Source organism: Parasteatoda tepidariorum, chromosome 11, assembly GCF_982258835.1.
Source record: "Parasteatoda tepidariorum strain Cologne lab strain chromosome 11, Ptep-v5.0, whole genome shotgun sequence".
Lineage (NCBI taxonomy): Eukaryota > Metazoa > Arthropoda > Arachnida > Araneae > Theridiidae > Parasteatoda > Parasteatoda tepidariorum.
Window position 1 is genome coordinate 71,216,632 of NC_141765.1, and position 256,636 is coordinate 71,473,267.

General features: G+C 29.1%; 2 protein-coding genes across 5 annotated transcripts; both read right to left on the reverse strand.

Moving 5' to 3' along the window:
- Window positions 1–29,757: 29,757 nt before the first annotated feature.
- On the reverse strand, window positions 29,758–189,169 carry LOC107443977 (uncharacterized). Of its 2 annotated transcripts, none has more exons than XM_016058006.4 (4): window positions 187,338–189,169; window positions 95,854–96,106; window positions 76,319–76,441; window positions 29,758–33,027 (listed from the first exon to the last, which is right to left on the reverse strand). In XM_016058006.4, exons 1-4 carry the CDS (start codon window positions 187,983–187,985, stop codon window positions 32,654–32,656), a joined length of 1,398 nt encoding a protein of 465 aa, XP_015913492.1. In that variant the 5' UTR covers window positions 187,986–189,169; the 3' UTR covers window positions 29,758–32,653. The 2 variants fall into 2 exon arrangements, with proteins under 2 accessions (XP_015913492.1, XP_015913494.1); XM_016058008.4 differs by having other exon boundaries at window positions 95,854–96,082; window positions 187,338–189,136.
- Window positions 189,170–231,640: 42,471 nt separating this feature from the next.
- LOC107443986 (max-like protein X) lies at window positions 231,641–255,907 on the reverse strand. Of its 3 annotated transcripts, XM_087154338.1 has the most exons (9): window positions 255,770–255,858; window positions 254,161–254,300; window positions 252,896–252,956; window positions 248,440–248,562; window positions 245,364–245,461; window positions 241,120–241,216; window positions 237,740–237,839; window positions 234,291–234,375; window positions 231,641–233,157 (listed from the first exon to the last, which is right to left on the reverse strand). In XM_087154338.1, the coding sequence occupies exons 3-9, from the start codon at window positions 252,933–252,935 to the stop codon at window positions 232,984–232,986; spliced, it is 717 nt and encodes a 238-aa protein (XP_087010464.1). In that variant the 5' UTR covers window positions 252,936–252,956; window positions 254,161–254,300; window positions 255,770–255,858; the 3' UTR covers window positions 231,641–232,983. The 3 variants fall into 3 exon arrangements, with proteins under 3 accessions (XP_087010464.1, XP_015913515.1, XP_015913517.1); XM_016058029.4 differs by lacking the exon at window positions 254,161–254,300 and having other exon boundaries at window positions 255,770–255,907; XM_016058031.4 differs by lacking the exon at window positions 254,161–254,300 and having other exon boundaries at window positions 255,796–255,875.
- Window positions 255,908–256,636: the final 729 nt, after the last annotated feature.

Sequence of the window (256,636 nt, forward strand, 5' to 3'; positions counted from 1 at the left end):
TTCCCTCTCCTCGTCTTTTCAGTTGTATAGGAATGTAGTTGCATAGAATATTATTCTTTTTCTTAATATTTCTCTAACGTAATTGTCAATTTTTTTAAAGAAATTTTCCACAATGCTTTTTTTTTTAGAACTATGTTCAATGTAGTTTTCAGCTCCATATAGTTTCCTAACTTAAATGATTTTAATCTATTTGAAAATCAAAACTGATATTAACGTAATTCCTTCTTCTATGACTCTCCACACGCTAATGGTGAAAGCTTGCGAAGTGTTGCCATAGGTTGAGAGTTCTGATCTACGCCACCTGTAGCCATGGGCGGATCGTGAATTTAAGGGACCCTGGGCTGAAACTATTTAGAGGCCCTAATAGCCATTTTGTCAAAAAAAAAAAACGGCTTTCTATAGTGATATAGATAAGTATACAGAAAAAAATAGGACAATAAAATAATTTTATTTATTTATTTTTATTTGTGTATACAAACAGCAACTGTGCAATATTATTGCAAAATAAATTGACAGGTTATGTGTAGTTATGTTATATAAATTATAAAGCAACCTTTCTGCATTTTTGTGCTGCAAATTCCTTTATTTGCTCATCGTATTGTAAGTTCATCACTCATTCACTAAATGCTCGTCTACGTCATCTGGATAATAATTAACAATATTACGTACACTTTCCTGATCTATGTTTTCCATATTTTTGTCTTGCAAATCCATTAAAAATTTGAATGTCTTGCTATACATCTCATGGACTTGGCTCCTTTTATTTAAAACCATAATCAGCTTATCCAACGCAACGTTTAGCTTGCCACTTTTAATTTTTTCTGCGCCGTATGCTGAGAATTTATCTGTAGACTTATCTGAAAATGCGTCTCTGGAGTAATGCGTCTCTTGTTTATGTCATTGTAGTCTATTCGCGATCGCAACGCTCGAGTACGCCGTCTAGCGGGAGCCTGTAAATATCGGACATTAATTTATCACGTTTTCATTTAGTTCCATCAAAGTCATTGACTGAATCAGACGCCATTTTTTAGCAGCAAATAAGAAACAAAATTTCCCTAAGGAAAAGGCCGAAGAACTTGAAAAAAATCTCCAGAATATTAGTAAATCTTTCAGGAACAGAACACGCCAAACATTTGAAGAAAAATTCCTCAATAATTTTTAATTTCTATTATCAACAAACTTGCAACTGATGACTTCCGATTTCGGATACTGTTACAGATGTGTGTATTAAGGTAAAATGCATTTCTTCTGTCTTCAATTCATTACGAATTAAAGTGAAGTCAACATTGCTTTCGTCATTCCAGTGAATAAATATGAATTCAGAACATACAGAATTGTAATAGTTATAGCATATTCTTCTTCGTTATAGAATAGTATATGTTTCTGTATCCATATAATTCGGAAAACAACAATAAAAAATTATCCAAGTTACTTGAAATAGTGCCATTTGTGCTGATTCTTAATTAATTTAAATCGTTTTCTTGGTAAGTTTTTTTTAATTTTGAAAGAATAAGTTCAACTAGAATTCAGCTATTCTGTTTTTAGCTACATATTTAAATTCATATTAATTATAAAATATTGCTGTGTAGTATGTTATCTAAAAGTAATGAAGGTATAAACTATGTATCTATTATTTGAGAATAAAGTTTTCAAACAAGGAACTTATCATTTTGGAATTCTCCGGGAATCATAAATCAGGTAAGTGCAATGATTTTTACAATAAAAAATTTGCTTGTAAATATTTTTTTTTTTCATTTGATGATGGTTCTCTACAGAATGGTTTTTTACGTCTGATTAAGAACTATAAGATTATTAAAAAAAAACAATATGAAAGTTTTTATTTCAATGTAAAGAATTCTTAAAATCTTTCTTTTATCCAAAGAATTCTTTTTTCCGTTTTTTAGTTTATAATTTTTTGATAAAAATTGTTCTCAAAATACTTTTTTTGAAAAATTAAATGGTATAACATTATGTGTTTATGTATACTTCTTGTATATTCCAATGTTTGAAGTAATATGATTCAGAAAAGTATGGAATAAAAATTCGGTACTTACGTATTAACGCCACCGCCGCTACAGATTTGGCGGTTTTTAAGTGCCGCCAATCTACACTTAAAATTTTTGCGACAATTCATAAAATAAAACACTTTATTTAAAATCAAAATAGTTCATCGGATTTCGGTGGAAAATGAGCCGATATAGAGTTTAGCATAGATTCAAAACAATCATATCGCCATATAAACTCTGATAAATAAGATTCCAAATGAAATAACATTTCCAAAACGTACGTTTACCAAGATAAAGTTTTATGTTGTGGGAATTGGTACATTTCCGTTTTTTCGGTAAAATATTTCCCTCCTGAAAAAATAAAATTGCATCTTGTTTTGTTTTTGGCAAATCCCAAAGACGAATTTTCGTAGCACTAAAAATGGCGACAAAAAAGAATTGTTTTTTTGTTTTTGTTTTTGTTTCGTCAGCATTCTTTATTTTATGTTTCTTAGTTTCTAAATAATGATTTTTATTGAAACTTGAAATTTTTTGATAAAAATTGTTGTCAAAAAACTTTGTTTACAAAATTAAATTTCATAAAATTATGAGGCTTATGTATACTTTTTGTTCATTTTAATTTTTGAAGTAATATGATTCATAAACTATAGAATGTAAAGTTTAAATGGGCCTTTCATGTTATACACTGCTGGACAATTGCTAAGGACGGATCACAAATTGCAATGTAGCATAACATTAGGCGAGACATGAGACCTAGTAGGATAAATTATAGTTGCCACACTGTTCAGACATTAGAATAAAGAACATTCATTGTTCTGGAAAGTACAAAAGCTATGAAACATCTGAAAGAAAAAAAAATGTTCATTTGATGCTGCGTACGGAATAATGGAACAATGCATTTAAATGTAAGCAGGCAACTTGAAGAAAGGTGTCAGTACGGGATATGTCCACCGTGGAGTGTGATGCAACATTCTACAGGTCGTATCATACTTCGCACAACATTATCCAGCAGCTGTTGAGGCAATTAATCCCATTCCTCTGTCAGTGCACGAATGAGGGTGTTCTTGTTTGTCGGAGGATAGTTTCAACCAGCAAATTGCCTCCCCAAAGCATCTCAAACATTTGCAATGTGGTTTAGATCTAGAGAACGTGATGGCCATATGAGGCGTTGAATACCCTCACTGTCTAAACAATTCTGAACAGCGAGTGTTCGATGACATGTTGCGTTGTGGCCCATAAAAACAAATTTATCACCGACAGCACCACGGAAAAGACGAACATGAGGAAGTAGAACTTCATCAAAGTATCGTTGGCCCGTCATAGTCCCATTCGCAACCACATGTAGGCGCGTGCGGCCATTGATCATGATGCTGGCCCACACCATGACACTGCATGTCGGATATCGGTCCTTTTCCTGAATATTATCTGGACGATAACCAGTACCACTCTCGCGCCAGATCAGTTGGCGTCTACAATCCGATGACAGACTGAACCTACTCTCATCTGAGAAGAGTACGCATGCCCAGTCCTGTTCAGTCCAATTGTGATGCTCACGACACCATTGCAAACGTGCAGTACGGTGCTGTCTGGTCAATGGGACGCACACAACAGGTCTGCGGGTGTATAGTCCTCCTCCCCTCAAACGTCTGGCAACAGTTTTTCGGGAGATCTGCTTTCCTGTGGTAGCAAGAAACTGATTTGCCACCTGCTGAGCTGTGGTGCGCCTGTTCCTTTTTACTGATAGGACGATGTATCTGTCTTCAGCAGGCGTCTTACGTCTAACACGACCTCCCCCTTGCCGCTTACTATACATTCCAGTAGTTTTAAAAGATTTCCACAGCCGTTAAACAACGCCGTCAGCGATGTCGAACTCCCTGGCAAAGTCTCTTATTTTTCGCCCTTCTTCGATCTTTCCAATAATTCGGCCACGCTTAAAATCATCTAAGTAATATCGGGAAGACATGCCGAAAATTTCAAGTTCGTCAACTAAATCTTTCCTGTAAAAATTTGACTTGAAACAACAACTCTCCACAACGCGTCAAAACCTTTAAAGCTCTTATCAGCGCTATCACGTGATGAACAAACGTGGACAAAAAAATTTACATACGCATACCCCTTCTTACTATATCCCGCACTTATTCTAATTTTCCACATTTTGCTTCCCTTCATTTTGTGGTTGCTATGGATGATAGTGTTATCCGTCCTTAGCAATTGTCCAGCAGTGTATCATTAAATTTAGTAATACTATTTCTCGGGCATTAGGTTTTAACTCTTATAAGAATATACATATTTTTTTCTGTTAATGTACAAATATTTTTCCGATGTGTTTTGGATATTCCTTCTCTAATAAAAAGAGATACCATTTTGTTTTCGGTTGTACAAGAAAGAAGATCAAGCATTTTACTTTTTTAAATTTAATAAGCCACATTAAAGAAGGAACGTTGCAATGCTACACGCTACATTAACGACGTCTCCAGAGTAACTGAATGACGGTTCATATAGAAATCGCAGGTATGCGTCTCATACAACAACGCCCCCTATAGTTCGTTGCGATCGCGAATTCCCAAATTAGTACTTAATTTTTTAGCCTTCTCTTCGTATTCCTTTAGTTTCTGATCTGATTGGTGCCCTATGTTGTTCACGAAGTCTTTTAATGACACAATTAACTTGTTGCCTTCACAAATATCTAAACCAGGGCTCAGTATTTTTTTATTAACTAAATTAAATCTCCGCAAAATATCTTCCCAAAAAATAATCAAAATCGCAGTATCGAGTTTCGCCATTTTTTTGAATAAATTTCGTGCCTCTTTCCGGAAATCAACCTTCTCATCCTCATTTTCGCTGAAACTTTCGAAAATTTTCTTAATGTTATCATAATTATTTTTCAAAGCTTTGGCAGTATCACAGTGACAAGACGATCTGGTCTGGCTTTAACTTTTTATCGTAAATTTGAGTTTTGTTTCAGGATTTAAAAGTTCCCACCTATGGGTCAAAGTAGAAAAAAAACGTCTTTTTTTTGCACTACTCCAAAAAAGTTCACAATTTCGGTCGCAACCTTAACAGATTCTTCACCAACTAGGTTAAGGGAATACGCAGCACTTGGCATAATGCTATCATAATTATTTTTCAAAGCTTTGGCAGTATCTCAGTGACAAGACCATCTGGTCTGGCTTAAACTTTTTATCGTAAATTTGAGTTTTGTTTCCCGATTTAAAAGTTCCCACCTATGGGTCGAAGTAGAAAAGAAAACGTCTTTTTTTGTTGCAATACTCCAAAAAAGTTCACAATTTCGGTCGCAACCTTAACAGATTCTTCACCAACTAGGTTAAGGGAATGCGCAGCACTTGGCACATTATCCGCGGATTTATTTTTTTGTTTTAGTAGTGCTTGAACACCAGTGTAGTGACCCGCCATATTGGCAGCGTTTCATAAGATTGTCCTCTACAATTATCCAGTAGTAGTCTATTTGTTTCTAAAAAGCCTTGCAGAATATTAAATAAGTGTAAGCCAGTATGACTACCAATTTTAATGAAGGATACACATCATCCATACACTTTTCCCTGAAAACAGTATCGTAATACAATAGCATAAGTTGATCATTGTGAGATGGATCTGGAGTAGAATCCATCACAATTGAATAATACTTTGTGTCGCCGTTATTTATTTGAGTTATAATTTGTTTAATTATCTGTCGGCACATAATCTCAATTATTTCCTCATATACAGTTTTTGATAAGTACGATATTATCGGTTTTGGTCGAAGTTCTCGTTGTTCAATGTGTTCACGAATGAATGGATCGAACTCTGCCAATAGCTCCAGAGGACCCATAAAATTACCATTATGTGGAGAACCAAATACTTCCTCGGAACCTCTAAATGCTAAGCCCCTTATACTTAAAAATTTGACCACTGCAATAACCCGTTTTAGGACATTGTGATAATAGTCTGTTTCTTTTCTTAATTGCTTCTGCAGCTACTTGTCTAAAACAGAACTATTTTCCTTTCGTGTCAACCACACTAACATTGATTTCTTATGTTCATTAGAATTTTTATGATTTTCTAAACAAGTTCCTATGTGTTTTCAATCAGAAAATCCGGTTATGTATTGAGAAGAGATTTTAGAAAAAAGTTTGCAAGTCAAACAAAAAACAGTACCAACCCTGATTGAATAACATAACCAAGATCTTACCAGTGATTGACCATTTTTCATTTTCTTAATAAAATACCTATTTAAAAATGTTCTGTTTTGTTCTTTGTATTTCTTTATTGAAGCTGAATATATATTTTTCGGATCTTTATTTCGAAAGTCTGACATTTGAAAGTCTGAAGTTCATGTGAGAGGATGTCATTAATAAAATAATTATTTAACAATTCTGCCCACAGGCCCACTTTGTCATATTTCTCAAACTCAATCTTAATATTCTCTAAATTTCTTTCCGCCTCGGTATTACCTTCCTCTTGCTGAACACCACTATAGTTTTCAGTGTCAGGACTGGTAGTCAAGACTTTGTACATTTTCATCACTTGTATTTTTTTTCCTGGTGTTGCGATTTTCTGCTCCCTTCAAATAGATTCTCTTCGGATAAGATCCCTTCCTTTTCGCTTGCTAATAAATTTATAGCTATTTTATTCTCAGTTTTATGCTCTAATTTGAAAAAAGTTTTAATTTGTGCACATTTCTTTCCTTCTTTTTCTCGATCTAGCTGTAATTTCCGTTTCTCAGCTTCACTTTCATATTTTCTACCAGACATATTGTAAAATAAGACTGATATTTTTCAGAAAATAAACAATGAACTTGATAATTTTCTGGTAATAAACAGGGAACGAGATAATCGATGTAATATTGCTCTTCACGTCACATTACTTTGTAATGAGGGCAGTAATTCGCAAATTATCATTAAAAATCGAAAAATACATTAAAAACATGATTTATAATTCTTTTTACTTACCAACTAAGAACAGAAAATCTTTTCTTATACTGATTATGTACTTTCAATTATAAGTAAAATAAGAAAGGTCCTGTCTTTATAACTTTTAACTTATCATTCATAAACTAAACAAGTTTGTCACTTTGACGACGAGAACAGAAGTGCTGGAAAAAAAACAAAATTACATCGGGCGCGTTAGCGGCGCGGCAAGAAGTCCCCCGTGATATAGACGAGAAAAAATACACTGACCGAAGACAAGCGACGGGGAATTCCCCGTTCAGTTCGATATACGCATACATGAATATGTTGATTGATCTCAGGGTTGCCAATCTTATAATAGTTTTTTCTTTAATATTAGATATTTTTTTAATTCAAAATATGACCCATTGTTTTCAGTGGGGACTGGGGCCCTTTGTGTCCACAGGGCCCTTTGTATCCACGGGGCCCTGGGCTGCAGCCCATAAAGCCCTTAAGTAGATCCGCCCCTGCCTGTAGCCCACTTCGCCAATATAAATGCTGGCATGAAAGAGAATTTATTCGCATTGACTGATCCGGAGGCGGTCACACAATACATCAGAAACCATTCACACTACTTGCGATTGCTTCGCATTCGAATGAGAACGAAATTCGTGGAAAATATTATAGTCATAAAAGCCGCCAAACAGATTTTCTATCACAGTAACTAAATTGCATCTGAGAAGAGTGGCTCCTTAGGTTTCCCCCCAGGGAAGGAGGCATGGTGCTATCCTGTGACAGTGGTTCTTTCATGAAGTAGATATGGGTTCATTTTTGCCAGACAAGAGGGGGAGTGATTTCTAGCAACACGCAATTTGCAGATTCGACCGAATGTGAAATAAAATTCAACCGTCATGCGATTCATGCACCTCCGATAACAAACGAGGATTGTTGTTCATTTACGTCGCACTAGAGCTGCACAATGGGATATTGGCGACGGTCTGGGAAACATCCCTGACGATGATCTGAAGACATGCCATCACAATTTAGATCCTCTGCAGAGGGGATGGCACCCCCGCTTCGGTAGTCCGACGACCTGCACGCGAAGTCGAGCACTTTACGGTAGAACAGTTTAACGAGGACCAATACTGCGCACCCTCGGTCCCTACGCAGGCTGATCCAAGTGGTCACCCACCCGCACACTGACCGTAGCCAGTGATGCTTGACTTCGGTGATCTGCTGGGAACCGTGTCTTAACAATCAGTTCACTGCGGGACAACAACCGAGGGGGAACAAGGTCTGGATAAGTGAAATATATTCTACCATAAAAAGAACTCACCAATCACGTTCTTCCTTTTACTCCATGGCAATCGAAGGTGCGTGAATCCCATTCAGTGAAAATGGCTCTTTAATGTGACTGGTGTATTAACGAACTTGAAAATGAAAAAATTGGAAAAATATGACAACCAAAGCTGACGTCGTCAGGGGGTACCAGCTTCAGATGTCATAAATGCAAAACTTTTTCCATCGAGAAAGCAAGACAGAAGTCTAAAATCTGCCTTCTCTGTACCCCAAAAGTTTTGCCAAAGTCTAGGAAAAGAATTCATAATATACAATAAAACACAGAAGAATACAGTATAAAATATACTTTAAAATACGGAAACAAACACAGTAGAAACAAGACAAATACAAAATAGAAGTAAGAACTAAAGCTTACTTGAAAAATAAAAAAACCAATAACTAAGTATGCCAAACCGACTGCAAACCACAACTGAAATAAAATAAATATACAAAAAACGCCCCCTATCCTACGCAGTTTAAAGAAAAAAGGACAGAGGTTAAGAAAGTAGTGACGTTATTAAAAGAAAAGCTTGAGCAAGGAGACTTGAACAAGATTTGAATTTTGCTAAACAAAATGAAAAACTAATAGTTTTCAATCATTTTCTTAATTTTAAAATCAATATTACAGAAAATAAAAGGAAAACCATTATCATCTAAATTTTTTAAAACATTACTAGTTGCCTCTTGAAAACTTAAAACATTATTACAGATTTCATTACTTCTAAACAATTGAGAGAAAACTAAATTTTTGAAAATTTTACTGCACAAATTAGTATTAAAATTATAGAAAAAATAACATTAAAATCAAAAGCTTTTCTTTTGTCATGTACACCAGTTTTAATTTGTTTATCTATAATATCAATTTTAAAATCTAAATATTCAACACTTAAGCAATTGTCATAAATTTTCTTCAAAACCAATTCTTTAGGATAAATTTAAAAATAAAATCAAAATTATCACAATTAAATAAAATTAAATCATCAATATATCTAAAAGATTCAAAAAAATGTAAAAAGATATTAGCAAAAGCACCAGAAAAAGAATTACCTTGCGGAATCCCTATAGTTTGTTTATAAAAATTAAGGCCATTACAAAGTATATTTTCAAAAAGATTAAACCTACAAACATCCATCCAATAAGATTTATCAATATTTTTTTATTAAATAAATATTTATCAAGAATAATATTACAAATATCAATTATTTGTGTATGGGGTATACTAGTGTACAAATGATCAAAATCAAAAGTATTAATATTAGAAACCACATTATTATTAATAAAATTCAAAACTATAGAATGTAAAGTTTAAATAGGCCTTTCATGTTATATCATTAAATTTAGTAAAATTACTTCTCAGGCATTAGGGTTTAACTCTAATAAGAAGATACATATTTCTTTTTTCTGTTTATTTACAAATATTTTTCCGATGTGTTTTGGAAGTTCCTTCTCTCCAAAAAAAAAAAAAAAAAAAAAAAAAAAAAAAAAAAGAAAGAAATACCATTTTGTTTTCGTTTGCATAAGAACGAATATCAAAATTTTACTTTTTTAAATTTAATAAGCCACAATAAAGAAGAAATGTTACAATGCTACACGCTACATTAAAGACGGCTCCAGAGTAACTATAAAAGTCTGTTCATATAGAAATCGCAGGTAGGGTCCAACCAGTGAAAGAACACTACCCAGTGAAGGAACATTTCATATATATTGATTAAAAATAAGAATTTTAAAGTTTTTCTTTAGATTGATTGGTAACAATAGCTTACTGCCAAACAATAGGAAGTCATCTAGCAATGTTTTGGATTACCTGGTCAAATAGACTTCTCCGGAAAAATTTTTGAATTTTTTATTATCTCTGCAGCACCTTGTTTCTTTGAAAAAATTATAAGGTGTGTGTTTGTATTTATATGTTTGAAGTGGAATTAATTGCATTTAATAGTTTTATTTTTCTCACTGTGAAAAAGAGAATTTAAAATATAGTTATTGAAGTTACGTTTTATTTTTTTTAAGCATCATATCATAATATACTGAGATAAGGGGGTGTTTATTCACTGGATCAAAAAACGATGAAAAACCAGTGAAGGAACAAGTGTTCCTTTCCTGGGTTTTTTTCTAAGTTAATGAAAATAAAAAATAAACTTTAAATTTTTTGCACCTTTTGTGATGTTCCGCATCAAAAATATGTTAAAAATACGAAAAACAACTTCTAACCAGTAAGGGAACAGGCATGTTCCTTTACTGGGCATAGATTTCCCAGTGAATGAACAGTATGTGTTAATATTGACACTTTAATTTTCAATTCAAGGTTACAAAAAAAAGTTAACATTTTCCAAGTATTTATATATTATAATTTCATGAATAGGCTTGTTTTTAAATATTTGTATGGCTTAAAAATTCATAAAGAGCATTGAAAAATAGCCCAAATTAAGTATTCCTTTACTGGGTGTTCTTTCACTGGTAAGAGCTGTTCCTTCACTTGGTCTTCTTACTGCTTGTTATTTGAACCTCCAAAACTTTAAAACAATATTATGTAAGTTCTCTACAATTTTTTTTACATAATTTGCAATTAGTAACAAATATGTTGACACTGTCATTTAACTAAAATTACGAATTTTGAAATTAATATGATTTTTTAAAAGGCAAGCGAAGCTTGAGTGTTCCCTCACTGGTTAGTTTACCCTATTCGTCTCATATAACAACGCCTCGTATAGTTTGTTGCGATCGCGAATTCAGATGAATTAAGAAGTTATCGATCCCACTGTAGAGTAAAAGGTAGGTAGGTACTTTTTTTTACGTTGCACTGGAGCAGCACATTGGGTTTTGATTTAACTTCTGTTTCAATGAATGGATTGTCATGTACTTAGACTTAATATTAATAGTTCGCTAGGTGACCTCAAATATGTTTATTAGTTACTGCTGACGACATTTTTAAGTTACGAAATCAGACACAAAAGCATACTGTCTCTGACTTAATAGATCCTTTTTTGAACACATTTGAATTTCTGATCCCCCAGAAACAGAATGTAGCCACAATCTGGGAAATATGGTCGCAATAGTTTGGTTAGGAGAGATGCTCAAAGTTTGGACCCCTCAATAATTCCATGCAAAAAAAAAAAAAAATCCATACTTATTTATTATTTCTTTTCTGTTGTTTTTTATTTTATAGTAGTCAAAGTAAGCTTTGATTTGTGAGGCATAAAATGTTTTACATCATTACAAAAAATGTAATTTTCTTTGGCGAAATAAAAATTTGAGCAAAATCAGTTGATTAGTTCCCTTGAAATCGAAATTTAACATCAGCCTAATTTAAATTTCTGAGATAGTTTCTCAGGAATTTTTATTAAAAAAACAACAACAGAAAAGGCCAATTATAGTAATATAACGACTGACACATCGAGACATAGCGCTAAAAAAATCATTCATTTACAATATTTTTTATTATCTTCGATTAAAAAGTAAATTAAAGTAAGACAAAAAATGTTATGATTGTTTCTTAAATTCCAAAGTGATGCTTCATTAAAAAAAAACCCGCCTATTTTTATACGACTCAAATGACTCTACAGACTACATTGAAAATAATGAATCTAGGACTAAATGAAATGAGATCTATGTCCACATGGTCATTCTCTATGTTCACTACTCCCTCTGTTTTTGCATTACCTCGTTGGGAATATTAGCATGAAGCTTAAATTAAACTTTTAGAGAGAAAATTTTTAACTAGAAAAAAAGTTAAAAGTTAATCTGATAATTTATAATTAAAAATAAAAAGCTCATAAAATTATTTTTCAAACAAATAAAAAAGGATTAAATCAATAATATCGAGATCATTAAAGCTGGGTCTCGTTTGGCACTCCTGTAACCTGGCGCTTCGGGCGACGGCCTGTCTAGCCACAGGGTCTTGTCTTGTATTTGCATATTATCAAGCACTCACTTCACCCAGTCACAATTGGTACCAGGGTACCAGACAGGGTAGCTGTTTGACAGCTGACAAAGACCGTCAGTCTCAAACCGCCATCACACGTCTCCGCTGTGGACACCTGAAATCACTGAGGTACTCTGGAGGAGAAAAGTGCTTTGCCCTCTGTACCAAGTGCTCTTCGGCCCAGGCATCCCCTGAACATCTACTGGACTGCCTCCGTCTTTTAAAACAAGACCTTATTGAAAGACTCTTACTTGCTTTAGACTTTTTGAAGGTGAACAATCTCATGGACCTTGTCTAGCTAGGCTAGAAATGGGGATTTGAAAGAAGAAGAGGAAAGCAGAAGAACTTTCATCAGCAACTTCATAAACTGAAAGACTTTTATCTTGTATTGTTTACCAATCATCATAATCAATCTTTAACAATTGCATCTAATGAGTGTAACTTACGTGAATAAATAAGATGAAAAGTTTATAATACTATGGTGGGGCACATGAATCCAAATCCACACTTGTGAACCATCCATAACTATCTACATCTGTTCCAGATGGTTTGTTCACAAGTGTCTCATCATCTTCATCAAATTTAACACGAAAAAAAAATAATTTAGTAAAAAATATTAAAATTTTTACAAAATCGAACGGAATGTTTTTGTAGTATTTTACAGTAATATATTACAGCTTATCAATTAGTTTAAACAATGTTTTCACTTGAAGAAATTGATAATGAAATTTTGTACGACTTCTATAAAAATAAAGAAATTGTAACTTTTGAAAAAACAAAACTGCCGATTGCTCAGAAAGCTTCGCTGGAGATCGACAATCAAAACACACTGAATTTGGATGAAGAACTAGGCCACCATCCATTCCATGGAGAATTTTTGTGGATTTTAATTTCAAAATAACTTAGTAAAGCATACCGTGTTCCCCTATTCATATGTGCCACCCCTACATCAATTAAAAAAATTCATTCCTATTTCCCATATGTAAATGTTAAATGTGAAAAGAATGCAATCAAAGAACATTGAATTTGGAAGTTAAAAGAAAAAAATGAATTATAACTATTAGAAAACTAACAAATAAGATTCCATGTGATGTTTCGTATTCACTTGATCGTATAAATACTTATAGATTTTTTTAAATCATTGACTGAAACGAACACATAAAAAAACTACACATTAGACTCCCAATATATTATTTACAGAAAGAAAACATAGCATTAATATTATACGCAATTTGACGAATTCTTAAAATTCAAAGGTGGCGTCCAAATTCTCAAAAGTCAGTTTATATGTCGGAGGAAGCAGAAATGTGTTCACCAGTCATTGGGAATTGCTATTTATTTTCATTCGGCACTAAAAACTTGGTGATAATTTTAATTCCATCCTTACTGTGAATGATATCAATAATGTTTCGTTAGATATTGTTAAAATTTTCTTTTAATTGATAACTAATTAATGACCCTTATTATGTAGGTTTCCATGATCTCATTTTTAACAAAGGTTCTATTAGAAATATATATTAAAGGCTGCGATTTTGCAGTACTTTCTAAATGTGTTATTCGAGAAGAAACATTTAAAGGATTTTATTACAAATCAAAACAAACTGAAATGCTCCTATTTTGTCTAATGTTATGATGACATATAAAAGCAAAAGTATATAATTAAATAAATAAATAATAAATAAGTAAATAATAAATAAGTAAATAATAAATAAATAATAAATAAATAATAAATAAATAAATAAATAATAAATAAATAATGAATAAATATATAATAAATTATAAATAGTAAATAAATAAATAATAAATAAATAAAAAATAAATAATAAATAAATAATAAATAAATAATAAATAAATAATAAATAAATAATAAATAAATAATAAACAAATAATGAATAAGTAAATAATAAATAACAAATAAATAACAAGTAAATTACAAATACATTAAATAAATAAATAAATAATAAAATAAAATAAAAAGTTGCAACCTTAGAAAAATTCCTGAAAAACCACGCTGCTGACTTTTTTTTATATTTTATTAACATTTCCATATCAAACAACTTTTGAAAACGTTTTTAGAAATTATTGGGAAAAATAAAAGTTTTCTTTTATTAATAAGATAAAAGTTATAATAAGACAAAGTTGAAAAAAAAAATTTTCATCACCAAAAAATAAAATTTTTTCATAAAAAATATTGTTTCTGTGCCAAGTCAAAAGAGTTACCTAGTTCTCGACAGTTTAATTATAATTTCTCTCTGTATTGAAAAATCGAAAGGGCTAACGCAGCTGTTTTGGGTGCTCATTTGACTTTGCTGCACAAAAACTATAAGATTTAGAAACTAGAAATTATGAGGGTATGTAGAAAAGTGTACAAGAAAATCAATGGAATAAAAAAATACGACTGTTTTACTTGTAATTGAAAAAAAAATTGTGTCGAGTAATTGTTCGTTGAAATGCAACTACAGAGTTGAAATTTAATGTGCTGATAGAACCAATTTGTATTATATTTTCTAACAATATTTTTTTTCTTTTGAAATTGCCATTTGTTCGAAAGTTATTGCATATTAAAGTGCTTTATCGTTATTTTTTTTAGCTCTTTTTGCTTTAAATATTGATTACTTACTCATTGTTGTAGAAAATTCCTTTTTCCATCATAGTATCTTTCTTTCGTCTTTTTTAAAATTTTTTTTTCGCTTGAGTACATGTCAATCAAAAGTAGGAAAAAGAGTTACTTGAACATTTATGGTGAAATTTTTACAAAAAAAAAAAAAAAAAAAAAAGAACCTTATGACGAGCGATGAGAACCAATTCTTTTTTGTATTGAGTCACGCATTTTGTGTTCTTTAAGTTAAGTTCAGATGTTTATTTTCAAATCCAGGTAATTGTCCTTTTCGTAATGATCAACATGTTAGCTAAATGTTATGACATAGAGCTAGAATAATTATAGATTTCAAAACCGAAATGTTCCGAGTTTTTGTGGAAAATATTGATGTTTAAGGAGAAATAAACACTGATGAACGAGAATCAATTACGAGAGTTGGCGAGCGGAGCAAGCAGAGGGTAAAGCCTCCTAGTATCGATAAAAAAATCTCATATAAGCTTAAAATCTTCTCCATTTGCAATAGGATTTGCGGCTATTAATGTTCAACTCCATAGCCTTGTAATTTTGAATCCAGCCCAGAAGACAAAGAAACTCTTGTTTTAAACTTTAGGACGAAATTCCTTCGTGAAAATTCTTTGATGGAACTTACCTTCTATTCATGGAGAAGATAACTGCGAAAACCTTCCACAGTTAGCCCGACACCAATGGGATTTTAAACCACTGTCCGTCTACCACTGAAGATAATTTTGTGGCAGCACTGATATCAACGAGGGCCGGGAACAGCCATCGCAGGAATTATAATTTGGATCACTTAATTAGACTTTTGATTCATTTAATAATTAATAATAATAATAAATAAATAAATATGATTTAAAAAAGGTGTTCATCTTTACATCGTCAAAGGCATTTTAACCAATGTAGTGAAAACAAATTTTTTAGATTCATTTATGTAAAACTTTTCCATATGAAATTGATGCGGATTAATAAATTGCACTAAAGTTAATAGCTGCATACACAAAAAATTTTATCAAATTGAAAAAAAAAATATATATATATTTTGAAAAACAAATAAAATTAAAAAAAAAAGCTTTTTAAAATTTTGAAAAACAGCCATAATCGAATTATTTAATACTAGGGGCTTTGCTCCCTTTGTTCACCAGCCCCCTCTATTTGTTACAATCCTTTTCCCTTTTTTTCAACCTTAGACAGATTATTACATAAAAATTTAAAAGTATTCAATTTTAAGATTCCAAATCGTTTCATTGCATTAACACAGATTTGGTTTCACAAATTTAGCTTCCGATTCCATAGAGATACAATTTAAACTTTATAATTTTGCTCTGTTACTATATGAACTTCACCTGTACCTTTTTTTTTTTAAAATTCCCATTTAATTTTGCGTTGCTATAAAGATTCGTTTAATGTTTTTCGTCAAAAAGATATTATAATAATAGTAAAAAAATGATTTCTTAAATAATTTACAATTTTGTAATTATTATTTTTTATTGCAACTGGACGCAATTCTACACAAATTTTATGTCAATAAAAAGTAAAGATTTCTTACTTACAGTTTTGTGAAATGAATAACAAGTGTGGACACTTATTTAAATAAGTTTATCACAAAATTTTGAGTAAATAGGTTGATGTTATGTTAGTTATTTATTTATGAAAAAAAATTCAAATTTTAGTTTTAAACCTTTAATTTAGAATTATAATCAAAATTAAAAACAAAATAATAGCAGCGAAAATTAAAAAAGGATATGAATAAAGTTTACAGGTACTTCTAAGTTAACCTCAAAGTTAGGAATAAAGAATTCTTTTACGGTTAAACAATACCTCTACAACTTTTATTAATTTTATGTTGATGACAACAAAGGAAATTTGATTATAAGTAGATCTTTATCTCACACATAATTAAATTACTTTACTTGCACTTTATTTCTCACATAAAGATCTTCGCCCTCTTTATGTGAGAAAATTGGATAATATGTGATTTTCTGCTTAACAAAAATACGCTGATAATACCACAATTCATCTTCATCCTTTCTTTCACACCATTATTAGTAAAGTTAAATACGCAATGTATACTAAAAATCGAAAGAAAAATATAATTTCACTTATTCTGTTATATTTAAGTTCTATTATATTCTATCTATCCCAAATTCTATTTAAATGAAACAAATTATTAATAACACATCACTTCTGATATTACAGGTGTTTTTTAAATGCGTTGCTTTTAAGAGTTCTAAAATCCCGCATTTCACTTCATATTACACTCTTTTTCTTACTGAATTTGAATGTATCAATTGTTTGATGTTAGAATGATTCATTAAACTGAATGGTTAAAAATTATATACCAAATTATAATATATTATTATTTAATATTGATCAATTTATCTAAATTTTAGCAAGTAACTACACGATTATAGATATCTTATAAACTAAGGGGGTTCCGTGATGGGAGGTCTCGGGAGGTTTCTGTGACCCCTAAAATTTTCACTATTCGGAAAATTTTTCTTGGTTATTCAGGATATTTACAAAAATTCATTTTGTCTAATTTTGTTTTAAAGACGCAAATGAAATGATATACTATGTAATAAACATTTCTTACTGTTTGTAATTTATTAAATAGTAAAGTATAAGTATATAGTATATAGGATATATAAAGTACATAGGTCCCGCAGTGAACTGATCGTTAAGACTTTGTTCCCAGCAGATCACCGAAGTCAAGCATCACTGGCTGCTGTTAGTGTGCTGGTGGGTGACCGCTTGGATCAGTCTGCGAAGGGACCGAGGGTGTGCGGTATTGGTCCTCGTTAAACTGTGCTACCGTAAAGTGCTTGACTTCGCGCGCAGGTCGTTGGGCTACCGAAGCGGGGGTGCCATCCCCTCAGCAGAGGATCAAAATTGTGATGGCATGTCTTCGGATCATCCTCAGGGGTGTTTCCCAGACCGCCGCCAATAGCCCATTGTGCAGCTCTAGTGCGACGTAAATGAACAATAGCAACAACAATAAAGTATATAGGATTGGTGAGAAATAAAAGCATTTGACTGTAGCCTTTAATGCTATTAAAATAAACTATAAAAAATATCAAGATATCAAAATTGGAGTAATAAATGAAACATAACAAAAAAGTGTGAGAACATGTTCGGTAGTAACTGCTGCAGTATTTCGGGGTTAGCGAGCGATAACGAGTAGGGCGCAGTGCAGAAATCCTCTTCACATTATAAAAAAGAATTAAGAACCTTTCACTGATAGAAACTACGTATCCATTAAATTGGTGCAAGGCTCTTTCAAAGCCTTTCGATGCTACGAAGAAAAAGATTAATTCAAACATTGAATTATCAAAAGTCTTAAAATAATCATTTTTATTTCCTCTTCTTATATACTGGTTTTATTTTATTTATTGACTGGAAAAAGGAAATCTAAAGTCACGTTTACTAAATTTGTATCTTTGTTACTTTTTACTTTTTAAATTCGACAAATAAATTGATTTTAAATAGCTTCAGCAAATTTCATATTTATAATTTTTTTTTTAAACCACTGAAATTATATTTTCCTTTTAATGTACGATGGAATGTACTATTCGTATTCAGTATTCGACAAGATTTGACGACTACCAAATTATTCTTTTATTCGATTCGGAAGGCATTACAAAGTTACGTCTTCATCTTTGCTGCAAATTAATTTAACTCTTTTAATTTAATATTCATTTTCGAAATGGTTTATTATCTATTTTATTTGCTGCGTGGAATAAAAGTAAAGCATTCCCGCAACAGCCTATTGTGGACCATGGAATCATGAAGTTTAAGGTTTCACAATTTCATGATCATCAGTTTGAATGGAGCAATGTCGTCAGAATTGTGCATGAGCCGCCTGTAGCTTTTCTCCATATTGGCGTTTTGCGCCATTTTCAAAATTAGCGTAAACAGCGCTGGCTTTAGATAGGCTAAACTTGATCTTACAGTCATGAGTAACAGTTGCAATCTTACAGCAGTATAACAGCAATATATTTTTTCCCCTTCTTGTGGTCTTCAATGATCTTGTTTACTTAAATGGGTAAGTAACTACTTCAATCATTTAAATTGTTAACCTAAATAGTCCTCTCAATAACAATAATTTAATTAACTAGTTTCATTAATAAGTTAATTAGTATTAAACAAGTTTAATACTGTTTACTATTGCTGGCAATTTAATCCTGATCAATTGCAGTCCCTTATTATTACATCATTTTACCTTAATTGCCCCATTAGCTAGATAATCATTTTCAACTCTTAATTGACTAAGATCAGTCACTCATACCAGCTTCTCCATAATAATTAATGTCCCATCAATAATCCTCCAAAGCAATAAATAGCACACAAGTTCATCCAGTCCCAAAATCTGCATTAAGCTACTTGCAAACCCATAAAAACCAAACACTACAAATTCACTCTAGTTTTACATCATGGCAAACAACACACAAAAAATGCACAATAAGTCCATCACATGCATACAAATAAACCTAAACAACTGCAGAGCAGCAACTGCTCTCTCAGCCAGGTTCATACAGGACAACAACATAGAAATAGCTTTTCTACAGGACCCATATAAACAAAACAACCGTCTACATGGCTATCCTAATCAATGGCAAACGTACCACTCTAAAAATAAGGAGGCATGGCTGGTAATCACAAAATGCATACCACTCAATTTTCTTCCGAGCACCCAAACAGCTGTCTTTGCTAATATAACAACACAATCAGGCAATCTTGTCATTGGCTCGCAGTATGTTAGACCCCACGCAGACCTGTCCGCAGCACTGGATGAGTGGAAAGATCAAATAACCGGCTATCCCCTGGTTCTATGTGCAGATCTCAACGCCAGGTCCACACAGTGGGGCTACAAACATACAGACAGTAGAGGCGACATCCTAATCGATCATATGATCCAACACGACCTGATCAGGCTAAACACACACAGTAACCTTTCTACCTTTTATACAAGCAATGCACAAGGCAACTGGAACTAAGCAAAAGCAAAGCAAATTACAAAAAACAAATCAACAAAGCAAAAGAGCACTCATGGAAGACATTCTGCAATACTCAAACAAATAACTACGGGGCTGCGTTTAAAATGGCCCATAATAAACTCTTCAAGCCAACCGACCTTAAATTACATATTCCTAATATTAGTCAACCAACCAAACAAGAGGCAATGACCTTCCTCACAAAACATCACTTCCCTGACAAAGACGCAAACATATCAGACCAGCCTCCTCGAATACAAAACAACACTAACACAGAACCCAGGGTCGAGCAAAACGAGGTAAAGGATGCTTTATTCGCATTCAAAACAACAAAAGCCCCAGGTCCGGACGGGCTGGACTTCATGATCTGGAGAAGGGTCTTTGATGCCGACCCAACAATCTTAACTAACTGGGTCAATAAATGTCTGGTGCTTAACCATTTTCCGAACAACATCAAATCAGCAACAGTAATTTATTTCGCAAAACCAAGCAAAGATCTAACACAACCAGATGCCTACAGGCCCATATGTCTTCTACCAACAATAGGGAAACTCTTGGAAAAAATTATTTATCAGAGACTGATCCATCACCTGGAAAAAAACAACAAACTCAGCGACTGCCAATTTGGCTTCAGAGAAGGCAGATCGACTGAGTCGGCTCTAAAAACTGTAATTAGCGAGGCCAAAACAGCCAAAAAGAATAAAAATTGTAAACGGCAATACTATAAATCTCTAATATCGGTCGACATCAAGGGCGCCTTTGACTCCATACAGTGGACACACATAATACACAGATTAAATTCCATAAACTGTCCGACTCAGCTCACAAACATAATCAACAGCTACCTCTCACACAGGTCAGTTGAGTTCAACGGTGGTACCGATATAACTAAAATCGATATCTACAAGGGTTGTCCACAGGGCTCCTGCCTAGGACCCCTACTATGGCTTATCATTGCGGATATCTTTTTACAACAGTTCAAACACGACCATGTTAAAACACAAGCTTTTGTAGATGACTACAGCTTCATTGTCTCAGGCAAAACAAGGAAACACCTAGAATCAAATGCTAGTAAGGCAATGACACAATTCAGCAACTTTTGTAAGGCACAAAGCCTAAAGCTGTCAATTAACAAGTGCAACTACATCACTTTTAATAATCCTTTCAAGCAGAGACAACCAATAATCAAAATAAACGGTAACGCAATAAAACCGGTAAATCACATCAAATACCTAGGTATAGTATTGGATCATCATCTAAACTACCTAGAACACATTAAATCACTAAGAACAAGAGCCACAACACTACACAACAATCTCATAAAACTAGCCCCAAGGACCTGGGGCATTAATACTAAAATGCTCAAGCATTGGTACAAGACTGTAGCAGAAAAGGCCTTTACGTACGCTGCAGCAGCTTGGGGTACGGAACTAAATAAAACCGCGATCAAAGAACTGCACAAGGTGCAGCGGCCCCTACTAGTCAGAATAACAAGATCATTCAAAACAGCACCCACACCAGGTCTGAATGTTCTGGCAGGTTTACCGCCATTGCACCTGCAAATCCAAAAAGAAGCACTACTAGCTAACACACTAAGATTCAATCAAGAAAACACACAATACAATATAAAAGCGGGTGATTATCAACAAAAGATAAAAACACATATGGTCCACCCGGCCCATAAGACTAGCCATAAATACACTAACCTACCAACAAGTACTAGTACTAGCAAAACAACGACGGTACAAATCTACACCGATGGCTCCAAAACAGACAATGGCGTGGGAGCTGCATTCTGTGTTTACCACAACAACCAACATACAGATACATACAAATTTACGTTAAAACAAGAAAACACAGTGTTTCAAGCAGAGGTTTTAGCCATCAAAGAAGCCATCAATTGGTTAGAGACACACAGCTGCAAAGATGCAACAATTTTCACAGACAGTCTGGCTAGTATACACGCTATTAGAAAAACGAAACAAAAAGACCCACACGTGGCAACAACACAAAGACAACTAGAACACCTAGTCAGAAAATGCAACACACAAATACACTGGGTGGCAGCGCACACAGGTAACATAGGCAATGAAGCAGCGGATTTAGCGGCTAAAGACGCAGCAGCAGGTCACGGGATTCCCAGCGGTGTTCTGCTTCCTCCATCGAGCCTGAGAAATAAACTTAAAAACATCACACAAAAACTTTGGCAAGCATACTGGGACGAAAATGAAAAAGGCTATACAACAAAATCATATTATCCTAAAGTAGACACAGACCGACTCATAGGCCATCCAGCAGCAATACAATTCCTTACAGGACATGGCTTCTTCCCCTCATTCTTACACAGGATGCAGCGAATAAACACAGACACATGCCCATGCGATGACACAGGTACCCCAAGTCACTACCTACATGACTGCCCACTAACTGAATCATACCACCTCAAAAAACCCAATGAACAAGGCAGAACGATATTTGCAGACAGTTTCAAAAACAAGCATATTATGCAAAAACTAATAAATATTCTAGCCATAACCAGAAACATCACAGACAATATGTCATAAACCTTATAATAACTTTGTAAAAATACTGGCAGCAAATACAATGTTGAGGTGTCAGGGCTCCAGGCAAACCATTGCTGCAGCATAAAAACACACTCTGGCCCCACCCCTGACCAGCAAGCATTTGGCAGGCAGTCAGTCAACACAAGCTGTTGTCCGTAAGGCAAATAAAATTAAAAAAAAAAAAAAAAAAAAAAAAACCTTAAGCTCGACCCACACAAACAAGAGATGGCTTAACTGTCTATAAACGCACACACAATAAAAAACAGTAATCTATATCATGATCCGCTAAAACACTGCCTCAACTACTACTCATAAGAAAAATAGGTAAAACACGCAACACAACATAATCAAAACATACATACCACACAAGCCTCACCACTGACCCTGCTCCCAGTCCCTGGGGACAGACAGTGAGTCCGGAGCTTTTCAGCTACCCGTGATGGTCATTTATGTTAAATGGTAAAAAAAAAAAAATAAATAAAAAATAAATAAAAATTAAAAATTAAAAAAAAAAAAAATAATAATACCTGTGACGTGGCTAGCTATTTTATATTGTACTGTTATTGTCGATGTCCATTCTTTGTGGCTGTAATGTAACGCTGCTAGTTATCTATGTAAAATTAAATTGTCTCTACTAGGCCGGGATAGCCTGGTCAGTGGGGTGCCGGGCCCATGTCCAAGAGTTCGTGGGTACGGTCCCTGCTGGTCGAAGACTCCCCGTGTAGTAAATGGTGACTGATGCACGTTAAATCTGTCGAGTCTCAAAGTCCTCCATGTTCCCATAACAAATCAATACCTCTGGGGGTACCGATACAGAAGTTTCCTTGTCTTCTGGATTGGTTCAAAATTACAAGGCTACGGCGTTGAACATTTGTAGTCGTAAACCCAAAAATTGGGTCGACTGTTCAACGGCGGTCATAAAATAAAATAAAATCTTACAGCAGTTATGAAAATATCATGTTATTCGCAGAAAAGCAAAATTTAACATAATGACTTCGAAAAACAATGGAAACGATGACAGTTACAGCTAATCAAATAGGCGTATTTAATAAAAAAGTCTGGCAGCCAAGCAACAGCCATTTACAATACATTTCACCCTCCTACAGTGGACTGATAAAAAGCATCATTAGCAGTGGCTAGTGAGTAGGTGGGTGACTAACCTGATCAGATTGAGATGGGACGGAAAGTGTGTGGTATTGGTTCTCTTTAAACTGCTTTACCATAAAGTGCTAGATTTCGCGCTCTGGTCGTTGAGCTACCTTAGCGGGGACCCTCTATAAGATCAAAATTGTGGTGGCATGTATATTGATCATCTTCAGGGTTGTTTCCCAGACCATCGCTAATAGCCTATTCTCCATCTAGAGTGTGGCTCAAAGAGTATGCAAAAAATTGCATTTGTAAATTCATACAAACGAGAACCGGATTGACATTTTTTTTGCTAGTAAATTTATTTTATCAATCAGGTTCTCGTTATTATCTCTACCAAATTGCAATTGCAGATTTTTCCCTTACAGTGTGAATGGTCAATAAATAAAGCACTACAACTACTACTCAAATATATTTCACTTAAGGAGCCTTATCGTTGCTTGCGATTCGTATATGCGATCGCGCTTCAATTCACATGCATTTTCAATTTGCATCTTTAAACTTACACGTATTTTTCAAATATTCACTCGGGCGTCTAGTGTGAATGGTTCCTTAAAACATATAATATGAATTCCAAAATAAAACAACATATAATATAAATATTAAAAACTTATAATAATAGTGGCATCAAACTAGCGATTAGCTGGTTTAATCTTCACGAAATTACTGTTTCAAAGTTTCATACTGGCATTCGTCTTTACGATCTCATCACATCGTTGTCTCCCAATGAATGATCTACATTTGCGTATTCACCGTTTTGGGGCTCCAGACTGTTCTCGCTGCGTTTGATGGCTTTGTTCTGTATCCAATGCGTTAGTATTTTTAATGAAAATCGAAGGGTATATCATAACTTGGAGACAGGGAAAGAAAGGGAGCTTCTCACAATATATTCGACAAATCAGCAAACTAATTTTTTTTTCCACAAACATTTTCTTTTAAAAAAAATGACAGTCCTTGTTCGTTTATATCTATGGCTATTTTAAGGTAGGTGGGTACTTCATTAACATCGCACTAAAGCTGCTTAATGGGCTAATGGTGACGGTTTGGGAAACATCCCTGAGGATGATCCAAAGACTTGCCATCCCAATTTTGATCCTCTGCCGAAGGGATGTCTCCTCCGGTTCGGTAGCCCAACGACCAGTGCTCGAAGTAGAGCACTTTACGGTGGAACAGTTTAACGAGGACCGATACCGCGAAACCCTCGGTTCCTATGCAGTCTAATCAAAGTGGTCACCCACCTGCTTACTGACAACAACCAGTGGTGCTAGACTTCGGTATTCTACTGAGAACAGTGTCTTTACGATCAGTCCATTGCGGGACAAGTTATTTTAAGAATTTGTATAAGCAGAAAATATTGAAGTAAGTGAAAAATTTCTGAAGTGAGCTAGCTGCCAGGAATATTTTTGATCTTTTTGCAGATTTGCTTTTTTCAGTGTGATGGAAATCGGCTGTTTAAATAATTAGTGTTATCCATATTTTTCTCTCTCTAAAATAATATTTTTAATAGTTATGAAGAAATTGTTAAGATTTTACAATAAACAAGTGCGTGAAACATTTTATTATAGTTTTATAAACAAACAGATCAATTCATCCATAAATATACAACATAGAGGCACATAAATTACACTCCAGCTTTTGTGTTTTTTTTTACATTTAAATCCAAACTGCAGCATGCATTGAAGTAAAATAAATGTTTCACAAATATTAAATACTTTAAAAGATAGTTTGAATTATAGATAATATCTTTATTAGTAACACCATTATTTCACATTTCTTATAAAGCTTATTTCAATATTCAAAAACTGTTTGTAAGTATAGTTATTTTAATGCACACTTTGAAAAATGACATTCTATCCCTTAAATACATATAAAAATGCTTTTTTAGAAAAAAAAATAATGTTTATGGGACTAGTTGATAAGTCCTATTCCTATTTAAATTTAAAATTGGAATAACTGGCCTATTCCAATTTTAAGTATGCGATATTGAAAATTCTTTAGTTAGATGTAAAAAAAGTGTTTTAATTAATTATTTTAAACAGTTAAAACAGTACTTTACGAATATTTAATGTTAAATATTTAAACAGTTACTTTACGCATACTTTACTGGTGAAACATATTGTATCTTTTAAGAATAAAATTATAAATGTTTCAGGTAATTTATTGATTTAGAAAATCTGTAGAAGTTTTTGGAATGCCTTGTACTTTACTTTGTATACTAAGTACTACATGGGAGAAGTTTTATTATTGTTGATTGCGTAAAATTATAAAAAGGTATTTTACTGATGATATTTAATTATAACTTGCATCATTGGATTCATTTCAGTTTTGTGTACTACAAAAATAATTAAAAATAATGAGTTATTTAGATTTTAAGAACGTGAACTTGAAGTTATTCTTTAAGCCAGTTATTACACAAAAGTATGCACAGTCGTATTTTATCTATACTTCCTATTTATTTAAAAAATACCTTTAATGCATTTTTGAACTCATTTTTATCAGTTACAACAGTAAATAAAATCTACATAAATAGCTTTCATATCAAACAATAATATTTACAATATAAATTTTTTTTTCAAAATTTTAAACTAATTTTTTTTCAATACACTTTTTTAGTGATCTTGCACAATTTTAAGCTTCGAATATGTAATTTTAATTATAAATAAACTCGCAAAAGTAAACACAAAATCAGTTAAAAATGTATTTTGAAATTTTGTCTTGAAGGCTTGCTAAATATTTTTTTAAAAAATAATATTGAATGCTTGCTAAATTTTACATTTCGTTGTACGGTTTGCACACGTGTGCAATTCGGTATATTTTTGTGTTGTAGTACATTCCTTAGAAAATAGAATTTGCATTTGATTGGCTAAATCCAATATGATATGTGTTTCAAATAATAACGAGCCTATCGAGTAGAAATAAAATTTTTTATTCAGTGGTGAACCATACTCAGTTTTTAAGTATATACTGTTAGAAATTTTTGAACACGTTGAACATTAATACCGTTTAAATTTTCTACAGTCCGACCAAACTACATTATCAAGCTTATTGAATATTATGAATGGTTATACCATACTATAAGTCAACATATATTGGTTTAATAGAGCACTTCATTAAGGTTAAAGCAACTTTGCACGATATTATGGTTAAAGGTACCAGTTTTATGGTTTAATACTGCTTCCGAGAGTGCATTTCTGATGCAGAGAAAACTTTTTGATTTCCTAATATTATCTTTTTACGTTGCACCTTTCATACCAAAAGTATTATTTTTCGCACCACAAAACATCCTTTACGTAAGAGAGCAAATTTAAATGTGCTATCTTGGTTCATTAAAACATAATTTAAATACTTAGAATCCATCAGCTTGCTTGATATTATTAGACAAATGAGATGTTTCAAAGGTGAATAAGTCAGTCATTTTACAACTGCATAAATGGCTTATGCGAAGCTGATTTGTTGGAGTATGCTGAACTTTATAAAGCCTAAGATAGATTTGAAAGTATTTTAGAGAAAGCATTTCATAATACCAAAAAAAGAAAGGAAAAAATAAGTTATAAAAATATATATATTTTGAAAAGAATATTTTTTAAATATTTCGTGTAACTGAAAATTATAAATTTAATTCGAAATATTTGATGTAATTATAATCGTTCGAAAAGTTTAAGTGCTTTATTTTCAAAAAAAAAAATTGGAATTTTTTAAACTATTCATAAATTATAATTGATGAACTTAGAAGAAGGTGCCATTCTGAAAACGCAAGTGAAATTCTAGGACATTTCGAGTACTTGCGGTGTTGGATATTTACTAGTTTAGTTTCAAAATGTTTTATTTTCATTCTACGAAATAAATAACTTTACTCTGTTTTTATTTGAAATTTAATGATTACTATTTTGCAATATTTCACTGAAACTTTTGTTTGCCTTGCTTTCTAAATTTTCAGAGTAATTTTTCACTTTAAAAGTACTAAAAATTAAACTTCTAACGAAATATTTCTTAAATTAAAAACTGAAAAAGTTTTCACTTATGGTCTATGCAACTAAATGCCTATTCAACCATATTTAACACTTATATTTCCTTTTAAAGGATTAAATGCAGTAAAACCACTCGATTTATAAGTATCATGCTACATGCCCGCTAACTGATATGATTAGCTGATAATTGAATAATTTTATTAAGCATACAACTTTTATTCAGAAAACAAATAAAGAAAATGTTGGCTAATGGTTAATATTACTGACATTTTAATAATTCACTTAATAACTTAGTCACTTATGTCTTCTTAATCTGAAACATTAAAAACTACTACACTCTAAACCAACATTATAGCCACTTTGAAAAAACCACTTTCATAAAAATAAATATTCACACTTCTTTCGATACAATCAATAAGTACAAAACAAAAGTAAAAAATTAGTCTAAAAATTCTAAATTTGGGAAAATACATTAACAATGAATGAATGATTTAATTATGGTAAAGTTCGATTATAAAATTGGAGTTAGATTAACACCAAGATTATAATAAGCATCTTTTATCTAAAGACGCATCATAATAAGCATCTTTTTCTTTTTTAAAACGAAGGCCAAATCTTCTTTTCCGAGTTTTTGATTGTTTCTTATTTACTCAACAGAATTTTTCGAATCATTTTAGACAAACCTACTTCAGCTCAAAATTAACCATATTTAGTAGTTATTCACGTTTTTCAGTCAATGAAAGGCAGCTTGCTTCGTTTCAAAATTCTTTGAATGAAGAGTATTTTTAAAAAAAAAAATAAGTTTAAAAAGTCTTCTTTCTTTAAAAAAAACCTTTCATATTTAGTTGATCTTGTTGTACAGTATCTCAACCTTTCCTTAATTGTTATTTTATTTCAACACAGAGTTACCAAAAGAAATAATTTAATTTCGGGTGGTGACAGGATACAGCCATGCCGTGAATTTTTGTTTCTCAGCAGCTTATTTATTTATTTATTTTTTGCCACCTGGGTCGTCAGTCAAAGCAGCTAAGCAGGCCACACGAATAAAAATAAATTTGAAAAAAATCCTACTTAATGTATACATAAACAAATATTTTTTCCATGTTTCTATACTAATTTAAGAACAAATGAGCATGTCAAAAAACATGAATGAACTTGCACGTTTTTCAGATATACAATCACCTCATTTAAATACTTTTCAACGTGGACAAATTATTTTTCTAAAAAAAAAGATTAATTTAAATTTTTTCCTCTTCTAAGCAAGGAAACAAAATAAACAAAAACCGAATGAATCGACGTTGATTAATGTGGCATAAAAATTATGCCTTATTATTCAAAAACTTTTTGCCCGCTAATAAACTAAATAGTAAAAATTATGAATAATATCAATAGTGAAAATGATAAACAATAAAATTTTCCCCCATTAACTACTTACTTTTGTGTAAACGAGTTTCATAAGTGGATGCCAAGTTTTTTTCAAATTTGTGTGGTTAGTTTTTAAAGCTATGATCAAAAAACGCAACATGTACAGAAAAAGAGTATATATATATATATATATATATATATATATATATATATATATATATATATATATATATATATATATATATATATATATATATATATATATATATATATATATATATATATATATATATATATATATATATATATATATATTCCTTTTTTGTACACGTTATTCGCGTTTTTCATATAATGCTAAAAAATGGGAAAATGCCAATTTTTGAAGTCTTCAAATTTAAAACTCGACAAGCGGAATTTACAAATATAATAATTTAGAATGATTCTTTAGAAAATGCTATAGGAATAAACCAATAGCACCAATGATATGCCTAAGAACACATTTGCATGCTCTAAGCTGATATGATATATTTGCTAAGTATATTAGGCAGATATAAAACACTCTTTTCTTTTATGAAGAGCATCTTTAATATTAACCAAAACACATAATGCTTTGTATAAGAATTATTATTCTGATGAAAAACATTAACACCGAAGAGCAGCATTTAAATTCAAAGCAAAATAATATTCTATGAACAATGACTTTAGATATTTGAACAGTATGAAAGGATTACTTGAAAGTTACTGAAAAAAATTTATTTCCCGTTAACCATTATCATTGTATTGTGCAACTTTGACTCAGTTTTCGAAAGAAAAGAGAATTAAAAATAGTTCTTATTACCAAAGTGAAAAATGCCAAGTTACCTAATTTGTGCAGATATTTTGAAGTTAATTTTTCTGCGTATCATATCATGCGGTAAATCGATAATTTATGAGAGTTTAATTACCTAACTGTGGGATATTTTAGTGGTTTTTATCTCATCTGAAGCAAATGTATCTGCTTCAATTGTATTTAAAGTAAATTTATTTTTACAAGGTTTTATGAAAATGCAATTTTTATGATTCCATAAGTCTTTAGACCTTAAAATTTGGTTTTAAGGTTTTAATACAAGTCTAAGATGTGTTGAATAGTTGTTCAAATAAAAAAAAAGTCCCGATTTCTGCTCAAGATTTGAGTTTTGTTTTCCCTTGTACTATAAAATCTTTGCTAAGAAAGGTGTTGAGCAACTGATATTTCAGGGTTATTAAAACGGGAGTGCTACATGAAAGAGCAATGCATTTTCATTGCTGAGCATTCTTCTGTGCTTTCCTGGTCGAGTAATTTTTAAGTTTTATTGATCAGAATCAATCAGTCTTCCACATCATGCAATTTAACGCTGTTGGATTTTTTTTGAAGTATCCCGAGTTATTGCAACAACCCTAGGGGTAACATAAAAAATGAAAGTTAGTGCCGTATTAACAAAATTCCTCCATATTTGAGCAAGTGTTACCGCAGAACCTTTTCTTTACTTCCTTAACTTTTATTTCAGCTAACTCATAACTGACCCAATCCTTGAAGGTGGAAATTCTGCGCAATATGCACGATATTCAGTCGAATTTTGGGGGAATTGCTATTAAAAATTTTGGCAAAATAGTGCGTAAGTGCTTGCAAAACCGCAATAACATTTGTCTGATATGTTATTGCGTGAATATACTAAATACTAAGCACTTAATTAAATAATAAAACAAAATCATAATTTTTAATTAAAACCTGCGTTTACTATCGAAATTATTTTCCACTTGAAGTGCATCCTGTACAAATGGGTGGTTCAACTCCGTTTCGTAGGAAAAAATATTTACTCTTTTTAGCAAAATACATATATAATTTTACCTTTTATAGGGCCATTTTTAATTACAATCTTGCGTTTACTATCGAAATTACTTTTCGCTTGAACATCAGTGCATCCTGTACAAATGTGTGGTTTAGCTCCGCTTCTCTGAAAAAATATTTACTCTTTTCAGCAAAATACAGATATAATTTAACAGATATAATTTAACCCTTTATAGGGCAATTTTTTTCAATGAAGGCTATGTCAAAATATTTTCGGGATTGATATCGATTCGCAAAAAGAAATTCATTTTGAGCGATGCAAAAATTAATTTTGTTTTTAAGAATATTTTTTCTTTTAGGGGGGGGGGGGAGGTGAAGGTAGATGGGTATTTCAAAATTTAATCTACTGTAAATAATAGGCCAGAATATTTAATCAGCGTTTAAAAATATTCGCATTTATACATTCTGTGTTCATAACTACAAATAAATTCGATGAGAAATGATCTAATTTATTAACGCTTAACACACAATCAAAAATACCTCCCCAATAATGGCACCGCTTCTGGACCTAATTTGGCATTCAAAAATTTATGAATTTGGAGGGAAGTATACTTCCCACCACCTTAAATAAGATTAAGGTATGAGAAAAGTAAAATATTTCAAATTCATCTTAGTGACAGCATTCTTAAGTATAGTGCTAATCTTTCAGCACTCAACCTAGTGGAGCACAATCTCCGAAGTGGATAAAAATCTTGTGGTCCTAAAAAGTTACTGTGGATATTAACTCTTTCGTTATTTTGTTCACATACGATACTGTCTTGAGATGTTTTATTATTTCTAGATTTTGTCTTGCGATCTTATGCTCGTAGCATATCACGGCTCAAATATAATTTGTACCACGAGAGTTTGACTGAATGTTGGTGTGTAGTGTTTCATAATAGAAACTGAATGATTTTTGTGAATATCTTTTTAGTTTTTCTTATAGAAATTTAAACATAATTTCAGTTTTTATTGCAGGCATTCACAATGTTGAAAAAGGTATGCACCCGTGTTTACGTTAGTTAGATCTGTGAAATTTACCATTAAAAAGGGTACATGGGCGTATGAGTTGCATTTTATTACAATAATGGCATTTAAATTGCATAATTTAGTTGCATGTAAGTTGCATATATTTTATGGTATTGTGGCGCCAGGCATGATGCGTAGTTGCCAAAGGAATCTGCTGGATTACACACACAGGATCGGAAATTTTGTACCTTTCTTCAGTATTTAGGAGGCTTCGAGCATTGTTCTGAGCACACTCACACTTAACTTTTACTTTTCTGTCTTTATCTTATTGTTATGTTTCAGTTGGTAATAAATTGTTGTTTGATTTTGTCATAGTTGTCCTCAACTTAATGTGAGAGGGTTCCTCCCCCTCATTTGGTGACCCTTGTGTTTATTGCATATATAATTGCATATATATGTTTATGGTACCTAAGTTGCATAAAAATGAATACGTTGCATTTTATTAAAACATACAGTTATGACATTGTTAAGCTTTTTTATGTACTATAAACATTAGAAATAAAATGTAAAATACTAAAAAAAATTTTTTGATTAGTTTTTGTAGTAAACTGTTAAGTATTAAAATTTTGCTGAAAATATTTACTTTAGCAGAAATATATAAAAATTGTTTTAAAAGTAGGGTTTCACTAATTTATGAAAATACGTATGTTCTAATGATTAAATTATTCTTATTAATACTTTAAAATTGAAGGAAACTGAATTTCGGTACATCAAAAATTGCATTTTTTGATATTTGCATATTTTTCAAAATATATCGAGTTTATAAAAAGGAGGAAATTTTATTTTCTAAGAGGCTAAGAATTATAGCTGCTCTTTGAAATAATATTGCTGCTCTTCTTTTCATTTGTTTCATTTACATTTACAATTGTACATATAACAATACTATGAAAACAATAAAAGCAATGTACAACACTTCACAAATAAGACATTAAATGTATTCTCCTTTACAGTTTCTATTCTCATGGTGATAGCATATAGTCAAAATACATCCACTGGCCGATATAATGCGGTATATCCACAGCATCTGGCTCGAAGATGATCTACAAATACCAAAGCTTCTGTAACATGTTCAACCAGAGCAGAACATTCGCACATGAGCACATATGTTATTCCATTATCAGGGAAGAGCTTTTTATGAAAAGTTAATCTTCGTAATCCTAAATGTTTTGGCAAGCATTTGTAAACTTGGCGAGCACCTGTCCAAGTCAGCCAGTTTCTTTCGAGTTTCTCTCTGTCTTCACCAGGAAAAACTCGAAATGCTGAAATAATGTAGCCAGTTCTGTCATCTATGGGCTGTTTTGCTAAACAGTCTAGAGAAGGTTTTACAATGCTAGCCACTTCTTCATATCCAGCTAGAAAATAAAATAAAAATTAAGCACATACAATAATAATACAGAACATTTATAATCTTTTTATGCGATATATAATCTTTTTGATATATATAGAGGCGTACAAAAGGCCACAATATTGTTATTTTAATATTATTGCAACAGAAAATACGATAAAAAGTATTTGTTTCTCAATAAGAGGCAGTTTTTATTTGCATATTTTAAAATATTTATGCATCTTCTAAAAGTTGAATGTATAAATGGCCGAAAACTGAAAGAAGTTATTAATGTATGCTGGCCGGAGGCTTTAGCATGCCACTGTATATATTCTAAATTTAGACTAAATTTATTTTGAATAATTATTTATATGCAAATTTCGACATTATTCATTGTAGAAATTTTGAATAATTGATCACTAACTCCATTAGTCTTGACTAATTTTTCTGAGTAAATTTTTGAACAACAGGAGTAAATACATAATATATCTTTTTCATTCAAACTGGAACAACGATTACAGTTGCAATTTTATTACAGATAATAATTACATGGTAATCAATTACATAATCAATTAATTTTAATCTATATTATAAGTAATCACGATAATTCTCATTTATTTTCCACGATAACTCAAATTAATCTCCGAATGCATTATGGTTTCTAAAACCTATTCTTTAAAATGTACAATAATTTTGTAGAGTATGATACATAGTAAAAAGTGTAACGTATTTGCAATGTTATCTACTTGCTATTAAAGAAACAATGACGAAGTAGACTTACGGTTAAAATGTTTATGATTGCATATAAAACGCTAAAATTAAAACTCCGTATTAAAATGTACCAAAAGTGTACTGAGATATTGTAAAATAATAATTTTAAAATTTTTTCTTAAGGGCTATCTGCGCTACGAATTTTTTTAAAGTTATTTAGTAGTTCAACATGTAGCATTATTAGATATTTTTTCTGGAACAATATCTAATAACGTTATGGATGCATTAAATCCATTTACTTCCAAAATACTTGCTAGAAATAAAATTTTCCGGCATTTACAGAACGTAATTGCTGTTAAATTAAACAAAATATTTGCAACGGTACTAGAATTCATAATTGTATTTTCTCAACTAAAAACAAGGAGAGAAATTTTATTTGTATTCAACCAGAGTTCATAAGTAAGTTTCCGAATTTTTCTTTTTAAAAAATTACCAATTCCTGTAAAAATTTAATCACTATAATTAATTCGCTTAGCTTAATAAAAAGGTATTTTGTCAGCAAGATAAAGTTGAAGAAACTTTTTTTTATTTTACTCCTTTTTTCTAGAAAAAAAATACAGAAAATTATGACAAAACATTTTTCTTTTGTAATTTGTATATCCTATTATATTTATCCATTTCACATCTGTTCCTGCAATGCAAGAGCATTTGATATTTCTTTAATGGAATCTTTTAAAAATAGTTCATTAATGAGAAGATAAAAAGTAATCCTAAAATTGACTTCAATTAAGTGAAACTAAATACGAAATGATGAAATCTGTTCTTACGACATAACTTGTTAAAAGGACCCAAACGAGGAAATCTTTACATCGGGTGTGGCTGTCAGCAAGGCGGAGTAATGCGAAAGGTTACATAATATGGATTAGTGGAAAGAATTTGGATTTTTTACGCTTATTAAAATAATTAAGCATGTTTTTCAAAAGCTATTGTAAGTTATTATCTGTTATTATATTATCCGAAAAAATGTAGCATATTTTGGGAATTATTTTCTTCCAGAAAATGGGATAAAACAAAATTCTAAAGAGAGCTTTTATTATTTAAAAATGGAACTTTAAAAATAAATTTTTTCAAATTGCAAATGGCGGATATGGTGAAACTTTTTAAAAAAAAAACGCAGAATCAGTATCACTTGCAAAGCTATTCATCTAATTAGAGTTTTGTATAAATATATTTTGGAACTTATATAGATCAATTTCGACTTCAGTTGGTTCCTCAGACCAAAATAGCTTCTATTTGCCATCAAAACCTTGCTCCTAACTTCAGTTTTAATATTTTATTTTATTTCATACTCTTCGTTGAATAACCGACCCAATTTTGGGTTTACGACATCTAATGTTCAACTCCGTAACCTTGTAATTTTGAATTCAATCCTGAAGACAAGGAACTCCTGGATCAAGTATTGGAAGAAATTTTGTCTTCATGGAGGACTTTTTGATGGAACTAACCTGCATTTTGCGTTACACGGTGAGAGAAATTACGAAAACTTTCCACGCTTAGACCGACGGCAAGGGGACTCTAACCAGAGATTCGTCAACCAAAGAGGATATTTCGTGATGAGGATCAAATCCTGAGGTGTTGCACGCCATGTTCTTAGGTGCATAAATTTTCCAAGCTCAAATCCTTGACAGCATTCTCAAGGGCAATAAACGTTTCGACAACAGCCTGTTTTGTTCGTTCTACTATTTTATTATTTGTATAAGATAGTAATTGTTTCTGTAGAATGATGCCTTTCGTGTTAATCTCTTATATCTTTTTCAAGGGCTATGTTAAATAAATTGCACGGTAGTGAATCACCTAGTCTCTTTCTATAGAATATCTATGATAAATCTGATATGCTCCATACTTGACACTTCGTAACATCATTCTGACATAGTTGATAAGTTTGGACGGGATTGTTATCAGTAACGACGCACTTATTCAATCGTTTCCGGACTGTTATCAATACCTGACGCGAAATTGAATTTAAGGTTGCATTGTTCTGAAATGTTCATATAAATTAATACCTTTATTCAATTATGTTGCAACGTTTTGTGTATGTGAAAGGAAAACTGAAATTTCGTTCATTTTCTGACTAGGTCACGAACCTAAATATCAACTGGAACTTTAAGTTAGTGGGCAATAAGAGTTCTAATTGTTTTCTGACTGCTGTAGGCAGAACATGCCACTTTTTCAGTAATGAATAGAATTTATTGGTCAATAATAATTTCGATGACTTTCTGACACATACACACACAAAAGTAAATAAATAAAAATTGATAGGCGTAAAAGGTGAATGAAGAAAACAAAAAAAACCGCTCCTTTAAAAACCATGTTTCTCAAGCGGAATAATAAGAAGAAAAAAAGAAAGAAAATAATTCTAATTTTGACTACCTTGAAAGAAAAACACTTTTTTCTTCTATCACCAGCTTATTATTGAAAAAAATTATACTATTAATTAAATAATCGGAGGTTTGATAATAATACATGTAAAAATTTGTTTAACACAAGCAGGATCTCAACTTCTGTTCATTAGTCATTTGCAAATAAATTCAAAGAGAAATCTCTTGTGACATAATTTTCATCTAAAAAAATAATTTTTCGTTGTTTCAATTCCTTTTTTCATGTTCAATTATTGAGATAGATAGAAGGTCGAATTTTTATTGTATTAAGGTCGATATATTAAAAGTCGTTATGCTTATTGTATATGTTTATTTTAAAAATAAATGAGTTTTCGATATATTTTACAATTTGGCTGTTAAGTAGGTTTTATTCATTGTACCAAATCATTGTACCAAGATATCCTTTTTAATTCTTTATAAGGCCATAGGAAGTATTCTCGCTAACTTAATTTTTTAATTTTGAGGGGAATTTATTTTCCTAGTGATGATTTGTGATGATCTGATAATGCTAGAAAATACAGAAAAATACCAATTGGAGGCTTTGCTTACATAAATGTACGTCACAGTAAAGGTTAGGGTAGAATCAAGAATAGAGGCCAACACGTTATACGTTCATTCATATAATCATTTCTGAACCAGCTTATTTGTAAAACGCATAATTTAAACAGAGAATAACCATAGAATAACCATAGAATAATAATAATAAAAGCACAGAGTTTATAAATTCGGATATTTATAGGCACAGAATTCTTTACAGTAGGAAAAATTCTAAAAATTTCTAGACCAGTTTACTGTTTAAAACTTAATTCAATTAACAACTACCGTTCAAATTTGTAATGTGCTATAATTTACTAATTATTTGATATTTTTTAGACACAAATATTGTACGCAACATTTCTTTAGGCAATCAATTATTCCTGCGCATGTCAAAACTTTTCTCTCAGTGAGTTAAACCACTCTCGAGAAAGTCAGTTTGACCCACTCTTAAAAAATGATTAATATAAATATAGACTTACGTAAAAAACATTATACGCTATTAAAAATGTGACTCGGAGATTTTGTTTTTATAAAAGTAGAAAATTGCTTATGGGAAGAGTGGGAAAAATCTATCCTTAATCAAAAATTTAAAGCGTTATTTTTTAGAGGTTTCAAGTTTAAAAATATCTCGCAGGTGATTGGGTGAGTAATTTTTGTTTACTTATTAATGGTTTACAACGCAAAAACTTTTAAAAGAACTCATGCATTACCAAAGAGGCTGCTCATCTGCAAAACATATGCAAGACTTTGTCATTTTACTCAGATAGTTGACTGATTTGTGGAACATATTTTAGAATATAAAATAAAATTAAAAAAATAGGCATCGATTGAAATTAAAAGCAACATTTTTAAGTTTCAAGTGTACTGCTAACTTTTATCAAAATGTTAAAATTTAAATTCTTTTTTGAAATTCACTAAAATTATATGCCAAACTCAAATTTCAACACGAAAAGTTACGTGTAAGCTAAAGTCAATATATAAGTTTTTTAGAAATGCTTGAATATTTAAAAACAAATTGCCTTATATTGTGAAATTTATGTAATTTATTTTGTAGACAAAGCTGAGTTCATTGAATGCGCAAAAAATAATATTTTTTTTCAAAAAGGATAATTTTAAACGTGTGCGATTCCCCATTTTTGAAAAACTATGTCCCGAATACCAGTAAGAAAAGTTTTACAGAAATGTCATAATACGAATGCTATTGTGTAGATAGCACTCATAAATAAGACAGCAGTATTTCAAATAAAATTTGTATACTTGAATAATTCCACAAAGAATGGAGGAATTTGAAACATCGCGTTTTGAAATGAGTTTATTTCGCTACTATAATTTTTTTTAATTACATAGAATTTTAGTAATTATCATTTACTCTCCAAGAAAGATCAATCTTAAGGAAAAGATATATTGTTACAAAAACAATGCATGATGAATTATGGTTTCTGAAAAGATTAATGGTTGTTGTAAAAATGTTATGAAGCACGTCTCTTAAGACTTTCTAGTTGTACTGGGTAATAAGAACAAAGCTTCTAATTGATGAAAACATAAAATAATATATAATAGTTTAATATACTTCAGTAGTAAAAAAAAATATTTTCTTTTCTTTTTGCATGCATCAAATGAGAAACTCATATGATAATTTTCAAATCATAAAGAAACAGTACGCAAAATAAAAAAAAAATGATATCACTCAGTACAGCTTTTGTTCTAATAATCTGATTGACGTATTTTCGCTGAATGAACATGCTTTTTCTTTCCAACGGATTTGGCTTTTTGACTATAATAATATGGAGGGGAGGGGGTAGTCAGAAACTGGAAGATATATGGTTCCGACAGTTAAGTGAGGAGAGCGGTCGAAAGTATGGGTATTATAATAGTCAAATGCGTTTGATTACCATATTTCCCAAGGGCTGCATGAAATTTCCCCAAATCTTGCTCACGTGATCGGACATATATTTTGCTCTCCTAGCCATAGGTTAAGAGTCGCTGAAGTAGAAAATAATATTAAGGGTGAATTATTAACTTCGCTTTCTGCGTATTTTGAGATATCTCGGGAATATTTCCAGCGAAAACAGTTTTGTGCATACAATTATAAATTTAGTTTATTCAAAGACAATTTCATGTAAAATTAATTTTCAATAATACTTTATTATTTTTTAATATACAAATTTTTGCAAATCATGCAGATTTTCTGCATTTTAAATTTTGTGATTTTAAATGATAAAATATATTATTTGAAAGAAATTAGTCAAATATAAATCTTAAATTTTTTATTTTTTTAAAAAATTTATTACTTAAAAACTATTCAATCGATTTTGCTTAAACTTTGTATTTTGTCATGTCAAATTACGTAGCTTAAAATGGTGGAAAATTTGTTTAGCTTACAATTCAAAATTCTTCAACCCTTATTAAAAAATGAAAAAAAAATATTTTTGCACGGAGGTATCTTTGGTATCTGTGAAGTAAATTTATAATCGTGAGTTAAATATTTTTTTGATTCTTTAAAAATTTCTGGAACTTTCAAAAAGGGAAAGTGAAATCGAAAAAATCATCGTAACGCATTCACGAGAGGAAAAATATTTGGGATGGGAATAATTATTCTCTAGGTGGGCACATAGGAATACTTTTCCCCCCACATTCATCTTCACTGTGCAATAACTCTCGGAGTGAACGAATCTTCTTCTCCACTCTATTGTTTTGTCAAAATCCTCAACATGCAACAGATGGCGATCCAATCATCATTTTTGTGTAAAAATGGACCGTTCTTCCCTTTTGATCTTTAATTAGCATTTTTGAGGTCACCCTTTTGTATATTGGTCCTTAGTTTGCGAAAATCCAAGGATTAGATCAAAAGTTATTTGGGATGATATCTTTATTTTGCGCAACGTAGTACTTCACAGAACAATTTACGTCCAAGTCATCTTGAAATTTTTTTATTTAGTTAATATTTTTCATTTCAATACTTGAGTTAATTGTTTTTTTTTCTAATTAAGTATCTTTTTGTTTTCAAAAAAGTATTCATTTTTTAAAAAAAATGGTAATTTAATTGGGGATATTTCTGACGATACCATAGAAGATCCGTTTATCAAAAAATTGTTGTAGAGCAGTATATATAATTCTGCCTCTTGGTTTATACATTTAGCAATGCTTTCTTATTTTGAAATTTATTGATTAGTAAAACTATAAATCTATTCAAATTTTCAACCAGAAAATAAATACAAATAATAAAATTCGATTTCTGAAAGTTTTTACACAGGATATATACTTTTACACGGTTTACTCAAATAAAAAGTTTAATGATAATCAGATTTTCTGTAATGACCATCTTTAATACGCATTTTTATGATATATGATACATAACTTAATATGATACTTGACTTAACTGAAGACGTTGTTAACACATCACAATTTAAAATATGAACGAAACTCATTTTCAATAGTTAAAATGTACTTTGTTTTAATTAATATTTTCAAAATTAAGTACATTTTACTTTGCACTGAATAATTCTGTAGCCATTAAAATCGCATGGCTGAAATGAAATCATTATAGCAGAAATCGCTGCTGCGTTATAATAGGCTGTTACAATTTTCTAAATGAGGGCTTCTGGATTTAATTCCACTATTTTTCTTTACGCTATCTCTTTCTTTACTACTTTTAATAAATTCTTTCTCATTTTTGAACATAAGATTATGCAAGTAAGGCCAATTTATCCAAAAAAGAACATTTGAGTCAAGTTTTTTTCTTATTTTTTAAATTTTTTTTTGTTTATAAACGACATTTATTTTATTAAAAGAATAAAGCTTTAAGGAATAAATTTTTTTCTTTATGTAAATCATAATAGCAGGGATGCAGTTGAAGGTTGTAGACATTCAAAAATGAAAAATAAAATTCGGTTTAGTTCAAAATAATATTTAAAACAATTTGCATAATCTTACTGAAGTAATTTAAAAATTTGATAAACGGATTGCCATTCATACGCCGAGAATTTTAATAAAATGAAATTATTTTCTAACTTGGAATAAATGGAAAAAAAGTAATCTTTCTGTTTTCAATCTTTTAAAAGTAATCTCTTTAAAAAAGTTATTTATATCCTTGTTCAAAACCGAATACTGATTGGAAAAAAAAATTCAAACTATGTATTTAAATATTTACAAAAAAATTAGTTTAGAAATAAGTATAAGTTAACTCCTCAGGGCATGATATTTCGGAGAATAAAAGTTGATTAACAAAACTTATTAACTTTAAATTACTATGACGTTCTAATGATATTGAAATAATTGTAAAAGGAAATAACATGTTAAAATAACAAAATGCTTATTTTATTTTATTTAAGATCTATATGTATACGAAATATTGAAAATTTGAATCAGGATTATCTTTCTTATTTGTTAAATTGTTTTTGAAATCAGAAGCAAAATTTAGAATTATAGTTTATTATTGGAATTACAGAATAATATTATTATATTATTGGAATTGCAAAAAAAAACCCCATTAATAAAGTAAAATTAAAAAGGGGGGCAATGTTTAATCCCCCTGGTAAGATTTATCATTGCTTGTTGAAGTTTGACAACCTTCCCACTGATAAGTATTTTAAGTAATCAGGGATAGCAATTCCTGCATTTTATTTGTGAAAGGTATAATATTGTGAGCAGAACTCTCAGAAATATAATAAGTAAGTAAATACAGTTTCATAATCATTTTCTATTATCATCCATTAAAAAAATTATGACGAGTTTTTAATAGTCGCACTTGACATTAATATTAAAATAACAAATGATTAAGAGGTTTTGAAAGTCAAGACAAATTGAATGAATAGTAGAGATTGACATGGTATGTTAACTTAAAACAACTGTTATTATGTATACATACACATATACATTCATATATGTATGTTTTGTTTAACTAAAAAGGCATTTTAATTTTTCTGTCCCCCTAATTTCAGTGTTTTTAATTATTAAGTAAGCATAAATATTAAAATTTCAAAAAAAATCTGTAACAACTCTCCAGTTATACGTCAATAAACAAAGTTTGGCATTTTTAATGAATTCAATTGCTTAAATCAATCCATACACACTTAAGTAATCTAAGTATAATACCTTTATAATACACAGGAAAATTTGGAATAAAATAATTATCTTGAAAAGAACAAGATTAGTTTTATTGCATTTCCAAAGCAAAGTCACGTTAATAAATTATGTTTTATTTTCTTCAGTTTGATAAAATAATCAACAGTAGGCAATGTACCGTAAAAGCCTTACGTCAGATTTAACAACTTAAATGAAATTATGCTGTGGAAGATGTATTCAACTTAAATGGCTTACCGCGAAGCATATCGGAAATACGAGATCTTTTGAAGGCTATAAATCTTTGCTGTCAATTACAGACTTTTCCTTGCAATTTCAGATGAAGTATATTTGCTTTAGCTGCATTCATGCTTGAATTTCCTTCTGTCGTTGAAATGTCAAGCCAACTCTTTGTCAGATAAACATTGGCCAAGACTTATAAATGTTGAACTTTTAAAAGATATTTTATATATCGCTAAATAGAAATTTTTTTTAAACAAAAAATTCTACCAAGTTTGCGTAGCTGTCAATTTGAGCTGTGGTAAAAGAGATTATTTTACATTTTTGAGCAAAATTTTATTTTTATAAGTAAAAAACACAAAACTTTTTTGTGTACATCCCACATTACTAAATATAAAAGAAAACATTTTTTAATGATACATGAAATAAAAGTTTTATAAATATATTATTACTATTTCTTATATAAAGATATAATTTACGTAGAATAATTCATGTATCAAATATCATAAATTTTCTTAACATTTTCTGATTTTTTTTTGTTTCGCTTAAAATATTCCTGAAATATGGCGAAATACGCAAAAAGTAAAAATAAGGTTAAAAGGGCCCAAACTTTAAGCTTCTCTACTGACCTGATTAATAAGACAATATTTCTCAGAATGCTGCTATCTCCTACATTTTGAGGGTCAGAATTTCGAACCAGCCTATTGAGAAGGTTTATTCACAGAAAGTGCGTTTTTGTCTATAATTTTTTTAGCTCAAAATAACTGCTGCACTTATTAATTAACATACTAGAGGTCTTTCCTTTGAACCATTAAGATTGAGTCCTAGTACATGAAAATCCAATCATTAGCTCAAAAGTTATTCAGGGTGGTTCATTTTTTGTGCACTGTACATCAATTACAAATGGGATTTTCGGCAATTTACATTTTCGGTAATACAAAATAGTATTGATCCCAATTAGTTAGGATTAGCGATATTCTACTGCACTTTCTAAAACAACATTCCATTACAATAATGATTAATAAAAATATTTTACCTATTTCAAATTGATATTGGAAAGATTTTTCATTAAAAATATTAGAGATTCTTATAGACCTACGTGAACTTGCTTAAAAGCTTTAAATACTCACACTAAATTTGACTGCGTGAAAAATAATTTGCTCTATGGTAGATAAAAATTGTGACATTTATGTAGAGATGATGTTCTTAAAATCTCTTTTAAAAACTTATATTTCCATAAGCAGAATGAATTTGTCAAAATTTCTTTCATTTTCTACTGTATTTTTTAAAACAACATAATGATTCGTAAAAATATATTATCTATTTCTCTTGTGAACAGCTACTGAGATCCAGGGAACTTTTGGATTCATATAGTATCACTAGAGCTTTTTCTCTTGGTCTCTATATTTTTTTTCTCTCTCTGTTTGCTCTTTATATGGTTCTTTGTATTTATTGCTGCAGTTCTGTTATAAGCTTGCCATTAGAAAAAAATTGACCTGATTACGGAAAAATTTCTTATTAAAACTATTGGAGATTCTTATTAAAGGACGTGAACTTGCTTAAGGGCATTGAATGCTCGCACTAATTTTGACTGCATGGAGAAAAAAAATAATTTGCCGTTATGTTAAACGAAATTTTGAAACAGATTAAGAGATGATGTACCTGAAATCTCTTTTAAAAACTTATACTTTTTATAAACAGAATGAATTTGTCGAAATTTCTTTCTTGTATGAAAATTTTATACTAATAAGTAATGATTTATTGCAATGGTAATTCATTGTTAACGGTAATTTTGAGAAATCTTCCCTGTGAAAAATCGATATTGTGTGCAAAAAGAAAGTTTTTGTTATATTATTTGAAATTAATAATTTGTTTTTAAGTGAGTAGTTTTTTTGCGGTTGGAATAATTTAAAGAAAGGGGAGAAAGTTCGATCTGGATATTTTTTTACATTCTTTCCGAAACTAATTCACAGTTAAATTTAGAATCAACGCTTCTTCAGGGGTATTTTGTATAATAGAATTAAACCAAGAAACTGTTTAAATACTGGAGCGAAGTTTTTGTTTTAAATTTCTTTAGCTATAAATTAAAATTATAAATAACTCCTCACAATTAAATTTAATTATTTTCATTGCTAAGTGGTTCTTAATTTTTTTCATAATTTAAATAACCAGTTGTTCTTTTCGTTTCTTTTACTTGCGAACGATTTCTTACAATTAACTTAACGAATTTCCATGAACAATTAATTTTTGCTTAGTAATATTTAAATTTTCTTCTTTTAAAAGGGCAAAGTTTGAACATGGGAGTATAAAAAAATACGAGAAAAAACTACTAATTAATACATTTCAGCTAATACAATTTCAATCATAAGGGACATTATATATATAATGAGAGACAGAGAATATCATTCTTGATTTTGTATTGAGTTTAGAAATGTTTCTTTTAATGAAAGGAATAAACTTAACAAGAATGTTTTTTTTTGTTGCCTTTAAAAATACTAAAAGTTTTATTTTAACACGAAAAAGGAAACTGCATTTTTTATCATTTTACTAAAATAAAATAAAAAATAAAAGTTTGTTTCGAAATCGAATATATAGTTTCAATTGAATTCTACTCATGAATAATACATCAAAAAATAAATCTCTACAATATATCAATCTAATAAGCCAATTCTTCTTTCAATGACAAGATTAAAATTACGTTTCTCAGAATTAAAAAAAAAATTGTTTTTCGTTAAAAATCTAACAAACGTCATGTTAATCACTTTCAAATTTCTTGGAACACATAATTTGTCAATAAATCGAGTATAAATGTCAAGTGTGAACGACACACTGTAGTTTAAGGACATAATTTAGTCATGATCGATTGAGTAATGTAACGGTGACCAAGTGAGTCTGCTTAGCTTATTTATTTCCAAACTGGCTTGATTTAATTGCTTTTCCACTTGTTTAGCAGAGAAGTGGTATTTAATTGAAAATTCTTTTCAAACCACGTCAGGTAATAGGTTTAAAAACTACACATTCCCATTGTCAGTCAAAGATATTACCCTAAATACCAAGATCAAGTATAGTTGATGAAAAGGATTAGATCAGAATTTTCTAAATTACTTTCATATTTTTCTAAAGCATATTCACACTCGATTATCAAATGCTTGATTATATGGCACAGTCAGTTATCCATTACCAAAGTTACAGTTAATGATATTTACTTAAACACATCAAATATAGTTAATGAAAAGTATCGAATCAGAACTTTTCTAAACTGCCTTTTATATTTTTCTGTAATATATTCACTCCTATTTATCCATTACTTGATTATATAGCACAATCAATTACCTTCGTAGATGGATATAAATGTATCGGAAAAAGGCATGTGTGTTACCGGCAAAGTGTGAAACGCCGTCATTCTATACAATGCCTAGGGATTGTATATAATACCGGATGTTTTTAAGCAAGGTATGAAATATGAGTAGTATTACATACTTTCTCTAGGCATTTTATATAATACCTAGGCATTCTATAGAATGACAAGTGCTATTTAGGCTAAGTATGAAAAAAACGTCCTGATGAGGTTATTATGTAAATGATGCGCATTTCTCAAAAAAAAATGTTACTCAGAAAAAATAATGAGAGTGCTATTAAAAAAAAATATTCAAAAGTGTAAAGAAAAATGAAATTTGTACAAAACATAATTTATGCCTTTATTATTAAGGGAAACAAAATTTTCGTAAAAAAAATTCACATTTAAGTCACAATTATTTTCAGTTTAGGAACAATTATTGCACAAAATATCCATTTCATCACCTTTACTAGCATGGCCACAGAAGATTTTATACTTTGCCGGTTTCCTATTTGGCATTCTATAGAATGCCTAGGAAATGTGCGAAATATATATCATTTCATACATTGTCGGCTAGTTTTAGGCATTATATACAATGCCGGATTTCAAACTTTGCCTGTAATATATGCATTACTTCTGGAAGAAATTTTGCCTTACAGATAGTCTCAAAATTTAAACATAATTTATATATGAGAAAGCTAATAATATGATAATAATGAGAAATCAAACACCAAGATCAGATTCATTGGATTATTTTGAAAATACCAACATTAGTGCATTTTGGATATTGTCTGTTTATAAGAGTTGATGTTTTCTTACACACCACTATACTATACCTTTTGAAACTACAGTTCGCCATTAAAATATGCATGTTTTTAGTTGTGGAATAGGGATATTTCAATTTTATCTGTAAACTGTATTAAATAATATTATAATATTTAATTTCCATCGGCTTCGGTTTTATTAAGCCTAGTTCGAATTCATATTAACTTTTTTCTCTGTGCTGTGACTATTTTTTATTAACAAATTTTGATGTCAAGTAGTTGCCACAACTTTTAGTGTTTTAGCCTGGTCGGTAGGAAGCTGGGCCCATGTCCGAGAGTTCGTGGGTTCGAACCCTGCCGGCCGAAGACTCCCAGTGTAGTAAAGTGACTAATGCACGTTAAATCTGTCGAGTCGCAAAAGTCCTCCGTGTTCCCAGAACAAATCAATATCTCTGGGGTACTGGATTGGAGATCAATCGTTCTCTGATTCAGGTCAAAATTACGATCTGTGGATGAATGAATGGATCCGCCCCATAAACGGCTGTGACGTATGGGTAGGTAGAAGTCGAATTCGCCATAGATGGCACCACTAAAAAACAAGAAACGCACACTCTGCCTTAAATTTGCTCGGTTTCACCAAGCAGGCTTGCCCGTGTGGCATGTGACATTAGAAGCAACAACAAGGAACAAGGATAGTTACTGGTATAGTGAGATACTTAAAACGTTCTTTTACAATACTTTGTGTTAATTAGCCGCCACCATGTCTGTTATTCAGTAACTTAAGAATTTATAATTACAGTTAGATATGATACACATAAAAAGCAGTAAAGTTACATTCACAAAACAATATAAAGCAAGAATCATTAATTTAGGATATACACTCTCTGGCCAAAATATTAGACGCACTATAAGATTCCATGAAAATCTTAATTAACAGGTGATACTATACAGCTTTATCGTTTTTACGCAACTGAAACCGGTTTGTACTTGCTTAAGTTCTTGTATGAATTGGTTAAAATGGGCGATATATAATATAAATTTGATGATAGGATAAATTAGAAGATATATTATATAAATATTTATTATACCAGGTATTATATTAGTATATTATAATAATCAGACCAAATTATTACTGTACCACAATTATAAATTATTACTGGACCAAATTATAATTACACACTGCAGTTTTTTTAATAAGTGCTTGTTTTGTACAAGTTTATATGCTATAATTTTATACTTAAACATGCATGTAATGGGTTTTTACTAAGGAGATTTTCTATATACTTCCTATTTGCATTTATTTTTTAACGTATTGCATTGCCATGTTAACTAACTGATACATGAACGTAAACAAGTGAAACTATGAAATTGTATATTATCACCTGATAATTAAGATTTTACGTAGAATCTTATAGTGCGTCTACTAATTTGACCAGGGATTGCAAGTATACAATATTTCTAAGAACAAAATTAGTTTATTTCTCAAATATACGTACAACACACACAAGAAATTATTAAAAAATTCGAACAAAATTTAAATGAATAAAAGTTAAATATTATAAAATTATTTTATGCAATTATCTGATTTATATAAATCTTACGAGAACATAAATATTTTTATTATGCAACTGAAAACACATTTGAATTTTATAACAGTTTATGTGAGTCGTTTGTCAAATTAATCTGACTAAAACATTGACATTACTCGGTAAATAATCTACCATGATCAATGTCCTTAATCAATCAGTAAAGAAGATTGAACTTACTTGGTATTAAATAAGCTATGCTTCGTCAATTCAATTCGACAAAATAAGAGCTCACATTTTACCAGGACGCTTCATGTAAACAAACCAATATCTTGGCCGCCATATTATCACTATCTTGAAATTGAAAATTTTTTCGCCTTTAAACTTCTAATTATAGTCCGAAAACCCTTTGTTATAGCATGTCCTATCATCAAATTATAAATGTAGTTAAATGCAGTTGGACTTCCATGAAACGAACTTCTATTTTGCGAAGTTTTTCTAGGAACCAAGAACATTTTGGAAATTTCTTCGTAAAATAACTTCCAAATAGCGAAGTGAATTTTCTATTTAACGAATTTTTCCTTAAGATTCACTTTCCCTATTTCCCAAAATATTTCAAACTTATTAACGCATTTTATAGAGGAAATGACCTTAAATTGATTTTTGAAGCTCCTTAACTTTCAAAGAAAGCAGTAAAATCCCTTTCCCTTTTTGTTTGCATTTCAAACGAAAAACTCAGACAAAATTAATGGATTTCAGCAGTAGCAATTAAACTTAAGAGTGCGTGTGGTAATGTATGTTTAAAATTACTTTGAAGTTGTAATTTTATACAGCAAATAAATACAGTCATAATTTTTTACTTAAATTTAACTTTCTTTTAGTTGAAAATGTATGTAGCAAGATGATGTAACACTGGATAATGTTTTGCTCTATTCCTGCTTTCCATGCAGATTTCTTTTATGGCTAAGATTTATAAAATAAATAGTAGATACTAGTTTCCAAGATAAAGGTGTATCAGTTTGCCATTTTAATTATGTCCTGTGTTTCTGAATTTAAAACCTGTTTTTTGTTGTTTAAGTATGTCAAAAGATGATTTTCTATTTTACGAATTTTCCATATAACGAACTTACTATCGGGATTTAGCAACTTCGTTAAATAGAAGTCCGACTGCAGTTTAAGTATACAATAATTATTCTCCGAATTTACGGAAACACAATTGTCTCTAACAACCAGCGGTAGAACAGTGTATCAATTATTTAACGATAAAGATTTAACTACACCCTTTGAAATGTGCTTGATTTGGTATTGACTTGATTTAAAGTAATAATTTGCACAATTTTTAGTTTTTCAATACTAAATAGGTATTTAGGTTCGAATAGGTTTTCTGATAAGTATAGGTATAGTACCACAGCTTTTACAGAGTGGTTATGAGGTTGTTAGATCTAGCCTTTGATTTTTACCGAACAGTGTTTGAAAGATAATGTATTAGCTAAATAATCTTAGGTTTCTTTAAGTTTATTATCGTTTTAAAACAATTTGTTAAGTAAAAGAACTTTAAATTGTAATTTTGGAAATAGATTCAACTTATACAGAATTCCCAATGTCTAGAAAAGTTTTTAAAGTGGTAGCAAAAGTGAGATATGAGTATTTCAAGCTATCAATAAATATTTAATTTAAAGGAAATACATATGGGTGCGAAAAATAACTCGGGGAAAATTTCGTAATTCGCAAATTAAAGATAAATTTAAGCATTTTTCAGTAATCTTAAAAAATCTTACCCACCAATAATTTATTTTTTCCAACTTGTGGGAACCCTATTATAAATATTATTTTTTAATAGTTTAGGTAGAATAAACTGATATTAAACGTACGACAATACAATTAAAGTGTTGTAAAAATACAGCACCTTATTTTATTAACTTAATTGTTCAGAAATTTAAAAAAAATATACGATTTTGAATATAAATTTCAAAATGATTTACAACTTTAATTTACCAATTTTTCAATTTTTGCATATTTATGTTTATTAAGTTAAACATGTGCTTTTTTTAGATTAAAAAAGTGGTTTCTGCTGGTTTTCTCACATTATCAAGTGAGAAAAGACATCATAAATACTGTAGAAAAATAATTATTTTCTCAATTAAGTAACAAAGCTTCAAATTTAGGTGACAATTGTCTCCCCTAATACTCTGGAACTTGCCTGTGGTGCAAAAATTTACACTGGCGTGCAGAAATTGAGGATGAAATGGAAAAACTGGCATAACAACAAAACATGCAGTTACAACTGAGGGAAACGTCATTAAGATTACCAATCACTGTAAGGAAAAGTAGAAAATTTGCATATATGCATCATGACATACATATGCGCATCATGCAGCATGGCATATGCATCATGTGTCGTAACGAAATAAACGAGCCAGCGGTGGAAGCCCAGCATTTATGTGAATGGTATTGCACGGCATACATCAGTTTAAACGAAGTGAATCTGCTGTCACGGTGTGATATGGCTAACAGACAACACAGAAGACGACATCTGGGTGAGTTTACGCGAGGGCGAATCATTGGGAAACCGGAAGAAGGTCGAAGTGTGATCAGTGTGGCTGCGGAGTTCGTGATGACCCACTGCATTGTTTCACGAGCTTGGAACACATTTCAAAGGATAGAAACAGCTCCGGAGGCTTAGTAAAGATCGTCCTCGCACAACCACGACAGCGGATGACCGGTATATAGTCCTACAGGCTAGAAGGAACAGACGGCTGACAGTAGCAGAATTCGCTAGGCACACACAGCAAAGTACTGGGAGTCCAATATCGTGTTTCACCGTGACCAGGAGACTGAAAAAGGGTGGTCTATTTGCACGACGGCCAGTACGATGTGTTCCATTAACACTAGTTCACAGGAGACAACGTTTAATGTGGTGCCGGGAACACAACAACTGGACAGATGCGCAATGGGTTCGAGCATTCTTTACGAATAAGAGCAAATTTAGTTGACTAGTGATTCTGGACGAATACACATCTGTAGAAAGCGAGAAACACGCGATAACCCCTCTGATCTCATCGAAAGAGGTCAACGTGGAGGAAGCGAAGTTCTTGTATGGGGCTGTATCATGCTTGGTACCCGTAGTGCTCTGCACATTTTCCAAGGTAGTTCAATCACTGGTGGCTGTTATTGTACCGAGGTTCTATTTCCTCATATGCTTCTTTTTAGAGATCTTGAGGGTTTTGAGTTCATCCTCATGGACAATAATGCTACACCTCATCGTACAGTGACTGTTCCAGAACAGTTAGAGAGTGAAGATATTACACTCATGGAATGGCCGGCGAGGTCCCTGAATTTTAATCTAATTCAACACGTGTGGGACATTCTTGGGAGACGCTTGGCAACACGTCCCCCGGCGCCAGCAGCAATTCTTCAGCTGCGATTAGCACTACAACAGGAATGGGCAGCAATTCCTCAAGAGTTTCTTAAAACCTGGTTCTCAGCATCGGCAGACTATGTCAATCCTGCATAGCAGTCAGAGGTGATCATATTCCATATTAAAGGCTGGAATTCCCTTGCCAATTAATGCCGTTTTAGTCATTCGTGCAACTGGGTTTTAAGCCTATATTTCAAGTTTCTTATTGTTCCTGTGTATTACATTTTTGTGCAGAGTGTATACTTTTCTATATCTCTTCATATGGTAACTGTTTTCGTTCATATGTCAATGGTTTACCAGAAATTCTGGTTTTCAAAACTATGGCGCTTATTACCATACATTTAGTAAACAATACAAAAGTGAAAAGCAGATTTAATCGAATAAATGATTTTTAATGCTAAGTGTCATGATAAAATTACCAAATTTCATCACATATTACCATAAACCATGTTTTATTTTTTTATTGCAAAAATTTTTGCCGAAGCGCTTTTTTGTTTTCCCATAGAGCCAGAAAAAAGGTAAATATTTCTATATTCTGGTAGTTTCAGCCGTACTTTCTAAGTGCATCATGAAAATAGTGTAATTCATCCTAGACGGAAATATGGTTCAATTTAAGATTTAATTAAGCTTGTAGAGCAAATTTGTCTGATGCTGATTGCTTAATGTACCAATGTTAAAGTTTATTATTTTGACCGACAAGTTTGAGAGTGTAATAAAGTTTCTCCGTATTAACAAATGATGTCCGGTCTGAAAAATTTCAAATTTTTGATTTAAAGATTCCTATTTGAATTATCATTAATTTTTTAAACTATTTCTTAAAATTTTAAAACAAATTAAAACTAATGTATTTAAAATTCACACAACATTTATCAGCATTAAAAATTACTTTTTATAACAAGAAGTAAAATTTTCATGCTTTTCTTACAAATGATTGAGTTTGTTTTCAATAAATTCTTTCACTATATAAAACTCAATATTTTTAAAGAAATCGGAAATGTAATATTTTTCTGAAGTAAGATCCGACCAATGATGAAAAATACTTGATGCTTGGCAGCAAATGAAAACGTTTTCAATTTTGCAGTATGTATCCCAGCAGTTTCAAATACGGTTGTTTTGATTTTTCTTTCGAGAGGTGAAAGATATTTTCTAAAGTTTCAGAAATCAGTTATTGAATGAGAAATATATTTTTATCTCAAAAAAACATTTGTATTTTTACTAAGAATTTGTAACAAATCAAGATAAGGAAAAAAACGTATTCAGTGATATTAGGAAAACAAAAATACAACTTCGAATGAAAAATTAAAGAAAAAAGTAAATCATCGAAACTTAGCTAACTAGAATTGATTACTTAAATTTTCAAGAAAGGTATCAGTTCATCACAGATCATATTGATGTTGTTTTAGAAATAATTATCAGTTAAAACGAGTGAAAGAAAAACGCGTTGCATTTTCAGTTTAAATGAAAACAGCTTGTTTTTTGCTTTTTTGATTCAAGATCGAAAACAAATCAAGATGAAATAAATGATATATTAAATGATATAAGTGACAGATAATTGCATTCCCCATTGATAAATTTGAAAGAAAGTTAATCATGAAAACTAAACTAATATTTAATAAACTAATAAGAATTTTATTAGTTTTTTACAGACTCAGTTAGCACATCTTCAATTAAAAATTTGAAAAAACAAATTTTCATTTTTCTCCAAGCGGGGAAAAAAAACTAACTAAAAATAAATAGCATATTCAATGATGAAGTAAAATAAATTGATTTTCCCCACTGAGAAATTTAAAAATATACCAATGAATATTCTATTCGACTTCTAATGAATTTGAAGTAAATTTCCCAATGAGAAGTTTTGCTTCATTTTTCCTAGTATAAAACGGTAATATGGGTGTAATAATAACTTTTTCTTTAACTCAAACAATAAGTCTTCGATATTTTCATATCAGTCAGCGTTGACTGATATTATAAGAGTAATAAAATGAACATGCCCAGCAGTTATTCATGGAATTTTCCTGACCGTGCTATCACGCCGTTCCACCAAACGTTCTGTAGTATAGAAGTAGGGATTCAAAAATCACAATAAAAATCGGATGCATCTTTTTCATGTTCATGCTATCTGTTCTTCAATATGACAAGGACTTATAATAAATCATACTTTGTAATGAGCAAGCAAGCCTGCATATGCATGTATAACAATAAATAAAAAGAAAAAATTTTTGGAATAAGAATGATTTTTTTTACCATGGATGTGTAACAGAAAATAAATTAATTCGGTTTCGATACATATACATGATAATGCGCTTGATGCATAGAATTGATTGTCTCTTGTCAAATTGCATTACAAATAGCATAAAAATGAAGAAAAGAAACAGTACAATCTGAAAAGAGTTCCTAAGTCATCCTTTGTATTTACAAAGAAACCCACATATGTACGTAAATGAATAAATAAATCCCACTACCTAATAAAATGTGAATTAAGTAGTCACCATAGTATGATATATCTGAGTTTAGTACCTTTAAAACAATCTAATTAAACGTTTAAAGCCATCATTCGCGTCCCTTTAACCCTTGTTATTATTGAGAAATTATATTAGGGTAAGGAACAGTTAACAGTCCTCTAATTCCTCTCAACCATTTAAATAAACTGCCATTTTAAATAAACCCTTAGAAGTGCCAACATATTATTACCCTTCCCTTTGGTAAGAGACAAAGAAATCCAAGGATTAAAATTACCAAGTGAATCGCAAAATAATTGATATTTCTGAAGATCATTTTGGTAATTTATCGTGATACTTTAGAACATGGCATTAAAACCCTTTATTTGGTTCCATTTCCTTTTGAAATTCGTATTTGTTATTAAATGTATTGTAATAATAACAAAAATTAACTAAAGCAGAATTTCCAGTAAACAGTAAGAACAAAAGACGCTAAAATTACCATATGAATAGTTTAAATACCATATACTTTAGTTTAATTTTTAGAATTGTGTTTTTTTAAGGACTAGAAGTGTCTTTTCGTATGGTGATTATGCCAGAATTTTCTTCTCCTTGTAAAAACAGGAAAAACGTGGAATTAATTAGGCAGTCTTAAGATTACACATAATACAACCTATTTCATTATCTTTAAAAAAGAGAACAATAATCAAATCAAATATCACAAGAAAAAAAGAACTTTCGGTTTCTACATCTCATAATAACTAGCTTTAGAAGAAAGCCGAAATAACTATCAGCATTAGATAAGGGAAAATTAATGACGTATAATTCGAAATCTGAGTTTCTCTCAATACAAAGAGTAAGGACGCAGTAAAAACAAAGCTAGCATAAAATAATTTTCGAAATTATAGCGACGAGTAATTTTACATTATATCAGAAAATAAATTATGATTACTTTAAATATTACCGTACCTTTAAGCATGAAAATAATAATAAAACCTTTTAAATCAGAAAATACTTTGTCTTTTAACTATTTAATTGCATTTATTTTTGTGACTTAATTTTGTAAATCTTTATATTTGTTAATAAATTTAAAATGTTATAGTTTTGTATTATATGACTATTACCTTACTTAAAAATTGCAATAGTTTTATTTAAGTATAGTTGATAAAAATTAAATAGAATGAGTAACAAAATTTGATCAGACACTCTTATATTGATATTTTTTTTTTCAATGGCAGGCACTGAATTTGAATTTTTTGCCTATACTATGCCAGAATTGTTGCTCATTTCGCGTTACCCAGTGGGCACCTGTGAACCAAAGTCACGGAGGCGAGCAACATTGCCCACGCCATACTGCCACAAACCCGTTTATAGGGTGGGCCACATTCATACATCATTCGCACACACAACAGAGAACAGCACAAAGAGAGAGAGAAACATCCATGCCCAGAGCGGGATTCGAACCCGCAGCCTATGGCTTTGCAGTCAGGCACGCTAACCGCTCGGCCACCTGGCCGGCTTTATATTGATATAAATGCTTTCAAATTGTCCTTTATATTTCGTGTGGAAAACTATATCGTTTACAGTGAGCATGAAAATAAACGATCCATCCTCAATTAATGACTTTTAATCGAATGATCGGATCTTCACGTTCTGGAATTCAATCTTAATGGTTCAAGGGGGTGACCTCATATATGCTGATTAATTAGAGAAGATGAAATTCGACGTACTTTCTCTGAATAAACATACCCTTTTTTACGACGGATTCAGATTTCTGATCAACAAAATATTGGGAGTAGTAATCTGGAAAATATGGTCTCAATAGTTTGGTCAAGAGAATGCTCTAAAATTTGAACCCCTTAATGTTAATTTTACTTTTTACGCTATTTCGCAATTCCTCGAGAACTTTTAAAACGAATTGAAAAATTTTGACTTAGAATGAATTGCGAAATTCATTCACCCAGAGATAATTCTTTCATTCACCAGATAATTCATAATTCATTCATTCATCATAATTCATTCACCTAGAGATAATTCTATGCAAAAAATAACTTTCAGTAAATATTTATTATTTTTCATAATTTTATTTTATAATAGTTGAAAATATTTTGAATAGAATAGAATGCAAATTTTTACATCATTTTAAATAATGTAATTTTACATTGCAAAGTACAAAATTTGGGCCTCAAAATTGGTCTAAAAATTCTTGAGCAATTGAATTTATATACACGTTTTTTTTTGTTTTTTTAAAATTTCATTTCTCAGGAACTATTTTCATAATTTTTTTTCACTCATTACAGTAAAGGAGAAATTATAATTTTATAAAGTCAACCCCATTTCAGTTGAACAGCGCATTCTTCTAGAATAAGGATAATTCATATTGGTTATCTTTTATATTTTTTTCATGCGTTATGGTGAAAAAAAATAATAATCAGATTGAAATTTTTAATGCTCACAGTTTTTTTTCTGTAAAGTAGATAATTTCTAACAATAGGGTCTCAATTTGTACCAATTAATTCGTAATTGTGTTATTGTTGTCTCTAATGCCACTTAACACACAGGCGAGCTTGCTTGGTGAAACAGAGAAAATTTAAAGCAGAGTGTGCGTTTCTTGATTTTCAGTGGCGCCATCTATGGCCAAGAATTCAACTTCTGCTACACCATACGTGATACCCGTTTATAGGTCGGACCCATTCATACATCCATTCATTCATTCACAGATCGTAATTTTGACCTGAATTAGAGAACGATCGATCTCCAATCCAGTAGCCTCAGAGGTATTGATTTGTTATGGGAACATGGAGTACTTTTGCGACTTTACATTCATCACTTTACATTCATCAGGAGTACTTTAACATTCATCAGTCACTTTACTAAACGGGGAGTCTTCGGCCGGTTGGGTTCGAACCCACTGACTCTCGGACATTGCCCCAGCGCCTTACCGACCAGGCTATCCCGGCCCATTCGTAATTGTAATTTATTTTATTAATTTATCATAGTAAGCCTAGTTTAATGGAATTACAGAACAAACTTTGTAATTAGTTTAAAATTTTACCTTTAATTATAAATAATTAAAAGTGCTTTGAGACAAAGTCTGCTTTTATTAAACGAATTGACCTTTTTGAATTATTCGTGTATTATATAGTTTATGAAAAACTTATAACTAAATTGTAAATTGTATGTTTATTTTCTATTTCTTTCTTTTGAACGGCATATTCATCCAGGTAGAGGAATTCTAAAAAACGTGACTTTGCATATCTTACATAAAAGATGCTTTTAGAACTTTTTAAAGTGATGAAGAATCTTCTGGATGCTGCAAGAAAACGAAAATATATATAACCGTAAAACAAATTTTACCGAAGCTTTATGTTGGCTGATCCTTACATTTTACATACTGATACACAAAAATTGTCGAATATGGTTATTTTTCTCTTCACGATGTAAAAAGACTGATACTTTTTGTTTACAGATGTCTGAAGATAAAAGACAGTATGAAATACTTCTTTAAATAAAGGCTATACTCTTCTAACGTTTTAGTTGCTTATACTTTTGGATTTCGATAAAACGCTGCACAATAGAATGGTGATTGAGTATTTGCAATTCAATATTTTCTATTCATGCTACTTAAAATACATTTTAAAGTAAGTTTTTAAAATATATATTTAAACTAGTATAATGCACAGGATAAAGGAGAATGAACGACGATTTTGTAATGCATTAAGATATATTAAGAATAAAAATTTTAAAAAAATACGGATTCAATCAAATTAAATGGGGAATTAACTGTTTCATAAAATTACTGAGCTTATACAGTTTTGACTTTATAATCTCGAAAAATAGGTTAAAATTGCAAGATATCATTTAATGTTTTTGACTACAAAATTTTGAAAATAAATTTTTGACCTATGATGAGTCTCGTAAAGGTAATGCATTTTAAGTAAAAATATTAGTTTTTCTTAATAAAAATATCAATATCTTCCATAAATATTTAAGCTAGATTTGCGAAATGTTATGCAATGGTTGCAAATGACAACCAAAGTGATCGATACAAATTGCAAGCTTATTGCTAAATTTTCTAGCTTAGGGTGTTCAAAAATAATTGTTTTCGTTCTCAATTTATTACCTAGTATTAGTCAGCATGCCAAATCGCATGACCTAAATGCCTCTAAAGATATGAAATTATCTTTTATGTATTTCTTGTGTTTTCAAAATTTTTAACAAAGATGTCGAAAATTGAATGAGTCTCTTCCATTACTGTAGGGTACTGAATATATAGAACTTAAGGGTACTGAATATATAGAACTTAAATGCTTAAATGAACATTTTGAGAAGAAGAAAATAAATCGTTTAGATTGATTAGATTGAGGAATAAATTTCTGTTGCATTCATACAAATACTTGATCTTGCCTTATTCGGGTATGGGGATTCAAAATCTGAAATTAGTTTTTCCTCTAAAGCTACAGATTTTTTTTAAATTATATTTTCAGTCTATTTTTTGTCGAAATGTACGAGTCTTAAAATAAATATTATATATATATGCGCAAATGTTGCGACAAACTTCTAGGAGAGTTACATTCTTCTAGGAGAAGTACATCATTGGGATTAAAATAGCATTAGAACTCATGCCCGAATTTCGTCGTACATGGCTAGGAATACTTCCTATTATGACCTGCTCATAATCACACGAAAAAACAGTTCAAAATAGAGAAATGCCCCTAGTAGAGTATGGCGACATTTCTGGGCATGGGTTTTTATGCAATTTTAATCTCGGAAATGTGCCTTAACTCTCCTAGAAGTTTATCACAACATTTACGTGAACCCCTGTTTGTGATATACAACGTGAAATACAACGTTTTCAAGCTTGTATATTTCGTCAAAAAATTGACTAAAAATGTTATTAAATAAGCTGCAATTTGGAGAGAGAAATCGACTGAGGACGTGAAATTAGCAATACGAAAGTAACTAAGATCAGTTGAAAAATCTTCTGCAACAGAAAGTGAAAAAAATATTCCTCAATGTTATTGAAAAAAAAACCTACTCATTAAAAAGTGCGCTTTTGGCATTTTTTAAATGATTCGAAAATTGGGAAAACGGATTCATAATTTTTCCTTAATAATGCGGAAAGAAATTTTGAAAAATTGTGAAAAAAATTCTCTTAAAAAAACTATCAGATTGTTTTTTTTTTAAACTAAATTGCTGCTTTCGTCATTTGATGCGTGATTGCTCAAGAGTGTGCAAACATTTGGAAATATTCAAAGTTAAATTTTTCGTTTTTAAGATTATTGTCCTCTCCATGTAAAAAAAAAATACAAAAATGACTTGATTTGAAATTAATGAAATATTTTTAAGATATGTATTTAGCAAAATGTTTATTTTCTAAAATATATGCTTAGTAAAATGTATATTTAATAAAATATAAATATTATTAAATATATGTTTAGTAAAATTTACATTTGATAAAATATATGCTTTGTAATATAGTAGTAAAATATATGTTTAATATATAGATGCATATATTTTATATATTATATATATATTTTAAATTTAGTAAAATATATATTTTTTAACATTGCTTGGTAAAATATATATTTTTTTATGATTGAAACGGCCTACAATTTAAGATTAATCATAGGAATACAATGTTTCTTCCAAGTTCAGAGAGTTCTTATTTTAAATAGAGTTAATACAATAATTTAAATATTAAAAAGAACCTCTCTTCGATTTTGCTTCAGAAAAGTTCGAAATAAATGCTGGGTGTAACTTAAAATAACCGAGTTGATGTTAGTCTCAGCTAATTTTCCAAATATCATAATCATTTTATATTAAGTTTATATCAAAATATTTTCTAAGAATTTCGTATAAATTTTTTAAGGAAGGCGGATAGTAAATGATTTTTGAATTACAATAAATAAATCAAATAAACAGTCGACTTGTCCTCTGCTTTCTATCTAAAGTTCAAAAGAGATTCTTGCAACACGTTTTAAGATAAACTTGATGCATCTGGAAAATAAACTCAGACTATATGAATTCGATTCTTATAAATTACACACAATATTTTGCTTCTAACTTTTTTAACTTCTAACTATTTAACTTCTAACCATAGAAAAGTTTTTATTTATTCATTTATCTTTCTATTTATTTATTTTTTTAAAATTATTTTGTTGCATATTTTTTGTTTTATTAACAACAAACAATTACAATTTACTTTTTCCCGATATTTCTCATTCTTGTAAATTTTGTTATATATGTAGACCTAGATTTAGGTCAGATGTATTTGTATTGCGTATAAGTAGTGAAAAAAGCTCATATAAATTTTCTTATCTACTCTATTATTAACAGAGAGTAGATAGAGAGCCGAGAGAAGTTCCGACATAGGAGACTGGTAAAAATACTGAATTACCGTAAAAAATTTTTTTCAAAAAAAAATGCTCACAATTTCTTTTCAGTTTATCTCTTTTTCCGTAAAGATCCGCTTTCTCATTTGTACCAATGTCACGTCAAAATTTTTTCTACGTAGTAACATTATATCATTTATAAACGTGATATGCTTTTACTGTATAGTTACAGAAATATACCTAAGACTAGTGGAAAATTGTTCGACTAACATGATCACTTAGTTTGAATACCATTTTATTTTTATGACATTTAAAAGATTATTATGATAGATATAAATACAAAAACGAAGTATTCAAAGTATGTAATGAAGAATAAATATCTATCAGTTAATGTAAATTTGCTACATTACCATGTGCAATAATAGGAGATTCATTGATTTAATGTCGAATCTTTTTTGCATGATTGTTTATGTTTCAATGAGTTCCGTAAACACATATGATTCTTGAACTATCATTAAACATTGAAAAGTTTATAACTTGAGAATAATTTTTTTCATTACAATTGAAAATAAGGAAAAAGAAAAATCAGTCAACGTGAAACCTTCTACAGATTTAAAATGATACTGACTTTTTTTTGATGTATCATGATTTTAGTTTCAGTGATTCTCGCAAATGTATAAATTTTTTGAACTGTAATTAAGTATTGTTTAGGAATCAAAAGCTTTTGATTTGGAAAGATTTTTTTTTATAAAAACTGAAATAAAGGGAAATAAACTATTAAAAAATGTGAGACCCTTCTAAAACAAATAAGCAATTATTAAACTGGAATAGTGTTGCAAAAATATTCAGGAAGAGCAATGACGTGTTTATGAAGGCATCCAGATTTTCACTCGCTAATTGGGCTGACTGTTTTAAAGATAGTGTTTTTAGGTTCTGTTAGGAATGTTTCAGAAAAATGGTTAAATAATAGTTTATTCAATTGTTATTTTATCATCTTCAAATGAAACAGTCAAGTAACCGTAAGTAAGATGGTATTCAATTTGTTAGATGTGAAAAAAAACCCGCTTATTAATTGCCTTCACATAATACAGTTAAACAACTAGAATTTTATCGCACCAACTAGGCCCACCTGATGAAGTCATTTAATTCCTTTAGATGGATGGATATTATAGCTGGCAGGGCTAATTTGTCAATCTCATGACTGACAGAACGGGGTATCGAGTTGACACTACAATATTTTTTCCATCCCCTTTAACAAATGAAGAGTTTCCAGTGTCCTGCACTTCCTAATTCGTGACTCTGGGCTATTTGAGTACAATACACTGTTAGAAATTTCTCCGAAAAAATGGTTAAATAACAATTTAGTGAATGGTTATTTTACCATATTTAATCAAAACAGTCAAATAACCATAAATAAAATGGTAATCAAACTGTTAATTTTGAGAAAAAACTGTTTATTAACTGCTTTCACCTAATACGGTTAAACAACCAGAATCATATCTCACCAACTAGAACCACCAGATGAAGCTACTTAATTCTCTGCAACTGAGTACATATCATAGCCGAGCGGCCTTATCCGTCAATCTCATGATCGGCAGAACTGGTGTTCGAGTCCTAGTGTTGACACCACAATATTTCCTGCATTCCTTTCAACACATGAAGAATTTCCAGTCTCCGGCACTTTCTAATGCCTATTACCTTACGGCATGAAAAAAAATGGTCTTCACCGTAATTTTTACTGTTAATCGGATGGACAGACAGCTGCCAGTTATTTTACTATAATTTTAAATTGAAAATTTTAACAGTGTACTCTCAATCACTCATAGATGGCAGCACAAAAAAAGACGCTTAACCATCTCCAATGTTCAGTTAAATTTCTTTTTTATGGTTTTCAAACCATACTAAAAACCGTACAGTTTAGTATTCATAGTTTTTGAATCATTCTAGCAGTAAACGGTTTCAAAACCGTATAATGGTAAAAAACTTTTGTTACCGTAAACTTTATGGTTAATTAGATGGACAAGCTGCTGCCAGTAATTTTACCATAATTTTAGAATGAAAATTCTAACAGTGTCATGACTGCTGACGGAGCTGTACTTTAAATTTTAAAATGCAATTTGCAGGGTCGGGAAAGAATCTTATGCAAATTAATTAGTGCAGACATTATTTTGAGATAAGAAATCAAGCACATATCTGAATAAACTTTACTTTTTTTAAACGGAAACCGGTTTTCAAAATACGAAGAAATAAAATAGGTGGGGTGCTTCAATCAGAAAAATACTATTCGAATAGTGTAGTCAAAAGCGCAATCGATTGTTTGTAAGCTTCTTAATATTAATACTACCTTCTTCGTGTAGTTTCATCATAGCTCCGCTGCTGTTGCTGTTTTACGAACTTTTGTCTCCAATTGTAAAACTCATTTATACAAATAATTTTAAGCAAAATAAGTTATTTATTTTGACATTGTTAAAGTTTGCTTACTTTAGCTTAATCAAGATTTTTCATTTCTAATGATATTTTATTTTTATTTAATTTAATAATGGCTGATTTTTTTCATTTGTATATTTAGCTAAATATCTTTCGTACTTTTTAATTAAAATACAATTCATGTTCTCATACAATTTTCCAAAAAACTATATATTTAGTATAACTACGATTCCTCTTACGTTACGCCTACTATCAAAATATAAATAAAAGAAATATTACGAAAATAAAGGGGAAAAATATTGTCATCTCAACATTTTATAATTAAAAATCTTAATTAATGAAATGATTGATTGAGCAGAAAAAACTAATGCAATTACTTTCAACTAACTGGAAAATAAAGCATTGCACGCTTACTTTTCTTTCTTCCATAGTTAATGTGAGAGTTGAATACTTATCAGAAAATAAATGCTTTAAAAATAAATTAGTCAAATGTTAAATTTGTTTTTGTAGTAAACTTTAGGTTAATAAAGAGCGGGCAATTCTTAAGACACTTATACAGAGCTTTTCGAAGTTAAAATTGAGCTTAAAATAGGGACTGCTCATTTTCTGAGGAAAACATTTCCCTAAAATATTTAATAAACAAATAACCGAACTGACAAAATCTCAAAAATGAAGTCGATAAAGCCATTAAGTTAATATGAATATAATATGAATATATTCATATTATATATTCATAAGTTAATATGAATATTAATACAATAATTGAATGAATAATAAGTTAATAAAATACTTAGCAGTTTCACAGAAATAAAGTAAATAAAACTTTATAAATTATTTCTCGTCTCATGGACATTAAGTTCTTTCTGGCTCTGAAATCTCTTGGGTAATTAGTCTAGTGGAATCCAAACCAGAAATTGGAAGTCAAGAAGCTTTTATAACGAGGAATCGGTCATATTTTAATATTATTTAAGATTTGCGAGGACAATACCATGAACTTAGAAATTAATAATAATAAAAAAAAATTAAGAGAAAGAATTAAAAAAAAATACAACTGAAAAAATGTTTCTGAAATACAGAGCAGCATCCCATTAAATTCTTAAATTTATTTACAGTTCTGAATAGTTTAAGTTTCTTGACATAATAATAACTCTCTTTAAACGAAAGCACTTTTCAATAGAAAAAAGTTTGTTAAATTTCCTTTCTCATTAGTTGATGACTTCATTTTCCTGCCGTTTTCATAAGTGAAAACAAATTACTGGCCTTGATTAAGTTGTTGCAAATGCCGCTTTCGGCTATCATTTTGCTTTGAGTAAAGATTTGTTATCGTATTATATTTACCTTTCATGCCATATCCAACCATTCGCTTAAGGCTCCAACTTATTACATCTTGTTCAACTTATTAATCATCCGTTAGAGGAAAAGACTAGAGTTACAAAAAATTAGATAAAAGGTAACCAGGAACTTTACCCGAGATATGCTCAAATCCCTAAATGCCAAGCCAGGAAAAATAGCAGCCGTAGCTGGATTAAAGGATTATAGATATCGCGGAGGAAAAGAATTAAAGAGAGTATTTTTTGTATGGTGTGTGGATAGGGAATTCAAAGTATTTCGCATTGAGCTTTCAAATCTTTTAAAATAAATGAAATCTTATTTCAGAAACCACTAACGAAAAATATTTATTTAAGGTACAGATTAAGTAGCATTAAGGATTTATTTCGGGCATTATATTGATTAAAATATAAGTGCTTGGAGTTGAAGATAAAACTATTTGCACTGTCTTTCTACCAATCAAAGAAGCATATATAAGATTTAAAAAATTCAAAAGCAGAGAGATAATGTTCTTACGAATAAAAGATTTAATATTGATTCTTTGATTGATTTAATTAATGTCTTCGAAGAAATTTATATATCTAGAAATAGAGATTGAAGAAGGAATTCATTAAAGCTATTTGAAAGTGAATCTTTCAGCTGCTTTGGCATAGAATAAATAAATACTCAATTTCAATCATGCGATTCAATCATGCGATCAAGATAGAAATAAGAATTTTTTTTTTTTTTTTAAAAAAGTAGTAATTCATAATTTTAACTATATTACCAAATCTTCGGTAAGAGGTAAAATTTTTTCAAGTTCCAATTTTTAAAAATAATCCATACTGAAATTTTAATTTAATTTTTGAAATTTAAGTTCCAATTAATTTGAATACAAGTAAGAGTTGAGATAGTACATTTTTAGACAATTAGTACAACCTATATACTAGTGCATCAACTAGTACGACAAGATAATACAACTTAGATTTTTTTTTCTCCTTTTTCTTTCATTAGATTTTTCGTCACCTAAAACGATTATTAGAGGAACAAAGTTATTATTAGACTATTAATTGTTTTTCCAATGAAAATGTCAAAACAATTATAATTTAGTCAGTAAGGGAAAACAAATAATCACTTTATGTGAAAATCAATATCCCAACCATGAATTTTACTTTCACAACAGCTTAGTTTTAATCATGTTCGGCAGCGAGATGTAAAAGTAAATAATTTGAAACGTCTGAGCGAGAACTTTTAATTAATTTATCCTCATGAGCAAAACTAATCGATTTTGAAATTTGAATTTCTTCCCAAGAAGTACTCCGAGATCTTGAATTCTACAAAAAATTTTTGTGCAATTCAATTCTTATGAATTCCTTTAAAGCCAGAGATGCTTTTTTTTGTTGTTCACTCATAAAAGTTTTGTGCTATAGTTTACACAAACTAATTATATTCAATTAAAACTAAATAAAGTTTCCCCATATCACTTCCTTAGCAAAATTTTATTGCAATTTTAAGTCTCGTATAATTTTTTGTAGTTTTTGTAATAAAATTGAGGAAATTATACAGTGTGTATAGTATTGGGGAGTATAGCGAACCCGGAACAGGGAACCATTTTGATAAATATTTCACTGAAGAAGAAGAGAAAAGGTACAACTTCAATATTTCTCAAAAAATCCACGATTCAAAAAGTAATTCTCCCCTAAAGGAGAAATGAGGATCAATTTTGAAATTAAAGAAAGAAAAATAAAGATAAATGTTCTTGAGATATATGTTGACATGGAAGCACTTTGATAGCATTTTACTTAAAAGGTGACCAAAAAATTCGTGTTCAATATTTCTCAAAATTCAAAGCAATGGTTTTAAATGCAATTCACATCTAAGAGAGAAATGGTAGTCATATTTGACGGTTCTTGAGATAATTTCTAAGAAAAATTATTTCAAGTAAAAAATCAAAAAGAAAAAAAAAGGAGAACGTTTTTATACTCTTTAAAAAATAAAAATTTTGTGTTCGTAAATTCAGCAATGTTTTAACTGTATGTCGTTAATTTTAACTTGAAATTACATTTTTAAAAATCACGAATTCTCTTATATTTGGCGAAGTTGTTTCCTCTTTCTTAAGTCGCTTCTGTAAGTTCTCGAACAGTTTTTTTTCCCTAATTTCATAACCGTTTTCACTGGATGAAGAGATGGTATAGTGGTTAGTGTTGTTTCTTGCGATGCAGTTTTCCCGAGTCCGATTTTTAACAATGATTGATTACTCATACTCCTTTTTTTGGCCAATTATGTTCATCATTTTGTTGAATTAAGCCTAATGCTTTTCACGAAATTCGTATCCTAACTAGTGAAAATTGAGCTTCCTCAATTTGATAAAATCTTTTCTCTGAACGTTTTTTGGGAAATAGTTTTATCTAAAACGAAGAAAATATCGTGAAGTTTGAGCATTAATTTTTATTATAGACCATTTGATAGTTTTTAAGAAAGTTATGTCTGCTAAAAGTTTTAAATCTAAGAGCTCTCACCCACATTTTAGCGAAATTAAAATTTTTTTGTTTTGTTAGCAGTAAATGAAGTGTAAAAGTTTTTAGATATACAGTATCATTGTCAAAACATGTCATCTAGACCATAGATTTACCGAAATGAACACATTTTGTACACATTTTCTTCTAGTGAACATATTTACTTTCTAGAACATACTTTCTTTCTAAAAGAAATACGAAATACACCTACAAAAGAATTCATAAGATTGTCATTGTTGAAAGACTAATTTTTATTCGACTAATCAGTGGAACGTTTCATAACAATCAATTCTCATTTGATTTAGTTAAGTAGAAGACATTTTATCATCGATTCTTTGGAAATAAAACCGTTTTTTTTAAAATTTTTTTTATTTGTTTTAGACACGAAAAAAACTTGTTTTATCAATAGAGCTTTTTTAGAATATATTACTTATTTCTAGACATTCCCTTTTATTATTAACTTTAATTTAAAACCTTTGATTTTTATTATTATGATAAATATTTTTAGATAAACTTATTCGGGCTTAAAACATTTATTACTTATTGGGTTTCAAGCAGGTTTGTTTAATATTTAAATCAAAGCCTCCAAATTTGGTTTTTTAAATATATTTATCGGATTCTAAAACTTTTTTTAAACTTTTTTTTTCTGTCTTATCTGTATTAGAAAACATACAAAGCGTTAACAAATTAATATGAATAACAATATAGTAATTTAAGGAAACAGTATTTTCTTTCAACGCTCGAAAAGGTTTATCCTTCAAAGCTTTTAACATATTTTGAAATATTCTGATCAAAACTTTGAAATAGGTAACCATACGAAACTTGCACTATCTATAGTAAACGAAGATCTTTTTGAATAACTGCAATTACATTTGCTATTACTCAAAAATCACTTTACTATCAAGATTCCTTTATAAATATACAAAGTTTAAACGATATGCATATGAGGTTAAAAATATACTTATTATCATTGGAAAATAAAAGTTATAAAAATTTTTGTCACTGCTGTTATTGAGAGAAAAATTCAAGTTTGAAGATTCTGATCGAAGCTTTCAACTAGGTAACCATGTAAAAATCGTTAAAAAGATTCAGGAGGTCTTTTTAATACCCGTAATTATATTTGGTTTTACTAAAAAATTAATCGTTTAATCCTGATAAATATAGAAATCAAGTTTTCTTGATAAATATACAAATAAAGACTTAATGATATACGTATTGGTTTAAAAATATACTGAAACGCAGTGGAAAATAAAAGTTTTAGAAATCTCTGTCACTGAAAGAAAAATTCAAGCTTAAAGATTCTGATCAAACTTGTCGAATCATACAAGCTCACAAAATCTATAGTAATCAAAACATCATTTTGAATAACTGAAAAAAATACAAAGGTGAAAATATGGAAAAGGAAATTAATTTTAAGGAGCCAATCTTTCAACCGCTCTTCTACCTCAACTATTCGAACCAAATTTTCCAGATTGCGGCTTCTCTTCTTCACATATTTTGATGGTCAACAACCCAAATCTGTCACCGAAAAAAAAATTTATGTTTATTCAGAAAAAGTACATCTTGTTGCTAAATTTTTTGATTTAAAAAAACTCCCACAGAAATTAATTAGATTGGGTCCTCGAGCCATTAAGATTGAGTTCTTGTTCGTAAAAATCCGATTAATGCGACATTTTTTTTCTTCCTGCTCACACCGTTTACAGAAAATAAAGGTATAAAGTGAAAAATAGTTACTTTTTTTCTCTTTAAATTTATCTTATAATGTGATACTGCCGGAAAATCCAAGAGAACAAGAAAGTATTTTAAATACCTAATCTTAACATCAATATTTACAAGATGTCTTTTTGTACTAAATCAATGTTTCTCAACAATTTTCTAAATTTACACTCCTCCCTTTCTCTCCCCTTTTTTGAGGTATAAGCACTAGTTCCTCTGTTTACCGTCTGGTGGTGCTGTAAATGTAGTTCATCTCGTAGTTCATTGCCGCTTCACTATGTCTTGACACCAATTTAATAGTTACAACTAAAGACATTTAAACCTCTCTCTGCATATCCCGTGGTTTCCACGGGAACGTAGAAGTATCAAAACTTAGATAGCCCATGATTTCCGCAGGAATGATTTTTTTCTCTTCTATTTAAGCTCTTTTTCCGTCTATGATTTCATTTTGGTTTTCCGTGATGTTTAATTGTTTATTCAGATTTAGGTCAACAGATAGTGTTAATTGTGCACATTTCTGTTAGGTATGTAAGCATGTTTTGCAGCATTTTGCTAGTAGGCAGTGTGCTGTTTGTTGCTTTAAAAAAATAAGAAATGAAAACGAAAACGCAAATTAGTTGAAGAGGATGTGGGTTAGAAATTTGCCTAAAGTCTTGTTTTTTGAGTCGTGATGGCTAAGAGGATAGAGCGTTCGTCTTCCAGTGAGGCGAACCGGGTTCGATTCCAAGCGATGGCAGGTTGATACGAATTGCGCATCCGGCTTGCACCGACCACAGTGCTGACGTAAGATATCCTCGGTAGTAGACGGATTGTGGGTCAGAGTCCCCTTGCCATCAGGCTAACGGTGAGAGGTTTTCGTGGTTTTCCTCTCCATGTAACGCAAATGCGGGTTAGTTCCATCAAAAATTCCTCCACGAAGGCAAATTTTTCCCAATACTTGATCCAGGAATTCTTTTGTCTTCCGGATTGGGCTCAAAATTGGAAGTCTATGGAGTTGAACATTAGTGGTCATAAACCCAAAAAATTGTGTAGGCTGCTCAACGACTGTTATAAAATAAAATAATATAAGGCCCTGTTTTAAAGTTTATCATTCAAAATATTATTTCTAATTAACGTTTTGTAAGTGTTTCGCATATTTTCATTAGTGTATACGCTTTACCATCTTGTAAGAATAGGAAATGCAATTTGTTTTTCATTAAATAAATCATAATTTAACCAAGATTAATTTTAAAACTTTTGCTTTTATTTGATTAATCTTCAAGTTCAATTTTTCGAAAACTTTTTTTAAAATCTAAAATATATGTATATTTAAATATGTAGTAAAAGAAACACGCAATTTTTTAAACTATTTTGATAAAAAATAAAGTACGCAGTAGCAATGTTAAAAGGGTGGATATGGAGTTTACTATATATTTTTGCTAACATTTAACAATTGTTGCATTTCCTATTCGTAATTTAAAATTTATTGCTTATATTAAATAAAACTGTTTTGTAAACAAATATAAACGTCACAATCTGCCCATTAGTTCTGAAAGTCAGTGATCTATAAGAATTGCAAACAAATTAGTTATAGAAAGTATATAGAAAAGTATATAGTATCAAGTTAGTATATAGAAAATTAAGCACAAGGACTGTAGGAAGATTAATGGTACAAACTTTAGAAATGTTTGACATTTCACAAGGATTCTTTGAAGTTACTTTAATTGATTGGAGTATTTTGAGGTAATTTCCTATCATCATTGTGTTCTGACAAATTTCTCAGAAACTTGAATATGAGTAGAAACAATGCAAATATAATCAAGTCACCCTTATTGCAAAAGCTTTCAAGGATATTTGGCTTTCGCCAATTATCCAAGACACAATTTTGTTTTTAATTACATTGATAAAAATTGTGTCAAGCATCAATTGCAATCGGAAGTTTTAAATAATCCGAGTTTTTGGTAAGTGAAAATTAGATTAAATTTTATATTATAACAAATCAATTAAAGAAAAAAAATTTAAAAATATATGAAATATTGAAATTGTTGAAAAACATTATAAGATAAGAGCGAGATATCCATATCTCACCTGTACAGTGTGCCATAAAGCTAACCACTCTGAATAACTTCTGATGTAATGATCGTATTCTCGCGTCCTAGGACTCAATCTTAATGGCTGAAGGGGATGACCTCAAATATTCTAATTAATAAGTGCAGACGATATTTTAAGATATAGAATCAGACATTAAAACGTACTTTCTAGAAAAATAAACAAACAATTTTTTCAACGGATTCAAATTTTTGACCCCCAAAATAGGGGGTAGCCGCAATCTGGGAAATATGGTTCCCATAGTTTGTTCAGGAGAGTGATCCAAAGTTTGGACCCCTTAATGTAATTTTATTTTTTGCATGTTCCACCTTATCTCAAGAATTTATTAAGCGAGTTGAACATTTTTTGCACACAATTATAAAATTCATGTATTCATAGATAATTCCATACAAAAAATAATGTTTAGTAAATATTTATAATTTTATTGAATAATAGTCGATAATTTTTAAATTATAAGGTATAAAATTTTTCGCATCAATTTAAAGAATGAACTATTACAAGGCAAAATGCAAAATTTGTGCAAAATCAGTCGAATAGCTCTTGAAAAATCGGATTTTAAATATATGACTTTTTTGAAATTCAATTTCTCGGGAACTATTCGATCGATTTTGCTCAAATTTTGCATTTTGCCATGTAAAATTACATTCTTTAAAATTATGCAAAAATTGTATAGCTTATATTTTGAAACGTCTTCGACCATTATTAAATAAAATAATGGAAAATAATAAAAATTTAATAAAGGTTATTTTTGGCATGGAATTATCGTTTTTTTTATTCCTATTGGCAGATTATAAGCAGTTGCAGCAGAAAACAAGTAAAAAGAAAGAATACAGAGTGCAACAAACAATGCTGAAACAGAGTTCATTAATTTAACATATCTCTAGCCTCCCAATAGCGCTCGGCGAAAAGAGTCTTGGCCAGAGCAGGATAGTGGAGTGGGATTATCTTTAAATAAATGATTTTTATAATTGTGTGCAAAAGTTTTTCAATTCTATTTAAAAGTTCTAGAGATATAACAAATTACGCAAAAAAAGTAAAGTTAACATTAAGGGGTTGAAACTTTGTAGCGCTCTCCTGACCAAGCTATTGGGGACCATATTTTCCAGATTGCAGTTTTTTAGGGGTCAAAAATCTAAATCCGTCGAAAACAAGTTATGTTCATTCAGAGAAGGCACGTTTTTCTGCCTGATTTTGAATTTAAAATATCGTGTGAGTTCTAGAACGTGAAGATCCACTCATTAGATCAAAAGTTATTCAGGGTGGTCCGTTTCTTTTCTGCACAGCACATCAAGGACTTTTCAGAAAGGATATATTAAACACAACTGAACAATGAATGTTTTGATTAAATCTGGCAATTTCTAGGACGTACGGCTTAGCTCCAACAGGCCTTTGAATTTTAGCTATCCGGTATTACCCCATTTTTCCTTATAAAAAAACTATTCAGTAGAGGAAATAAGTTTTTATTCTCGCTTATTTACACCACAAAATTACAGATGCGTCTGTGTCAATGCTTAAGAGCCTCATGATAATGTTTAATGATCCAAGAAACCAAACACTTCAGCTGAAATCAAACTATACTTGGCATTCCCGAAGAAAATATTTTTATCTTTTTGTCTTAGATAAGAATTATTAAAACCGAACCCAAATATTATGCGCATAATCTGAAAATAATTATTATTAAAATAAGTGAAAAAGTCACTAATTCTAATTTTGGGAGAAAAAAATTCATTTTACTTTTGCATTAAAAGTTTTTACTTCAGTAATATATAAATTACAATTTTTTTTTGTATTAAATCAATAAATTATTATTTTAATATTTAGAAATTAATATTCAAAGATAATATTATCTTTATTAATCTTAAGCAAGCTTCATTATTAGGCATTTCTTTAGCAAACAAAAGGAATTTTTTTGACCCAGTTTAGGTTAATAAATTCTACATAATGAAGAATATTTTTTTTATTCAGATCTTCTTGAAATATAAAAAACCGCTATTGAGTAGATGAAAAAGGTGTTTTTATTCTCGCAAAATTAAAGATGCGTCGGTGTCAATGCTAAAGAGCTTCATAATAATATTTTATGTTCAAAGAAGCCAAAACTTTTAGATGAAAGTAAACCGATTGGCATTCCTAAAGATAATGTGTCCCACATTTTTATCTTTTTTCCATAGTAAAGAGGGCTAACATAAATTGCATCGATTTCTTTAAAAACGAGTAGCTACAATTTCTTTTTCCCCACCGTTTTTTGAGTATAAACAAATAACAAAAACCTGATTGGTAAATTCACTTTACATGCCGAAATTCGTTTCGAATTGTTGCTTTTTCATGGATCCGAAATGAGCACTGTAAAATATTTATAGACTGCTGTTATTGTTTTATTTAGAACATATCCCTTCCACGCGGTATTTCTGTGTTTAAATGTAAAAGGAGTAATCAAGTTCAAAAAACAAGAAATTTTAAAAATTAGTTCTTTTTAACTATAAACTAGAGTATTTTTTTAAAAAAAAATTGAGGAAAAGCATCCCTACTCGAATTTTACTTTTAATAGAAAACATACCAAAATCCTATTTCGAATCGTTGCCTAATTTTTGGAAGCTGGTTCTTAAAAAAAAAAAATGAAATGTGGAGTATATTAAAAGGAAAAGGTGATAAAGCTGCAAGAGTAAAATAAGTTTGACAAACAAGATTAAAAAAAACTTGACAGTTTAATAAGTCAAATGATTATTTCTAGTAACCAAAGAAGTTACAATTAAGAAGGACTAAGAACAAATTCCTAATTAATCCAAAAGATCAAAAACACATAAAATAATCTTGAACAATTTTTCTATTCTCTGGGAGGTGGTGATAGAGGTGGCATTAAGCACCACCTCTATTTATAGTCTTAAGATAATTCAAGAGAGAGGTCTTTACAAATTGTTTTAGCAAAAATATGAAGCTCCTTAATGTTCTGCAAAAAAATGGAGTGTTGCATTAAAAACTTTGAAAAGGTCAAAAATCAATAAATGTCTACACATTAGCGTGCTTACTGATTTGTCAATACCAGTTAGACAACTTTAATAAAATTAACAATTGAAATTCATCAATAATGTTTATTTTGTGCTTATTTTTTAGGAATGTTTTTAAAGTATGTAGTTTTAAATAGCAAATTTTTTTTTTGAATGAAGTCGGTCGAATTGTTTTCGAGAAATCAAATTTTTAAATATGCGTCTTGAATACACACTGAGAAAAAAAGTATGGTCAAAACTACCAGAATATGGTAAATTTACAGTGCTTATGACTCTATGGAAACACAAAAAGCACGGTATTTTCACCGAAGTGCTTTAGTAATGATTTTGGTGAAATAAAATATGATTTTATAATCTGTGATAAAGTTGGGTAAATATGGTAATTTTAACATGATACTATAAGGCATGGCGTAAAAATCATTTATTCGATTAAATTTGCTTTTCAGTTTACTATTTTTTACTAAATGTGTGGTAATAATTGCTATAATATTGAAAACCAGAATTTATGGTAAGCCGTTATTATATGAACGGAAAAATTGGCAAATGATTGGTTTAAATACAGTATACTTTTGCTTTTACTAAGCAGAATTATGTTTTTTTAGTAAAAATATCATTACCATACAGTACGGTAATTTTACCAGAATTTCTTTACAAACAACAAAAATACAAACATTATGAATATAATGTTTGCATATATATTGTTTATAACATTATAAACAAACATTAAAAATACTAACAATACAAACATTATGTACATTAAAAAATTCAGAAACTTAAGCTTTTTAAGTCAAAATCAAAAACTCGAATGTAAGCAGTCATTAAACGTATGATAAAACTCAACGCTGTAACTAATAACTTACTTATGAAGAAATAATATTTTATCGGCAGAAATTTTGCCCTATAACTATAAGAAATATAATTGATTTTGTATAAATAGTTTTAATTGAATTCTTAGAAAGTCAACCGATAAAATAATTTTAATTCATAATAACGCGAGAGCTGTGTTAAAAATGAAATTATAATTAAAGTTTATATTTTTGTAAAAATTTAATGTTGTATTGCTTTATCCCTGTCTAATAAGGAAAATTTGTCTGTTTTATGCAAAGTTTCGATTCACTTGAGGCATTTGAAACAGAATGTTTTAACGACGATTCTAAAATTTAATTAACTCGGATGATGAAAACTCATTCAAATTGTATAATAAGGATAAAAATAATACATTGGATAAAATAAAGTTTAATGTTTCATCGCACAAAATCTTTTCCTCTTGATTTTTTTTTTCCACATTAAAAATTATTTAGAGTCGAGTTGGATTCCTTTTTCACCAATCTGAAAACTCATTTATTTCTTACAACTATTATTGCTATACTATTTGCGAAGAAATAATTCAATGCTCATTTTTAAAAGATACGAGGATTGTTGCATATGGAGTGTCTATTTAGAAAAAAAATGCTCTGATAATGAGATTTCTTACATAAAGGCTTTGTATGTTTACATTAAAAAGAAATATTACGTTCTGCTGTTTGTAGATGGAAATATATCGTCCATTTATTATAACTTTTATACACTATTTTATGTTTTTTATATTTTTTTCATCCTTAGACTTCTATCAATGTCATTTTAAAAATATTCACAAATCTTTTAAAGTATACATAGAAAAATTGAGTTTAACTATTCGATGACTGTGAAAAACTATCCGTTTCGCTTTGTTAATCCTAGTTCTAATTTATATAAGTATTCTCTTTGTGTTGTATGTATGTTTGTTAGCAAACAAATGTTATTTTAAGAATTGTTGTATATATACATCCTGAATTAAGGATTCTTACTTTATACTGTATCATAAAAGTAACTTCGCAGACTCTTATATTTATCATATCTTATTGTAATTAAGGATTTTAGTGTTACTGAATAACAAAAATAGTAGCGACTAATACCAAGTAGTGTGAAAGAACATTTTTTGTGTTGCACTATGCCAGAAACTACCCTTGGTGCTTGGTGTTACACTATAAGAAAAACTACCCTTGGTTCCTGGTGTTGTGAATCACTTAAGGTCCAAGAATAATACATGATGTTTCCCTACATCAATTTGGTGTAAAATAGTTGCATCTATTATTTGTGTTGAGATGAAAAAAAAAAAGATTTTTTTCAACGTGTTATATTTTACTGTTTTCATAATCTTTTTTCGAATGGAACACCGAAAATGGGGCAACTATATTCCCCATAAGGAGCATTTCTAGCGTTTCATGATACCATGAACTGTCATTCGCAGTAAAAAAATAGGATATTGCCTCTATTTTTGATGTTGAGGTAGTTTCTTGTTAACAATTGTAGTAACAACAGTTTGTAAACAATAGTCGTTTGTCAACAATCGATTACGATCTGTTGTTGTCTTTTATACATCTTCAGAAACAAAAAATCATTGCTAAGATATTTATGTTTGTTTTTAATTTATGTTTGCGATGTTTATTTACATTTTAATTTTAAAATCTCCGTGAAAACTGTATTAAATATATATATATATATACTCAAAATTAATGGTTCTTACTTTAAACTGTATCGTAAAAATTTGTTGCATCGTGTTATTGAAAGCTATTCATTTTAGATTTCTTAAGAATCAATGTAAGATATCAATTAAGTGTAAAATGAGTGTCATGAGTAATAAATGAGGAGGTTAATTTATTCCTAACATAAAAATGATTTGTCTTACAAATAGGATATTAACTTCATTGATTTTAAAATTTTAAATATATTTTAAAGTTTTTAAGAAAATATCAGTTTGTGGCGAAAAGTATCTAAGAATATTTATGAGTCATATTTGTATCTAAGTTTTTATGAAATTATGACTACATACTAAAATTTTAAAAGAGGGAAATACATTTACTACATAGAAATTAATTTTAATTTTTCCAATAAATTTAGGAAATTAAATATATTTTAACACAGCCGATAAACATATTATACAAGTAAAACATAACTCAAAAGGAACAGAAACTGAGTCAAGAATCAAAACGAACTCGACTTTCAGGAGTACTTTTTGGATGAAAATAGTCTGTATTTGCGTTACTTACCTTATACTTTAAAAAATATATTTTTAAAAAAAAAGTTAATTTCATTGCATTTTACTAAGTTTTTAAACGACTTAAAACTTAATTTATGTTAATAAGGAAATTTAACTTGTTCATGGATGCAAATACAGATTATTTAACCCCTCCCAACAGTTGCAATTTTCAACATTAATGCAACGTTAACATCATAATTATTGTATCCTCAATTTCGTAATTATCAAAGTAAGCAAAATTCTTATCATCAGAATTAAAATATCTTAACCTTTTTAAGCTTGCAGAAATATGAAATTGTTTGCCAAAAATGAAGATTTTTATGCTAGTAAAACGTTAAAGTAAAAGGTATCTAAAATTTCATGCATGTAATAATATTAAACAATATATTTTTGACTCACCAGTGTGCTGCAACTGCTCCGAATTCTGCGGTACTGCTGTTTGACTTCTTAGCTGAACTATTATCCTCCTTGGATCCGAATGGATGGTATTGGTTACTAAATAAGTTACAAAAGGGAATTGGCCTGAAATTAAACAAAAGTTGCTTCAGTATTTAGCAAATAAACAAAGTGAAAGTGTACAAATTTTAATAAAAAAGATGAAGTTGAAAATTAAATTGAAAAACTAAATTTGAATTAACATTATACATAACAACTTTTGCTTCTACACTAAGCAGTATTCCTTAAGTGTATCAACTTGCATTTATTTTATTTCATACAAGTTGCATTGATTTTATTTTATAACTGTCAACAAACAGCCGACACAATCTTTGAGTTTACAACCACTAATGTTCAACTCCGCAGCCTTGTAATTTTGAACCCAATCCAGATGACAAGGGAACTCCTGAATCAAGTATTGCGAGAAATTTGCTTTCGGAGAGGACTTTTTGAGGGAACTAACCTGAATTTGCGTTACATGGAAAGTGTAATCATGGAAACCTCCCACGGTTAGACTGACCGCAGGGGAGCCACTAATCCATGATTCGTCTACCTCTGGGGATATTTTACGTCAGCATTGCGGTCGGTACGAATCGGGGGCGGAATTCACTTCGACCAGTTAACGCTGGCATTCGAAAACTGAAAAACCTCATTGCGAGGAGAGTGCTTTATCCCATGATCTATCACGACTTAAGTTGCATTTATAAATGTTGTAAACGGGGTTTAATAATTTATACAATAAGGCGTCATATCGTATTTTGACTAGGCAGAAGAATAAGATTTCAGGTTAAGCCACGAAATATTTGTAATACTATGCACATTATATCCGGGTTCACAGGGTAGAGAACTAGTGAACCCGGTAAAAATCAGGTTCCGATTATGGTGATAGTTGGCTAATTCTCATACATTAAATTAAAATATTCACAGAGGTAGACAGATTATGCATATCTACGGAGCTAAAAGTGAAAAGTTTTTATGTTTTTCTCACCAGGTAATGAAAGTGATCACCTGGTAATGAGAATTTTTCACGAAAGCAAGTTTATTCCACTATTTCACTCAACATATCTATTATATTTTGAGAATCAGATTCGAAGTTCCTGAGAGAAACCTTATTTAAAGGAAGTTACTTAGAGTTGCATACTGTTCAGTGATGATAATGAAGCAAAATTAAAAATAAATATATAAATAAAAGGAAAGTGTGAACGCATGAAATATTATCCAATGCTTCAGTTTAATTTTAAATATTAAAACCGTATCTTATCATAAACTGAATATTATTGATGACGTTTTTTCGAAAAAGATTTCTGAAGGAAATTCTCGTAAGAATATTATTTTTAAACTTTTTCCAAATTTTTTTTCAACACATAAACTTGTCACTTGTTCTTTCTTTTCAGTACTACTTTCTTAAAGTTTTCCCACCTGCATTTTAGTTTTTGCTGTAATAAGCAACACAATTTGGATATTTACAGAAATAAAGGTAGCCATAGAGTTTCAAAAATGTTTTAGGCCAGCAGAAATAAAGTTTAGTGATTCTTGTAATCTGTTGAGCAAATCTGCATTTAAAATAATATCTTTAAGTTTATTAAGCCTAAACTGACATTTTCTTGGGGAAAAGGAATGTTCAAAACTACCAGGATGTGGTAAAATTTTCTGGCTTTATGAAAGCAGCAAAATGTACTGTAACTTTTACCCTAGAGCTTTGGTAATGATTTTTAGTTAAATATACAGTAAAATATTGCTTTATAATCATACTGTTTTGTAGTAAATGAGGTAATATTTGGTAATTTTAACAGCACTAGTAAAATTTTAAATACCACAAAAATGCTCAGTTTGATAACATTTGCTTTATTTAGTAAACGCTTTTTAACTTTGTTTCCTGTCAATGAGTTGTTTTTCCTTCCATGTATTTATTACCTAACATCTACCAACTATAAAAAATCGATATTTTCAAATATACAAGTGCCTGCAAAAGACTGAACTAAATCATTTTAAATGCGTCCCATCTTCCTAAAATAGAAGCATGGAGGTATGAATGCAACCACAACCTTGGACACAACTAATTATTCATATTTATTTTTTTTGCACATACATATTTCAGGATTGTTACAACGTTCGGCTTATAAGCCCTTCACGAAGATATATACAGGGATACGAAGGGATACAAACCTACAACCTCTACGTTACAATCGATCTTTATAATGCGCTTACTTATGTAACGTGTGCTATTTCTTATATAACCTGACTTATAATAAATAGTATGTTGTCATGAGCATTCTGCCTACATATGTATGGGTAACAATAAATAAACAAATAATAACTTGAAATAGTAAGGATTTTTTTTAATTATTCATTTTAAAGGAGCCATCCGTGACCGACCATGTCTTGCCTTTTTGCCAATCGTTATTTAAAATGAAGGAAGATGGGTTCGGATCCCTTAACTCTGAATGTGTAACAATAACTATATTGGCTATAGTAAAAAACTATTTTGGCCAAGATACACATGCAGGCTCATGTGCTCAAAGTAAATAATGGCTTATTTCTTTTTAGATTGAAGAACAAATTGTGTAAAAATAAGAAAGACATCACTAAGATATTGTCTCTTCAGAGGATTTGGCGGAAGGAACATACGGCAACAGCAAATCTAATAGGGTATGGTTGTTTTACTTACAATAATTTTACAAGGGGCCTTGTTTGACCTGCGGTATCGTTGTTCCTTTGGCCGTTTTGAAGTGTAGATGTAGTGGGATCGCATCCACTATAACGCTAGATGTCTATTCTTTGCTGTTTTTCTCAAATTTGTGCTATCTTTATTCGAGTTGAAAAGACTTTTTTAGCCATACTTTGCATTTTCAACGTGTGTTATCTATAAGTGGAAGCATTAACAAATCCTACTATCCCCATAAAAAAGGAATAAAACAGTCAATATATGTGCGTTTAGTATCTTTGAAACACTTAAATTAAACATTTGAAGCCTTCCATTCGTATCCTTTTCCCCCTTGTTATAATTAAAAAAAATATATTAGAAAAAGAAATAATTTCCTACCAATCATTTAACTAAACCGATATTTTAAACAGATTATTACTGTTTAATACTACAGTCCACAGATGGCGCTATGCGCATCCTAATTAATTATTCATTGAGCTTGAGAAAATAAATAGTGTATGTGTTTCGATTCCTGTGTGTGGAGTGGTTTAATGTTTTCGATGTATATTTCAATATTCTAAGTTCATCTCCGATTTCAGAAAATTGTGGCAAATTCTAACTGAATTATGAGATATCTAAACGTTCCACCTTTAGAAGTTTTAGTTCCAAGCCCATACAACAGCCGAGTCAGGTAAAATTTATGAAACATTCTTTTTCCCGCTATTTGCTAGATCATTTGGTCAAGTCTCGCCGGAACCCAGCTGAAATATTCTAATTCAAAATTCCTGGCTTGTTGTTGTTTCGGCAAATATTTTTTCTAAAATATTGTCATAATTCAAAAAAGTAAAATTCGAATTTTATTCATATATGCTAAGCTTAAAACGAAAGAAATGCTCGAAGTGTAATATTTCAAATTCCAGTGTATTCAAAAGGGTTTAATCTACTTAAATGTGCTTATTTACTTATTTGATTGATTAATTACTTATGTGCTAAATTACTGATGTATTCTGCCATTGTCATTCCTGTAATATATTTACAAAAAGTTTCGTTTTACCCTTCCCTTTTATTATTGTTTTCTTTATTACTGTTTCGTTTTATACCGCTGTAATTCTTTTTGCAATTTCGCATTCTCCCCCGTTCACGTTCACAGGCGTCAGTGGAATAATTTTTGTTTGGGCTAGACAGTTAGACTTTTGTAAACAGCTCTGTTCTGTGGTTTTTGATTTAATAAATTATTTTTCTTATTCTAATATATTCTAATAGATATGGAGGCCTTGTTAAAGAAAAAAAAGAGTATTAAATCATCGATTACTAAATTGCAAAAGAAAACAGAAGAGGAAATTGGGAATTTAAATAATGCGGGTTTATTGGCTCGAAAAAATAGATTTTTGGAATTTAGAACTGAGGCAAAAGAGATTTTAGATTCTATTATAAGTATTTGCGAGGAAAAGGATGAGGAAACTTATTCTACGGAAAAGGACGACATTTTAGATGCGTTAGAGTCAGTACTTGTCGATATCGACACCCGGCTTTTGCCTCCCGTAGTGAATTCCAGTTTTGAGGTTAAAAACCAAAGTTCAGGCCAGGCTTCTGTCTCATCTCAGTTTGCTGAAGTGAAACTTCCTACGTTATCTTTACCTACATTTTCTGGTGCAAATGAGGAGTGGCTTGCCTTTTCCGATCTTTTTGAAGCTGCAGTCTCAAACAATCAAAATTTGACGGGAGCGCAAAAATTGCAATATTTAAAGGGGAGTTTAAAATCAGATGCCTTAAAAATCGTAAACTCTTTATCCATTACCAATGATAATTTCGAAATCGCTTGGAAATTGCTAAAAGATAGATACTTTAACAAAAGGGAAATTATGTCCTCCTTAATGAAAAAGTTTATCAATATAACGCCCTTGAGTGGAGAATCATCCACACAAATTTTAAATATGATAGATTCCACTAAGGAATTCGTAAGAATGTTGGAGTCCCTGGAATACAAGGTTGATCCAACTACAGATACCCTTTTAATGCACATGATATTGTTCAAGCTTGATGCAAATTCAAGAACTTGGTTTGAAAGAACCTTTCAAACTGACGTCATTCCAAAGTTGGACGAACTGTTGCAATTCCTTGCAACACAAGCTAGATCTATCCCGAGTTCAACTACTAAGAGAAACATTCAAAGAAAAGTGACTTTGGTCGCGTCCAACGCCCAGTCACAATGTCCTCTATGTAATGGAGATCATACATTGTCGAAGTGTGATACGTTCTTAAAATTATCCGTTCAAGGCCGTTTAGATTTCGTTAAATCGAATAATGTTTGTTTTAACTGTTTAACTCGATTTCACAGTGTGAAAACTTGCAACAGCAAGTTTAGATGTAAAAGGTGCAAAAAACCCCACCACTCTTTACTTCATATCGAAAATGTTAGCGATAGGGGAAGACAGGGTGCTGTAAATCAGTCAAATTCTAGTGAACTTTCTATCAACGCTCCTGTGTTTTCGCCTGCTCTTATTCCAAGTACTAGTCAATTAAGTGATAATTCTAGAGTGGTAGATGTTACATCGTGTATTTCGGGTGTGGGGCCAGACGTTCAAACTCTCCTCTGCACTGCTCTGATTCAGGTGAGAGATATTTGGGGTAACTATCAGACCTGTAGATGTCTTCTGGACAGCGGTAGCCAGGCTTCGCTTATTACAAATGAGTGTATTGAGAAATTGGGCTTGCAAAAGGAAAAGGCCAATGTTCGCATTTCGTGCTTAGGCGCATCCAATACGCGTACAAATGGGGTTGCTGAGATTCAATTCACCTCACATTTTTCATCTCAAAATTCCTTTCATGCATCCGTCTATGTGATTAACAAAATTGTAGGCATGATTCCACATCACGACTTAGATTCCTCAATGCGCGAATTATTTGGGGATATTTCTCTGGCTGATCCAGCATTTTACAAGAGTGCTCCGATTGATGTACTCCTTGGTGTTGACCTTACTTTGCCATTGCTAAAGGGTCAAACATTATCGTTAGGTAAGGATAAGCCATTTGCCATTCGTTCAGAACTGGGTTGGATAATTGGTGGTAAGGCATATTCTGGTGGTCAAAATTCTCTACATGTCAATCATATTCAGTTAGAATCGGATCTTCTAATCAATAAATTCTGGGAATTAGATTCTGTACCATGCGTCAAACCCTTAATTTCTTTAGAAGAGGCTTGTGAAGATCATTTCGTAAAGACACATTCTAGGGATGAGAATGGCAGATACACAGTAAGGTTGCCTTTTCACGCTTCTCCCACGCAGTTAGGTAATTCAAAACAAAATGCAATTCGTAGGCTAATCAGCGTGGAACGTCATCTCATTTCTAATCCTGAGAAATACAACCTCTATCGAAAATTTATGAAGGAATACCGTGATTTAAATCACATGGAACTGGTTCCGGACTCTGACATTAATAAAATCGAAAGTTTATACCTTCCTCACCATGGAGTTGTCAGAGACACTAGCTGCACAACAAAGCTTCGTGTAGTTTTTGATGCTTCCAGTAAAACTTCATCCGGATTCTCTCTCAACGATCTGCTCCAGGTTGGTCCAAGAGTGCAACCAGAACTTTTCCCTATTCTCATCCAGTTTCGACTTTTCAGTGTAGCCATTTGCGCTGATGTTGAAAAGATGTTCCGCCAGATTAAAGTTCATGAGGAAGACGTAGACTGGCAAAGAATTCTTTGGAGGGATTCTCCAACCGAACAAATAAAGGAGTATCGTCTTATTACCGTTACGTACGGTACGTCCTCGGCACCATTCCTCTCCACGAGAACCTTACGACAGCTTGCCATAGACGAACAAGAAAATTATCCAAACGCTTCAAGAGCCACCCTTTGTCATTTTTACGTTGATGATTTGCTGAGCGGGAGTGCAACAAAGGAGGGAGCCATTCAACTGGTGTCCGAATTGCAGGAAATGATGAAGAGAGGAGGATTTTCTCTACGCAAATGGGTGTCAAATGATCCTGACGTACTAGCAACCATTTCGGAAGAGTTAAAGACCGTTGATTCCAAACACATGATAAACGACGACCAACCGGTCAAGATTCTGGGAATAGCTTGGCTTCCAGATGTTGACACTTTCACCTTTACCATCACCGTCAATGAGAGCGACGTATGGACTAAACGCAAGGTACTTTCCGAAGTCGCAAAAATCTTTGACCCTTTGGGCTGGTTGGCACCTACAGTTATCACTTCCAAAATCTTCCTCCAAGAGCTTTGTAGTCATCATCTAGGCTGGGATGAGGAGCTACCAGACTCTTTGGCAAGTCAATGGAGAGTATTCCAGAAACAGCTTCCTCTACTTACAAATATCAAGATTCCACGCTATATCCTCATTCCACAGGCTACCGACGTACAAGTACACGGATTCTGTGATTCTTCAGAAAAGGCCTACTGTGCTGCTATATACATTCGTTCCAAAGATGCAAACCAAGCCGTGACATCTAGACTGCTAACTTCCAAGACACGTGTCTCTCCAGTAAAACCACAGTCTCTAACTCGACTGGAACTCTGTTCTGCCTTACTTCTGGCCAATTTGTTACAAGCTACCTTGCCGACACTAACTGTGCCAATCTCTGAGACATTTGCATGGTCTGATTCCAAGATCACACTGGCATGGTTGAAGTCCGAACCAAGAAGATGGCAACCGTTCGTAGCTAATCGAGTAGCACGAATTCAAGAGCTGACTCCTAACGTGCACTGGAACTTTGTGAGCTGTTTGGAGAATCCTGCTGATTGTGGAACGAGAGGGATACCCCCAACTAAACTAGAAAAGTGCGACTTGTGGTTCAACGGACCTGATTGGTTAAATAGTTCTACTTTTCCTAATGGAAGGTTTCAATATGATCCACAATTAAAAGAAAACATGACTGCCGAAGCCAAAATAACCAAGCTAGTAATGTTGAATGTAGTTGATGCTACTTTCAAGGCAGAGTTTTTTCAAAAATTTTCGTCTTGGAACAAACTGAAAAGAGTAGTTGCTAATTGTTTAAGATTCGTAAGGAACTGTTCCGTTGCTGCAGATAAAAGAAATAAGTTTTTCTTAACAACGGCAGAATTGAATGAAGCAGAGAAGAGAATTGTCAAATTCATCCAACAAGATCATTTTCCGACGGAAGTCTCCTATCTTTCAACAGGCAAGCAACTTCCTTCGAATAACAAGCTTATTCCCTTGACTCCGTTCTTCGATGATTCCGGAATAATTCGTGTCGGTGGTAGACTGAAAAATTCATTGCTTCCAGAATCAAGGAAGCATCCCATCCTGCTTCCTAAAACCGACCATATTGTGAACTTACTTATCACGGATTATCACTTGAAACTTCTTCATGCCGGACCGCAACTTCTCCTAGCAACTCTCAGAGAGAAATTTTGGATTCTCTCAGCCAGAGATGCAGTTAGAAGAGTGGTGAAAACATGTATCCCATGCTTCAGAAATCGTCCAAGGCTCGCCGAGCAAATCATGGGAGATCTTCCAGAGTGCAGAGTTTGTCCCTCTTCTATTTTCCAACGAACTGGTCTTGACTTCGCCGGCCCATTCTTAATACGGAGCTCCAAGGGAAGAGGCAGCCGCAATACTAAGTGCTACATATGCGTCTTCGTCTGCCTCGCAACGAAGGCAGTTCATCTTGAAGTCGTCAGCGACTTAACCTCAAAGGCATTTATTGCTTGTGTAAAAAGATTTGTGGCACGCAGAGGTAGACCTTCAGATATCTTCTGCGATCAAGGAACCAATTTCTACGGAGCTAGCAGAGAGCTCAAAAAGGAGTTCCGGCAGTTGATGAAGGAAGATGCCCTTCAACAATTCCTGGTAACAGACAACATCGCCTTTCACTTCAATCCTCCATCTGCTCCCCACTTCGGAGGCATTTGGGAGGCTACAGTGAAATCGTTCAAATTTCATTTGAAAAGAGTTGTTGGAGATGCTAGTCTCACCTTCGAAGGACTGGCCACGCTGTCTTGCCAAATCGAGGCATGCCTTAACTCAAGACCACTATGTGCATTATCTAGCAGTCCAGATGATCCGTCTGTTCTGACACCAGGACATTTCCTGATAGGAAAGGCATTAACAGCTATTCCACAACCTACGATTCCAGACGACATCCGTCACTGCGACCGTTGGTGATTACTTAATTATTGTTTAACTAAATTCATTAATTTTGAAACCCCTCCGTGTTTCAAGGGGGGCGGTATGTTTAATACTACAGTCCACAGATGGCGCTATGCGCATCCTAATTAATTATTCATTGAGCTTGAGAAAATAAATAGTGTATGTGTTTCGATTCCTGTGTGTGGAGTGGTTTAATGTTTTCGATGTATATTTCAATATTCTAAGTTCATCTCCGATTTCAGAAAATTGTGGCAAATTCTAACTGAATTATGAGATATCTAAACGTTCCACCTTTAGAAGTTTTAGTTCCAAGCCCATACAACAGCCGAGTCAGGTAAAATTTATGAAACATTCTTTTTCCCGCTATTTGCTAAATCAATTACTATTCTGTTTGGTGAAAGGGATGGACATCAAAAGATTAAAATTGCCAAATAAATGGTACTGAGAAACATTTTGGTAATATTATCGTGGTACTAGAGCACGCCATAAAAACCATTTAATCGGTTAGCTTACTTTTCAGTTGCGTATTTTTACGAAATATGTGGTAATAACAGCTATAGTTTTGAAAACCAGAATTTTCGACAAATCGTTACCATAACAAACAGAAAAATTACCAAATGAATGGTTCAAATCACGTATGTTTTGGTTTAATTACCAGAATTATGTTTTTTTATTATCAGAAATGTCTCTATTATATACGGTAATATTATACGGTAAATGTGACTGAATTTTTTTCTCCATGTGGAAAACATATAAATATAATAATAAAAAACACACACAGAAGTGTTAAAATGACAAAAGAATTGTCATAAATTCTATGATTTAGCTTGGTATCAATTTGTGGATATCAATGATATTCATTAATATTTCTCCTACTTAAAAAAAGAGATAATGGCATTTATGTCCTCATCAACTAAAATGAAAATTTACTATTGATGCAAGATCTCAATTGATTAAAAATAAAATTAAATTTCAATCAAAATCAAACTGAATCAAAAATGATAAAAAAAATTCGAGACAGGAAGTTTATTTATTTCTTTAAACTAGAGCTCATTTAAACTTAAGAAGAGATGTTTGAACTTCGTCAGAAGTGTAATGAAAAATTATGAACGAAAAAAGGCCAAATTTTTCAACATGTCATAGAGTTATATTTTTCCGAGACCTTATTTTTTTCATAATTTTAGAAAAAAAGAAAAAAAATAAGAATAATTTATTTTCCAAGTTTAATATAATTCAATAAAAGAAAAATTACGAATCCAGCATAATATAACTTGTCAGTCAGTGCCAATAATTGCAAGACACGAGGTATTCTCTACATTTCTAAATATACAAATATACAGAAATATAAATGAATAAAATATAAAATTGTCTAATTTAGAGAGTTAATAATGCTTTTAAGATTCGTTGAGGAAACTCTTGCATTTCGTGTTTGCATTTAGAGTAAAAAAGAAACTTCAAACCAACCTTCATAATTCTAGTTCCAGTTACGGCCGCTTTGTACTAAATAAAAACTTAATTGGTCTAAGTATTAGTGCAAAAATTCATTTAAAACTCTGTAATTAAGTGTTGCGGGTGATTACAAAATGTTCATAAAAAATAAGTTTTTTTTTCTTTGTGAAACTATGAGACACAAAAAATGTCTTCTTTTTTTATTTTCCATGCATCATGTTTTTGTAGCATTGAAAACACAAAAATCAATTTTTTCCCTAAGAAAAATAAAATCTTCTTAAAACTCATTAGGATCAAAAAAACAATTTTTAAGAGCTTTAAATTAAGAAACGTATATATGGTAGGTCCAATTACTTCTTTAATAAAATTACAATACTCCGAATAACTTGCTTTAGGTGGCTCATGAGAAAGACTGTCTTGTAACACATTTAAGTTTTGAAATAATACAGGGGTATAAATTGTTTTTTCCTAATTAGAGAAAATCTCGAGAGACAAACAGGGAAAGTCTTTTCAAAATACTACTTTCCTAAATTTAGAAGGAAGACACCTAATTATAAACAACTTGTTCTGAACTAATTTGTTTTTTTTTCTAAGACAATTGGAAAATTCTTAATCTGTTTATTGCAAATTGTATAGCATAGAACTTAATTCATTTTCTTTTCAACCGGCATAATAATTTTACAAATTTGAGCTTTATAAGTTACCTACTTTTCAAAGTGATATTTATTTTAAAACATATTTTTGACCATTACTGATTAAAATAATTTAAATATTAAATGAGAAAATCGAATTGTGTTTTACGTTTACAATAAGCCGACCAGGTTGCCGAGCGAGGGCTGTGCCTGACTACGAAGCCAATGGTTGCGGGCTCGAATCTCGCTCAGGGCATTGATATTTCTCTCCTTGTGTTGCTGTATGAATGTGGCATACCCTATGCACGGGTATTTGTGGTAGTGTGGCATGGGTAATGTTGCTTTCTTCCGTGGCTTAGGTTAACAAGTGCCCACCGGGTAATGTTAAAGAGCAGCGAAGAACGAAAGTTCAGTGACGGCCGTTTTAAAAAAAGTTTACAATAAATAAAAAAAAAAATTTGCAATAAATAAGTTCATATTTAAAGACAAAATTTTGCATTTTGTCACGTAAAATTATATTCTTTAAAATGATGTAAAAAATTCTATATCTAATAATTCAATTTTTTTCGGACCATTATTAAATAATATGATAAAAAATAATGAATATTTAATAAAGGTTTTTTTTTTGCATGGAATTATCTTTGGATATATTAATTTTATAATTGTGTGCGAAAAATTTTAAATTCTATTAAAAAGTTCTCGAGATATGATGAAATACGCAAAAAGTAAAATTTATATTAAGGGGTCAAAACTTGGGGCACTCTCTTGACCAAACTACTGGGGCCATAATTGGGACTACCCCTCATAGTTTGGGGGACGGAAATCTGAATCCGTCGAAAACAAGGTGTTTTTATTCAGAGAAAGCAAGCTTCTCTGTGTGATTTCATAACCTGAAATATCGTCTGCCTTTATTAATTAGCATATTTGACGTCATCCCCTCGAGCCATTAAGATTGAGTCCCAGAGTGTGAAGATCCGATCATTAGATCAAAAGCTATTCAGGGTGGTCCGTTTCTTTTGTGCAATGCACATCAATGACTTTTCAGAAAGGATATGTTAAATACAACTAAACAATGAATGTCTTGAATGAATCTGGCAATTTCTAGGACGTACGGCTTAGCTCCGACTGGTCTGTTTTTTCTTTCGAGGTCTGTGCATGTTGTTTTGTCTTCTAGATCATGTGCAATAAACGCGTGATTCTCTCTGATCGAGTGATGGTAACACTACATGCTTTGTCACGGAAAATTTTCTGAGTCATAGTTAACTTCAATCGTAAAAATTTTTATCGTACACTGCCATACTGAAAAAATCTGTAATGGTTTTGTTTTGTTAGAGAAAATTTTTGTCAGCGTCTTTTTTTCTGTAGCTTACTGAAATTCCCTTGTAATTTCCTAGCGGAGATTCTCCATAATATTCCAGGATTTTGATTTGTAATATCATGCACGGAGAAAAAAAAGTTCTGGTAAAATTATCGCATTAGAAGGTAATAATATTTCTGGAAAAAGACCCCATATTTTGGGTAATAAAATCAAAATATACGTTATTTAAACCATTAATTTGGCAATTCTGTTTGCCAAAATTCTGTGTACTGGAAAAGGTGTACTGGAAATTCTGGTCTTAAAAAATACAGTTCGTATTACCACGCATTCAGAAAAAATACAAAACTAAAAATTAAATTTTAACTCATAAATGGTTTCAATACCACGCTCTAACGTATCATGATAAAATTATTAAAATTTACCACCCTTACTACCAAACAGAATGGTAATAAAACCTTATTTTATATTTAATTTTATCAAAAGCTATTACCAAAAAGCTTTGTTAAAAATTTCCGAGTTTTTCGGTTTTCCCATAGAGCCAGAAGCACGGGAAGTTTAAGTATGGTATATTTTGATAGTTTCGATCATACTTTTTTCTTCGGCTTAGGATGCATGGAGATGAAAATTACAAAAACCTCCCATGATTTATGCAATGACTAGAGTATTCTAACATATGATCCGTCTGCCACTAAGAGTATTTTTACTCCAAAACTGTGACCGGAAGAATGTTCTGATTGACCAGCCATCGTGGCGAATTGAACATGATGCATCGAAACTTTTAGAAAAATTTGGAAAAAACTTTCATCCATTAATTTAAAAAAGTTGTAGATGATGAATCTGTTTTAGGCTTAAATAACTGTTGTTCTACCGTTTCCAGGAGGCTTCAGGGAAAAAACAAAATTTTTCAGAACGCTTTTGCTAAAGGATTGGTTTCTTTCTATGGCACAGTCACTATAAGCCTAAGGAATTTCAAAATGGCTAAAACTTGGTAATTTTAACCGAACTCTGCACAGATATTATCAAATTGCTGACAGTCCAATTTTATAATTTTTTATTTTTTGCATTAGGTCAGACAAGTATTTAAAGGAGTTTAAAACTTTTGTCCAATCAAGGAATGAAACTGATTTAAGTGAATTAAGAAAAAGACAAATTAAGAAAATAACATTTAAAATAACCCTTACGAAAATTTAAGGTATATTTGAGGTTGATTTGAGGCACTTTTGAGGTATCGAGGCTGTTTGTAGGTATATATGAGGCTGCTGAGAAAACAATCATGAAAATTATACCTCATAAAGGCTGTAATTGAGGTGTACTAGATTCTTTTACACACACTTCAGCTCAATTTGAGGTTGTTTATAATTCACTTCAAATCAACAAGGCTGATGAGGTGATTTTCAAGGTATACACATGATGTTTTTTTGATACTTATAACAAAAAAGATGTTTATGAGGTATAAAAAAAATCTACCTCATTTCAACTAAAAAGAGTGAGGTATTTATTGAGGTGTATGAAGTCATATTTTTTTATGCCTAAGCTTATTTTGTGGTTGTTTTAAATTCACTTCATATCAACCAGACTGATAAAGTGATTTCTGAGGTAGACCAGGTTGATTTTCGGACACTTGTAACAAAAGAGGTATTTATGTGGTATAAAAATTTCGCGTTATTTCAACTAAAGAGAGTCAGGTATTTATTGAGGAGTATGAAGTCACACACACATTTTACTAATACCTAAGATCATTTTGAGGTTGTTTGAAGTACACTTCATATTAACTAGTTCATTTCCCAGAGTTCCGTGCGAGTCAACAAATGGCGTGTGTGTTGACAATCGAAATCGTCTGAGCGAAATTTGGTAAGTGTGTTTGAGATTTATTAATTTAGTTTTATCACTTTTAATCAAATATGCTTCGATTTTCAAACTTAAAATTTATTGTTTTTGTTTTAAAGACGAGCCCTGATCTTAAATAATTTAAGTCGGAGGATATTCTTAGAGGTTATTGTTGTAGGCTTAGCAATAAGAGAGAACAATCGGAATATTTCTCGTCGCTGTTTAGGGTAACGTTACTGGTGAATCGGTACAACAGGTTGCGCATAGTTTATTTTATTGTTTATTGCTATTTATTCAAGTGTAACTATTCTTTTATTTTGCTTAAATGTATATGCTTTATCGTAGCAGTTTGCAAGCTGATTAACTGAATAAAATGTTCATAATTTCTCTCATAAATAAATCATTGAAAATTGAAAGATTTTAAAATAGCAATTTCGCATTGAAATTCTTATACAGCTGTATGCTGATCATTTGCTTGGATATCTGTATGCAAAGTTTACATTGTTGCTTATGAGTAGAAATATATATAATAACACTGCATTTTTTAAATCTGATTAACATGCAATTTCTTTTTCTAAAATATATATATATTTACAGAGCTTATCCACAAGTAGTTCCCTGATATTGCTGAGATGACCTAGGCTGTAAATAGCACGTGTGCAGCAGCGAAGAAGAAGTGGCTAGCAAGCTACTGCTCAGCCTTCCCCTGGGAAATAGTTCTGAATTTATACCAAAAAGAAAAAGTAATCTCTCATAATAAACTGCAGAATTTTTTATAAATAAGTCAGTATTGTTTCTTATGCTGAATTAAATAAAAATCAATTGCAAATAAAAACATTTATTGTTTGAAAGTTATAAGCATTTTTTTGAATATCATCCTATAGGATATGTTTTAACATTTAAACAAATGTTTGAACAACTGTCTATTAGTTTTATTCTGCTCGGTATTATAAGTTATATAGGAGATATTTTAATCAACTTCTTTTAAAAGTTTTATTTCAAATCGTTCTCTCTTAGACATTTTCCTCAGATAAAATTGCAATTGCTGCCGAAGGTTTAATATTAAAAACTTCAGGTAGATAAATGAAGATCTCCACTAGTGAAAAAATGTAATGATATACATTATTCTTCATATAATATATATATATATATAATATATTTATATATATTATATACTTTATATAGTGAGGTTAAAAATTAATAAACTAGGTGGACCGTATAACACCTCACGTTTGGGAATTATTACCTTCGTAAGTATTAAAAAAACAGCTTAAAATGTCGCATCTTAGGTTGATAAATTAATACTTCTAAAAATACAAAAATATATATTTGAGGTTACGGATAAGGTAAAACATGGAACACATGACGTTAATAAAAAATAACCTTTCCAAGTATCAAAAAAATACACTTGAGGTTGATTTATAACCAGAAGTGTAAAATGGCACACCTTAGGTAGATAAATAAATACCTCAACAACTATATAAATCTATACTTGATGTTGAAAAATAGCAACCTAAAGTAGAACATCGAACACCTCACGTTCATAAAAATCAAGCTATTCAATGGTTAAAAATATACTTGAGATTGATTTATAATAACCTGAAGTGTAAAACGGCAAACCATAGGTTGCTAAATAAATACCTCTACAAGCATAAAAATCTATACTTGAGGTTGAAAAATAGTTACCTGAGGTAGAAAATAATACACTTCACGTTATTAAAATATTACCTATTAAAAAATACACCTGCGGTAGATTTATAATAATCTGAAGTGTTAAATTAACCCTAGGTTGTTGAATAAATACTTCCACAGATGTTAAAAAATATACTTCAGGTTGATAAATAATAACCTAAGGTTGAAAATGAAGCACTTTAAAGTAGTAAGCATCTACCTCGTTGCAGATGTAAAATTAAACACCTCAGGTTGATGCATATATATACCTCTGGAGGTACATTTAAGGTATAATTGAGGTTAATTTTGAAGTATATGCACCCTTTTCAACCTAACGACGTATATATATAACAACCTCCTTTATACCTTTGAAAAATACCTCATTTATACCTTGATTTTTTCATAAGGGTATAATACGTCGAAATGGAAAAGCGCTTAAAGCAACTAAAACCAAATTTGCCTTATTTAAACAATTTAGAAGGTTCGAAACACAAATCAAGCAAAAAAGAAGAATTTCTAAAGATATGTATGTTAACAAAAACAGCACTACATCAGGTGATGCACTGTCTGCTAACACACAAGAGCCTTTCTGTTGTCAGAGGGAATACCAAAAACTGACTATGCTCCGAGGCCCGCAATGGATAAATTAAATAAGAAAAAGCAATCACAAATTCAACTATTGAAATAAGAAGGCAATGAAAATTTAATGCACTTTTGACTTTGGTTTGTGTATCATTAAACTTTCATTTCTATATTCCCCGATTAGTGCCCTTATACACACCTGGCAAGTTATTATTTTTCTTATTAAGTAGTTTTGTAGCTTTTGAATCTCACGTGAAATTTCAATTTCAAATAGTATTTATTTAATCTCATATTTATAATTGTTAAATATTTCAAATTAAGTATTTTCAGAAAAGTTTTCATATTTTCTGATCGTAACTTAAAAACTAATCTGTATTCACGTTTTTTGATTTGCCACAGAAAATATATGTTGACCAAGAAGTCTGATTACCATGTTTTTGGAGTTAAAAAAAAACAGAAGTATTAAATAAAAAGAGAAAACTTTTACCACAGCATGGCACCTGTTATAAAACTTTTAATTATTTTTTTGAGATTCTTAAAATTCAATGAATAATTAGATTTAATTTGATTTTTAGTATGTATTAGTGTGTCACATTTAGGAAAATAGTGGTTCACAAATTATTTACGAGTACTAAGAGAGAAGATTTTAGGAACCCTTTAATTTACATGAATATCATTGCAACATACTATTTTCTATCATTGCGTGTAGCTGAGATTTTCATAAATTTGAGTTAAAGCTTCATCATAGAGTACATTAATATTTAATCTGATAAAGGTTTATAAACGTGAATTCGAGAAAATCAAGAAGATGAAATTAAATTATAAATGATACATTTTCAAAAAAAAAAAAATGTTTAACAGTATGGGTGTTGATAGAGTTATCACGTTAATAGCATGATGGTTGTTATAGTATTTATACAGAGAAGTTCATCATAAAAGTTCGATTCAGGTGTATTAAAAATGACTTTTTTTTATCATATTGATATACAAGGTAAGTGAAAACGATTTCTTGGACCAAATAGCTCATTACTGGATTTTACGAGAACTTTCTAAGCTGTTCAAACATTAATTTACAGCTCAAATGATCTCAAAACTATAAATTATTATTAAATTGAAACTGAAAATTTAAATTATTATACTCATTTTTAATTTTGAAAACAAAATTTTTTTCAAACACAAGCATAATAAAGTAGTCTAATAGCTAAATGTGTTTGTTTTAAAGAGTTCAAATTATAAAACTTTTGATAATCTAGATCCTTGTTTAATAAAATTTGTATTTAACCACTGCAATTTACATTTGGTTAAGAGCCCAAGAAAAATAACATTATTTTCTTTAAAAACTTTAAAAAAAAGTTATAAAGTTCAGTTCAAGTACTTTCCCTTGAAGTGTTAAGGCTACTTTTACTGATTAAGTTAAAAGCCGAAAGAAATATAAAAAACCTTTGAAAATTATTATTATATTTAAAAAGTTTAAGAAATAAAACAAAAAAAATAAAACTAACTAAAAGAACTGAAAATAACTTAAAAATAAATAAGACTCTTAAATTATCATAAATCTCAAATTATCATAATCATAATAAATTCTATCATAAGTAGTTATTACTTCTTTAACATTTACAGCTCAAACAATAAATAAAGCAATCGAAAACCTTCCTTGATTTATTTTGAAATTGGCTTCACAAATTACGTACATGTTTCAGGATGCATGATGCTTTTTTTCAATTTTTAACCGTAAAACTAAAAAAAGTTAACAATTTGGAATATATATATTCCAAATTCTATGTGATTATATCTTATTTGCTTTAAATTTATTAATTTAAATAAGATTTAGTTAATGAAAAATATAGATATTAAAATACAAAGCTAAAGTTTTTTTTACTAATAACAAGAAAAATAAGCAAATTTTAATTTTAAAAACATTTAAAGTAAGGTAATAGAAAAGAACACTGACTACAGCACAAAATATTTCTGTAACAACACAAAATATTTCATTCACATTTCTGTAACTCAAAATCTTTGTTCCTGAACTTGATGAATATTTTTCATGTGACCAACAATTGAAATTCTCCAATTTGTTAATCACTTAATATTATCTACAGTTAAATTGCAAACTATGCAGTTTATTTTTATATTATTCTTATCCTGTAACTCTCACTTTGAAGAAGAAAACTGTAAAGTTGGATAAAAAAAAAACAAAATTGTTGTTATTATTGTATAATTCATTTTTATTCTCATATAAGACTCATGTAAGATTATTATCATAAATGTTTATGCCGAAATTTCTGAGAAATATACGGTGCGTTTTGCATGTCACCCTTGCCGCGCATTAACTTGTAATTTTTTTAAATCTATTTTGCTTGGCCTTTCCTTAAATGCTAATAAAAAAACTTCTTTACTTCCGTTTTTGAATTACTTGAAATCAGGCAAATATGAATACATTATCATAAAGATTTGTATTAAACTAATTAAAATAAAAAAAATAAAAATATTAAGCACCCTTCACAGTGACAAGCTTGTATTTTGTATCATACATCCTTATATTTTTTTAAACTTCAAACTTTGTTTTTAAGCCTGCAACCTTCCTTATGCTTAAATAATTCGATAGTGGTAACAGCACATTTCACACTGACGCATGCCTGTTTTTGTATTATGTATCCATACATTCCTTTTTTAACCAACAATTTCGTTGTCCTACTTTGAAGGACAATACAAATGTGATATGTTAAAAAAATTCTTAGTTTTGTTTTTACATAATTTGATGGTAGGTAGCAACATTACCATAAATAAGAAAAAACAACTTAATTTTTTTTCCATCAAAAGTCAGTGCCCTCTATGTTAATTATAAAGCTTTTGAAAAATGTCGATATGAGGAAAAACCGCAGTTTTGTAAAAATGAATAGCGTTTGTGATCAAATTTTGATTATTTAAAACGTCTTTACATTATTTGGGCCTATAAGAAACCGTATAAAATGAGAATTATTCGTTAATATTAATGTTTCTCTTCTTGGAAGAAAAATAACAATCCATATCGATGGTTCATAATTTTGAGAAGTATTATAATGCTTGGGCAACCAAAATACTATTTATGGTTTAATGGTTTAAAATAAAAGCTTGCTTCGTGTTTAAGGCACTTAAATTATGTTTTTTTCTTCTTTTTTAAAATTTTCTTCTGTGACAGAGTATTGGAAAAAAAAAACTTTTTAATAAAACTTATGAATGAAAAGTTAGAGAAGACTTACTGTGTCGTTCTACATTCATAAGCAGCAATCCTTCGATGGCACTTTGAGATTCTTTGACCCAAGTAAAGGCTTTGCGGTGACGATTAAGTTGACTGACTAACCACTCCTTTGGTGTTAATCGAAGGGCAGTGCTCGGAAAAGGCAAATCCTGGGAAGCAAATGATCCATTTTCCCGGAAATCGATGAGAATACACACTTTGGGATCCGCCACTTCCAATGTATTCATCTCCTGAGATGACAAAACGCTTTTTTCCTAAAAATGTGGTATAACAACACATGCAACATAATATGACAATGAAAAATATTTGAATAAAACTCAGCTTTGTATCTTAGAAAAAATGACTATCTGAGTTTTATTTTTAAGCTGTGGTCATTAAAATAAATTTAATGCAACGTTGATCTTTTTAAAACCACTAGATTGATTTCCAACCAATTCGGTTTCTTTAACAGTTAAACTACATTTCCTTTTAAAGAAAGATTCTATTAAAAAACACTGATTTAAATATTTACATTTCTAAATATTAGTTTAAGTATTCATTTGATTATATGGTTTTTCCTAATTATATTACTTTAAATGTTGTTGCACATTTAATACTCTTAAACGTTTGCAACACCTCTGGATCATAGATCTTTTTTGGATCACCATCCACAAGTCAAAAATTTTTTAAATTCTCCTAACAATATAATAATAATAATAACAAATAAGAAAAATAAATATTTTTTGTCCCATTTAAAGTTTTTTAACAATTTTATTACTGTGCATTTGAATAAGCATATCCTTTAATCGTTGAAAATTTACTTAATGACCAAAGCATTTATTATAGTAATTTTGATGGAAATAATTCCTGAAGAAATTTTAAATGTTTGAATAAAAATAAATTTGAATATATCTCTTTGTTGTTTAATTTAAAGATTTAATTAAATGTAATTTTTCTTATGAAACATAAAAAATCTGATATAACTTAAGTCGTTTAAAATTGTAATCAGGTCGACCTGTCATCCATCGCATTAGATTTTAGTACATATAATACGGGATGAAACGTATTTTTAAATCAAATCAGAGATTTATATTTTGTAAGTCAAGAATTGGAAATCCAAAAAATCCCTTATATTTCATTGAATTGTTTAACAAATGAGAAAACAAATAATTATAAAAATAATAGAAATAAATTAACTCAAAAATAGATTCAAAACTTCTTTTTAAAATGAATAAAAATTGACAGAAATCTGAACAAAGACTTAAATGCTTTATAAAGTTCTCAAATAACAAAAGAAAGTTGTGTATTGAACAAACAGTTGTCTTAAACACTGGGCACATTTTATTACTGACAATATAAACTGTATAAAACATTTAATATGGTCAATGCTGGTTATAATTATGGTTTATAAAATATAAATGAACCTAAAAGTATAAACTGAAGAGCTGAGTTAATGAAGGTATAAGGAACATTTTTGAAAAGAATATTCAGATTCATAGGGAAATGTTCTTATTTTGTTATTATTTAACTATATATTATTCCTTTTTTTCTAAGTTTTTTAATGCCAATTATCTCAGTGGTTGAAGGATCTAAGTAACAGCTCATTTCTATGTTTAAAATAAAAGCGTCTTCAGACAGCAAATTAAAACTCCAAAAGCCGAATGTCATGGTGCAGAAAGCTTAAAGGATTATTCAGATTTATAGATTTTGGCAATTTAAAAGCTTGAAGACAACAAATAAAAGCAAGACATAATCTTCATTTCCAACTGTCAATGTATGATATTTAATATTCATTTACTTAAATTAACTAAAATGTCACTAAGATTATTCTTCCATTAAGATTTTCAAATGTGAACAGAACGAAGTAAATCTGAAGTATATTATATTCGTAATATATTTTAACTTAAGCACACAATTGAAGAATGACTTAATAAAATCTCATAATTGATTGATGGTAGATCCAACTAATAAAATTTAAAAGGCTTGAGAACCTTTTGTTGGTTTCCAAACCAAACAAACCCCTGTGCACAGTACATTTTTTTAATAATGGAAAAACCTTAATAAACTAAGCATTTGAATAAAGTAAACAAAAGCATGACAAAATTTCAAAGCTTAAAAGTGCATGGTGCATATTGTGGTGCATAAAAGAACGGAACGTGGGTGAAAATTTCAAGTTCTCTGAGGCTATTAATTGCAACTATCCATCTTCAAGGGTGCCCTTTTCCCCTATTTAGATCTATTGTCTTTGTCAATTCATTCGGGTAATTTCAATCCAGACTGGCTTATGACTTTCAGATGGCTATTGCTGCCCCTTAGTCAGGAACCTTGTCAGTGATTCAATTCGGGTGCTTCATCACCTAGACTTTTAATTCCAGATATACAAGAGCAGACGCTTTTATTTTGAATGTTGAAATTGTGGAACGTTGTAGAATTTTGAACCTAGAATTTCATCGCCAAGCATTCTAGAAATGGGAGTGTGTCCAACACCCCCTAGAATAGAGAAGATCTCCTCACGGATCAATTTAGTAGACCGACATAATGAGCATAAGAAACACATGAACTAGGTATATATTGCTACGAATTCATAAATAACTGTATAATTTTGTGAAAATTCTTAGTTGGCTTGTCTAAATATCTGAGAGGAGCACTAAATAATTAGTTTTTAGTGTCCCTTTAGTGCCATTTTATTCCTAACGTAATTTAGGAATAAAATGGCGTCTAATGTATTTCCTGTAGAATACTCGATTTTTTTGTCGACTAAGCTTTTTTGTTTGCAGAAGATTTTTGTCGACTTGGCGACAATGTTGGCGACCTGGTGTCAAGTTTGACGACTCGATGAAAAGTTCTTTTATTTTGAGGGATACAATTTCTGGGATTTCGTCGAAAAGAGTTCTAAAAATACGAATGTGTCCTTCCGTTTAAGTGAAGTTGTCTGCCTATGACGGCAGTAGTGTCCAGACATAAAGCAGCCAACCCTTTTTTTTATTTCTATGTTTCCGCTTAGGATAGTCTAAATATTGTTTTAGCTCATCTTTCTACAGATCATCTAGTTACAGTGGCTTTCAAGTAGTTGTAGTTAAAAATGGTTTTAGTGAATTGTCTTAGTTTATATGATACAGAGCAGTTTATACGTTATATATTTTTATTAATTTTTCTTTGTATATTGAATATGTTGTTACATATTCAATATATAAAGTGAGTGTTGTTACAGCCTTTTTTCTTTTACAAAACATAACATGTACCTTTAGTTTGTATAACAAATCATTTTACTTTAACATTCAAGTTACAGTATAAAATTTCGTCATTAGACAATAAAATTGTGCGGTAGAAATTCCACATTTAAGCTAAAAAAATTCCGCAGTTATACTATGGAATTTTGCAGCTGTACCAAAAAATTTGCTGCAAAAAAATTCCACAAATGTACTAAAAAATATCCTAGTAGTACTAAAAAATTTCGAAGTTGTACTAAAAATTCCGTAGATATACAATTAAAATCTGTAGTTGTACTAATGAGACTCCACAGTTATACTTTCAAATTATTCAGGTTTCTTAAAATGCCTTACATTTTCTCCATTATTTTTAGTAAATCATATTAGTCAAAAATAAAGACTGAAAAATAATGGAAATTTTTTTTTATTTATTCAATATTGAAATTTCTTTTATTTAACAAATTCTTTTACTTTGAGTGCGACAAATTCCGGGGTTTTGTAACCAAGCCTTTTATAAATAGGAGTGTGTCCTTCCTTTTAAGTGAAGTTGTTTGCCTATGACTGCAGTAGTGTCCAGACGTAGAGGAGCCAACCCTTTTATTTTGATTGCTATGTTCATACTTAGGATAGTCTAAATATTGTTTTAGCTCATCCTTCTACAAATCAGCCTATTCACAGTGATTCTCAAGCAGTTGTTGTTAAAAATGGTTTTAGTGAATTGTCTCAAGACGATATTGATGTGATAGAGCAATGTTTAAACTATCTAAACATAAAAATAGAAAGGCCAATCCTTTTAGTTCTTGACTGTTTATAAATGCATGTTTTGGATAGCACTCAAAATAAAAGGACTGGCTAATTTTTTCAGGTTTAGGATTGTCTGAATATTGTTCTACCACACAAATATATTCCTGAGACTATTCCTTAAAACCATTTTTAACAACAACTGCTTGAGAACCACTGTGACTAGGTTGATTTGTAAAACGATGCGATAAAACAATATTTAGACTATCCTAAACATGAACATAGCAATCAAAATAAAAGGATTGGCTCCTCTGTGTCTGGACACTAATGCAGGCACAGGCAGACCAATTTATATAAGGCGAGACACACTACTATTTATAGAAAGCTTGACGGCAAAATCCCGAAATTTTTCGCCGCAAATGTTGCCAAGAAGCCAAATGTAAAGCCAACTTTCCAAAATTGTCGCCAAGTAGCCAAATAGAAATCCAACTCACCAATATTGTCGCCAAGTAGCCAAATGTAAAGCCACATTTGATTGAGCACACCAACTCGCCACATTTGATGTCTAGTTGGAAGAAATGTCGCCTAACCGAGCCTTCCATAGGAAATATATTAGGCGTTTTTTTATTCATGAATTACGTTAGATTATGCCTCAGATATTTAACCACGCAATAAAAAAGAATATTCACAATATTATATAAATTTTTACAAATTCGTAGCAATATATGTTTAGTTGATATAGTTGAAAACTGCTTTATTTTTTTTAACTATCGTTAATTATCATTAATTTTCAACAGTCCACCTTTGAATTTTCTAGCTCTATTAGTGAAACTCAGTCAAATGTCACTTATATCCCTTATTCAGACGTTATATTTGTCATACTTAGCGAAATTTAAACGAAAAATTGTGGGACGATTGCAACAATTTTCATATTTCATGCATTTTCTGGGAAATTACTTGAAAATAGAAATATAAGAAATTGTTTCACTTTCTTTAGTATTACTATTTCCTAATGCACACAGTTTATGTTCGTTACGTCGGACTATTAAAATTATCCGTACGGAGACATTCTCCTTTCTAGGCGGTATTGGACATGGTATATTCGTCTTACTTTGTGAAATGCAACCAAAAAAATCAAGGGATATTTCTGAAAATTTTCATTTTTAATATATTTTCTGGGAAATTGCTTGAAAATAGAAATTTAATAATTAATTGCCTGAAAATAGAAATTTAATATCCATACATATTTTGATAAACTGGTTGTAGGAAAATGTCGTTTTTAAACTCCATAACCAAAAAAATTATTTTTTACTTAAAAACTCCAGCAAGTTAGTATATTTGAGAAGATATTTTTATTAGTTGATTTAATGGAAACAGTTTTTAAACGAGAGTATCTTAAGATCACGTTCATGAAAATGACTTATATGATACTTAACGAATTATATGAGCAGTTTACGTTGAGTGCGATCTGGTTTTATTGAATAATCATTCTCGCGTAAACTACACTTAGGTTTATATCTGTATGAAAAGTTTTTTAAGTAAATTATTGAAAAATAGTTTGTTTTTTTAAACAGTTTTAAGTTTGTTACAATTTTTCAGTTCACTTGGTTTAGAACCCTCTAAGTTAGATTTTAGGTACTTTTGAAAGTCATCACGTACTAGGCGTCTTTATTTAGAAAAAGTGCGTTTTTGTGTTCGATTTTGTAACTTAAAATTTCGTTGCACAAGATAATTAGTATATTTGAGGTAACGTTCTTGAACTTCACGTTTTTTTAACCATTTACAACTAGCATGGTTTTAAAACAACAAAAAAGAAATTTAGCTGAACATTGGAACTAAGCCTTGCGTTAGGTATCGGGCATTGGTATTAGATTGTGATTGAATTGCGTTTTATCAAATGAATCGTAAAATGAGTTTTAGTCGGTTTATCAGGTTGTTTCACTTATAGTAAGATATGGGAATTACTAGACTTTTTTTGTGTAAAACAGCTTTATGGCGTTATTATCTAAGCGTGAATGAGAGTATCGTATTCCTACACTCTAGGGTCACAAATTGTAGTGTGTAAAGCATTGAAAACTCTTCATATGTTGAAGGGAATGAAGAAAATATTTGATGTGGGTTGGATTCGAACCCCCGTATTTGGTCATGAGAGTGATAGATTAACTTTCTCGATTGTAATATGTATCCAGCTGCAAGTGGCAAAATGTCTTTTTATGTGAGCTAAGTTTGCTTGATAAAAGTTTGATTATTTAACTGTATTCGATAAAGCAGTTAATAAACAGTTCCTCTCACAGTTAACTGTTTGAATACCATCTTCTTAATGGTTATTTGACTGTTTTGTTTGGATATGGTAAAATAACAATTAAATAAAGTGTTATTTAATAATTTTTACCAAGAAATTTTTATCAGTGTTATAATAACAAACCTAATAATGATAGTTATTATCCAAGATTATTATTTTTTTTAAAAAGTGTCTCATATTGAGTAACTTTTCCTTTATTATACTGCTATTCCAGTATTTAAGTTATTAATTTAAAGAAGCATTCATAACTTATAGTTTCGGTTTCGCGTGAAATTATGAGTGTCATATATATTAGACATTCTGCAATTCTCAAAATAAAAAAGAGAATACTCTGAATTACTTTTAAACTGATGATCGGATTCTCTCTACTAGGACTTAAAGGGGTGACTTCAAATATGCTAATTAATTAATATGGATAATAGTTTATGATACAAAATCAGACCCTGAAAAGTACTCTCGTTGAAGTTGAATATACATGCCGTTTTTTGATGGATTAGGATACCTGACCCTCAAGAATATGATGAGCAATCGCAATCTGGGAAATATGGTCCCAGTCCCAACAGTTTGATCAAATGAGCGTTCGTGAATTTAGACCTCTTAATCTTAATTTCACTTTTTTCGTATTTGATACATTTCGGGGACTTTTTGTGAAAATCTGAAAATATATGCATATAATTAAAAAATTCGTTGTTGTTACTTTTATGCCACTTGCCAATACCAGAAAGTCTGCTTGAAACCAAGCGAATTTTTAAGGAAGAAGGTCCGTTTCTTGTTTTTCATAGGAGCCATCTATGGCCAAAAATGCTACTTCAGCCACACACACTTTACATACCGTTATTAAAGGAGGACACATTCGTGCTTCATTCATTCTTCTACAGATCGCGATTTTGACCTAAACCAGAGAACGATCAATCTCCAATTCAGTACCCTCAGAGGTATTGATTCGTTATGGGATTTTTGAGGACCTTGCGGCAGATTGTGCACGCACCAGTCACTATTTAATTCATGGGGATTCTTCTTCCGGCGGGATTCGAACTTACGATCTCGCGAGCACGATCCCAACGTCCTACCAACCAGGCTATCCCATGCAATTCGTCTATCCAAAAATATTTCCTGGCGAACAATAATTTTTAAAAATTAAAAGAGAGGGAGGATATTTTGAGATTTTTACATCATTTTTCCGATACGAAAATAATTTGAAATATGTTTTATGCTAAAGTAAATGTCAATTTTTATTTTTTTTAAAATGCAGTCAAAAAGAATATAAGTTCTGGAAAATAAAGAAAATTTTCCTTTTCAAATACTTATTCTCATAGCATTTGTTAATAGATTTCTGTACAGTGAAATGGAGTTATGCTAGAAATTGCTTTTTGCTAACATTCACAGTTTCTTTTACCTTTTTAATCAGGATCGAAAAAATAGTGTACCTTATTTTTTTGCCAAATCAAAAATTATTGAACACTCTAAAAAAAACGCAACAAAAATCAATAATTTTAAAAATAGAAACCGGTTTTCACATTTGCTGTCTAACTAGGAAAGTATGTAATTAAAGTTATAATAAACCTATTTTAAATTTTTGGATAAAGTTCTCAAGATTTTTACTAAAGGAAACTCTATTAGTATATATTTGTCGATCTCATTGCTTAATTGTTTCATGCTTAAAATTTTGTATTCCAACTATAAGTATTTCTAGCGAAAAACAGTTCATGTTATATATTTTCATTAATTTTTGTTTATATATTGAATATATTATTACATATTAACTATATAAAGCGAATGTTGTTACAGCCCTTTCTTAACAAAACATAACATGAACCTCTAGTTTACATAACAAATAATTTTATTTTCAAATTTTAGTTACACTATAAAAATTTGCAGTAGGAATTCCACAGTTATGCTAAAAAATTTAACAATTATCCAAAGGAATTATGTACAAAAAAACTCTACTACTATGAAATTTCACATTTATACTAAAAATAGCCCAGTAGTACTGAGAAATTTCGAAATTGTACTACAAATTCCATTGATATTCTATTAAATTCCGTAGTTGTACTATGTGACTTCACAGGTATACTTTAAAATTATGCAGATTTTTTAAAATTTTATTAACTAAAAATAAAGACTGAGGAATAATGGAAAAAATTTTATTTATTCAATATTTTATAAATATATTTTGTGTATGTGGAAATGTATATTTCATGATAGTTTTTGTTTAAAATGCATATTGCCTTTCCTAAATTAAATTATTCATCTGTTTGATGATAAGAATTATTCAGTCTTTTAATTTCATATTTTTTATTGTTAATTACTTTTTTTACAGCATAAAAGAAGCACCGCTTTTCACTTTATCTTTAATACCACATTAAAAAAATTCAAATTGAGCATTTCCTAGAAGAAAATTCCTTTTGTTTTCTGGATTCTAATTTAATAAAGTAAAAAAATTTTCTCGTGAAAATTTTGTAGTAAATTAAACTATTTTTTGCTTCTTCTTTAGAAAAGAATAAACATAAAAAAAATTATTAACAACTTAGTAAATCATTTATATTAAAATAGATTTTAAATATTTTTTGAGCATTGAATATGAAACAATTCAAAAGAAAATTGTATTTCAATAAAATATACAACTCCCAGCCAATAAAATATACCAGTCAATAAAATATACAACTTAGAAACAAAAACTTTGTGTTTCTAAGTTTTCTGTCAGTAAATAAATAAATAGAAGCACACTATTTTTGTGTGAAAAACAGACATATAATATTGAGGCAGATTTGAAGGCAAATTATACAATTTAATTCTTTAATTAATATCAACATTTTCTTCGGTTTTTAATAGTAATGCACAGTTTTAAAAATGAGAAATATTTATGTTTTATACTAAGTTTAATAAAATCATTTTAATTTAATTCATTTAAACTCTCCAGTAAAATTTACCAACAATATTTTTTTTTCAGTTTTATTGGTACTAAACTATTTTTAGTTTTTATAGTATATAAATAGTTAAAAAAAGTCTGATTTATAAATGTATGGAAAAAAATATTCAGAAATTCTCTAAATTATGGTTTTCTCAGCATTGTTAAAGGAAAGGATACCTAATAGCTTAAACTGGAGGCTAGTTTGAGATACGGATAGCAAATTTTTAAATAATGAAGTGCGTATATTTGTTATGATGCGTTATTCACTGTTAGAATCCTAAAACTATGGTAAAATAACCGGTCTGTACATTCAATTAAACGTAAAGTTTATGCTAAAGAACATTCTTTACCTAAACGGTTTTGAAACTATTTACAACTTAAGAAACCATGAATAAAAAACTAAACGGTTTTTTTATACACTTGCAGCTAATATGGTTTCAAAACCATAAAAAAAAATTAATTTAACTAGACGTAAGAGCTAGGCTTTTTGTTAGTTAATGGACATTCGAGCTAGGTTGGAGTTGAGTTGTGTTTTATCAAATGAACCATGGAATGAGGTTTAAATAGTTCCTCTGGTTGTTTCACTAATCGTAAGAGATGGGAAATACTGAACTTTTTGTGTTAAGCAGCTTTATTGTGCTGCCATCTATCCGTGAATGAGAGTATCGTATTTTAATTGTCAAGGGTCACAAATTGGGGTAGGGCATTGGAAACTCTTCATATGTTGAAGGGAACGGAGGAAATATTGTGGTTTCAGAGCTGGGACTCAAGCCTCAGTTCTGTCGGTTATGAGATTGACAGATAAGCTCTCTAGGCTGTTTAATGTACCCAGCTGTAAGAAACTAGATGACTTCATTAGATGGGCCTAGTTAGTGCGATAAAACTTTGGTTGTTTAACTGTATTAGATGAAAGCAATTGATAAACCGTTTATCTCGTCAGTTTGAATACCATATTAATTATAGCTGTTTCACTATTTTGTTTGAATATAACCTTACTAAAATATAATGTATTTTTGAGGCATTTTTGAAGTATTGAGGTTATTGTGAGGTATATATGAGGTATATTTGAGGTTGGTAAGAAAACAACCATAAAAATTATACCTCATAAAGGTTGTAACTGAGGTGTACTAGGTTTTTTTTACATACACTTCAGCTCAATTTGAGGTTGTTAAAAATTCACTTCAAATCAACAAGGCTGATGAGGTGATTTTCAAGGTATACACATGTTTTTCTGATACTTAAAACAAAAAAGGTGTTTATGAGGTATAAAAAAAAATCGAATAATCTAATCTTATTTCAACTAAAAAGAGTGAGGTATTTATTGAGGTGCATGAAGTCTCAATTTATTTCTACCTCTGAATAAAATCTTCGAGAATTTCCAGCTTTGATTAAAAAAAAACCTCTACAGGTATAAAAATATATACTTGAGGCTGAAATATGATAATCTGAGGTAGAACATAAAACATCTCTCGTTAGCAAAAAGTTTCCTTTGCAACTTTCAAAAAATACACTTGAGGTAGATCCAGAATAACCAAAAGTGTTAAATGAAACATCTTAGATTGTTGAATAAACACTTAAACGTTTGTAAAAAATATACTTCAGGTTGTTAAGTAATAACCTAAGGATGAAAACGAAACACCATAAAGTAGTAAATATCTACCTCTCCACAGATGTAAGATGAAACACCCCAGGTTGATACATATATACCTCTGGAGGTATATTTAAGGTATATTTGAGGTAAATTTTGAATTAATTGGTTCAAATGAATTAATGCATAGTCTGCTTATAAATTAATTCATTTGCACCCTTTTCAACCTAACGGCATATTTAAATAAAAACCTCATTTTTACATTTGAAAAATATCTCAATATTTTCGTAAGGGTAATAAAATAATAATTAAATAAATTTTTATATAACAATTTTCTCCGTGAAATTTCTAACAGTGTAGTTCAAAATGGCTTTTATAATAATAATTAAAAAAATTTTTATATAACAATTTTCTCCGTGAAATTTCTAACAGTGTAGTTCAAAATGGCTTTTATTCAAGGCAAGAAAAATTTAGAAAAATAAACTATTGTTACTAATGTATTTTATTTCGCATATATTCAAGTCTTATTTAGAAAAGTTTCAATTGTAACTGAAAAAAAAAAAAATGGAAATCTAATTTGAAATAAGCCCACTAAGCATTATTAAAAGCAGCCTTTGCATTGGAAACAATTGTCATTTCGCAGGCCTGTGTTATTTGTTCGATATAAATTTTACATATATTATTTAAAGATCTTTTGACGATACCCATCAATCACTTTGGGGCGATAGAGCGCTCGCTTGCTAATGAGGTGACAAATTCCAGCGAATTATACAAAAAGACAAAGATTGCTCTGAACATCTAATCAATGACCGTCCGACCACAGTTTTCTGATCATGAGGTTGAATCCTCTAACCGTCGGTATAACGGTGGATGGTTTTCCTTTCCATATAATGTAAATGAGTTTCCCTCAAAAAGTCCTTTACTAAGGATCGTTGGTTCTAATGCTCAATCCAGTAGTTCCATTGTTTTCTGGGTTATTATAATTAAAAGGCTACGGATCTTAAGTAAAAAATCGATAGTCGCAAACTGAAAAGTAGATCGGTTGTTAAACGCCGCTTATTTCAAATAAAATAACTTTGTTGAGAGTGCAGCGTTTTCTAGTTAGAAATCAAGCAATGTGATTTCATGTGAAAAATCAAGATTTTTCTAATTATTTATTAACTATCGTACTAGTCACTGAGTATATTAACTCATAAAAATATAATACTACAGAATTTCCGGAATTTTACATAAATTTTATATTTTGCTAGGGTTTCTATTGGTGATCAGTTGGAAACTTTTAATCAGAAGTATAATATACGAACGAAATAACATTTATAACTCATATATGTGATTCGTACTTTATAAAACTGGTATAAAAGCTCATAGGTATTTTTTTGCTAAATTGTATCACATTTAGTCTTCTTCTTCAGTCTAAAAGTAATTATAATATTTATTTATATAAAATAGAGCTCGAAAAATCTAATGATATTTTTTGAATTCATATTAATTGAATTTTATGAATATATTATTAATCCATCGAAAAAAATTATATTAATAACATTATATTTACATCAACACTCTTAATAAATCAGAAGTAATAAGTATTATTAACAAAGTATTAAGCTCTACTAAATATTAAAGGAGTAACTGCATATCATTATTATTTACAAAGACGTATTATTATCAGAATTATTAAGTATTATCAAGTGCATGCCCTTCAACATGTTACTTTAAAACGATATCGCTTTTATGTCTGCTTATACATTAATTCAGCTTATATATTAAATATTTTCCTATGCGCAAAGATTGAGGTAAATATTTTACTTTACTTTATTAAATAGAGTTCGAAAAATCTAATGATAAAAATCCTTTTTGAATTAATATTAATTTAATTTTATGAATATATCTAATATTAATCCATCGAAAGAAATTATATTAATAGCATTATATTTACATCAACACTCTTAATAAATCAGAAGTAATAAGTATTATTAACAAAGTATTAAGCTCTACTAAATATTAAAGGAGTAAAACATATCATTATTATTTACGAAGAGGTATTATTATCAGAATTATTAAGTATTATCAAGTGCATGCCCTTCAACATGTTACTTTAAAACGATATCGCTTTTATGTCTGCTTATGCATTAATTCAATTTATATATTAATTATTTTCCCATGCGCAAAGATTGCGGTAAATATTTTTAATAAAATAAGCATGACTAGGATAATAAAAAAGAATAAGCTATCTTTGTTTTTTAAACTTTTATTTGCAGAGTTAAATTTAAAAAAATAATAAGTCTAATTATGTATAATCGATTCTCCTTTACTCCCTCCCTCCCTCCTTGGGGTTTTATTTGCCTTATTCGACATATTCGATTTTTGACAAAATTTGAAGGGTACTTAATCGTTCGTTTACGTTATTCGAAATTTTTCCATGCTCTCCCAACCATATATGGTTAAAAAAAGCAGGCTCTATGGAAATTTTTACATACTCCGGACATGTTAAGCAATATATTTTTTGGAGCTAATTAACCAATTAAAATAGATAACGCTGATTGAATTTGAATTCTTGCTGTTGTTTTTATGTGCGTAATTTTAAAAATTGAAATTCATTCACAAGAAAATAATTTGCTTTTATACCCGCATACATATTACGAGTGAACGACTCATGCTTTAAAAGAGTTTTATTCGCAAGAAAAACAGACTATGAAAATTTTTATTAAATATTTTATGACAGTTTTTATTATTTAGTTTTCTAAGAAAATCTTATCGAATATTTGAATGGTTCTAGTTTAGTGCGTTATCGATCGTAATTGAATTCCAAATTTTCAAAGTTCTTATTATTCCAAAATTCATTTACGCGAAAATAATTCCCTTTACATCTGCACAATACGTGTGAACCACCCATTTATTAAAATGTTTTACTTCACAAAACAGACTATAAATGTTTTATAAGAGTTTTTATTATTTAATTTTTTAAAACAAATCTTTTAGGATTCTAGTTTATTGTGTTATCGATCCTATTTGAATTCCCAAGTAAACATCAGAAAATGGATTCGCATTCCATTTGAAGTCGATGGCCAAAACCTAAAGTAGGCCTAGTAGAAGCAAAAAAAAAATTGAATCATGAAAAATCAATATCTTTCTTTTAAACTACACTCCTTTCCTTAACTTAGAATCAAGAATTGGTTTCAAGAAATCTAAAGTTTATCACCCGCGACGTAAGCTATTTAAAACTTTTTTCCTTTCACATCAAAAGTTTGTTTTGGAAATGAAAACAAGAAATCTAATGTAAAAAAAAAATGGCCGGAATAAAAAAAGGTGGGATACATACCAAGAATAGAATAGTTATTATTTTTACAGACAGAGTAGTTATTATAGATAATTTGTATAAAAAATTGTAATTATCCAGTTCTGTTTAACATTAGCTTTCTTAATTTTTCTGCTTTACTTTCCGATAAATAGAAAAAGAAATTAAATTATTTTTCTGAGTAACTTAAGAAATTGTATTCCTAAATCAATTTTCCAATAATATTAAAAATAAAATGAAATAATTTATAATATTAGTATATATTTAGTTGGTAAACATATAATTAAAATTATTGAAGCAATAACAAGTAATTCTTTCGATACATTTGTTACTAACGTTTCATCTACGTAGAAAAAGCTCATGTAGATTATAAAATAGTTCATAAAGAAATTAAATTCAGATTGCACCGTAAATGAACGTCAAGTCTTACTATTTTAATTTAAAGATTTCCTTTTCAATTGTTATTTCTTAGAAACTATTCGACTGATTTATTTCAAATCTTAGATTTTGGAGTTTTAAATAATGCAATTATTTTGAGTTTTAAAATGTTTTTCTTAAACAAATTTTTAAAATCTTGTGAAATTTTTTAGTTTATATGTTTTAATCCACAATGTTTTAGTAACGATGCAGAAATTGAAATCAACATTAAAACTAAATACTCAATATTGGGAGATAAAAATAGTATTGCACAATATTTTTTCAATTATATTATTAACAAAACAAAAATAAAATTACAGATTTTTGAGGCTTTACCTTGTGGAACAAAGGCCTGCTTATTTAAATAATGTTAAACAATTTAGCTTTAGCATGTTTGAAGCATTTCTCTTGGCCAAAAACATTAGGAAGAAAATATTATTCCATGTTTGACTGAAAATGTTATGATCAGATAATTATTTTAAATATTCATACAGGTTTCTACAAGTTTAAATGCGTGCATTAAGTTTACATACTTAAAATTACTTGAGAAAACGAAATTATAGTCATAAAAATCTTTCTATTTCCGTATCGACTCTTAATTTTTTTTTTAAAAAGCATTTCCAGGTTATACATTTGTTATAGTAGTTAAATGTAATTCAAAATATTAAGTTAATAATTTTAAATATCTAACTCTAAATATCTAGATGCAAATATCTAAATATCTAATGTTAATTCTAAATATTTAATATTAATTATAAATACCTAATGTCAATTTTAAATATCTAATATTAATTATAAATATCTAACGTTAAATTAAGAAACAAACATGAGAAAAGTAACAAAATGTCAATGGTTAGTTTATATATTTTCTTTAAGCGACGGATTTATTGATAATGGAACTGACACGTTACCTAAATTTCATTATTAGTCGACTCGATAAATTAAGTTTTCGTTAGGCGTTTCGTTTGACATAGTCTAGAAAAGAAAAAGCCAAATTAAGCCAGACTGCATTTTTTTTTAAGTTCTCTGAACTAAAAACAAACATTTTCTAAAACGAAATTAAGAGAATGCTAAAGAGATATTTTTAAAATTTATCAAACTAATATTTATTTGAAGCAAATCACTATCTCAAAGCATATCTGCTTTGAACTAAAATACATATTTAATATAAAATATTAATATGCTATCTCCTTTGAACTGATGAACTCCTTTGATCATAAGACAAACATACATGTTTGTCTTGTGATTTTTAGAGGATGTTTTGCAGGTACTCTGGAAAAAAAAGTGTATTTAAATTGTGAAAAGACTCAATGCTTTTATTTGAAATTATAGGAATAAATTGAATTCATTGGATAGTTTTTTTCGCGACTGTTTATTTACCGAATTTCGCACCAGGATTTTCAAATAATTTAATAAAACCATATTAAATGAAACTAAATTACCATTTTTATTTTAACCGGTTAACAGCCAAACCATGTTTGAGTTTACAACTACCAATGTTCAATTCCGTAACATTGCAGTTTTGAATCAATCCCAGAAGACGAGGGATCTCCTGGATTTTGAAAAAAAAATAGGAAAACTGGCCTTAATGGTAGACTTTTTGAGGGAACTAATACATATTTGCGTAACAGGGAGTGGAAAACCATGAAAACCTCCCACGGTTAATCTGACAGCATTGTCCTGTAATCCGTCTACCACTGGGGATATTTTACGTCATCACTGAGGGTGATGCGAGCCGGAAACAGAGATCATATCAACCAACCATTACTGGGCTATGAGTTTTGGTCATGTTATTGGTAAGCCCGAACTTTATCGCTCTCGAAGAAGAGAAAGGGATATTTCAAACTACTAGAATATGGTAAAGTTTACAGTGTTTTTGGCTCTATGAGAGCACCAAAAGCACTGTTATTATTTCCGAAGCGTTTTACTAATGAATTTTTGGTAAAATTAACAATTAAATATGGTTTTTATTACAATGCTGTTTGGTAGCAAATGGTAAAATTTTGTAGTTTTATCAGTTTGAGACGAGGCTAAAATGATCAGTTTGATAACATCCATTTTATTTTATAAACAATTGTCAACTTTCTTTCTCGTAGATTTTATTCTTCCAACGTAAGTTGTATGTTAAAATCTACCAACATTTCTAAGTATAAAAAATGTGCATTTGTAAATATACAGTGCTTGGAAAAGGCAAAAGTGATTGGTAGCTTATTTGTTACACATCAGGGCCTGTACCAACATCCTAAAATGGAAGCGTAGAGGTAGCGAGCTCGAATCCCGCTGTAATGCTAGATGCCTCAATTTATTCATATTTCTTTATTGTTATGCAGACATGGGCAGGCTTTTTTGCTTATTAGAAAGCTCGACTTAACGAAACCGCAACGTCCATGCTACAATAGATGCATCTTTGTAATATCTTTCTCTATGTTGAGCAATCTGCTCTTATCTACTTGACAAGGGCTTAAAATAAATAGTACTTTGTGAGGAGCACAGAAGCTTGCATGAGTATAATAACAATAAATAAATAAATAAATTCATAGAGTAGTAGTGTTAAATTATTTTTTATTGCAATGTCGTCTTTCCAGAATTTCCTGAGCACCGCTACCATAGCGAACGGTAAATTGATAAAATGAATAGTTTAAATACCAGAATTATTGTTTCTTTTACCGGAAATGTCTATATCATACAAATATTGTAATTTTGCTTAAATATTTTTTTCTCATATTGGATTGCATTTAACTGTAAAAACAAATTTTCAACTCACAATTTCTCATTATACTAATACTTATATTTAATACTCACGTGGTCTTATCAAATATTCAATTACATTATTTGTTGATTTTTTGTTTGATAACAAATTTATTTGTTTTACTTTAACCAAGAATTACAAAAGAAAAATTATTAAGTGTATTTTAAAATACTGCTAAATTGACGGAAAAAAATTGTGAAAAAATTATTACTAAAATCAGTTTTAATTTATTAAAGTTTATTTGAAAGTTTATTTGAAAATTAATTAGAAAATATGCTTTTAATGTTGCTTATGAGTTTTATAAAATTTCTACCTACTAAGTTTAATTAAGTTTATTTTACTTTACTTATATGTCAATTTTCTAAACAAAATACTGCAAAATAATGCTAAACATTTAAGAGTATTACATTAATACTCATTATTATATCTTTTTACATAACAAAAATAGTATTCAGTTCATTTTTGAAGAAAAAAAAATTAAAGATTAAAAAATAAAAAAATTATTTCAATACCCTATACCATAATCAATAATGAAATTTGAAATAACAATTAAATATCCAAAGTCATATCAATTTTTGAGTTTAAATTGCCATTAAATAAAATTATTCATAGTGTCACCTTGATTGCATGAAAAAAACGACATAAAATACTAGAAGATAATAGAAAAATATTCTGCAAATAGCGTTCTTTAAATATAACTTAAAAGATGGCTATTTAAACAAGTATTTGAATTCTCTAAAATATTCAAATAAAAAAAATTTAAAATGTGATAAATTATATTCCAACTCTATAACTTCTTTTATAATTAAAATTACATATTTGTGTTATGTGCAAATGGATGAAAATTACATGATTGCTTTTTTTAAAAAAAAAAAATTTTAACTGTAAAAAGTAGGCAATGGAAAAAAGCAAAAGCATATTTTTGTTTTAGATAATTTTTATTAAGGTGAAAGTCTTTTTTTTTCTGTGTGTGCATATTTTTAAAAAAAGGAAAAATTGAATAAATCGTATTACTTTGATGTGGTGTTAAGTAAATAAGTAAATAGATTCTAATAAAAATAAATTTGTTCTGAAAGTCCCTTAATGAATTTTACTTTAGGCTATAGAATGTTCAAACATTTTTTTTTTAAATTTAAATCAATTTTATTTTTCAAGAAAATTTAAATCTTAGGTGCAGACAGACTTTTTAGTGAATTATAAATATTTTTTTAATCATATGAATTGTGTTTTTTAGTTGTTAAAATGTCTTCAAAATTTAGGGTATGAAAAGTCCGGTGAGATTTACTGACCAACAGTACTCGTTTTGTTTCACATTGTTGGTAATATATTAAATACTAGGTGTTCAGTAAAAATCACCTTTTATATATATATTTTAAAATCTTAAAAGAATATGAAAACAAAATTTATAAACATATTATTAACAAAAACGCTAGTGATGTTTATCGGATTACATTAGAGAAAAACAGATGTAAAAAACAATAAAACATATTTAATTGGAGATATTATGCCCACTTAATAATCGTCTTTCAACTTCTCTTTATAACATCTATCCTCATGTCTTATGATTCATCAGATTTTGATAGAATTTTTGTTTTTTCTCCGGTTAAAATATTAATTTGAGATCAACAATATGCATTCGTTTTGTTTTCATCTTTGATAAGGATTCTAAAAGTACATGTTAAGAGCGATCTTTACGGAATACTTTGTATAAAATGTACAGTAGAACTCCTCAAATCCAAATCCAGTTAATAGGAAAACCCAGATAATCTGTATCAATATTTCTTCTTAAAAATAATAAATAAAACCATTCTTTGATGAAAGTATTCATGAAATAACTTTGGAAAAGCAACCATAAGGTGAATAATTTGATAGAATAAGATATATGGATTCTAATAAAGGTGGAGACTATACAAAATCCAACGACAACATAAATTCAAACCACATTCTCGAGTCCCAGCATTGTTCCAATATTTTTTTGTTGTCGTGGGACATTAAGGCTAAAGATGTGATTATTCTCGTTTTCCATGGCGCCAAGAATTCGACTTCTGCCACACCCATACGTCACACCCGTTTTATAGGGTGGACTCATTGATACATCCATTCATTCATTCATCAACAGATCGTAACTTCACCTGAACCAGAGAACGATCAATCTCCAGTTCAGTTCCCCCAGGTGTATAATTTGTTATAGGACTTTGTGACCTGTTTTATTTAACGTGCACCAGTCACCATTTACTACACAGGATATTGTTCAAATAAATAATTGAAATGTCATAAGATAAGAAAATAACGTCGGGAGAAAATAAAACGCTACAATAACATCGAAACCTCATAAAATCTGTTACTCACGCTGGTATTTGCTATAGTTAGTAATCACGATATAATCTTGGTAAGTGTGAGCTAATACCGGAATTTGCTTACATTTTTTTTTAAAAAAATATGTAGTCCCCTTCCTTTTTTTTGAAATAATTAGTGAGTTTCTACTTTTTTATTTCTTATTTCTAATATTCTAATTTTTCATAATTTTTGCCTTTCATACTGTATTATAAAAATAAAAGAAAAATACATCCAATACTTTACGGTCGGTTATAGAATGTAAAAAGGATATCAGTTCTCGAAAGGAAAAGCAAAAAGAATATAAATTTTCCTTAAATAAATTGGATTGAGATAAAAAAAATATCAGCTTAATGAAAATCGCAGCTTCTTTCGAATAATAGTCAAAGAAAACACTTTTTTTATTCGATAAAACTAATCATTTCACTGAATTTTTGTCTTTAATGTTCAAAGTGAATTACAAATAAAAGATTCGATGTTTTCTTAGTAATTGAGGATATCCAAGAAAATGAAGTTGAAAAAAATAGATTAAAAATTAATCGAATGCCCAGACAATGTTTTAAAATGAATTCTATTTACGTAGTGGAAAAAATCAATTTAAACTATGATTGATAACTATAATAAAATGTATTTATTATTTTAACGTTTTTGAATAAATTAACAACACAAATATCTACTTTGTAGAATTGTAATTTATAGAATCCTTTACTTTACATTAATTTTTCTTAATTAAAATAATGTATTATTATATTTGCGATATTCCTATACATTGTTGGACAGCGCTGAACTGGGCAAATTTGCTGAATCCTAGATAATGTGCATAGTTAAATTACCTAATTACCTTGATAAATCAATGCTATGTTTCAATTTGCTCAATGTATGATTCAACATTAAATATGTTTTCTTGAGAATGTATTTCATAATGATGTACTTAGAAAACCATAAGAGTTCCTAAGTAAAATTTCAGATGATTTAGAAATAAATAAAAATCAACAATTTTTAACATTTAAAAAGTTGCAGTATAAACGTAACAAACAACCAAAATATGTGGGTGGAAATGTAATAAATAAATTCTGTCAACTTTTTCTTAAATACTTACATGTTTATGATATAAAGACATAAATGATAATTAGAAATGATATTTCTATATTTTAATAACAAAACCAACCAGGTGGCTGAGCGGTTAGTACATCTGACTGCGAAGCCAATGGCTGCTGGTTCGAATCTAGTTCAAGGCATGGAAGTTGCTCCCTGAGTGTTGTCCTCTGTTGTGTGTGAATGTGGCACACCTTAGAACGGGTATCTGTGGCAGTGTGGCGTCGGTAATGTTGCTCGCCTTTCTGACTTTGGTCACAGGTGCTTACCAGGCAATAGGAAGTGAGCAAAACTTCCGGGACCTTTGGCGAAGAACGAAAAGTTCAGTGCCCGCCCTTAAAATTTTTTAAAAATTATATTAACTTACTAGTACATAGAAACTCAATCTACATGAATCCATTTTAGTGGTCGAGGAAATTTTTATAATATTAAAGGAGCTCTATATTGCTTGGGCTTTTTTCCCTTACTTATTCCTTTCTAATTTTGGGAAAATGGGACACATTGATTAAGCAAACTACGTTGAAAAAAGTTTCAAAATGAAATAGATTTTAAGAAGTTGGTAAAATAACCGTTAATAGTCTGTCCATCCAATTCACTGTAAAGTTCAGGGTAAAGAAAATTTTTTACCTTTAGGGTCTTGAATCCTTTTACAGCTGGTATAGTTAAAAACCTTGAATAGAAAACTATGCGATTTTTTTAACCATTTACAAATAGCATGAGAATACTAGTTATATATATTTGTATGTGTGTGTTAAGCAGCATTATGGTGCTGCCATCTATGTTTGAATGAAAGTATTGTATTCTAATAGTACAGGGTAACAAATTGGGGAGTACTGTAACCTGGAAAATCTTCATGAATTGAAGGAAATGGAGTAAATATCGTGGTGTCAACGCTGGGACTTGAACCTCTATCCTGTTGGTCATGAGATTAAAAAATTAGCCTTCTTGGCCAGAACATGTACCAAGCTAACAATTAAATAAATACTTAATTAACCATTTTTTTCCGAGAAATTTCTAACAGTACAATAAGAATATGTAATAATTAAATTATCACAACTATCTGTTGTTGTGGTAGTTTAATTATTCCTGGAATATAAATGAAATACTTTGTATAGTGTGTTTCAAATTAAACTACTTTTCAAAATTACTAATTATTAATTTAAGAAAGGCTTGTTTGAATATTTATTATTAGCCTCCTCGTTTCAAGGAAATTGTCAAGTAATTAACAGTGCTATACGTAATGATATTGTCATTTGAATAAATAAATTATGTAACATATATATGATAATTATGAATCACGCTTCTGTGCTTATGAAAATGCCTAGCGTGCCGATAAGGCAAATTAAATTTTACTCTCATAAAATATTATAAATATGTATCTCATAAAATATAAGTATTTAAGTTGCATTAATGTCTGGAATGGAACTTGCCGTTATGTGTCATTTTTTTATGCGGGTGTTAGGTTGGCAAAGTACAAGAAAAAGTAATTAATTGTCTGGATAACAGTAAAAAAATTTAAACAGTTAAAAAATATTGGATTGGTTAAAGTGAATTTTAGGTTGCATATAAAAAATATATTGTATTATTATTACATGCATTATTGTTAATGAATGCATTAATGTCGTGCATATTTTAATCAATAAATCTAATGTAAAATTTTTGCTATGTTTAATAATGTTTCAATTAAAAATAATTATATTTTTTAAAATTATTATGTAAAATACGAGTATTATACATTAAAATGTTATCCGTTTTCTTTTTCATAATTGAATATAATATAAAAATATTGCATTGCACTAATAACGTTTCAGTAGGAAACAACTACACAAATTAGTATAAATTAATGAGAAATTATGCCATGATTTAAAATTAAAAAACTTAATTAAAATCTACATCAAAATATTCTTTAATGATGAATTTATGAATAAATGTATTGAGTAAAAATTTAATTTATTTCTTTTGTGCATACGAATTTGAGAGGTAATAACTGAAATAAAATAAGTTGTTTTCTAAAAAATTAATGAAAAAGTTCTGCATAGTTATATGCATTTATTTGAATAAGTAAATCCATATACTAATTTTAGTTTCTGTGCAAAATAATCTTCTTCAAACGTACTTTATTCGTTACATAATTGCTTAATATAATAATGATCACCTAACAGCCATTACACTCTAATAAACTCCACTTAAAAGGATTAAAAAATTTAGAAGATTGAAAGAAAAAAATATATGATGAAAATAATTTGCTTTTTTGTTATTTTATTTTTACTTCAGTCGATTCCGCTTAATTTATTGTTAGTGTATTTATATCTTTAAAAAGAAATCGTGCTTTTCAATTAAGCAGATTAACCATAATGATCAATTTTGTAACTAATTATAAAACTTTTCCCTGATATTGCCCAATAAATTTCTCTAAATAATTCTTCAAACAAGAATAATTTTCAAATATTTATTTTTAGTTTTTATGATATATTTTAATTAGTTTATTTACTTTTAAATAAAACGACACATTTTGTCTTAGAATTTAATTAAATATTCTTATGTGTATATGTTTTTTAATTTAGGAGATTCATTTTTATTAATCACAAATGGTAGTTAAAATGTTTACTGCTTAAAATAATTGAGCTGTTAGCTGGTTTATAAAATGTTTAATTTGTTTATGAAAATATGAGACAATTTTTATTAAATTCTTTAAATTTTTTATTATAGTGATGCTTATGAAAAAATCTGTTTCACAATATGTGTATTAATTATAAAATCAATGAAAATATTTAAATAATAAATTCGTTTCAGTTTGTGAAATTTAAATAAAATGATAACAGTCAATTTTTAGGTTCTAGAAAGTTTCTAATAAGGACTTTATATTTACTTCTTACCTTTTAATTAATCAATGTTTCTTTTCAATGCCCACCTGGAGAGTGACATTTGTCATATAGGCATCTGAACGGCAGATTTGCTGGCATCTCGTTCAGGAGCACCATATTAAGTGGGCCAACGTTGCTCCGATAGTAACGACAGATAGTACAGGACAGATAGTACGGGATTCGAGCCCAGAACATTACTGATGCAAGGCCAGTTTAATGACCCCTGCACAGAATGATCTGCTTATTAAACAATGTAATTTTACACATTTGTTGCTTAAAGTCTCACACTCTTAAGAGGACCTTCCTCTCTTGAACAAACTCAACTGTCGAAAAGATGAGGACAGGGAGTGAAAATTCAAAATATGCTTTTAATCTTCTTTATTTAATTTTCACAACTAAACTGATGTTGAACATTAATCTATTCGGCAATATATGTAAAACATAAAGCCGCCACCCAATTAGAGTTTGAGTAATAAGGCATGAAGTGTTTTAGATTCTCTATCAATTTTTGTGACAAAATTATGCCTATACAATTCTGAAATCAACAATTTTTGATAAGCAGCCTGTTTTTAAAGTTTTGATATGCATCTTCGTTTTTACGCAATGAAAGTTGAAATTTTTTTAACCGATATTCTAATTGGTTTTCATCAGTTTAAACTGTAACAAAATTTGACTTTTAAATACCTAAAAACTGAGAAACGTGTAGTTTTAAAATTACTTACTCAAAATCACAAATCGTCTCATTTTATAATTGTTTTAAAGTTGTAAAGAAAAATAAAGTTGTAAAGTTGTAAAGAAAAAAGAGTTGTAAAGAAAAGTTCATAGAAATTCTGAAAATTATCAAGCACTATTTCTCTCAATCTAATAAAGTGACCCTATATTTTTTTTACCTTTTTTGGAAGATATTGTGCTGTCTATTAATGCTATATCATCAAAAGTTTGTGAAGTACAAAATATATCAAGAAAGCACAAATTAAAAATTTAACCTAAAATCCAAGATGTATGCAATGAGGGTAGGGGATTTCTAATAATTTGCCCCCTTTTAATATTCTAAACATTTTGATTCGCAAAACTTTAAAAAAAATATCAAGTGAATGAATATCAAAAAATATCAATATCATATCAATTTTTAAATTGTAATTAGTCGAATTCTTACTTCTAGTATAATATTCCGAACCATTCTTTTCGTACATTGAGCCACAATAAGGAGCAAATTTGCTACAAATTTAAAGAATGTTGGATTGAATCCTGTTTCCTTACAAGTTTACTTACAAGTTAAAAAATTCAAATTGTTTTGATTAATCGGAAATTTTGTTTTCTTAATTTCCAATAATTTTAATAAATTTGTATATTTTTTTCGTTATAAATTACCAAAATTATTATTTTAATGTAGTGAATACTGGTGTAAAGTAGATGCCACCATATTTTCTATTCTGTTAATTTCATAATTATTGTGCGATACGAGAGTCAGTAAAGTTATTTTTAGAATTCTTAAAATAAAATTACTTTATAAATTAAACAGATAGATTTTCACAGTTTTGACATTGTAGAAATGTCCTGATAGGTTTTGGAACAGCACCAAGTTATAGTAATCAAAAAAATTAGATAGACCCAAATAATCCGTTTAATTCCTTAATAAGAATTTAATTTACATTAAAAATTAAATTTATTTGACCTCGTTATTTTTTATTCCTTTATAATAATTTATTGCAGTCTCTTAATGTCTAGAATAATAACTTGCATTTAAAAGGCAGATGAAGGAATCTTCTCATTTTATTTTAATTCGTGAATGAAACAGCAGTCCTACTCTAGAATTGACAGAATAACGTTGTAGTTCATGCTATTTAAGCACTGTCAGTTGCCACGGTTACTACACCAGTGTCGAAAATTCAAGGAGTTGCGTGATAAACACGAATAAGCTTTTGTTTTTTTATTGTGTTACACTTTTGTTTCACAGAAAACACGTAGTAAAGCCTAAATTTGTCGAAACAATGATATCTCGTTTAAAAGTATTTTAAGTTGCGTAAACTCGGCAAGACAGTTTGATATGTTTGAGCTAGGATAAATATTATTGTTCATTTGGATAAATATTATTGTCCAAAATAGAAAATCCCGTTACGGAGTTAATTGAACTGCTAAAGAAAAAAGAAGAGGTATAAGTAAAGTAATTCTTAGAATCAGATAGTTGGACTGGAAACCTATTATTCCTAAGTTATGTCAAAGTAATGATTGTCCTAGGAATAGATGGCATTTGATAAAAACACATGTCAAGCCAAGGATAGACATACTGAAAAATGACAGTATATCAATTTTTGTTTCTGTGCGTTTTCGTTCAGAATCTTGTAATTAGACTAGATATTAATTGTTCATTATATAAAGAGACTATTTCAATACAATGTTGTAAACATCCGTCAAATATAGGTTTATACAGAATAAAATGCTTTACCAAGAATTGGTTTAATGTACTTTTTTTTTCTTGAATGATAAAAGAGCTGATTCAACGTAAGATGAACAATGTCAATTAAAAGATTGAGATTGTTAGTTTAAACTTAACAATGCGAAAGTATATGAGTTATTTTTGTCGGCGAAATTCTCGAGATTGACTCATGCGCAGTATAAAAGCAATGAAAGAATTTTGAAAACAAAGCTATTTTAAAAAATAAAACTAAAATGCTTGGTTATCTATGAAATAACGTTTCTTTTTTAAATATCAAGCCCTTTAATTAACAGAGTTGAATTAAAGTTAGAACAATATAACGAAGATTCTCATTTTTAAATTGTCACGAAGAACAACACTATGTAGAAGATGTACTACACCATGCAATGAGATGTTTTTAGTAAAAGTTCCGAGAATTTGTAAAGAACTTATCTGGAAGTGATAATAAATATAAAAGAAGAGAGGTAAGTAAAGCAAACCTTAGAATCAGATAGTTGAGCTAGAGATTTTTTTATTCTTAAATTATGTCAGGGTAATGATTGTCCTAGAAAGGGAAGCCATCTGGTGTAAACACGAGTCAAGCAAAAGAGAAACATTGAAAAATGGTTTTAAGTCAGATTTTGTATATTTTCTCTTCTAAAAGCCATGCAGTTAAACTCGGTATCTATATTTCATTATAAGTAAAGCCATAGCCATTTCAATGCAATGGTTGTGTATGAAAATAAAAAGGGAAACATTAGTCAAATATGGGTTTATAAAGAACATATTGATGCCGTGTCAATTAGTGGTTTTCTATACTGTTTTGAATAATATTAGATCTTCTTTACCATGGAAAAAACTTTGTCAACCTAAATTAACTTCGAATATTCAAATTTGCAAGAGTATATACTCTGTGAAAAATTTTAGCTTATCACAACGTCAAACATGATGGCAAATATCGAAGCATGCGGAAGCACCATACATGATTTTTGAAACAATGTTGTTTTGATTCTAAATGGTTTTAAATCAGATTCTGTACATTTTTTCTTCTAAATACCATATAGTTAAATTCGATGTCTATATTTCATAATAAGAAAAGGCCATTTCAATTCAATTGTTGTGTATGAAAATAAAAAAGGAAACATTTGTTAAATATGGGTTTATAAAGAACATATTGATGCCATGCCAATAATGTTTTTCTATGCTGTTTTGAATAATATTAAAACTTGTTTACCATGCGAAGAACTTTGTCAATCTAAGTTAACTTCAAATATTCAAAATTGCAAAAGTATATACGCAGTAAAACATTTTAGCGTATCGCAACGCCAAAAATGGAGTCAAATACCAAGTGGTCAGTGTAGTGAAACGCCATACGCAATTTTTAAATCTAAGTGTTTCGCAACAACTATGTTCTTTTTACACTATTTCGTATAAAGTATCCACCACCAATTGTGTTGTTTAGTTACCCTAAAATTTATAATTACAGTAAGAAACGATAAATAAATAAGAGTCAGTAAAGTGATTTTTACAATATAATATAAAGTAAGAATCATCAATTTAGAATGTACTGTAAAGGACCAAAATCAACAAAATGTCGACTTTCACCAGTGAACGTCAACAATCGCATAGCAGCTTTGGTGAATGTCCACAATATTTGTTATATCCGATTTGATTATTCGTTATAATGTTGATATTTTTATATTTATTCGATATTTTAATATCTGCTGAGGATAGATTAGGAGAAACATCAGTGTTAGGAGTAACGGTTAAATGCATACTGGGCTGTGGCACCTAACCGTAAAAATACATTTATGTAGGGCATACCGGGCAGTGGCACTTTAACTAGACCTGCTATTTATTTCGGATATTTAACAAAGCGACTACGTGATTGTCAACATTCACAGATGGAAATCAACAACCACAATTTTGGTCATTTACAGAAACATATACACTAATTGCTAAATTAAAATTAGTTTGCAAATGAAACATACATGTAGCACTGAGAGAATAAAGTGAATTTAAATAGGCTTAACAGAACGGAAGCGGATAGAAATTATACATAATAAATTCATTTAATGCAGTTCTAAGAGATTTGAAAATTAAATTATAATTATTCTTATTACACAATTAAAAACATACATATTCAAATACGAATTTTTGTTTCTCTTGATAAATATCAGCATTCAAAGCGAAATCAAATTATTGCCAGCTCATTCCAGATCGTAAACAAATTACTGGCGATGTTCTAATTAGCGTTTCTTGAATATTTGATATTCAAAACGCACCAACATTGATGTTTTAGGAAGTGAAAATAATTCTCATACCGTGTGAAAACGTTTGGTGTAAGATTATTTAATTTGAAGTATTTAGATTTAAATTACACCCTTTAGTTCGTATTGAAACACTCGATTTTGTGTTAACTTGAAGTAAAATGTTCCTTCACAGAATATGTTGGGCAGTTCTACATCATATTCAAAGAAATATTACACCTTAGTTTTTACAGAGTATTGTCTGCACTCTCGGGAAAATTGTTTCAGCTTTAAACCAAAATACGGTACAAATTTGTTGCTGCCTTTGAAAAATTGTCTAATTAAATGTTTCATTTCAATTCAAGTTGAACCTTACTATCGTGTTATCATTTCAAGCATGACAAATCTTCAAAAATGTGTTAATGTTTTAATATAATTTCAAAAATATTAGAAGTTTTCTTTTTTTTTCCTAAAATTTTGGCAATGCACGATAAGTTTAACAAAATTCTGATTTGAAGGGTTCAAACTTGAGTCCATAAGGAAGTGAAGTAAAATACTTTAAATTAATTATACAAAAAAATTATCAAGAAAAGTATAAGGTAACTGTGATCTGTAATATACTTTTGGTTTGTTTTAACTTTACAATCGATTTTTTTCTGTCTGAAAAATATATGGCAGAACAATCTTTTCTGTGCCATAGCATTTGAAACTGCGTGTTTCACTTTACAGAAACTTGAAAAAAAATTTTAAATTCTTGTGTCTAAAAGAAATTTTATGTTGCACCGAAATTCCTTATTTTAATATTTAAATTTGTTTTTTCAATAACGCTTTAAAAAATATTTATCCCTTTCTTCAAATCATACTAAATTTTATTTATTCGTTAATTAATAGTATAAACTCCATTTATTAATTTTTTTGAAACATATAAATATCTTAAAAATAATGTAAATACTTAAATATTTATTTTTAAAGAAAATTTTTTTGGAACAAACTTTAAATATCCGAGGGAGATTAAGGAGATAAAAATTGAATTTAAAACAAATTCGTTAATCTGATTAGAAATTGTTTATAAGTTACAAAAAGAAATACTCTTGTAATTAACTACTTTCATTTTCTTTTCTCAAACACCATACAAATTATTTTATTTTGTGTCGACGAAAGCTTTTATTTCGATGCAGTGTTGCTAATCTCATTACTTTCTCACATAATTTCTTTCATCGAACGTTCAAAATTTTGCATGTTTGTCGATGGATTTACTAAAAGCTCGACTTATAACTTTTATCGTTAGTAAGTATGAAAAAACATTAATTTATTTTTCTTATTCACGCTGCCTAGATAGGCTGCAGATTCAGATGTAAAAATTAATAAAATATGGTAGGTGTATTTTTTGTTGGGGTTCGTGACTTAATTATTAAAGTGCATTGACTTAATTATTAAAGTGCATAAAGAATATACAACGAACAAACGATAGTAAATCCCACGCAGAACACATGATTTCACAAAAAAAGAAGCAACTAATTTGAGAATCTTATAACATTAGTAAAATTCAAAAATATTTTCTGACCCGGTTTTCATTCACTCTCTAAAATGCATAAGTGTACACTGTTAGAAGATACCATCGAAAATCGTGGTAAAATAACAGGTGGCTATGAGTCTATCCAATTAGCCTTGAAGTATATTATTAAAAACATTTTTGACTTTTACTGTTTTGAAACCATTAACAACTGGTATGGTTAAAAATTCATGAAAACAAAACTTTATGGTTTTGTAACCATTTACAGCTAGCATTTTTTCTAAACCGTAGAAATGAAGTTTAACTGAACATTGGAGTTAGGTTATATCTGGCTTTTCGTTAGATAATAAGCACGAACACTTTAGTTTCGGGTGTAGAAGCTTACAGGTTCAACAGTTACAGTGGCACTTCGGTACTTGAACCTAGTAAGTTATTGGTTTCACCACAGAAATTTTGGTCCTCGAACAAAGTGCGTCTTTGATTCCGCCACAAGTTTATCTGGAGACGCCATCCATCAAGAAGAATGGGAAATGCTGGAATTTTTTGTTTAGCAGGCCCCGCGGTGCTACCATCTATTTTTGAATGAGAGTTTCGTATTTCGACAGTCCAGGATTTACCAATTCAGGAGTGCAGGACACAGGAAACTCGTAATGTGTTGATGGAATGGGAGAGATATTGTTGTGTCAACGCTCAGATTTGAACTCCCGTTCTGTAGGACATGAGAATGACAAATAAGCCCTTCCAGCTATAATATGTACAAGAAATAAGTGGCTTCATAGGGTGGGCCTGGTTGGAGCGGATACAACTCTGGCTGTCTAACCATATTTAGTGAAAACAGTCAATGAACTATTTTTCTCACAGTAAACAATTTGAATACTATCTTGCTTTTGATTATTTGTCAGTTATGATTGAATATGGTAAAATAAAAGTTAAATAAATTGCTATTTAACCAAATTTTTCGAGAAACTTCTATCATTGTATGCTTTACTTCATCCACAATTATAACATTTAATTTACAATTCTTAAAGAACTTATCAATTTGAAAAGCAGATCGTCGGGCTACCGAAGCGGGGGTGCCATCCTCTCTGCAGAGGATCAAAATTGTGATTTCATGTCTTGTGATCATCCTCAGGGATGTTTCCCAGACCATCTCCAAAAGCCCATTGTGCAGTTCCAGTGCGACGTAAATGTACTACAACAGCAACAACAACTATGATATTTACATCATCTTAAAGTTTATATAATTTTCTATATTATCAATAAGAAGGTCAAGGAATTTTTGATGCTGTGACAACATTTGCATGTCCATGTTCTACCAGCTTCGCAGCATTTACTTGAGAAATCATTGGATCGCATTCGTCAGAGCAGAATGGTTTAAAGTTGGAGTAGGCTGACTTTATGCCTGCAGAAATCGTATTAAACTGTGCCAGATAAGACAATGCAACTCAAATGTGCCAGAGAAAAGGAAATCTAATAAATCAGAGAAAAGGAAAGTTCAGATATGGTGTAACCATTTTCTACACACATTCTATAGTCTGGAACCTAGCTTGTTACTATCACGAGCTCCTTAATTTGAAGGAAAGAGATATTTCACCTGAAGGTGATTCTATTCCCTAATGATTAGAAAGGTAAGTTGGGATCATGGCGGAAAGCTAATATGAAAAAGACCCACAAAAACTGTTATAGCTTTTACAAAAATACATCAATGGTTGGAACGTATGGGGGATTATGCAGGATAAAATACAAATATTCATACTTTAGAATGATGCAACTTTACTATTGTTCTATTCTATTATTCTATGATAAAATTATTCTATTATTATATATTTTATTATTATAGCAAATAGGTGGATTTTAGTATTTTCTTCAAGAAAGAGCTCGTTGCTTTTGGGATTGGTCTCATACTCAAAACCAAAGACTAAATGGGAATACAATATGAAAAAATTAAAATTTGCCCTACAGATTTTCGCCTGCTTTAATTAATAACCAAATTCCAAGCTCAAACCTTGTACCAATGAGACTGTTTCTTAATACATAAAAATGTGATCAGTATAAGAAAAAGCTATTCAGACTTTTTTTTAAAATTGAGTAGTGGTTACTGAAGTACGGGGAATTGATAAGTAAAGATATGATTTTTGTTCATTTATTTTATTATAATTTATGATCATACCATCTATAACTAATTTAATAGTAACTCTACAAAAAAGGCTTCCCAATTAAGTAGACATTAATGCGGTTTGTGTATATAAAAAATATTAACTTTAATTAGTTTTTTCATGCGCTTATGTGCTCTTAGAATTCAATATTTTATAGGCTGTCTGTAATTTTTTTTAAATACGTTAGCAAGCTTTTACCATTTATTAACAACTTATATTTTTAACTTTTGATCAAAATTCTGGAAAATTTTATTATCTTCTTACGCTATTTACTTTATTCTATTTTTTATGCCATTATTTTTATTTAATTTGAAAATTTTTTTCAATTCTCTGTTAAAGACGAAAAATTGAAGAAATACTGTATTTTGAAAAATCACTATTTTTCTTTTGTAAGTTAGAAAAGTCGATTTTTTTAAGTGTATCAAACAAATATTAATTTAACATTTTCACACAAGTAATTTTAAAGCATAAATATTATAAATCTGGCAAATGAATCCTTATTTTGCAGACTCTGTTAATGATTGCATAATTTATAAAGGGTAAGAAATTTTAATACCAATAAAAAATGCTTCAGTTGAGTAATTCTTGTATGAATGCTTAAAAGCATATTTTTAATCCCAGAGCTGTTTTTATTTTTATATCCTCATAACTAATAGCAATAAAAAAAAATCAAAAATATTAAAAGACTAGACAAAAAAAAATAATAATGAATCAAATCAAGACTTTAATATAATTGTAAATAAAAATCTTTTTACTTGCATTGCAAATTATTTTCTCAACAATAAAAGCTTCCCTGACGACTGCGATTTCCAGAAAGATTAACTAAGATTTTTTTTATAACAACACTGCGAACTAATTCTTTTGTACACATAATGTAATAATGTTTTTTGAAATGTTAAATATTTGAAAACTGTACTTCCGATAATTTAAACTCTTCAAGCAACATAACAAAAGCAAGATTTTCTTCAGAAAAAATCCACGTAAAATCGAAGAGAATCCATCTAGAGAGATCTGCTGATTCAGTTTTCTAATTCAGAAAAGTGGCTGTGAAACTGATGAAAAGCACGTTTTCTAAGTATATACTCGGGACGATTTGAAATATATGTCCATCCCCTAACATTTTAGGTGATTCTTTTTAAAATAAATTTCACTTCAGGAAACTGTTTTTCGTTCAATTTTTAAAGTATTTTTATGGTGCAAAAACTGAATTAATATTTGGTCGAAATAATATATTGAATTTTGGATCATTTAAAAAAATTATTATCTTTGAAATGCTTATAATTGAACCTTGAATCCTAATTAGGTAGATCCGAAATGAAATCGTGAGTTATGAGCGCATACGGTGCTCATTTAAGGATAATTTGTTTACGAAACAAAAATTATATTATGCAATGTAAAAGAGCAATTCACATAGCAAAAAAATTTCGTGTAACTGAACACCAAAAATAGGAGCAACTACTTTACAAAATGGTTTTTCACTAAGTGTTCCACTTCACCCAAACCAGTGTAGTGAAACATCTTGAATGTTCCATCATACGATTTAGTATTAAGTAGCAGCCACCATGTTTGTTATTCAAAAACCCTAAAATTTATAATTACTGTAAGATATGATACATTGAGTACCATGAGTCAGTAAAGTAACTTTTGCTATATTATATAAAGTAAAACCATTAGTTTAGGATGTATCTACGTAATATTTTTTTAAAAAAAATTAGTTTGTTAATCAAACATACAACACAGAGAGAATATTAATATAAATTCGAACTAGGCTTAACAAAGCGAAATCGGATAGAAATTAAATGTTATGAAATTATTTAATACATTCAACAGCTTTATGTTTATTAATTTTTCTTATGATAATATAATTAATTATCTTTATTATAAAATGGAAAATATACTTGCATTTCATAAGAATTTACTACTGTTTTTGCGGAATGTTCAGCGTAGTACGAGGTGAAAACAAGCTTCCACTTTCATGTGCTCGAATTGCAAAGAAACTAACGATATTTTCCCACGGTTTAAGATCGTCAGCCAAAATTGGCGAAATTCGAGAAAAACTTCTTTATAAATGCTTCTTTTATAAAATTCATTACGATGCAATGTATAGAAAAATTTAATAACTCAAAAGGAACTGATGTTTTAAATAGTGTTTATCTATGTTTGATTTTATGAGTGGGTATTATATACTTTTCATTGAAAGTCTAAGCCGAACTTCTCAAATTCAGGATAGGGGGTTGTCTTAGGGATTAAGGATTGAAAATTAATTGCATCATAACTTATCATTTACAATATACATCAAAATTTATTTCCATATGTATCTATAACGTATTGTATCTATTGATATATAAATGGAGTCCCGCAAAAAATTTATGGTTTCGAATGAACTCTATTTATAGTGTCTATTAAAAGTAACCGACCTCTTTGAAATGTAAAACGGCTGCAGATATAGCTGTAATAGAGATGTCTAGCTATTGTAAAGTGGCCAAGCACAACAAAAAAAGGCCACTTACAGAGCCATTTTATGGAAAATTGTAGAGTTAATTAGTGGAGTTGGTAAAACTGTTTAGTTATCTCTTTTAAGAAAAAAGTACAGGATGCGGGGAAGATTAATTACTAGTTAAAAAGCATCATCAATTTAGAACAAATAGACACCTTGAGAATATTATTGTCAACAAAAAGAAAAACACTTCCAATGCTCATTCGAAATTTCCCTTATTGTGATGTGGTGAAGCTAATTTACTAAAAAGGAAAAAAAGATACTACGATAAATCAAAAAATATCTTTATTTTTAGTTTTCACATTTTCCTTGAACTTCATTAGAGATATTTAAAAATTAATTTATTTTCTTTATGGACCATTTTTTGGACCAGTTTTGAGTCAACAGTTCTTCCTACTATGTATTTCTGCACCCCAAGAAGCTTTTTTAAGAAGTCGCACAAGAAAATAAATCCATGGGGAACAAATCTGGTGATTACGGTGGCTATGCGTTTGGTGTTTGCTTTTTCATAGAAACACTTTCTTTAGCAGAGAGGATGAAACTTTTCCAATCAATTGCGGTTTATTATTTTTATGTATGAAGTGTGCCACTTGTTATTTTTCTTTCTACAAAATATTTTTGTTAATTGTATTTTCATTTAAAACTTAAGGAATACATAATGTAATTATTTTGCTGTTCAGTATTTTAAAATTATTTCAGAAGCATATCATGCTAAGATAAAAGATCCTAAATATGGCACTTTTTGTGGAAAACAGTGAAAATAATTAACAATAGAGTAAATTATTGAGAGATATTAAATTTTGGATGGTTTGAAAAATTTGATGCTTCTGTACAATTCAATATATATTATTAATGCTCGAATTTTTCGAATAAAAAAGGGTGCTCTCTTTAAAACGTTCCACTGAAAAAGATTTTTTTTTCAGAATTCATTATCTTAATATTGTAAACTCATACTACAATATTACATTCAAAAACTATTTTATTTCACTTATTTATTTCTAAAATGCTTTTTTCGATTATTGTAAATGAACTTAATATGTACTGCTTGCGTGCCACTTAGTGGCACACGTGCCATAGGTTCGCCCATTCTGCTGTAGGGGTTCCAAATAATGTTTAAGCACCCTCTTTCGATGTAATATTTCTTTTTGTTCACCTGATATAGCATTTCATTTCGGGCACATACATATAGTTCTTTTAAAAAATGAAAAATGATCTAATGCTGTAAGTTTCACATAAACTGTACAGGCTCACTTTTTCCTCCTATTTGGTGAAAAACGTATTGAATCTAAACACTTAATTAACTGCGACTATTCAATGAAGTGATATTTCCGCTTCTCAAATAAGTTAATTAGAATTGTATGATGCAGCATTTCCATTAAGCTTATCTGTAACAAAATTATCTACACTAACTTAGAAAATGTGTTTAATTAATATCGACCTGTTCCATTTGATAAAATAAATGAAAGATATTTATGATGACAAAAATCAATAAACAGTTGTGGATAGAAATTTAAATTTCGAGTTCAGCAACTTTGCTTTGAAAGGCATAATATTCATTTTATAAGCCATAGTAATATTAGAACCATAAATTAAGGATAATTCTGAATCACACTAACTTAAACTCTAAAGTAAAACTTTCATCTCGCACACATCTTTAAAAAAAATGCAAATTACAGGAAGCAACCAGGTGAGGCCATTAATACGTGACGAGAGTGAAAGAGAGGGGTAAGTATAGTTTCTCTATAGAGAGAACTCCCCTCACCACGAAGTTTAAAACCACCTGCTGCTGTGGAAACAAGAAACAGAGCATTTCAAAGAGGGTATCTTCTTTCTCCCCTGATTCCCTTTCTCTCGCCGACAAGAGCAAAAGCCTATCTTAAAATGCGTATCAGAACCCTATTTGAAATAGTTAAACCTTGTAACCATAGTCACCGCCACTGCTCCACATGAATGACTAGGGGAATTCTTAACATAGACAAACTATAAGGAGTGGTGGTAACGAAGTAAAATTGTTTACAAGCGTTCTGTGAGCCTCTCAGTGCCATAACCGAATAGTTATGACTATTACCGAACCGAATAGCCATAACCGAATAGTTATGACTCAGAGGAAACATGTGGATGATTTTTACGTGATGCAATTATTGGCCGCATGAAATGTGGAAGTACTTATTAGATGGAAGTATCCGAGGGACCTGGTATGGATAACGTTAGCCCTACGTCAGTTCACAACGTCACGAACGACACCTCCCTCCCTCCCCCAAAGCGTTCCAATCGTAAGAAGGAAGCTTAACAAGTTTAACAAGGCTTTTCCTCTTGAGACGAAACTGACATATGTTTTTCGTTTAATTTTAATAACAAAATTGTTTGTTTAAATGTATTAAGGGTCTAGTTTGGATGGAAAATAATCGATTTGATATAATGGTATCATTCATTTTTAGTTGAAGTCTTGTTAAATTGTAAAAATTGAAAGATTTATTGAGTTACGCTTTATGATGTGTTCGGTTACAAAAGATGATTTTTATAGCATTCTCCGACATCTTACGAAGTCTTTTGTGAAATTTATTACTGCGTAAATTTTTTTGTTAAAAAACCAAAATTAATTGAGTGAAACGGAAAGGCTGTTGCGGCTATTCATGTGGGTTGGCAGCACAGAAAATAATTAAAAATGCAAACACAAAATAAAAATAATATTGATAAAGATTTTTCTTTTAAGAAAAATTTTTCAACAGTTAAAGATTGCTTGTTTATCCATACTTATTTTTGCGGGAGGGTTTTTTTACAAATATAACATACATTTTTCAAAACATACGAAAAAGAAATAGAAAAATACTAGGGATTGCAAGTAAATATAAATGTGAAAAAAAATCTATTTCTACTGACTGATTATAAAGAATACAAAAACACGCATGATTTACTAACCTAGTATAATAATATATACTCAATTTAAAATAAAAACATTATTAATTATCAGTAAAAATAATAAACTATCATATTTATTCTGCACGAAAATGTTGGTAATTTCGGAACAATTACGAGTCTTTGAATTTATAAACAGTTTTCATTATTAATAACAATTAGATGTTATTAAAAATTTACTATGCACGTAAATTTTGAAAACACAGTCTATTATTAATAATCTAACTTTATAAATACTCAATTTTTCTTTTAATTACAGTTTTGTGAAATGTAACGTTAATGTAAGTAAGCTTCATATAAATATTAAAAAGCGATACTGAGTAGTATAATAGAACATAGTGCTTTATTTCTGTTTGTAAATTGATTACTTAATAACTCACACTATATTTAAATACTGGACTGTATGAGGCATTAATAACACTGGGAATTCATAATATAGCCAGAGAAGTATTTTTAGGAAATATCCAATCATTTATATCAGTAATAAAAATCTTAGATATTGTATATGAATATAGACTAAAGTAAAACAATTGCTGTTTGTTTTCCAGTCTGACTGTATTGCGTTGAGGGTTAAAATTATTGTAATTGGCAACAGTCAAAGTGAAATTTATATGAAATAAATAATATTCTTTTAAAAGGTTATCTATCCTCATTCTATTATTGTATTTTAGATAATGAATTTTGATACTGCAAGTGAGAATCTAGTTAAAATTAGGTCCTTTTGAAATATGATAAGTTATAGAACGGATTCTTTTTAACCAATTACACTCCAATTGAACTGTTATAGACCAAATACACATCGATTGCACTGTTACAGACTGTGTTTAATAATTTGTTATAGTTAATTTCCTTTCGTTTAGCTTTATATATTATAAATTAATTTTTTTTATATCCATTAACCTTCAACGCACCACAATCAGACCGACAGAATAACTAGTAACTAGTTCCAGCTTAAAATTTATTAAAATAACTAACATTTTAAGGCAGTGTCTCTCAAAATATATGAAACTTTTTAATGTCTTCAAGACCCTGGATACTTCATAAGTAAAGATAATCTCATACAGTCTTATTCTGAGAATTTTTATAGTTTCACAATTTGAATTTCAGAGAAGGATTAAGATATTCAGATTATGTATTATGTTTTTCTATACAACTTTTTTTAAGAACAATTAAATAGGCATTATAGTATCATAAACTTTTCCATGAGGAAAAAGATAAAAATCATATTTTTTTAGCTTATAATAATTATAATAATAAAGTAAACAAAAATATTAAAATAAGAGTAATTACGATGTTTCATTTTTAACTTTGGAAATAAGTAGAGTTTTACTGAGAAAATGTATCAAAGTTTTAAAAAGAGTTGAGCTCTTTTAAATTAAACTTGACATCTACATACGTTAAAGAAATACTTCAGTCAATGCAAGTCTTATTTCAAGTGCGCTGAGACTACTTGGTTCAGTATTATATACGGTTTTAAGGCTTCGCATTATAATTTTTGTATTAAAATTTTCTTTTTATTTCAGATAGGTAAAAAATTTCTCACAAATTAAATAAATTCCAATATAAACAAATAAAATACTTATTTCAATTTATAATAAAAAATATTAAGGACAATGCTAACGTTTCACCAATATATTTTAATCAAATATTATTGAATCGAATGATTTACACAGAAATCGTAATTCTGTAAAAAGTCGAAACGTTTGAAACCAAAACTAGACAATCCTTTTTTTCTGAATTTACTTGTCCTTGAACTAAAAATCAGTAATGCAATTGCATCAAATCGATTATTTTCTATCCAAACTAACTCCTTAATGTAATTAAATGAACTACTTAGTTATAAAAATTTGACGAGAAACATGCATAATTTAACGTTTAATGGGAAACACCATATTAAGGATTCAGTTCAAAACAATGCTTAGAAAGCTGAGAGGGAGGGGATGATTTAGGACGTCATCACTAACCTTGTCTATTGCCCTAATTGTCATCTTTAGGCTTCGGCAAAGATTCTAAGATGATAAAAATGTCAGTAGACGTAACAGTATAGGTGAACTCGAATTTAATTACAGAATAAAGACCAGTATATTTTTCAGTAACTGGTAAAAGAGTCAGGAGGTGCACACCATTCGACCTGTCTCGCCAGTTATCTATCGAATAATTTTTGAAAAACCAAATGTTTTAAATGCGCGATTTTTTAAAATTGAATTAAATGTTTTTCTTATTCCATAAGAGAGAGTATCATCCTTTATTGATAAGGTAGCAGAAAGAATGTTGAAAATAGAAAATAAAGACAAACAAGGATTAAGAGCTTCTCTTTAATTAAAACAATTATTGCTGCAAACAAAGGAGCACGAAAGTTTATATAACATTGTATAGATTGTGATTGAACATTTTATTAATGAGTAAGTATGGTTATTCTTTTTTAGAGTCCTTCTTTTCAAGTTTGATAAGATTATTGCTATAATTCTTTTTTTATATATAAAAACGTTTGTTTGCGTATGATATTAAACTGTCTAAACCATAAATTTTGTTCGACTTGTTTGATTATGTCGTAGACTTTATTATGATTTAGTTTCAAACTGTTATTGTTGAAAAAATTATTTCCATTAATGAAGTAGTGCTTTTGAGTGATTCTTCCTTCACTATTTACTTGATTTTTCAAACAAATTTTACATCATAAATTTGGAAAAGAATTTTCTTTTCTAAATTCATAAATTCATATAGTTGAATTCCTACATTTTTTAAAAAATATTTTACTTAAAATTACATGAGATTATGCTTTTAATTTTTAAATAAATGCAACGAATTAAAAATGTTGCCAAATAAAATTTTCTTACGAAAAATTGAAGTATAAAAATGAAATAAAAAATTTATTAATTTCTCGTAAGAGTGAATTCAGTATTGTACTCGTGTTTATTATACGTTTAGAAATTCTGGAACGTTATTTTTCACTAAAAATTTAGAAAAATACTAACATTAATGGCAATGGTAACGTTAATGGCAGTGTTTGTTTTAAAAAAAACTAAAGAGTTCCATTCAAAAAATAATTTAGATCCTCATCACATTTTTAAATAAAATAATCTTTTATAAAAACCAAAAAAATGCTATTATTCCCAATATTTAATGAATTTTAATTAAAGATGGAATTAATTTTCATTATTATGAATTTTTAATTTGAAAAGATTAAAATATTGTATCACTTTATAAGAATAATTACAAAAAGAAAACATTTCCAAAATATTGTCGTTTTTAAAACGCAAATCACGCGACAAAAGTATTGTTCGCTTAGTTTAAATTTATCAAAAGTTTCCTATTAAGTATTCAATTACACAATTCATAGAACTTAACGCAATTTAAAGGTAAATACAACGTTAATTAATTTAAATTTATGTATTGTAAAAAAACATATATACGCAGGGAAATTAATTTTTATTTACATATTTTCTTTCTATCATTTTTTTAGAAATCGTACAATTAAGAGAGAGCTCAGCAATATACTAAAAACAAATAGATCTAATCCTTCAAATATCTTAAACAAAATGACATCTGATGAAAAAAGAAGTGGAGGCTGAGACTAATTTGGTTTGAAAACGGAGTGTATAGAGGCCTTGTGTGCTAGTTAAATGCCCAGAGGATTGAGTGATTATTTTTTTTTCAAAAAGTATAAAACAAAACGTAATTTGTTTTACGTAATTCAAAAGGCATTTGTTTTAAGCAAATTAAAGCGAAATAACTAAAATGTTAAAATTTTCAGTTATGCCCTTTTAAATTTAGTAAAACATTAAAAAATGATACAACACTTAAAATTCCATATGGAGTAACGCGCCTCTAATTGAAATAAGAACAGTGGACAAAATTAAAAAACAAAAATGAATATTCAAAATAAATTTTGATCTAACGATCGGATTTTCACTTGCTTAATCTTAATGGTTCGGATGCTCAAACTTAAATATGCTAATGAATGATATTTATAGTTGCAAAATTAGGCACAAAAACTTTTAGAACAAATATGACTTTTTTTGATGAATCCGAATTCTTGACTCTCAAAATGTGAGGGTTAGCCGTAACCTGAAAAATATGTTATAATATATTATAAATATATTGTATGAATATGCCCAATGGAAGTGACAGAGGAACAGGACAGAGGAGAGTTTTTATACACAACAATGATAAAGTTCACTTATCCAATATTATTTTCATGCAAAAATCAGTTTTTAATAACTATTTGTTAGTTCTTTATTTTATATTCAAAAAATGTTGAATTGAAAGATTTAAAATTCTTTACATGATTTTAACGTATGCAGTTTTAAATGACAAAAATAGTGCATGAAATCGGTCGAATAGTTTTTGAGAAATCAATTCTTCAAATATGCAACTTGATTCGACACTGAAAAAAGATATTGTCAAAACTATCAGAATATAGTAACATTTACCGTATTTTTAGATCGAAGGGAACATCAAAACGCTTGATAATATTTACCGTAGCACTTTGATGAATTTGGTAATATTAACAATAAAATATGGTTTTATAATGCGTGATTAAGCCTGGTAATTTAAACATGATACGTGGCATAAAAACGAAGCGATAGAATGGCATAAAAACCATTTATTTGGTTAAACTTATTTTTCGACTTTTTATTTCAAATGAACGTGTTGTAAGAATTGTAGCTTTGAAAAACAGAATTTTTGGTGCACCGTTACCATGCGAAAGAAAAAATTATCAAATAAATGGCTCAAATACCTTATTTTTTTCTTTTTTATTAAAATTATGTTGCTGTTTTTAAAGAAATGTCAGTACGGTAATTTTAACACAGCTTTTTTCGCCGTGTACAGTTTTTAAATATAAAATTGAATAACATAACCATGAAACGATTTAACAGATTTCGTTCCAGATTTAAATTTTATCATTTAAAATTGTATATCTTTAAATAATGTAAAACATTTGTGTGCCATAAAATTCACGAATTTTTCGACTTTAATCAAATAATTTAGAAAAAAATAACTAAAAACTTATAAAAATGAATTTTTGCATAGAATTGTTGAAAGTATTTTATAATTGTGGGCAAAAATGTTCACTGAAAAGTTCTCCACTGTCTTAAAAATTAAGGGATCCACTCTCCTGAAATTTCTGTTTATTGGGATAGATTTTGAGAGTCATAAAATGAATCTGTCAAAAAATGTTTAATCAGAGAAACTGCATTATTTCGAGTTCCGTACTAATTAATCGGAACATTTAAAGTTAACCTCTTAAATCGTTAAGATTGAATATTAGTAAATCCAATTATTAGATCAAAAAGTATTCCAGATGTTCACTTTCTTGTAATTCTCACTTTTCATTATTTTTTTCTAAATTTCATAAATGAAGATTTTGATTTAATTTTTCTCTTTCAGAAAATAATTTCCAATACTTTTTTCAGCAATCAAAAATGCAAACTTTTTGAGTTTCATATCACTTTAAATACTAATTGTGTCCTCCAATGTCTACAATTATTTTAACTTGACTTTTTGCAAGGATTCCTTCCAGAAATATACGTATATTAATCATATATATATATATATATATATATATATATATATATCATTATTTTCTCGGTTATTTCAATATTACATCACTTTCAACTTTTGTTTACCAACCATTTAATAAATGTGAAAATACTTTTGTAAATCACTTCAAATAAAAGAGTAAATTATTTTGATCTAAGAGAAATGAGTTTCTTGTGAAATGCTGCTTCCATGTCTGAATCGAGGTATTCAACAAAACTTTCTTTAGTAAAATCAATACATTTGTCAGCAGTTTGGCAGGAAAAATATGACTTAAAATCTGTATTCTATCGATACTTCCATCAAATAAATAAAGAAAAGTCATTTATAAAGAATATTCCTATTTTCAGCACTTCGTGAAAGAATTTTTCGAAGTGAACTGTTTCATTTTCTCCTTTTTTTTTTTGTTTTATGACACAATAAAATATATATTTCGAAAATAGTGTGTATTGTTAAAATATATCGCCTTTCTTGTTATTCGCCTTATAAATGTGTTTTTGAATTCAAATCTGTTTTGTTTGATATAAAATAGAAGTTCTTCGTAACTTTATGAATTCTAGCCTAAAAAGACTCATTCAAATTGAAAAACATATTTTAAATTTGTTAGTTTTTTCTTTTGAAACAACATTGTTCAAAAAAAGAATGATTCTTGTTCTTTAAATTTCCCGCTATTCTACATTACTTATGCGAATATATTGTTAAAATAATAGCTAAAGTAGGACACGACCAAGATTATCCGCTTAGGATAGTAGAAATATAAAGTTTTTTAAGCAACCTCCAACAATAAACTCTGAAAATCGAGCTTTTTTAATAATATTGTTAAGTATTTAAACTTAATATGAACACTAATAAATGTCTTTCTTGTCAAGTGTATATAAAGATATTTTATTTTAAAATTCTCTTACAGGGTAACTAATTAACGAAACAACTAAACGAAACAACGAAATTTAAAAATTTTAGATTTCCTTAGCAAATGTAAAGAATGTACTTATTAATAAAGGGTTTCTTTCTTTGTAGAATGCTCGACAACAAAGGAAATATTATTAATAACTATATAATACTTTCTGCCCTAAATCCTTCTTTCTTTTACTATTTATTTTCGCTTCTGAGGTCTTTGAATTTCTATAGAATGTAGCTTTTTTTAAACTTTCTGAATCTTCTTGCAGTTTTTTAAAAAAATTAATAACGCAAGTTTTAGACAAACTTTACTACCAAGTAATAATTCGAGCCACACCCGAGGAAGATCTGTATTTGATTCACAGATTATTCAAGATCGATAGATCTTTATGCATAATACATTTATGAGAAAATAGTTCCTTGTGATGATCGAATTTATCGAATATAAGTTATTGCTTGATTTAGTAAATACTGTGTTTACTAATGGGGATGGTGTACGAATTACTTGCAGATATAAATACTCATTTATTAAAATTAAATACTAAAATTTTTAAACCTTTATTTGCAATTTTGATTATAATTATAAACACATTTATTTCAATCAAATATTTAATTAAGTCGGTTTTAATGCTTTCTGCCTGATTAAAAGCAGCTTTCTCAAATAGTCTATTTGTGATAATAACCTTTTTGTTATTGCTACGTGCTAGTTGTGTGGAGCTCAAGCAAATTGAAAAAAGTATTTCTTATTAGCTAATGACCTTGGAGTGTCCTTAGCTTCAAGAGCCTATATTCATCCATGAAGTGTCATTTTCTAGATACAAATAAAGACGTCTTTCTCTCGATACATAACGGCAACTTGATCGTAAAATCAATGGGGTATGGTATAATACACAAATAATAACATTCTATAGCTAGTCTACCGGTATGAGCTGCGTGAGTATGACCAATGCAGATATTTTATTCAATTTTATACATTTAAGGCTTGCATAATTTTAATATCTAACAGGTCCCCCTTTGGAACCAATCAGATTTGGCGATTAATTTTCTAAAATTTACTTTAGATATGAAAAAATGTATTATATAGAAGTCTTTCCATTATTTTGTACTCCCATATATATATATATATATATATATATATATATATATATATATATATATATATATATATATATATATATATATATATATATATATATTAGGGAGACCGGAAAGTCACGTTGTTCCTGTGTTCTTTGAAATTTGTTATCAAGATTTCATTTTTAATCAGTAATATATTCAGCAACAACTTTTCAATGACGGATTGAAAGTTAATTGAAATAGATAGAGGAAACGAATTAGTTTTTAGGATTAACGAATATTTAATGCGCCAAAATGACATAGACGATTTTTTAATGCGCCAAATGATTATTGGAGGACTTTACTGTTCCTCTAATACATATATTAAAACAATTTTTACGAGTTTGTTTTAAAATAGTTATATCATTTACAAAGAGTGAGCAATATACTGTAAAAGAGTGAACAATATACTATATATTATTATTTTTTCAGCATGACACAATAAATGTAAAAGATTTTTAATAGTTTTAACGTTTGAATTTAAAATGATGTATCAAAAAAACATTAAGTTTTTCAACTTGGGATAGAAATCAAATATTTTATCCTTTAAACTCAATTGAGTATACAAAAACGAATGCTTAAATCCGTTTCTACTCTTGTTTCTTGATTTCAAAAAGTTTTATTTGACATGTCTGTTCAGAAATCTTTTTTTATTCAAATTCATTTGCCGTGTATCCTACATCATACTTTTTTATTAAATTATCAGAGTCTAGACATAGCATTTACTATTGCAATGTACGAATGTTAAATTTTTGTTATAGTTTATCTGTTGCTAGTCATTTACTTCTCAGTCAAGTTTGAGACATGTAAATTTCACCAACATAATTGAACTACATCCAACATTCTTAAAATTTTATTCATGCAAATAGTAGAATATATTAATCTGACCTTTTAGCACAAATGTTATCAGAAAAATTTGTAATTTGAAAATCATATCAGAAATGTTTCATAAACATTGCAAAAACATTAATGATCAGCTGTTATGTATTAAAGGGTCAAATAATTTATTAAAAAATATAAACTTAGAAAAACTATTATATGACATCATCATCATAGATGGCCAGACAGCCCAATGTGAGCCAATGCCTTCCTCTGAAGCTTTCTCCATGACGACTTCCGATTTATCCTTAATCTCCTATTCCTTTCATTAATTGCGAGAAAATTAGATTCCACTGAGTCAGCCCATCTCAACCGTGGCCTTTTTCCAGTGGGTCTAAAAAAGCAGTATCTTTTTTTATTGTGTTGTCGTCATTCATTCGAATCAAGTGGGCGATCCAATTCATTCTATTTATTTTTATGTATTATAATATCAGGTTGTTTACAAATCTTGTACAGTTCAAAGTTAAATCTCCTTCTCCAGTTATTGTTTTCACTTACACCACCAAGTATACTCCGCAAAATCTTTCTCTCAAATATTGCAATACAATTTTCCTCCAGTTTCGTCATTGTCCAAGCTTCAGAAGCGTATGTCAAGATTGACCAGACAAGAGTTTTGTAGATTAAGAACTTTGTTTTTCTAGAAAGAAACCTAGATTTAATAAATCTTCTCAGCCCATAGACAGCCCTATTCGTCAGATAGAGTCGGTTCGCCAGATAGAGTCGGATAGATAAAGACTATTACATGACATAAATATTAAATTATTTCTCACTAGTTTAATTAGGAATTAATTATATTAATATTACATTCTTTGAGCTACTTTAGTAATCCATTGGTATTGGAAACATGATCCTTGTATCAGAGTTAGCTATAATTGTATATGTACTATTTTATGATATATAAATTATGAAAGATTTTTAATTTTTTTTCAGTTACTTGCTAAGTAAATTATATTGAACTACGAAAATTTTATAATTTAAAATAACGCGGGATGCAATAATCTTGAAACCTTTCAGAACTCTTTTTAAATTGTATAGTATCAAATGTTTATGATATTTTTTAAATATTAAAATTATATCTTAAATCCATTTTAAGAAATCAGCGTCTGTTTAAAGTAATAAAAAAGCATTATGTATTAAGTTCGAATTTGCAAAATTAAAAAAAAATATGTCCGTAATTTGTTGCATGGATTTTTTAAAAAAATCAAGGAAATAATAAAGCATTTATTTAAAAAATTTATATATTTGTTAACATTTTTAAATGCCAATAAAAGAGCTGAAGCATTTTTTGTTAATTCATATCAGTCTAAGAAATAATTTGAAGAAATCTTTTATTGTCATTAATTTATTCCGGCACAATATTAGAGTTTTATTATTTGAGTTCTTAGTGCCCTTTAAAAAATAATTTTTAATTTCCTAGTCTGAAGATATTCAGAAAATAGTTCGGCTCTGCTACAATCTTTATCAGAATTAGAAATTGAAAAGTAGTATTTACCATCCGTTTTTCTTGATGTGGAGTGGCTAATAAAAAATTTTATAGAACATATGTATAGTTTTTAATATGAAATTATAAATAATAACGATTTTTGGTGGGTTATAATTGCTTATTGTTTGTGGGGTAAAAGGCTCATAGTTCTGGATCTCGAAACAAGATAAAAAAAGTTCTTTTTAAATTTTTTTAACATGAAAAAAAGAATGTAATAAACAGTAGCTTTAATAACTTTTTTCATTATTTTCTAATTCCAAAGCTGCAAGTAGAGAAACATTTGGGTAAAATTACTGCACTTACATTTCTAATAATAATAAAAAAAAAACACAATTCTGGTAAATAATTAAAAAAATACAGTATTTAAGCCATTTCTTTGATTATTTTTTCCCTTCGTATAGTAACGGCTTATCAAAAATTCTGGTTTCCAAAATTATAGTTCTTTTTACCACATATTTAGTAAATTACAAAACTAAAAAGTAAATTTAAGCGAATAAATTGTTTTTATGCAATGCTCTAATGTATCGTGATAAAATTAAAACATTTACCAAAGTTTATCACATATTTAAAAATTATATTTAATTGTTGTTTTACCAAAATCATAATTAAAGCGTTTCGGTAAAAAAAATTACACTGAATTTAGGAGTTTCCATCGAGTCAAAAGCATGATAAATTTTATCATGTTCTGTCAGTTTTGATCATACTTTTTTTCTCATTGTAGCTTTTAGAAATCGTATTTTCTTCCTATTTACATCTTTTTTAGCTCTTTTTTTAAAAAAATCATGAGGGAACATGATTTCATTTAGAATTGCAGATATTATGGGTGTCAATTGTTTTCAATGATAACAAAACTAATTAATTAAGTAGAACTTCACAAACTGTTATGGCTACATTTTAGATTTTAGATAAATCTACGGGATAAGCTTTTGAGATAAGTCTACTGTATGAAACAATTAACGCTGTGTTTTATCATCCCATAGACCAGTACATGATAAGCTTGTGTGATTTATTGATTCATATAGTTTTCATCAAAAAATCTCAGTAATTATTTTATTCAAATAACATACTTTCGAATCGTGTAGTAGAAGGCTGATAAAAAAACTCCAACAGACTTTGTGATTAGCAATTTGTAAATAAGAGCTCTGAAAATATCATTTACTCTACATTAGCAAAAACATTAGAAAATACAATTGATATTCTATTCTTTTCAACTTAAGTTTCAAATGAACGCGTGTTGAGTTAACAATGAGCTTAAAATGATTCTTTTATTCAAATTATATTGCTTTTTGCAGGAAGTACTGTTTTTATAGGCATAATTTTCTTTGACTTTTTATTTCAAATCAAAGTTTTTTCGTTATGAATTATAGAATAGCACAATCATGTATCACTCGATTATATATATAATTCGTGCACGCTAACTGAAGCATATTAGTTAAAAATAAGTAAAAATTTACCTGAAACAAAAAATAGAAAAAATAATAGAAAAGAAAACTAAATTCAGAGTTACATGTTCAAATAATTACAGAAACAATTTTATTAAACAAAAATGTCTTTTTCTAAAGTAACTTTATTTAACCAGTGTAAAGTATCCAGGGCATTAGAATCATTCAATCATTTAAGGGATATGTTTTTTATGAGCATATTTACATTAATTTTTCTCATATAATATTTACGTAAACTATGTGTTTAATCATAACGAAATCATATAATATATATTTCGTTTATAAAAGTAGGAATTGCGTGCAAAAGTAACTAAGAAACTGAAGTCAAATAATGATATAATATTCAAATAATAATCAAAATCTTAGAAAGCAACAATTTCAAATATTACTTTTTTAAATTACTTTATTTAATGATTATAAATTCTCCAGGGCACTATAATAATTTAAATGTTTAAGTGATAAAGGTTTCCTAGATTTTACCACCAATAATAATAAGAAACTATTTCGGAGTTTTTGAATCGTAGTTAGCAAATCTATCAAAGAAAAATTATTCCTTCTCGACTTTTTAACGTGCTATAATAACACAGAATAACTCCCATTCGGCTATTTGTATCTTCGTGGGCACTTAAACTGATTTTTATTATCATTATACGATTTACGAAGAAGATATTTCAATTCTCCGAAGTATTCAGTTTTTTTTAAGAGTGATTAAAGCTTGTGTTCAGAAAAGAAAATACATTACAACATATTAGCAGGCATGTAAAAGTTTAATGATTAAATTTATTAAATAATGAATTAAATTTTAATCAATATTTTGCAATTAATATATCAGAGCTGGCTTGATTTTAAGCACTTTTTTAAGACTTCTCATGACAATTTATTGCACAAAAGAGCTTCATCTTCGGCTCGCTGTTGACTATCAGACCCTTTTTAGCTCACCCTGATCAGATTCGATCTGAGTTCGCTTCGATTACTCCTTCTTCCTCAGCCATGTTTAATATCTTAGTTTATATTACGTAATATGTATATTTTAAGTATAGTAAGTATATAAAGTATATTTTAATTATATGTTTTAAAGTATATTGTTTAAATGTTTTAAAGTATATTGTTTAAATGTTTTAAAGTATATTTTAATTATATTAAATGCTACGCCCTCTGCACACGCCAATCCAATCCTGCTCATCATAGCACGCTAATATTTGGAGCTGCTTGAACAGTTCTTTTCAGATCACTCCATTCAATCTTTTTACTGGTCTTGTCTGCTAAAGAACAGTTTGCTGATAAAGTGGGAAAAGCACGAAATATTGGAGAGGATTGACATGCATTCTGTAGGAAACGCAACTTGACCAAAATAAGAAACAAAGAAAGTTTGTGTTCCTCATCGACGTTAGGGTATGTAACAGCAAAAGCATACTTCAATTTAGTTGCGGTTGCAATATATTAATTACTACTGCTAGTAGTTTTCGCCAAATTAAGTTACAAAAGAACATTCAATTGTGACATAAAATAAGTAAAAAAAACCTCATACTTAAATTATATTAATAGGCTTCTGCTTGCTATCGTTTGTCAACCGTCGTCAACAGCCTGAGCACGCTTTTCTCACCCATTTTACTTGTTTTAAAATTATATTAACAGACAAATGTTCAAAAAGTCAAAATACAATTATATGAAAATTTTCAGAATTAAAAAATTTTAGTTCACATTATGAAAGCGTTAATTCAATTTTTTCCTTCATTTATTCTTTAAATTTTTCTTACACATTAAATAAGTTTAAATTACTAAATGCAACGTAAAAGAAAATAAATGTTTAAAAACTACAAAAGTGCAGAATAAATAATAAAAATTTAAATCAAAAAGCCAAAATGAAGAAGTTTCTTATTGCGTGCTTTTCTTGCAATTTTTTTAAGTAAATAAATCATAATACCTGTGAGACGTGAATAATGATTTAGTTATTACTGATAATATTTGAAACTGCCTTAATTCAGCGTTGTTTAGCCATAATGATTTTGTATATAGATGCGTGCAATAAACCAATCGCTATGAATTAACTGTTGTACCAAAAACAAAATTGATATATCAAAAAGTATTGCTAATTTTTGAGTTGTACAATAAAATACGATATTTACTGTAGTCTGTGTCGGCTTTTATTAGCATTGTATATTTACGACAAGTTTTAAACACTAACTCATAATAGTTTTAAATATATTACTGACTTTGCATTATACTATTAGAACTTTCATACTGAAATTAATGTAAAAATCGGCAGTAGTCTTTCCATTCAATTAATCGTAAAATTATGATTAGGATCATTTCTTTTCCTTTACAGTTTTGAAACCATTTGTAACTGGTATAGTTAAAAAAACTGTGAATGCAGAACAATACTCTATTGTAAACCATTTACAACTAGCGTGGTTTCAAAACCGTAAAAAAAGGAAATCCAAGTGGACATCGGAGTTTTGTTTTGTCCAGTGAACTGTAGAATATGGTTTAATTAGTTTATCTAGTGGTGCTCTCTATCGTGAGAAATAAAAAAATACTAAACTTATTTGTGTCAAGCAACTCTGTAGGATTGCCATCTATACGTAAATGAGAGTTTCGAATAATAATAATCCAGGGTACCAATAAAAGAGTGCTAGATTCTGGATACTCTTCATATGTTGAAGGAATGGAGGAAATATTGTGTCAACAGTGGAATTAAAAGCCCCGTTCAAACGGTTATGATATTGACAGATTAGCCTTTTGGGCTGAAATAGGAACTAAGGCACTGCTAGGAACTAAGTAGTTACATCACTAGATACTTATTACTTTAAAATTATTAGGTAACAGCTGTTGTATTGGGCGTCCGATGATGGTAAATAAAAACATGAATTCGTAATCCTTATCATATGGCTTAGCTTTCAGCTTTCGAAAAACGTGCGCTCAATTTTCATTGACTGTATTATTTGAAAACAGTCAATAAAGAACATTTTCTGACGGTAAACTGTTAGATTACCATTTTTTTAAGGTTATTTAACTGTTTTGGTTGTAGTAAAGTAAATTGTTATTTAACCAATTTCTCCTTTCAAACAGTATAAAGTCATACTGTATTAAAAAATAAAATAACCACCAATGCTTTCTTAGAAACTTACTGACTCATTGAGAGCGACTGATTTCCATTTTTCGGGTAAATGCTTATTTTTATTTTTCCAATATTTACTTAAATTTCATTATTAAAACACCTTTATCTAGATCTACGCAAAATAATAAAATTTCCCAAAGTTGAAACAAAAAATAATTGCCAAAATTAAGTGACCCGTTGAGATTTCCCCTATATCTTTCTCAGATTATAAATGTCAAGAAACTCTTTCGACTTTAACATTCCGCACATACTTTTAAAAACGTTACTTTGAAAAAGTCTTTCTTCGAAAATAGGGCTTAAAATGCTTCCTAGTGGCAAGAAAGAAGAAATAAAATATTCAAACGATGCGACAAAGGACAGCTTTTGAACTTTGAGATATAAATTTAGAACAACGTGAATCACAATTGTTAACAATAGGTATATTTTGTAAACGAATTAAAAGATTTAAAATTATTATTATTAAATTATTATTAATATTATTATTATAAAATTAGTATTAAAATTATTATTAAAATTATTATTATTAAATTATTATTATTAAATTATTATTATTAGATTATTATTATTAAATTATTATTATTAATTTATTATTATTAAATTGTTATTATTAAATTATTATTGCAATTATTATTGTTTGATTATTATTTTTGTAAAGGAATTATTTTATAAAAGTTAAAGTATATTTTCAGCATTTATTTAAGAACTATTTTGATGAACTACAAAATACATTCCTGAATTCAAATTTATTAAAAAACATTGCTTGAAAATATTAGCAACAGTTATAGTATAGTTATCTAAATAAATATTGCAACTATAATTTTAATTGTAGAATTATTTATTAAAAGCATATTATTATTTTTATTGTAGTGTTATATTACTATTTCTTCATACAGCTATTTATAATAGTAAAATCAATTGTAAAATTTTGTTAAGCTATGGTACAACTATACTGCTAATTGCGTAATTAAGTTCTGAAATTACTTTAAGGAATTAAATTATCGAGCCATTAATAAAATTAAACTTTAAATATTTTGTTTCATAATGTACGCAGTAAAAAAAATTTTCAAAAAGATTATAAATTTTTAATTCTAATAGTTTGATATTAATTTGTAAAAAAAAAAACACCCATAAAATTTTGACTAAAGAAATCGAAGGGGATCTTTTTGCTGTTTTATAGCATAAAAGCACAGATTTACTGCATTTTTATTCATTTTAATTTCTGTTCAGCTTTATTATCAAAATTTTAATGATTCTTACAAAAAGTTAATGTATCTAAAAAGAGCAACGATGATTATGCATTATGGATACAACAAAAGTTTTCAACACGATAAAAGAAAAACTTTGACATAGTTTTTTTTCACTTATATACTTGAACACATAACCTTGATTGAAATTTGTATGTTAAACAAGTCAAAAAAGTTAAAACTCTTTCCTAATCTGATAATAATTTTAAAATATTTCCTATATTATATTGGATTTCTTGTTATGATCAATATATAACATGATTCTGTTGCATCTACATGAATTTCAAATGACATTTTCTTAAACTTTATAGAAACTATAAAATTAGCGATACGCAGACGTAAGAATAAGTTTATAATTCGAAATATCGTTTTCCAAATACACATAAAATTGTTCAGAATCAGTTTTAAAAAAACTCAAACTCATACGGCAAAATTTAACAGTATATTTTAATGACTTTTTTCATTTTAAAATAATATTTCATACAATGTTTCAGATTTTTTTTTCTATGATGATATATGGCACGCTTCTGTTGTTATATACTTCAATTCTGTAAAACGCATTTTTCGGTTATGTCTTTCAAAATAAATATTAAAACTTAAAAATAGTAACGAAAACAAAAGTTGGTTTGAGTTCTTAAATATATCTTACGAACTGCACAAAAAATTGTAAATTAATTGAAATTTGTTTTTAAAATGAAAAAACAAATTATTAAAACTCTATTTAAATCTCAAATAATCATCACTCATTATTGCTCTAAAATTAAATTCTTGTTTCAAATTCTTGTTCAATGTTTTAATATATCCTAGTTAAAATAAATTCTGACGAGTCTCAATTTTGAATCTCCTGATTGTCAAATTTGAAAGCATTTGAATTTAAAATTTTGACGATAATAAAAAGAATGATAATTTTTTTTATTATCCATATTTTATACTGTTAGATGTCAGCAGTTTTGAACTCAACCCAGAAGACAAGGAAACTCCTGGAACAAGCAGTGACACAAACTGACCTTCCTGGAGTTCTTTTTGGTGGAACTAACTCGTTACACGTAGAGAAAAACCACGTAAGCCTCCCATGGTAAGTCTGCCGACATCTAACAGTATAGGTAAGCTTGATTCCAACCTATGATCCGTCTACCACGTCAGTACTGAGGTCGGTGCAAGCCGGGAGCAAAATTTGTATCAAATAGCCACTGCTGACATTTGTACCTGGTGCAATTCATTGAGAGGCGAACGCTTTATCCCCGAGGCTCTATTATCCAAATTTAAACTTCAATTCCTGAACTTTCCAAAATCCTTCAAATTTTTAATCTTTATTTTTTTAGAAATGAAGTTTTAGTAGTTTATCTTTTCGTATGTTGACACACGAAACTGAAACCAGAAGTAAATTCCCGAAAACGAAACTAAAAGGTTTTTTGTTATGCTTTGAGTATTTTAAACCTTTTTATTTTCCTTTGAATAAATTATGTTTTTATGGAAACAAAAATTCATTTTCAGAGAATAATTTTCCAATTATTATCTTTTTTTTGTTTTTAGAATTTTCTTTCCTTTAAAAGTTTTCTTTCATTTTCCTAAGAACAATGATTTCGAAAAAAATTATTTAGGCTAACGCGCATTACAAAAAAAAAATTATTTTAGAATTCTTTGAAATTTTTTTATGTAGGTTTTGTATAATGTTAGAGATGTTTTAAATTAAAAGCTATGGTCTAAATATGAATTTGTCATTTTTTATCAAACCGTAAGCATTTAGAATTTTTCTTTAAAAATTCAATATTAAGCAATATATTCTACTTCACTATCTTGAAATGTTTCTAAGGTTTTATTTCAAAACACAGGTAATGACATTATAGATCAAGAAAAAAATTGTTTTGAAATTAATATATTGCAATTTGTAGTAGAGCTGTTAGCATTGCATGAAACCTTTGAGGTTTTTAAACTCATATTTGCCCTTATTTTTAAAATATTTCATAAAATTTTAAACTTTACTTTAAATTTATGCTTCTAAAACCCTGCTTATCAAATATAAGCTTAAAATTTTTAATTAAGCCTTTCTTTTAAATAATAAATTTGCTTCGAAACCAGTTTGATACCTTTAATATATCGCTATGATATAATTCTGTTGTTGCTTACACCGTATATTGTAATTTTAGTTGATTGAATATAACATATTGTTAATAAAAAATTAAGCAAGAAAGACTTTGAAAGCAGTTTTGTATTTAACTATGTATTTAATTGTCTCTTTTATGAGATATCTTTTTAAATTTATACATTTAGAAATCTCAAAACAAAATTACAAAAACTATACAGGCCAAAGAATATACAGAAGAAAAATAGTAACAAAAATCAGTATAAAACGTTAAATTTATTTTTCATCATACTCATAAAATTGCCTAAAATTAGCTTGTAAGAGAAAAAGGAAATGCTTTATTTTAATATAAAGAAATGAGCTTCACTACCAACTATTATGTTTCATGCTGAGATTTTTTTTTTTTTGCTCTGATTAACTTATGTTATAATTCTCTTTTTATTTATATGAATTTTAAACTTCAAAAATGATTAATTTAAAAATAACACAATAATAAAAAATAATCCAAATGAAAGAGATGTGATTAAAAGCGTATTTATTATCGGAAGATTAAACGAAGGTTTTTCAACAATTTATTCCAAGAATGTTCAATTATTTGAGATCAATAAGAAAGCGCAAGCTCAAACATAAACTTTTCTTCATATTTTTCAAAAGATTTCCTAGTTTCCGATCAGAATTTTAGTTTTATCGTGAGTATCTGTACTTCTTTCTCATATTTTTCTGTTTACTGCATTGTTGTATTAACTTTATTTTCTTTGCAATTCTTTACTTTTCTTTATTTTATCTGAGATGAAAACTTTCAAGTCCCCTTTGAGTAAGAAAAAGCTCAAAAATTAGGAAATTTTCGAAATGAGTGAAAGTTCCTTTCTTCAAAAAGCATTTTGAGAGTTATGAAAGTATTTGATAGTTTGAGAAAACAAGCTCATTTTGTTCAGAAAAATCAAGTTCTGGAAGCTTCAAAAAAGAAGTTTGACTCTTACAATAACCATTTATTTTCTGAAAGAAAAATCTAAACTTCGAGAGAAAAAGCTTAATTCAAATCAATATTTTCCTTTCATTTATGATTTTTCAATATATTTTTTGTTGAATACTTTAACTAATCATGAAATTAAATTTAATCTACCGAGTTATATTTTTTAATTAGTGTGATAACCCCAATTTTAATTTAAATTGCTTCTTCACTTTCAAGGTAGCAAAAACCAGATTCTTTTTAAATATTCCTTTGTCCATTAATCTCCTTTAGTTTGATAATAATTAAACAATTCACTTTCTAATGCTCAAGCGGATTAACTTTCATTAAGAACAAGAACATGTCATTTTTTAAGTGTAAAAATTAATTCTTTTGAATTGCGCTACGCAGATTAATTATAAGGCTTCATAAAGAAAGCATTTTTATACTTTACAGAACATTATTATGACATTAATTATTCAGAGAACACATACCATTTTTTTAAAAAAGAAAGTATAAAAAGTGAACAATCGAAATAATTCTATTAAAAAATAAAAATAGTAAAAAATGCAAATTACAATTTAAGCACTCTCACAATGAGTAAAGAGTTCTGGTAAATTTACAGAGGTTTTGGCATTGTATCGTAATGGCATTTTTGTTTAAAAAAATATATATAATTCTAGTTAATAAAACTAAAATATACGGTATTTAAACTATTCATTTGGTAATTTTTTCGTTCATATTGTAACAGTTTATCGGAAATACTATTTCTTATTGCCACACATTTAGTAAAAAATACAAAACTGAAAAACAAATTTAACCAAATAAATGGTTTTCATAAAATGCTCTAAGGCATCATAATAAAATTTTCGAATTTCACCACATTTACCAATTGTTATCACATATTTAAAAACCATATTTCATTGTTAAATTTACCAAAATCATTACCAAACTCTTCGGTAAAAATTATCAAGCTTTTAGGTGTTCTCGTAGAGGCAGAAACACGGTAAATTTTACCATATTCTGGTAATTTTGATGGTCTTTTTTCTTGTGCAGAGGTAAATATTTAATTTTTGTTATTTCAGCAATCATTGTGCTGAATTTCGTTACTTTTGACAACTGTTTCGTTCCAAAATCTTCGTATTTTTGATAAAATGCAAACTCTGAAATATCATAGGAATTCGTGATTCGTGATTTATCTCAGTTGATTCAGGGATATCTTAAAATTTTTTTAAAATCTTATTTCAAAATTTTTTTAAAATCTTATTTCAAAACCATTTGTACTGCATGTCGGGATAGTACAGGAGTGAGTGCGCTTTCCCTTCAATCAGATATCGTCGGTTAGATCCCAGTGATCCCATGTTCAACGACTGAGATCTTACTTGTTTAATTTTATATTATACTTGGTAATTAGTTTTGTTAATCTATGCGTTACACTAAGCCCAATTCTTTTGGCAAAATTCTTATCCTCAAAGAAATAAAGATAGCTAGTTTCTCAATTTGACGAAATGTTTGATGGTAAGAAAAAAATGGAACTGGTCAATTTCGTAATAACGACGAAAATTGTAAATATTTTAATCTCATTCTTTTATCCTTTTTTTCATTAATGATTCATCATTTTATGATTTCCTTTAAAAATTGCTTTTAGTCACAATAACACTTACAAAAGCATTAATAAAAGTTTCATTTAATCATTTGAATCACTCAGTGATAAATCAATTAATGATTCATTTAAATCACTTCTTTTTTACTAGTTATTAAAGCTTTAAAAAGTGGGTTATTGTGTTTCATGTATTCTCTTTCTTGTGTGTGTTTTATCTCTGATACTTTCTTAAAAATCTGGCTAAACTTAAAAAATGCAAAAACACCATATATGGTTGTTTAACGCCGGTTTTAAAGTAAAATGAAATACACAATATATAAGGAAAACGATTATTTCCTCAAACAGACTTTAATGATAAATCAATCTCTAAAGGAGAAATTAGTAAAATGAAATTTTTAAAATTTTTTTAATTGCTAAATTAAATTTCAATTGCTTTTTAAATTAAAAATTTTGATTGCCATGCCTCCTAAAACGGTTACATTCGTCTAAACTACAAAAAGTATGGTGATCGACGCGATAAGTTTGAAATTTTTAGTAGAACCTTATTAAATATTGTGGTACATGGCAGACACCTTATTAAATATTAAACTCATTAAAGTAGATTTAGGAATAGAGGGTCCTTTACTTCATTGTTCGAATCTCAGGACTATATGTTGGATTTGTTACCTCTAATGGTTACACTGTAAAAAAAGAAAAACACGAATCCTGTTATATCAATAAAATGTAAGTTCTTGTTAAAACGCATTAAACGAGGTTTTCGTTTACTAAGTTACAGAAAATAACAATTTTCCCTATTCATTTCTCTAAAAGAGTTTTATTTTTGATATTTCTATGTATTGTAGCTTATTACATCTATAAATAGCTATACAGTTGGAGTGATGGATAGAGTTTCATTTATAAAGCCATCGGCTGTGGTTCGATTTCCCTTGTTAAAAGCTAAGTTCTGAATGATTTGCAATTTTTATCGAGTCTAAGATGCTTGAATTGCACGCTAATGTGATATTTCCAGCGATTTTCGATCTGGAAAGTAATTTACCGAGCTTCACTCGTTTAATTTCAGTAAACCTTTATTCTGTAGTCAATTTATTTTCGCTAGAAAATAACAGACTACAGAATAAAGTAAGTATTTTGTAGTTTATTTTCTTCATTCTGTAATCTTTTGTGAATATTTTCTGATTTTGTATGTTTTATGATTTTTACTTAGAGTTTCAGATTGAATTGATGCAAACATAAGATAACGTTTTATAATTTTTGAAACAATAAATCAAAAGTTGAACTCTGTTGAAACATTAAAAGGAACACGATAATAGGTAATGACTTCATGGAAGTATTTATGGTATATTTTAAATAATTATATATAATTATACATAATTATTTAAATTATATATAATTATGTATAATTATTTAAATTATATATAATTATTTAAATTATAAATAATTATATATAATTATTTTAAATAATTTTATATATTATATTTTAAATAGTTATAAATACATTAAAATAAAGTATACTATAAATATTAAAGATATTTGACTTTTTATGACCATTGACAGTAACCACTTTATAAAATGTTTAATTTATTTGCTTTCTGAATTTAAATTAGATAAATTACTTGTGTGCATGTAAAAATAAAACAAAAATGCTATTTAACAACATTCCCCATTTTTAATTATTTGTAGAAGGAGTTTAGATTTAAATTCCAGTTTGTTAGATAACCTTTAAATTCATAATCAAACTATTAAAATCCTAACTCTCGTAATGTATAATTTTCATTAGCTTTTTCATAGATGTATAATAAACGACGTTAATCTGAGGAAGAAATTCAATAAAAAATGCAAAGCATACCTAAAGAATTCACTGACTTCAAAACTGTTATTTAAACTTGACAAAAGCATTGTATCTCCAACATAAATGGAAAGAAATCTAAACGATAAACGCGATATGAGTTAAATCAATATTTCATTTGAAATGTGACTTTGACGTTTGTTATATTAAGTGTAGAATGCAAAATGACTCACCAGAAGTTTCAATGAAATGGTGTATTTTTTTACATTTCAAATTCTATTTCATTCACAAGATTTTATTAATTTACAGTTGACGTTCTTAAAATTATTTTCAGATAATCATGTTTACACGGGGACAACTTGATGCATTCTTAAGTTAAAAAAATTATTGTTAATTATCACTCAGTAAAATTATACAACAATAATGAAGAAGCCGCTTAATCAGTATGAAGGGTAAAGTTTTCACTTCTCTCGGTTTGGGTCGAGGTTCAGTTCCAGTGCTAAAGGGTGTATCTGAAGAACTTAGGACAATGTAATTATAAGCTCAACTTTTCTAGAGGTGGTATTTTAACGTAAGATTCTTTCATAATATTTTCTCCATGTAAGCACTTTGCTATTTTCAGTAATTTCCACTAGATAAGAGAACTACATATGCAGAAAAAGCTCATTGCCTACGGTGTTTTAAAGCAAAAACGCTCTTCTCATTAATCTGAAAAGGCTTACATTGTCCCAAATCCAGTGATTGTTACTTCCTCGATCATGTATTAAAGGTTTGGAATTTACTCCAATGAAATGTCTCCGATGGCAAGAAAAATTCAAGCATGGTTTGTCAGTGTGGAACGGAGATTGGGATATTACTATCAGCTCTATGATTTAAATTGTGTACTCATCCATATTGCACGCATGCGTTCATATTATCATCTAATCATCATAAAGCATGAATTCATGACTGTCGTTAGACAATCTATTACAATACCCCTAGTACAATACCTCTAGTACAATCTATTACAATCCTTAACAATTAAAAAAATAATAATTTGCTTGATAAAGTAGAAAAGAGCCAACGCACCACAAAAAGTCAGTGATGTTTTAGGCGTATTTTTAATTACCAAAACGTATATCAATTTTTTTTTTAAATTTTCTTAGTATAGATTGTATTAATGAAAATATGAAAAATTTTGGAATATTTTCTTCGAAAAATTGCATTTTGATTTTAAATGTAATCTTTTTTTTCCTGGTTTGTTAACAGATGACGTAAAAACACTTAAAAAAAACTTGATGATTAGCATTTAAAATTTTCGCTACTTCCTCGTTTTACTCATAAGATGGCGCATCCTATTTAGAATTGCATTTGGATATAACTGCTTAAGTTAGAACCGCCTTTCTGAAATGCAACTACCTAAAAAAGCACTACCTATCAGGAATTAACTAGTTAAATAGCATCGCTTATCTAGTTATAACTATCTGAAATAGCAGTATCTCTCAGAATGTAACCATCTAGCAAAGCTTCGTCTACTTACCCCTACCTATTTAAGCGTCGCCTACCTACTACTGATTAAGATGTTACTATCTAAAATGGTGCTACATTTCTAGATGTAACTGTTTAGTTTAGCACCACCTATCTTGATGGAAGTATCAAAAATGGAATCTTCTAATTTCATGCAATTATCAAAAACAGTATCGCCTGCGTAGTAGTAACTATCTAAATAGCACCACAAATATCGATGTAACTATCTAAAAGAGCATCATCTGTCAGCGTGTAATGATCTAGAACAGCGTCTCCATCTTGAAATAGCGCTGCCAGACTAGAAGTAACTATCTAATATATCACCGCATTTTCATGCGTAACTTTAAAAAATAGCACTACCTATGTAAAGGTAACAATCTGAAATAGTAGCACTTATCTAAATGTCACAATACCAAATAGTATCTTATATAACAATCTTGAATAGCGCCACCGAATTTCAGATATAGGGGGTCAGTTGCTAATGAAGGCATGGATGAAACAACGTATTCTTGCTGATATTCAATCAATAAGAATATTCCAAAAAAAAAATAAGCTCAAGACTATGCTGGACCACCCTACACAACTTCTCCAGCATCTGGGAAAAACCATTTAAAGATAACACTGACCGACTAAATAGTGAATGGCTTATACATAAATGAGACAATAAAACTAATAGAATTACCAGTATTTCTATTGTCCCTCGAGAAAGATTCGTCGAAAACGAATTGTTGGTAAAAACAATACTTCTGAAAACTCACAGATAAATTTAAAAAAAATATTTAATCAAGCATAATCGATATTATATCCTTCGCCAGTTCAGCACGAAGTCATCGGAACAAACCATAAAATCACAGCTGTTTACGGAATTTTTTACTCCCTATTCCTGGTCTTTCGACACTTCCCCCATCGAAACAATTTTCTTTGAGTGCAAAAGGCAATAAAGCGTCAGGGATCTTAAGAATTGATGCAGATATCGCATTTCTCCGATCAAGAGATGGTACGATAAAATTCGCAACAATCTTGTGATCGGTAATTTTTCTTTCTTTCTTCTAACCTTATGTAGGAATTAATCACATCTCTAAGATATTTGTTATCTCTTTCCAGACTAGTTTAACATCCCTAATCTTAGATATTCCCTGCAGATTATAGGCTGTATTTGAAACTAAGTAAATTATTACGGAAAAAATGGGATTAAATACATAATGCTTACAATAAAAATGGGTAAAAAAAGGGGTTAAGAGAACTAAAAAAAATATTTTGTTCAAAATTGGTTTTGGTCAAAATGTCTGCGAAGATATAGATAGATAGATAGATATTCTCTGCAGATTATAGGCTGTATTTGAAACTAAATAAATTATTACGGGAAAAAATGGGATTAAATACATAATACATCCCATAAAAATGGGTAAAAAAGGGGTTAAGAGAACTAAAAAAAATTTATTGCTCAAAATTGGCTTCGGTCAAAAGGTCTATATTGTAATTGATTATTTCAATGGTGCCTATAAAAATTATGAACTTCTTTATTTCTATAAGCCTAACACCTAGTAAAGTGACGATAAAATTTAAAGACAAGTATAAATTTAAGAAATTCAATGAAAATAAGAATAGGATTTATAAAGAAAAGAAACAGACAGACTTATTTCAAAAAATTCAGGCAAAAATCAAAAGGTGTCCTTGAAACCTCAGTTAAAGAGAATATTTAAAGGGCCTCCAAAAAATGTTTTATCTAGAGAACCACTAAGAGCAATCCCATTTTCTTAAAACAACAAATTTTAACGGATAAAATATAGATTTAATGTTAAATATTTTGTACCAGAAATAAGAAAACTGTAAATTATAAATGTGGCGTAAAACTTTTTTAATTTCCATTAATAGTTCTGTGTACAAAAGCCATATTAAAAAAAATTTTAATTCCTAAATGGATAAAACAGGTAGTATTTTTTTTAAATATTATACTCTTTGCGGTAATATATACATGGTGTTCCGTAATCACCACCCCTAATATATATGAAGAAATGAAATCATAAAGTATATATACATTAGTGGTTGTATATAAATATTTAAGCCTGGAAGAAACGTGATAATGTATTTCAAGGGAAAAATACTAAGAAAGTCAGGATTAAATAATCAAAATATATTTCTTCACCAGAAGAAACAAAGATAAGCTGACAGGCAATTATTAGAAATACCAAATTTTATCAGCCAATCAAACTGATTTAGATGTTTCTCATCAATAATTTTTCACTATAGTGACCTTAAAGGTCTCAATGGATATTTCTTCCTTGCTTAAATGTAAATTTGTTTGCTTAATTATTGTCAAAAATTTTAAAACTATGCATCAAAGAAAGTTATTACTGAACGTAATTTAATATATAATTTATTTTTTGAATGAGAAGAAATTGATAATAATTATAAAAAATAATAATAATTTTGAAAGCAAAAGTTTAAAAAAATTTGCTTACCTTAGCAATAAAGAAAGGGGTGTAAGGATTTTATTCGAAAAAAATTTATATTTTATAAATATATGTAACTATAAATTGAAACATTATCTCTTTCTTAATAAGTTTTTATTAATTCCTTTTCGCGACTATGAGTGTGAAATTTTTCAAATGAATTTTCGCTCGCCGAGTGTTCTACTAGCAAAAGAGTTTAGTAAATGGAAATCAGTGCTGGTATACAATACAAGCTACAATCTATGCCTGAGCTCTACACGATGAAGTTATACCACCGTTATATCGACAAACTCAATTTATTAATTGAAATTAGACTACTTCTCGACTAGCAAGAGTGCTCAAATTTACGTATTGATTCTGGGTCACAATTCTAAAAGTCTCAATTGTTTTGAATGGTGTAAACAACTTAATGACAAATTAAAATTTATGCACATTTCAACAAAAAACTGACAGACAGGGAACTAAAATATACAAAATTTTAAAAACTAAGTTTTAGAAGTACACTTAATAATAGAAAAAAATAAATTTTTTGATGAATTTAGATTTTTGACCATCAAAACATAAAAGGGTAGTAAAACCGCTGTCTGAAAATATGGTCTCAATTTAGTCAGACGAGCAGTTGAAAGTTTTAGCACATAATCTTAATATCGCTTCTTGTCTACATCTTGAAGTAAAATTTTCACTAATTGATAAGCATATTTGAAGTTATCTCTTAAAATGATAGTACCACAATCCTTTCTTCGCTCCGTAGCCACATTTATAACACATCCTTGCTGTTACTTAATTGTAAGCTTTCTGGAATTAAAGTGAAAACACACTTAGATTTCAAAAATTTTCCGTAAGCAAGATTTGAACAGATTGTTAATTGTTATCTTTTTGGGATATTTTAAGTTACGACAAAAACATTTTTTGGGGGGGTTTGACGCTGACATTTTGGCGTTTTTGTAATCAACTGGGAAGTGTGGCTACGTTTCTGCAACCACGAAATATTTTGATGCTATGTTTTTGAAACGTAACAATTACAAACAGTTGCAAACGTATGTTTGCTTTCGTTCAATCTAAACTTTATGATCAATTTCTGAAGACCTAATCTTTCAGTTAGACATCAAATGAAAAATTAATTAATTTGGATCAGAAAAGAAAACAAAGTTTTTTTAAATTTAACAAGGCGGAACGATTTGTTTATTAATCATAGATACAAACTAATGCAACCAGCTGACGGATCTGCACGTGAAAAGCTGGATTTCAATCTGCATTCTTCTCAAGTTTTTCCATGTTATTAGATAGGGAAATAGTATAAAAGGGAGAAACATTCTCAATTTTGCTCATTTGCTAAACCGTTAGTGGGTTAATAAGTTTTAAAAGTACTTTTTATTTAAATAAGCATAAAGGGGTATAGTTGGAATATGCTTAAAAGTATTTGTATTTAAATAAGCAATAAATCCTTGAATTATGTTTATAAAACAGAAAATTATTTTGCATACATCTATTAAAAATATTAATTTAAGATCGCAAAACTTTTATCCCCATTTAATTTCTTTTTCATAATTGTTTTAGCCATTTTGAACTAATAATAGTTTACATATCCCCTCTCTTTACTTTTCTAGATAAAGCCTTCAATATCAATGAAATGCAACTTCATTGATACTGAATAACATATTGATATTGATATTGAATTGATTCATTGATATTGAATAACAATGAGAAACTTCATTGATATTGATAAACACACCATTGTGAGTATTTTTATAATTTACATTAAAAATCATTTTAAATTTAAATTAATGATTTCTAAAAAAAACAGACATATTTAAAAAAAAAATGATCAAGTGATTTAAATCTCCATTTAAATCTTGAATTAAATCAAGTGATCTAAATCATGCCAACCCTGCCAAAAAATACATATAAAATTGAAATTTTACAAATACACTATTAAACCTTAAGATTTTCCAGAATTAGATTTAATAAATATCTCTAGATAGTAATACATTTCAGAGAATATACAAAAAATAAAAATTCAAAATTGGAAAGCATCCTGAAAAGTGCTCATTCACTGTATACTTTCAAAAACAGACTCGGGGCTATTCAAATAGTACATTATAATTCCTTTTTATTTCGACGCCAATCGTGGTTTCTACTTCGATTGAAATATTAATTTAAAAATATTAATATAATTAAACTTGTATGCATATTTAATTTCCTTTTCATAATTGTTTTAGTCACTTTGAACTTATAATAGTTTACATATACCCTCACTTTATTTCTCTAGATAAAGCCTTCAATATGAATGAAATGAAACTTTAAACACATTGTGAGTATTTTTATAACTTGTATTGAAAATTAATTTAAATTTAAATTAATGATTTCTAAAAAAACAGGTATATTTTTTTTAAAGAAAAATATCAAGTGATTTAAATTTCCATTTAAATCTTGAATTAAATCAAGTGATTTAAATCATGCCAACCCTGCCAAAAAATATATATATAATTGAAATTTTACAAATACACTATTAAACCTTAAGATTTTCTAGAATTAGATTTAATAAATATCTCTAGATAATAATACATTTCAGAGAATATACAAAAATAAAAGTTCAAAATTGGAAAGCATCCTGTAAAGTGCTCATTCACTGTACACTTTCAAAAACAGACTTGGGGCTATTCAAATAGTACATTATAATTCCTTTTTATTTCGCCGCCAATCGTGGTTTCTACTTTGATTCTTCGATCGATTCCTCTGGATTTTCTACCTCCAGGATGTGATTCTTAATGATCTCTGTTGATTGTGGAACGAAAAGAAAAAGTATTCTTTGAATCATATTTTCTTATTGATTCTGTAGACTAGTGTATTTTCAAATTCAGGTTTGCTTTAGCGAGGCAGGCAAAATTTCAGAACATATCCAATAAATAAGTTCCTGAGTAAAGCAATGAAAGTGAAATGAGATTTACTAATGACAATTTTGAAATGACAATGAAATGACATTTCTAATTTATTATTTTATGACATTATTAATTCAATGATTTATTACTTGAATGATGTGAAATGACCTTTATAATTTATTATTTTAATAAATCAGTTTCAATAATTACTACATTTTATGATTTGAATAACCTAATAAAAAGATAAAGAGTGAATTTTTTATTTTTTGAAGAATATTTTTTAATTAATGTGCTTTATTAAATCAGTTAATGACTATATCGTTTGTATAATCTAGTAAAGGATTAGTCAGTGCTGCGAAATTTCCTAAAAATTACTCATTTTAAATTAATTCATTTTATTTTATCAGTTAAATATAATTATTAGGTTTGAGTTATTTGAATAATCTTGAAAAAATTTGCTTTCATACAATATTTTTTGTTTAAAATTTATTTAATTGGTTGGAGGGTTTGTGGTGCTGATGTATGAATACAATTTATAATATTCAGAGAGATTTGATGATAGAAGAAGATATTTTAAAATTCCATGGAATAAAGATGCGTAATAAACACCATGAGAGGTAATAAGAGATTCCAACATTGACATCAGGGGAAATATTTTTAATAAATCTGTACAACTGTTGGCTTTTGCTGATGACATAGACATTATTGCTAGAACACCTATAGCACTAAGACAGGCTTTTATTTCTTTAGAGAAAGCGGCTCTCAAGATGGGTCTGAGAATAAGCAAGAGCAGAACTAAATATTTGCCCTGTGCTAAAACCAGTTTCAATAACACCCATTTAGAAATTGAAGAATATAAATTTGAGATTGCTGACAATTTCGTTTACTTGTGCTCTGCAATCAACAACAAGAACAATATCACAATGGAAATACAAAGAAGATGTTGTTGTAGTTCATTTACGTCACACTAGAGCTGCACAATGGGTTATTGGCGACGGTCTGGGAAACATCCCAGAGGATACAAAGAAGAATTACTATAGCCAATAAATGTTTTAATGGAATTCGAAAATACATAAAATCTAATGTAATTCATAGAAAAACTGAAGTTTTATTATATAAATCTCTTTTAAGATCAATTTTAACATATGGTTGTGAAACCTGGACCATATCTTGTACTTATAAGGCTATGTTGGCTACCTTTGAGAGAAAGGTCTTGAGAATTATTTTTGGAGGAATTAAAAAAAAATGGTGTGTGACTTAGAAGATCAAATCTAGAGCTTTGTCACTCCTATGATGAACCTGACATTATTAACTTTATTAAACGACAAAGAATAAAATGGACAGGACACGTTATCAGAATGGACGAAGAGCGTACCACAAAAGGAGTTTTCAATGCCAGACCAGTTGGCACACGAAAAAGAGGCAGGCCGAATTTGAGATGGATAGATGACCTAGAGAAAGACCTCTTGGTCTTTAAAACTAAAAATTGGAAAACACTAGCAAAAACAAGGTCAGCCTGGACAAAACTTCTTGAGAAGGTCAAGGCCCACTCTGGGCTGTCGAGCCATTGATGATGATGATGAATAAACATCATACATTGTCTTAATCGCGTCTTGCTTAAAACTTTTTTTAAAAAATAAATGGCTTACAGTAAACAGTTATTATATATTTAATATTTATGACATAAATTTGAGTTTTTTTTTTTTAATTAAGATATATTTTAAAGTAATTTACTTTGCTCGCATGGGAAACAAAAATCGAATAAATCATGCTCTCTAAATACCTGTATTCTTAAGTTTCATTTCTAGAATGAGTTACAAATAATTGACCTTCGTAAAGAACACAAGCAAATAATTATGTTTATAATTATTAATGAAGTTTTATTAAAAAGAATAGTTAATACAAATAGATATTACATATTTAGTTTTAATAACTTAGATTCTCTTCTAAATTAAGATATATTTTGAATCAATATTTTTATTTTAATGGAGAATATAAACAAAACTTAAACAAATGACATTCTCTAAATAGCACTCAAACCCATGTATTTTTATAATCTTTTTGGAAATGAGTTACTAATTACTTATATAGGCAAAGATTACAAGCAAAGTATGTACTATAATATTAAAAATAATTTTAAAAAATTCTTAAAAATGAATTAATAATCTCAAATGAATATTAAAAATTCAATTTTTATGACTTACATTTGATTTCTTTTACATAAATAAAATTATTTTTCAAAGGGACAATTTTATAAGGATTTTAAATTTAAAAAAACTTAGATTAACAGGAGTCATGTCAAGAAACATCCTTAACAGAATATCTATAAAGCACTTTTTTGTTGACAAAAAGAAAACAACAGATTTGCGAAACGAGATATGAAGCTTCGAATCTACGGCTTTTAATTTTATCAAAATCAACAACAAAATCAAATAAAAAAAATTTAAAATTGCCATTTACGACTGTCTTACTCATTTCTTTGGCACTTTATTCGACTTGAAGGAAAAGAAAAGTAGAATGTATGGACTCCAGCTTCCTTAACCCTTTATAAATTGAAATTGATTTACAAAAAGAAATTAATTGGAAAAAGCTAATAACCTTAAACTAATTTCGTTTTCATTGAAACCATTTTATTGGTGGGAATATGAGTAATTTCAAAATTTTACTTATTGTAAAGAATCAGCCATAAACTTGAACTTCTTTATCAATAAGTAACCGAATTTATAAAGTTTATGTTTATAACTACAAAAAAAATTTATGACAAGGGATCAAATGAACAACCACAAAAAGCATTAGAATTTTTTTGTATTTTTTCGTATTTTCTGAAGTTATATGCAAAATAGTTTCCCATTAACATTTAGAAATTGGTAAGTATACTTCTCACAGCCTTATAAACGCTAAATATTAGTCTTGACAAGGTAATAAAAGAAAATATCCAAGTGACAACCAGAAGAATAGAACATTGAAAGCCGAACCCTCAATATTTATTACGGTAATTATTCGAATCTAAGGCGCACTTTTTCCATTGTTAATGATATTGAATATTGGGTGCGGCTTAGAATCAAAGGCGGGAAAAATCTCTGGTCAAAAATTGCAGAGCAGATACAGGGGATGGACAAAATAATGGGAACACTTTTATGTTAACACATTTGTTGAAAATACTTAGAGAATCATTTCATAAATTTTGAAATGTTTAGTTAATGCGATTACTCATATATATCAATGATGTTTAAAGCTTGTTAAGGTTTAAGGGACCGACAAGTAATTACAAACGGAAAGAAGTGTTTTTAAAAACCCTGTGCAAAAAAAAATTATAACTTGCGACAGTTATTTTGGTAATTATATGCAACAATTCCAAAAATTTTCATAAACCTAGCTTAAATATTTATGGAGATATGAATATTTTTAGAGAAAAATAATTTTTTTTTGTTACTATAATTTTAAAAACTTTCAACGCAATTAAGTAAAATTTTTGGAACAATATGAAATTAATTACAGAATTATTGCTATAAAATTTGAAAAAGAATCGTGCAAAACTGCACAAGGTATGAGTAAATAAACTAGTTCTTTTATACTGCACATGCGCAAGAAAAATTAAGAAAAATGCTTTTTCGTAATTTTGTAAATAATCATATTTGGCAACTAATGAAAAAGTCCGACTTGAATATCTAAAAAATTTTAAAAGTTTAAGCAATTTTATCATTAGTTTTCGTACTTTTTAAAAGAAAGCTCAAAATGATTCACATATTTTGTTTTGAAATAATAAACAAGATTTATTAAAAAGGAAAATATCCCCCTTAAAATATCTTTTCTCTCGTTTGCTTTCTATCCTTATTAAATTGCATTTTCATGCATGAATGCTTATTGTAAGCATCATCATTTGTTATTGAATTTGGCCTAATGATACAAAATAGTATTTGTAGAAATCCCCTTATTATTTTGCGCTTTCTTTTAAATAGTACAAAAACTACTTAGAAAATTGCTTGAAATTTTTAAATTTTTAAGATATTCAAATTGGACTTTATTAATTAGTTACCAAACACGATTTACAACAAAATTATGAAGGAATTTTTTTTTTTCAATAGATGCACAGAAGGAACTACTTTAATTTCTTATATCTTGTGCAAAATTAAACGAAATTTTCTCAAAATTTAATGCAATAATTTTGTAATTAATTTTAAATTGTTTCAAACATTTTGTCTAATTTTATTGAGTACTCTTAAAATTAAAGCACAGAAACGCAAAACAAAAATATTACGTTGTTATATAAAATGTTCATCTCTCCATAAATGTTTAAGCTAGGATTACAAAATTTCGTGTAATTATTACATATAACAGCCAAAATAACTGTTACAAATTATAGATCTATTGCTACATTTTTCAGCATAATTTGATCAAAAGCTATTTTCCATTTGTAGTTTATTGTTGGCCTCTCAAACCTCTAAAAGCTATAAACGTCATTGATATTTATGAGAAATTGTGCGATCTAAGCCTGACTGAAGTTATAAAATGAATCTCTTAGTATTTCTTGAGAAATATGAAAAAAATGTATTAGTATAGAAGTGTTTCCATTATTTTGTCCACCCCTGTGCCTTTTGCTTGTAAAAAGCTTCCAATTTGAATATAGCTTATTCTAGAGTCACGGTGGCTCAAGGAATAGTGAGCTCGCCTGCCAATGAGGTGCCCCAGGTTCATGGGCTAGAGTGCCCTTCCCATCAGGCTAACCGGGGCAGGTTTTCATTGTTTTCCTCTCCATATAATGCAAATGCAGATTAGTGTTATCAAAAAGTCCTCCACTTAGGCAAATTTCCCCCAATACTTAATCCAGGAGTTCCCTTGTCTTCTGGACCGGGTTGAAAATTACAAGGCTACGGAGTTGAACATTAGTAGCCCTAAACTTAAAAATTGGGTCGACTGTTAAACGACGGTTAAGAAATATAACATATTCTTTTTAAAATGTAGCATTACAAATAATTGGATGGAGCAGAAGACTACACCGAGGGAGGACGCGGCACTTGTTCCGAAGTCAGTTGTGACAGTGGGAGTGACGAATCATTTTTGGTACGTGATACTGGCTGTTTGAGCAATTACAGGCACATGTATACTTATTTAAAAGCTTTTTTTTTAACTGGTGAAATATTTTAATTTTTCACTTCTTATTAATTAGGATTTAGTTTTTTTTATTTAACTTTCGTAAATGTCGGTAATTGATAAACAATTTGGATAATTTTTTTCACAAAAACGTGTTCGAAATTTGAGGTGAGGCTTAGATTAGATGGCGGTTTAAATTTGATGGTGGCTTAGGTTAAAATAAATACGTTAGTTTTATGAATCATGTGCTGAGGATCGAGGTTATTAATTATAGTTAAGTTGCAACTTTCTGTAGTATTTTTGTAAGCGCACATCTCCCCCTTTACCCAATGCTCATTTACACTAAATTAGGGGTAAAACTGGACATGTAAAAAATGCCTTAATATGTTTCCCTTTATCAGTTAAATGTCTTCGTATACTATTTAAAAAAATGCACGTAATTGTAATAATCATTAAAGCAGGTTCATTGATTTTCATTTTGTAACATTTTAAGAAAACTTAACTATGACCATCTTTCCCGAATCACATCATATTTATAACCAAGTATGAATTTCTAAATTACAAGTAATAAGAAATCTATTTTACCAAAATATGTCAGCATTTTAAATTATATGAACAGTATGTGAAATATGACTTAAATTACAGAAACTACTACGGAAGAAATAGTTTATAAAAAATTATTCTTTTTTCTGTAGAGTTCTTATAATACTATTATTTCTTTCAATGCTCCTTTAGTTAAAATTGAGAAAATTGATCAATTTTAAGTCATTGTCCTTTCTTTTCGTGAAATGGTTTTAATAGTTTATATCATATTAGACCGCCTCTCTATAAACAATTTGTAAAGGAGCAAATAAAAGCATTAGTTGATTTTACTGAGCAATATAGACTTATTAGTTATCATTTTACTCGTATAGTTAAGACAAAGATAAAGCGTAGAACTATATATATATATATATTCTAGAATTAAATTACTTATCAAATTTAAAATGCTGTTTATATACAAAGTAATCAATAATTGACACCTAAATATATTTTTAGAAACTTTGTAAAAAAGTATGCACATTAGGTATTGAAAATTAATAAAAATACAAGGAACAAATTAAAGCACTATTGCAATTTACTTTCATAACCGGATCTGAAAAGCTGATCCACTTTTCGGCTTATGACTTTGAATTTTCAACTCAAACAGCTTTGTAATTTTGAGCCCAACCCAGAAGACAAAGGAACTCCTGGATCAGCATTGGAGAAAACTAGCCTTCGTGGAGAGTATTTGGATGGAACTAACCCACATCTGCGTTACATGGAGAGGAAAACCACGAAAACATCTCATGGTTAGCTCATCCACAAGGGGGTTCTAACTGATGTTCCGTCTACATCTTATAATATTTTACGACAGCACTGCGGTGAGCACAAGTTGGGAGCAGAATTCGCATCAATCAGTTATCGCTAGGATTCGAATCTTAGTCACATCATTGGGAAACAAGCAATCTACCATGCGATGCCATAATAGGCATTACTTATTTCCTAGTTCTAAAATTTCCTTTATTTCCTAAATTTAATTTTTTAATCATTCCTAATCTAATTTTAATTAAAATAAACTGATTATTTAATTTTTTATTACATATTATAAAACGCAAATATAAATATTTTCTCCTCTTAACAATCAATTTAACGGCTAACTGTATAATTCAATATAAATGTATAACTCATTAATTCACTGTCGTGACTAAATCAAGCATCAAAATCAATTTTTAACTCTTTATTCCTTACGTTACTTTATTTCATTACCACAAAAATGTTTCAGTTACAGGATTATATAAATTCTCATGGTCTTTTTTGGCGATTAAGCCAGAGCCAAATTATTTTAAATTTAGTATTAATTGCGTGGGGTTGACTTTGTTTTTGGCTATTTTATCTTTCAATAAATCGCCAACTACAGATCTCTTCCGATGCTCTTAATTGTCCATTGGGAACAATTCAATTACTTTTAATTTTGAATTCTTGGCGTTGAAACTGGGGGTTTCACCCTCGGTCCGACTGTTAATTAACTTTGCAAAAAACTTCTTTAGGTTAGAATAATGCATCACTTCATCCCACTATGGGAGCGTCCTTTTATTGCGTGATATTGTTGAGGCCATAATGTATCTAATAATAATATTTCTAAAAAAAGTAAATCAGTAGTTCGTTTCGTTTTTTAAATATTTTTTTTTCAATTCTCTGGATAAATCCCTATGTCATAAGAAGCGCAAATGTACCAAAAATCATTACTATTACGGACTGCAATGAATTAACCTCCACCATAAGAACTAGAACAACTTTCATTGAGGCACCGTGTGACGCTTTTGAAATTTGTCAAATCACAAGTGAGGAATGTTATCGAAAAATATCAAAACCAGTTTTATTGCCTCTTTATTTAAATAATCGCCAATTCAGCCCCTTTCTATTTCTTCCGGCTATTAAACAAAGTTTGACATTCCTTCCTCAATCAGGATTCTTATTTTTTTTGCTTAAATGGTAAATTGTTAATTATAATGTGTTAACTTTTTGGACCTCATTTCTGACAAACATATTAAGGGAGATCATTATGAGACACTTTATAATAAAATTATTATAAAAAAAAGACATTTTTAATGAGACATTTTTCAGAACTAACAATCAGATTGAGACTTCTAAAACTGTCAGATTCAGACAAATTGGGTCATATGGTGAGATCAAATTAGCAGGACAAAAATTTGCACAATCACAGCAAATTCACTATAACTTTAGTTCGAAAAGTACTATTACTTGATTCTTCCCCTTTATTGAGAATTTCATGTTTAATTATTTTAGAATACTCTATTCTTACTCCCTTTAACTTGGTTGTTTTTTAATTACTAACCCAAAAACACACACCCAAAGCAAGAAATGAAAATAACAGCAAAGAGCATAATTATTTTTTGTTTCCGAGTTTGCAATTTATGCAACAAGAAAGTTATTTCAATTTTGGGAATCCCTTTGACATGAATCACTTCACCAATTTTGGGAATATATATATATATATATATATATATATATATATATATTATATACCTTGGTAGGCAAAAATATGTTAGTGTCCCTATAACGTCAAGCAGTCTGGAGTAAATTTTTGTTATCTCCATCTTTTTGTATAATAAGAGATTACTTCCGCCGTAAGAAATCTTTCAAGAGAATGTCACAATGTTTTTACCTAGTACATTTTCAGCCTCTGTGTTGAATTCATAGCTAGAAAAATACCGAAGTGAATGTGCCCAACATCAAATTCCTCACCTGATTAGACAATTGTTTATAAAATTAAATGACAATATTGAATATCATGTTATTTTAGTACATTTTACCAGAAAATACTTCAAAATTTGGTCTCATATATTGAACAGAAAGTTATGTTAAAAGTATATTTATTTGAACTATGACCCTTATTTGTCTTAACTTACTTGTCTATGATTTTGTCTATAGGTCGTAGAAGATCTATAAGGCAAAATGTCAAAGTACATTGACACTGTAGACATCACGATAAATCTAATCGAAATCAATGACTCTGATATCATTTGTGTCATCTCTGAAATAAGATTGACATCCAACACTCTATTGATTCTAGCGGAATAAAGCTTGTCACTTCATTTATTTCAAATCAATGAGTAATAATATATTTTGTTCCATTAATGCTTCGTAAAATTTAGAATAATAGTAAAATGTTGACAGTGGTGGCTCGGGGGATAGAGCGTTCGCCTTAAATGAGGTGAACCGGTTTCTAATGCCAGCGATAACTGATCAATACGAATTTCGTACCTGGCTCGGACCGAACACCGCACTGACGCAAAATATCCTCAGTGGTGCACTAATCATGACATATGCTCAGTGATGCACTAATCATGAGTCCTTTTGCCGTCTGACTTACCGTGAGAGGTTTTCGTGGCTTTCCTCTTCATGTTAACTCAAATGTGGTTTAAATTCATCAAAAAGTCCTCCTAGAAGGCAAAATTTCTACCAATACAATCTGGAGTTCCCTTGTCTTCTGGATTGAGTTTAAAAATACAAGGTAACAGAGTTGCATATTGAACGACGGTTATAAAATAAAATATTTTAATGTCAAACCTTATTGAATTAACAATTATAGTTTCATATGCGTGATATCTTATATAATATGATGCTAATTTCTGCTTGCGATTTATAATTTAAATGATGTTTGGATTTCGGAAAATAATTATTTCTCATATTTCAGAACAAAAAAAAAATCATTTTATAAAGGGAAAAACTGCTTTTAAATGTTATATATAATAAATTAGCAGCAGGTTATAAAACAGGCTGAACATAATTTTAATTAATTGATTTTTAATGTTTTTATACAAGGACTTTTTTTAAAATAAAAACCATGTGTTATTAATTTTCAAACTTGTTGAAGAAGACAAATACCTGGCATATATGACTAGTAATTGTTTAATTATTTTTTTAGCAAACAAGGAATCTCCATCACAGTTCCTGATTGTAAAAAACTTTGTTTGCATTGCAAACTTTTTGCAAAAACTTTTAAGCAAATTAAAAAAAAGTCTTTTGGATTGATTTTGTTTTCCCCGGGAAAAAATTTGTCTTTCTTTAACTTAATGGTTGCTGTCAAACTTCTTTGAAGCAAAAATCACGTTGTTGAGATTTACACAATTTATATTTTAAGATAAGAATAGAAAACCATTTAAGCATAAGTGCTGTTTAAACATGAAAAATAAATTTGTTCTTTACGGTTAAGTGAAATATTTTTTTTTTGTATTTTTGCATCTTTGGTTGCAGATAAAATGAATAAAAAGGGTTTTCTTGAATATACAGAAAAATTCCGCATCACTATTCTATTCTTCACTTTTTTACAATATGAGGTTAAGTGCAAATTGCAAAAGTATGAATATTCTCATATATTTTCTTTTTTTCATACATTTTCAGAAAACATGTTTCTATGATAAATCGCACTATTTGTACCTTGAACTAAAATACTGCGCAAATTCGCTGCACTACCTTAATCAGATATTAAAATGAACCACACTCTAAGATATTCTGGATCAAATTACGGTAAAAAGCACCCTGAGTGCAGTATCTGCAAAATGCATTTTACCATATGATTAATTTTTGCCGTAAAATTTTATACCGTAGTGTTTACAGTAATAATTATTTAATTACAGTGATTCAGTGATTTTACAATAAATATTATTGTATAAAAATTTCAATATATCAGATTTTTCATACCGTAAAATTTTGCGACAAAAATTAATATTACAGTAAAAAGTATTGGCACCCTGACTACAGGTCTTATGTACCGTAATTTTTTACAGTTCCACGATTTAGTCTAAATTAAACCCTAGCATCATAAAATCAAGTTTAGAAAGTACAACGATAATGTGATTCAACTTAGCACCATATTAAAGTTAAGTAGCACAATATTTTATCGGTTTTGTTTTCAACATGCACCAAATCTTCCGATAATGTGAAAGTCGAATAATACGAAAGAAACAAACAGTTTAGATGCCGAATACTACGAGAGAAACGTTGCAGAAGCCTAATATTAATAGGGAAAAAACCAATGTAGTTGCCGAATATTTGAAAGAGAAACAAACGATTTAGAAACCAAATATTAAGAGAGAAAAAAAATTCAGTGTTAAAGCCAAATACAGAGAGAAAACCATACTACTGGTTCAGAAACTTAATTACCATCAGTGTAAGGTGGCTAATATATATAGGATTTTAACTTTTATATAACTAGTTTGCCTTATTCGTATAATTTTATTTAAACAATTTTAGTATGTGTAACTATATATATAAGCAATATTTATTTTCAAGATAATTTATTTAGAAAGTCAAGTTTTTGATACATATCTGTTAAATATGTAATACTATTTAGATTTTTATTTAAAAAAATGATCTCGAAATTTTTATCATGGATATTTAAAGAAGGGATATTTTATGGGATTTTTCAATCATTTTATATTCCATAAACGTAATGAACTTTAACTTTAGAGTAATATTACCAGGACAGCCAATAATTTTAATTCAGATTATGGTTTAAATTTATATAAGATGTTTTTAAGAGCATAAAAAGAAAATAAGCAATAGACAGTTTACATAATGTTATTTTTAAGAAACCTTACAAAAATTAAATTTATACCTTTTCAAAACAAGATACAATATTATGAAATAGCATCCATATGTTTTTGACAACATGTTTTTCATCCCTCAAAAGTCTGACAAAAGCTTCTTTTAACAATAGAATAGCTTCTAAATATAAATCTGGAGGAAAAGACCATTTGTTTAATCCTTTTTAGTGTCTTTTTTTTCGAATTATTTTTCAACGAAAAAATACTTCTTTTTGAGAAAAACAAAATTTCGAATAACCACTTTTTATTTATGTTCACATTTTCATGACTGGTCGAATACTTATGATAAAATAATAAATCACCCAAGACCATCTGTGCTTGGTTTTGAAATTCAACACATTTTGCCGGTATATTTCTTTTTGAAAGATCATAATTTATTATTTTATGGAAAATATATAATAATGAAACAAAATATAATGGGGAAATATTTGTACATAGAGAAACTAATTCCGGAAAAAAATACCGTACTATATGGTGATAACATTTCTGATGAAGAAAAAATAAAAACAAAATTCTGGTAATAAAAACAAAATTTACGGTGCTTAACCATTCATTTGGTAATTATTTCGTTCATATGGTAACGATTTACGGAAAATTTTGATTTTTAAAATCATAGTTATTATCACACATTTAGTGTAAAACAGTGTAAAAGTAAATTTAACCGAATAAATGGTTCCTATGCTATTTTTTAAGGTATCATGATAAAATGACCACATTTTACCACATTTACCAATTTAAATCAACTCTTAAAATGCTATATTTTATTTTCAATTTTACCAAAATTCATTACCAAAACACTTTAGTAAGAATTACCGAACTTTTGATTTTGCCTTTGCTCCAAAAACACGGTAAATTATAACAGACTCTTGTAGTTTTGACTATGTATTTTTTTCGCAGTGTAAATATTAAGCTATAATTTCGTTTATAAAAAATTGCGAAAAAAAAGTTTTAACTATTCAAAATTAGAAATTACATCGATGCTGCATTTTTTGTTATTTTTTACCCCATAATAGTACTCAACTAATTATTATTATTATTTTATTTATTTTCTTTTTTATTATTCAGAGTTCAGACAGGGGATAAGCTTTGGTGGAAGAAAGCTCCCTTTGAAGAGGTAACGAAAATTCTATTTCCTCAGAAGAGTATTGAATATTTTGGTGAATATATTTAACGCAACCCAGATAAAAAATTCTAATAAAACATTTTTATTTCTTCTGATGCAGCTCACATTATAATGCATCTTAAATTGACTAACATTAAATCCTATTACATTAATTAGCATTGAACAAAGATATGAATTATTTTTGAATTATTTTTAAGTGAATAGTATAATAATATATTAACAAATCATATACACAATATAAATATAAAGGGCTAGGATAATATAATGATAAATCTTTATATTGTACAGTAGAGCATTTTTATGTTAGATTTCAATCAACGATCCGCTAGTTTCTTGTCGTTTTTTTATGAACACCAAAATTTCATGAAGTCAAAAAAATGTTTCTGCTTATTATACTTTCTTTAAGTTTAAAGTGTTTACACTACATGCACTTGTTAAGTACTTATCTGGAAATAATACTGAATGTTAGTTTGATGCAAAAATTTTTACCTTTGAAAAACGTGTGGCTTATAATTATATTGCTCCTGAATCCTTAATGTATACACTTTATTTGTACACAATCTATTTGTAACGACTGAAATTCTACGATATTTGCTTAAACTGTCTTAATTTTATGTTATTTATTATAGGATCACTGATTTTAAAATTAAATATTTAGTAGGAAAAATTTTCAATAAGATTGGAAATGGGTAAAATTTTCTTACTTTGAATTAACCAAAATTGTGGTTTTGAGTTTAAAATCAATTTGTAACATTTGTACAAATATGGACATTTCTATAGGAATTAATGACATTTCGATATTTTGAGTTATCCACTGAAGCTGTTTGGAAAAGACAAGCGTATTTAAATGCTTAATCATTCTATTTTTTTTAATCAAGTAGTTTTACTACAGAACTACCTCGATACTCTATATTACAATATATAGAACTCGTACCGAATAAACTCTGATTTAATTACAACTTGAATTCCTGCTTATATTATGAAATATTTTGGGTCACTTGTGTAGCTATTCAAAGGCTTAGAAATCAGAGGTTTCCCTTTACTTACTCGATATAACAAGGCTATTGTTGGCTTCCAATCATTTCAACTAGTTACGTTCAATAAGAAAAATTTACAAGCGACAGGAGTATTTAAACTTCAAAAAACCCGATTGTATTAGCAGACTTGTCTGATTTAGCTGTTTTGTATTTGTATAAATTGTATTAAGAAAGAATGAATTTTTAATGCAATGATTATTTTAAGTAAAAGTTTAAAATGCTAATTATTCCCTAAAAAAAGACACTAGTGAAAGAATGCAAAAGATTTCCACATTTATTAAAATGTTTAATGGTAAATAAGTGAGTTGGAAATTTATTATTACAGTTAACTTAAAAAATATCTCTTTCTTTTTAACTGGTATATAGTTTCGACTTACCTTTAGGATAATGCTCTAACGTAAGCATACTAGAATGGCATACATGAATTATACTTTTTAACTTTAATACTTTTAAATTACATCGTGATTATGATGTAAATATTACATGTATCAGGATAATGATATATGTTCCTTTGCCATCGAAGTAATCACGGTTTTCCTCCCCATGTGATGCGAATGTGGGGTACCGACCACAGTGCTGTCGCAAAATATCTTCAGTGGTAGATGGATCATGAGTAAGAGTCTCCTTGTCGTTAGGCTAACAGTGGGAGGTTTCTGTGATTTTCTTCTCCATCTAGCGCAAATACGGTTTAGTTCCATCAAAAAGTTTTTCACGAAAGCTAGTTTGACCCAGTGCTTTGTCCAGGAGTTCCCTTGTCTTCTGGGTTGGTTAAAAATTGCAAGGTTCGTGAGTTAAGCCTGATAGCCATAAATTCAAAAATTGGTCGACTGTTCAACGCCAGTTATAAAATAAAATAATAAGAAGAATGTAAAATTTATCAAGATGGATGGTAATAATTTTCGACTACGATAAATATCAAATGTGATAACATCACAAGTATTATCAATAAAGATAACTATCGCTAGTCATGATAGATTAAGGCAATTTTGGCGAATGTAAGAGTAGTGTAAATTAATTAAATTTCAAATATATTTTTAAATACCCATACATTGCGGTATTCTCTCGAATTAGGAAAGAACATATGTTCTTCTTTATTTGAATGGCGAAAAAAGGGCATGAAACGCATGGCATCTAAGTTGTTATTAATTTATTTTAAAAGGCATTCATTAATCTTTGGAATACAAAACCTGGTTTTTATATTTAATGTTTTGTTCGAAATGCTGTATCAAAAATAAGAAAAATGTGCATTCATTTCTAAAAATGAAAAATAAACAAGTATACGAGAGCAAAATAAATTTTCTTCGCAATTTCTGATTTTCCAAAATAAATAAATATGCATTATACTGACATATAAAAGGTAAATATTTATGCATTCAAAGCGATTTCAGTTTGAATCTGCTGCTGTCAATCTATTTATAAAATCAAACGTTTCTTTGACAAGAAATATTTTTGATTTATAAAATAAGAAATAGAATTATAGGCATTGAAATTAAGGTTTAAAACTGTTCAAATCAGAATACGTAAATAAACACCTTAAGTGTATTCTTTCATTTTATACGCAATTTTTTGTTTCAAACATAGCTGTCTCATTTGAAGATTTAACGTTTATTTCTAGGATCTGGTAAAATAGAGACAAATATTTAGATTATACAGTTAAAAACGATGTAAATTAAAAAATTAGTCTTAACAATTTTAATTTTAAAAAGACGGTATCACTTGTTCGAGGTATAAATATTCCTACAGTTGCAGAAATGAATTCATTTTCAATATTTATTGAAACTGGGAGTAGAGTAAATCAATAATTTGAAGTATACTTTTTGTATTAAAAAAACATCTTAAAATCAGTAATTGTGATGTAGTTATTATTAAACTGTTTACTTGAATCTCATTTTTATAAATCAGTTTATTTGAATATCATGATTAGTCTGTTTGAATTATTATTGACATTTTGGATTAAAAAAACTTCATCATACAAAGTGATGCAAATGGATTGATTGAGATCACTGAACTAATTTAACTGATTCAAATCACTTGACAAGCACGATATGTATTAATGATATAATTCATAGAATGAAACAAGTTCCACGAATCATTAATTCCAGACATCAATTTTAACAGATTAATTTGATCAAAGATTAGTATAATCAGATTAGTATGATCATTGAAGATTCATAGTATTAAAAATATTGTTCTATTTTTATTGAATCTATGATTTGAAACAATAACTGGAACCATTAAATTCATGCGTAGTATCATTTTGAAACAGGTTCGATTCTTTTGATTCGAAGATGTGAAATTCTTATATGTGACAAGTTTGCTTTAATATATTATTCAAACACTTTAAATTTACCAAATAGACTTGTTGAATTTTTAAAAAAATTTAATTTATACTGAACTTATATAAAAGTCGTTTTAGCGAAAAATATTCATTACAGGAAAATAATAATACATAGAAAATAGTAAATGCAATTGATATATTTTCTTGCGCACAATATATATAATTTTTATTGTTAAAATATTCATGTTCAATAATATTTACTTAGAGTACAAAATTTTGTTTGCGAACTACAAGCATTACGAGTACTATAAGCTATAAACATTACGCTATAAGCATACTAGAAGCTATAAGCATAACCTATAAGCAGAACTATAAGCATTACGAGTAATTTAACGTGTATATAATTCAAGTTATTTGTTATTATTAAAATTATGTTACTTTTGGGCCTACACAAAATTTAAAAGCATATTTCAATTAACATATATGTGTTATAGCCAAGAGCAATTTCAAACAATTCACGTTTATATTATCTAAGGATGTTGTTATTATACAAGAAAGCTATCTAAAAATAAAATTAGAATTACTGAAGTGTTTAATTTTAAACTAAGCATTTTAAAGTATTTAAAATGAGCACTTAGAATCTTTTGCTACTAGTATAAGAATTCTTTTTCAAAAAGTAGAGTAGAATCTTCCTTTTGTGGCTTTTATTTTCTGTATTCTCAGTCACGCTCTGATTACCCCCATTTTCTTTTCCTTTACAATAAATCGTTCTATTCCCAACTGAAATGGCTTATTATCTTCTATTCCTGTTTTTTTTTTTATATTTCCCATTTCTTTCCCGAATTTGAATCTGAAATATAGCTATCATAGCAAAGTCAAAGCACTAGTTTGTTATCTGCTAAAGATTTCCTCCCAAAGCTCAAATGTTAATATTAAAGAAAAACTGTTGAGGGTTGTAAAATTTACTAGGATTAGAAGAATTTAAAAATAGGAATGAATTCTAAATGTGTTGTTATTAAGCTTTTATATAGGTTGTTAATAAACTTATCTTCTATTCTTATTACTTTTATTTCCCATTTCTTTCCCGAATTTGAATCTGAAATATAGCTATCATAGCAAAGTCACAGTACTAGTTTGTTATGTGCTAAAGATTTCTTCCCAAAGCTCAAATGTTAATATTAAAGAAAAACTCTTGAGGGTTGTAAAATTTACTAGAATTAGAAGAATTTAAGAATAGGGATGAATTCTAAATATGTTCTTATTAAGCTTTTATATAGGTTGTTAATAAACTTATTATCTTCTATTCATACTACTTTTATTTCCCATTTCTTTCCCGAATTTGAATCTGAAATATAGCTATCATAGCAAAGTCAAAGTACTAGTTTGTTATCTGCCAAAGATTTCTTTCCAAATCTCAAATGTTAGTATGATTGAAGAAAAACTGGTGAGGGTTGCATAATTGACAAGAATTATACGAATTAAAAAATAGGGATGTATTCTAAATAGATTGTTATTAAGCTTTTGTATGTCAGCTCATTTTCAACGTTTCTTCGTAAATAATTTTAGAAATAAATTTCAATGAGGATTTCAATCCTTCTGCATATTTCAAAGATTTCCAAGATATATTTTTTTGGTTTTTAGAATAGCAATGAAAGCAGTTTCTTATCGGTGTAATGAAAGATAACACTACACTTTCAAAATTTAAAACGTTTAATTTTGGTTATTCAGCAACTGCTACTTTTTTTGTCTTGTTTGAGAGTCAATTTGTCACGAAATTACGTGATTATTGCTAAAACGCGGGCTCTCAAATATTTCATGAAACTGTTTCCTCATTTATGCGTTTTATCCCTGTGCATTCTGGGAATTATTGCAGCTTCCCTCAGTTTGATGGTATTGAGATTGTAGGGTGTGAAATTAAAAGGTAATTTTCTCCCAATAAGATTCATAATAAATACTATATATGGAAATCTATTTCGTGTTTTTGTTGAATTTCTTAATTATTTGCACCTGAGTTAATCGATAGGTCACATTATGCTTGAGGCTAATATCCAACGCTAATAATTTTTTTTAAATACTACGAAATTAGTGTAACGATACTAAATTACTCAAAACTACGAAACCTAATTTACGTAGCAAGGATAGTGAAAGATTTATTTCCTTTTAACAAAATCTATATCCCTAGAAAAGTGAGGATTGGAAATTGTTTCAATTTGACGAAATGTTCGCCCTGAGGAAAGTTCCCGAAAAACAGTTTCGTTGCAAAGGGGCGAAATTTCGTAAAATTCAAATATTAATTTCTTACTCAGTACTTTAAAATTTTATTTAAAAATCGATTGTTTTTATTTTTACATATTTCGTTATTTCGTTTTTTGGTAGATTGCTCAATGGGTACCATATATTTAAGAGTATAAACTGAAACTTATACAAATGAAAAAGGTAGCGAGAAAGAATATGGCGCTTTTGGGGATTTTTTTGACTTTCAAAGCAGTGGATGTAGCCGCAATCTGGAAAATATAATCCCAATAGTTCAGTCAAATTGTAAGATTTTTCATGCGCAGTAATAATCAATAAAAATATTTATTCTTATTTAATTTAATAATGGACGAAACAATTTGGGTAGTAAGGTATGCAAATTTTTAAATCCTATAAACTGTGCATTTTTTAATTATAAAATCCAATATATAAAATTGTGTTTGAGAAATAAATTTAGATGTGCTTTTTTTTCTAATTTTAAAACTACATAGCTTTTTGGCTGATTAAAATTGAACCTGATTGAGTTATATGGACTATATTTTCAAGATTGCAGCTACCCATCATATATTTTGATTCTCAAGAATTTCAAATCCATTGAGAAAAAGGAATGTTATTCAAAAAAAATATGTCTTATGATGAAAGAGTCTTATGATGAACCTTAGTAGTTAGTTTTAATTGATTTGCAAGTTTGAAGTGATGTCTTTTAACCATTAAGATCATTAGAACAAAGGTCATTCACAGAAGTAACTTTTTTTTTACTATTTTTTACTTTTTTTTTAAACATTTTTGAACTATTTGTATTTTAAATCGTTAAAGGATTTTTACTTTGGCTCAAAAAATTATTGAAATTTTAAACATTTGAACACCAATAATAACTTATTAGTTTTTGAAATTAAACTAATTTTTAACAATAAATCACATTATAAACATTTTTGAAAGTTATATATTTTCACTTTAATTTCTAAGGCATTAAAAATATTTCTAGGCAGAATATTTATAATAGAAAGAATCTTTAAAAATTTTTCATTACAACGGTTACACTCAGTAATAGAGTAGTTAGAATCCTCATTTAAATGTCAACATTCACAACAACTTTCGATAATTCCGTAATTACAGTCAATTGATTTCAAATTGGTAATCAGCAAGGATTTCGCACGCCATTTACTTAACGATGTAATTTGTAATTGCTTACAGACACACTCGTTTGGGCATATCTAGAGCCAACCATGAATGGTTTTGATGATATTTTTATTCCACAGCTTTATATGTAAGACAATTCCTTATTAATTACAATTTCGTTCCTTTGAAAACAATTTTCAATTTGAAATGTTTTAAATATTTAGTTAGTTGGTTAGTTAGTGGATTATCTAGGTTTTTAACTCAATTTATTTAGATACATTTATTGCCAATATTTTGCGCAAATATCATTTTTAAATGAACATAAGTTGTTGTTTTTTTTAAAAAATAAGCAAGGAAGCAATTTTATCAAGGTATAAAGCAACTTTCAGAGCATTGAATACTCACATTAAATCTAAATTCATAGTAAATATTTCGCGAGAAATATGATAAATCAATTTTCATTTAAGTATGTATTTTTGAAAGTGTGTATAGAGGAATTTTTATCGCCTTTACAAGAATACATAATTCCGTAGAATTTAGAAAAATGAAAATTTATTTTTTTTGAATAACACAAAGCAATTAATTTCGTTTTTTATATAAAGCAAATCGTTTTAGAGTTTAATAGGAAAGAGTTTTCTGTATAGGTTTCTTTAATAGGAATACTATTTGCAAAGTGCCGACTTTCTGAAATGCATTCAAATAGCATGTTTATGAACTTTACTTCCTAATTGAGGAATTCGTGGGATAAAGATTTGATGGCCCACTTAGACAAGTAAGTGAGCCAGCATACTTACAGGTTATAAGCTTTTTCAAAGCTTTTTAAGATACAACTTATTTGTTATAAGCATTTTCTAAAGCCATTATGAGTAAGACGTTATGAGTAATTTCAGTTTGTAGATATTTTTCCTTTTTGACGAGCTTTTTAAAACTATAACTGTCATTTCCTTTTTCTTTAAAGATCCAATTAAAAACAGAATGAAACTTCATTCACGTGTATAGTAGTAAAGCAATATAAATGTTAAATTAAAAGTTTTCTTTAAATTTAAAATATAATTCCATAATTACTTCAATTTCTTCCTTCATTTATCCTTAAATAAAAAAACTTGAGAAAATACGATGCAAAATAAAATATTATTATAAATATACATTTTCAAAATACGTCTGTTTTTTAAACATTTAAAGATGGATATCTAGAAATATATACGCAGCATCAAAAATATTAGAGATTTGAAAATAATTAATTTTCTGTACTTATAGACGACCATTAGATGTTCTCAGAAATCTAAAGAATTTAAAAAAAATTTCGTAGCTTTTTCTGGAAGTAAACGTTGAACATTAAAAAATAATTGGAAACATCATTAAGAATTAATAAATTTCAGTTCTTTTAGATGACCATAAAATCCCAGAAATCTAAATGCTCTTTTTCTCAGCATTTTTAATGATGAGTATTGAAAAAGTCTAAGCATTATTTACAAATCAATACCATTTTTTAACAATCAAAAGTACATGTATTTTAATTGTACTCTACATTTCAAGGTGTAAGCTAGCATATTCTAATAATAAATAAGATTAACAAGAAATAATTTAATTTTAATAATTCTGAATATTCAAAATTTATATTCTGAGAATTTAGATAGAATTGCTATCGTAAAAATATTTTTTTACGTTTCCAAATTCACTTTTTTTAGAAGGCCTTATTTGTAATTACTTCTATTTTTATCTCAATTTTTGCAAACTAAAAAAAAAATAGTTGTAGTAAAAACGTATAGATTTGGTTTGATATTCTTCTATTTAACATATTGAAGTCGCTGTGATGGCTAAATCGAGAAACTATAACACTAAACAAATCTCTGTTTTACACTGAAGACTTTATTATTTAAAAAAAATACACTAATATTTCTAAATCGGAATCTTTTTTTTAATTTTTAAATAAGAATAATAAGATATATTTTTGACAAATGAGACAATGATAATCAAAACAAAATTAATAAAACTGTTATAGTTAAAATTGTTATAATTAAAATAAGCTATTTAAAAAACAAATATAAAGGCTAGCAAAAAACTAGGTGTACAAAAAAATTTCAGAATACTTAATGAAAAAAAGTACAAATTATTTATAAATCATGTCTAATATAATTCCACCACCATGTTACAAATAGTAGTTTATTTGAGTAAATTATTTTCCTTTAAAAAATGTTTTTTTTTAATTTATTAAATTTTATATACGTTTTTAATAATATATTTTAAATCTAATTTAATATGTATATTTTTTATATATTTTAAGTTGATTTATTTATTTTAAATTTATTTAATATTATAGATATTTTAGCATAGTAATGCTTAATTTATTGTACTTATTATAAATTTTGATTTAGTAGCGTTACAATATTTGTTTCCTTTATTTATCCGTTACTTTTACTTAATTATATTTTATTATTGCTTAATGAAACAAAAACCCGTAGTGAAAGTGCTGCAAGAGAGCAGACAATGAAATAGTGACGGTCTATTGAAGGGGTACTGAGACTGTCTTCGATGAAGGAGACAAGATCATTTCCAATAAGAATAGAAAATGTTAAAATAGTATACTCTTAGTACATATAATTCAAATTGTTTGCACTATAAAATTGATAAAGTGCAAAATTATATGGAACGCTGTCCAACTGAGACTAATACTATAAAGACTATTTCGTTGCAAAAAAAAGTTTTTTATTGCACCTTATTTTGTTTCTTAAGTACATTGAAGTTTTTTTTCTTCAGTAAAATGATTCTATATATGGCTAGTTTTTGAAGTAGATTTTAAATTTTTATTGAAAATAAAGAAAAAATTAAAATAGTTATACTCTTAAAAATAGGATTTAAATAGTACATGTAAAATTTATATTTTACACTAATAGCTTTCAAGTTTTGAATATCTCTTTAACTAGCATTATAAAATAATATATTGCAAAAAAGCGTCTTATTATGCATTTTTTGCTTCTTAAAAAATGCATAGAGGCATTTTTTTGGAGAAAGGTGGGGGCAAATGATTTTTTAAAAAGCGTGGTTTCGAAGCAGTTTCTTAATTTCATATAATAATAAGAATGTTAAAGTGCTCATACTCTAAGAAACATGTTTTGAATAGTAATTGCAAAATTGATATTTTACATTAAATGCAATGTAGTTTTCAAATATTGTACAAATCAGACTACAATTATAAAATAATATGATGTCCAAAAATAGTGCCTTCTTATATCTTTTTTCTGCATTTTAAAAAAAATGATTTGAAGAATTTTTCTTCTTTTTTTTGGAAAAAATTATTTTGTAAAGGGTATGCTTTTGAATCGTTTTTACTTTTCCGATGATAATACAAAATGTATCTCCAAGCACATAGAAGTACGATTCAAACGGTTTGAACTACAACATAAATGCCTTGTATTCGATGCAATGAAGCTTTCAAATTTTAAATAGATTTCAAACTAGTAATGTAAAATAGTTATTTCGGCAAAAAAATTTCTTAATAAATCTTTTTTTAAGAAAAATGTTGTAAAGCATCTTTTTTGTTTAAGGGCTAAACGATTCTGTAGTGAACTTGTTTTTAAAATAGCTCTCTAATTTTCAATGGGAAAAATAATCACTTTAGATACCACTTGCAACTTAGTTTTTGCAAATATAACCGGAGTATTTTGCACTGCAACATTGAATTTTTACGGTTTTAAGCTTCAATTTAATTTTTAAATTTCTCAGAACTCACAAATTATTACTAAGAAAAACTGTCTAAGAATGCTTTATTATATCTTATTTTGTTTCGACTCTTCAAATGCTTAAAGTTTTCAACAACAACAACAAAAAATTCTTGGTTTTTAAGCAAAAAGTTTTATAAACAACTTAGTTTCGTAATTTACAATCGAAAATATAAATTTGCATTTTGGATGAAATAGTATAAATTTAGTTGATGTTCCCAAAAAGTCTGCTGAGAGGAGTACTTGGTTTCAAAGCACAAATGCCAGAGATGCCCACTGAGGAAGTGATTGAGGGTGGCTTGATCAAAAAAAGGCACTTGCATAATTTGCACTTTAAAATTATAAGTTAGAACTTAATTCAATGTAACTTTTAAATTTTTCACATCTTACAAACAGTTGAATAATTTAATGCTCAAAATGTATCTTAAAATGCTTTCTTTTAAACGATTCTTTATAGTGTTAAAACTGAAAAAAATGAATTCGTACTAACTTAAACATAAAGTTCAAAGCTTATTTATTCATTTTTAATTTTCATTGCAGAGTATGAAACTGCTTTTTAGTCAAAGTAGTACTATTGTATTTATAGCTATGGTGATGGAAAAGAAACTAAATTTATCCTTTATTTTAAGAAATTGTCACTTATTTAAACTTTTCATTAAACACTTGTTTTAATTTTTTGTTTGAGTATTTATTAATTATTTAATTTAATATTTAGTTTAAGAAAAAATAAAAACTAAACGCAAATAGTATTATTTTTCTTGTGAAATGTTAAGCTTTTTTTAAAGTCTGGAAGTCTGTTTTTATTGATTATATTTCGTATATAGAAATAATTTCGCTTTTTATGTAAAATATTCGTAATGAGTATAAATAATTTCCATTGAAGTGAAAATGTTACAACACATTTTTTTTTTTGTTTTGAACAACCCATTTTGTCAGCTAATATTTTCTTTAAAATACTTAATGCAAAAATTTAAAGCAAATAAACACAATTTATGTATTGCAAGTTGAAAATTAATTATTCAAAATTTATTGTATAGTTATACTACTAGACTACCAATATGCAACTTTAAGATTATGAAAAAGCAGGCTTACAATGCATAAAAAAAAAGTAAACAGACTTTCAAATTTCGCAGTAGTTAGTTCATCCAGAATTATTGTAATCACAAATAATTAGAAAAATCTTCCAAGATATTTTAATGTGCAAGTTATTGTTGCAGATTTATCCAAGAAAATTTTCATATCTTTCTTCATCATATTATTTTATATTTTTTATGAGAAAGTTAATAGATATAGATTCAACATTAAAAAATACTTATTTTCCATTTAGCGATATTTCTGCGTATGAATATAATATTTAAATAATCTATCAATTAATTCAAAAATTATCCCTTGGAAGGTGATCACTTTTACGAAAAAGAAATTCGTGAACTTAATTTCTTCAGTAGAGAGAAAAACAATTTTACAAAATATGATAGCTTTTGTTGTAAGTTACATATTTTACTTGAAATATATTTAAAAATAATGAAAAAATTTCCCTTCTCTAGTATTTAAGGAAACATTTTTGCAGGCTTAATTAAATTTAATTAAATATGTCATATAATATATCAACGCATTAAAGCTTATGGTTTGTTTTGTGAAATCCTTAAATTTAAAATTTAGCAGATATAAACAACTTCCTGTTGTTTATAAACAACAATATCAAAGAGATTTTATTTCAGATTTTGAACCTCATATTTAGACACAAAGAGTGTTGAAATCTATTGCATCATCTGTGCTATAAAATGTTGAAAAGGAATTACAGAAGGAAATATCCGGATTAATACAATTATTTTTTGTATAATTTTCTGGATGTGTCATTCTTGTTTTGTATATCAGAATTGGCTGTCATTTAACACTTTTACATTTTCAAGAGTCCTGCCCAACGATTACGGTCTATAGAATTTCTACCAAAGAATGCGTAAGTAATAGCACCACCATATGCTGTCCCATGCATAGTTCTTCATTGTTTATTTTATGAATAGTAAAAAAAGATCAATTTTTAGTTCTTTCTTCAATCTGTGCTTCATATCAGAAATACTTCGTGTGCGAATTTTGGAACAACATTGTAAATGTTTACTCTCTTGCATTCAAAAATCATTCAATTTAATTGTTTGCTGCCTATTAACTGAAAATAAAATTCCAAAATTCTTTTTTTTTAAAAGTTTAGGAGCATTGTTTACTAAAAAAAAGTACATGTTGAAGTTATATTTAAAATCTCAATTTAATATATTTGTTATGTCTGGAACATATTTCGTTTGTTTAGGCTTATGAATCTTTCTTAGAAAAAAAAAAGGTTCATTGCCTTAGAGTTTACTTGAGTCCATTGTTAAATGTTGTAATAAATTTTAAGTTAACTATATTAAACATATCAGAAAGTAAAACATTCTACAGTGTTAGCATGCTGTTAAAATTTTTCATGCGGAGAGAAATGAAAATAAAAGTTTGTTTTAAGTTAAAAACTCACGTTTTTCAAAGGAAGAAACCGCCCTCTCATATGGGAAGGAACAATAAAACAATCTTGATCTACTTCATCAGGATAATATGGGGAGTCATCCAGACCATTTCTACTTCTGGATGAATTAGGAGTTGATGGCAAAAACCTTCGATCTAAAATGGGTGAGGAAGGATCCGGTGGTCTAAGTCTTGGATGTTCCCTCATCGGTTGAACATATTCATCATCATCATCAATACAAAGCTCATACCTATTCGATGAACCACCATATCGCCTACTAGAACGTCTTCGAGTCCGAGATTTTGAAGACAAGTCCGGAGTTAAGAGGTATGGACTATAACTAAAATAGTCCTCTGGCCAGTCACTACCTACAATACTGCCTCTGTGTTCTGTACTTATGTGTCTGAGACTGTCCATACCAAGGGGATTATCGTAGGAAGACACAATCTCGCTGCTATAACTATAAGCTCCAGGCTCGAGATCTCCATGACTGTTTTCTTTGTTCCAAGAACGAGGTCTATTGGTAGATGGTGAATGCTGAAGTTCGCTTTGAGAGAAGCCAGAAGATCCAGTTTGAGAGTTTCTTCCACCTTGTTTTCGGTGATTGCGTTCCATATGAAAATAAAGATGAGTACTGAGATGTTTTGCGAAAGATGCCATGTCTTCATATCGGCTTGATATGGTAAAGAAATGACATATACGGTGCTTTTTACTCTAATTTTTACTTATATCACTTAGAACATTTTTTGAACTTCTTATAGATTTTTAGATGGGATGATATCTTTGTTAAATGGGGGACCCTAAAAGTCTCTGTATTTTTCCACTACTAACTCATTCCATCAGATTTATAAACTAAAATTAAATTTAACTACTTACAAAATGCTTTTTAATTAATTTTTACGTATCACATTGGTGAGTATTTTGTATGCTCATATATCAGTTTCAAACTTGACATTCTTTAAGTTTTTATCAAACTTTGATGCATTTAAATGTTGCTTATTTATCTTTAAATTTGAAAAAAAGTCACATTAGAAACTACCTTTATTTGCTTGTAAATTTAGTTATTAATATTCGTAAATAAATTATATTTCCAAAAAATAACTATCTAAAAACAGCTTTTAACAACAATAATATGTTAATCAATTGAATAACGAAAATCACATAAAATTAAAGATTTTGAAATTGAATAATTGAATTAAAAGGATAAACGGAAAATTTTCAATAATTACTAATTATTCCTGCTAAGTCTAGTTATCTTGCATGATGGAAAGGTGATATGCTATTTAATAATGCAAATAAAATAATTGCAATAGACATGTGATATGCAAAGCTATTAAGTTCTTATCATGATATGCAAAAAGAATTCTTTGTTGAAATGAATGTCGAAATCAACAAAGTTTATATTTATAAAAATTGACTTTGAAATATTGATATTGATATTGCAAAACAAAATAGTGTCATCTGTTTTCTCATATATAACAAAGAATAAAAGAAATTCTAAAAGTCACCTGAAGAAGCAACATTTCTTTCTCGTAGTAAAAATCTTGCATGTATAATTATTAGAAAAAACCAGTCTTACTAAAAAACACACTATCAATAGAGAAAATTCCAATTGATTCGATAAAACGCACTTAAAATAAATTGTTTAAAGTCTTAAAGCTCCCGAGAAAAACATGCAAATTGAGGAGTTGGGCAAGTATTTATTATTCTGCAAAAACCACATTACTTGTTCTCCTAAAAATACATGCGTGCAGGTTACTACTGAATCAGGATGTGTAAGATCCTACTCGCATCTAGAGCTGGACCAGAATGGGCTCGTGAATTAGCAACAGGCTTGCACCAACAGCGACATCTGGCGCTGACATCGATCGCAAAGAATAAAACAGAAATGGCTATTTTTTTTTTATTGTTATCAGAATCGTTTCTGCTTCAAGTATTTTTCATAACAGCAATTTGTAAGGCAAATAGTATTACTCTTAAGTATAAAATATGTTCTTGTTTATCTATCGTTTATGGTCAGCGAATAAATGGATCTTAATTGTGAGAAGTATTAAAATATAATTTATTATTCAATGCGTAGCGTTTACTTTTAATTAATTTAATGATTATGCGAGAGAATTAAGCAAAGGGAGGTTAAAGGAAACAAAAGTGCTTTTGAAATCAATTTTAAAATTGTAGTTTTCTTTTATTTATTATTGTATTGTGCTCGATTATTACATTTGACCTGAAATTATTGCATAAAGGTTTTTAAATATTTCACACTTATTATGTAAGAACAGTTTTTATGTAATAAAGTGACTTTCAAAACTTAATAAATAACAGAATTTTTTTTATATTTAATTCATTTCAATAATATAATAAAATTTCCTTTTTAAACTATCAGATTTTGCTTATTTAAAATTTGAAATGTCTCATTTTCAGATTATTTTATTAATTGCAATGAAAGATTTGAAAAGAAGACCATATCGCAAATTTGAAATTAAAAAATAAACTGTGACGATGCAAAAATAAAATTATCATCATCATTTAAATGTGCAATTTCTGATCAGAAACATAATGAAACTTTTAAAAAAAACAGAAAATTTTTGGAAGTATATATTATGCGCTTAAAGTCCCGCAGTGGACTGATCATTAAGACACGGTTCCCAGGAGATCACCGAAGTCAAGCATCACTGGCTGCGGTCAGTGTGCGGGTGGGTGACCACTTGGATCAGCCTGCGTAGGGACCGAGGGTGTGCGGTATTGGTCCTCGTTAAACTGTTCTACCGTAAAGTGCTCGACTTCGCGTGCAGGTCGTCGAGCTACCGAAGCAGGGGTGCCATCCCCTCTGCAGAGGATCAAAATTGTGATGGCATGTCTTCGGATCAACCTCAGGGATGTTTCCCAGACCGTCGCCAATAGCCCATTGTGCAGCTCTAGTGCGACGTAAATGAACAACAACAACAACAATTGTCTAAAATTTTTGAAAGAGTTACTTGGAATGTTTGATTATACTGAAGGACCTACTCACTTTATTTTTTTCTTAGAAACTCAAAAATGTTTTTTATTACTTTAACAATAATCTCGGGTCGAAAACACGTTTTGCCTCAAGTAGAACACGAGACACGATTTTTGGTTTCATTTTCCATAACATCGAACATTGATACTTCGAACACTGAGAAAAAAATATGGTCAAAACTACCAAAATATGATAAAATTTGCCATGTTTCCTGTCTATATGGTAACACCAAAAAGTACTGTAATTCTTACTATAATGGTTATGACATTTGATACAAATACAAATGAAACATGATTTTATTATCATTCTGTTTGGTTCTAAATGTAGTAAAATTTTGTAACTTAACGTAAAGAGTCAAATTAGATGTGGCGGAAAATGTTCTTATGTTTCATTTAGTAAACATTTATTAACTTTCTTTTTGATCAGTTTGTTAAATTTCGATGTCTTTAAGACTTGTAAAATATGAGTATTTGTAATTAAATGAATGTCTAAACAAGGATTCAGGCTGAACTTTCTTAAAAGGCAACAAAATACATTAACTATTAACTTCTTTATATTTGAATTCCATTTTCTTGTTTTAAAGGTTAATAAATATCTTGCATGTAAACGTTTAATCAATTCAGAGTCATAATGAAGGACAGATCATATAACTTGCTTCAACTAACAGCTTCTTCTGCTTTTTTATAAAAATTTCAAATTTGCTTCACCCTTAAATGGTGTAGTGCAGTGTTTCCCAAACTTATGACTTTCGTGTACCCTTTCTAAATTTTTCGCAACGCTGTGTACCACTAATAAAAAAAATTAATGTATTTTATTAAAAATATGTTTATTTTTCTTTTTTGGTATTAAGTTTTGTTAATAAGTTTATTTGCATCAGTGAGAAGGATGATATTGTTTTTGCTGTGATAACAGTTGCTGTGATAAAAAAATTGCACAAAAGTTAAAAATCACAACTGGCTGCTGACACCACTAATTATTAACTGTTAACTTAGTAAAAAATAGCCAATAGAAAAATAAGTCACCGTAAATTTTCATGGCTGGCTTTGTTTTTAAATAAAATTTTTTGAAATTTTCGTTTGCTGCAAGATATTTCGTATAAGAACGAGTACCCCCGCTAAACTGTTCCCGTACCCCTGGGGGTACACGTACCACACTTTGGGAAACACTGGTGTAGTGAAACTTGGATAATAAAAGAATGTCTATTTAAAACAAAAATAACTGACTGAAACCTAAAGATTTTTTTTGATAATGAATCCCAGCCATAAGCTTTTGATTTTAAGCATGTGCTATTAAATTGTTAGGATACTTTTAAACTTACCAAGTTTTGTCTGGTAAATTCTTAACTTTTTTGACAAAAAAATGTAATTTCAATTATTACCTTACAAGTAAATTTATCTTTATATTCCCTACCATTTTTCCACATTTTGAGATTAAATAGATTTCATTACTTTTCGAAGTACATTTTCGAAATACATATACATAATACATTATTATAAAGCAGTGTTAATTTGAGATATTATATTTTAAAATCTAAAGTTCTTATATTTTTCAAGAACACTGTAAAATCTATGGTGCCATACCTTTCTGATTTCGGTGTTGAACAATCTATAAAATTTTGAGAAGGTGCACTTTACTTGAAATCAATACCAAATCAAGCGTTAATATACTTAAAAAGGTGTAATTTAAACCTAAACACTTAAAATCCAATAAGCTTATACTTAAATCTCGCACATTCACACCGTTTGGGAATGATTTTCACTTTCGAAAACTCCAATGGTGACGCACTTTAGATATCGCCAATTTTTTGTTTTTGTTGACAATTAAGAAAGGAAGGTGTTTTAACAACCAGTTTGATTGCATGTTAGAACACTGTAAAAAAACTTCAGTATCACCAAAAATGGTGGCTACTACTTTTCACCAAGTGCTGTTGGGAAACACAATATATAACTCTCGGTGTTTCACTAGGCCAAGAATATTCTTTAACACAACTTGCAATAAAGTAGCCGCCTCCATTTTTGTAATTCAGAAACGATAAAACAAATAACTACAGTAAGATGGGATACATATAAGAATCAAAAACATTATTTTTACGATACACTATAAAGCAAGAATAATTTATTTAGGATGCATACATACAATATTTTTTAAATTGAAATTAGTTTGTTATTCAGATATACACATAGCACAGAGAGAATATTACGATTTCGAACAAGACTTAACAAATTCGAAGCAGATAGAAATTAAATATTATAAAATTATTTAATACAACTAACAAATTTCTATGAATTTTCTCCAGAGAACATAATTATCATTACAACTTACATGCCTTTTATAACAGTTTACATCTTTTTCTGTGGTATATTTAGTATCGTGTGAGGCGAAATCAAGCTTTCACTTTTTACTTTCTGGATAGTGAGCAAACAAAAAATATTGATCCTCTGACTGTTTCCAAGCGTACGTTGAAATTGGCGAAAATAAGTCATGAATGGAGTAAATGAATGTGAACTTGGTGTAAACTTTTTCCAATAGTTATCGCTTAGATTTAACTACACCATTTAAAGCGCAAATTAAACCTCAATTTGGTATCAACTTGAAATAAAGTATTCATTCACACAATTTTGGAGTTCTTTAACACTAAATGCGGATTACACCTCAGTTTTTACAGTGTAGTTAAATCTAGACACCGAAAATGGAAAATACTTACATCAAGCTCACTCATTTTTACACCATTAGTGAATTATTTTCGCATCCAAAAGAGCCAATTTCGGTGTAATTTGGATATCGTCAGTAGATTGTTTGCATTTGAGTACGAGATGTCGTGAATTTATTGTTTTCTTGCATGTCGTTGTACACCGATAGAAGCAAGAGTTTTCCGTTACGAAATGTACGCTTGTTTTTAGTTGTGTAATAACTGTATTTCAATTTTTAAATATCTACCTACTGTATTAAATAATTTCGTGACATTTAATTTCTATCCACTTTTCTGTTAAACCTGATTCGAATTCGTCTTAATATTCTCTTTGTTATGCGCATGTTTGATTCACAGGTTAATTTTCATTTAATAATTAATGTTTGTATGCATTCTAAATTAATTCTTCCTACTTTTAATTGAATCGTAAAATAAATTTACAGACACTTATTTTTTATATCGTATTGTTTTTATAAACTTTAGTGTTAAGTGTTTAGTGTTAAACTTTAGTTAAAAATTTTAGTTTATCTTACCACCAAAAATGAAGGGAACTACTTTTCACCAAAAGTTGTGTAAAGGAACAATCCTGGTGCATCACAAAACTACTTTCAGTGTGAAGTAGTTACCACAATTTTCTGTCTTACGGGGCAGTAAAATTTTATACAATGAAACTTCGTCTATCATTTCAATAAAACAAGCGAAAGACCTTTCCAATAATTCCGAAATTTTAAATATACCTTTTTAAAAACGAGGGTGGTCTGAATAAAAACAGGATTATTTTTTAAATCTCTTATAAGGGGGCATAGAACTAGAAGGAGTCATTTTTAGAAAATCTGCGTGGGAATGCCAACTGTTGTGAAAATGAAGATAAATCATTCAGAAAACTCGAATTTTGTTTTAGGTAAATCACTGTAGGATATAATAGTTCAAGTACTGGTATTATGATTCTACATTCAAAAAACTTTTTTCTAAGAATGTAGGAAAGAGTAATCTTTCTCAAATCTTATACAAATCCTTTATTACTGAATCTACACTACATTACAATACTGGAAGAGACATTTTCAGTTTTAGAAATTTTTTTGAATTTCCCAAGACATACTTATAGGATTATTTTATTACTTTAGATGGAATTAGTTAATGCAATTTTTAATAATTTGAAATAAGGCTTAAGGGACTATAAAAGGGATAAGGTTAAAGGATAAGGCTTTCAAGAACCGATAATAAATTACGAAAGAAAACAAGTATTTTTGATCACCCTATACCAGAAAATCAAGCAATGAACTTGTAACTTACACCGATTACTTTAGTTGTTATTTGTAATAACTGCAAAAAATGTCATTGACCTAGTTCGAATATTTATGAAGATATGGACATTTATATAAAAAGCAAATTTTTTTGTCTTACCTTTCTTTTTGCTGCAACTTTAAAAATATTCAATAAAATTAAAAAAAAAATTTTGAGCAATTAAAAAATAGTTACAAAATTATTTTTTCGTGACTTTTTTATTATATAAAATTATTATAGGTAAGAATTTGTTCAAAACTGGACAAGATATTAGCATCTAAAGTAGTTCATTGATGCTGCGCATGTGCGAAAAGAAATTAAAAAATCTTTTCCAGAATTTTGTATCGTATTTGGCAACTAGTGAAAAAAGTCTGATTTGAATATCTTAAAAAGTTCAAAAGTTTTAAACAATTTTTTAAGCAGCTTTTTAACTTTTCAAAGGAGGGCTCAAAAGGAGAAAGGATTTTATATTGACAAAGTTTATCAATAAATAATTTAATAACAAATGATAATACGTCGCAATAATCATCCGAATACCTAACTGCGATAGTACAAGGAATGAAAACGAGCAACAAAAAAAACATTCTTTAATACAGAATGATCCCCTCAATGCCAATGTCTTTTTTTTTATAAATCATACCGGGACCTTCCCAATGAAATGTACCGGGTTCGAATCCCATAGATAGCGGGTCGATTTAATTCCGCATATGACTCGTACAGCCCACAGTGCTGTCATAAGATATCATCAGTGGTAGACGGATCACGGGTAAGAGTCCCCTTGCCGTTAGGCTAAGCGTGGGAAGTGGCCGCGGTTTTCCTCTCCATCTAGCGCAAATACGGTTTAGTTCCATCAAAACATTTTCCCTGAAGGTAATTTTCTCCCAATACTTGATCCAGGAGTACCCTTGTTTTCTGTATTAGAATCAAAATTACAAGGCTGAGGAGTTGAACATTGGTAGTCGTAAACTCAAAATTGAGCCGGCTGTTCAACGACTGTTATAAAATAAAATAAAATCATTCTAGAAAGCATGATAGATTATAAGATCTACTACCATTTTATTTGGTAAAATACCGTGCAGAAATTTCCGAATAAATAATAAAATGGAGGAAATGTTTTAAAGAATAGTCTGGTAATTTAATCGCGATTCTTCAGAGTATGTCGTGAAAACCTTTCCTTCTGAGAAATTTAATTTTCTGCGTTCATATTTATTAAATGTAAGGGCAATAAAAAAAAATTTTAAATTCAGAATTTTGGATAAACTTTTACCACAAAAATAGAAAACAACTATCCAACAAATGACTTTAATACTATAAGACCGTAAGTTTTGGTGTTTATTACCAGAATCCCTTTTTTTTAAAAAAAAAATTAGAATTTTTTTGCCATGCAAAATAAGTTGTTTTTTTTACGAGTTTTTCGTCAGTGTTAATATAATGTGCTTAATTAAACAATATTACTGGGCAAATTAATCTTACTTGAACAAAATTTTTGATAATATGGATTAAAATGACAATTTTATGGCTCAACATTGAACCCATTTTTCTGAGAGTGTAATAAAGACCGAAATTATCTTTTTTCTCAAGCATAATATTTTAGATTAAAAATTCTATTAATATTTTCCCATAAAAAAACACGTTAAACTAAATCTTGTCAAAATATTTATGTTTATCAAAATCAAATAACGAACACAAAATAAAGTTAATGAGAAAAAGTGCTTATAATTTTCTTATTTTAAAAGAGTAGCAAATGTGTCATACTGAAATAACGTAAACCAGTAGTTGAAATGCTGAAATTTAGAGAAAATTCCTTTGAAACTAACAAAATTGATCAAGACACCTCACAGAATCTAAATGGAAATGGCATCTTTATTCTCTCTTTTTTTTTAAACTTAAGATTTGTTTATGCTTGTATACAATTAGTACACTGCTCAAAAAAATTAGGGGAGCCATGTGCTCCCCTAATTTTTTTGAGCAGTGTAGTTAGTTAAGTAAAATAAATATTCTTTTTTCCTAATATTGTTTAGTCCCGCAGTGAACTGATCGTAAAGATACGGTTCTCAGTAGAACACCGAAGGCAAGCATCACTGACTGCGGTCAGTAAACGGGTGATTGACCATTTTGATCAGCCTGCATAGGGACCGAGGGTGATCAGTATCGGTCCTCGTTAAACTGTTCCACCTTAAAGTGCTAGACTTCGTGCTCAGGTCGTCAAGCTACCAAAGGAGGGGAGCCATCCCCTCTGCAGAGGATCGAAATTGTGAAGGCATGCCTTCGGATCATCTCCAGGTCTGTTTCCAAGACCGTCGCCAATAGCCCATTGTGCTGCTCTAGTGCGACGTAGGGGAGAGTCGGGTAGCCCAGCCCACTTAAGGAGTATTGCTTATATTTCTGTATAATATTGAGTAATAATCAATATTTTTGTATGTTTCTATTGCTTTATCATCTAATTAAATAATGCAAAAAGAATAAACCAAAAAAAAAGAATAGTTTAACTTAAAAAAGTAGAAATTTAAAAAAACATGTTTTTCAGCTCTTTTCAAAATGTGTCGGGTAGCCCTGCCCAGTCACAAAAATTATGTTTTTTGACTGTTTTTTCAGGTGTAAATGAAAATGACCAATGTATTGACAATGGATAAACCTCATTCATCATTTTTATCACAAAATTATTTTATTTATTGCATATTTATATACGTTTATAGAATTCTATACGTTTAGTGAATTCTATCATTTAATAACAATCATTTAATAACAACAATATTTGTTGTTAAAAATGCATATAACATTTAAATTTGAAGCAATAAAATAATAATCTTTGCAGCCGTACATTTATCGACGAAATGAAATTGGGCTGTGATACCCGACATTCATGTGAGCGGGGCTACCCGAAATCCAATTTTTTTTGTAAATTTGTAATTATTGGAACAATTTTTCACATATAAACTTCTTTCTTTGCGCAAATTAAACTTAAGACTACATACTTTAATGCTGTATGTACAGAAAAAATTATTTGTTTAGTATTTAAATGAAGTTTAATCGAAACATTCAACCAATTTTTCTTAATTTCATGACTACTGTATTCAACATATTTTCAAAACTATTGTTTACCATGTTACCAGCTGCATAAATACCTGAAACTTTGAAAATAATCTTCTTTTAATATAACAATTAATGTCCGATGGCCCATTGACTTGAAAAAAATATTCTATACATATGAAATTGACAGTGGGCGGGGGTACCCGACACTCCCCTAAATAAAATACGTACCAAATACTGTTTCGTGTTTTGTTTACAGTAGAGACCAAATAGCCATTTTTTTTTGCTCATTTGTATTAACATATTAAATGATAAACGAGAATAAGTATGATATTCTTGTTTATCATATAGTATGTTATTACAAATGGAATGTAAATATGGATCTTATCTTAAGACTGCTATTAAATCGCGTCTGAAAATTGCACAAAAGCTGGAGGAACTTACAAAATTCCTTAGTTGTGGTAAAAGCCCTTAACAAAATACTCTTGTTTATTTTACGATGGAAAAATGTAAACAAAAAATTAACACAAATAAATGCTTGATCTAATCCTTTTCTGAAAATATCAATATGTATGCTGGAGATATGTATTTAGTTCTGAGGGAATCTTAAACAAATTTTTCATGTTTATCCTATGGAGATATGCCAACATAAAATCAGCTAAGAAAAGTTCTTTTCACCGCCGCAAATCAATTTTAATTTTAAAAAACTCCTAATTCCTTTTCGATCAAAACCAGCTTGATTCAAAATACTTGTTAATTCATATTAAAACTCTAATATTACAGACGAAAACTGATCTTAATAATCACGCCTCAGACATTTATCAAAATTCAAATCCCCGTTTTAAAACTGAACTAGGTTTTAAGCAAAAAACCATAACTTTTGTAAAAGTACTTTCAGAGGCAATCTTAGAAGATAAATGAAGCAAAGAAGTAAAAGAAATGTTCATAAGTTTTTTTTCCATGTAGATAAACTAAATTGCTTTAGCGTTGAAGTATATAACTTCTTTGAATGAAAAAAAAAGATTTAGAGACTTCATTTGCTTTTAATATAAAATAAATGAGTGATCATAAACTAAGAAGAAAAATGTATAATCAATCTAATTTGTTTCAAATACGATGGAGGAAATAAAGTGTTTCCGTCACGCAGATGTTCTTCAAGTAATTAATTAGTTTACTCGAGTAAACTAAACTAAGAATGTTATGTTCTGTATTAGTTTAGTCACGAAGAGACCAATCAAACATAGTGTTGATTCAACACCTACAACTATCGATTTAAAGTTATTTCTTTTTAGTTTTATTTTTAACTTAGTGGAATGTTAGATAAAGATAAACTGATTCTTCTTAATATATTTATTTTAAAACTTTAAAAATATTTTCTTCAAGTCATCTAAAATTGTTTAAGTAAAATTGTATGTGTGATGTTACAATATCATTCAAAATATGCTGTAACTTGAATGGTAATAAGTTAAAACATATTATTGTGTACATTAGTTCCTATTTACCATGAATATATAATACTATGGTTTAAATTTAATGGAAGTATGGTTTAATTTAATATCTTACTCAGGTTGCAGCAAATTAGCATGATACTGCACTGTTAGAAATTTCTCGGAAAAAATTGTTAAACAACAATTTATTTAATTGTTATTTTTCCATAATCAAACAAAACAGTCAAATAACTATAAATAAGATGGTATTCAAACTGTTGACTGGGAGAAAAACCATTTATTAACTGTTTTCACCTAATACGGTTAAGGAACCAGGATTTTATCGCACCAAGTAGGCACCAATCCTTACAGCTGGGTACATAGGGGGCTAATCTGTCAATCTCTTAACCGACAAAACGTGAGTCCGAGTTCTGGCACCACGGTATTTCCTTCATTCCTTTCAAAACGTCAAGAGTTTCCAATGTCCCGCACTCCCCAATTTGGGACGCTGAACTATTAGACTACGATACTTTCATTTTCACTCATAAATGGCAGCACCATAAAGCTGCTAAACTATCTCCAATGTCTAGATAAATTTCTCTTATACGGTTTTTTCATACTAGCTGCAAATGGTTAAAAAGCCGTGTAGTTTTGTATTATTGGTTTCTTAACCATCCTAGATGTGAACGGTTTCAAAACCGTAAAGGTAAAAATGTTCTTTACCGTAAACTTTACTGTTAATTTGATGGATAGACTGCTGCCGATTATTTTACCATAAATTTAGAATGAAAATTCTAATAGTGTGTATTGAAGAGACAAACAATTTAGTTCAATCGCTACCCGAGAGAGAAATTGTAACAAATATTTGAAAAAGTACTCTAAAATGTGTAAATAATTATTTTTATAGGAAATTATTCTTAATAGAGAATTAAAAAAATCTCTATTCAATTGCAGCAGAGGAAAGATTATCTCACTTGAAATTATTCTTAATTTCTGCTTATCGCGTCATTCTCCGAGAAGCATTGTAATTGAATACATTATCTTCTGAAGTACGTACCTTAATTAATTCATAAATTAATACAGGATCTCACTCATTCAGAAGTGCTGCAGCTGTGTCAAGATGAACCAAATTCGGAATTACGAAACCTAATAGAAATATTCAAAAATTCATAGTGGGTAAGTAATAAGGCAGGCATTAATAAATGTTTATTATTGAAGCGCATGACTTTTGTAGCATGAAAATTTATATTTTTAGATACGTTTCTTAATATGGTATTTTGTTGCTTAAAATATTTCTTTCGATGAGAATTTATAAAATTTTATTTCTTTAAAGGTAGCAGTAGATGATAAAACCTGTTTTTTAATTTTCAAGTTCGACTTGAAAGTAGTTTATGGTTCATTAGTAAACGGAGAGACATTACAACAAGGAAAATCGTTTTATTAATATTATTTTATCGTTTATCTTAAGGATATTTTGCTTTCAAAATAGTATAAATAATTAAATGAATAATTCGAAATGTGAGAGAGAGCCTTTATGTTTCAATTATTTTTATTTATTTATTTATTTATTTTTATTTATTTCTTTTTTGCCTCATTTTTAAGAAATGCTTCTTTAGCTTTTTTTACACACTTTCAGAAATTCCTTGACACTTACAGTATTGTAAAATGTGTTTTCAATTAGACGTAAGACTTTTAATAATTAATAAGACATTATATTCTTATTTTTAGAGAAAATAGACTTTATATACATAAACCACCATGAAAAATTTTATTTAATTGTTCAAAGCTTATTTTTGCTTATAAGTTATAGACAAAAATTCTCATTTTTATTACATTTTATAAAAGCGAGTATAAAATATTTTCTTAACAATCAATGTAAAGGCGAACTTCCCATTTTAGTACTAATGTAAAACTCATTAATTCACTGTCGTGACTAAATCGAAAACAAAAATATATTTGTAACTCTTTATTTTTTATTTCTTACCACAAAAATTGTTTCAGTTGCATGGTCATACTAATTCTCCCAGTCTTTTTTGGGCCTATTCATAGCTCTTCAAATGCAACTAGTATTCCGTATGTAATGCGTTTGAAAATTCTATTGTAACAAAGTAAACAATCATTAAGAATATAGCTACATAATACTGTTTAAATACATTTTTAATCATTGTCAGTAACAGTTAAAACACTATTGTCTCACTCATATCCATAATTTGTTTAGATCAGAAAATTTGAAGAAATGTACAAAATTGATATCATCTTACACAGGAAATTGTTTTGAATGTGAATTAACTCACAGTTAAGAGGACGATATTGGAACTTGAATGAATATATTAACCAGTCAACAAGGAACTGTCAATAGCTACAAAAGATTGATCCAATGAAGAATCCGGCCCAAACTTCTCTGATGCTTTAATTAAAAAAAATAATGAAAATTATTAAAATATGTATGAAAATAGCAATGTGAATTCATAACACTTTTTTATGTTTTAAATTATATGTTATTAAGTTAAGATGAAAAGCAAATCATATCCTTTCGGTAGAAATAGTATTTATTTAATTGCTTACGATACATTTATATTAACATATTATTAAATGTATATTACACTTGCTTCTAATGAAAATTAATAATAAATTATTAAAATTTAATTACTATAAATACCATTGCACATTCCTAGCCTGTTATTCAATCTAAAATAATTCGAATTTCGTTTGGTATTAAAAAAAAAGTCTCTAAACTAAAAACTTTCCTCGTAAGGCTTTCTCATCAAATTTATATATAGCTACATAATACTGTTTAAATACATTTTTAATCATTGTCAGTAACAGTTAAAACACTATTATCTCACTCATATCCATAATTTGTTTAGATCAGAAAATTTGAAGAAATGTACAAAATTGATATCATCTTACACAGGAAATTGTTTTGAATGTGAATTAACTCACAGTTAAGAGGACGATATTGGAACTTGAATGAATATATTAACCAGTCAACAAGGAACTGTCAATAGCTACAAAAGATTGATCCAATGAAGAATCCGGCCCAAACTTCTCTGATGCTTTAATTAAAAAAAAATAATGAAAATTATTAAAATATGTATGAAAATAGCAATGTGAATTCATAACACTTTTTTATGTTTTAAATTATATGTTATTAAGTTAAGATGAAAAGCAAATCATATCCTTTCGGTAGAAATAGTATTTATTTAATTGCTTACGATACATTTATATTAACATATTATTAAATGTATATTACACTTGCTTCTAATGAAAATTAATAATAAATTATTAAAATTTAATTACTATAAATACCATTGCACATTCCTAGCCTGTTATTCAATCTAAAATAATTCGAATTTCGTTTGGTATTAAAAAAAAAGTCTCTAAACTAAAAACTTTCCTCGTAAGGCTTTCTCATCAAATTTAGGAAGATAAATAAATGTTGTTTGCATCTTACTGCACCATAACAACTGGAGTTAGGCAAATGCAAGTTTGAACATTAGCTCTTCTAATTATTGCCTTAGTTTACAGTGAGTTCGATAGTTGAGATTCTTAATTAAGTGAAGTGCTGAAACTAAGTGGAGCTAAAGTCTGCTTAGTATAATTACTTTTGACAGAGAAAAAGTCGTAGTAACTATTAGACTGACCGAATTCTACCGATCCAAACTGGATCAATTAAAGACGAAAAGTTTCTCCATCTTGTGCATAACTTTCAACTAGTGTAAAATTTAGATGGAATTGAATTGTCTGCGATAAAATAAAGTTTTTTGTTTAAAACATATGCAATCTTACTACTTAAGAGGCCGTTTGTTTTTGTCTATTTATTTATTGATTACAGTAAATAATTTTTTTTATTTATTTTTCTGTACTCAAAATAATAATTTAAGTCAAAATAAAAAAATCTGAAAATAATTATTTTTATTATCAGAAGTACTCTGAATCTTTTTGTCAATATTTTATCAAATTTTTTTAAATATATATAAAAGAATACTAGATAAGGAATTTTAATAGCAGATTTTCTTATAATATTAGCATGGGAAGATTTCCTCTTAATATTAGCATGGCAAGCTAATTTTGAACTCAATATACCGAATATATTTTGAAATTAAGGTATAGTATTTTTAATATTAATTCCAAAATATGATTTTATAATGTGTGATGAAATTTGGCAGATGTGGTAAAATCTGGGTAATTTTATCATAATATCTTAAAGCATGGCATAAAAATTATTTGATCTGTTAAATTAACCTTACAGTTTCGTATTTTTTAATAAATGTGTCATGATAAGAACTATAATTTTGAAGATTAAAGTTTCTGGCAAACCGTAAAAATATGAACGGAAAAATTTCCAACTGACTGGATTAAATACCGTATGTTTTGGTTTTCAATATCAGAATCATATCAGGCTTTTAACCAGAAATTTCATTACCAAACAGAGCTGTAATTTTACAAGAATTTTTTTCTCTTGGGTAGATGGTTTTAATAGTTTTGTAAAAGAACAATGTACCTCAAATACTGATGAAATTATTTGATGCATAACTTGTTTTCATGACTAATACCAGATAGAAATATTAAAAAGTTTGTAACCTGTAATTCTATCTAATCTAAATAATAAATTTTGATTCCTGTTAAGCAATATATAACAAAAATCTTATCGTGATAAAAAAAATTGCTTCAGAATGAATCGAAGCAATTTATCTATTTATACAATCTAAGGGGAAAAAAGGAAAATTTAAAAAACATATATAGGGTAAACAAACCAGTGAAGGAACACTACACAGTGAAGGAACATTTCATATATATTGATTAAAAATAAGAATTTGAAAGTTTTTCTTTAGATTGATTGGTAACAGTAGCTTACTGCCAAACAATATGAAGTCATCTAGCAATGTTTTGGATTACCTGGTCAAATAGACTTCTCTGGAAAAAATTTTGAATTTGCTATTATCTCTGCAACACCTTGTTTCTTTGAAAATATTCTAAGGTGAGTGTTTGTATTTATATGCTTGAAGTGGAATTAGTTGCATGTAATAGTTTTATTTTTCTCACTGTGAAAAGGAATGAAGTTACGTTTTATTTTTTTTCAAGCATCATAGCATAATAAAGTACTGAGATAAGGGTGTGTTTATTCACTTGATTACCAAACAATGAAAAAACAGTGAAGGAACAAGTGTTCCTTTACTGGTTTTTTTTCTAAGTTAATGAAAATAAAAGATAAACCTTAATTTTCTTGTACCTTTAATGATGTTCCGCATCAAAAGTATGTTAAAAATACGAAACACATCTTCTAACCAGTGAGGGAACAGGCATGTTCCTTTACTGGGCATAGATTTCCCAGTGAATGAACAGTATGTGTTAATATGTTGACACTTTAATTTGCAATTCATGATTACAAAAAAAAGTCAACATTTTCCAAGTATTTACATGTTATAATTTCAAGAATAGGCTTGTTTATAAATATTTGTATGGCTTATAAATTCATAAAGAGCATTAAAAAATGACCAAAATTAAGTGTTCTTTTATTGGGTGTTCATTCACTGGTAAGAGCTGTTCCTTCACTTGGTCTTCTTACTACTTGTTATTTGAACCTCCAGAACTTTAAAACAATATTATGTAAGTTCTCTACAATTTTCTTTACATAATTTGCAATTAATGACAAATATGTTGACACTGTGATTTAACTAAAATTACGAATTTTGAAATTAATATGATTTTTTAAAAGGCAAGCGAAGCTTAAGTGTTCCTTCACTGGTTAGTTTACCCTACTACTGTGGTAACATAGTTCTGTTGTTCAGCATATAATGAATACGATAAGTAAATTTTTAATTTCATGCACGATGCTTTGAAATGTATAAAGTACTTTATACACTTTATCTATAATATTTAATTTCCAATCCCAATTATTTTCACAGTTCAAACTTTAGAACTTCAAATTTAGTTTAGTAAATTTTTTAATAGCAATAAAAACTGTTATATCCGCATTTTATTATTTATAAATTGATATTAACAATCACGAATTTCGAAAATAAAGAAATACTTATTTATTAATGTTTTACGATTATAGTTTGAAAGCTATCATCGATATAATCCTTTTTCACCGACATATTGGAAATAATAAATTCGTAATTAGTGACCCTCCAAATTTTTAAGAATTACAGAGTATGCAGTTAATAAAAGCGATTAAACTTTTAGCCAGCTTTTTTAAGATTCAGATCCATGTGCGTTCATGCTACACTGTTAGAAATTTATCGGAAAAACGGTAAAATAACAATTTATTTAATTTTCATTTACGATATTCAAGCAAAACAGTCAAATAACTGTAAATACGATGGTGTTCAAACTGCTAACTGTGAAAATAAAGAATAAACTTTGCGTTAAAAAATAAAGAACTTATTATCTATTCATTTTTTTTTTATTTTTTACTCACATCAGCTTTTACGGAAACTTTAAATTGAATATGTTTGTAATGTATCTTCTCTTCATCAAATACCACGTTTCTTTTTATTTTGTTTTCGGGAATTAGATAAATAAATTATAGTTATAGTAAAAAGTCAAAATTAGCTGAATTATTATTTATTAATTGATTGAAATAATATGAATTTAATTAATAAACTGAAAAATTTATTAATTAAGGAAGCATTTCTAATTTATTATACTTTATCACTTCAAATGTAAAATATATCATAAATATATTTAAACGTGGAAAATAATTACTTTATAAATATTCACTTATTAAAAATTTTAAGGACTTGAATATACATATATCTTAACATCTTTTAGGAAAGAAAACTATTTTTTATTTTAAGAAGATTCACTCTTTCAAAAAGCATTAAAAGCTTAAGCATTAAAAAAATTTTTTTTAAATATTTTTACAAGACTTTCTTGTGTCTATATCAACGTATAGCAAACAGAGCCTACAAACATGCAAAATAAATTTAAAAATATTATTGAAATCAATAAACCTTTTCCATCATTTTTATGAATAAAAAAAAAGAAATGGCGAGAAAAATTGGTAACGTGATTATGTGTTTCCATTACAGTGATTATATGCCAAATTACTAGACCTAGAGAAAAAAAATACGCAATAATCAATTATATTTATATAGCTTAAAATTTTGATATGGATAAATAAGCATTACACGCATATTATTAATTATGGAATCTCATAATTATTTATTGTATAATTATGACGTAGAAAATAAAATACGAAAAAAATCTAAAAAAACGTGAATATGATCTTTTACTAATGATAAATCAAAATAAAGTAATATTTATTTAATTACAGTGATTCATTAAATATTGCTGTAAAAATTACTGTATGTGATATTTTTGTTGCGTAATATCTTACGGTAAAAAGTAATAGCATTCAGGATGCCAGTACTTCGTACCGTAATTTTATCCCTAATTTTTCTCAATGTATAACGCTTCTAATTATACCACGCTTATATATGCTTATACATAGATTTTTTTTTCACTTTTGATCAAAACTCTGAAAATGAATATTAAGGATGGTCTTTACGGAACACTCTATACCGGTACAAAGAACTAACTGCAATCCTCGCAAGATAACTGTGAAATTGCAAAAGCCCACAAAAATACTAAGAATAATTTTTTAAAAAAAATTATAAATTAATAATGCTCTAAAGACAACCTCGTTTGTTTATCCACAACGAAATTTGATATTATAATATATTATTGGGAAAATGCCTGGTACAATAATAAATGTAAAAGCTGTTTTACATCTTACGTGAGGAAAGTGAGGAAACCTAAAGGTGAGTTGCTAAGCCCAAACTAGGAGATAATGCAAAATAATCCTTAGATGTATTATTAATGTTAATTGTTTGACTGTAAAAGTTTGCTTCAATTTAAGACTTTCCTCCTTAATCCACAACATAAATATTTTCATTTGAGAAGTCTAAAATTCTATTTTATCAGTAGTGAATTCCCAAACTTTTGCAAAAAATTTACTTTAAAAGTTTCTTTTTAAGGAAAACAATTTTTCTGCAAAATTAGAAATCTAACAAGAAAATCGCTTGAAATTTATTGCATTTAAGTTTCTTAAAAGTAATTCTTCCAACTGTATTCGTTATCTTACATTTAGCAAACTAATGTTTTCAATAATTTATGCGTCCACAATCATATAGTTTTTAAAGTTTATTCCCTAACGAAAAACATTAACCGTGAAAAGAAACTTTATTTGCTAGTGATTTCAATTGAAAACAATTCAGATAAATACAATTCAAACAAATATTTGAAAATTGAAAAGAAAAAAACAACATTTGTATCTTGATTTTAAATATCAGATGATAGATAATAGAATCAAACAAGTTGTAAGGATCCTTTTAAATTTTTTTGAAATTTCAGAAGTACTCTTAATGCTTTCAAAAAGGTAATTAAGTTATTTAAATATTTAATCACGCAATAATTAGTTTATTTAACTGAAATGCTGTGCAAAATTAAAAAGAGTTTATCCATGGAATCTGCCGCAAAAAGAAAGAAGATGTCTTAATTTCAATTTCTTCTAGTTAAGTGGTAATAAATTTTTAATGAACTAACTAAAATTCTGGCACGTTTTCAAAGTTTCTTTAAATAAAAATCTAGGTTTTTATTTACATTATAAAAAGCAAATTAAGTATTATTTTGTATGTTTTCTTTTAAGATAACTGATTAGTTTTCACTATTAAATTAAAAAATATACTCTTAATAAAGTAATCAGCATTATTATACTTATTTTATGAGTTAAAAATAATTTCTAAAAATAAAAAATATTTCTGGAAAAACTTTTCACCAATTTATTACATAAGTTGCATTTTGTCCTTTAAGATTACATAACTTTAAGAAAAATAACACTGGATAACAAATTTTAAATAAGTTCCTCCTTACGATATAAGTATAATTAATATTTATTGAGTTCAACTAATTGAACACGAATATGACAAAAAGGAACTTAATTTTTATATTATTGGTCACATGCACTTTATTTGAAGAAGTGTAAATATGTACAACAAAATAAAAGTACAATATGCAAAATAAAAATCGCAATTATTTATTTTTTATTAATTAATTAAATATTAGTCCAAAAATTTTTGAATTGTAAAGCATACAATTTTATTTCATTTTAAACAACATAGTTTTAAACAACAAATTATTAAGCTTGATGAAGTCAACTGAATATTGGAAAAATCGCGTTTTTAAATTTTTACCTCTCAAAAACTACGTAACCGATTCCGTTCAAAGTTTTAATTTTGTCAGTTAAAATAATATTATTTGAATTTATGTGAATATTTATGTGCCTTACAGTTCAAAATTAAATTTAAAAAAAACTAAACAATCTTAAAAAAAAAACAGAATTTATTTTTAGGTAAACAAATTTAATAATCGATTTTAATTCTTTATAGATAAAAAAATTATTATAATTGAAAATAATTTTATCGCTTATAATAATTTTATTGATAATATTTTTTGATTCTGTTTGGTAGTTCCAGAGATATATGGTGAAACACACAAAAGCTGAAATTAAACACAACTCAACCCTGGAGACTCAAACATTTCCCTATTGGTATCATGCTTTCTAGATTGTGGTGTCTCTTAATATTTTGAAGGTCAAAACTCAAATCAGTCAAATCGTCTCCCAAAAGAAAATAGCCTTTTTAAGATTTGAACCATTAAGGTAAAATTTTTGCACCCGGCAATCCGATCATTAGATCAAAAGTTGTAAAGTTTTGCGATTTTTTTTTATTTCGAGGTGTACGCTCTTTTTATTTATTAGATGTATGTTTAAAAAAAAATGAAACAGACAACACCGTGAATAACTTTTGATTCAATGATCGGATTTTACTCGGACTAAGAGTAAATTTTAATGGTCTCACTTTAAATATACTAATTAATTAGAACATACGATATTTTAATGGACACAGAAATAATTCTCCGAATGAACCTAACATTTTTCGACGAATTTGGATTCTTGACATACGGGGATAGGTAGCCGTATTTTAAAAAAAAATTGTCTCAAGAGTTTGGTCAGAAGAGCGGTTAAATTTTGGACCCATTAATGTTAATTTTTTTTAGCATATTTTGCTATACCTAGGGATCTTTTCAGGCGAATTAAAACAATTTTGAATACAATTATAAAATTTGCTTAACCAAAGAAAATTCCACTAAAAAATAATTATTTCTTATTTTATATTAGTTTATTTAATTATATTATAAGCGTCGTTAAGAAACCGACCCAATTTTTTGGGTTTACGACTACTAATGTTCAAGCCATTTAATTTCGTTCTGTAGCCATTTAATTTCGAACCCAATCCAGAAGACAAGAGAACTCCTGGATCAAGTATTGGAAGAAATTTGCCTTCGCAGATGACTTTTTGATGGAACTAACCCGCTTTTACGTTACATGGAGAGTAAGACCACAAGAACCTCCCACGGTTAGCATGACAGCAAGGGAATCTTATACATGATCAGTCTACCGCTGCGGATATTTCACGCCAGCATTGTGGTCGGTGCAAGCCCTATGAGGAATTTGTATCAACCAGCCATCGCTGGAACTCGAACCCGGTTCACCTAATTGAAAGGCGAACGCTGTGTCCCCTGAGCCATCGCGGCTCATCCTTAAAAAATTTTGACTAAGGTAACTGGATACTCTGATTGGTAGGGTGTTGGGCCCATGCCCAAGAGGTCGTGAGTTCGATCCCCGCCGACTGAAGACTCCCCGTGTAGTAAACGATGACTGGTGCGCGTTTAATCTGTCTGGTCACAAAGTCCTCCAAGTTTAACAAATTATACCTCTGGGGGAACTGATTTGCAGATTGATCGTTCTCTGGTTCTGGTCAAAATTACGATCTGTGGATGAATGAATGGGTTAACCCTATAAATGGACTGTGATGTGTGTGGCTGAAGACGTATTCTTGTCCATAGATGGCACCATTGAAAAACAAGAAGGGAACCATCTGCCTTAAATTCTCTTGATTTTACCAAGCAGGCTTCCTGATATTGGCAAATCGCATTAAAAACAACAAGAACAAAGTTTTGAATTATAAGGTTTTACATCATTTAAAATAATGGAATTCTAACTGGCAAAATAGTAAACTAATTTTTATCCCCCATATCAAACAATTACGAAAACGATGTGAGCAGAAATTAAATATGTTGCTGGTGCTATCAAATGCGCTATGGGGAGCGGATCACTAAGCCTTACTGTGCGTTTATCAAGCTCTGATACTATCGTGGCTTGATTATGCACGCGCAGTTTATGGCTCGGCTATGGCCTCTTACCAACATGTATATACCAACATGTAGTATATCATACTGCTTTACGCATATGTTCTCGCACATTTTGTACTTCCCCAGTCGAAAGTTAATTTGTTGTTTGCCATCAACTGCCATAAGATCTACGTCGCATGCAGCTGTCTCTGACTTATAACTTTCGTATCATGTTCTTTAAATCTCTTCCACTAAGGCATGATTTTATTAACAGCCTGGATGACAGTGTATTGCTATACTATCACATAGTCGCCCATTTCATGCTCATTCAAACATTCGATATTTGTGAATTACCTTTGCAATCAGTAGATCACGTTTTTATACCACCATGGACCATCTCACCATATCAATTTAACACCCTATATATTTTATACAGTAAAGCTAATGTTGTATGCAATTATTTCATTCAGTAAAGCTAATGCACTGTAAAGCATTTTCCATCGCATCTTCATTGAACATCGCAACCACTTTTACTGACTACGGGACTATTTTTACAGACGGTTGAAAATCTGCTGGATATACAAGTTGTGGTGTCGTCATCACTGATGAAACCTTTAACTTCAAAATCCCAATTTCATTACACTTTGGTGTTTGGTTCATTACACTTTGGTATTTACTTCCGTAGTGTGAGCGTTTTGCGCCAGTCACACGGGGATAATCATCCAATTTTATGTTTTATTATTAATTTGTTGATCACTAATCATAGAAATGGATTTCATCTGTTTAGTGCCGATTTAAGATGACTTACCAGGAAACGGCCTGGTTGACTCTGTTGCCTAGTCTGCCACTACTCTCTTGTCATTATCTGTACCTTTCTCGAATGCTACGATGCATGTTCAACGATTTATGATAACAAAGGTGGGATCTCCTAACTTTCAATAAACTACATAAAATTAAAACCAATTTGGACCAGTTGCCTGTGCTGCGCTTGCGTAGTGCAGGCGTTAAAATTACTCGTCTGCGAATAGGTCACACCCGATTAACACACCTTCATTTACTGTTCGGAGAGCTTCAATGCAATACATGTAACATCGTTCTGCTCACAATTCATCGCATTTTAATAATTTGCGCATGTTTCAACCGACTTCGTTTAACGTTTTTTAGAAGTTTTATTTTATGCATGCAGGATTTGTTACATGACATACATAATTCCTCATTTTTACGTGTTGTTGGTATTTTTAACTGTATTTATACCTTTTATCCATTTTTTTTCTGATTTTATTAATTTGCTTGTACCATTTTATCAGTAATAATTGTGTAATGAAAGTGTTATATGCACTTTGACTTTGGTTTTTGAATTGTTAGGCCGTATTGTTTAGAGCAGCATGTCCTCTTTCGAACTTAGTGCCACTAAACTCTACATTCACTCAATCAAATGGCAGGATATAAAGTATGAGCGGAATCAGTAGTTCATGAATTATTCAACCGATTTCGTTACCTTAATCAGTTTCAAACTTTCCAATTTTTTTTCTCAAACTTTTGCTTTGAAGAAAATTCTCAAACTCTGTGAAAGCTGTTTAATCTGAGATTCTTCAAAAATGATTTTTTTCGCTACACTGTGCATCTTTTTAGCGTGATATAGGAGATAAATACAATTACATTGAAAAACTAAAAAGTATAATGAATTAAATAAAATACATAACATAATGCATGCATTGTTTTAAAATAGAGCTTCTTTATAACACAAAAAAATTTTAATATCTCTTAAACGAGACATGTTTTTTCAATGTGATTGAGTTCATCACGTTCTTCCTTAATGCACAAAGCGTGATGTTCTATGTAAATATTTGTCCCAACTTTTGTTGATATTCAAAGGCAGGAAAGAGGCACTAACATTTCGGTAACTTGTTTCTTTGCAACATGCTTCAAAATCGATATTTGTTTAGAACTAAGTTGTGGTATTTACGTTTTGGCTATAAGCTCGATTAACTTCGCAAAATTAAAAAATGACCAGTAAAGCCCTTGAAATATCAAACAGTTCAAACTCTAATTGTTTCAAATGAAATTCAGTCACTTATCTACCTCTGAATCATTGAATTTCTTCATGTATTTCTCTGCAGAAGGGTTTTTAATAATTGAATTAGTGATACACTGTTTAACGATATTATAGTATTCTATAATAATTGTGCACTTGATCCTTCTCACATATATATTGAGAGAATATATATTCAACATAGTGATCATGATAGTCAAAATAATAAAAAGGAATATATTTCTCAGCGTAAATCAAACTTAATCTAATTAGAGCTGCTTTCGAAATATTTTCGTATGCCTGGACGTTGGGTGTTTTGTTTCTCCTCTAAACTTTTGAAAATAACTGAACTGGTTTCAAAACAAACTCATAAATCCCTAATAATTTCGAGTAGTAACAAATTAATGAATTTTTTTTTAATATTTATTAAATATTATTTTTTCTCTAAGTATATTTTTGGCTTAACGAGTTCCTAATCACATACTAAAAGTATTTACATAAAAATAATTCATGCATGCACTAGGGAGTAAAAGTTTTGCGACAGTATGTTTTTCTATTCTAACTTTTTCTGTAAGCGAAATTTCTTAATGATATAAATTATTAATTTGTAGCTATAGTCATCCTAAATGGGGAGAAATTAATAATATGTTTGATTTTTTTTAATTTAACAAACACCGAACGAGAATTTTAAAAATTAAAATCACATGTTTTGAGACGGTCAAACACAATTCCTGTTTTTAATACTTAACTTAAAAAAAATGTAGTATTTTCCTTGGATTCTTTCCAGTGCTCTTACAGCTCAGTAGGAAAACAAAATAGCTCAGTAGTTCAGCTTAAGTATGAAGACAAGGAAAAAGTCGTGTTTGGCCACTCGTCTTTTGATTATTAACCCCTTAACGATCGGTTAATTTCCAAGAAAACGGTCATAAAAGTGCCTATTTTTTATCCCTGTATCCCTGATTAGTGCTGACATCTAGTTTCAAATAAACTAACTATCTACAATTACCTTAAAAATATCCGGGTACTGCCATCTGGTGTGAAATAAAATGTTTTTCGGGCAAAGAAATGAATTAGTTTTATTCTTATTGGTGCGTTACTACTGAACACTCCAGCCCGAAAATATCACGGGAGCGAGAAATAGAGGGTGAAACCTCACCCCATCATTTTCACGGGAGCGAGAAATATAGGGCGAAACCTCACCCCATCATTTTCACGGGAGCGAGAAGGAAGGGGTTAAAGAACTTGAGACAAAGTTTCATATTCTGCTATCACCACCAAGTTTGGCAATAAATGCAACTGTTGGCCAGATAGTAAAGAAGTGGAAAGATGGAAAAGGTGTACGCGATCTTCTAAGATCAGAAACTTCAAAATAAACAACTCGGCGTCAAGACGTGTAATCGAAAGAAAATTGAATTCTGTGAAGAAAAAAACATTCATCCGAGGAAAGCATAGGATGGTCTGATTGAAATTTGTAAAGAAGCGTGAAGTCCGGACAGCTAAAGATTTGAAGAATGTCCTTTAGAGTGATGAATTCATTTTCGATTTGTTTGGAAGTGATATCCGAGATTTTATTCGTCGTACATAAGGCACCAGAATCGATCCCTAGTAACAACGGCCAACAGTGAAACACAGAAAGAAATCAGAAATGGTCTGGTGAGCTTTCCATCATAACGGATTCACTTCCACGTAAATCAATATGTTTATAAAAACATTTTAGTAAGTTCACATGCTAACTTTTGCTCAAAAAGATGCCTCATGGACAGATGTTTCAGCAGGATAATGATTCTAAGCACACCTTCAAAGTTGTGACAAGTTCATTTACATCGAAGAAGGTAACTACTTTAAACTGGCCGAGTCAATCACCTAATCTGAATCCAATAAAATACCTTTGGGAATTTATCGAATGTTATTCGGGGCAGAGATCTATACTTCAAAGGCAAAATTCCTTCAGGATCTTCTGTCGGAATGGGTGAAAATCCATTAGTCCACTCAATGGCCTCGTTAATTGACAGTATGTCATCAAAGCAAAAGGATATGCAATGAAACATTAAAAAATTTTATTTAATTTTCTTCACTTAAGATGATAAATTCAATAAAAGTATAGAAAAATTGAATCTTTTTAAAAACATTTGATTCTAATTTTCAAATTGTAGTTAGGTGCTAATTAAATTTAAAAAATGTTAGAGTTTGTTATTAGTTGTTTTCTATGTGGATGACTAAAACTACAAATTTCTAATTTACATCATTAAGATATTTTGCTTACAGAAAAAAAATTAGAACAGTAAAATATATCGTCTCAAAACTTTAGCTCCTTACTGTGCATTTAAAAGAATAGAAATTCTTAAAATTATAAACGAAAAAATCAATCAATCTTTAATTTTGAAAAAAAATTATTGACTAATGTGGAAAATTTTTGATGTTGTCAAGCCTTATAATTCCATGTTTATAAAATGAAAAAGGGGATAATCAACTTGATGAAGCATAAATATAAATATGTCTCTAAAATAAAATTAAAAGTGCAATTATTGGGAATCATTCTGTGAACCAACGTATCTTAAAAATATTCTTTCGGAAATTATATTTGAATAATAACAAAAAATTTTACACTGAGTCAAAATAAGTCATTTTAGTTTAAATGCTAATTAAAATATCGCATCTTAAATAAAATAAAATTACTACCTGTAACCAGAAGTTTCAGTGTGGCTTTAATGCTGAACTGTAAACGTGCCCTTCCTCTACTGGCCTCTCTCTGATATTTTGTCCTATTCGAGGAATATTATTCCAGAAATGGCAATAGCTATTGATGTTTAACATGAGCCTTATTAAGATATCTAAATGAAAATTCCATTGAATTCAAATCAGGTGAATAAGCTTGTTATTCGTGTGCAGAAAGAAGTTAAGAAAATGTGCTTTGAATTATCCTTAAGTGTCTTCAGTTCTGTGTGCTAAATCAACATAGCCCAAACAACTTTCATACACATATTTATATGTATGCTTTAATCAATACTCAACATAAAAAATTTTAAAAATTTTGATGGTGATTAAACATTTTTGGTTTTAAACTTTGCCCAAGTCGTGTCTTTTCACCTTTTAGACTGTAAAAAATTTTGGTTTATAACTGCCCTTATTTACGGTAGTGAAATAAACTAAAATGTTTCACAGTGCACGTAATCACAATTTTATATACTTTTTTGCTATTATAGTTTTATTTATTTATTTATTCTCTTTTTGTTTGTTTGTTGACTGACAACACATGAGTATTAAAATCAATTTTATAGATTTATTGCAAAAAACATTTCGTTTAAAAAAGAAGCATATTTTTTGTCATATATTCATACTAATTCTCTCCCAAAAATTTTATTTTATCTATTTTGTATAATGTTTTTACGATAACCACAGTTCTCTACTTAAAAATGTATTTAGTTTACCTCAACGCCAAAAATGGTATCAACTATAGACCAAAATATTTTACAGTGTAAAAATAAGCTTAGTTCAGTTCAGTTCTTAGTTCAGTATAATTTTTTTACGATAACTACAGTTTTCTACTTAAAAATGTATTTAGTTTAACTCAACACCAAAAATTATAGCAACTATACGCCAACAATTTTTACATTGCAATAATAAGCTTAGTTCAGTTCAGTTCTTAATTCAGAATAATTTTTTCACGATAACCACAGTTCTCTGCTTAAAAATGTATTTAGTTTACCTCAACACCAAAAATGGTAGCAACTACACACCAAGTTTTTTATAGAGTAATATTAGTTCTGTTCCGCAATGACAATAGTTTTTGGTAAACAAATGTTCTTATCTAGGCAAAAATGCTGAAGAGAAATATCCCGAGTTCAAACAGTGCACAAAACTGTTTTAAGTAATTCCCTAACTTAGAAAAACTAGTTAAAGAAATGTAGAATAGATCGTTTAGAGAAACCAATACCTTGTTCCTAAAGTAGAAATATATATATATATATATATATATATATATATATATATATATATATATATATATATATATATATATATATATATATATATATATATATATATATATATATATATATATATATATATATATATATATATATATATATATTGGTGATTCTCACGAAACATGACAATTCGGACAAAAAATTTCTTCAAATTTAAAGTCTTCAAAGTAATCTAAAATTTTTTTGGTATATTTCTTTAGCTACACTTATTAATATCTTATAGACAGTAGTGTAGTTTATTGACATTTGCTCGAGAAAAATAATAAAATAGAAATTCTCCAAATCTTGAATGCCAGAAAAATGGCATATTACCTTAGAAGTTTAAAAAACAGTCATTTTAAGTTAATAGTAAGCAACTCAACTTAAGCCTTTATGTCAGATGGACCATAAATTGCTTAAATTAATTCTTTTTATCCACTGTAGAAAGAAACAAGAAAATTTTTGTTGCTGATATGTACAGAATAAAATTGTGTATAATAATCAATCATTAAATAAATAAATAGCTTTGATTACATCCATGCATATTATAATCATACATAAACTTGATATTAGGTTAATTTTTGCTTTACCTCTTTACAGTATTAGCAGTTAAAAAGAATTTCTGGTAACACTTCAGTGTCCTGGCATTCATAAGCCAGGATAATGACAAATTCGCCATTTTATAGCATATAACTTTACTTTAATTTAATATTTTGGCCGAAGACGTTTATTTTCTGCAGAAAACAACAGTATTTCTTAAAATAACTTAGATAAATCTATGTAGTTTTTGTTTTTAATGATTTCAAGAAGCTAAGAAAATGACAGCAAACCTACTCACCTTGAAAAAATTTTTGAAATAGATTTTGAGCCAGAAAATTGATTCTTTATTCATGCAACAAGACATGTTCAGATAGGAGGGTATCTAATCAATCTATTAACATAATATATTGATTCCTGACGCTATCTAGTTTGGTTATAAATCACTAAATAAAAGTAGCCAGGAAAGTGACAGATTTTCATGGGACAGACAAATTATTGACAGAAAAAATTATTTTAAACTAAGTTTTTGTAAACAATACCCTCTGCGTATATTCTAGAAATGCTCACATAGGAAAAGATAAAAAAATTAGATTTTGAAAAATGTATGGGAAGTTTTGAAGGTAGTTATTATTGGAAATATTGTTTGGGACATGACAGGAAAATGACATTTTGATATTCAATTAAGTTTTTTAAGTATACAAAACAGTCAATGCTAGTGCAAAGTCATTTTAAAATGCTAACAGTAATGCTATTTATTATTTTTTTATAAAAAAAAAAGTTCTTTTAGTATTATAGTATTAGATCTTGGAGCAAGGGACAGTGAATTGTCATGTTTCGTGAGAATCACCCATATATACTTTTCCAGTTCAGTCACAAATGAAAATAATGTACTGATAAATATTTATCACTATGCTTTCATCAGTGTCTAAACTTGAAAATTGGATAAGTATTTGAAACTGTCAGAGCAAATATATTTTTATGATTAAATACTTATGGTAGTTTCTGAAGCTTGGGAAAAGATTCTGAAAAGCAGAATTAAAAATTTCCTCTAACTACAATTTTGAAGCTTCAGCAATTAAGAAACAACTTCTTTTAAATATTTTCAAAAAGAATTCTTTAAAAAGGGATTAAAAGAAATATGTTTTAGATTACTAATTATTTTCATTGTCAGAAATTATAGCTTTCGTTACCCATGAGAATAAATCGAAGAAAAAAATTTAATGGGAATTCCAATCAAGGATAACTCTCTGCATTTAATTCTTCTAATATTCTGAAAAAAGCTAAGCGTGTGAAATTAAAATGAATTTTAATCATTTCGCAAGTTATGAGAATTTTTTCTGCACGAAGAGAACAGTTAAAAAAATTTTTGATTAATTTTATCTATCGAAACCAAAATAACGAAAAGAAAACACCAAACCGCGACGAATTTCCATTTTATGATTAATTTTTTAACGCTGTTTTAATTGAAAAGAAAAATTAAATAAAAAATTGCGGAATTAAGATAAAACGATAATTTCATATTGTTTTTCATAACATTTTATTGATACACCCCAATAGTTGGGAGACACATAAATATTTAAATATGTTAGCTTTCTTAAATTCATTGTAAATATAACTTTCTTATGCGACGTTTATTTTAATTCCGTTTAAACGAACATTTTTTACTAATATTATATATCTATTGGAATGTGAACATCTTATGAATTTGAGAAAAAAAGCATTAAAGCACTAAATAAGTTAATTAAACAAGGACGTGGATATTAATTGCACTAATTCAGATAGTATAGCACTAGTGAAATTGAATATAAAGTGTAATAAGAACACTTTATATTCAAAATGAAAATGAAAATGTATTAAATATCAGAAGATAATCATGAACATCGAAAATTTTGATGCCCTTATATAAACTAAAAATTAAAATTTTTGAACTAATTTTTCTAGATTTATAATCACAAGCTGTCATTCGGGGAGGTTACAGTTACGATGTCAAGACCGTAATCAGATGCAGATCTAAAAAGTAAATGTTAAAATCAATCAAAATTTTGATCACACTTTTGGCATTGCCTAATTTATTTTCTGTGTTGTGTGCATCGCATTGCGTTGCATCTGAGTAAAGTTTTCGATCTATTCTCTAGGTTGTCCAGACCGTAACCCTGTCAAATCGTAACCTCAGGATTAATTAATTGAATTTAACAAATCAGAACTTAGTTTTTTCCCTATGTTTTACTAATTGAAGATATTTTTTGACTGAAAATAATTAAAATAAGCCTTTTTTTACATTTTAATAACAATTTAACTAATATTAAAATTTTTCAATTCACTTATGATACTAATAATTTTTGATGAAAAATAAAGGGTGAATATGGATGAAATTATTAAAAAGAAAAAAATTGCTCAATAAAAGAAAAATAGGTTTAATAAGTTTATATGTTTATTAAATAAATGATACTTTTGTCGTTTTTATGATTTTTAATGAAATGAATTATACCATCACAATTGTACCATCATGAATTATACCATCACATACCACATTTAATAATGAACCTAGAAAAATTAGTTCAAAAATTTTAATTTTTCGTTTATACTTAAAAGGGCATCAAAATTTTCGATGTTCACGATTAATTTCTGACATTTCATACATTTTCAAACAATTCTGGATGTGTAAAAATAGTGTGCCTATTATTTTTTATTGTTTTTTTTTATTATCAAAAGTTTAAGGTTTTAGAGATCTGCCCATATATAAGTAGATTATTGGTCTAGAAAAATTGCAATTAGAATATTATCTATTTTCCGCAATCAATGGACGAATGTTAAGCACGTAATTGTCTTGACGAATTCCGTAACAAGGTGCACTTTATTTCTATTACAGAAACAAATATCTCCAAAATACTTTATGTATTATTACTGTGACAACGGCGATGGAATTCAGGGGTGAAGAAAGAATTACTGGATATTGATCTGACTGACCTCTTTCTGTAACTGAAAGGAAACTTAAGATGTCATTTTTTTTTCAATCTTCCCTATCCTAACAACCACGACAGCTTCATAATATGAAAAAATCAATAACTAAACATTTTTAAGGAGGATAACAGATATATTTAATGGATCTACTATCAACGGGGACTAGCAACGAACATATAACAACAGGCGTAAGAAAATATGAAATTTCACTATTGTTAATTGATTTTTTTAATTTTGACAAAAATAAAAACTACTGAAACTAACACAAAAGAAAAATTTATTCCAATAATTTTAAAACTTTGAACTTCTAAAAAGTTATAATTTTTAAAACCAATCACAGTTAGTTTGTTTTTTGTGCACATTTGTACAGAATGATAAATATAGTGACATTGAAAAAGTATCGATTCTATCGAAGTATCGATACTCCTTTGTGATGGTATCGATACTTTTATATTGATTGATATCAATACTTTAGTTAACATTCAGTATCAATACTTGTGTTTGATAGTATCAAAAAAAATTTTTTTTTCGTAGAATTATATAATAGTATAAATGTATATAAATGAGCTGCATTTCCTTTTCTTTTATTTCTTCTGCTCACAATAAACAATGAAACATTTTAAATATGCTTTCTTCAGACCTGATTTGGCCGCCAAATGCCACTCTCTTATAAACTCCTTCGAAAACTCTTATAAACTTAGAACATCATTTAGAACCCAATTAAACATAACAGCTAATGATATTTAATGCTTCCCTGCTAAGCTAATTATAGCTACTAAGTAAATTCTTATTTTAATTAAATACTTTCATGCTGATTGAAAAAAAAAACATAATAACCTAAATTCATGAGGAGATGCTTTATTTGAACTATTGCTTTTGCTAACCACAGATATTTAAATAATTTCCAAAACTGGCTAATAGGCTTTAATAAAATACAAATCAATGGTTAATGATATAATGCTATTGATAACAATAAACTGAAACATAAACCGAAATTTAATAATAATACTATAAAAATCATCGAGTTCTAACGATATTTTACTCGATAGTAACGAATAGCTTCGATAAGTTTGTTTAGAGAATATTATTGGTATCGATACTTTATTTTGCTATTGTGTCGCTAGGAAAATTGCATATTTTTGATACCTACTTATATTAAAATCAATGTAATTCAAAACTATACAAAAAATATGTAGACAAAAGTGAGTTATGAACTATCATTATTGAAATTTATTATTTGCTTAGAATATAAAAATAACTATGAAGAAGCAAAGAGTTCTGCGGAAAATTTGATTGAATTCTTAGAATGTTTTAAATGAATTTAAAAACATAATTTTACGAAAATTTAATAAAAAAATTTAAGATTCTAAATTAGGTAGTAATAATTGATTCCAAATACAAATAAAATAATAAAAATTTGAACCTATATATTTTTTTTCCTAAATGCAGTTTTTATTATTGATTTTATTAAATGTTTCATCCCCAACTTATTATTTTTTATTCCCAACTTATTATTATAGCTTACTTAATTTCCTCTATTCCTTTGTTTTAAAAGAGAATAACCGAATTTTGTTGGTTCGAAGCTTTGAATAACTAGTATTAAGACCGTCTATATCACACATACCTAAATATAGATTCCAATTTCACTGGAACAGGAAATTGTTTATTTGGATGACGATATCAAATTTCCCTTTACGCTTACATATTCTTAGAATTAAGTAAAGCGCAAAATATTGTAATATATTATAATATTAAGCTTCCTTAGAAGTTCACTACAGGAGAAAAAGTTATCAAAATCATGTATCCTAATTGTTTAGTTAAAATTTTTATTCGAATACCAATGCCAATTGAAGCAGTGTAACTTATTTAGGATTAAAAGTTTGCTTTAAAATACATAGAAGGAGATTGACTGCAATGGAAATAACTGCTATTTTTAAAAAAAAAAATTATGAACCATAAATCACAAAAAAATAATAAAATAATTGATATTATTATCAAAATCAGAATAAGTATAACAAAATTCTTTTCTTCTCTTTAAAAAGCATTTCAACAGAGAAACAATTTTGGGTTTAAGGTAGAATTAATTTTTAAGACTGTTTTTCGAAGGCTATGTAGTCGCACGAAATGCTTGTTTGCTAATAATATGCTATTTTCGCAAATGATCTGAGTTTGAAACAGTTATTCATGACAGTTAAGTCAAATTTAGCATATCTTTAGCCAGTGACCTCTATGTTTATTCTGAAAATGGCGCAAAACGTCCAGGTGGAGAAAAGCCATATCTTTGAAAAAATGAAAAGTGTTTGTGATCTAACTTTTTTAATGTTTAAATACTTACTCCAATGTTGCATTATCTAGGCTTATAAAAATTTACAAAAAATGGGAATAATGCAGTCATTTTGATAATTTTCATCAAGGAGGAAAAATGTTGTCAAATAAACTTATTTTAAAAAAGTTTAATAAATTTTTAATTTAGTAATGTATCCGTTCTAAAACCTAGATAATTCTTTACAGCAAGATGACATATACAATACAAAATTTTAGCTTTGCTTGAAATGTAACGCATTTTATTTTCTTGGCAGAAAAGCTTCAAAAAACCATGTTAATGAATGGCGTCAATGCAACAAAAAAATCCAAAATTTTTCGATTATTTATTGTTTATCACATCTAGGCCGAAAAAAGAAATACTAAAGAAAAAAATTTACCAATATAGTCAAGTATAAAAAAAACATTGGGTGTTTTTTTTTCTTTGATAGTCGAGTGTTACCATAAAAAATTTAACCATATATAATATTATCTTTATGCACTTTCGCACAAAGCAATCCTCGTTTTGGTAGCCCATAATTTAAGCTATATGATTAGTAGCATAATTTAAAATATAATCATTTATACAGGGTGACAGGGGTTACAAACTTGATTGATACTTGGGGCACCTCAAAAGGATTAAAGCAACCCGTTATGCCCGATTTTGTCACCGTACGGCGCTCATTACGAACAGTCTGTGAGTGCACAATTTAAACAGTGGTTTTATTTACTTCAATTGTCTCCGTTTAATGTCTTCTAATGACTACTGTCAAAAATTGCATTCAAATAGACCCAGAAATAGGTCTTTTATCATAATTAATGATAATAGAAATCGAGATTTGGAGATAAAAAGATGTATCGAATGACTTTGTAGAGCTCGCCAAATGTGTCCCCAAAAAATTTTATTGTTATAAAACATCTATTTCTGGGTCTATTTAAATAGAGATTCAGACAATAATTACAATAAAACATAAAATTTAAATCATTTAGGTAAATAAATGAACCGTTTCGAATGCCCATGAGCGTTAGAACCCCCAGCAGCACCCCAAGTAAAGTAAGGAAATCGATGTCATTTCCGGACATTAGTTAATATGCAATTCTCAATTCTTATAATGTGCCTTACAACCCCTTTTAGTATTCAATCACTGCTCTGAATAAATAATCCGTCTGTATAAGTTACTATATTAGTATTGCATGTTAAAAGTTTTGGGATTGAATTAAAGTACGAATTGAATGTTAAACATATTGTGAATAAGCTCAATACATAAAAGTATTATCAATAGAGATACCAAAATTTATTCTTTTTAACTAATAATTTTCACAGTCACAAATAAATTTTCTTAATGTTAAAGAAAAATCTGAAAGCTTTTAGTTAAAATTAGAAAATATTATTGTACTTTTAGCATTAATTACTTTCACTTTCTTATGACGTATTCCGAAAATCATTATCAGTGCAAAAGTACTGATCAAAATAACTAAAACATCATCAATATAAATACCGATTAAAAATCAATACTATTTATAACAACATCAATTCACAGCAAGATTTCATACGTAAAAATCATTATAATATCAATCGCTACTTTAAATGATTTCAAAAATCTATAAAATTTTAATTTTTATTAATTAATTTAAATTAAAAGAATAAGTAGTAATATTTATTTATCCAAAAATCAAATTGACAAATTCTTTCATAATTTGAAAAAAAAATAGATACCCTACTAAAGTAATTAAATTCTATACAAAATCATTGAGTTAATTGTATCTTATTGAAAATAAATCTACTAAAATCCTACATATCCATTTCGGGCAAATCCATGGCTAAAACTATGGGCAATTCACTTTTTTTTCTCTCTCTTTTTTTTTCTTCTTTTATTTTTTTTTCTTAAATAAAAATTTATTTTCTAAAATTATTAATTGTAAACTTCATCAAATTATCCAGTATATTATTACCTTGCGCACATCAATTTTCGGGCCCATCCTTGGTAACTGACAAATCAAACGCGTTTCAGTACTGCAGTAAGAATGCGCTTTAAAACAAAACCCCTCTATTTTTGCGCTTTTACTTTAATTTGCGCTTCTGTTTTCATACTTCGTAATCTGGCAATATTGTTACGAAAATATTTTAAATCATTCTAGAAAAACTGTAAATGTAAGTTCATTTGAATTGGCTACTCGCTATATAGATTTCGTTTAATGTTTTGTTCTGTTTTTTCTTGATATTTTATTTTCTGTTTTTAAGTGATATTTTTACTTAATCTGTTCTATTCTATTTTGTTTCAAAAAAATATTTTTTTTAGTGCTCCTCACACTATTGTATTGATATACTTTGCTTGGCTATATTGATACAATATTAGAAAGCACTTCTTTTTACGGATATAATCGTGTGAGCTGATGAAAAGATTACATCTTTTTTTTCAGATTTTCATAAATTTCCCCCCCTTTTTTATCGGATTTTTATTACTATTTTTTCCTTTCCCGTTAAGAACAGAAAAGAAGTTTTCGCTAATTGAAAAGCACTAACTCCCTAACGTTTTATATGTACTCGTATATCACTCGTGAATTTTTTCAGATATTTTAAGCATTATCTTCATTCAACACAAAAGACTTAAATTTTAGAAATTTTTAAAAAGTCAACAAATTGTGGAAATTTTTTCAAATTTTCAAAACTTGTCGGAGGAAAACAAATTAACTTTCAAACTTTTTGTATTAAATGTAATAGTGTTAATGATTGCTTTTCAAAATCTATGTTTCTATCATATTTTTCTTCCCTGCGATGTTCTTGAATTCATGAATAATATTTCAGTAAATACACAACCTCTGATAAGTGTTTTATTTTCTCCTGACAATTTTTGAAAATTCAGAGATTTTCTGAAATTTTGTACTTTTTGCAAGATTTTATAATTTTTACAGCTGTTGCAAAGGATGGAAATATTGCCGAAGAAATGTGTAAAATCTGTAATATTTCAATTAATACACAATTTTTAAGAGGTAATTTGTTTTTATATGGCAAAACAAATTGTGAAAATTTGAAAACTTTAATAAATTTAACAAAGTTTTTTTTTTTTTTTTTTTTTGAGAAATTTTAAAATTATAAGGAAAAAATTCATGAGTGATATACTAGTTCATATACAACTTTTGGGAGTGTAGAGCTTTTCAATTTATATGTATATATATATATATATATTAATCAGTGTATAATCTAGAAATATAATGAAAGATTTGGCTCATAGTAAAGATATAAAAGTTTATGCAGTAGGAGAAAATTAGTGTTGTTTTTCGTTCTGTAACTAAAGAAGGAAGATAAATGCATTTTTGGCCTACTTTTTGTATGACACTGATGTCTTGTCATGATATAATATAGCTTATTTTCTGACTCAGAGAAAGAAGAATTATATTTTTTGGGTTCACACAAAGTCAAACATGTCATAAGATGTCCCAAGATTTCTAAGCAAAGTTATAGCTCATTATGAGATAACAACAATTTTGTTACAATGTCGTATCGTATACTTCTTACACGAATATTTAGTTTATCTATTATATAGTTATGTTAAAAATATTTATTATATGTTCAATTGTAACTTTTTTTCCAAAAAAATACATTTACTAAAGTACACAAAACGGCATATTATTTTGCACAGAATAATGCACTAATTTATTTATTAAAAATTCTATTGAAATAAATCACTTGAATAAGTCCTGAGAAATGAGATTTTAAAAATACCAATTTTTATTAAAATGTAAAAGCTTTCTTAATTATTGCCTAAAAATTATTAAACCCATTTATTCCATATTTTGCAATCGTGTCGTTTAAAAGTTACGTAATTTAACGTGATGTAATATTTCTCACGCTTTATAATTTAGAGGTATTTCTCTACAAATTAACTATTTAGTTAAAGATATGTTGTTGTTGTTGTTGTTGTTGTTACTTTACGTCACACTAGAGCTGCACAATGGGCTATTGGCGACGGTCTGGGAAACATCCCGGAGGATGATCCGAATACATGCCATCACAATTTTGATTCTCTGCGGAAGGGATGGCACCCCCGCTTCGGTAGCCCGACGACCTGCGCGCGAATCCGAGCACTTTACGGTAGCACAGTTTAACGAGGACCAATACCGCACACCTTCGGTCCCTACACAGACTGATCCAAGTAGTCACCCACCCGCACACTGACCGTAGCCAGTGAAGCTTGACTTCGGTGATCTGCTGGGAACCGTGTCTTAACGATCAGTCCACTGCGGGACAGTTAAAGATATAAACAATTATTTAGAAATAAATTTCAACCTTAAAATATCTTAAGATAAACGAAAGGCCGTGGTAGCCCAGTGATAAGAGAATCGGACTCCTGTCCAGGGTTTTGAAATCGGGGTTTTGAAAATGTCATAGTTTTGAAATTCGATTTCTCAGGAATTATTAGACCAGTTTCTCTCGCATTTTGCATTTTGCCATTTAAAATTTCATTCTTTAAAATGATGTAAAGAACTGTATACCATAAAATACAAAATTTTTTCGACTATTATTATAGAAAATAATAAAAAATAGTAAATATTTATTAAAAGTTTCGTTTTGCATGGAATTATCTTCGGATAAACGAATTTTATAATTGTGTGCAAAAACTTTTCAGTTCACTTTGAAAGTGCTCGAGATATGGTGAAATACGCAAAAAGTAAAATTAACATTAAGGGTTCCAAATTTTGAACTGCTCTCCTAACCAAACTTTTGGGACCATATTTCCCAGATTACTGCTACTTCCCATATTTCGGTACTCAAAAATCCGAACCCGTCAACAAAAAAAGGTATGTCTATTTAGAAAAAGTACGCTTTTGTGTCTGACTTAATTAAAATATCGTCTGCACTAATTCATTAGCATATTTGAGAACACCCTCTATTAGATCAATATTATTTGGGGTGGACCATTTTATTTTATTGCTCCCTGTAAAAGTTTAAAAACGTTGTATATAACAGGGGGTCGCATAAATGTTGCGATAAACTTCTATGTAAGTTAGGGCATATCATCAAGATTAAAACTGCATAGGAATTCGTGCCTTACGCGAGTTACGCCACCTTACGCCAGTAGGGGAACTTCTGTATTATAAACTGTTTTTTCGGGTGCTTCTGAACAAGTCATAACAGGGGAAACGCCCCTGTCTGCGTACGACATTTCTGGGCCTGGGTTCCTGTGTAACTTTAATTCTGATGTGCCCTAACGCCCCTGGAAATTTATCGCAACATTTACACGGATACCTGTTTTATGAAACGATTTTAATCTTTTACATTTTGAGAAAAGTAGACAGAAAATGTTATCTTAAAAAATCTGTAACTAACTAAAATTAATTTCAGATTCGAGATCCCAAAACCTGAATTAGGCAAAATCAAGTATTTGTATAATTTCAATAAAAAAAAAATTTCCCCAGTGTAATCAAGCTAAAATAACTGGTTTATGTGAGACAGATTTTACTTTTGAACAGAATTTTAATTCAGAAAAACTTTGATTAAGTGGACACCTTTGAAGCAGAAAAATATATTTTCTTAAAGAAAGGTGTCTGCTTAGTTGAAAAGACATGAAAAATCAGATATGCAAATTGATACTTGCTTTATATTTTAGGGGTCCAAATTGTAAGGATCTAATCAGAGATAGACTCGTAACATTAAGGACCAATAAACCACTATTTGAATCTTCTGTTAAACATATGTAATATAATAAAATTTCACACCAAGTATCGAAATGTTCAAGAAATTGTACTTAGATCTCATTCCATGTAAATTACGTTTTTAGTTATCGGATGATTAAAAAGTTAAACTCTAAATGATAAAATATTTTTCATTTCAAATTTTGTCATTTTATTAAAATACACTGCTGGCCATTAAAATTGCTACACCAGGAAGGCGACACACCACGAACGTGAAATTTGCAGGATCGATAAAGCATGTTGTGGTATGCAATTGATTAACTTATCAGCGCATTCATGCAAAGCAGGCGACTGTAGCGACACCTACAATCTGCATAAAAGAAAAGATTTGACAGTAAGTTTCTCATACAGAAGTTGAATTTGGGCGTTATTCTTGGGTAAAAAAGTTTTGTCATGCCTCGTGTAAGAAGGAGAAACGCCTACCAACACGTGTTTGAGTTTGATCGAGGTCGAATTGTGGCGTACCGGGATTGCGGTTTATCATACTAAAGTATTGCTGCTCGCGTTGGTCGAGATACCATGACTGTTAGCGAGATACCATGATAGCAGAATATGGAATCGATGAGTTCATGACGGTCATATGGAACGCCGAGCAGGATCTTAGCTGCCCCCCCCATCATTAACAGCAGAGAAGACTGTTATCCACATGGCCTTAAGGGATCGAATGGCTACTTTACGAACCAAGAGTCAACAAATGGGGTCATTTGAAAGACAACAAGTACCTGCGTGAACAATTCGACGACGTTTGCAGCAGCATGGACTGTCAGCACCAATGATGTGATCAACGACGAACCTGGACGCAGGAATGGCAAGACGTCGTCTTTTCAGGCGAATCCAGGTTTTGTATACAGCATCATGATGGCCACATACGTGCTTCGCGACATCGTGGAGAACGCCCATTGGCAGTTTGCATTCAGCATCGTCATACTGGCCCATCACCTGGAGTAATGGTATGGGGTGCCATTGGATACACGTCTCGATCACCTCTTGTTCGCATTGCCGGCACTTTGAACAGTAGCCGTTACATTTCTAATGTGTTAGGGCCAGTTGCTCTGCCTTATCTTCATGGCTTTCATAACGCTACGTTTCAGCAGGACAATCAATGCAAGATCGCATGTTGCCCGCACTGTCCTGACCCTCCTTGACACAGAACATGTTCTCCTGATCTCTCACCAATTGAAATCGTCTGATGAACGGTTACCGAACGTCTGGCACGCCACCACTCGTCAGTCACTACGGTCGATGAATTGTGGCATAAATTTGAAGCTGCATGGAGTGCTATACTCTCCATGCTACCCAATCTCAGTTTTTAGTTGTAGTCAACATTTTTAACAAAGTAGTTGTAGTAGTGTAGTTGTAGTCTACATTTGTAACATAGTGGTTGTTCGATACAAAATTAAACGATTTTTATATTGTTTTGCATAAATGTTATAATACCCGGTTGGGTCATCAATTCTGGTCGGGTAACAAATAAAGTTTTACTAAATTTTAAGGCGAAGTAAATTTCAATTTTAAATCCTATTCCAAGCAATGATAAAAAAGTTAATAAATCAGATTTAAAATTTTGAAACAAAATGGTTTTGCTTAAATTTCAAATTTACTTTTAAGTTTTCAAAAAATTAAACCAAGTATATATAACGAAATCGAGCATAGTAGCTTGAGTATCAAGTAATTTATCAAACTGATGTAATTTATCAAACTAATTTTTATATATAGCATTGATTGCTGTTCATCTAATTCCTGTCGGTTTAAACACTTTTTTAAAAACGATTTCATTTATTTCAGTTTAATTGTTTAAATTTGTAGCATAAATAAATTCAAAGCTTTTTTTTTTTAAAAAAAACTTTTTTTTTCTTTTTCAAACTTGACTAAAAATTTAAACTGATAATGGTTTAAAAAGAAACTATTTTATTTCATTGTTTTAAACCTTAGTAAAATTCACAAAAAATTTCCAGTTGATTTTTGAAAAAAGAAAGATTTACTTTTAAGCTCTCAAAAATATCCTAAATTTACAAATTAACATTACAAATACAAATGAAGCAAAAACAGCATGTTTCAAAGATTTTGCATGAAATGAACGTTTTAATAAAATTATTTTTTATTTGTTCAGTGGACTGACTTTCCAGATTTTAATTTTATATTTAAAGAGATTACAAAATGCATGCTTAGATATTTATTATTTTGGTTAAATAATTTTTACCTATTTAATTCAGTGTTGCACCCTCTATTTGAAAATAAACTAAAAGTGGCAAGACTCCTGAGACGAAACTAACGTTTTTGAGCACCGCCTATACTTCTGTATAGACTATGAACAGACCGTTCATAACGCTTTTAGTCCAGTTTAGGGAAATTTCCAGTCAAAATTCTTTTACACTAATATTTTTTTTAACTGGGCATAGTTTGATTGTAACCCTGTATTGATCAAAGTGATAGTGACCAGATTCACAGCCATAAATTTAAAAATATAGGTCTCATAATCATTCATGAGCGGTCGAAATTTTAAAAAATTCTGACTACAAGCCACTAAAAATATATGTTCGTACAAAATGAAAATGTTAGTAGTTATGTGATTGTATATTGATTAGTTGAATGTGGCTAAAACAAAATAATTTAGAACTCATACAAGTTTTTGATAATTAAATAACAATGCACATGAAAAATAATGCTAAATTGAAAAAACCTACTGTCAATAACTTTTACATATCTGAATATCACGATGTGTGCATTTTCTATTACACAAAGCATTGCTGCAACTCATCATGTGTCCCCCTTATCAAGTTATCCCTGGCGTTTTCAAGTAAATGACTCATAAAATTAGTTAGCCCCTTTTGATAACAAAAGAATTTCACAATGGAAAACAGACAGAAATACCATGAAATAAGAGAATGTAAGTATGAGTAAAGGCTGTATGGTCAATGTTCAACAAGAATCTACAATGAATAACTGTAAAATACAGATATGTTTCTTTCCAGTTCTCATTTTGCCCTAACATAAACAGAGATGCCAACTTGCTCCAGACAGCAAATATACATTTTAAAGTGGTAGTTTATCAATTGTGATTCTTGGTTTAATAAATTCAATTGAGTAAATTTTTTTCCACCGCTATTTCTATATAATTCACCATTTTATGGTACTTATGTCATGCTATACCTTTTAAAAAGCAAGGAAAAATAGTCAAACATTTGCAAAATTTACTTTGTAGTTATTTACCGTTCTTTTAATTATTTTGGCGTGTCTAGAGCAGTTGGCATCTCTGTATAAAGTTTTCATTTTGTCCCTTTTTTGCACAAACCTTAGCTTTTTATCAATCTTTAAATTATAATTATAAAAATTGTTTCTTCGCGTGCTGCTGTCACTGTTCATCACACCTACTATCATCAAGCCATGTCATAAAATCTTGATATTGCAGAAAAATTTCATACATTTTTTGAACTGTTTCCTCAATTCTAAACTTTGCATATTGACAAGAATTTTAATCATCCAAACTCTCCTCTTGTTCTTTTAAAACTCAATTGTCATTCAAAACATTAATCATGTGAATGAAAAGAGTGTAGTCAGAATTCCTTCCACAATTGAAAACATTCAGCTGTGAATTACTTTATCTTCATAGGAAATCAATGTCAAAAGCAGCTTAAGAGTATTATACACAGAATCTTAAAAGACAAAATAACAGCATTTTGTAAAAAAAAATTTAGAACCAAGTCAAAGATAATAAAGATTTTAAAGTTTGAAAATTGCAAAAATTTAGATGAAGTTGGTATAATACTTTTAAAAAAATGAGAGCTTAAAAAAAAAATTGAGCAAAATTTGGCACATGAATCCTTTGAATATCCAGATTTTTCTTGAAAATAATATAGTATAATTTTAGTGTAACCAATTAGCGATGAAGTAATTGATTAGTTTGTTACAAAATACCAAAGCTTGTAATCATTCTATAGCTCTGCATTTTAAGAATATTCTAAGGCTACAAAATACGGGTTTGAGTAATAAGTCATGGGTCAACATATTGCTTAGCTCCAAATTATGATTGTACTTCTGGGGTACCAATTTAAGACTGTGAATTAGTGATTAACCAATGATGAAGATTAAACCAAAGATCCTGGAAAAAAGTGACAAACTTGCAATATGAAGTATATCTGTAAACAGTTACAACTCTATCCAATTAAAATTTGTAAAAGAAACTTTAGAATAAGTGTTACATTTTAACTAAATACTTTTTATTGAGAAATAAAAGTTTTTTTTTTATATAATATTTTCAAATACATGATACTGTACGATTTAAGAACATTTCATTATTTAAAATATTATTTTCTAACGAATATAATATATACAAATATTAATATAGAATCAAACTATAAATAATTATACTAAAGGAGTTGATACAGTGAAAATGCTTGTTTTTTACAAATTAAATACATTTACTTCCAGGCATCAATAATTCTGATTGATTTCTTTAAATATCATAGAAAAAATATACACTAAGATTTAAAATATAATACAAAAACATTTTTTAAAAAAAGAAAAATTGAAACAAATATTTAGCAATGAAAGTAGACAAAAAAAAATATTGCTGATTTGACTAAATGCTTATTTTAATAAGAGTAATAATATGAAGAGATTTTATACTGATGTGTAAAACAAAGGTACATTTCCTTAGAAATTACTTTTTTTAAAATAAGAAATTTAAAAGAGCATCGATTTGCTATTTACTTTATCATCATATAAATCTGTTTAAATGAAATAGGCAATTACATGCTACGCTGCAACAGACAATTACAATTCTACAAAATAAATATTTCTTTGCTCAAACATTGCTTACCAGATTTCGATTTTGAAGACAAAATAAAACATAAGAGACAAATCAGTAGCATCTGATTGTAATAAAAATATGACAGGTTAAAAACTACAGTTCAGGAGCATAATATTTGGATATGACAGAAAAAAACAGACTTTTCTATGTAAACATTAATTTTGTGAATTAAATATTGAAGCATAAGTTAAATACAAGTTTAAAATTTTTTTTCAAGCTTTGGTACAGACACAATCTCAATTTTGGAAAAAAAGCCTAATGAAAATAGAATAAGGTGTTAAAATAGATTAAGAAATAATAGAGAAAAGCAATTAAGAAAATAGACTGAAAGATTAACAAATCCAACCAAGATTGTAGAATATATAATAATGGTATAATAAAATTCTTATAAGGATATAAGGGATAGTAGAGTATATAATAATGCTATAATAAATTATGTCAACATTTTGAAGTTTTTATTATAATAACAGAATTTAGAAGAGATTTTTTTAAATAACATAAATGGTCAAACACAACAGAATCCAAAAGAACAAGAATATAGTTTTAAAAAAATAACAAAATTCATTTTAATTCTTTCTGTAAGGTATCACATTTTAAATGACAAAAATTGCTATAAGTGAATATAAAAATCTGAAGTTTTAACAGACCAGAAACATCATTGCACATCTTTAGATTTACAAATCAATTAAAAAAATATTTGCATCGCATTGTACAACTGACCAGTACATTTAGGTGATTTGATTATTCAGTTGACAAAGCAAATTTATCATCATTTCTTGCAACGTTTGAGGCTTACAATATTCTTCCAGCCAACTAAATACACAAGCAGACAATTCAGCAAAATTTGCAACAGATACTGATGAATTGAAAGATTGAAACAAGGAATCACACACTGCTTGAAACTAAAGAAAAAAATTCATTGAATAAATGAAAGATTATAAGAAAAATATGTATAAGTTCAGTTACAGATCCAACTAAGAAGACACCAGATCAAAATATGTTAATATGTCAAATGTGTTAATATGCAAAATATGTCAATTTTCCATTTATTTTATATTGTTTTTTTCTTTCTTTCTTATTTATTTTTTATTTTTAGTTTTTATGATAATTGAGTTGTATGCCTCACGTAAGATAAATTTCAAAAACTACTTGCAAGAGCAAAAGTAATACATAAATTATTCTACACACTCAACCACACTAAGTACTTGATGGCATTTTGAACTTAGAATGAATGGAATAACAAAACTAATTCAACTAAAGAAAATAATAGCAAAAGTTTAGGTTCAGTTTCAATCCTAAACATTTAAATTCATGACAATGAAAAAAAATATCTAAACAAATTTTGAAGTAGTTTTTTTATCTATTCTTAGCTAAAAACTTAGTTCAGAGAAATTCAAAGTCATCAAAGAATATCTTAATTAAGCCTCGTTTCATTTATTTCTAATAATTAATATATTATAAGCAAAGAATAGAAACTTATAAAAAAATATTATTAATCTTAATCTTTGCTTTTTTTTAATTAACAAAACATTAAAAAAATTGACAATGAAATAATTTAACTTTATATGAGTAAATCTATAATTTGTTTTAAGAAGAAATATTCAAATTTGCCTTTAATTCAGTTAAAAATGGTAATTATTAATCATATATAAGTATAACAAATCAGCATGCACAGTTATTATTTAAAGAAAGATGTTTTTTTTTTTAATTTACCATGAAAGCTTTATATCTAAGAATAAAAAAAAAGTGTAAGAACACAAAATAGTTCACCTAAAAGGGTGTAAAGATGCTAATGTAGATGGAATAAATAATAATTAAAATTTAAAATGATAAATTCAGTTACAACTAACATTTTGCAATCTGAATAATTTGACAATAAAATATTAAAAAAGAACTAAGTACTTAGTAGTAATTCCTTTTTAAATATAATGTATTATAAAGTTTATCTAGTGGTTGTAAGTAATCAAACAAGAACTAGATAATAGTGAGAGAAAGGATACAAAAATGGCAACTTTTATCTCAATAAACTACTCACCACTTGAAACTTCATTTCATCACTAACTTTATTTGAATTTGAGCTGGGTTGGCTTTGATGAACCTTAACAATTGCTTCATAGTTTCTGTAAATTAACAAATGTATACAGATAAGTAAAAATTAAGAACTTTTTAGATAAGTTAAGTACATTATAATTTATAATAAAAAATAAAAATTCTTTTATATCAGAGAATACTAATCTTGATGTAAATTAAAAAACACTATTAGGCAAAACAAGGGTGACCTTAATAGGTGAACATATGCTCTTCTGCTAGAGATTATGTGCAGTCCCTCAGTTTGTAATAAAGAAATATAACACAATTTCAGTTTCACAATTTACATTCTTTAGATTAATGTTAGGGTGAGACACTACATTATTAAAAAAAAAAGAGCTTAAACTGTTTATGTGACACATTTTTCTATCAAGTTCAAGCAACCACTCAGTCACTAAATCCTGGGTCATCCAGGTTCGATTTTCGTTCCAAGTTTTTTCCAGTTATGCCCAAAAAAAAGATCAGTCTCATCAGCATTTAATATGTCGCCGGGTACATAGTCCTTCAATAAGGAAGGTATCTTCTCCAGCCATTTTTTAACCATGTCAGTATCCACAGAAGCAGACTCTCCACCTTTTGATTTAAAAGAAATCATATGCCTCTTTCTGAATTTTTCTAACCATCTATTAGAAGCTTTAAAATCCTTTATCCCCAATTTCTCAGGTGCCTCTCTAACCTTTTCCTGTAACAGTGGTCCTGATACTAAATAATTTTTGCTTCTAACTTGAGAAAACCATTCAAAAATCCATCTGTCAATTTTAAATCCAGGTCCGTTTTCCAAAAATATTCTAATTTGGTTCTTATTTCCTTTTTCACGCCAAAGTTTTGTCAGTTTTTCTCTATTTTTAATGATGTCTACTGCCTGAGTCTTTCCAATTTTAAAGTTTTCAGCCAATTTTCGGATACTGCGTTTTTGATGTTTAGAATACTCTAAAAGTTCAATTTTTTCCTTCAAAGTTAAAACTTTATGAAGCATTGTTGAACAAGAAGAAACTTTTTCAAGAATAAAGATCTTTTAAAAATTTTATCTCCAATACTCTTTCAACAGATGTAGTTACGAAGAAATAAAAATGATTTCACAATTATGCAGATATTCAAGTTAGTCATATGATACTGAATACTGATGCCTGAACCGCCAGTAATGCATAGGAAAAGGAACAAGACAATACTAACATGTAAGACACCAGGCCCTATGGAATTGTATTTACAATCGATCATTTGTCAAAAGTTTGAATAAACGTTTGATTTATATGAACACCTGGATGATTGAAATTTCTATTCTATTCTTTTAACCTAGCCAGGATGTGTGCAGGGCTGATAAGAAATAGAAAGGAAATTTCAGTGGGGAAGAGGAATTGATAACATTTAATGTATCACTTTAACTTGTAGGGTCTCAAGACTGAGCATGTGGGGTCACAATCCTGTGGTTCAGATAAAAAGATCCAAAGATGCTGCTGTTGGAAATATTTTACATGAGCAGAATCATTCTCCTTTCTTTCTTGACAAAGATAAAATCGAAAAGATAAAGGTGACAGGAGAATGATAGATTGTTTAAAACTGAAATAGCTTAAAGTTTTTAGTTATGAATAAGGCACAAATTTACATGTTTAAAAAAATGGTGGAGAGAGGCATTTTTTTCTTAAATTTCATAGTAAAAATCATTTTTTTTTCAAATTTAGAAAAAGTAGCGTCCCGCTTGAAGAGACAGAAAGTAACATTGCAGGGAAAAAATGACTGCACCGTTACAGGAGTGTTTGCTTCAGGGAGAATGTACACAATGGTTTATTCATAGAAGATTCCTGGGGAATTAAAAATATGTCCGTTTTGAAAGCGCCCGTTTTGCAGGAGTGTCCATAACAGAAGGTTTCACTGTATGTATGTATACGTATATATATATACAGAGATGCCAACTGCTCCGGACGCGCCAAAATAATTAAAAAAGCGGTAAATAACTACAATGTAAATTTTGCAAATATTTGACTATTTTTGCTTACTTTTTAAGAGGTAGAGCATGACATAACTACAATAAAGTGGTGAAACATATAAGCCTACGAATTATTTAGAAATAGTGGTGGATGAAAATCTACTAAATTGAATTTATTAAATCAAGAATCACAAATGATAAACTACCACTTTAAAATATATATTTGTTGTCCGGAGCAAGTTGGCATCTCTGTATATATATATATATAATTCTTAGAATCTAACTTGAAACTGAAAATCTTATTTTTTTCTATATTTCGATACTTTAAGGAAAAAAGTGACTAAAAAGAATCAATCAGAAACATTCATAAAAAATTCCAGGTTATAAAAGGAAAGCTGATAGAAACAAAATTTTATAGAAAAAGAAGGTAAAATAAAAGAAAAAAACTATTACTCTTTGTTGTTAAACAAATTTTTGTACTGAAGACTTGTTTTCCTTATCACAATTTTGGAAAAATGTAATAATTAAAAAAAAATAATTTTATCAACACACCATAATAAAAACATATGTCTATAAAAAAAGATGAAAGAGAAATATAAAGCAAAATTTTAAACTGAAAATTTCCTATTATCGAATTACTATAATTTCAGGAGAAAAGAACGATAGAAAAAAGTGTCAGAAACGCTCTTAAAAAATCGAGTCATAATAAAATTGGGGATAAACACGAAGGTTTAAAAAAATAAAGCAAACGAAAAGGGAAAAAACACTTGTTCAATCTTAAAACAGAACTTTAATGCTTAAAATCTAAATTTTTCATGTATTTTCAGGTAAAAATAACCAACATAAAAATAAATACATATGCAAAATAGAGTCTATCAGAAATATTCTTAAAAATACTATGTCATAATAATAACAATAATAAAAAGTTTATAAATGAATCTTTGATTCTAGAAGAAAGTAAAGAAACTTTAAATGGGCACAAATTAAATCACTGCAAAACACAATTTCAATTTAACCCATTTTGTTTTATTTCAAGTGCTCTGCTGCTTTTTATCCTTTGCCTCATTTTCTTCCAGTCATTGCTTCTCCTGTTACAGACGCTAGTAAAATTTCCCATTCTCTTCTAAGCATTTCTTCTCGAAGCATTTGAATTTGTGAAGCTTTGGTTTAGCTGTAAGGGTAGGGGAAAGGTGCAACTTTTCATACTAAATGCTTTTTTATATTTGAGGGAAATTAAAGGAATAATTTACTGTAGCTTTCGTAAAAAAAAAAAACGTGCAATTCTTTTTAAATCTTTGTTGTAATTTTTTTTACAACAAATAATTCTATTTGAATGTTTATTTAAAATTGCTTCAAAATAAATAAATAAAATATAGTTATTAGATAGTTTTTAAAAAAAAAACTACAAATATTTTGGATGTGAAATCAAACTACTATTATAAACATTCAATTGACAATAAAAATTATTTTACGTTTTCATGATTTCTAAGGCTCTAACTTCTTTTCGTAATGCAACCAGTTCTTCATCTTGTTTCTTCTTTTGTTGAATGAGAAACTGAATATAATCAATAGCTAATCAAAGAAAACAATAGTAAGAAATTGAATAATATTTTAATAAAAATACATAATTAGGAAATATTAAAAAATACACACTTAAATAACTTAATAATGCCTTTAACTCAATAATGTCACAGCAATGTTGTCAGATGCACTCAGAAAAAAACATTCCCAATTTTTCTCAATATTAGTTTTATCAAATTTCCACATTTTTTGAAACTGATGGCATAAATTTAATTATTAAATTTTCAATTATGTCTTATTGATTGAACATAGAATACATAATAAAATACTTTTACTTACTACAAAAATTGAAATATTTTTAAAAGGATAGTAAGAATATATTAAATAAACATATTACATGAAAAGGTTCATGTGGACAGCAATAAAGAGATACAAGGCACAATGCAGAAATTTGTTCTATTCTATGCAGCTATGTTTTATGAAAGATAAAAAAAATACTGAAATAGTATCCTTTTTTTACTGAAGGAAACTAATATTGATAATTACTATATATATATACATGTTGAAACATTGTTTAGTTCATTTTTAAGGAGAAAAATTTTTGATTTCGATTGTGCAACATTTTTGAATCAAAGTATAATTAAATGAACCTTTTGCTAAAAAGAAAAGAAAATTGAAGTTGAAGTTTCATATAATTTTGTAAAGATGCATGCATAAATATGACAAAAAAAATTAAGTAGGAATTTATTTATTTAAATAAATTAGCCGAAATCAGGGTGCATAGGCAAATTTTTCAACAAAAAATAAGCACTTTTTAAGCACTAAAAAAATATTTTTAAGCACTTTAAAAAAATATCATAATTAGGATAGGCACTTTAATAAAAAAATTTTCTTCCTTTTGTTGAAAGTTCTATATATATATATATATATATATATATATATATATATATATATCAGTAAAATGCAAAATAATTTTCAAAAAATTAACATGATCATGATAAAATAACTAGTTTCTGACAAAGAACTCTTTTCTTGATTATATTAGCCACCATAAAACAATTTACACACAATTTTTACACTCAATACTGAGTGGTTCATTCTTTTTTTAAAATTAATAATTACTTAATTATGTAATCAAGTTTAATTCAAAATTATAATTAACTTAATTATTTGAAAAGGTAATCGAGTGTATTTTTTGAGATTTAGGTAAAAGTTATTCATAAAAGCATATCCAACAAAACATTAACAAGATTAATATTATTGATTATAACTTATTAAGATATATAAAGAATTAAGCAAACTAAGAAAACTTTGATAAATTCATATTCAAACGTAAATTAATGAATGGCCCCTAATAAATTTTTATTAAAATTTGTTATCTGGTTCACTATTTTTTAAATGAAACGATTAAAAAAATTGAAACAATTTTCAAGTGTAGATACTATGTTTATTCAAGCTAAACATTTTTGTCAGATGGAAATTGTTATATGATCCCTACACTCACAATATTTTACAAATCTGAGATAATTGAATTTTTTATTTCAATTGTTTTCAAATCAAATCATTTAAAGATAAATTAAAGTTTTATGAATGACAAATCTAAATAACATAAGATTTTTGGCTGTATTTAAATATTGAAAAGTCCCTCACCTCGTACTATACTTTAAAATCTTGCCTCTAAATATTATAGTTTTTTCATAAAACAAATTAAGAGCGCTGAAAATTTTAAAAGTAACAATACAATAATAAAAAGCAATAAAGTATAATAAAAGCTTTAAAAAATTAGACAATTAGTAAACGGTCTGTTAGGTAAAAAATCGTACTTTTAAAAATCTCAATTCATTTATATTTTTATTAAATTAAATTAAATGAAGTTTTGTGATTCTTGACTGGTCTGGGGACTCACATGTAAATATATAATTAGTGAATGGTCCCCAAGTCAAATTCAAAGACTTGCATAAGAAGGCCATTAGTTTGCCAGTGATGAAGACAATGGTGCTTCACCATAGATGAAATTAATAAGTTAAATAAAATATTCTATTGCTATTAGGGAACAAAATTGGCAATGCTTAGTTGGTCCCTGTGATCAGCAAAAATTCAAGAGATTTTTCGGTTCGTTTTTAGAGAGTGGAAAATGCAGCCTGAAATTGAAATTATCTTGTAAAATGCAACAAAGTTGCACATGAGAGTGCATGAATTCTTCTCACTGAATCCAGCTCAGTATATGCACATGTGGACCCGCAGTATTTCATTAAACATGCAAAATTATAGGCACTTTCATTCGCTACAGACTGATGCCACAACGAAAATTTTTGTGATTGAATGAATTGGGATAACGTTAAATAAAAAAATGTGAAAACCATGCTTTTAGCATAATTCGTGGTATAAATCGACATGGTAAAGAAAAAATGTCTCATTTTGGAAAAAGGAAGTATAAGAACTTTTTAACAATACCCACTGAATAAAGCACCTTTTAGAGCTTTTAAAAAAGAAAATAAGAACATTTAAGCACTTTAAAAATGCCACCCACCCTGAAAATTCAGCATTAAAACTTTTATTACTTTTGTTTGGAAAAATATTAATCTTTTATGTACCTTACACACATATTAATTAACTTTCTGTGAATTGTAGAGGCATAAAAAGCAAAGTAAAATTAACATCTGTTTTTTTACAGATTCATAAAATTCCGAGTTACCCTTAATTTACCAGTTCAGTGGCCACTTTGGATAATTATAAAAATAACTTTATGAGATAAAAAAAATTCCAAATATATACGTTAGGCTTTAGTAAAAAAAATAATTTTTAAAAGCAAAGTTTGTATTGAAAACTTTCATGAAATTAATACCTATAATATACCATTCATATAATTTTATAGACGTGTAAAAATCAATTTAAAAAACTAGTTTAGGTAAAGTTAACCCCACCAAACATGGATGTGTACAAAATTGTTCAAACAAAATTGAATAATTTAAATAAATACAGGCTTTGCAGTAATTCAAAATTGAAATCAAAACATTTTTTCTACAATACATGCATTTTAGACTATTTTTAAAAAGGGGAAATGCAAGGCTATAAAATAATGCAATCCACTAGTTTGATAATTTTGTTTTGTGCGGCATATTTCAGTAAGTAAAAAATTAACAGATTCTAAAAGATTTGATAAAATCAAGAGATTGTACTACTAACTCCTATAAATACGCAAAGCCCTGACTAAGTATTTTAAATGTTAACAAAAACTTAATGCTGAAATAGACAACTAGGAACATTAAAAAGAAAAATATTAACCAGTAATACAGAAAATAAGTCAAAGAAACACAAAGAATATACTTACATCTTTGAAGAATTGTAGCTTTGCTTAGTTTATAGCTACTAATACTATCTTGTTGTTGGCAAGTTGGAACAAGGGACTGCAAGTCTTCATAACCTCTCTAAGGAAAATGTAATTATATACATTTGAAATTTAACATAAAAAAGGCTTTTAGATATGATATCACTTTTTGGTACAAAATTTTCAACTATAAGGAATTTTGTACAAAGTTAAAAAAACGCAACGATATTGAGATTCAGATTTTAGTGACAACTTTAAATATAATGTCACCAGTGATATTAATATTTTTAATAATAAGAATGTTCAGTACATACTTTCGAATAGTACAAAATTCAGACCTTTCTTTTTCAGATAAGCATCAAATCGTTACGTTCGATTTTTTTAGAAGATATTGACTCTTTCATTTTAAAAACATTTAGAATTCACTTTACACCCGTACAACTTTTCATTGATTGGAAATGGACCCTATATTTCAAATATAAACAATTTCTTCCTCATAATTCTCATCTCATTAAATTCGACAATTTTAAGCTTAAAAATCTTATCAATGATTTAGAATTCACTAGGAAACATTCTATCATATATCCTATAGATAAAGCCTCTGGAAATTATGCCTTTATAAGGAATTACCTATATCTTAACCTATTAGACAATGAACTTGAAGAAATGCAGAGAAAACTTCTCTCTAAATTTTAAGAGAAAATGTTTATTTTTACTTCACTGAAACATTTTGCAACGCAGTACATTTTAATCAAAAATAATACCATTATCTAGTCATTAGTAATTTAAATTTAGTCATTGAAATTAAAATTGTTATCTTGTAAAACTTTTTTATGGAAAAAATTGTTGATTTGAACAAAATTTAGATGTTTTTAATATTAATTATTTTTTAAATAATTTGTTTATTGAAATTAATTATGCTGATATTTCAATGTTTGCACATTTTTTTAATCAAATTATTTTCCTTATTCTTAGTTTGAATGATGGGTCATGTTTTAATAAAATCTTATCCAAATTTTAAGACTTCCTTTATAAATTTATCTACATTAGAATCATTCCAAAGTTCCACTTTTTTGGGTTTCAAAATTTATTCTAGTCTCCAAAAAGACAAGTTTATATGTTCGAATAAAACATTCAAATTTATGGACAATTAAGAAAAAAAACTTATTTTGAAATTAAATTTAATAATCAAAATAATTACTTGAAACAAAAAAAATTTAAACCAACTACTTGAAACTTTTTGTTACTTGCAAATACTTGATAATGGAATCTAACGAGGATTAAGCTGGAAATTGTTTAAATATAATTTTAGGAAAAGAACTTCATTTATAATTAATTTAGCAGAAACTTTTCCTATACACACAGACAATCGTAAACCTGCAATACACACAGACAATCGCTGGTCTTCAACATATGCAGCCAATTGAGCATATTTAAATGACGAAACTGAATATATTTTATTAAAATTAGTGACTAACAATTCATATGATATTGATTTATACATTAGGGCTTTGTCTGTTATTGATGAATATTTAATTCTTCAGTCTTAAATTTAAACTAATTTTAAAAGAACAGACTAACTGATAATGCTCAAATATTACCTATGCTTGGCCTGAGAATTTTTACTTTTGGTTACTCAGGGTGTACTGTAAATCTGCCCTTACAGAGGAAAGAAACAGGGCAGTGTAAAGATGATTAAAAGCACCTTTACGTTTAAACTTCAATAAAACTTATTTTTATGCTTATTTCATCCAAATCCATATTTCCCTACTGCAATTTGTGAAATTTCAATAGCCTTTCTGCCTTCTTTTTCTTCGATTAAATAATTATTTTTTATGTCATTTGTGAAATTACAATAGCCTTTCTGTTTTTTTTTCCTTTTGATTAAATAATTATTTATGATCCCTAATATTGATAAGGACTTCAAGTAATTTTAATAAGGATTCTAAAAATACACAAACAAATGCTTCTAAAAATGCATTCTTCACTGAAAATATTTGGCAGTGTCCAGCTTAAAATTAACAAAAAAAGTTTTATCTGTTATTTATAGGTATTTTCCTTATTTTGATCATAGAGATATTTAATATAAATTTGTTAAAAATATATCCAACAATTTTAATTCTGATAAGTACTCAAAATTTCAAGCTTAAAACTAAAAGTGGTGTTTCTTCATTAAGTTTTAATGTATTCTAAAGACATATTATTACGCAACATTTTTTGATAAAAATTAGTTACCGATTTACAATTATTAAATGGCAAAAAAAGTTATATAACACATTTTAAGTAAAGATGTGTCCAGTCAGCAATTAAAATAATAAATACAAAATAATAATTAAAAAAAAGTAAAGTAATATTAAGCAATAAAAGATCCCAAGAAATTGAATTTTAAAATAGTCAGATATTTGAATTTCGATTTCTCAGGAACTATTCAACCGATTTTGCTCAAATTTTGTATTTTGCCATGCAAAATAATGTTCTTTAAAATGATGCAAAAAAATTGCATTCCTTACAATCGAAAATTTTTTTACCATTATTCAATAAAATAATAAAATATTATAAATATTTAATGAAGGTTACTTTTTGAATGGAATTATCTATGGACAAACAAATGTTATAATAGTGTAAATATTTTTTTCAATTCGCTTAAGTACACCAGATATGGTGAAATATACAAAAAGTAAAATTAACATTAAGGGGTCTAAATTTTCAACCTAACCAAACTATTGGGACCATATTTCCTAGTTTGCGACTACTCCCAATACATAGGGGGTCAAAAATCTGAATCTTTTGATAAAGGTATGTTGATTCAGATAAAGTATGTTTCTGAGTCTGATTCCATAACTTAAAATAGCATCTACACTTAGTAATTAGTATATTTGAGGTCACCTCCTCGAGCCATTAAGATTGAGTCCAAGAACATGAAGATCCCATCATTAGATCAGGATGGTCCTTTTTTTGCACACTGTACATCCTTAATTTATTGTGCTCTGTAAATTGTGCACTATTTTAAAAACACAGTTCTTAGAAAGTGAAGAAAGAAGAGTTTTGAGTATTCGTGCGTCTCATCTCCAGAAATTCTAGCATAAAAGAATCTCAATAATAGACCAATTGTCTGTTTGGCAATTAATTTTATGATTTTTTTATATTTTTAAACCGCGAAGAAAATTGGAAAGTGCCCCGTTTTTCATGGGATTCAATGGTGTTAAAAATTCTATGACATTCCAGGTTCTAGAGTAAAATTATGTTTTCCCCTGACATTTTAAAACCATCATGGCAAATTACATATGCTAGCACTTTTTAATGATGGTATTAATATCAAAATAATTATAAGCAAAAAAGATGCAAGTTTTCTTTATGTAAGAATAATTTATGAAAACTGTAAACAAAAGAAAATTAAGGAATTTGAAGAAAAAAGGAATTATAGAAAAATATTTAAAATAAAGATATGAAATATCATATGCAGAATTTGAAAGTCAAGTAGCTTAAAAAAGATCATAAAATAAATTAAATATAGTACATGATTAGTAAATAATATAGAAAATATAAATTTAAATATCAGAATTTCAAGCTCAAGTTGGATGCAACAAGTTTAATGCAACCAAAGCAAACAAATAAAAGAACATATTTGCTCTGAAACAACTTTAATTAACAAATTATATAAAATTAGATATAAAATCTTCTTTGAAAATAAATTGATATGATTAATAATATAATTGTATAATTTATGTTTCGTCATTAAAATTTTTATATTTATATATTTCTTCTTTGGAATGAAAATGTTTTATGGTAAATTAAAATAAATATGAAAAAAAGAACTAAGAAAAAATATTTTTCTAACAAAGCTATCAATGTTATTCAGGGAATAAATAAAACATTAAAACAGCCACATAATTTCCTCTTTAGTAGAAGATAATATTAAAATACTTGGTCAAAGATAAGGCTCTCTATATAGAAACAAAATTTACTGTAAATACATATTCAAAAATTAAAATGAAGCAAGTTGTACTCTTTTTAGGGTTCAAAACAGGACTGTATATAAGATTAATTTATAAGAGTTTTTACAATTAAATTAAACTCCTTTTTTCCATTAGAGAAAATTATAATCCTTTCAAGGTGATATTTTCCATATTTTTTTCTCAATATAATAAGCTTGCTGGCTGAGATTTAAAAATAAAAATACAAGATCTAGTTAGATATATTGTGAAAAAAATCTATTTATATAAAATAATAAAACATAAAAAGATTACTTTGATGGCATCTCTTCTCTTTTGTTCAGCTTGAGTGTGAGCTTCACGTCTGCGTTCTTTATAACTTAAAGTAGATTTTTGATCACTATCTTCATCATCTATAAGAAAGTATCATTCATTTGTAAAATGACAAAGCTTAATACACTTTTTTCTCAACTAATAATCCCATAATCTATAATGAAAATAAATAATGATTCAGTTCCATTGTAACACAGTCATTATATGTATAACTTAAATATTAACTGGCCTAGTGATGGGAGTCAAACCCTTAAAAAACTATAGTACATACTAATATGATTAATATAATGCGTATTTGTAAAGTTTTACACGTAAATTAGAGCTAAAAAAACAGAAGAAGCATAAAAGGTGTTAATGATTGTAGGAACACCTGATTAAAAAATTTACAGCATCATAAAAAGCAGAACATAGTCATCTTCATGATGAAGATGACTATGTTCTAAGACTTCATCTAAGCAATGTTAAGGAAGTTTGAAGCAGAAAGATGAAATATTTATTGGCAAAACATTGCTCACGACCAAAAATTAAGACGAAGTCATCACAACCACTCATGGAACACAGAGTTCGGCAGTTTACAATATAACACTATTGTCATTTTCACCATTTCTTTTGAGCTCAAAAAATTACCCATTTCAAGCTCAGAACACCCGAATGATTTTCTTCAGCGAATAACAGCAGAGAACAATTTTCTAAAACAATACTGTAAGTTATTCCAATTCCTCCATGAACAAGTCTCTACAAGCTCATGTCAGACAATTCCCCTCTCCCTTTTTTCCGCATTTCTCAAAGCCAAGCTAACAGGGTTTAAGCAAAGGTAATGACTTCATTACATTCTGACCTGCTAGCTAGAGACAACTAGAGGGAACCAAACATCTGGCTCATAAGCAATAATCCTTCTCTTCTTCTTCTTCTTCCTTATCCCCAAAATTAGCAGGGCTAAACTATGTCCATGAAATTCATCACCCGGAGGAAGTCGGCCACCATAAGTGTGTTATTAAGAATGTCCCTTTTGTCCAGACCTAGACAGTCCAGTATATGTTGGGGGGAAGCCTGCATGTTGTGGCACCTGGGGCAGTTAGGGTAGATTTTAATACTACCCTCAAAAGAAAGGGACTTAAGGTGGCCGCTGATAAGCCTGGTAAGTGCAGTCTGGTCCTTGCGGTTGCACCGAATGTTGAGTGCACCTCCTGGACTGGTGCTCTGGTACCAGTGATGTTTGGGGGGTACGAGCCAGGAAGCGAGGTCTTCTTTTTTCTTTTTTGATGCCAGCTCCATGAAGGTGAGGGAATTTGGACTTATCAGATTTTCTTTCGTCCCCTCCTTAGCCAGAGTGTCGGCGATGTCATTGCCCAGAACCCCAACGTGAGAAGGGATCCATTGGAGGTGGACTTCACGCAATCGTGAGAGGATTTTAATTTTTTGTAGGATTGAAGCACCTGTTTTGTCTCTCACCTTCCTCCAATGCGTTAAGTATTGTATGGAGCTGAGGCTGTCAGAGAGGATCCAGATGTTATTTTGATCCTGTAGTGTTAGAAGAGAATCCAGGGCAGTATCAATAGCAATGAGTTCACTTCTAAACACCGAGCAGAAATCAGGATTCCTTTTGGAGATGTTGAGGGAGACATTACTTGATTTGATGTAGACACCACTGCCAGATGATGATGTTTCCGTCTTGCTTCCGTCTGTGTACACCGTTCCGTCTCATACTGCAATAATCCTAATTTGCCTAAGCCAACTAGACAACTAGAAGTCTAAGCCAACTAGACCATAAGAATAAACATTTAGAATCGACTTCAAAACAAAAATAAATCAAATTTTTATTTACAACATGCAAAGTAACAATTTAGCTACTTGACCAAACCAAATGCAATCTCTGAAGAGGTCTAATAAGTAAAAGCTTTCAAATGTAAACAATGCTATAATTTGAAGTAAACTCAGTAGATAAGCCCATTTGAGGTTATTGATCATTAACTCCTTGATTAAAACTTAAGAGTGATTTTTCCACTGTTTTGGACACATTCTTAAATAATTCTTTGTCTTTAGAAGAGTGTAAGTAAGAATCAAAACTCATAATTCAACCATGACTTTTTTTTTAATATCGATATTTTCAATGTTTATTTGCTCGAAAAGTACTAACAAGACACTGATCATCCTTACAGGTTAATTTTATACTTCAATACTATTGAAACATTTTTGAAACATGAACATGGAATTCTGCTGACATTTTCAACTTAATTCAACATCAGTCAAAATAGTATACAGATAGTAGCAACAGAATACAATCAGAATCATCTACATACCAGTAAATATATAAAGATATTATAACTTCTATCCATAAATTTAAAAAAAAAATGTATAGCAAAGGCATGAAACCTACAAAAAATACATTTATAGTAGTTTTGACATAACAAAATTTCTAAGGACATTATAAATAAAAGTTCATAACAAATTCCTGAAAGAGTATTTTATAAATATAAATATATATATATATATATATAAGAGTAACATGCAGTGAAAAGGATCATTTCTATAAAAACATTTGTGTATATTACTAACATATACCATATGTAAGTGTTTACTCTACGCTTCTAATTATTCATTGTGAACAATTATTATAAGTTCTGAAATTAATAAGAATTTTAATTTCAAGAGAAGTAAAATGTGACTGCTTTTCAAACAAAATCAGGGGTACTAACTTTCTCTGCTTTTGGGGAAAATTTCTTCTAATGGTAGCTAAATTTGTTTTCATAAATGATTATAACTTATTTTCCACACCACTGCATGTAAATGATTCAAAAGTTTATTTGAAACACCACTTCATTCCAGCTCTACAGCGCTGAAACATTTAAAATATTGATAAAATTATACCAAATTGTGAAATCTTTAGTTCTTAATTATCTGTCATTCTATATAATATTTTGTAAAACATGTAGCAATTGGCAGTCCTGAAATATTAACAAAGTAAATATGAAGGGAAAAAATGAAATAATCATTCATTAGTAACAAAAATTCCTTATTTAACATATGCTGTTACAATAACAAAGAAATAAAAGATTACCCGTATTATGGGCTGATGAAGAGGTTAGCAAGTCTATCGAGCCTGTAGATGATGTCCTAGAAAATGAAAAATTTAACGATGGGCCAGGTGAACTAGGAAGGTTGCGTTTTTCATTCTCAGATCCTAAATAAACAAAATAAAAATTTTTAAAAATTCATTATCAAATAAATTGTACTTATAGAATTTTTTCAGATGCTTCTTAAATTAAACCCTATTGGGTCAATACAGGAAATTGTGAATAATTCCTATTGCTTTGAATGACTTGAGCAAAAACCATGTTTTCCGTAAACATTTCCTTTTCACTTAGCATTCACTTTTTACTTTCAAGATTTGTTTTTTCCATTTCAATTCAATGCTTGAAAAAGAATATTCACGCAAAAAACTAAAAATATTTTCCCTCTAAATCCTATTACTATTGAAGAGTTTTTATTGTAGAATACAATCGTTATATCAATTAGTACTTAAGTAAATTGTTTTATGAATAAAATTTTCCAGTTCACAATTATCAGCAACATTTCAAATGAAAGGAGTATATGCAAAAAGTGTTCACAATTCCTCCCAGTACAATAAGTAAACATCTTCTGACAGACAAACCAGAAGACAAGAGTACTCCAGAATCAAGTATTTAGAAAACTAGCCTTCATGAAAAACTTTTTGATGAACCTAACCAGTATTTGCGTTACATGGAGAGTAAAACCACAAAAACCTCCCAGGCTTAGTCCAACGACAAGGGAATTCTAACCCATGATCCATCTACTACTGAGGATATTTATGCCAGCACTGTGGTTGGTGCTAGTCAAAAGCAGCATTCATATCGACCAGTCAACACTGATATTCAAGCCTGGGTCACCTCATTGGGAGGCAAGCATTTTATCCCCTGAGCTAAATTTTTTTTAAAGGTGGAAGTGAATAATTTTGAGAAGGGGAGGATTAAATTTAGGTTTTATTCGCCCCCTTTGTTATCTGACGCTCCAGGCGAACGCCCGCCCTTGTCTCTTAGATGATTCAGGATAAATTCCTTTCCAACTACAACAAAAAAATGCTTGCAGAATGAAAGTGAAAAAAAATAATTATACGATTTGAACAAAAACCAAAAATTAAAACAAAACCATTATAATACTAAATAAGATTCAATATTTATTAGGTTTTATACTTCAGATGTTATTTCGATTTCTTGAATTATTAGAGGTGTTATAAATTTAAAATAGAAATTTTTTTTTTAATTTTTCCTAAAAAAATCAACCAAGCTACAAAAACTTTAAAACAAAATAAATTACAAACATTGAGCAGCTTAAAAATTTGTGGTTTCTTTCAATTTTCAAATTTTTTGGGTTAAAATAACATTGTTTTAAAATATCTGAATTCTAAATATCACAAACAAATGCATGGCACTGACTGCAGAAAAAAAGATAGAAAAATAAGTTAGATATACAACGAAATAATGAACACATAAATGGTATAAAAAGTGATTTTTTAAATGCACGTATCATAATAACATTGAAATTAAACAGAAACGTGGAAATACATCATCATAACTGCCAAAAAAATTTGCTTAAATTAATGATGAAATCAGCACAAATAAAGCACGTCAATTGGTAATTATTTAAATATGTGATTTAAAACTCATATGTTATAATAAAAATCGGAAATCTTAAAACCACAAGAGAATGTATCCCAAAACTGCCTAAACAATTATGGCAGAATAACTTGGATATATGATGAAATCACCAAAAACGAAGAGTGTTGAAATGTGATTATTTAAATGTGCAATTTAAAAGCCAGGTGTCTTAATATTATTGCAAAAAAATACAGGACTTTCAAAATCACATGGAAAAGGGTAGCAATAACTACCTTTAAAAAAGGGGAGAAAAAAATCAATCAAATTTACGATGAAATTGGCAAAATTCAGATTAATTGTATTATCGAATAAAAAAACTGAGTTTTTTTTTTAAAACCATGTGGAATTTCGTAACAGTAATTGTTGAAAAAGTGATAGAGAAAGAAAATAGGTTTACAATCGAATGTGAGCAAATTGGGTGCATCAAAAAGTGATGAGTCGAATGTGTGATTCCAAATTTTCAAAATGCTTTTACTTCTCAAAAAAAAAAAAAAAAACAATTTCTGTGTGTTCAGAACCTCCCGCTAACCGCACATCAACACTTAGAGGGGCACAGGTTGTACACTCTTACAAATAAAATTTGAAATAGATAAAATATTTACACGATGCAAAACCCATCTATACTTTCGAACTTGAAAAATGAAACAACTAAAATCCACTTCTAACATTTACTGGATAAATAACAGAAAAGTTTGATAAATAAGAGGAAATGAAGTATATAGTTAAAAAATGATAAATGATCAAAATACATTTATTATTTCAACATATTTTGAAATACATATATTATAACAAAAATCAAATTAGAACATGGCAACATGGATAAATAATATTATTTTTTCTTATTTTAGCTATATCATAGCGAATAGTTGCTATGTTTTTGATGACAGTAATTATACTTTCATTTTAGCATAAACTAAGGTTGCACAACCTGTGGTCCATTGACTATTGATGTGCAGCACGCAAGAGCTTCTGAGCACAATGGAAAAAAAATAATAAATTTTTGAAAAATAAAAAAATTGTTTAAGTAATTTTTTTAAACTATTGCGATGCTTTTCCATGTGATTTTGACGATTCCGATACTTTAACTTCAATGTTATTATGGCACGCAAGTTTCTTATTGTGCAATTAAATAATGACTTTTGAATTTGTTCATATTTCATTGTAAGTATAAATTATTTTTCCGTCATTTTTTTGGTAGTTAGCCCCACGCTTTCGATATCCCGATATTTTAATACAATGTTATTGCAACATGAAAGATTCACGAAGTGGAAGAAAAATGTGAATGTTTTAAACTTCTCACTGTTTGCTATCCATTTTATTTTACATTTTTTGTAGCTTAAGTAATTTTTTAAAGGAAAAAACAAAAAGAAAACGTTTGTTATTTAAAATTTATAAAAGCTCTAATAATTCAAGAAATAATATCTAAAATATAATATCAAATAAATATAAAATCATTTTTGTACAACAATGGTTTTGTTTAAATTCTATAAACTTTCTTTAATTAAAATAATTAATTCTAATTCATATTACTCATTAAAATATAAAAGGTAATTTTTTTTAATACTTTCACTCTTTGAGCATCACAGTTTTTTTTTCTTTTTTGTAGAATTTATATTATATATTTATTTTTACCAACATATATATAAACATATATATTTGATAAAAAAGGAAAAATGTTTTAAAAAAACATCAATATTTTTCATTTTTGAATGAATTCTAATAATTGAAAGTATTTAATATTCCGCTAATAATTAATATGTAACTAAGTTCACTGTTTAAAAAAAAATAAAGTTCTTAGAACACTAACATAAGTTCTTAGAAGAGTTCTTAGAACACCAACATAACTAAATATGCATACCGCTCTTAATTAGTCAGCAGGTTGTGCAAGTGGCCCTTCACTCAAAAAGGTTGTGCACTCTTATAATGCACCCCTTTATGCCATAAACCATCATTTGTGAAGCTTCAATGTCTCTTTACTTTTTGAAATGGTTAATTTTAATCTTTCATTATTCTTTCCTTACAAAGAATAAGCACCATTTTCTCTTTCAATTAAACTATTTTCAGTCTTAGTCAGCTCAGCTGAAATCTGATCGGAGCTGAAATATGAAATATGTTCTCAGCTGAAATAAAGCTGTGTATTTTTAAATAGCATGAATAAAAATTGTGATGGGTGATATTTAAATTATAAGAATACAATTTGCAATGTGTAAATTTTAAATCGTGTAAATACAAATCATGATGAGCAATTTTTAAATTATGTGAATACAGATTGGAATTTCATTTTTAAATGGTGTGAATACGAATCAGAACATGTTGGTTTAAATAGCATGAATACGAACCATGATGTGTGATCTTTAAATCTTGTGAATATAAATCGCACCGCGCGATTTTTAAATAGTGTGAATTTGAATTGAAAATGTGTGATTAAATAGTGTGATTATGAATCAAAATGCGTGATTTATAAATTATGAAAAGACAAATCACAATGTATGATTTTTAAAATATGTGAATACAAATAAAGTTATTCTACTCTAAACGGAAGAATTGGGAAATACTGATTTCATTGTTAAAAGTATCAGAGAAGGACGAAGACTCAAGCATGTGATGTCAAACCCATAACTTTTGGTCCAGAATCCCGCTGCTAATCAGAGTATGCAATGTCATACCTGTAACTTCCTGTTTATGGTATAGCTTCACCAGAAGTGGAATCACGGAATTTTGAAAGTCAGATGTCAAAAATGATGACTAATTATAATTTGCAAAGAGTCAAATTTAAATTTTTAGGTGAAAATTACAACTAAAAAAAATGCATACAAATGAAACAGGCAAGACACTTACCAGGATCAAATTTTGAGTCTGTATAATGCAACTCAGCCATGATAAACTTCTAGTATCCTTCCTGTTAAAAATTAAATTTTTAAAAAAATTAGTAAATGTTAAAATCTTAAGAGTATTAATATAAAATTAAATATGATACAGAAAGGCTTCAGTATTTTGATAGGTGATAGAAAAATTGCCAAGTCTTGGAAATGGTCTGCAAGAAACAAAAATATCTCAGAAGGAGAGTAACTCAAAGGGTATAACTTATGGCAGATCCAGGGCAAACCTCTCTATTTTGATAAAAAAAAATTTCAAAGAAAATTACACTTTTAAAATCCATATGATGCCTTTGTGATTGTAGTTGATATGACAGATCACGATACAGAAATATCCCTTTTTGTTTTAGGAGATAATTCATATCTTGAACTGCCGAACTAATTGCAATCCGCAAGGAGCCAAATGTTTTTTAAGCTTGCAATTTTAAAAAAAAAAAAACATGAAGTGGGTATATTTTTGTACCGTGATTAATTGCTTTACAATTACTAACAAATTAAACTACTGGGCAGCAGCCCCACAAGAAACTAAAATTATCACAGAAGAGGACCAACTTGAAAAGTATAACTCGTACCCACCCCCGAATAACCTTCTATGTGCTTTTTTTCTACAGGTTTGCAAAAACATTGCCAAGTTCAGAATTCATTTGGTATCTTGATGATTGCAGCTGGTGAGAAAAAACGGGAGATATTTCAGTAGCGTGATCTGTCACGTCAACTACAATCACCAAATGGATTTTAAATTCTCAATTTTTTTTTAAAAAATCATGCAGAGGTTTGTCCGGAGGTGGCTATTAGTTATACCCGTTGAGTCAGTCTCCTTCTACGATGTTTTCTTTTTTTGTTTATCGGAGGCGGCTACCAGTAAGTCGCCAAAAATTGGCGATTATTCTGTTGAAGGTGAGATTTCCATATTGTGATCTGTGGCAGAATAATCAACAAGTCTTGGAAGCTTCAGGGCAGCAGCCCTGAGATTTCTGTGGCAGAATAATAGCAAAGTCTTCTGCTCAGAAAGGGACTAACATCGCAGAAAGAGGCTAACTAGAACGATATAGCTCGTAGCCGCCCCGGGGCTAACATCTACAAGTTTATTTTTTAAAAAAAATTAAAATCTATTAGGCACCTTGGTGATTGTAGTTGGCACAACAGATCACGATACGGAAATATCCTGCTTTTGCAGATCAGGAAAAAGAAATCATCCAAAACAAGAAAGTATGCAAATGAAATTACCTGATTACTTTTTATATCCTTTATCACAAAGAAGAAATCTATAGTGCATCTCATAAAAATTTGTTTACAATTAACATATTCTATGGATCTGTCGCGCCAACTACAATTGCCAAGCACGAATGGATTTTAAACTTGCAAATCTAGAAGAAAAAGAATATATCAGGTGCCTGGCGATTGTAGTTGAGGCGACAAATTACGATACAGAAATATCAATCACAGGGGCGTACGCAAGAGTGGGGTTTAGGGGTTTAAACACCCCCCTTGAGCTCAGACAAAATGGCAAAAATAAAAATTTTAGTAGAAATTATGCAAGCTATTATTTTTTAAGACTTTATATTTTTATTTGCCTTATGCCTACTTTTTTTTTCTAACGGTATTTCTCACTGAAAAAACATTTACTATAATAGAGTTGTACTTTTGAAACCAAATTCGTGTGATACTGTTACGGTCTGGTTCCTTTCTGTCCTGCCAGTTGCGATAGTTTTCGAGATTGGCAGTCATTCGCGAGGTCTTTACGCGATGATTCTGGAACCCTAGACGTTCTGTCGTCTTTGAGACAATTCGAAAATTTTGAAGATGCTGTGAAAAGTTATATAAAAGGGGGAACGGAGTACAGTGGAGTTAGTTAGTCAGACTAAGAGTTATCACTGCCGCTTGTCTTTCGGAGCTCGTCGCTAAATCTGCTTCGTTTTGTCTTAACAAAAAGTTAATTCAATCGCCGAACCCGTCGTCGCCACTATTTCGACTAGTGAAGAGATCAGTAACAATACCATTGGAGATACTGTGGTCGTTAAAGTTATTCATTCCAGCTCGAAACTTTGATATAGTAGCATAGCGGATATTTCTATACCAATAAATATATGTATATATTTACTGTTCTTGGATCTTTAGGATGCCAAAACGCAATAATTTAACAATATTTAATCATTTTGAGAAAAAATCACGACCTGAAATTAGTGAGGTGACAGCATCTGGTACCAATGTAAGTTTTTCTATTGAACAGAAATGTTATACTTCCGTTGAAGAAAACATTTCAAGCATAACAAAATCTGATGAATGTGAAAGTGGCCCTCAAAGTGTTACTTCCCACCCATAGGACATTGGACTTTTTTCAGAAGATATTACATGCGAGAAGATATTACACTATGCTCTTAAACTTAAAAAATAAAATCAAAATTTAACTAAACAATGCTGTCTAAATAAAAATTGTTAGCTGTCTAAATTAGGGAAATAATAGTGCTTAATTACATACTCGAATTTCTTTTAGTAATTTCAGAAAATTATGAACACCCCCCTTGAAAAAATTCTGCGTACGCCACTGATCAATAATAATTATAATGGTTCTAAGATTAACGGACAACTCTGGGATTCCATTCATTGACATGACCCGATCAGGTGTTCATGTAAAGATACATAACAAATGATTTAGGTTTCCAAAATCATTATTTTAAAGACCAGAATTAAATATTTTCACATTAACTTGTATTGCTCCAGCAACTTAGTCATGACATCGATTAGAAAATATTTTTTAGAAATAATTGAAAAATGAAAAACAGTACATTGTTCTAAAAATTTTTATAGCGATTTTTTGAATAATAAAATAAAATACCTCGAATTATAAAAATTTGCACATACATTCGCCAATTATTCCCTTCTAAACAAAAACAAATGCAGAAAGATGATGATGACTGACTGGCCTTTTTGGAGCACTTTGCAATGTTTCGCTTATAGCTCGCTTATCAATTACGTTGCTGTTGTTGTTCATTTACGTCGCACTGGAGCTGAACAATGGGCTATTGGTGACGGTCAGGGAAACATCCCTGAGGATGATCCGAAGACACGCCATCCCAATTTTAATCCTCTGCAGCGGGGATGGCACCCCTGCTTCGGTAGCCCGATGACCTGCGCGCGAAGTCGAGCACTTTACGATTGAACAGTTTTAGGAGGACCAATACCCCGCACCCTCGATCCCTACGCAGACTGATCCAAGTGGTCACCCCCCCCCGCACACTGACCGCAGCCAGTGATGCTTGACTTCGGTGATCTGCTGAGAACCGTGTCTTAACGACCAGTCCACTGCGGGACAGGGATAAGATGAAGTTGTTGTTGTTACTTTACGTCGCATTAGAGCTGCACAATGGGCTATTGGCGACGGTCTAGGAAATATCCCGGAGGATGATCCGAAGACATGCCATCCCAATTTTAATCCTCTGCAGCGGGGATGGCACCCCTGCTTCGGTAGCCCGACGACCTGCGCGGGAAGTCGAGCACTTTACGGTAGCACAGTTTAACGAGGACCCATACCGCACACCCTCGGTCCCTACGCAGACTGATCCAAGTGGTCACCCACCCGCACACTGACCGTAGCCAGTGATGCTTGACTTCGGTGATCTGCTGGGAACCGTGTCTTAACGATCAGTCCACTGCGGGACGAGATGAAGTTCACAGAATTGCTGTTGTTATTGTAGTAGTTCAT

Bases quoted from the DNA above. Each gene is read 5' to 3' on its own strand.
- LOC107443986 (XM_016058029.4), bottom strand. From the start codon at position 252,935: ATGGCTGAGTTGCATTATACAGACTCAAAATTTGATCCTG. The intron at 234,376-237,739 runs GTAAAATAATTT...GTTAATTTACAG, and splicing joins GCCTTAGAAATCATGAAAAC to AAACTATGAAGCAATTGTTA. The intron at 233,158-234,290 runs GTGAGTAGTTTA...TTTTTTCTTTAG, and splicing joins ATGAAATGAAGTTTCAAGTG to TTTCAAGCAGTGTGTGATTC.
- LOC107443977 (XM_016058006.4), bottom strand. From the start codon at position 187,985: ATGGCATCTTTCGCAAAACATCTCAGTACTCATCTTTATTTTCATATG. The intron at 96,107-187,337 runs GTGAGTTTTTAA...CCACATTTTTAG, and splicing joins GGTTTCTTCCTTTGAAAAAC to GAAAAAAGCGTTTTGTCATC. The intron at 76,442-95,853 runs GTAAGTCTTCTC...GTTTAATTTCAG, and splicing joins TATGAATGTAGAACGACACA to GCCAATTCCCTTTTGTAACT.